Source organism: Calliphora vicina, chromosome 4 (genome assembly GCF_958450345.1).
Source record: "Calliphora vicina chromosome 4, idCalVici1.1, whole genome shotgun sequence".
NCBI classification, from domain to species: Eukaryota; Metazoa; Arthropoda; class Insecta; order Diptera; family Calliphoridae; genus Calliphora; species Calliphora vicina.
In genome coordinates this window covers 23,588,859-23,797,010 of record NC_088783.1, presented here as the reverse complement: position 1 = coordinate 23,797,010, position 208,152 = coordinate 23,588,859, and the positions used below count along the sequence as shown (strand labels likewise).

General features: G+C 29.3%; 1 long non-coding RNA gene and 9 other non-coding genes across 11 annotated transcripts; 8 read left to right on the top strand and 2 right to left on the bottom strand.

The window, feature by feature from the left end:
- Positions 1-71,953: 71,953 nt before the first annotated feature.
- LOC135956819 (uncharacterized) lies at positions 71,954-200,488 on the bottom strand. Of its 2 annotated transcripts, XR_010576389.1 has the most exons (3): positions 200,244-200,488; positions 148,067-148,094; positions 71,954-72,004 (listed from the first exon to the last, which is right to left on the bottom strand). It is a non-coding gene; the product is annotated as an uncharacterized LOC135956819 (long non-coding RNA). The 2 variants fall into 2 exon arrangements; XR_010576388.1 differs by lacking the exon at positions 71,954-72,004 and having other exon boundaries at positions 147,843-148,094.
- On the top strand, positions 96,546-96,617 carry TRNAW-CCA (transfer RNA tryptophan (anticodon CCA)). The gene has a single exon. It is a non-coding gene; the product is annotated as a tRNA-Trp (tRNA).
- Positions 97,007-97,078, top strand: TRNAW-CCA (transfer RNA tryptophan (anticodon CCA)). The gene has a single exon. It is a non-coding gene; the product is annotated as a tRNA-Trp (tRNA).
- TRNAW-CCA (transfer RNA tryptophan (anticodon CCA)) lies at positions 97,785-97,856 on the top strand. Its single transcript has one exon. It is a non-coding gene; the product is annotated as a tRNA-Trp (tRNA).
- Positions 98,181-98,252, top strand: TRNAW-CCA (transfer RNA tryptophan (anticodon CCA)). Its single transcript has one exon. It is a non-coding gene; the product is annotated as a tRNA-Trp (tRNA).
- Positions 98,498-98,569, top strand: TRNAW-CCA (transfer RNA tryptophan (anticodon CCA)). The gene has a single exon. It is a non-coding gene; the product is annotated as a tRNA-Trp (tRNA).
- Positions 98,820-98,891, top strand: TRNAW-CCA (transfer RNA tryptophan (anticodon CCA)). The gene has a single exon. It is a non-coding gene; the product is annotated as a tRNA-Trp (tRNA).
- TRNAW-CCA (transfer RNA tryptophan (anticodon CCA)) lies at positions 99,347-99,418 on the top strand. The gene has a single exon. It is a non-coding gene; the product is annotated as a tRNA-Trp (tRNA).
- TRNAW-CCA (transfer RNA tryptophan (anticodon CCA)) lies at positions 100,008-100,079 on the top strand. Its single transcript has one exon. It is a non-coding gene; the product is annotated as a tRNA-Trp (tRNA).
- On the bottom strand, positions 169,165-169,236 carry TRNAW-CCA (transfer RNA tryptophan (anticodon CCA)). The gene has a single exon. It is a non-coding gene; the product is annotated as a tRNA-Trp (tRNA).
- Positions 200,489-208,152: the final 7,664 nt, after the last annotated feature.

Sequence of the window (208,152 nt, the reverse complement as noted above, 5' to 3'; positions counted from 1 at the left end):
TTATTTATTAAAATATTTAAAATAAAATTAGTTAAATATTAAATCAAACTAAAAGCTAAATTTAAAAAAAGTGTATAACAGTTTAAATGTTTCAATGCATCATTTGCTGCTTACTACTAACAAATGACGCATTTTAAAAGCTTTACTTTATTTAGATTATTTTAAATGACTTGTTTTATTTGCAGCATTTTTTTAAATTTAAACATTTGTTGTGATTTTTTCAAACTAACACAAACTGTTTCTACACAGATTCCCAGAGAATTGTTTTCAACTTAAATGTTTTTAAAAAAGTATTTTCAGTGATATGTTGTGAAATTTGAAAACTGTTATACACTTTTTATATAAAACCATTTAAACTGTCATACACAACTGTTTCTATACATATGTTAAAGAATTTGTTATAATAAAATAAAACTGTTATAAAATTTTAAATTACATATGTGAAATAATTTAAACAGACTCAAGTTCTATATCGAATTGTTATAATTTTTGATGAATACAATGAAAGGCATAGCAACAGTAACATTATGGCCCGCTACAGATCTATTCTGGTCTAAAGCCGTAAATATCATTTATTTAACTCTTCTTGATGTTACTTATATTTATTTTAAATTGTTATACAGAATTTACAAAAATGTTTAAACAAAACTATCCATTATAATGAAGAATATTATTTAAAAAGCTTTTCTTCAAACTTTATACACATTTTTTAATGAAATTTCTTTAACAAATTCATTATAGTGAAATGAAGTATAAAATAATTATTTTTAAAAAATTAGTTTACAACTTTTATACAAGAAAGACAAGTAAATGATTTTTGTTAGCTGTTATACATACAAAATATTTTAAAAATATATTCTTGTATAACAGTTTGCCAGATGTTTGTATAAACTTTTTTACTTTAAATATAGCTTTTTCAAACTGTTATACACACAATTTTATCAAAAATTTATTGAAGAAAACTGTTGGCTAGTAAATTTATACATTATTTCAAATTCTTTAAACTGTTATACACAAAATTTATTTTCGAATTGTACTATTTCTTTATTTTTAAAAAAAAAATGTTTCTATTAATAAACAAAAATCTGTAAATGGAGAAATATTTTGCATTTTTAATTAAATTTTATAAAATTTTTCTTGGAAATATAGACAGACCTTTCCGAAATGCATTTCTTTCTAGCAAAAACTTAAATTTAATTTTAAACCTATTAACAAAACTTGATCTCATCATCATCAATTAACGGTTAAAATTGTCTAAAAAAATATGTATTTTTAAAAAAAGTTTGTTTGTTTGTGTTTTTTTTAGAAAAATGTATAATAAATTTCTAATAAAAATAAATAAAACAACACAATAATAATACGATTAATATGCAAACATATATTGGTGTTAATAAACTCATTGAATCATTCCTGTTTGTTTCATGGTCAAGGTTTTTATTTTTATTTCAACAAAAATATAGTATTTATGTAGATTTTTTGCAAACAACTCAGCCAGTCTGTTTATTTAACATCTCTATTATTATTCTACTTGCTCTTCTTGGCTAAATAATTCTCTAATTCCAAAAAATTTGTTGGTGATTTTTTGTCATTTTTATAAAAGAAAACAAAGAACAACAACAACATAATAATAAAACTCAACTATAAAACTACAAAAAAAACTTTCACTCTCAGTTTTTTTTGTTTACCGTAAAATGATCATAGAATTTGAGCAGAAATAGAGCTACAAAAAAAATTAAAATGTACTAAACTCTCTGGATGTTGTTGTTATTTTAATTATTGCATATGTATACATATGTATTTAGCTATGTAGGGTTATTGTTAGTGTTTTATGGAAAGAATGCATAATTTTTGTTGTTATTTCTTTTTTACTGTTCTAATGTCTGCCATTAAGTTGTTGTTATAATTGCAAACAAATAAATAAAAAACTGTTATTTACTAAGAGTTTATTTTATTAATGCTATTTTAGTTTATTTTGCAGTTCCTTTTCATGTTTTTTTGTGGGGGGGGGGTGGGAAAGGGGGTAGAGAGAATTTAGTTTTAGTTGGTATTATATAAAATTTATTTTAGTTTTGATTATTCTTTATGATTAGTGTTTCTATTTTTTTTATTTTTGAAGTGCATTTTGTTGTTAAGAGCCAGAGCGGGAGAGCAAATAATCTAATCATATGAATATTTGCCTGTTCTGTTTCGTTTGTTTTTACTATGAAAGTGATTTTTTTCTTTTCAATTTCAAGGTTATAATTTTGTCACTATCTCTCACCTTTTTCTTTTGCTGTATTTTTTTTTTATTGTTATTTATAGTTGATTTGTTTTAATATTTTTTTTGCAATAGGTAGTTATTTTTAGTGCAATTTTGATGTTTTTTAAAAAAATTAGAAATTTTTTCGGTAGTTTTGAGGAAATTCAACATTTTTCTTTAGTAAATAAATTTTTTTTGTAAAAATTTTAATTAAATTTCTCTTTTAGTTTTAGGGATTTTTTAAGTTTTAATCAAAATTTTTTAAATTTGTTAGGGTTTTCATTATTTCCTGGTTTTTTCAATATGTTTTTAAATTATTCGATTTTTTTCTTTAGTTTTTTGTAAAAATAATTTTATTTTTTAAGTTTGAGCTTTTTAAACCTTGTTTGTTTATTTTTTCTTTAGTGAATTTTTTTTTTATTAATTTTTATTGTTATATAAAATTTTTGTTCTACAAAATTTTTTTTTAAACAATTTTTTTTTATTAATTGTTTTCTTAATTCAGTTTTTTGTTAAATTTTTTTTGACATAGTTTTTTGTTTAATTTTCATTTATTTTATTGTTTTATTTCAATTTGTTTGTTTGAATTTTTTTAAAACCTTTGGTTTTTTATCTCTTTTTAAACGATTTTTTGAGTTTTTCAACTAGGTATTTATTTTGCAATTTTTAATTTTTTTTCAATACTTTTAAATTTCAAAATTATATTTTAAAATTTGTATTTATTTTTTTAAATCATTTAAATTTTCGATTTTTCATTAAGTTTTAAGTTTTTTTAGGTTTTTTTTAACAATTTCAATATTTTTTTAACCGATTTTTGAACGACCGACCGACCGAGCGCTTAAAATATTTGTTTTAATAAAAGTTATTTAATATGTATTCCGTTATTTAAAATTTGTTGTTTCAAATTAAATTTTTTTTCAAGGATTTTTTTGTTATTATTCTTTATTGTTGGTGGAATATGCGCAACTGACCCTGACTAGCGTTAAAAAAGCGCATTAAGCAACTGCTAAAAAAACTATCCAAAATATTCACTTGAACCGCGCGAACTGCTGCGCCCAAAAATTCATACAATAAAAAAACAAAACGCCGCATACAACTACAACAACAACAACAAGAGCAATACTATAAGAATAGCAACAACAAAATTAATATTTGAATTCTATACAACAACAGCAACAACGCAATAAACACCGTCGTTGTAGTCGTCGTCATCCAACAGGAGTTTGTTTGAGGTTTGTTTTTAATACAATTCGTTCTTTCGCTTATTTGCTGCTGTTGTTGTTGCTGCTATTGCTGCTCTTGCTGTTGTTGTTGCTGTTTGAGGGAGTGTGTTTAGAGGAGAATTTCTTTGCATTTTTTTTTCATTCTCCTCTTCCACTCGATTTTATATTTTCTACTCTATGTATTAGAATTTATTTCCCAAAAATTTTGCTGATTTTTTTTGTTGTTGTATGTGTCTTAAATATTGCTGTTGTTGTTCTTGTTGTAGTTGTATTCTGCATTAATGTATTGTGAGTTGTTGTAGTCTCGACGAATTTTGAAACCGTGAGATTTTTTTCTTTTCGTATAAATTCGCACTCTATTCTATATTCATTTTTTATTATAATTTTTTTTTGTATTTTTTTTTTGGGGAATATATTATTAACAATAGTATAGAAATTTTAACGAAATAAATTGTTTTTGTATTTGTTTGAATATACATATATTATAGCTGGCTGCTATTTTCTAATAGTATGAGTGAGTGAATTTTAGTTAAAAAAGAGAGTAGAGTTACGATTTTAGTTTTTTTGGGGGTATGCTTAAAACCCCAAACGAAATGTACTCAAACATTTTAGGGGAATTAACCAAAATTTATATTGTGCTGTTTTGTTTTCTTGTTGATTTTCAAACCTAAACTCAAATTTCATAAGATTTTGTAAAATCTAACACCAACAAAAAAATTAATATTGAAATTCATATACCTAGTACTTATTATAATAGTTTTAAAATACATTAAAATACTAAGTACATTTGCCCTTATATTATACATACATACATATGTATATTAAAATGTGGGTATTTTTTTAATGTGTCATCTTTAATTTAAACAAAAAATGTTTCATATTGCAAAATTGCTGTATTTAATAGAAATAAATTGTATGTTTGATATTAAACATTTTAGTATTTGTCTCAAGAAAACATTCATCATTTTTTGTTTGCCATATAGAAATGGAAAATTTATTACTACAGCAAAACTCAAGTATAACGAACTTAAGGAGTTTATAATGAAATTTCAATTCAATGAATACCTATACATAAGTAGCTAAATACCTATTTGTTTCCATAAAAAATTTTTGCTTGACAAAACGAACTTATTTTTTTTCTATTTCAATAAAAGTTTTAACGTTAAAAATAATATGGCCAATTTCGCATAAAAAATTTCATATTTTTTACAATTTATAAAACTTAACGAAACTTTATTTTTTAAACTATACAGTGAAAATGTATTTTGCTTACATATTTGTTTAGCTTAGCTTAGCTGTTTTGAAATCCTAACGAAATTTCGCAATTTTGATTATTTGAAAAAACTTAACGAAACTTTATCTATTAAACTAAAGCATTATCAAGTGATTTTATTTCATATTTGTTGTATCTTAATTTAATTCTTTTGCATTCTAATGAAATTTCCCAGTTTTGCTAATATTCAAAAACCTAACCAAATTCTAAATTTTAAACTGAATCCTTTTAGTATGATGTTTTGTTATATTTTTTAAATTTAGATTAATATAATTTTAAATCTAAAGAAATTTTTTGTTTTTGAGGATTTGAAAATACTTAACGAAACTTTATTTTCTAAAAAAAACCTTTCTCAAACATTTTGTTTCCATTATTTTATATTAACTTCCTTGTAATCCTAAATAAATTTATAGTTTTACAGCATTTGAAAAAACTTAACGAAACTTTATATGTATTCTAAACTATTTTATTTCAAATGATTTGTATCAATCCGAAAAATTTCTAAGTTTTAAGTATTTGAAAAAAAAAAATTGAACGAAACTTAATTTTAGATTACAATTTAAGATTATCTTCTATTAAATCCATATTTTTGGCCATTAGAGGAGAACTTAACGCTGGCTATTACAAACCTAGTTTAAATTATTTAAAAACTTTTTGTAACGAATTCTCGGTTAAAATAAACTACTTTTTATGGTCCTTTGGATATAATTTTTTCTCTTAGCATGATATCATGTTTACTTAATACAATTTCTTCTATCACTAGTTTCTAAAACTATATTACTACTTTGTTGCTCCCTGCTATTCCCTATAGTTCTATATGTATAAGTTTTGCAAATATTCCTTATGATTCCCATCTAAATTAAATGTTGAAATGTTTGTTTTTATTAATTTTTTGCATTTTATTATATTATTATTTTTTTGTTTGGTTTGGTGGTTTTTGATTCTTTTAGCATTAAGATAGCTCTCCATATAGTTCTATTTTTTATATTATATTATTTTATATCTGTTTTTTTTTGCATTTTTTTGTTCATACTTGTTTGCGTTTATTTTCGCTATTTTCAAGGTTAAATTTTAGTTAGGAACGACGAACAATGTATAGTAAGAGTGCAAAGTAGTAGTTGAGTGTATAACAGATATAAATACACTTACTTACAGACATATATACATACATACATATGTACTAAACACAAATGTAGATACATCCATAAATACATATGGATATTTATGTGAGTATCTGTGTTTATGTTTGTTCTCTTATGTGATGACGAGTAGTTCTCCATATGATGATGATTGCTGATGATCATGATGATGATGTTTGTAGTAGTTTTGTTTGGCGTTGTTTGTTTGAGTGTGTGTTGCAATGCGTTGAATAGAACAGCAGAATAATAGCACAGCAAAATGAGTTGCTAGGAACAAATCATCATCATCATCATTTTAAATATACTACTAATACACTAATAATAGCAATTTTTTATGATTGCAGAAAACAAACAACAACAACAACAAAAAATACTGAAAATCGAAAGTGGATAAAGCACGAAAAACAATAAAATGAAACAAACAGATTAAAAATAAAAGATTGAACATACATAATATAAAAAGCAAAGCAAAATAAAATAAAAAGCAAACACACTAAATTAATTCCAAGAATTTTTTAATTTTCAAACTAAATTGAAGAAAAATGTCTCATAGTTTTGTGATCAAATAAATCAGCTTTAATGAAATGTGGGTTAAAAAGTCTAGCAAGAGTGAAACGATATTTTAAAACGTTTATAAAGTATAAAAGGGATGGATAATTAAATATAATAGTCCAAAATTGTATACATAATTGTCTAAATTTGAAAATGGTCTAAAAAAAATCTTCGAGTTTAAAGAGTTTTTGGTTGGAAAAAATGTATTAGATTATCCCAAGAACAAATTTAAAACATTTTAAAAAGTTGGCTATTCAAAAATTTAAAAGAATTTGAACCAATCGAAAAAAGTAAAATTTTTGTTTATGTTGTTAGGTGGATTTATTTGGCTTAAAACCTAATATGTTAAATTTAACTACAGTGGGCCTTATTTGAACTTTTTGTTAAAAGGACAAAAGGAAACATGTTGATAAAAAATTTGAATCTTTGCTCTTCTGAATTCGATATTATTCGCTTTAGTTTGTTGGTTTGTTCAAAGTTTCTACCTAAAGTAAAACTGTTAATAATATTAGACTGACTGATTTTAAAATTTTTGATCTCACATTAAAGCTCTCATAGGAAATCAGTCTCTCCTCATATTTGAAAGGAACATTTTATGGTATCAATTAAAATTTTGCACGTATGCATACGTATGCCATACGTATGGCGACATTGACATTGATATTGCAAAAAGCTCTAGAAATAGCACAGTCTAGTTTTGTCCGTTAATATAATGCATGCAGCTACTGTAAGATGGCGCTGTTTATAAATAGTGGCAGCTGTTGTAGTCAGTTCAGTTTATCATAAACGCTGTTAGAATTAACATAAACTGTATTGTTATATAAGATTGTGTGTATTAAAACAGAGAGTGACTATGTATACTGTTGTTGTGTAAATTTGAATAAAGAGTTGTTACAATTTTAAACTACTAAACTGCTTTTATTTGCAAACAAAACTGTCCGGTTTATTTAAAGGAAATAAACCACCATTTTAAAACGGTAAAAAACGTAACATTATTTATTATGAATTTTACTTTGGCAAAGGATTTGTGGTGATATACTCAGAGAATTCAAAAAGCTACGATTTATATAAGACTAATTTGATTGCGATGAACAGATCTGACTGGAAGATGTTTGTTGAGACCCTATGCTCCTTACAGGATCGAGGGGAATATATATATTTGAAAAATTACATGATATGCCTAAATATATATTTGAATTATTAATACATATTAATACTTGAGCGAAATCTTTATAAAATGTTCACGGACAATATATTGGATCAATAGCCTGTGTTCAAAATAAAAGGATTTTTAGGACAATTTATTGATAATAATATTGAAAAGCGGTGGATAAGCGGTGAAAAGGTATTCATATACAATTAAAATTGAGCGATTTTATTCCATATAAAATTTGAACTTTGAACCTCGATAAAAGTCAAATTGTTTGAGCAACATCAAATTTTGTATGACGATAGACATCTGTGAAACAAGTTTTAACATATTTGGAACTGGCTTTGTCGTAAAATTATTTTTCCATCCTAGAAAAACTAGATTATGAGTTTGAAAATCTTGCATATTGTAACGATTTTATATATGATTTTATGTATGAAGTAAATTTAATTTGATTGTTAACATAATTTCTGAAATCGTCATAGTTTCTAAAATCTGTAAATAATAACATACAACACATAAGTATTTCAAACATTTACATATGTATCTATGTATGTGTGTAACCATGTGTGTAGTTGAATGATTAACAAGGTCAGGAAATCACTCTTAAAAACCAAAACAAACCAACCAGACAAATTCACACACATAGTCACTCAAACACACACACACACACTCTTAGTCATTACATATTTATTTTTCCCACTTGTATTAGTGTAATAGAAAAATTCCAAAACACTTGTTGCTCGTCTCCTCTAGACACAAAAAGTCATAAAAGCCAACAAAACAAACAGCAAATGTAAAATAGTTAGACATCAACCGGCAGCAGCAACAACCAACAACAACAGACAGACCAACAAACAAAAACTTTATGATTTACATATAACCATATCCATATATGTACATCCATCCATATGTAATCCCCAGTGACCTCCTTCTCGTTCTCTTACCAGCTCCTTTATCCGTCCACCTTCTAAACTAAAACTAATAGTGCCAACAAGTCTCTTTAGTAGTAGAAACACAAAAACAATGAAAACAGCAACAAAAACAAAAAAAAAGCTTAACACACAACTATGAACAAATTACAGCAAAAACACACAACTATTCATATGTATGTATGGATGTATCTATGTGTAAATCTGTGTATGTCTAGTATGCTGACTGCACCACATAGTTGTAAATGGAAATGTATACATACATGTGTAAAGTAAAGCCAATGTAAAATTATACATGAACACAATTGCAAACAAATATAAATATGTATGTGTGGTGTGTGCAACCATTAGGCAACTTTGGAGTAGTCGTCTAGTCGTTGTGTTGTTGTCGTCGTTAACAGAAACATTTACCTCTCCCCCTCTTTACATTACAACCTTCATACAGAACCTAACTAACCAATCCAACCTTCAGACTTACATACATATTTACATACATGCATTTATACGTGCGAATACCAACTGGCTGGTAGTTTAGTTTTTCAGTTTATTTTTTTTTTACATTCATTCATGCATTTTCTATTCAAATACAGCTAGTGATGTTGATGATGATGATGATGTTGTTGGTGTTGTTGCTGTTGGCAATGATGATGTGAATGACGATGATGTCGACAACGATGAGGAGAAAACAACAAACTAGACCAGACCGAAAGAGTTCAGGAATAGACGCCACAAACTTGGTAAATAATCTAATGTACTACAACTATGTATGTAGTTAGTATGTACAATTTATACATACATACATATTTTATAAAACCATCGAGAAAGAGAGGGCCAATTGGAAAGTGTTTAGAAAGGAAAATATTTAGGTTAGAAAGTACTTTAATTTTTTCAAAAAAGCGGGATAAATTTCAAAGTAGTTAAAAAATGGAGGGATTTTAAAAATTTATGCGGGATGAAAATTTAAAATATTGAAGGTTGTCATTTTTAAAATTTCTCCTCGAATAAGTTTTATAGAATTTAATTTTGTGAAACATTTAAATTCACAACCTGAAATGGAAAATTGAGATTTTGAACGGATACTAAACATTAACCTAAGGAAACGTTTAAAACTGGCACCGAAAATAACGGTTATACAGAATATTTAAACTCAAAAACTCTTCATGTTAGGATCAACGGATACTGTCATATACCAATAGATTCATAACTTCAAAGTAAAAATAAAAGTTCCTATGAAACTGTTAAAAAGAGAGTTTTAATTAGCCCTCATAAATTAAACTCATTTGAGGAAATTTTTTTCTCATTTATAGAGTTTTATTTTTTCCGTTATAAAATAAAACTCATTTAAGGAGTTTTAATTTTCCCGTCAGAAAATAAAACTCATTTCGACTATTTTCTTCTTTTTTCAATATCTTTTATTATAAAAGTCTGTCTGATATAATGTGTGCAGTAATTTATTTGTTTAAAAAAAACAAAAACATTTCAATGACGGTTCGTTCAATTGCAATGCAAGGTACTTTACAAATTGCAATTATCTGATCAGCGCAAGCTTATCAGGGACGGGAAAAATTAAACTCCTCAATTGAGTTTTTATTTATGACGGGAAATGAAACTCCACAAATGAATTAACTGACTTTCTGTTGCTTGAACCGAAAAATTCTATATGTGCAACCGAATCATTCAATTGGCAACAAATTCGGTTGCTACTACGAATCTGTTTTCTCTGTGCATGTTTGAGTGGACCAGGGTCCAAGTAATCAATGTATCCCTTATAGACAGTAATTGTCACTAATGTCCTATAACTTGGCTGACTCCAATTAATATATTTTGAGTCATTTGGCTCGTAATGTGCTCTTTGTAGTGCAGATAGAAGATAATTGGTTACTTTATACATTCCATGTAATCTAGCGTGAAGACAATTGCCTATTAAGTGTCTCTAGGTAATATAGAGTGAACGTTTTGTGAGTAATTCATACAAAACTTGTTGATATTATTCTCATAAAGTTTATTTTTCTTTTTGCTTAGGTCACTTTAGTGTCTCTTAGTAAGTCACTTTAAATGTTTATTTTGTTCTGCACTTTAGAAAGTAGTTATTTTACCCACCAGAAGCAATTGGAGGTTTAATTACAAGTAATCGTATATTGGACTGTCTATAATATATCTTTTTAGCTGACTATTTGAGGTCAATTAGCACTCGTACATGTTCAAAAAACTAGTTATGTAGCTGATCAAGTTACCCGTTAGGTAAGGGTAAGTAAGGTAACTGACGCTATTTAACCAGTATGTGAATCCAATGTATTGATTACTTTGGACCATATTAGATAGTATCACTGTAATCAAAAGTGGTCAATTGACTCCCTGCTTAGGACATGCACGTGTTAAAATAGCTAGTCACGTAGTTAGTTATGTCACTAGTTGTCACCCTACATGATGGGCAAGATCACTAGTTCGGGACTATTTCCTAGAACTGCTGGGATATATTTAAAATTCGATCTTGAAAGTTTGTAATGGGCAGAGGCAGCAGTATTCTTGAAATTAACTTAACTATGCACCCACTCATATATTTTTTGCATATACAAAAAACTACTCACCAAATGCACTTTACATTCATGCACTCATCTTTACACATACAGCAAAATAGCTTAGTTTGTGTAACACACATACAACCAGACAGACCAACAAACGAACCATTTCATTCATTCGTTCATTCACCATTCACTAGAAATGCAACGACGTGCAAATACAGAGAATGTAAAAATGAAAAGTGAAAGTTTTTCTAGCCACAAACTACTACTCACGCACACACACACATATATACATGCATGAATGCACCCGCCATGATAAATACAGGGACAACTTACACACATACATATGTACGTTTATATAAAATAGAAATGTGTAAGTAAGCTTTACTAGCCAAGGTTTTTCTAACGTCTACATTTTATCGTCATCATCATCATCGTCGTCGTAGACTTTTAGTTGGTGTTGTTGCACTTCGTAGTAGCAGTAGTTGTAGTGACGACACAGACACTTTCTCATGCAGCCTTTGGCGACTATTTATTTTTTTGTTTTTGTATTATTTGTAGAAATTCAACCGGTGCTATTTAGACTAGACCCCGACATCACGTGGCATCATGACTTTTGCATGCTGTTGTTTGCTACTCGTTTTATTTAGTTCTGGTTTTTTTTGTAACTGTTCTATGGCCAAGGACTTTTGCTGAACCAATGTTAGCTTTTAGTTTTAGGGGGAGTTTAGGAGGGAATTTTGCTTTTGTATTTGACTATTATGATGGCAGGAATAAGGATAATAATGCGAGTACTCTACACGAGTTTATTTTTGTTTGTGTACATTCTTAAATTTAGTTTAAATGGGAATTTCAATTGTGTTGTGATGTAGTTCAAGGATTTGAAAAGGACTCTGTTAACTGCATGTGAGTAATAACATACTTTTAGGGGTTTTTATTAAAGTAATACTGCTATGAACTGCTAGCCAGTTTATTTTTATTATTATTAAAGGTTTAAATAAAATTCTGATTAAAATAGAGTTAAAAATATGTAACAATAATAAATACTTACGAATTTGGTTTTCTTCTTGAATATGTTGGTATTTCTTACCTAAAAAAGAGAGAAAGATCATTAATATCAAATTCATCAAATAAATCAATAGACACAATAAAATTTTCAAGAAGTAAGAGTGCTATATTCGGCTGTCCAGACTTTTATATACCCTTCACCAAAGTATAATTTAAGAAAAATATTTTAAAAAAATTTTAGTGAAAAATATTTTTTGGAAAACTAGTTTTGGGGAAAACTAATGTTGTTGAAAAAAAAAATTTATGAAAATGTAGGTTCAATATAGGTGAACAAATCCCAGGCAAATCGATTACCTCGATTTAAACTAACAATCTAAGTTAAACTATAGCTGATATATTGAGTTATCAATGATATGGGCAATTCCATGACATCGTACTTGAATTTTTACGCCTATAGAGTGGAATAGATTTTGCAAAAATAAGAGTATCTGAAAAAAAGTTTGGTCTTAATGTTCCATTCAGAGGGTACAATATTTTAAAAAAAATAAGTTCTTTCGAAACATTGTTGTCCAAACTATTGAGCGAAATATGGGTTATCGTACGTGACATTTTCGAATCGTAAGAGGCTTTATGTTTTCTTTTAATTTCTTGCACTAAACCAAATATTTTTCCTTTACAATCCGTCATATTTAAATAAAAGCAATATTTGGATGATTTTATAATAAATAAAATCTAATATCGTACGTGACATACCGTACATGACAGATTTTTCTCTTATATTAGAACAATATATATGAGACCATTATACTTTATAGGGTCGCAAATCAAAAATTTGGAAACTACAAACGGAATGACATCACCCTGTTAAAACAATGAGTTAAAATGCAAATGCATAAGTACTAAAGAGTAATTATATTAGCTTTTAAACTCATTACTTTGTAATGTAAGATTCTGCTGTGTTATTTAGTAATAATTCTACATCATTTACCCACAAAATCTTGTTGATTTTATATGAATTGCTATGGTTTTCTAATTGCTTTAAAAAGTAATAAACCTTTGTATGGCCCTAATATTTTGATAAGCTTTATAATGATTTTTAAATGGTGCCAAATAATGTTAATTGCATCTGACATCTGAGGGAAACCAACTAACCTACAATCAACACAGAATTCATATTCGTACAACACATGTAAATCGTGACTCTATTTTATTTTAAAATTTTTACTACCTCTTCCCTCTGCGTAGTGTTAATAGACATTTAAAATATTTTCAATGAGTGCTAAGCTTGTATGAGTGTTTATGTTTATTCAAACAATAAAATTCTATTTGGAAAAAAAAGTTTCTATATATTTTCAAGTTCAAGGTCTTACAAAATAACAATGTCTGCCAATTTCAAAATAAAAAAAAATAAAATAAAAAAAATAACGCAAAATGGAAAAAACAATAGACACAGCCAGACATTCGTAGACTTTTTTTTATTCATATACGATCGGCAAATAAACAAACAAGAGAATAAGAGCTTAAATTCTTTTGTTGTTGTTGTTAGCTCTACCACAAATATACAAAGATCATTTGAACAATTTAGCAATCAGTTAGAGTTTTTTTCATAAAATTTTATTTTGTTTTGATTCTGATTTTGTTTTCGGTTTGAAGTCTGGTTATAGTCAATAGTTCCAGTGTTATTTGAAGATAACAAAATTATGGCCACATCCTTTTAGAATAGAATGGGGGAAAATAACAAAACAATAAAATAAACCTTTTTATTATTTTTTTTGATATTAGACTTAATTTAAAGCGTAGACAGAAATAAAACAAAAGCAGTTTTCTAATATAGCATTTCTATAAATAAATAAAACTAAAAACACTAGTGATGTCAATGTGAAATAAATTATAGAAATAATTCTGCTTAAAAATATGAAACGAAATTCAGTGAATCACTTTTGTGGTTGACTATGTACTATGGGGAACTGATATCGAACCTTACTTTGGTATTAGGTCCTCCTGAATATATTTAATATTTTATGAACTTTTCACCCTCTAAGCATTACTAGATACCAAACGCTCTATAAAAATATACTTGTGTTGCAAGAAAATATTAATTATCGCGTCCGATTGGCCTAAACCTACGGATCTTTTTGCATCACCGTAATGGGAACAAATATGTTTCACCGATTTTACATTCAATGGCGTACTTTTGTTTAAGGTTGCCTTTTAGATATTTTCGATAATAAGATATTTACTTCTACTGAAATATCGCACTTTATAATTAAATGAAATATTAAGGACCCATTTTTGGGGTTATTCGATATTTCCATAAAAATTTATTTTATGGGAATAAAAATGTCAACAATTTTTTAGATTATTACTAAATGTTTGTCCCAAAATATGAAATAGAAATATACGAGGAATTATTAAAGTATCAAAACATAAATGATTGTAAAGCAATTTAAATAAGTTTAATGGACCTTAAGATCTTGTAAGTGTTTCTAATTAAAAAATATTTTTGGTATATTTTTTAGAGTAAACAATTTTCAATTGCTTGAAAATTTTAAATAAATTTGTAGGATCATTTGTAATCAATAACTTTTTGAATAGGTATTATATGTAAAACTGCATTGCACAATATTTCTATATCAAGGTTTTATATTCAAAAAGATTTATCTGCAGGTATATTTATAATGCATATAACCATTATTGAAAATAAACCTTCGAAAAATTTTGTTTTATAAGCTAAACTTATTTCTGTTAGAAAAAATACATAAAACATTCGCTATAATACTGTACATACTACTACTAAACTAATAAATTTCAGTCTAACACAATACAAATTGACTCAGCTCTTCAAAATAAAAAAAACTCATACTCTCATGATCTAATATAAGAAAAGGAGAAAAAAAACACAGACAATTTTATCTCTTCTTTAAAGCTATTTACACTAGTTTTATTATATATTTTATGCTCTCTACAGAAATTGTTTGAGTATGTGACCTTCACCTTAACCTAGTCATCGTTTGTCGGACTTTCGGTCATTTACCTCAGTTTCGAAATAGTAGTGCCTACAACAATGTCTACCACTCTTACTAAACCAACACACTGTTACCGCAGCAAAGCTTTCTATTAAAAAAAATAACAAATACATACTTACACACTCTTAGAAAGAACCAGAATAAAAAAAACTAATACCAAACAAATTTGTGGTGTCATAGTATGAGTGATAAGATCTGGCATAGCAAAACAATAGAGAAAAAAATCTCAAACATAAAGAGAAGTCTGCAATGAGAGACCAAAATAAATTGATTATATTTATCAATGTATTGGTAATACGAGTATTAGACAGAGAGTTAGAGCAAGCTTTTTTTTGTTTTTGTTATCATTGGTGGGGAATTTTTTACTCACTTAGAGGAGGCAGTTTTCTGAGTACTACTCTAACAACAACAATATCAATAATGTAAATACTACCTACTCTTTATTAGCAAAAAAAATGTTAGGCTATATTATTTTTATAAATTTTAAATTTCCAAAAACACCATTTATTGGTTTAACTAACATAAAATCTTATAACAACTACTTTAACTACTTATACAATATGTTAGCAAAGTATAGAATTTGTTTTTACGTTTCAAATTTGTTCCCTGAAATTGTATTCAAACCCGTTTCCGTTCATAAGACTGGCTTTCAAACTACCCAAAAATTTTTGAATTCAGCAAATTGTTTGCAGCAAAAAAAAAGCCATACCCCCATGTGTGTGTGTTCAATAGATTGTTGTTTAGGTTTTCAAAACCCTATTAATAAAGCTTATAGGTAGAGAAAAAGGTATAGTTGTGCAAATTCACATACAAAGTGACAAACCAGACACTTTTTTTAAGTTTGCTTCTTTCTATTGATATTCTATACACACATGCCATGCCATGCCGATCGTTGGTAGGCTTTAAATTGTTAAAGAAAACCTTAAAATGCAAGATCGCCAAAAAAAAAACAAAACAGCCAAAAAAAAAGTTGTTTGTTTTTAGAAAGGAAATATGTTGTTTTTTTTTTATTCAAGTGTGTAATGTTAGCACAATGGGTTAGAAATGTAAAATGTATAAGAACATAGTTAAGAATAAACTATAAAGGAAGTTGGCTTTATGAGGTTTTATGAAAGAGAAAACAGAAATTAAATATGGATTTTTTTGTTTCTTAAAGGAAATATGTTTTTTTTTAATTATAATTGGCACAATGTGAAATGTAGAAATAAATAATAAAAGAAGGCTTTGTAATATGTATTTTGCAAGATACTTAGTGATCTTTTCAATGAAAGGATTGAAATGATCGGTTACTTAAAAAATATCGGTTCCAAAATGTTAAAAGAATCTTGAAATTGCATTGAAATTTAGCTTAGCATACAAACTTCATTAATTTGTAATAATTCAATGAAATTTTATTCTTAACAAAGGTGAGTCAAATATATGATATTTACAAGAGATCTGAGACAACGATGAGGAGGGCCGAAGTGGGCAGAAATTAAATTTCAGTCTGCTAAGTGTCGTAATTAAGTTTTTAATTTTTTCCTTGTAAAATTTTTAATATATTTTATTCGACCTTTTTATTTTTAATTACATTAATACAGAAAATTTGTCGAATAATTCAAAAATAAAAAAAAAATAATAATATGACATATTGTCAATTTCATCCCACTGTTCTTACAAATTAGGTTAGTTTTGTCAATTAAAAATTATGTATTGTACAATTGATAGAAAATTCAGCCTATTTTGTCACACACAAGCAAAAAATACTCATTGTTGCTCAAAGCTTTTAATATGTTGTTGTTTTAGTTGTCTAGTGATAATAGTTTTTTTAAAAAGCTTTTTCACTATAAGTTTTCTTGTTTCTATTGCGTATTTTTTTCTGGTTTCTCTTAAGCAATTGTCTATACAATTTAGTTGTAGTTCGACTAGTTTGGGCATCATCAACATCATCATCTCTTTTTCTAGGCTAGACCCGTTTATTGTACAATAAACAACACACATGCTTGAGTGTCAGCTTTAGTGAGTGTAACAAAATTGTCTTTGTATTAGTTTTTCTCTTATAGTTTTGTGGTGAAAAACTATTCATAGTAAAGCTGAATGGAATAGCTAGCTAGTGTTTTTGCCTATTTTGATGTAAGAAAAAAAATAAAAAAATCAACAACAATTTCTGATAGATAACAAATAAATGGTGTGTATGCGGATTTTAGTTTTCATTTAACAGTTACGGCGATCGGTTTAAAATCGGAAAATAAAATCAAGGGGAATTTGGAGGAAAAATTAAATAATTTTTTATGAAAGAAAAGTTTGTTGTAATGCAGACAAAATTGTGTAAATTTTATACATATTTAAAGAAAATTCGTAACAAAATTAAAAAAAAAATCATACAAAAATACCAAAAAAAATTTAAGTGTTTTTGAGTTAAAATTTTAAGAATAATGTATAATTGCATTTCAATATTTCAAGTGTTTACTAATATGAGGATTACCACTAAAATCCTCATTCCTAAATAATTGCGGATGTCAAGTGTATAATGAAATAAATGCTAAAAATTATAGTTCTTATGTTAGTTAAATCAGTAAAATCCAATATCAGCTTAAACAGATATGAAAGCTTAATGTTTTATATATAAAAAAATATGTTTCTCTAATGATCATTAAAAATTATGTGATCAGTACAACAATTTCTTGTTAAAAATGTATTAGAAAAATATTAATTGTTGTTTCTGTGTGTGTGAAAATTCTACGATCAGTGAAAATTTTGCTAAAGAAAATGTATGTTTATTTAAGAAATCATTTTCAATTTTAATGGAATTTCAAATAAAATTAAAAAATTACGGTTTCATGTCAAACAAATATTATAATGTTAAACAAACGTCTTAATTAAATTAAATAACAATGAAATCTTGTTGGATACTGCAATGGATTAGGTTTTTTTTATTGCTTTTGAAAGCAATACGTTTTTGTCCTGTTGATAGATATTTGCCAAAATTTGTGAGAAAGTCAACAGGTTTAACCCTGCGAGTAAAATGTATCGTAATTTTCTTATGTATATATAATTTTGCTATCGAAATTATTTATCGATACAAAAGCTCATTCGATCACGAATACGATAATTTGGACCTTGATTGATAGGGGCTTGAAATTTCTAACCGGAAAATCAAATTTAAATGTCAAATAATATAACAATGTGATAAATTGTTTATAAATAAAATAGTTATTGTATAAAAATTACTTAATTAATAATGTTCAGTTTTGTAAAGAAAATTGGTAAATGGAAAATTTATTAAAAGTAATAAAATGTTATAAAATTAATTAAATATGAGTATGCAGCTCTAAAAATCTTAAGAATCGTTAAAGATTATTAATAACACGTTCAAACAAGTTTTGTCAGAATTTTGAAAATCCATAAAATCGTATAATTACAAAATATGAATAAATTGTGAATGTGAGTGCAGTAATAACCCTGATTTTAAAATATGTGTAAGAAATAATAGAAAAAAACATTAAAAGTTATAAAAAAATTTATATAAAAAAGTTATACAAATTATGAAAAGTCCTTCTAAAATATCGTTAAAAATATACAAAAATACCAAAATTATTAAATGTTTTGAAAAATTATAAAAATCAGAAATAGTATAAAATCAATTATAAAACAAAAAGTTCGAATAATTATCAAAAATCTCTAACTTTATATCATAAAAAAAATTTATAAAATATTATAAAAGTTTTAAAAATATTTATTAATTATAAAATTATATGAAACATAAAAGTAAAAAAAGTTATAAAGATAAAAAAGAGTTTAATTTTTTTTAAGAAAAGTAATAAAATATTATAAAAGTTATAAGCATATTTTATACATACTGCATAAAGTTATAAACGATTTTAAAAGTCCTTAATAAATAATAAAAAATTTAAAAAAGTATAATAGTTTAAAAAAAATCAAAATATCATGAAAAAAGCAACAAAAATCATAAAAAATTTTAAAGAAAAGTAGAAAAAGTTATTATATATTATAAAATTTATAAAAATAATTATTAATTATGAGATTTATCAAGTTATAAAAAGTATAACAAATCATGAAATGTTATAAAAATACTGAAAAATCATTGCAAATATATATGTATATATATAAACAACTAAAAAGTTTTTAAATGTTATAAAGAAATAAAATTTTAAATTCATTAAAAAGTTATAAAAATTTAGTATAAAGTATAACAATTCTATAAAAATTTATCAAATTATATATAAATTTACAAAAATCATTGAAAATGTTTAAAGACGATAAAAATAAAAAGTAGTTTTTAAAAGTTATAAAAATTTAAATTATGAAAAAAAATCTATAAAATTTATAAAAAAAAATTATTTCGTGATATGAAATTAAAATATAAAAGGTTATAAACAATTTAAAAATCTAATAAAATAATGAAAAGTTCCTATAAATCATATACAAATTAAAATTATGAAAAAAGTTATTAAAATTATTGAAAAATGATTTCAAGTTATGAAAATAAAAAAAATACAAATTTAAAAACCGTTATAAAATATAAAATATTATAAAAAATTTAGAAATAGAATAAACTAATTAAAAGTTATAAAAAATCTTATAAAAAAAAAATATATAAAGCTGCAAATTGTGCAAATTTAATTTTTTTTAGAATATGAAATAAAAGTTAGAAAAATTTTAATAAAATATGCAAATATTATAAAAATTAATAAAAAGGTATAAGTATATAAAATAGAAAAAAGTTGTGAAAAATGTGAAAACTATAAAATTTTTAATTTGAGTTGTAAAAAAATCATAAAAATGTATAACATAGAAAAAAATAAATGGTTTCGACTGGTGTTCAATCACTTACGTCTAGTTTTTCAGTCAAACACACTAGAAAGCTGTGCTAAATGCAAAATTTCATTACCAACCTGTATAAACACAAACTACCTACTCTACTAAGTAAAATAATGTGCTGGCTAACGATCACTCATTACAAAATAATGTGTTTGGTAATTAGTTGTCTTTCATAAGGATAAATTCAATAAACATTAGCAAACCTCAGTAGCGGGGCAGAAAATGCATTCCAGTAAGTTAAATATTCTTTGAATTTTTCCATATAAAAATACTTGAAACTGAATAATAGAATACATTTAACTTTTTTTAAAAATTATGCACATCAAAAAAATATTCTCAAAAATTTAAAGCTCTAAAAATATGTGAAAAAAAAAGAAAACTGGATTTACTTCTAACAAGTTTTTCTTTCTGTTAATATTTTCAGCAAAAAACAATAAACTCAAATGATTACAATTTGATTTAAAAACCGCTGTTCAAAAGTTCATTTACCTACAAGATGTATCTGTATGAGAATAATAATTTTGAAAAACAAAAATATTAAAAATAAATTCAAAATAACTTAATAAAAATACTAGAAAACCAGGATTTAGGTTAATTAAAAATATATGTATAAAAAAACATTAAGCAGAAATTATCACCTTTTATAAAATAGCAAAACAATGTTGCAATCTATAAAATTTTAGCTAAAAAGTTCATTTACCTTGTATTTTTTTTGTTTGGTTTGCGAAATTAGAATGTCAAATTAAAGTTGTGTTTTTGTGTGAGTGTGTTTAAATTTTTAAGTAAATTAACAAATAAACCCGAAATAAATAAATATTTATTGAAATAAAAGTGACAAAAAACCCAGACAAATATGTTTATTTCAAACTTAGAATAAAGTTTTATGCAAATAATAAAGAGTATTTTTTCTTTTTTTATAAGAAACAAATATAAATAAAGTTTTATTAAACGGGAATTTCAAGTAATTTTCCAAATTAGCTGTTAGAAGAAGTGTTGATGTGTTTATTTTTATTATAAAAATGGGGTGAGTTTTTAAATTGAAATAAATTGTGACTTAAGGCGGAAACTAAAAACCGGATATTTTTGTGTAGTTTTGTTATAGCTAGTTTGAAAAAAAAGAACAATTTGAGTTTTATTGTTAATTTTTTTGGTGAATTAAGGTTGATAGGACATTTGAGCTTTACAAAAACACATGCAGAGAAGATCTTGCGGCGATCACGACAGCTATGTTTAATAATTTAATAATATTTTAGTTACTATAAGTAAATAATTACTGCACAGATTGTAGTATTGTAACTATTCTTATAGTTTTATGTGTTTTAGTTCTTAGTTATTTATATTTTCAGCTTGGAGATCAGCCGATCGTGAATTAGTTGCAAATTAATATGTTTCTTTCTTTAAATTTGAGAGTTAGTATACCTTAATTTATATTTATACAAATATACTGGAGAACACTAGCTTCCAGAAAATGAAATGTATGAACATCTTGCTTGAATACAGGGTGAGCTACAGGGTGCCAAAGTTCAGCATATCAAAAATTAAACACATTTTGGTTTCACTGAAAAATTTTAACATAACTACTTTACAAATACAAATATGTTTAAATATTTTATGAAGTCTAATTTCTAAAACAAAAAAATTCCAAAACCTTGTTAAGAAATTCAAATTTTTTGTAATTATTCATGTGATATTTTCTTTATTATGAAATTATCTGTTTTATATAAATAAAATTTCTCAAAACAGTTGTTGCTAACTTTGAAATATTAAAAGTGTTGAATATAGCTCCTAAAAATAACGATCATTGTTACCTCACACTACCCACCCTCTAGACATTTTGACCCCCCTTTTCACTCTCTTCCAAAAAATAAAAAAAATTAAAGGAAACAAGACGAAGATACATATACAGAACTCTCAACAAAAATTGTGTGATTCTTTTCAAAAGTCATGTGTTGATTGTTGTGTTTAATATTTTTGTGGGGTTATTCACGATCATTTGGTGGGTCATTGAACCCACTCCACTCTTACACTCTCTTTCTCACTCTCATTGCATACAAGCGTTTCATACAGCGCGTAATATTTTGTATTTTGCAATGATAAGTTTCAGTTTGTTTTTGTAGGTATGTACAACATTCATTCGTACATTCAACATTCAACTACAAAAATAAGCTTTTAGTTGGTGGAGCTCAATCTAAAAGCAAATAAAAATTTATATATATTTGCTGTTTTCTCCATTGAATTACTCTAGAAAATTATTTGAACATATTTTTTTTAGGCAGTTTGTTTAAATTTAACAAACAAACGCAAAGTTGTACAAAAAAAAACATGGCTGCTCTAGCAGAATTTGAAACCCCGCCACCCTCTACACTTATTTGGCAAACGAAAAGTTTAAGACTCATATCAGATGCAAGTATTCTTAAAATTTTAAAAATTTCATTACTTCCTTCCTTTTTTATGAAGAAAAAAAATCAAACCAAACAGCTAAATACAAAAACGCATTACATATTTTATTATTAGCATTATTTTTATTCTCAAATATTTAACTAAGCAGTTTTTAAAAAACAAAAACTGCGTTCGTTACCCTTCCCTACCTGGCAAATTTTACACGTAGCAGCTATCTTTACATTACAACAATGTCTGTATTAGTTATTTGTTTAATTTATTTATTTGTATTTATTTAAGTGTATTTTTAAGCATTTGAGTGTGTGTATGCAAGAGTTTTGACTGCATTTTATTTCAATATTATTGGTTTTTGTAGAATTTCAAAACTTGTGTTCATTGTTGTTTTAACAATTAAATATGTATAAGTTGTTGTTGTTTTTTTGTTTGTTTTTTTGACTAATAAAACGCAAGTTTTTTTTAAAAATTTTGTCAACGTCTACTTTAAATTATTATTTATACATCCATTTTTTAAGTACCTCTCAAAATTTCAAAATGGCCATACGAAACTTATTTATATTTTTAAATAATTTATCATAAGCAGCAAAAAGCCAATTTACTGATTTAAATCTATTTGTGGTCTGCACTATAAATATGTGATATTTCAAGAAATTTTAATTAGAAATGTGTAATAATTTATGACACATTTCCTTGGCATTCCAGGAAGAGTCACAGATAAAACCGCATTAGTAATTAGTTCTAAATATTGCTAAGAAACAGCAAAAAGTTTTATAACAAAAGAAAATTGCTAATAACTAAACTATAAATAAACAAGTGGACAGCCACCACATTACATAGTAATGCTTTAGGTAATCAGTTTTCTTTACTTTTACTTCTGTATAGCCTTTTCAATGATTCTATTGAATACTGTATTGTACCCAAAAAGCCTGCATATTACATTTTAAATACGCAGTTTAATTTCAACTATGTACACGTTTTTATAAACTAATTCAGCCAGAAAAAAAAACAGGTAATGAATATTAAGTGCTATGTTTTTTGTTGTTGTCTGAATCCTATAAACAAAATAATTACTATTGGTGATTAACGTCAGTAAGACTAATCTATTAAATATTTTTATAAAATCTTAAGTAAACAAAAAAAACTGGAATATTATTACGAGTCGCACAGAAAAAAAAATTAAAAATAAATCTAAAGAAATTTAAATAATCTGATCGGGAGAGTAGAATATCTATAAAAGAAATTAACACCTTAAAAGAAATTTATGCCGACAAAAATACAAATTCAATATTTTAGTCTCGTTTAGATAACTGACCATATTTTTTTTTTAAATGCCCCAGCTCTAAAAAGAGGAGTTCTACACATTTTGCCAGAACGTTTGTAACACGTGCATAAATATTAGCTTCAAATCCCTTAAGATATACATATGCTCTAGAACTTTATTAACACAGGGAGACCAGTACTTTAAATACTGTTTTAAATGTGTGTTTAAATCACCATAGAGCCTAAAAAAGAAGTCCTATAAACAGGAAATTTATCAGTACTCATCTTTATTGTTCTAAAATGTTTGCTATCGAAATTAAATAAAATCTGTCCAACAAGAAAATGGTAATATGTCAACAAACGTACTCGTGCCGTTGCAAGAGAATATTAGCTGGTTTAAATGTATTAAAAAATAGACAAATTATCAAATAAATTATTGTATATTTTATTTTAATGGTTTTTCTGGAACAATAGTTAACAAAACTGAACAAATTCATTATGATTAGATATGAGTCTTATCAATGAGTATCTAAATGGCTCCAGTTTAACCCTCCTAAACAATCGTCATGTCCAAATAAAAAGCTCCCGTGGCTAGTTTTGTATCAGTACCTTTGTTTAGTTTTGAGTTGTTTTTATTCATGCTAATAATAAAATTACTTCCATGTAAGTGATTCGGTAATTGAATTTATTATGTGTCTCCAAATAAAAGGTTGGCTTTTCAACAATCAAGAACAGTAATTTTTTCAACTCAGAAAGGGATCCAAGACCTATAAACATCCAGTTTGAATACTGGGTAATCTATAAATTTGAACACCTTAAATGAGACAACTTTTTTGAGTGAAAACAGTACTTTAAAGCTGAATTCGACACTCATAGATTTCGGAGTACGAATATGCACGGCTCCACTATCTCTCTTACTCTCCAGAAATTTAATTTATTTCATATTAATTTTATTAATATAACTATGCTCACTTCTATATATATTCATTTTTTGATCCTATTGGATTAAAGTTAAAAAAATTATAGAGGGGAATTCAAGCTTTCAGTAACTAATACTTATACTACTGGAAAGCTACATGGTTTCAAAAGTGAACAACTTGAAAGTGTAACTGTTTCTGAATCGGAATTATCTTTCGGAGGACGCCCATCACCCACGTCACTATCTTACTATTTTTTTCTGTTTGTAGGCAGATCAAAGTACTTAGTTTTTTGGCCCTTGTTAATTTTAATAAAATAAATACATATAAAAAACTGTTTATATAAATAAAACATAGCTTTTTCACAGCAAAAGCTACAAACATGTCTTCAAACTTGACCACATTGCGGATAAAACTGTAGTTTAAAACAGTGGCCAGCACTCAGATCTTCTAAAGGATGAACTGTATTGACTCTATTCTCTCTCTTAATCTCCTGCTAATAATTTTAATTCAATTCCTTATATGAAAAAGAGGTTGATTCAAAGAACTCTCACAAAATAATGAGATCATTTTAAAAAGTCAGGTAGTTTGTGTTGCTTATAATATTAAGATATCATCGAACCTTCATATCTCTTTTGGAGAATATAGGATTTTAACGATTTAAGAAACATTTAGAAGAAAATTATGTCATACATATTTTAATTTTATAAGAAAACATTTAGTTAATTTTGAAAGGAATAAATCGTAATGAGAATAAATATTTCTATTATTTCGTTAACGGAATTTTTGATATATTTCGATACCGGCGGTAATTGTATTTCGTCACTTAAAATGCAAAATAACGTAACATCACTATTCATAAGTTCATAGGAGAAGATGAAAACGATATAAAATTAAAACTACTTGAGATATTGAAACAAAATTTTTAAATTTTTTATAAAAAAAAAAACTAATATCAAAGTACATTTTATGCTATGTGTCTTACGTAATTTTGAATTGTTTTTTTCTAAAACTAAAATAACGGTATCATCAATATAAATTTTTATGAAAAAAATAAAATTTAAATAAAATTATATTTTTTTATTTAAAATAAAAGCGGTTATAGATACTTTTATATTTCTTATGTTTTCTTTTTGAATTTAATTTAAACTAAAAAAGATACTTCATTAAATTTTCATAAAGACTGCCAAAAAAAAAAAAAATCAATTGCAATAAATTTATTAAAAAAATATTAGGAAACTAGCAAAAATGAGGTAAAATACGTATACGTTATTTTGTTTAAGAAAATCGTGCACTTGAGAATACATTGTTTTGAATTTTGGCTATTTTTGATAGTAAAAGTTTAAAATTTTTACACATACATATGATGTAGTGAATCGTTATCAATAATAAAATCAATTTCGAATTTCTTGATGATACGTTGTTTTTCAGTTTAGGTGACGATTTGAATGGTGAATGTTTATTTTGGGAATAGCAATATCTTAGTGGTATAACTTGGTAATGACATTCAATTATCGAGTAACATAAATTCCAAAGTGTATATGTATATTAGACATTACTTAGAAGTAGTTTAAGTAAGTAAGTATTGAAGTGTCATTATATTAACATTTCAACTGATTACTGGGTAATGTAAGTTTTTTGCTGGCTATGTTTAACTATAAATTTCCTTAGTGGTTATTTCAGTTGCGACATTGGCTGGCTCATTCTTACTTGTTTTTTTTTTAAATAAATACATTTTTCAATTTAAAATAATTTATAGAATTCTATGTCTAGTAATAAACAATTGTTTGTTTTTTTATTATTATTATTCGTTTATTTTTTACTTAATTCTACAATATACTATATACGATGAGTGGGAATGAATAAGAGAGTATGAAAACAGTATACGTTCCGTTTATTTACTCGTAATACTGTGAGTATTTTGGTTGTATTTATTTTATTTTGCATGTTCTCTCATAAACACACATGCAGTTGTTACTAAATAAATAAAAAAAATGTACAAACATACAGGCATATAGAATAAATATAGTACATATATGTAGTATTTGTTGTATTTCTATATTATTAGCTGGTTTATTTTCGCATTTCACACACTCTTGCACACACACAGTATTAGTACAGCAAAAAGGTTAAGAAACTTATTGGGTTTAATAACATTTCACAAGGTTATTAGATAAACAACAAAACAAAAACAAAACAAATTTAGCATTTATAATAATAATCATACGCACACATACAATTAATACGCCTGCTCCCCCTGCCCCTCCCCCTCTTGCCCAATTACCACTCTTATAACAGCAATAGTACTCACTCATTCGCCTGCTTGCACACTACATAGATACATACAATTGTATATAGGTACGTGTGTATGTTGATTGTACTTAGAGTAGTACAACTTACTCTCTAACTGTGCCTTCAAAATGCAAACTGCATTGAAGCAACAATTGTTGCGAAATAATAATAATAATAATCACAATTGATTGTTATACTGCAGCAACAAAGACAACAACACGATACAAACTTTTTTGTTGCTGTTGTTTTAGTCATTATTAATTGATCTTGATGTTAATGATCTTCAATATTGTATGAATGAGGTGGTTGGCATTGTATTTTTTGGTCACTCAATGCAATTTTCAGTTTCAACGAACACACAAAATCAAAAAGATTCATACTTACATATGTATGTTTGTATGTGGGCTAATAAACGGTTCATAGGAAGTTTATACAGTTTTTTTTTTTGTGTTGATTTAAAAAATTTGCATGCTGTCGATGTCGTTAAGGTTATAAATGAAATTTATAAATTATTTTATTACGCAAATGCTGTAAGGTTATCACTGCCAACAGCCACAAATATACACAAAGTTTAAAGCCTCCTTGTGAGACTTTAAGTGATAAATTAAATTTTTTTGTTTTAAAACAAACAATATAATCAAAAATCAAGGAAATGCACACAGATTTGTGATAATACATACACACAGCAAAGAGTTTAAGTAGGGGCGAATCGTTTTGAAACTAAAACGATAAAACAAATCAAATAGTTAAGATCCTCTTAAGAGATGCCTAACTCCCATTATCACAATATATTGTTATGTTTTAACCTAAGGTTAAACTGACAGTGAAAACAAAATAAGCTTTTTTAAGCAAAAATAGGCTGTATTTACTTTTAAGCTATTTACTGCAGTTACTTGTTCAAAAATTATTCGAATAATCAAATTTTTATGAGATGTATACAATTTTTCAGTTTAGAATAAAAAATTATTCGATCAATTATTGAAGAATAATCGAATACCTAAATAAGTTTTTTTCTAAACTAAAATAGTTAAAAGAATATAAAATATAAATAAAAATATTCTAGAAAAAGATCACAATTAAAAGATCAATGAAGATCAAGAATATTTCAATATTATCAGTGTTTACTAAAACTTAGTAGTCAATAATTACACAGGTCAACAGCAATAAAAAGCTTGAATAACCATTTTATAGAATTGATGCATCATGGCTAACTAAGTACAAAAATGGTCAAATTTTTCAATTCTATGGAGATTTTTTTTTTAATTTTAAAAATCAAAAAGTTATACGGGAATACAAAAATAATTTTTTTGTTAATAATTGGTAAATTCAATGAAATTTATGTTGGGGGATAAGCTAGTTCCTATGCGCATTTCACTGGTTGCTTATGCCAGATCATCAGGAAACCTTTAGAAAAACTAAATTTTGTTAGACATTTCTCCACATAATTAATGATAAGGGTTATTCCGATATTATTTAAATAAACTTATAAAAACTGAAATTTACATAACCATTAATCTGTTTATATTTTATGTAAATCAAACAAAAAACTCAAATTTTGTGAAAATGAGCGAATTCACTTAATTGTGAATAAATTCGAAAGGAATCAATTGATTTTTATGGTTGATATGTCATTTTGTTCCTATTACATGTGTCTTTGCTATAAAGCAATAAGTCTGAAAATTTTTTACCGTTTCCAATTTTTCATGATTTTTTTAAAACAAAAAAATGTTCTATTTTCACGTAAAAAATATATTTTTTGCTTCAATTTTTTATTATAACTACGAAACTGTTGAGCCGATTGAAACGCAATATATATATGAAAATTTGTTCATAGTACGGGAAAAATGTTTTCAGAATTCCATTAATCGAAAGGAGAACATTAAATACTCAATTTTCAACAAAAAACAATAATTTTGTGAAAATGAGCGAAGTCACTTATTTGTGAATAAATTCGAAAAGAATCAATCGATTTTTATGATCGATATCTCATTTTGTTCCTATTACATGTGTCTTTGTGCTAAAATAATAAATCTGAACAATTTCTACCGTTTTCGATTTTTCATGATTTTTTTAAGACGAAAAAATTAGCAATTTTCACCAACAAAAAAATATTATTTGCTTCAATTCCTTATTACAACTCCGAAACTATTAAGCCGATTGAAATGCAATATATATATGCAAAATTGTACATAGCACGGGAAATATGCTTTCAAAATTCAATCAATCAAAAGATGAACATAAAATAATCAATTTTATGTATATCAAACAAAAAACAAAAATTTTGTGAAATTTCGATTTTTCATGATTTTTTTTAAAACAAAAAATTTAAATTTTCACGTAAAAAATATATATTTTTTTCTTCAATTTCTTATTATAACTCCGAAACTACTGAGCCGATTGAAACGCAGTATATAAACAGATTAAAGGTTATGGAAATCTCAACTTTTCTAAGTTTATTTTAATAACAGCGGAAGTACCATTTTCGAGTTATCATTATTTAAGTGAAGAAAGGTCTAAAAAATTATAATTTTACTTAATTTTTTTTTTAAAAAAACCTCCCCATAGATTTTAAAATTTGGACCATATTTGTACTACTGGTTTAAAAAGATTCAAACATTTTTTCTGGTTTGTTGCCTTGTGTTATTGTTTAACATAGTTTTCTCAAATATGTATTTTTTATCATTTTATTTCCCATTCCTGGCACGAGTGGTAAAAACATAATTTCAGCAACAAATATTCAGGGTCAAGTTTAAAAATGTTGTTCACGCAAGTGTATTATTGTAAATTGAGTCTACAACTATGTATTTTGAAGCAATTGGCCACATGTAATCACAGTGGTAAGAAGTAGGTGTTACTATCATACAAGCATACATACGTACATTCAAAAAATAATGATGATACACAAACTAAATGACTGTCATTATTAAATCATTAACAAATTAACACCAGCATGAATGTTGTTTTAAGTAAATAAATACCAACTAAACAACAACAATAATGAAATAATGAAAAATAAAAGAGGTAATATTACAAATTGAATAATTACATATAAATATACATACAAACACTTAAATACATACATATAAATGTACATATATGTATGTATAATACATATGTATACCACTCATGACCAACTGACTGACTGACATAAAATGCCTGGAAAACTGAGACAAAAACAGCAATCCACAAAAATTGCATGTTGCTGCCACTATTTATTTTTTTACTGTTCGACACACAAAAAGGCGCCTTCAAAATCTAAAACCTACAAAAGTAACAAGAGAAAAAAAAAATAAAATTGCAACGGAAAATCCACTTTAGCTTTATTCGTGTTTTTTATTATTATTATTAAACGTATCTTCATCCATATTATCAATGTATGTATTTGTCTAGCTTTTTTCCCTTTTTTTTACACACTTACTGTTCTTGTTCTTTAACATTTTTACAACAACTGCAAATAAAAGTGGAGCATGCATGATGCATACTTATAAATTGTTTTTGTTTTGTTGTAATACAACATCGCCAGATAGGCAGGCAGGCAACCAAACCAAAACCAACCAACTAAATGGATCGGGCAACCAACCAACGAACTAAATATAACAAACCAACCTACATAAATACTTTTACATACTTACATCCATAGAAGTAAATAAAATAAAACAACAAACAAGTAACAGATTAATAGCAACCAGCCAGCCAGCAACAACAATAAAAACTAAACCATCAACAACAACAGCAACAACAACAACAATACGTAATAATAACAGAAAAATATGGGTTGGGAATTATCGCTACGTATTCGTAGATATTTTTTAAAAAAAAAAGTGAAAAAAAAATTGTGAAAAATTTTCCACAACTTCAGGGATAGATGTTGTGTGTACACAGTGGGCTGTAAAATACTATCAAATGAGAAATATTAGCAAAACAAATTAGAATTTCATATACCCAACACTAGATTGATAAGAAACCGACTGAGAAAAAACGAATACCGATTCGAGATGGTTAAAAGAGATGGTAATGCTCATCTTTTAAGGCCAAGAACGAATGAAGCCAATATGGAATACTCTGCTCCAAAGTGAAGCGTATCTCAGAAAGAGTGTTCTGTTTCGATTGAAACAAATAGTAGTCGGACGGGGCACTGTCTTAACTATAAAGCGGGCAAGGCAAAACATCCCAACCACTTATTCTAAATAGTTTTTAAAAGGTATTGCAACATGTAGCCGAGTGTTGTCATGTTGTAATATTATAGTTTCATGTTTGGCCGCATAATCAATGCTTTTTTTCGCTCAAACGAATCAATTGTGTTCGGTACAGGTGCCCTGTGATAACCTAACCGGATTTCATCAGCTCATAATAAATAGAACCTTTTTGCTCCCACCAAATATTTGGCTTGTTGTCGCTTCGGCTGGTTGCCGGGCTTCACGTTCGATCTCTTACACTTCGGGTTATCGTAATGCACCCATTTTTCATCGCAAGTAATGATTTGTTGCAAACATTTTCTTTTATCATTTCGGACGTACAAAATCGCCTTTCAAGGTATCTCAGCTTCAATTCGTACGGTACCCAATTTTCCTGCCCTCAAACGTTTTGAAATTGCTGCTTGAGTAGCTCTCAATGATTTTGCAAGGTCTTGTTGAGTTTGACAACAATCTATATGGAGTTATGCCTCCAATTCTTGGTCTTCAAACTATTTTGTCTGGCCTAGGCGATCTTGTCTTCCGTGTCAAAATCGCCACATCTGAACCGAACAAACCCTCTCTTGCACTTTGAAACCGATGGAACACATTAACCATAAGCTTTGGTGAGCAATCTGTGTGCTTCAGCGGCACTTTTTTTCAAATTAAAGAAGTAAATTAAAACTTTCCGCATATGACGTTTTGTTGATACAAACTTCGACATTTTCTTCAATAACTAAGTGAGAATAAATGCCAGATATATACCCTTCAAAATGACATATAAGTTATTGAAAAATCCCCCATTTTTAAGTCATACGCGCAATAGTTAAATTACCAAAAAAATTAGGTTAGTAAAATCGTAATTCTTCGATGTCAACTGAAGACTCCATTTTTTCTATTTCTAGCTATTTTTTAACGTGACAATATACTGACAGTTCTCATACAAAAATTATATTAATTGGAAGTATGTCACGAAAAACGATAACCGGAGATTGTTTGATCTGTGCAGAAGAAATAATACTATAACTTTAAGGGAGAAAATTACCGATATTTCCCGTAAACATTTTTTCCGATTTGGAACCCTAGTTCCGAGGTGTAAACATGTGATCATCAAAATGAAACTACTGGAGAAATTTTGTTGGCTTTATTTTAAATTTATTTTCTAAAAATCATAGCATTTGAAATCAATATTCAGAATTAATCAAAGTGCGTTTTGGTCAGTAATAATTAACAGAAACTGGTTCTTTTCCTTTTATGCTGGTCGGACGTCAACAACTTAAAAATCTAGATTGGGAAATTCCAGAAAAACGGTCACGATAAAGGTTTCATTATCCATGTATGCAATTTAAAGTACTTTTTGGATACTTTTAACGATTTTAGTCCTGGTATTACTCTAAAATAAGCAAGTCGAAAGCAAGCTTTACAATTTGTTAATAAACCTGTCTGTAAAAATGTCCATAAATATTTATTTCAGCCCACTGTGCTTAAGTTTGAGTGACTGTGTGTGTGCAAGTTAGTGCTGTAATGCAAACATATAGACAAAGCTTGTGCATTTATACTTCATTCTACTCCTAAAACTCAAAACACACAACACAGAAAATCGTCTGTCCCTCAGCAACGTTTGTCCGTCCGTCCGTCCGCCTGTGTATGGTCGTCCACTTAAGTTGTATGCATTTTATTAAATGTGCATTTATTTATTTTTTTTGTGCAGTTTATTTAACATTTTTGTTGTTGCTGTTGTTGTTTAAAATGTGTGCTTTGAATGATTTTGCTTTTGAAGTTAAGTATCTGTGGAAGTGTTAGTAAGAATGTCAGGGTGTGAGAGAGTGTGTGTGTGTGAGAATGTTTGTTGGTGCATGTGAGACGACGGTGATAAAGTGTATAAGTAAATGTTGACTCCAATAATAATACAAACATACATGGATTTAGTAGACGACAACGACGATGATGATACAAGGAGGTTCGTGTTGTTGCTGTTGCTATTTTTTTCTATATATGCAATTTTGTTGTAGTTGTGGTTGTTGTGATATTTGTGAACCTAACAACTAGTAATATGCAGTTGGCCTTGGTTTCAGTTTCCGAGAATAACTTGCTTCATCAGTTGTTATTGTGGCATATACAAGTACATATGTTTGCTTTTGCAAATATAAATATGTATGTCTGTATGGGTGTTTGTATCTATGTGTTTGCTTATGAGTATGCAATTTATATTGCAGTTTTAGTATTTAAGCATCCTATTTCTCTGTTTGCATTTTGACTTCATATGTGAGTGAATATGTATTTTTTTGTGTTGCGTGCTTTTTCTATGTGTCTACGTTAAATATTCAACTATAAAATACGGCCTTGAATGGCATCAATATAACGTTATTGTTGTTGTTTTTTTTAATTTTTTTTTGTTGCTGGCTGCTCTGTTCTGTTATATCTATTTACAACACAGTATTAAGACAAAATGTAATACAAAAGGATGTTTGCTAAATAAACTTTATTTTATTTAATATTTACTTACACACAGATACGTAGATAAATATACATATGTATAGATAGATACTCGTTTAGTTAAAACTGCATTTATGGTTCTTTGTGTCTGAATTGAATTCAATATGTTTCAGAATTCTCTCACACAAATTTAATCTAAGTTATTGTTATTTTTTTTTCTTATACATCATACATTTGTATGAATATATTTTTCTTATATTTGCTTTGGCCATTTTGTGTTACTATTCATTAAGTAGTACTAATTAGAGATCAAGGCTAACGGAAATGAAGTTTAAAAGAATTGCAATTAACTATGTCGAACTGGTGATCAGCTGTAGTACAAGGGGGAGTTTTTATGGGAATTTGACTAATTATCAATTTAAAATGAGTATAGACAGCTTCATTAAAAAAATGAAATTTAGTATATAGAAAAAATATTGTTGATTTACTGCAATTGACAAGAAGTTGCAAAAACATAAAAGTGAACAAATCTGGGATATCCTAGCAGAATAATTACTGGCAATACTATGTCAAATCTTTAAACAGATATGTATTATTAAGAACAATGCTTATAGGTTCCAGTACAATTTTTTTGACCAAATCTCGATATCCCAATTCTTATTTTTAGTGGTACAATATAATAGAACACACTTTAGAGTAACAGTAAATGAGGAGCCGCAGAACAAAGGGTACTTTTTCGAATTCTTTTACAAATAGATTTTTTTGTATTTTTATAATAGAAAAAATCAATTTCCCAAAATTTTTAAATTTTCATAAAAGTACATTTAGTTCTGCGGCTCCTCAAATGTAATTTGTTCTTGTAAATATTCTTTAACACCGAGCCTGCAAAGTAACAAACTTTTAATATTGTAATAGAGTAACTAATAAAAATTTGTATGGAGAATGCGGTACATTTTTAGATACTGCAAATCCAGGTATAACGAAGGATATGTTGTCAGGCACATTCGTTATATTGAAAAATTCGTTATATTTCTTTTTTAAAAAAGTTTTAATCGGTCAGACATTAGAAGTCATGCCTTCGTCCAAATTTGTTATTTTTTTTGCAGTTTTTACTAATTGTTCTTCTGGAGAGTGACTTTGGAGAGGAATTTCGGTTCTACAAATGATTCCATTCAACAAGAGTGCTATATTCGGCTGTGCCGAATCATAATACCCTTCACCAAATTATACTTTAAAATATTTTTAGGTAAACAAAATTCAAAAAATATTTTTTTTTAAATTTTTAAATTTTCATTTCAAATTATTTAAAATTTTTTTTTTATTTTTGTAGTGAAACACATTTTATACCAACATTTTTTTCAGAATTTAATTTTTAATTGGCGACAAAAAAATTCGGATTAAAAAATAATTTTCCCGGTTTTGACCCCTGTAGGTCCGACTATGGCGTTATATTCGTCATTGCAAAGGACTTTGAAATATCTATCTTTAGATATCCAAATTGTCTATATTAATGACTTAGTAATCCAGATATATATAAAAAACAGGTCAAAAATCGAGGTTGACCTGTTTTTTTCCCTTATATCAGCCATTTGTGGCCCGATTCTCTCGATTTTAAATAGCAATCGAATCGGGTCTATATCGGATATATTCATGTATGTAAGTTATTTGGGGGCTACGGAAAGTTGATTTCAACATACAGACGGTCAGGCGGCTATATCGACTACGCTATCTATACCGATCCAGAATATATATACTTTATGGGGTCGCAAATGAAAAATGTAGAAATTACAAACGGAATGACAAACATATATATACCCTTGGCACTAATGGTGAAAGCTATAAAAATATCCACACTTTATTTGAATTAAGATAATTTACAAACAACACTTTGTTACGAGGTTTTATTTTCTTTCTTCCAGATGCATTAGTGCAAAGTAAAATTGTTACTCTACATTAACCTCATTTTCCATTAGGTTTTTAAAGCAATTTCATTAATTGGAATGTGTTTTTCCCTCTGGTAGAAAAACCAACAATAAAGCTAATTTTCCATTAGGGGATACTCTTCATTACTTAGTGATCGATGATTTTTTTGATGCATTTTTTATAGAAAAAATTAGACTTATATGTAGAGAGTTATATTCTATGATCAAAACATGCCCAAATTTGCGCAATTAATAAAAAAAAATTTACAAAGTCTTCTAGATCGTTTTTTGTCATAAAAATAATAAATTTTGTAAAATTTTTTTAAATTATTTAAAAAATTATTTTTTTTATGTTTTGAAAAAAATAAATTTGTTATTGATCACAAATGGGTTAAAAAGTATGCATACAACAAACAAACAACACAGTTTTGAAAATTTGACAAAAAATTATAAATGTGCTGCAATGTTTTATTTTTTTCCACTTTTTTTAATTTTGTTTTTTTTATAAAAATAGAAACTAAGCCAATTTCTACTTACGTCATTCTAAAAAATTCACTTTTGTTTTTTTATTTTTATTATATTTTTTTTTCTATATTTTTGCATTTTGAAAAGTATCACATTATCAATGAAACCTTATATGTTTTCTTTTAAGAGTTTTTTTTTTTATTTTGCCAAATACTCGTACACATGTGGGATTATTATACTCTTTTTTATTTTTATAATAATAATACTGCTACTACTGACACTATTACTAAAACTACTATACTACACAGCAATTTTATTCCCCTATTTTCAAAGATTTTGTTTCCACTAAAAACCCTTTTTTATACAAAAAAAAAATAGAATATAAATTTTTATATAAAAAAACCAAACAGCAGAAAAAAGATTATCAAGAAACCTTGAAAATATGAACATTTTTTCACTACTGACTACTACTGCTGCTCGCTCAACACAATGAATGCAATTCTAGTCAGGTTTCTTCTATCAAATAAAAAAAAAAAATAACAGGGAATAAATAAACAACAAATATTCAAGAAATATTGTTAAAAGAAGAAAAGAAACTTTAAAATACTACTAGTCGTACTAATACCTAGGCATAGTCTACTAGCGATATCGTCTGTGTCTGTGTGGAACAAATAAAGAAAACGATCTTTTGTGTATGGGTTTGTTTATACAATTATTAGGAGAGTTGTACAGTGGGTTGAGAGATAAAAAGTACACTATATATGTCTAAATTTGATGGAAAAGCTTAAAGTAAAGCTCTCTAGAACTTTTCTTTAAATATCTATAAATTATAGTCGGCATATATCTTCCGGAAGCTTGTGTATGATCAGAGAGATTTCTCCTATAAAAATTTGTTTTGTATAAGAAAATTTCCTTTTATTTTCGCCAAGGATCCAAGCTTTTTAGTTGCTATATTTTTTATAATTTCTTAAGATGTAACGAAGTTACATAAATTTAGCTTTTTACCTCTAACCGAATCAAACAAACTCTAAAATGATTGAGACAGTAAAAGAGAATTTGAAAATACTTGAAATTAAATAAAATAATGATCGCACTTTAGGAATGTTCTAGTTAAAGTAATTTTAAAGTAGAAGATATCGGAAAAACCAAAGATCAATTAGGAATGAGTATATGATGATACTTCAAATTAGATGAAAGAATGCAGGTATCTTGATGAGGTTTCTAGAGATCATAAGCTGTAGTTGAAATAATTTAAAAGCAATAGAAGTCGAAAAAACCAATGATCATTTAGAAATAAATAGCCAGAATAAATGAAAATGCAAAAGCTATATGATTTAGAGAGAAAGCCCGTGTAACCCAACAAATGATCATTGTAATATCGAATCCACTTTTACATAACTTATAGATAAACAATAATTCTGATTCTCCTAGCAGTAATATGTGAAGACTTAGGCAAGTTTATAATATGTTATATAGGAGGAGCCAAGGCGAATTTTAAAACAAACGAAACACAATAATCCAAAGAGCATAGGGAATGGTAATAATCGTCATCAAGAGAGTCTTTGGTTGAACTTTCTTTTGAAGCAAGCCATATCGAGATACCGATATGGAATGAAAAACAAAACGAGCGAAAGTTAGTCACTCGATGTTGGAGCTGGTAAGAATCGGATCCAAGAGAGTCTTCGTTTTGAAGCAAACTAATGGCCCGTTGCTCCATCTCGACCGAAAAACTCACTAGGAGTTGATTAAAATTGAATTCCTCTACATCGTAAATTTACGTACCACTGAGAACGAGTTCAAAATCGAAAAACCGAATTTTGTAAGAACACGTTTACGCTTTTGAATTGGAGTTAAAAAAACCCAAATTAGATTTCTTCATGTAGAAAGAGATCTAGCAATACATTCGATTCAGGAAGTATTGAGATCTTAATATTTAATGTTTATTTATCTTAAAGCCACAATCGGTAAAGTAAAAAAAGCCGAATTTCGGACTCTTAAAATCACTAGGGCCACAGTGGACGATAGAACTCGAACTTAAAACCCAAAATGTTTAATTTTTAACCAGATTTTTTCAACATCCTGAACACTGTAACAGCCCTAGTGTTCCATAAAGTTCTTAAATGTTTGTTTTTCGTCTCTTATTTTTTTTCTCCTGATGTCGTAAATGTTGATAGTATTATAGAAGAAGCCTATATAGAGAAGAAACCTCTGGTTGTATGTTGGTTGGTTGGCATGGCAGTGTCTGGTCTTTCTTAAGCTTTTTATTTTATTTATTTGTTCGCCCGTATAGTTGTAGTTGGCTTTGTTATCATGTGCGTTTTGTGTTGTAGTTGTTGTAGGAGCCCTTTTTAGAATCTAGTAGAATTTCTTCTAGTTGTGGTTGGTTGTACAACGATTTGCAACAAAAGAAAAAAATCTTCGAAAAGAACGGTTGGTCTTGTCGTTTGTTTGTTTTCAGTTCAGATACGATGGCTGGTTGTATTGGATTGAATGTCTGTCTGTCTTTAGATTTTTTTCCTTGGTAGATGTTGTTTTTTTGCTGTCTGTCTGTCCGTCCCTACTAGTTTATAGTATCTGTATGCTGTTTGCTGCTGGTGTAAAAGCGGAATGTAGAAAAATGTGTTAGTGGAGTAGTTGTGCATTACGTCACCTTGTTACTAGAGAAGATGCCGGTTTCTGTCTGTCTGTCTGAACAGTGTTTCTGTTGTGTTGTGTTGTATTTGGCTGCTTGATTTTTATTATTATTATTATTCTTTTTTTTTGTCTCTGGGTCTGGGTTATAATTTATATCAACAGGAAGACAGAGGCTCCCTCTGTTTCTTCAACAATATCATCATTATCATTTGAAAACATCGTCATCATCATCAGCATTGTTATTATTACAAAAGCTAAATACCAAGAAAAGTAAGAGTGAAATACTATATAGAAAAGGAAAGGACAACCAGAGAGTCAGCCACACAGACTGTCAGTCAGTGAGATAAAGTGTCATATATATGTATATATAAATAGAGAGTCTGGCGGACAGACAAATAGTTATGGGGAGAGTCTTGAAATTTTGTTTAAAAAAAAGTATTAGTTGGAATATTAGTCTCTTTGTTGGTTGGTTTTAGTTGAGTGCGTATAACAGCAGTCTGTCAGTTAGTCTTTATTGTTGCTGTTGTTGTTGTTGTTGGTATCATAGAGAGTTGGCGGATATGCTTGTTGATTTGTTGTGATGACTGTGAAAAGTATCCACAGATGCAAGCACAATTCTACTTACAACTATTTACTCACACACATGTGCATAGACTCTCTTACACTGACACACACAGACACAGACTTAATAAATTTATGACATTTTAACAGGGATAGTTTAGTTACTTGTGCTTTAATAATTGTATCTGTGTGACCATGAATAATTTTTATTTTAAAGTCTATGTGTTAGTGAACGTGTGTGTGTATAAATGAGACTTTTTGGAGTTATTTGTAGGTTTAACTGACTCTTTTGTGTGTGTGTGTCTATGACTGTAACAATCATTTAATTGTGGCTTTTTATTATTAATTTGCATTTAATTGTTTTTATTGTTTATTTTTCTTTGTTGTGGATGTGTGTGTTTTGTTTTTATTTTAGAAAAACTATTTCTATATTTAAAGTTTTATTAGCTCAATAAACCAGCAATCATGGGGCATACGAAAGCGAAAGTGAAAAAACCCATTTGTGTAATATTCTACATACGTATATTTAGAACTTCACGAGTATTGTGGTTTCTACAAAGGAAACTAAAATAGTTAGATTATTAGCAAGAATTATGATATGATTATTAAATTTATAAATACCTAATGAAAATGTGGTGTTTTATATAAAATTTTTTATAAAAATGAAAAAAAATTGTTGCTAATTGGGTTGTCATTCCAATAAAAATTATTCGAATAATTACTTAGATATACCTAGGCTTAATTTAAAGGTATTAGAGGTAAGAAGTGGTAGTTCTTAACATAATTTTAAACAGCTTTAAGTTTTCTTTATTTTTCTTAAAAGCCATTTACAACATGTCCGCGAAATTAATCGAATATAATTTAAAATCATTAAGATATCAAGGTAGAGAAAGTAATATTTGTAAAATAAAATTAAAAATATCTCATAAAATTGCAGAAATAATCATGGATATGAATAGAAAAAATAGAAATTAATGCATTAAATGAATTTTATTCTAATACAAAAATTTATTACAAAGTAAAATAAAATGTTTTCCAGTTTTCAAAAGACAGATAAACCTACGGACAAAGCTAGATGGTCTTTAAGTTTCATAAGGACCCAAAATATAGTTATGGGGTCTCCAACAAATATTTAATAAGTGCGGGTGGATAATAAAGTCAAAAGAAATATTTTCTTTGAAGAAATTGTAGTCAAAATGTGTAACATGTTTACATATTTATGTAAGATTTAGCCTGAAATTTATTTTTCTCTAAAAACGTCTGAAATATGCAAAATCTTACTTTTAAAAAGCTTGAAAAACTTGCACTGATAATGAGTTTACTTCAAATATGATAAAATAATGTTTGTATCTTGGAGTAATTTGAAAGCAAATGACGCAGGTGAATTCAAAGATCATTTAGAAATGACTAGTCCGAATAAATGAAAGACCTGTTACAAAATTGAATCACAGCTTTATCCAGAGAGCCAGGCTTTGTATCAAATAAACAATAATCAGTAAACCCTAGTAGTACACGGACCTATGCAAGTTTAGAGGATGACTAAATCATAAAAGAACTTATTTTTAAAGCAAACGAAATACAACAATGCAAAGATAATAAAAACCGGTAGGAATCGGTATCAAAAAAGACTTTGGTAGGATATAGTTTTGAGTCCAACTATTGGCGCGATCCTCGATGCTCAACGAAAATCAAAGTAAACTGAAATTGGTCACTCGAAGTTGATTGAAATTAAATTCACCTGAATTCGTTTGACTGAGAAAGGATTGAAAATAGAAAAATTGTAAGAAGACGAATTATTGTTAATGAAGCTCCAATCAGATTTCATTTATTTAGAAAACGAACGAAAGCATTTATTCGTAGACTCAAGACTCTTTCCGTTTTACTCTTAACAGTTAATGTTAATTTGCCTAAAATCCACAAAGAGTAAAGAACAAAAAAGCCGGTAAAGCTCGGTTTCTAAAAACCAACTAGGCAGACTCATGTCTTAGCAATTTAAAATCTTGACTAGTCTTAGAATCACAAAGGGTTTAGGGTCCGATAGCTCTCAAATGTATTATGTATCATATTTAACATTTATCCCGATATTTTATGGTTATCGGCCGCTGTAATAGCAAATAAACAGTTGTTTTCATACCCACCATCAAAAAAGATGGGGGGTATATTGATTTCGCCATTCCGTTTGCAACACATCAAAATATTTGTCTTAGACCCACATTAGTATATATATTACTGTTCTAAGATGATCTAGCTATATCCGTCCGTATGTCTGTCTGCTGAAAACACGATAGCGCCCAAAAGAAAGGAGCTAGCTGGCTCAAAACTTAAACTCTCTGTTGATAAGGTTTGTTTGGTGTTGAAAATGGGCAATATCGGTTCAAGATTTCACCTACCCCCAAATAAATGTCCCCGCGGAATACTATTTGAGCAGTCATAAATATGTTGATTATGCGGCAATCCTGATTAAATTTTGCTAAAATTAATTTTAATTACTCTGTAAAGTATGGCGAAAATCGGGAAACATTTGTTTTTAGTGTCCATACAAGACCTCCCTCAGAAAATGACTTGAAGATTCATAATTAACCATAACCCCCCTATAACCGCTATATCAGAATATATGTATATATGATAGACTGGGCGTGTTCCGGTAACATTCAATTAAACAAAAATGTTAAAGAACTTTGTTGATGTTTTTGTACATATTTTTAAATATTTCATTACAAATGCCGTACAAAAGCCTTAATTAATGACCCAATTTGGAACTTTTTTTACTCAAATTTTGGCACAGTTTCTATTGAAATGAATATTGTTGCTTAAAATTGCAAATTTTAAAAATTTGCATTAATTTACATGCATTTTTTTATTTTCAGAACTTTAAGGTATAAATTTAATGCAATTCTTATGCAAAATCAATACAAATTTTAACTAGAACAAACATTTTCTACCAAAATAATAATTTTTGAACACTAAAACAAGAAATTGAGATCTCAAAGACATAAAAGAAGTGTAATTTTAGTAAGTAGAGGAGTTATTCTGAAGCTAATCTGTTAGGTGACTTTCTAAAGGAACTTAAAACTTAATTAACCTAGAAATTTTGCAAGACAAACACATTTTCAGGTAAATTTCGAAATGATTTTAAAAATTTTATGAATTTAAAGAAAAATATGTATGATAAATGAAACTTACCTTATAAAAAAATAAACATTGAACAAATAATATGTGTGTATGTATGGGTATATAAAAAAAATGTAACAGCAATTAAATCCTGAGGTAAAAATGAATCGTTATAAAGCTTAACATATCCTGAGTAGTAATTGTAGTAACAAGCACTTGATTGATTTTTGCTCTCTTTGCAACAATTTTCGTTTCCCAAATAATTGGAAAATATTTAAAATTTGTTATAACATTTCTTTACATTTTTTTATAACAAATGTAATTGCACTATTTTTTTTAGATTTTGTAGCCTTTTCTTTAATTTTCATCAACATATACAATAATTTTTGTTATTCCTTTGCCTTGACCGTCACCACCACATTCACTCATTCGCTAGCTCAATAAAATTGTACGTTTTATGAGTCAATTATTTATATATTTTTTTTTGCAATATTTATTTTCTTAAAGTTGTATTTTGTTAAACAACAAATTTCTAGTGATCTTCCGCTTAGTGCGTGCGTTCTCGTTTGCAACTTTACGAAGTCTAAAATAACGACAATGAAACATACTGCTAAACTAAAAAAAAATAACAAAAAAAAGCATAATAATAATACAAATTGTATGAGTATAAGAAGAATCTACTTGTCCGTCAACATACTCCACAATACACACAAATCTACACACATCCATACATTCCTTAACTTATTTAAACATTGAACAGTGTAATAATAATAAGTATAAGAAAAAATTATATATAAGAAACAAATAAACGCACACTCATACACCCTAACAAAAAATTGCGAATCAGAGGAGGATGATGTGGACGGTGGATGATGATGATGACGATGGTGGTGGTGATGTTGAAGTTGAAGTAGAAAACTAAAGGAAATCAAGTAAAAAGTGCAGACGATAAAAGCGTATGATGAACAACAAACTACATACTGCTAAATACACGATCATACCCAACATCGAACCAACGAAATACACAAAAGAGCTAGAAGTTGCTACAAAATTCATTAAAAAAGGGCAGACAGAAGAAGGAGAAATAAAGTTTGCAAAAAAATAAAAAATAAACTCAAATGTCCTTCTGTTTTTGAAAAAAACCAGCTACAAAGTATAATGCTAAAAAAGCTCTCTATTTGTTTTCTTATTTTTTGTTTAACTGGATATTTTTGTTGTGGTTTTCTTTATTACAAAATCCTGCAAAAAATAATCACACTTGATCTTTTCTCATTTACAGTTTTGAGTGAAATTGTTTGCAGGGAGAATTCTAATACTTTGTGTACTCTAAACAGAAGGCCAATGACTCAAGACTAGTCACGTAACTGGTGGCTTAGGTATAGTGACCAGGGATATTTTTTAAATGCCACAGGAAATAACTGACGCCTTTTTTTTTACTTGGACCAGCACTCAGGGGATGAGCCCTACTCATGTAAAGCATTGTGTTGGAACTAGGAAAATAGGTTATGGGAGGGAGGATAGAGCGAGTAGTGTTTGTGGACATTAGATTTTAATTTTCCTATATTGAAAGTGACAGGAAAGACTTCAGGAGGAAGCTTATTCCACATACGGATAGTACGGCTAAAGAACGAATTTTCCCTTAATGTGTAGTGCGATCCATCGTTGTCCAGTCGACAACGAATTCATGAGCACTTGCCGAAGAACAAGTTCCCTAATTTCAGCAGATAACATACCATTGTAGCATCGGTAGAACAGTGAAACGCTGAATAAGATTAAAATTTATTTATAGCTCTTTTAAGTGATATAAATTCTACATTATAGGAACCTCACATGTATGATAAATAAGTATTGGAGAATTATAACTTATATATAGTTACTTTGAATGAGATTGCAAGTTGTAGCAACTTTGTGTTCTCAATGAATTTAAACCGCAATTTTTTTATGAGAAATGCGTGAAATTACTTATAATTGTTGCCTGTGATATTTCCATTGCTAAATATACAACGTTTTCAGAAATCTAAACTTTTTATACTTATTTCAGAATCTTGTTGTTTGCTCTAATGCTTCAAACTCCTTTTTTCGCCAAAGATTTTAAATTCTCATTGCAAAAGTTATTCGATTCAGAAACTTGTTATGTTTGAAAAATTATATACAAAATAAGAAAATGGTGATATCAGATTGGATCTCAAAACTTCTCAAACTAGGATAATTCTATAATTTTTTTGTCAATAGATCACATATAGTTAGATGTCTCTCAAAATATCAAGTTTTTATTAATTATAAAGAGAAATACTTAGAAAGGTAAAGCATTATTAGTCAGTCTCTAATAGTTTTTTACCGCCATGATCAGTATATTCCCCAAATTCTAGTTTAAAGTAATAAGAATCAGGAAACCTAGGAAGACATTAAAATCCAACTAAACAAACATAGCTTTCTGTAAACCTTGCCTGATCCTTGAGTCTTCTTAATCCTATTCCTTTCATTACATTATACCGAGCTGTAATGACCTCTTTATAATTCCTGGGATAGAGCGTCTGTATTAAAACTAAAACTAGGGCACAAAGTAGTACCGTTCACACAACTATTGTATGTACGCCCCGAAATGATTTGAGACTCATTCGGTTAACGCTTGTCGACTAAGAGACAGCTGTATCAACTCACTACTCCGTTCATTACATTATACCGATGATGTAATGACCTCCCTGAAATTCTTACGATATAGCATCTGAATAAAAACTAAAACTAGTGCACAAAGTAGTATCGTTCACACGACTACTGTATTTACGCCCCGAAATGATTTGAGACTCATTCGGTCAACGATTGTCGACTCAGCGACCCCTTTATCAACCGAAAGTTTTTTCGCAGGAAGGAGCTATAGATAATAGTGGAACTATTATAACAACAAAGCAGTAAATACATATTTTGTGAGATGCACATTAACACCGTACTTTATGTTGGGATCTCGGGTAGATGTGCATCGTAAAGTTTAGGTCTCTTTAACTTCTACTTAATTTCAATTGAAAGCCTTTAAGAAAATTTTAAGAATACACGGGAATAGAGTAATTTAGAAACTTTACAGATAGAAGGAGAAAACTGATTGAATGTAAGTATCCATATATAGATAAATACAACCAAATTTGTGTACTCCTAACTGAAAACTCAGCAATAAAATCCCATGTTTCTAATCGAAATTGTCTGTTTTCCAAAGAGAAATCAATTCGTAGAAAACAAATTCGTAGTTGCAACCAAATTTGTTGTCAACCGAATGATTCTGCCTTGGTGACCGAATTTTATAGTTGTGGCTACAAAGTTTGGTTGCTTCAAACGAAATTCTTCCCTAATAACTGATTTTCTGTTGCTAGCACCGAAAAAATCTATGTGTGCAACCGAATCATTCGATTGGCTACAAATTCAAATCTGTTTTCTCTTCATGGTTATCTACTGAGAGGGTTTATGTATAGTATCCGATAATCTGCTGATTCTGAAAACCTCTTCACATGTGAAACGATAGTAAATATAACAAATTAAACTTGTAAGTAAGTTGTATTTAATATAAAAATTAGAAAATTCAAGAGAATTATTACTTGAAGGCTAAATATTTTAGTTAAATTGTGAATATGAGGGTTATTGGTTCGATTACTGAACAGATTTTTTTAGAATGCTGAATGACACGTGTAATTTATTAAGTTTAATTTTTATAATTATTAGTTAAACAAATTTAAATTTATAAATTTTATAAATAATTTAATATTCAAAAATTTTTTAATAAATTTATGTTTAATTTGTTTAAGAATTTCACAGAACTTTTGTAAATATATATTTTTTTTGGATAATTTATCTGAATTAATTTTATAGCTCTTCTTGAAAAATGGCGCCAGTTTTCCCCATATAAAAGTTTATGCCAAAGAACAGTTAAATATTCAGTAGATGCTTTCAAAATCAGCTTTTTTAAAGCTTTTAGTTTTAGATTTTTATAAAATTTTAACAATATTGTATTTTTTAACTGAATTTCAGCAAAAAAAATAGCGCCAGTTTTCGAGAGCCGTATAAAGATTTTGAAGCCCGTTTCAATTTTAATTTTTAGTTGAAGAATTTTAGAAATTCTAATATTTTTTTTTAAATTTTGAATATTTTTAATATTTATTTTAATAATTTTCCAAAAAAAAAAAAATTATTTTTTTGTTAATAATTGTTAAACTTACTTGCTTTGCAATTTTAGTTCAAAAGTTTTTAATTACGGATTTTTAAGTTTAACTAAACACATTTTGAAAACAGTTTTTAAATGACTCTAAAAGTTTATTAAGAAATGTCAACATTTCTTTATTAGACGGCAAATTTTTAAAGAATTTTTTTTTTTTACAAAATTTTAATAAAATTTTGCATTAGCACTTGTCAAAAGTGTTTTTTTTTAATAAAAAATTAGCTTTTAATTTAGTTTAACACTTTTCAAAAGTGTTTTTTTTTGTTTTAATTTTTTTTACAGCACTTGTCAAAAGTGTTTTTGTTTTCTATTATAGTTTTTTCTTTTTTTGGTTAGAATTTTTTCTAATTTTTTTTTTGTTTTTAAATTAGGAGTGTCAAATTTCCTTTATTTTTGTAATTTAACTTAGAAATTGATTTATTTAACTCTAAGTTTGAGGTAGTTTATGGTTTTTTTTTTGTTTTAAGCGAGTTGAGTTTTTTTTCCAAATAGATATTTTCTGTTTATTTTTGGTTGTTTAATTTTGTAAATCCAATATCAAATCTTTTGTTGTTGTTATTTTTGAACCTTTACTGATCGAATTAAAAAATTCAACTGAATTGAAAAATGTGCAGTTTATGTCCAATTGAATCAGAGAAATAAATACCCTGTGTGGTATTATTTTTTTTTGTGTGTTTTTCGTGTAGAGTATTCTCTTTACGAGACTTTTGGTGTATTTTGTCGTTGTTTTTGTTGAGTATTAATTTGGCATTTTGTTGTTTTTGTTGTTTGTAACATATATTTTTTTTATTTTTGACGTTGCAGTCAAGGCAGCGTCATTATTACTATCATACCGTAATAATATAAAAATTTAGTAGAGAAAACAGCAACAGACCCAAGCACACATCAGTTAACGTTGACAGCGACCGAAATTTACACATACAGCAATGGATGCATGCAATTCAGTCAGTCAGTCATTCAAGTTATAGGGCAGGCGTCAGCCAAGCCAGGCAGTTAAGAAGTGTAGTCGGTATCAGTAGCGGTAGTGGTCGTTTGTTCGACGTACTTTTTTTTTTTACAAAGTTCTGTGTGTATCCATCCCGTCGTACATAGAAAGATAGACATTGTTGAGTGTGTGAACGAATATGCATGCAGCTTTTGTTGCGACGTAAACGTCTTAATGAATGAGTAGACTATGTAGCTAATGTTGTTGGTGTTGCTGTTATTTGCTTGGTTAGCTCTGCAAGCAGCGTTCCATAATTATATGGGCCTTCTTATTGTCATTTAAAATTTTCGCATACATTGCCAAAAATGCCGAAAAAAGCTGAAATACTGTAATTTTTGTTGTGAGTTTTAATACTCAATTTTAATTTTTAAAAATGTTGTTGTTGTTGCTTTTGTTTTACTTAACAATTTTTTAGAATTCTGTTACGATGTGTTGTTATTGTAGGTACTCATTACTGGAAACAGGGAAATGTTATTTTTACTAATTTGTCCCTAATTTTGTTGTGGTTGTTGTTTCTTTTATTTATTGTTTTTAACAAAATTAACTCAATTCTCTTCTTTTTTATTAATATTAAAAGATGTTGTATTGTTTTAGTTATTTTGTGTGCTTTTTACATGAGACCCTTTTAAACATCCAACGCACTTGATCGGGGTTTAAAATTTGACTCAGTTTTTCTGTTTGTTTTATACTCCTCTTCATTTTCTACATTCTCTGCAGTTTCTCCTTCTTCTAAATGTGCTGTATGCACTTAGTTCGGCTGTTTTAAGGTTATATTTTGGTTGATCTTTTTTAGAACTGAACTTTTTACTAAATTAAAAGCAAAAAATACTCAAATTTGCACACAGGAGAGCCAGAGAGAATTATATAATTTTGTGTAAAATAAAAAAAAAAATGTGAACTTTCTCTTTCTTTTTAGGTATATTAAATATACAACAATTGTGTATTGTGTAAAGGTCTTTGTTACAGATTCCATAAATAAATAAAGGTTATTGCTTGCTGATCAGTAAGTATTATTACATACATACCTATAAAAATATAAATTAAAAAAAAATAAATCTTGAAAATTGGTTTTTAATTTACAAAATTGTCAACTTATGTATTTAAATATTTAAATAACAAAATTTGTTGTATCCGGTTAGGACAATGGTTTTTCAACTTTGATGTTGTCATAAAAAATAATTTAAAAGTAATGCAAGATTTGTAATAAATCCCTCTAAAAGCAAGTGAATTTTTCAAAACTTGTCACTTATTAAAGTTGTTTAGATTTGTAATAGAAATGAATTAGTTCTCATGTATCATGTATCAAATGTTTTTACTACCAAAGATCTTGATCTCGTCCGTACTTCTGAGATGATGTTTTAATTCATCTAATGAACAGATATATTCACTGAATGCATCTCAGTTGATTATCTCACATGAAAATTAGATAGTGTAAAAGTTACCTTAAGTTACGTTCACATTGATCAAATAGATACCTACATGTTTATTTAATATTAGATGTCTTTTATAGACAAATAAACTAACGCTTGTTTATTGAAATAAATTTTGGTTCAACGGAAAGACAAATATTGATTTTTAAGTGGTCACACTTATTTTGTCAATTTCAACAGTGTGGACATAGTTTAAATTAATTTCTCTGATGTGTTGTAATATCAAATCCGGAAAACCAGATAGTTTTTTGGTACTTAACTGACCTGGAAGAGATATGGTATAGGTTAACTCAAATATGTAGTTAACCCTCCGTTAGTCGCAATCATTTTCAATCGAGACTAGTCGCAATGTATCATATTGATATCAATAAAAGCAAGGCGCGTTTGAAAATAATCTCTTCACTTTTTATTTCGAAAACATAAAAACAATATTAAATTCAAAGTATTGAAAAGAATAATAAAAATAAAATTGCAGTATAAATATATTTTTTATCAAAAAATAGCTTAAAACTTAAGGTGTTTAAAAAAATTTACAATAAAAAAAATTGTTCCTGTATCAACTAGATCAGTTGCGAGTAACGGAGGGTTAAATACGTTAGCAACACCTTTTCAACAATCTGCTGTGTGAATAACTAATATGACTAAAAATCATTTAATTTTTAGATTCATATTCACTCTACAGTTGAAAATATATTCTGTGTGAAGGCGTCAAAATTAATACATATAGTGTAAAAATAACATATGGGCATTTCCGCAGAAAGGTCCACCTTGGCCGAAAATACAAATGTTGATAAACAAATTATTTTGTCTAATATTATATTAGAAACATGTCTGAATTTGTTTAATATAATGTTGTTATCATGAGAAAATTGGACTGAAAACTGAAAATTATTTTTTTTTGCTCTGTTATTGTATTTATTTTTTACATATTTATATCATGATTACACTCATCTCATAAAATCTTTCTATCAGCAAAAAAATAGTCACCAAAATCGCGAATAACGGTAAATTTTTGATTTGATTTTTTTCATGATACAACGTCGCGTTCCGGTACCTAAATCATAGTTTACTACAAGTACTCCGTGATCGTTGTAATAAAGTGACTAAATATTTTAATTCAAAATTTAGTGGCTTTAACTCAAAAGCAAATTACTGCAGCTAATAAAAAAACTAAATATTTTATTTTGATATTTAAACTGTGTCTTATTCGCGATCGAAAGTGTATTTGTAATTTAAAAATTTTCTTATGTATAAAATGATATAATAAATACTAAGTTTTTTTGTAGTTTATGAAATTTTGAATTAAATTTACATGACTATTCGAGATTAAAAACATAACGGAAAAATATGTCGCGTGACAAATCCTTAATCAAAGGTTCTAAAACAAAAACCAATGCAAACATTTCAACAAGACAACTCTCAATTGATAGCTACATTATTCCATTTTAATTAAAAAAAATTATTTAATAAATTATATTCCAATTCGCTAATTTTTGCGTATGTATAGGGCCAGTTTAAATAATGGGAAATACCGTTAACATATTGGTACCACTTAAATAACATTACCCTTTAATAAATTATTATACTTTGCATATTAAACAATCAATGTAGGCTACAGTTGCCGTTATGCTAAAATATGGTTAAAATATCCAATCTGAACTGTTAACAAATAAAAGTAATTACCCTAGTTTTGTTAATATGTAATTAAATTCGTATCGAAATTACCGTTTAAACATTAAATACCGTTGCCGAAATAATTCAAATTAACGTAATCGTTACCTTGTAACATGTTCGATGTTTTATTATATCCCATTTTCTCAATATGAGAACTGTCAGTTTATCGTCACCATAAAAAATAACCAGAGTTTCAAGAAATGGGGATAAGAAATTGTTTAAGGCCTGTCATTATCTAATGCAAGTTTTGTTACACTGACATTCCACCTAATGCATGAGAATGTCTGAGGGTGACATCAGTAAGATTTTTGTGAATTAATAAGTTTATGATATTTAAAGTGGATTTGTTTTAACTAGAAATATTTGAACCGTCCCAGGTGGAAAAATACAATATGTCAAACGTTGTTCCGAAGGCAGTAAAGATATACGAACATCGTTACAACATCGAAATTAATGTTTTTAATAATGTCACAGTGTTGTTGCATTAATACTACTACTCGTAGTGTATTTTAGTGGTCACCGAACGCTGGTGCATATGTTTTTAGATGCTGTGACGATTAAATACATATATATTTTTCAGAATCAATAAGTTTATTGAAATTTAGAAAATAAATTGTTTTTTAAAAAATAATTGGGGGATTCAAACGGTCTCCTATTAGGTCGTATTTTCATAATGTCATAAAATATTTTTTTAGTTTAAACAAATTTTTGTTGGGTTTCAAACAAAAAAGTTATAAACTAATAAGACTTTTTGAACTATGTATATTGGTTTGTCATAAAATAACACTTTTTTTGTTTGCAGCACAAGAAGAATAGTTTAAACTAAAAAAATATTTTACGACATTATGACAATACAACCTAATAGCAGACCGTTTGAATCCCCCCAATGTTAATTTTGTTTTTAATTTAAGTCAGACTAAATTGCAGTTATCCTTAAAATATCACAAATAAAATAACATCTAATACATTTACCAAAGCATATTTGATCTCGTTAGTATTTTTGATCAATTGTTTTGAATCCTCGAATGCATCTCAGTTGCTCAATTCACATGAGAATTAGATAGTGTGAGAGTTCTTTTAACCGTTAAGAACCTTGTAAAATACTATCGAACTATTAATAATGGTTTGAATCTTTGCTAAGATCCCATATAAGGTTTTAAAAACTAGTAATAACCAAATTTTCAAGTTATTATTTAGCTGCGTTCTTCAAATTTTGTTTATTGTAATAAATTTTTTAATTTTATGGGATTATCTTAAAAAATACTTGTATAAATGAAAAAATATGGCCTATTAGTCACAATTTTTTTCCATTGATCTTTTAATTGAAACAGGTTACACATTTGAGTGAGTGTCCTTGTGGTATTTTTACACAAAATTGCAATAATTTTTTATATTAATAATATTTACACACATTTACGCACTCATACCAACAAAAATAGTAAGACTGTTTAATTTTATAACAAAAAAAAACAACATTTTGCTGCCCAAGCGATCATTGACTTTTATTGAGTTTGATAATCATTTTTTTTACTTTTTTTGGGAGGCTTTCTTTACGCTTTTCAGACATAATACTCAACAAATAAGAAAATTGTTTAATAATTTTGTGTATCTCTTGATAATGATAATGTGTTAGTATTTAATATTTAAACAAAAAAAAAATAGGCTAGAGAAAAAAATCACTCGCTTCAGTTTGAATTTTTTTTAAATCCTCCTCGTGTCTGATATTTTATTTAAATTTTACTGTACAAGGTTTTCTAGTGTGTTTTTATTTGTTTTTTTTTATTATTATTTTCTGGTTTTTTATTGTTACAGCAAAATTTAATTTTTTTTTAACAATTTCCTTAAACAATCCTACATGTTTCTTGTTAATCTTGTTTATTTGTATTATTTGCATTTGGCTTAAGAAATCTGAAAACAATGTTAATTTACAAAACACACTTTTTTAAATGGCTGCTTGGCTAATATCAATATTATTATTATAATTTTGTTTTCGGTAGGTAATATTAATCTTAAATGTTTACAAATTTTTGTGGGGTTTTTTCTCTATTTTGTTTCATGGGAAATTGCGTTTTAAGTTAAATATAAATAAAACTTATGCACTTGTTTTTTTTGTTATATTTGTAATATAATTGATTTTATTTTTAGGTTAATTAAACGATTTTTTTTCGTAGAACTACTTATATTGTGAAATAAAACGCAAAAAGTTCTAAATAACGTTTTAATAATTACACAGATGATCCAAAAAACATGTTTGAAATATATAAAAACAAATTTCCCCAAAGTTATTAAAAAAAATTATTGTTAAATCTATTAATAAGTAATTTGGACTTAATATTTTAACAAAAAGTTAAAATATCTTGTGAAATTTGTTTTAATTTTAATTAGAAGTATTTAAATTTAAAAATCGTTACAACATACAAATCATAACACCAACTAATTATTCTCCGACTCTTGTTTTTACCGGTTTATATAAAAAAATTTAAGCGCTAGCCTAGAGTCGGTCTTTTGTTTTTTATGTGCTGCTATGAAATGTTGTATTATCGTGTTTTTGTTTTCCGTATGTTTGATGGAAACGTCTGATTTGTAAACTGGGTTTATAATTTTGTTTTCACATAAATTTTTCAAGTCATTATTTTCAAGCATTGTTGTGGTGTAGAATATTGAAAACAGTCGCTCGTATTTTCTGTTTGGGATCTTTGAAACTCCCTGACCTTTGTTTTGATCTGTATGCAATGATTTGAAAAACTCAATTTTTTAATATGAGAATATTGTGAAAAGCTCTCAAGCTATACTAGGGATCACTAGATTAAGATATTAGTAAGAGTAAACTAGTAGCTTATTATACTCAAAATTCCAATTTTTAACCCTCTAAGTAATTTAAGCAATCGGTTTGGAAACTTTATATAAAATGAAAATAAGATTAAACAGGTTACTTCATGACTTTAGGTCTTCATTTGTTAATCATTAAGACTAATAGGAAGTTTATGAAGTTATGCAGGGAAAATACTGCTTGATTTTCTAATGAAAACATTAAATGTAGCGGAACAATAAATATTTTCCTTCAAAAGAAAAATGAAACAATAAAAATTCTGCAACTGATTCTCGGAACGAGTCATAATTTCTAACAGAAACCCTGACGGAAGAACATGTCAAGAACTATATCTTAAGAATATGTGATAGCTTCGTAAAACTTACCTAGAACTACTTCCAAGGGGATTCGAATAATAGATTGATAAACTGACTGATGAAATGTTAAAATTAAGTGAGCTTCTTTCGAAAAAGTTCTGTACTTTTCATTTGAATGCATTCCAGAACTAGTTGTGGAACTAATATATTCAAACCCCGGTAGTAATGTATATTCCGGGGTATGTAACAAGTTGTCTCACGACTTTAAGTCTTCGTTTGTTTAACAGTGTGTCTATTATAAAACAAAATATAAAATTATGAAAATGAATAAAAAGGGAAAATCTGATATATTGAATACTGAACTGGTTAACGATGGAGGAATTAGTTCAAGAACAATAATCTAAAAATGTGTGATAGTTTCGTAAATCTTATCTAGAACTAGTTCCAAGGGGATTCGAATAAAAATCATTGATTAATAAACTGAAAGACGAAATGTTAAATTGAAGTGAGCGGACTCGATAACGCTTCTTTCGAACTAGTTCTGTACTTTCAATTTGAATGCGTTGTAGAAATAGTTGTGGAACTAATATATTCTTTGTGAAACATACCGGGGGTAAGAATTTATATTACGGGGTATGTTAACCAAATATTTAACAACTTTAAGTCATCGTTTGTTTAGCGGTATGTTTGTGTAACAGAATATAAAATAATGAAAACTAATAAAAATTGCAATTTTCTACACAGGAAGTTTATGAGTTATACAGGAAAAAATCTGCTTCAATGAATATTTGTCTTCAAAAGAAACATTAAACACTAAAAAATTCCACAACTAACATATTCTCGGTTGACATAAGAAAATAAACTGATGGAGGCACTAGTTCAAGAACTACATCCTAAGAATATGTGATGGCTTCGTTAACCTTACCCAGAAGTAGTTTCAAGGACGACAGATTCGAATAAAAATCATTGATTAATAAACTGAAAGAAGAAATGTATGCTAGCTCGATAATGGTTCTCTAGAACTAGTTCTGTTAGAACTAGTTGTGGGTCTAATAGGTTTTTTCCGAGGTATAATTAATAAATATAATTTATTTTAGAACGGATCTAAACAAGTTTACGAGAATTCCAATGCTAGTGTTTCTTGTGGTGACATTTGCCCTACTTAGAGAATATATTTCAGTTATAACAACCGATTTTATTGTTAATTGAATGATTGAGTTATGTTGGTGGAATTTTCGGCTGAATTATGCTAAATAATTACAGCATTAACAATTTTTTAACTATAATTGTAATTTTTTCTCTGTGTATAGAAAATATTGGATATGAGAATTAAAAAAAATTCAAAAAGTTAAAAAAATTTCACAACCTTTAGTTTGTATCTCTATTTCAATATAAAGACCGGATGACACCTGCTGTATTTTTCAGGCGATTGTAAACAAATAATAGAAATGTCATGCAGATATTAATAGGTCACGACAAAATTTCTAATTGGAATATTCCCAATTACAATTGGGGATTCCCAACTGGGCTATTCAAATGGCTTATATTTCAATCATTCATTTTCCTTCACGGATAAAAAATATTGATAATTATGAATTTTTCACATAATTTTTTTTAATTTGGGAAATTTTCAAAATAAATTTTGAAATACACAATCAAATTTAAAAATTTTAACTTTTAATTTTGGAATCACTCATCAAAATCTTTACTTATAAAACTAATATCTGAAATTTTCACTGTTTTTAAAATTAAAAAATCTCAACACTTATGTTATTTTCTATTAATCTTCTACATATTTTAAAAATTTTTCTTATGGTTGAAATTAACTTAACTTTTTTGTTGATTAAAAAAGAATAGCAAAACTTACCTTATTATTAACATAAAGTATTAAATTATTTGTAGAGTCCTAATTTCAGGGAGAACCCATTGAAATGTTTTGAAAACTTTTGATGAAATATGAAGTTATTATTTTTTTTTTTGAACTTCGAATGTTAAAATGATGTTTTTTCGTTTAACTTTTGTTTGTTTCGTTTTTTCTTTAGTTTTTTTTTATGTGAATCCAATTAATCCGTTTTCGAAGTTAGATTTAGAAAAAAAATTGTATTGCACTTGTGTTACTTTTTTAAAAATTTTTTTTTTTTTTTGAAAATAATTTTTCGTTTTTAAATAATTTCAAGTTATTGTTAAAATTTTCTAAGTTTTTTTTGTTTGGTAACTTTTGTTGTTGTTGGTTTTGTGATTTATTATTACATATTTTGAATTATTTGTTTTTTAGAAATTTAAATTATTTTTTTGTCCGTATTACACGCGCGCACTTACCCAGCAACAAACAGCAACTAATGTTGTCTAGAAATTATAAACGTATAGAATTTTTGTTGTTAGTAATTTATTTGTATGTGTTACCGAACAGCAGGACACGGGTTTAAGGACTAAACTAAACTTGCGACTTGTCAGAGACTAAACATAGCACACATACACATAGAAAGCAGCAAAGACACAAAATAAAACACCGTATCCTAATGTAACGTTTTTCAAATCAAATGTTGTAAACTGAACCAAACACACTCACACAGTTACACTCACACTTGCATACATATACAGGTTGAAATACAGTAGCTTATCAAGTTTGTTTTGGTAACAGAGTAAAAATGATGTTACATCAATAAAAAAAATAACCTGAGAACACCAACAGAAAAAGCCACCTTTAAGGACTCTCTTACTCTTTGGTTTGTCGTGATGGTCCTTTTTCTTAGTTTTCTCAAAAATGTTGTTGATCACAACACATATTTCTGGTTGTCGTTGTTTGAGAGTTTGAGGCGAAGGAAATTTTTTGTGTTTTTTCAATTTCTCACGTGCTTTTGGTGATTTTTGTTTAAAATGTTTATTTTTTTTACTTCAACTGACCGTCATTTGTTTTAGTTATTCTTGGTGATTTTTGTTTGTTTTTGTTTTTTTGAGTTTTTTTGAGTTTTTTTTTAAAGTAAGTGTAAAGTAAGGTATAGTTTGTTACGCGGAACTCGTTACAACTTTCTACGGCGGCAACTGAAAGTGTTTTGCGCTAATCATGGTTGTTGTACATTGTTTTTGCTGTTAATTTTAAAATTCCAATTTTTTCTATTACACTTTGACGCAGCAGTCAGCATCGCTGTCGCGAAATTTCAAACAAACCATTAAAAAAAGAAGTAATGCTTCACCAAAACTACCAACTAACCAAACAAATATACACAGGCAACCGGCAGCAACCCAAACACCCACCCAACAGCCTCCCTTAAACTCTCGCTCTGTCTCTTCTCTGTTTTGTTTAGTGCACAACCAAAACAAAACTCTCCTTTTTTTGTAAAGCAAAAGCAGCAGCAACAACAACATCAGCAACATTTAAAAAAAAAACAAATAAAACACAAAAAGGGAAAAGAGGATGTGAGTTTAAAATAAAAGCTAAAAAATCCTTCTGTCTATAAAAAAAATAGAAAAAACAACAAGTTGAGAACAACAAAAGCAAACACATGGAAAATAGCATAGGCAACACCAATAACAACCCCCAAATGCTAGAAACAACATCCCCTTCTGTTGTGTTCAGTTCTGTTCTGTGCTGATGTGTGTTTGTTTGTAAACAAGGCGAAAAAAGCTCTTGCTCTCGCTCTCTTGCCTCATTCCTGTACTAGGACTTTTTTCCACAAAAAGGGGAAATTCTCTGTAACAGTAACTGTGCTGAAGGGCTGAGTGAAAAAAGGGGGTAATTGTTTGTGTGTGTATGTGTGTGTTAGCGTTAACGGTGCGGCGAAAAAGACAAGTAGAAAATAAAAATAACCAACCGAAAAAAGGATAATAATTCTCCCCATGTATTTTGTTCTTGTTTGTTGTGTTTTTTTTTGTGTTTTGGGTACAATAAAGCGCTTTTTTAATTTTAATTTTATTTTTATGTTTGGGTTTTTTTATTTGATGTTGTAGTTGTAGTTGGTTTTATTTTTATTATATTTTTTTCTGTTTTTGTTTAATAGGTTCGTAAAGGAAAGAGAGTGATGATGATAATAATTTTACTCTCATTCTTTCGCTATCCCTTGCTCTATATACATGTGTCTCCATATGCATATGTATGTGTGTGATAAATAGTAAATGCTCACACATATGCAAATGCAATAACAACCATAAAAAAAGAATCACAAACATTTTTAACAGGATATTAAAAAAATTAAAATAGAAAAAAGTACAAAAATCAGCAAACACTCAGGCACACACAAATTTACACACGCACTCTTTTAAATATTGTATTAAAAAATGACAACTGCATCAAAAAAAACTTCATTCATTTTAAAATTTTTCAACATCTTAAACTTTGCAAATTTTACTTCTGTATTTGTTTCATTCTTTAAGAGAATCTTATAATTTCCTTAATTTTTCTTAATATCTTACATTTTCTTTGTCTGTTTCAACAGACAAAAACCTAAAAAAACTTTAACAAAATAAAATTCAGTTTTTCAAAATTTAAATTCTAAACTTTTGACGCGCTCTTCATCACACCATTTTTCTCGATTTTGTTTGTTTTCCTTTCACTTAAAGTCCTGTTTCTTTTAACAATTTTCTTATTATAACGAACAATAGCCGGCGACGTCCAAACAGTTACTAACTGTTATAAGATTATTTTGGCGATTTTCTTGTTTTTTTGTTATTGTGTTGGTTTTTAATGTTAATGTGGCCTTCACACAAACACTTACAGCCATTTATACACACAAACACTCGCAGCATCCCATTCACATGGCTTGGGAGACCCAACAGACCAAACGTTACTTCAAAAAGTTAAAATTTCGTTTTTCCTTTTTTGTTATTATGAGTACAAGTCGAGGAGGTTGTTAGGCAAGTACAGGATGAGTGGGGCCATCTAATATCAATATTTTGAGAGGGTCCTTTTTAATGCCAAAGTTAATGTTAACTTCTTTTTTTTTGCTTTCGTTAACTAAAACTATAGAGAATAAACTAAGCAAGAAATAAAATAAAAATACAAATAAAAAAAAACTAGTAATGACAACAACAAAGAAAAGTTCTAAAGGGAAGGATGCAAAGGAAATAGACGAAATCTCAAATAAATCAGTTATGAAAACAATTTATAGGAATCGATACAGATGGAAAACGTTTGTGTACATAAGGATATTTGCGATAAATTGTTGAAGAAACTATGTTTACTCCTAGAAATATGCTTTAAAATGTAAAAAAAAACTCTTGGAACTGAAAGTCTTTTTACGAATTAATCTGGTATATGTAAACTCGTATACGATGTTAAACCAATATACAAATACATTTTAATATACAAATTAAACTACACTGTGATAGGTCATGGAACTAATCCTTGTTCTGTTTTGGATATTGTAATACTGGACAGACACTTTGGTTAACACTTTTTACCGGACTTGTTTATAAAATTTATAAAATTCATTGATAAATTGTCATCTTTTTGCAACAATTGTGCATGTTATGTGATTAGTACTCTTTTCACATGTCACGAATTTGACATGTCAAAAAGGTGTAAATTTACCTAGTTCAACTAGAATCGTACTAGTACTAGAATCGGTATCTACCTATAAGTTCTGTGTCTTTCTTCCCCGCTGTCCAACCACTGCCTCATCGAAATAGGCGAAAGCACTTATAGTGCATTTACACTTGTAATTTTTAAACTAGTTTATGATCATAAGCTACTTTCATAAACCATACCGTTTACATCAGTTAAGTGGTTTATTTTTGACAAGTCATAAAACAGCTGACTTCAATTTAAAAATATTTAATAAAAATATGGACGTTGTTACGAAAAAACGTTGCTGCACGTACATATGTACATATAAACATACCTTTTATTTTCGTTGTCCATATTATATAAAAAACACTTTTAAATAAATTTTTTAAACTTTTTCTTACAGTTTGGCTTTTTTTTAAAAGAAAACTGTTTTTTTATTTTTGAGCAAATGTCAAATGTTACCAGCGTTGCCAGAAAAATGTTGAAAAACAGAGTTGCATTAGCAAAAACTCGTTGTTTGTAACTAGTTTATCTCAAAATCTAGTTACAAACCTGTTTTTGTTTGATTGATAGTGGGACATTATCCCTTTGTTACACTCGCATGTGGTCCGAATATATCGGCATGGTATTTGGAAAAGCTCTGCATACCAATTCAAATTTCTGGTGTCCACAATAGAATAACATTCTGCCCAAATTTAACTATCTGGAATGATGATATTGAATCTCCTACCGATTCTCTGCTCAGATTTCATTCTGTACTTCGACATGGAGATTCATACATATTAAAGAATCCTACAAAATGAGCATGGGACTTAAAGATAATATGAACTTAATGGCAGGAGTTGGAAATATTCTCATTATAAAAGGTCTTCCTCATGATATTCATTATAAAGTTCCATAGAACCATATCTGCCTCAATCTCCCATTATTACAATGATCTTCGTAGAATAAATAGATATAGAGGGGTTTTATAAGAACATATTTCTATAAGTGGTGACATCGAGAACTTTGATTTCTTTGAAACTATTCCCTGATCTTTAAGAAGAAATGAAACTAGAATAGTTGCGCTTGTATTTATAATGAGACTATGTACACCATGGAGTACTAAGGACATAAAGAAGTTAATTATATGTGATCAAATAAGGGAGAAAGAACTCCAAATTAAGGACACGATTAATTCCCTGTTTTCAACAATGGATCTAGTCTCTACCACAATAAAAGAACCTAAACCCTTAGCATCGAAGAGACATGCGATTTGAATACATACACAGCCACAATATCTAAACTGTCAACGATATTGTCAATTAGTATGTGAGTAAAACATTTGTATGTTTCATGGGCTTACTGCTTCACGTGCAGAGAAAAACTCTTGAATAAATATTATAATTCTTTTGTTTTTAAGCTGTAATGTTCCCTAGTTTATGTAACATACTTTTAGGACAAGACGTTTTTATACAAGGCCTTTCTTGACTGAATATAAAATTCTTTATAAATAAATCATTCAAAATTTGTATTTGTATAAGAAAATTAGACTGAAAATATAATTTTTCTTGCTCTTAGGTATGTTTAATTATCATGACTGCACTCATATTATAACATATTTCTATCAACAACAAATTATTTCAGAAAAATTAAAGAAGGCCGAGCAAAGCTCGATTAACAGTAAATTTTTCATTTGATCTTGTTCGTGTTCTAATGTCGCGTTCCGGTACCTAAATCATCGCTTGTTATTAGTAATACGTGATCATTGAAATCAAACGGCAACAATTTCAATTTAATTAAAATATTGACTTTAACTTAAAACTTAATTACTGTATCTAATAATCACACTAAATATTTTATTATGATTTTCATATAATTTGTAACATTGTTTTTTAACTTTTGATATTTTATTTTTATTTTTTACAGAAAACTATCACTTGACGCCGCGATTCAGAAAATTGGGGCCTGACAGCAGCTCATACGGTATGTTCATTGAAAAATATGTAATAGTTTTAAAATAATCGTCCAAACCAAAAATTGTTCAGATTTGTTTATTTCTATTTATTTCAAAAGCGTACGAATGTCGCGTTCGCGACCGTGTTCATAGTGAAATAATAAATGTTGCATGTAAAGATTTTAAATTTTTACACTAGTTTCTATTATTTTCCATTTATAACATCACAAATTTATGCTCTGAAAAGCTTTCTTGTTAGAATTTAACAACAAATATTAACTGGCTAAACTCAATTGAAACAATTTTATGAATTATGATGAAACTGATAAATTTCACAATATTGGTGATTTCACATATGGGGGAATTGTAATGCATAGATAAAGGTAACTGTAATTGAGCTCTTAAATTATTTTAATACAGTGCACTCGAGATAATGTGAACGCCCTAATATATGAACACCCCAAAATATGAACACTTTTTACGTCCATTGACTACTCTAAAATATGAACTAAATGCAAAACAATATCAACAGCTTATTTTTGTTTTTAACGTATTTTATCTTTCTACACAGAGTTGAAATCTAAATCAACAGGGTAGTGGCTAAATTCTAATTCAACTTCATAATAATTTGGGGATTTCCCTAGCTGTAGATGGGAATTAGATGTCATTCGCAAATATGAACAATCGTGCAAAAGTGAAATGGCCTGGTATTAATTAGTTCATATTATCGCGAGTGCACTGTATTGCTATATGGATGGTTCTTCTTCAGAACCCAATTTGCGTTTTAAAATTTTTAGAGTTGAAGTTCCGATAAGAAAGACTGACCCCTTTAGTACTCCATACGTTCCGCTGAACCTAACATGATAAAAGTAGATCATGTTAGACCTTTTTCGAAAACAGTGATTTGTCAAATACATTTAAATTTAAGAAAATGTTGCCTGTTTTTAGGCAAAATTTAAGAAACATTTTTAATCAATAAAAATCACTTTTTTTTGGAAATTATAAATTTTATAAGCTCCGTTGAAACTCGAAAAAAAATTAAACTAAAAATGTATTCTACTTTAGGGAACAATAAAACAGTTTATATAATGTTATGGAATTACAAAATCCAAATTATTTATATTTTATGGTGCTTTATCACAAATCTATAGCCTATATTTAAGGATAACTTATTTTGTCACATAAATGAATTGTTTCACAATTAAAAAAATCACCAAAACACTTTCATTCATGTTCTGAAATGTTCTTTAACAAATTCCAATGTCCATTTAGGGGATAACTTCCTTATAAAATTTTTGCGAAAAGCAACAGCGTGTCAATACAACAACTACAAAACGACTACGAAACGAAGTAATAATAGCAGCAATAACAAATTTTGTATTTTGTTTTTTCATCCAGCTCTTTGTGTTAAAGAAAATGATAGAGAAAATACAATAAAAATCAACAGTCTATAGTCCTGCAAAAGTAGACGACGACCATTAGATAGACAAACGACTTACAGACAAAACGATTCTGCAAAGTAAAGAAAAGCAAACAAAAACAACAAGAAGAAAAAAATCAGCTTCACGCAATCTTTATTTTCAACGCCATCAAAACCATTGCAATCACCATTATCGTCGCCATAATCATCAAGAAAACAACCCACCAGTAGAGTCTGAAGCACAAATAGAAATAAAATGTTGGAAAAATAAAAAACAATAAGAAAAAAATTCACAGACTCAATCAGAGACACACATACAAACATAAGTACAGAAGTAAAGTAAAGTAAACGAAATGAATGAAAATGTACACACAGAAAAAAGGACAAGGAGCCAGCCAACACACAAGACATTTTCGCAAGCATCTCTGTAAGGATAACACACCAACACACACACACACACCTAGACCGAACGAACAGCATCTATAGGTGTGTGTGTTTGTTTGTGCAACGTGGCCGCGTGTATTTTTCTTTTAGATTTTCCTTTTCTTTGTATTATATGTGCTTTTTTCCCAACTGTTTGGCACAATTTTCTTTTACTTTTAGTTATTCTTCCTCTTCTTCTTTATCGTCTACATGCTCCTCTTTCTCTTCTGACACTCTGCCTATGATACCGGCAACAAAAATCCAAAAAAAATAAAGAAATCAGAATTTGTTTGTACTCTTATCCTGTTAAGAGTAGTAGAAGTTGAAGGAAAAACACAATGCTCCAACGAATGGAACAGAAGTAAAAAAAAAATCAAGCAGAAGAAAAACGTACTCTCAATATACATATATTGGTTTCTGTGAAAATGCCACTGCCACTGTGAATTGTACAACAAGTCCTTTTTTTTGCAAAAAAAAACACACACTCACTCACACAAACAAAAATACTGTGTATTTTTGGTGCAAACAGAACCTTGAAAAGCAAATTTGAAGAAGAAGACGAAATTTGTATCATGAAACATACAACAATAACAAACAAATAATGTCTTTCAACGTGTTCACAAGAAGGACCTGTTCAGACATTCAACATACGTACACACACACACAGCCAGCCAGACACACACTCTCACGCCGCCATACATACATCCATTCATAACGTGGAGTAAATGTGGCACACTGGACCAGAGATTTTTATTTTAATTATTTGGCGAAATTAATATTGCATAACTTGACTTAATTATGAATGAAATTTTAAATAAAATTGTGTTTGCATTTGTGATTTTGCGTTTAGAAAGAAGCAGCAGTGTACGATACAAACTATTAAAAATGTTGCCTAGTTTTGGGAGACCTATTATTTATTCAACATTATTTTAGGTCGAGATTGTTTAAAGCTAAACAAAAGCTACCAAATATGTATGTGTGTGAATTGTTAAATGTTCCCTGTGAAGATTTTGAATTTTCGGAAAGACTAGTTTCTATTTGTTCTCATTTAGAGCATCATATTAGAAAATTTAAAAAAAAATGTTGCCTACTTCTAAGTGTCAACAAATTTTAGTTGTGTTTGAATTTAATAACACTGTGCATGAAATTTACACTATTTTATTTTTTTTGGCTCCATTTTCCAATTTTGTATGCCGTTTTTAAAAACAAAAAATTCGAAATTTTAATAAAAAAATTATTTTGTTTGCAAAATAAAAATTTATATTTCTAAAACAACTGCGCACAACTTTAGAAAGTAGTTATTTTACCAAAATAAGTTATCTATTGTAGAGTTGTCAGAGGAAGGTTTCTTTACAAGCAGAGGGTTTGTAGACTGTATTTGAAATATCCTTTTAACTGTCTATTTAGGATCAAAAGTAATTTTTTTTTTTCAATGGATTTTAAGCTAATTTAATAAAAATTGTAGACCTGAATATTGAACATCCTATTCCAGGTTGCGAGAGGCAAAATAGAGCAGCGATCGTTTCTCATGGCTATCAAGGAGGCGATATGATCGATAATCACAATAAATAGTTAGTCTTATTACAACAGAGAAATAATTATATCATTATACAACGTTCATATTACCGATGAAATACTGCATTCGGTTCGTAGTACTTTTGACACATTTAAATTACTTTGTTCTGGGGATCGTTGTATCTTAAGCCGTGTGTCCACTAGCAAGTCACTTGCGGAAGAACTTCTGCAAGTATTTGCTGAATTGTTTCCACTCAAACCGAAAGTTACGGAAGTTTGCTTCCAGAAGTAGTTTGTAGAAGTTATTACGACGAACTTGCTGCAAGAAATTGCAGACGTGTTTTCATACAATGTGAGTACAGCTTGCAGTAGACTTTGCTTTTTTTACGAATGACAGTATAAAAATATCTTGTGGCAAAATAAGATTGGAAGCTGCCATTAGAAAGAAACAACAAATTAAAAAAAGAAACAAAAAGAAACAATTATGAATGTTCAAGTAATTTTCTAAAGGGGACCTTGTTTGGGGACTATGGGCTAATGTTGGCCGATGTTCGCCATACTGTACAGTATAATTTCGGAGATACTTGGAACTAATTTGAACATATTTATGACTGTTTAAACAGTATTCCTGAGGAACATTTGTATGGGGGCTAGCTGAAATCCTGGGCAGATATTGCCCATTTTCAAGTGTTTAGGTGCTGCGGCGCGTAGATTTAAGTTTCTTTACTTTAATTTTATTCGTATAGCCTTTTGAGGACATTTCCCATAATTCAGGAAAACTTTCTTGGTTTTCAATTACCAAATGTGTTTTTCACTACTCAAAACGAATTAATTTTTGTCCATTTTTACAAATTTGGAAAATAACTAAAAAAAAACAGAAAACAAAACTGAAAACAGAACATAATATCACAAATCGTTTACCCTACGTATACCCGACTTCTTCTGGAAGTCTTCAAAACACTTGCAGTTCTCAGCAAGTCGTTCAAGTTACTTCCAGCAAGCAACAAACATGTGTTTCCACATAATTTCTGCAAGTAACTTCTACAAGCAGTGACTTCTGTAAGTCGACTTATAAGACGAGTTTTCACGACAAAAACTTCTGGAAGTTACTTCCGCAAGAAAACTTGGTAGTGGACACACGGCTTTAGTTTTGGACATTTATGACTAGTTGGTGATCTAATTGTAAAATTATATCTATTCCCAAATGCGGTAAAACATATTATATGAAACTCAAGATAAAACATGCATGTGTGAAAATAGGTATTCACTGGCTGGTAGATTAGAATGCAAAAACACTTGCATAAAAGGAGTCTGCATTTATTATATTTGTGGATGGAAAAGTAGGCTTTAATAATGTGAATGTCTTGTGGTCTAAGATTTGATAATATCACTTGAAGTTTTATAGAGAAACTGTTGAAATGAAGAGTCATAATTAGTTTTCAAAATAGTTTCTAAAGTCAACACCATGCTAAAGTGAAAGGTCCCTTTCATATAAAGTGTTAGAACTAGAACCGGTCCCTACCACCGAAGAACAAATCTTATACATAACTAGTTTAGTTTCAGTTCCCTTCCCTATAGGATATTTTACTGATTTTCAATTGTATACATTTATTTTTCATAATGATCCTTTAGATTTTCTTAAAAACCTTACTACCCCACCCATGGTGCAAAGCTTTGAAAAATCTCTACACATACATATTTATTTACCTAAGAATAGTTTTACTGTTCTTTTTTCTCTCCTCTCTCTTAGCTTTTACTGTTATTGCCTTATTTTCAACATGTTATTGTTGTAAGTAGTTTGTGAAATATTTTTTTTTTTGTATTTTTCTTCCTTTACCATCATCGTCATCATCATAACACATCACGTCACGAAGGTCATTTGTCCGGCTAGTAAAAAGACGAACGAAAATAAAAACAACAACAGAAAAAATATATATGAAGAAATAATAAAAAAAAATAATGTAAGAAATGTGAACATTATCATTATCCTCATCATTATTATCATTGTTACTGTTACAACCATCATTATCATCATCACTATTCTTGTTACTATCAACATCAATCTGTAGTTGTGTGTAATTTTTTTTTTACTGGATGTGCCTCACAGTTGCAGCAAGTAGCCCTAATATGTATGGCAGCCAGTATGTGGCACATACTCACTATACACACTTACATTACAACATGTTGTAATGTGTGGTAAATTGTGAGTTCTTATTATTTTTTTATTTTCATTTTTCTTGTCTGGCAAAAATGTGTGTTACAAAACTAGGAGTATAAAGTCATTATTGTGATGTGACTACTTTTCTTTTATTATTTGGATTATTTTTTTTTATTTGGACACTACAAGTATTTAGAGACAAATAAATTGGTCTTTGGTTTGGGTAGGTAATGTGGGCTAAAAGACGATTGATTTTTTTTGTTTCGGTTGTTGATGTACGAGTAAATATTATTTAAGTAAATAGAGATTTTTTAGAAACTGATTTAAGGGACTTGGTTATGTTTTGTTTGTTGAAGTAGTATTTAATAAAATGTTTGTTTTAATTGTATGTCGGTTTATTTGATATAAAATCTTTAAAAGAAATGGTTCAAAGATATAATAAATTCAGCATTAGTATTAGTGGATATTTGGTAGAGTCTTTAGATTAATATAATATATAATTATATATAAACTTCCTTCGGAATGGATGCTTTTACAGGCAAAATATGGTATGATCAAATTTTTTCGGATCGGCACTCATAGCCACTAGGAAACGAACATGATCGATAATTTACCTATAAACAATATAAATATTAGCGGAATTCATAATAATTAACAAAAAATAATAATGAAACACTCAGAAATATCCTGTTATCCTTATGCCGACCACTGCTTAGGCTGGTATAATTTCTGACGATCTTCAGAATAATCAGGGGCTTGTTGTACCTTGACTCTCTTATATACTGTTTGTATAAGATGGACATTTATGACTACTTGGTGATCTAAATGTTAGATTGTATCTATTTCAGAAAGGAGTGAACAATTTTATACGAAATTCAAAGACTAAAAACACATGAGTTGCTGTCACCCATACAACAACTTTTCACTCGATACACAGTGGGATCAATCGAATGCCCTAAAGCCATTAAGTAACTGATTTTTATCCAATGGTTTGCTATATTCCACATTGACTACCAGAAGGAGCTGAGATTTTGAGGCAAAGGAGTTCGTTTTGGTTGCAATATGGGCTTATCTTCATCGATATACAATAAAAAATAATGTATGTATGTCTGTTTATTTATTGTTTGTTAATTTGTGACTTATAGGAGCCTAATCCATTGAACCGATCTTCTTGAAAGTTTTACTGTATGTTTATGTATCTCTGCAAATAACAATAGGATACTTTTTATTTAGAAATTTCAAGTGGGCGTGGCACTTCCCATACAAAGTCAATAGTTATTATAGAATATCTGGAGAACTATAACGGTGAATGCCGCAAAACTTCGCCGACTTTAATTCGGTACCATTGTGCGCATCTTGACTGAAAATGGGTGGAATTGGAAAAATGAGCGTGGCACCAGCCATACAAAGTAAATAGTAATTTTCGAATATCTGCAGATCTATAATTGTGACAGTGTTCAAACTTTATATGAATAAATTTCTTATCAGTGCATGACTTCTAACAAAAAATTGGATGGATCGGAATAGGGGGATGTGACTCCCCCCATTCTATAATCGTAAAAGTATCTTTGTATTAATCAATCAATTTCTTATCACTTTACGGATTAGGGCGTGGCACCTCCCATACAAAGAACATAGTTATTTTCGAATACCTGGGGAACTATAACAGTGAAAGTCTTCAAACTTTAAAAGAATCAACTTCATATCACGATATGATGTGCAACCAAAAATTGGAGGGGTCGGAACAGGGGGTGAGTGACCTATAATACAAATAAAATAGTTTTTTTCTAATTATCTTCAGAACTATAATTGCAAGATTCTTCAAACTCTGTCCGAATAGTTCTCTTATCATTTTTTTTTCTATAAAACTCCGAGTATACTCGCATCATCACAGTATAAAATTTCTGTCAGATAACGACTTATAAGTTGTACAATCTGTACCTGAAATTTGCATGTGGCTTATATTCTTGGTTTGTGATTTTGTGTCTGGTTTTAAATATTTTTGTATTGGTTCATTGTTTATTTAAAGATAAATGTATTTTAAGAAACTTTTCTGAATTTGAACAACAAAATTCTTAAAAGTTATGTAACTGCGTATGTAATGTTTTAATAAAGGCAGGACCTTAATTGAATTATGACTGGAGTTGATAATGGTTATGGAGATGCTTATTTTGTAACTCTAACAGTCTAGAATAAGGACTTTTTCTCCTTCCACTGATACATAACAAAACAGTTAAAATAAACTTTGGGAACACATTTTAAAACTAACTTCTGTAGCCCATACATGCACACACACCTAAACACATTTATACATTTATCAACACATACTAAATTTCTATTTATTTATGTGTGTGTGAATGTGTTAGTGTGCAAATGTTTGTTATATATGTATGTATGAATGTTATTCTAATTCACTTTCGCCATTTGCGTTTGTATAAGTGTAGGTAACAAATTGAACAAAAAAAAACAAAAAACTTGTGTGTTTTCTCAACTGTCTCTGAACGGTGAACCGGGTGTGGGTTTGTTTTATGCATAGAGGAAAAGGAAACCCAAACGTTAAAGTTTTCCCTGTTGTTGCTGATGTCGTTCGCGTATTTTTCAAGCGTAAATGGGGTTCTTGTCATGTCATACTCATATGCGTTTACTTTCACATTTAATTTCTTTCTTCTGTTAGTGAAATATTTGAATTAAAACAAACAAACAAAAAAAAATACAACATGGAAATTAAAATTACAGCAACGCAAACAAATGCTCTAACAACACATACGAAAAATAAAATAAAACAAAAAAATTGTTTCTAACACCGCCCACTAATGCTAAAATACATAAACTCTCATTTTGAAATTTTAACAATTACACACATTCATACATAACATATACTTATACTTATACAAATTATACAAATACATATTTACATGCCACATATACATATGTATGTATATAGAAGTAGGCATATTTTGCATACATACCGCTACTATTACTACTTAATATATGTATGGAAGTATACCTTTATGTATATTAGACTGCTCCAAACATATATATTTATACAATTATTATATGTGATATATGCTAATGATCGCTGGAATTATTTTATCTTGTTTGAAAGCTTATAGTTTTGCAGAAATCGCGGCACTGACTAATAATTTCCGATCAATATAATTTTTATACCCACCATCAAAAAAGACCCACAAAAGTATATGCGGGATTTCATGCAAAGCTAACCAACTTTTGAAATCGATGTCTTCCGATCGGGATCATCGGTTTAGTTCTATTGGATTGTAATTCAGACACAATTCTTCAACAAAATCGGTGGAAAACTCACTGAGTTAGAGGGGGTCAAAATTCTCATCCATGTTACTTACTACCTATTATTCTTAGATAAAATTGTCCCAAATAGTTTAGACAGATATTTCTTCAAAATTTAAAAAAAAAAAATAAAAAAAGAAAAGAAAAAAAAATTTGAATTTTTTTTTCCGAAATCAAAAACTTTTTTGATTTTTTTTTAAATGGGCCCTTTTTTCCGCAGAGGAAAGCTTAGATAGTTTCCTTGAAAACCTATTTGGTCGCTTAGTCGGATGCGATTGCGATATCTAGCAAAATAAATATTTTGTAACTCAAAACATAAAAGTTTTGATTTTTTTTTTTGGAAAATCAAAATTTTTGTTGATTTTTTTTTTTTTGACTTTCAAAAATGGACCTTTTTTGCATTTTATTTTTCTCAAAAGAAAACTTACGTCTTTTCCTTGAAAACCTTTTTGGTTGCTTAGGGTGTTGCGAGTGGGATATCTATCAAAATAAATGTTTTTTGCAAAATCTAACTTTTTTCAAAATGGATCCGTTTTTTAAATTATTTTTTTGCTCTAAAGAAACCTTAGGTCCCTGTCTTTAAGAGGTTTTTTGGTCGCTTAGTGCGATGCGAAAGGGATATATACCAAAATAAATGTTTTGTAACTCAAGATATACATTTTTTGATTTTTTTTTTGGCAAAATCAAAAACTTTTTAGATTTTTTTTTAGACTTTTTTAATATTTTTTTTGCTCTATAGAAAGCTTAGGTCTATTCTTTAAGAGCTTTCTTTTGTTTTTTAAAAAACGGTCCGATTTTGAAAAAAAAAAATCAAAAAAGTTTTTGATGTCGGAAAAATAATGATTAATTTTAATTTTTTTTTTCCAAAGATTGAAGAAATAGCCTCTTTGGGACAAATTTTGCTAAGAACAATAGGTAATAAGTTACATGGATGAGAAAAAACACCTGAAAAAACACCTAACTCAGAGAGTTCTCTACCGATCTTGTTAAAAAATTGTGTCTGAATTACTATCCAATATGACTAACCTTCTTGCAATCTCGATCGGAAGACATCGATTTCAGAAGTTATAACGTTTGAAATCGAAGTATACTTCACTTGACATGAAATCACCCATATATTTTCTGGGTTCTGGTAGCATGTCCGGCCGTCTGTCTGTAGAAAACACGGTAGGGCCCAAACGAAAGGAGCGAAACATTTGTGCTTGGTCCCTACACAAGGTATCGCTAAGAAAATGACTTGAACATTCATAAATATCTTATAATATTCAATATATTGATCAAATTGGACATAAGCTGATTTTATGGGAACCTAATAATTGGCCCTACACCCATCAGAAAAATGTTTTATTGTCACATATTGATGGTAGATATACAAGATTCGGCACAGCCGAATATAAGACTCTTACTTGCCCAATATGTTGTTATAGTCCAATTTTTTTAAACATTTTATTTTCTTTTTAAATATTGCTGCTTTGACTCAAAATTCCAAATTTAAAATAAAATGTACAACCTCTAAACGTTATCCGATTTTGCTGAAATTTCCAGCATTTGATTTTTAGATTGTAGATCTTGGGAACATCGAAAACGAAAAAAATTTAATAACGGGCCATACTAATATTCATATACATATGAATATTTGTTATACATATGCATGTGTGTAGTGTAGAGCAAAATATTTGCGTATGACAAAAAGTTACGACAACAACAGCAATAGCAAACATTATAATAAAAACATTTTTTAACTAATTTTCTACACAACCGTTTTCATGTTTTTTTTTTATAATATTTTCATTTCATTTCAAACTTACCGAAAAAAATAAATAAACAGCATTGAAATGTGTGCTACTCGTTCTTCGTCCTTTTTTATTATCTTCTCCTTACTTGGCTGTTTCTAAATATTTTCCACGCCGGTTGTAAGTGACGTTGGTTAGTGGAGGTATGTGGCGGGCGGCTGGTTGTAAGAGAATTCCCAAATTATACACACACAGATACTCCCTCCTTCGCTTACTTGCTAACAAACACACACATATAGACGCGAAAAAAATGAGTCCTTTCAAAATTCTATGTTCTTTTTTAATGTCGCTTTTTTTACCCAGTTGTTTTATTTGTTAATGTTGTAGTTGTTAGATTTTTAGTATTTTATACACGATATGAACAAAGTAGCAGCTACAAATATGTGTGGTAGTTGTATGTGCAGAATATGTTGCAAAAAAAACCTCACCAATTTTGTGTTTTTTGTTTGCTTGTTGTAGTTCGTCGCTATTCAGTATTTAGTCTGGAAAAAAATGCCAAAAAAAAAAGAAGAAAAGAGTAATGAATTCGACAATGTTTTTTTGTATTTTATTTTCTAAATTAGAAGTTTGAGGGCAAATGTTTGTACATCGTTAGACGTAATGCACACATACACAACTAAATACAAACATTTAGACATATTCACATCCATACATACATCCAAACATAGTAATAATAGTAGTATATACTACTATTACTGCTACTACACATAATGTTAGAATATGTTTTATTTAGAAGCAGATAATCAGTGGGCTGAGGGCCTACATGGGGGGATCAATGTAAAGAGAATGGTAGAGGTTTGTTGTGGGTGGTTGGGGGAGTTTATTGTTATTTCATGTCACGTTTTTTTTTCATATGAATTTAGAAGTTTTGTTTGTGGATCCCTTTTAATTTTACTGTTTTATTTTTACTTTTTTTTTAAGGGTTTCATCAGTAATTTTTTAGTTGTTATATAAGAGAAAATTCTAAATTTACGCTAAATTATAATGAAGCATGTTAGACGTAATATGTTGTCATGACTTTAAAGTTTCTTTTTTAAAATTATATTATTGAAAATGTTCCTTCACTCTATTTAAGAACTAAAATAATTTTTTATAAACAATTTGCGGAATATAAATTCAGTTTTCGATAGATAATAAAATGAATTGTTTTTGAGTTTTTAACATAACTTTTTCAAGAATTGAAATACATTTTCATGATCAGATATCGCTAATCCAAATTGGCTCTAAAATTTGGAAATTATTTTACTGGTGAGGTCATAGTTTATTGCAAAATGTTTTTTTTTGCCATTCCGAAAAATTCCTCACAAAGTATATATATATCCTAAAAGTATATATATATTCAGGCTCCTTATAAAATTCTAAGACGATCAAGCTATGTCCGACTATCTGTCCTGTCTGTCTGTCTGTCTGTCTGTCTGTCTGTCTGTCTGTCTGTCTGTCTGTCTGTCTGTCTGTCTGTCTGTTGAAAACACGATATGGCCCAAACGAAAGGAGCTCGCTGGCTGAAACTCTCTGTTGATAAGGTATGTTTGGTATTGAAAATGGGAAATATCTCTCCATGAGTTTACCTAGCCCCATACAAATTTCCAAAATCAAATGTTTTTTGACTTTTTTTTTGAAAATGTGCCCTTTTTTTTTTGAAAAGAGCTTTTCCTTGATGAGCTTTTTGTAGTGTTTATAAAAAACCGGTTTGTCGGTTAACCGAAAATTGGCCTTTTTTAAAAAACCGGTTTTTCGGTTAACCGACATCGTAAAAACCGGTACCGTGAAATAACTCCCAAATGAAATAACTCCCCACGAAAAAATTAAATAACACCCAACAAATTTTTCATACAACTTGGAAGTTATTTCATTATGAAACAAATCCTAACGCATAGGGAGTAATTTCATAATTTTTAGCTGGGTGTTATTTCATAATGCAATAACTGCCAATGAAACAACTCCCAATGAAATTTTTGTTGGGTTTTATTTCATTTTATTATGAGAATTAGGAGTTGTTTCACTGTATAGGGAGTTATTTAATTTTTGTTAGGTTCTACTTTGCAAAAGCAATATATTAAAAACTCGGCGGGGCGCAAAGGATTTCTCCTCTGGGTTGTATCAAAAACCGGCTTCGCTCAGAAAAGATTCTTTTTACATTGTCGGCCTTTGTCAGGTCGTTACGATATCTTAATCTTTTCTGAGCGAAGCCAGTTTTTGATATATCCCAGAGGAGAAAACCTTAGTGGCCAGCCGAAGGCCATCAATACAAAAAACTTTTCTGAGCGAAGCCTGTTTTTGGGAGTAATTTCATTTCACCCTTTGGCAGTTATTTCATTTTTCAAGTTTGGGAATTATTTCATTTTTGCTGGGAATTATTTCATTGGGAGTTATTTCATTGGGATTTATTTCATTTGGGAGCTATTTCACGGTACCAAAAAACCGGTTAACCGTCATATATGTGTAGAAAACATAAAATGTCCAATAAAGTATATACAGCTTTAAAACTTTTTAATATTTAGTAGTCAGGAATGGTTAATATTAAATATCTATAAATATACAATAGTGCTATGTCCATATATCAAAATTATTATCTCAGTCAAATGGAATTGAGTATAAATATGTTACTAAATATATAATACTTGTTTAAATTATTGGTTTATTCATTAAATTTCAACCAAAAAATGTAAATCACTTTTTTAATTAAATATTTGATAATTTTGAAATTTATTATCACCTCGACTTTCTGATATGAAATGTTACAAGTCCCAAAAAACGACCTATAAGATGCAAACGCACTTCCTCTTAGCTGCGATTATTTGTCATTATAAAAAACTCTATTTCCGATTTCATAAATATTTAAAATTATGGATTTTAGAACGTTTTTTGTCTCTCCTGTAATATTTCTGAAAAGCTAATGAGGTCAAATTTTTTGCAAGAAGGTATGTTCATCGAATTCAATTTAACGTTTGGTAAAATCATCACTAATTTTAATGAATCATTAGTAAGATTTAGCCAAAACTTATAGAATTATGCGGAATTTAATTTTTAATAGTTTCATTATGTGAAATTTATTCTGAAAAAGTTTTAAAGTAGACTCATCTTCCTCTACTAATTAGAATCATTGTAATTCTTAAAAATATTAATCTAAATAGGTTTGTATTGTAAATCAGCAGTTTATGTTTCAAATAAGACCAATAATGTGTATACAATAAATATTAAAAATTAACAAAAACGTGAGATTTATTAATTTTAGTCCCAAATTTTAAAAACCGGTTAACCGAGTGATAAAAACCGGATAAACCGGTTAACCGAAAATCAACATTTTAAATTAACTGGTTCGCAAAAAAACCGAGATTTTGAAGAAAAACCTGTTTTTCGGTTAACCGGTTTATAAACACTAGCTTTTTGGTCGCTTAGTGGGATGTGAGTTGGATATCTATCAAAATAAATGTTTTGTAACTTTTTTTTTGCAAAATCAAAAACTTTTTTTCAAAATGGGCCTTTGGTCCATCTTAAGGAATATATACCCTTCACCATTATTGGTATATTCTGGAAGTTAATATAACGATGAAATCATCATTCCAAAGTCCTCAGATATGAATTTATAAGATTCGACACAAAATAGAAACTAATTTTTTTGGAGAAAAAAATTATCTAAAAATAATTTGGTTTAAATTTTTTTTTTTTTTTGAGACATATTCTACCAAATATTTCTGACAGAACTGTGTCCCTCGAATATTTTTAAACAATTAGGTTTTTGTTCCTACCTCAGCCAACTATGGAAAAATGTTTCCGAATAACAATATTCTCGGGACTACACACGAAATTTTTAGATGAATTAGTTTTAAAGAGTTTGATCGCGATCGCACCACTCTCCAGAACGAATTTTCATAATCAGAAAACATTGATGCTTTACAAAAACTTATATTTAATGACCATTATGCGACATACTGTCAAATTGAGAGAACCTTTGTCATTAATTGCCCTAGAACACTCCTGTGGAAAATTTGGAACAATTGCTCAACACGTTATCACTCCGAGACTTGTGAAAATAGAAGTACTGCAAAAGTTACATCGGTTAAAGGAAGAGACACCACATAATCGGTTAAAGGAAGAGACACCACATAATTGTTTTTAATAGATTAATATATAATCAATTTCTCAAAAAAATTATACTATTTTAACCTACACTAAATTGAACAAGCCCAATATGCACCAAAGACCCAAAAATTCAAGCACTTGAACATTTTGTTGGAATTAAACTTGAGAAATAATTGAAAAAGTTAAATATTTTTCAAACAAAAAATATGAGGCTTGAATTAATTTTTCCTTTTTACTAGAGAATGCTATTGATATAAAGTGCACGCAGAAAAAAAATACATATGGTTACAGTAAACAAATATATGTTTGTGGTAACCATATTTATGATGAATAATTTTATCATAATATGTTGTTCTCGGATTATGATAAGCCTTGAGCCGAGAGGAACATAATATGATAAGTCCTTCATCATATGAATGGTTGTCACAAACATATATTTGTTTACTGTAACCATATATATGGTTGATACAATCATGTGAATCGTAAATTAACCATATTATGGTTACCACAATCATGTAAATGGTTACTGTGACTATAATATAGTTAAAAAACTTGTAACAATATTGAAATGGTTACAGTAACCATGCCCAACTATATTTTTTCTCTGCGTGTGTAATATAACTATAATTCAATTGATTGACACTGGACTAAAGGCTTGAATTACACTTGCTTTCAACTTGAATTACAGTAAAAATGCTTATTAGGAGATCATTAAGATTAGATCATAGCTAACCTAAAGAATATTTAAATATATTAAATATAGTTATAGGATTAGAAACCATTCATTAATTTTCAAAAATGTTGGCAGTTCCCTTCCCTCTATTGCATAGTTCCTCGCTAGTATTGTCCAGAATACGAAGATTGTCGTCAATTTACACGTACACAACCCGAATGTAAACAATACACAGAGAAAACAGATTCGTTATTGCAACCGAATTTGTCTCCAATCGAATTTTGTCGGTTGCACGTACTATCTCAGAATTCGATTGAAGCAACTGAATATATGGTATGAGCACAAATCAATTGCTGAATTAATGGTACACGCAACTATTAAAAATGAAACCATTCGGTGCTAGGAACTGATATGTAGGTAGGGGTACCTAAAATATTTTTTTATTTTAAGAACTAATTATATGCAAATTTATTTTTTCCCAATTTATTTATTCTAAATATATAAACATAATCTTAAGATTAAACTAATAATTGTTAGTATTACAATGAAACAAATAATGTAAATATTCATGCTATTCTTCACTTCGCGACGTGAAGATATTGTTGGGTTTCTATTGAGACCTCAGTCATGTTGTCAAATTCCAATGCAAAGTATGAAAAACGTTCCAAAGATTATTAGGCTCCGATAGATAAATCGCACATTTTTGTAAAAAGCAGCAATTTTCCTACGGGAATTTCTTAATGTAGTCCATATTTACTTCCATATGTTCCTTGTTCACATTAAGGCTGATAGTGATTACAAAAACGCCACCATATCTTTTCTATTTTGAGCACTCCAAATTCATCCAAATTTAATTGCAAAAATTAAAATAATTTCAAATAAAGTCTTGCTAGCTATAAAGGAACGAGAGATAAAGCTCCCAATCTTCATTAAAAGCTGAAAATTTCTACTAGCATTTTTTGATGCAGATATTTGTTATTTCCGTGTTAATAAATCTGAAATGGATTTAAACACGCTATTAAGACATAGTTATATTCACAATTTTAAGAAAAGATAAAGCTTATATACTTACCCATTCATATCCATCAGCTAATTTGAAATTTTTAAATTTAAAATTCAATAAAATTTATATTTTGTATTTTTCATTTTCAATATGTTTTATTTTAGAAATGTTATTATACAAAAATGTCAGACAATTTTCTGTCGGAACACCGAATTTGATTTTCTTAAATCATAATCGAATTTTCGATTACATGAACTAATAATTGGAAATGAAGTACATATTGCTGAATTATAGATAGTTACTGTAGACGAATTCATAATATACATTTTATTTCATACAATATCGGTTCATCTAACTAACATTAGAGTTGTTAGTACCATAATTCGATTCAAATTAGGGTTTTTCTGTCCATAACATAGAAAGTTAGTTGAGTTTAAAATCATTTAATAATAACTATAAAATTTCAGTTCATTTGATTAAATATTAATAATAGTAAGTGATTTCCAATCGATCTGTTTTCTGTGTGTAGAGAGTAAAAATACAAATATTTCAATCAGTTGCTTGATGTTGTTGGGGATATTTTATTGTTTACCCATACTTGCACACAAATTTAATGCCTCTATTTGCGGGACTATGCTCTTGGGATATAGAAAATTTGCTTGATCATTTGGTTATAAAAAACTGTTATTTTATTTGAATTCCAAAATACAAATTAGAAGCATTATAAAAGTGATTTGTACACATATTAATGTTATCTTGGATTTAAGAAGGGTCATATGGACTTAATAATTAAACAGATCTGATCTGATTTGGGTCGATAACTGGAAACTAAAAAAAATGAGTCTAAGAACATTTGAAAACATAGTAACACATTTAAGCTGGTAAAAGTAAAATTTGTAACAAAATATTTAAGCATTAAAATCACTTGTTTTGAAAAAAGGCTCAGACAGTTACAGACCACCACCGACCCCTTCCATTAAGCCCTCTGCATAAAGTATGCAGCACTTTTGTACAAAATAAAGCAAAATACACACTTAATTTTATAACAACAAATCATTTTCACTTTAATTTAATAGTGCGAGTTAAATGATAAAAAACGGTGAAAAAAATGTTGATTGCTTTAAAACGAAAAAATAAAATAGAAATGGAAATGGAATTAACAACCAAAAAATACAAAAAAAAGAAGCAGCAACGAACATATTAGACAAGAGGTTTATGGTTTTAACCTTCAACGCCGCTGAATGGAAAAAAGAAAAAACTCCCCAAAAAATTAAAAAAAAAAATAAAAAATATAAACAATTAAAAAATCTACTTACTACCTCTACTTACTATACAAATACAAATGTAAGTAGTAATATGAAACACCAACACTAATCCACAGACTCATAGATAGATATATATGTATATGAATGTGTGAGTATTTGTGTATCTATGTGAATGTGTGATATGAATATTTCATACAGACATACAATATTAAAATAATGAAAGTCACACATAAAAATAATATACCACGCCTAACGTTGTTAATTCTATTCCTTTATTTTTATTTTATTTTTTTTGATAAATTTTTATTTTTTTCCACAAAAATAAAAAGAGTTAAATTTTTTTTATTTGTATTTTTTGAACTAAACCCCCCTTGTGTTTAAATTTTTTTGCGATTTTTGTTTTGTACTCATTGTTCAGCAAACTACAAACCCTTTTGCCTAAATGCGAGTATTATGAAAATAATTTTGTTGTATATCTACCTTCATTAGACACATTATTATAAAAAGCAAATACAAAAACATACATACGAAAATAAATAAAAATGTACCTATTTTTAATTTAGTTTTTTTATTTTATTTCTCTGTTTTGTATGCAAAATAAAACTAACATTTATTTTTGGGTAAAAGCTGAAAGCAAAAAGAAAATCATTAAAAAAATATACATAAAAAACTCGGTATTTATTTACAATGCAGAAAAATTGTAAAATTTTAATTGATATAACAGATGCCTAAATGCCAATAATATTGGAAAAATATTTAGTCTAAATGTTGTTGCACTTTTGTATGGGGGGTAAACGAGAAAATTCATATACAAACACGCGAAACGAACGAACGAACGAATCATTTTGCATGAAAGCCAGCCAGCCAGCTCAGATCACACAGAACTGTAGAAAACATTACAAATTTTGTTGAAATGTCAAATGGTCATAATGCAGTAGTCATTAATTTTTTAACACTTAAAACAAAATGTAAAAAACAAATAAAAAAAAAACGCAGCCGAAATGCTGCTGTTGCATCAGGGGTCATAGATTGCATTAGTTATAATATTCTGTGTGTGTTTTAGTTCTTTGAACGGTTCATAGGGGACTTATTAAAATCTGGCTGCCTTAATAGACATTGTGCATAGTGACTGCAGTTGAATTCTAATGAACATTTTAAGTGACAGATAATAATGGGCATTTAAAGTTGTTGTACGGGTTTCAGGATCATTTTTAAACGTAATTAGGTAAAATAAGTACATGTTTAAAGCAGGAATGAAAAGAATTGAACTTTAGTTAAGATGGTTGCAGTTAAACTATAAAGATTTCCTACTTAAAGAGAAATCTATGGCCAGTTACTTGTTATTATGTCTCTATAAATTTCTCTAAATCTCTGCTCTTACTCAATTAAAAAAAAATTACAAAATTAAAAAAAAAATTCCCTAAAAATGTTTGCATCAAAACATTTTTTCTCCAACAACTTGAGTAAAAGCAAGCAAGAGTGCTATTTTCGGCTGTGCCGAATCTTATATACCCTTCACCAAAGTATTCTTTAAGAAAAACATTAAAAAAATTTAAGTAAAAAAATTTATCCAGAAAAAAATTTACGAGTTACAACAGCTAATTATAACACTAAACATTTTCAAAGTGTGTCACGTTCGGAATCGTAAGTGTAATTTTTTTTGGGATATTTTGTTTTCCATGTAAAACTATCACTTGGGCCTGGATTTATACAATTAGACCCTAACAACGACTCAAACCGCGTATTCATTGAAAGATAATAATGTTACCCACATGACGGAAAAATATGTCGCGTGACAAACCATACTAAAGGTTGTAAAACAAAAACCAATGCAAAGTTTTCAACAATACAATTCCTAATTGATAGTAACATTATTCCATTTCAATTAAAAACAATTCTTTAATAAACTATGACTGAATTTTAAAAAACGAGAAAAACCATTTCGTTGAAATTACATGATGTTTATGATCAAGAAATTTCATATATTTATTTGAATAAATTCTATGAAAAAATTAAAAAAAAAAAAAAAAATTTTTCGAAAATTTCAAAAATTTGTAAATTAAAATGTTTTTTTTAAATTTTTAATAACCAATTGAATGCGTCTCTCAAAGACCTTTCATATGATACCAAATTTACATATACATAATTCCTTTGGAAGAAATATGTAAAAAATGTAAAAAACTTCAAAAAAGGACCTTTTTATCCTTTGACCCAGCTCGCCAAATATTGACCACAGGACGAAAAAATTTCAAAACATAGTCTTAGAATGAATCAAATTTTCATTTTAGACGGGAACATCAATACCTTATTTTTTCTCCATACAAACGGGCCACCCTAATATACATATATTGCAAAAAACTCATTGAAAAAACATATATTTTGCACAAAACAGTGCTACAAATATGCTATCAAAAATAAGAAAAAAAATTGTTCTGATTTCTTTATTTTTGTTCAAGTACGAATGTCGCGTTCGGGACCATAGAAATGCCCATATGTAGTATTAACAAGTAAGAAAGTATGGTCGGTCAAGCCCGACCATATAATACCCTACACTAAGTAAAAGAGCAAAACAATTTTTCTTTTAAAATTTCAATAATTTATATTTTTGAGTGATTTTCGGAAGTGGGGTTATATGGGGGCTATGACCAATTATGTACCGATCACCATGAAATTAGGTCGTGTGATTTATGTCTATATTAAACTTAACTATGTTGAATTTTGTGTATTTACCAACATTTTTAAGCGATTTATGCACGTTAAAGTGATTTTCGGAAGCGGGTATATATGGGAGCTATGACAAATTATGGACCAATTGTAACAAAATTTGGTGACATGAATTTTGTGTATATAAAACTTATTTGGAGCGGAATTTGTGGAGATACATATATAAATTAAACATTTATGACCGATAAAGTCCAATTTCGGGAGGACATTTGTATGGGGGCTAGGTGAAATAGGCTTAATCGACTCAGAAAGTAATTCTAAGTCGATCGGTATACTTTAAGGTGGGTGTTAGACTAATATTTTTGGGTGTTACAAACATCTGCACAAACGCATAATACCCTCCCCACTATGGTGGTGTAGGGTATAAAAATTGTTGTAACAAAATTGGTACAAATAATTTAAAGACAAAAATAAGCATTTAGTAAGTGTGTAATAAAAATTTGAGTATAAAAACAGTACTAAAAAATAGTTTTTACTTAAATCAAATATATATAATTAATGAACTTTTTAGTGCTAAATATGTGGTGAACAAATTTTTAATAAAAAATTTAATGTAGTATCTGCTAAAATATTCGAACTAACTCATAATTTTAGTACAAAGTAAATAATAAAACTTAAAAAATTTAGTACCACAAATTAAATATTTATATATACTTAGTACTAACCCCAATAAAAAAAGTTTTAGTAATAAATTAAGAACAAAAATTAGTACTAACAAATTGTATGATATACATTTTAGTACATAAATGTGTACCAAAAATGTTAATACTAAAATTTAATAGTTTTCATTAAAAATTTGAGTACAACAATTTTTAACTGAATGTTTTAATACTCACAATTTGATTTAATATATTAAGTACTATAATTAGTACTAAAAGTTCTAATACAAAAATATAATTCTAAGTGTTTCATTACAAAAAAAAATAGTACTAACATTTAGTAGTCTACTAAAATATATTAAAAGTATAAAACTTTTAAGAGTTTTAATTTTAGTATCAAAACTTAAGTACTAATCTGATGTACTAAAAATTGAATTTACTAAATTTCAATACAAAACATGGTGCTAGTAAATTTAGAACTAAAATTGGTACACAAAAATTGTGTGCAAAATATTTTAGTACTAAAATGTTTTCCAAATATTCTGTACTAAAATTTAATATACATATAAAAATGTTTATCAAAATTTTATTAAAAAAATTTGTACTGAATGTTTTAGTACACACAGTTTGATTTAACATATTATATACATATTATAATTAGTACTAAACATTTTAATTAAAAAAAATATATATATGATAAAAAATATGTGTTTAATTACTTAAATAAATTAGTAAAAACCTATATACTAAAATATATAAAAAGAATAAAACTTATAATATAAATAAAAATTTAATACAAAATTATGTACTAAATACTATGTAGAACACAAATTTAATACTTAAAATTTAATTTCAAAAACAATTTTATATTCCAAAATAGAAAAATATTAAACAATATGTTTAATATTTTAACAATATTGGTGTTAACTATAACTATTTAGAACAAATATTTCCACCATTAAAGCTGTTAAATTGTGCATTTTAAAACTCAAAATGTTTATTAATTACACATCACATTTACACACAATATTCTAATTTTAGACAATTTGATACATTGTTTTTTTTATTAAAAAAAAACATTTTCCCCCTTTTAGCTGAGTCTTTTATGTTACATTTTTCTACATTTTTTCCTATTCCTATTCCATAAGTATCTTGCACGCAATTCTCAACAACAACGAAAAAAAATTCTAAAATAAAATTAATGTCTCCTTTGGTTTTGTTTCACATTTTTTTTTTGTTCTTCGCTGTTGTAGTATTTGCCAAAAAGCACCGAAAAAAATACAACCAACTAAAAAAAATCCCACATTAAATCAACGACGACTGAGACGTATAGGTGCTGCCAACGTCAGGCAGCTTCCTTTAACTTGTTCATAAACCACCCATTTTCATTTGAGACCTGTGACATTCATTCTACTACTATTTTTATTATTACTTGCCACTATAATTCCCTGGAATAAGAGGAAAGCAGCAACAAAATGTAAAAAAAAATTGGGAAAAAAGTTTATTGTAATCATACCATAAAAATACAAATTTTTATATTTTTCATTATATTTTGTAGCTATTTTTTATTTCATTTTATTTATTTTTTTTAATTCAGCTCATCTAATGTTTTTCCTTTAACGCTCATCTCTTTCTAACTCGGCGGGAGTGCTTAATAAAAAAGTTTTTCCTATATAAGAAATGGTTAAGAGCGGGAAATTTTTTCTTTATACAATTGGGCCACTGATTACTATTTTTATTGCTTGAGATTTTGAGTTTTTTTGAAAAAAATCTCTCTAAGTTTTTTTTTATTATTTGTATGTATCCGAAAAATAAAAATTATAATGTAGCAACAATGTTAGGAGCAGAGTAATAGTTGAACAGATGTTTAAAGAATGCAGTCGTAAATTTAGAAAATAGTGCGTGTTTTTAAAAGGATGTATCTGAAGAAGGTGCCTTGACTGAGATATTTGCTCGAGAATGGCACAATGTTTCTATTTCGTATCCAATATTGTTTCGGATTAGGGTTACTTTCATGGATTTTCTTATGCATATGGTTCCGATTTTACCACTTTTTATTTGTTGTTAAGAAATATCACTTCAAATTATCCGGGAATATTTTTTTGTTAATTTTCGGGAATGCTTGTCGGAAATTTTCGGGAATTTCTTCATAAGTTTTCTTTAAAAAGTTACAATTTTAAGATTCGTTTCGATGGCCAAATGTGTTCCTAATTGAATCATTCTATTATATCCATAGATTTTTTCAGTTCTAGCTACAGATAGTCAGTTGGCAAAGAAGCATTACGGTTGAAATAACCGAATTATTTTCACTCAACTCAAGCCACAGCAGAAAAATTTGTTTATTGAGAATAAATCTAATTTAAAGTTTATGCTCTTAAAGAAATTATTAAGATGCCTAACAATACAACTTTTAGGGATATTCAATGAATATTATTCATATTTAGAGAAAATAACAATAATAGTGGTTCAAATTTATGTATCTACAATCAGATATGAAAAATGTCTCTAACTATTCAACAAAGAATTTATTGATTTTATACTGATTAAAACTACGACTGTGACAATACCTATAAAATGCCACTATTAAATTAGAAACCCTTATAAAGGCTGGACCAATATTGTACAACCAAATATAGTTATTTTATACTTTTAATACCCTGGTTCAATTATAAGTTAATTTATTCGGAACAAATTTTCTGGTTTTTAATTTAATTTAGTATTAAAAACTCCCGGGAATGAAACTATTTTTTAATTTCCTTCCGGGAAATTAAAAAGTTCGGGAAATTAGGAACCCTACTTCAAATGCTTAAATTTCTTGAGATATTGTAAGGCAACGTTTTCTCTATTCGTCCTATTCGACCCGATAGACTAGACTGTAGTGTCCTGGACTATCAATCTGGGTGTTGCGGGTTCAATTCCCGCCAAAGACTCTGGGTGTATCTGCAGACAAGCAAAACGCTTCGCAGTTTGTATTTGTTTAAAAAAATATCGACGGGAAATTAAATATAAATCTCATCTATAATTCTGCCATACAGGATCTACTTTGAAGGTCATGGATCTTAAAGAATATGAAGTCATCACAGGAACTTCGTATAAATAGGTATTTCCATGGGATAGATATTCAACAGAAAAAGTGGCAACACAAAATAATGTTTGAAAAGTAAAATGAATTCTCAGCTGGATATATTATTTACAAATTCATGTAAAACATCCACAAATACTACACCCATATTTTAACACAATGCTAAACGTAACCCAAAATGTATCACTGATGGCAGTGATCAGTTTTGATATTTGTGAAGTAAACATTCCTCCTCAAGTTAAAAAAAACACGATCTCTTGAACCTAAATAGCGCAGTGGACTATTTTGGACAAACATGAGCGATTAGGCCCATTTTCATCTAAATGGATACGTAAATAAACAAAATTAGCTTTGAGACATTGAGAATCATTCGTCATTATTAATTCGAGAACGTCGAGGGTAAGACTTTATCTTGTAAGTAATACAGAATCATGATCATTGCCATTGATGAATTGGAATGGAGGAGATGGTACTTAGCTCGTACTTGTACTTCCTTTTTTGGGTCTCTTTGATTTTTTTGGAAATATCAGCTAATAGCTTCGGAACTTGACTAGGTAAATTAATTTCCTAAATACACAATAAGGGTCCTCATGTAAACGCTTAAAAGCCTCGCAAACTGTGCAATCTGTGCATTTTTGCACAACTCCGATAAGTTTGCGCGACAATTTAGACTCGCAAACTTGAATTTATTGTGCATTTGATGAATCAGCTGCTTTTGTTTACTTTTATTTATAAGAAATAAAAATCAAATAAAATATAAAAATTTTGTGCATGTGAAAATTGTGTAACTTTGGAACAAAATGATTGTATTAAATGACATTGTGTATGAAAACATTAACCAACAGCTAGAACATAAACAAAGTCCTCCAAACTATGTATACCACCGTTTGTTCCAAAGATTTAACTTTCATTCAACATTTTAAAATTAAAATTTATACAATTTGAAAAAAAAATTATTAAAGCTTTTGTTGAATTTATGTATTTTTATTTGACAAATATAAATTTTCTGTATAAACTTGCACAAAATTGTAAAGGTGGGTTCATGAAACATGTCGCGCAAATTTGCCCATTTGCACAAATGGGAAACTTAAGCGTTTAAATGAGTACCCTTAATATTTATCTAGAGTTTTATTTATGTATGTAGTTCAAACAATTTTAGATTTTCTTCCCGAAGTGGGCATATTGACCATCCAAATTATAGACTTCGTTGCAAAGGTCTTATATATATTGTCTATGTACTTTGTATCCGAGATATTTTGATTTTTCAGATTTTCAATACCATAATAGCATATTGATATCACATGTGATCGGAAACCCAATTAATTAATATAGTAGAAATTATGTTTATTGTGTTTCCGGAAATATCTTGGGTTTAGGATAACCGTTCGTGAGCTGGACCATTAAGAAAAAATTTAAGTTTTTTAAAAGGATTTAAACTTTCCCCCAAGACAACATATACACCCTTCATCATGAGTGGCAAGGGTATATAAGTTTATCATTCCGTTTATAATTTCTACATTTTTATATATATTCTGGATCATTATAGATATCAGAGACGATATGTCCATGTTCTGTCTGTGTGTTGAAATCGATTTTATGTAGTCCCCGAGTAACTTATATACATTATAAATACATCAATATATCCGATCGGTTGCTTTTTAAAATCGAAAAAACCAGGACAACCTCGATTTTTTATTTATATCTGGATTACTAAGTCGTTAGATATAGACAATATGGATATCTAATGATAGATATTTCAAATACCTTTGCCTGTCAAAATCGGGAAAAATATTTTTAAATTTTTTTTCACCAAAATAATTTTTATAAAAAATTTTTTCATTATCATTTCATTTTAAAGACATAGCTAAAACAAAATCGAATAAGTTTCCACTTATTATAACTGCTAGTTTCAGAAATATTTCAAGGCAAAACAACAACTACTTGATTCGATTAATACCACCAGTACAACTGCTAATTAAGTTACAACATATGCATTTAAGGAATACATTCTTTTGTAATACTGCTATAAATAATAGTAAACGAAGACATAGTCGTATATTCTATATACTGGCAATAGTAGTAAAGTAATATTAACGCGCGCGGTTTTTGTTGTTGTTGTGGTATATTTTTAAAAAATATTCACTACCATAAAGTAGTACGTAGACGTAGTCAGTGTCTAAAGTCTCTCAGTTTAAAAAAAAATACAAAAAAAACTGTTGATTTGGGTGGTATGACAAAGAAAGTGGCGGGGGGCAGGAAGGGTAACAAGTTGTGAAGATATAAAAATAAGCATTAGCTAAAAAGGAAACTAAACACTACTACTACAACAGCAAACAAAATAAATAAAAGCGAAAAAATAAGCCAGAAAAAAGGAGGAAAAAGGCAAAAACTTTTCCTTTTTTTTGCACTTTAAAACGCGAACTTAGAACAGCAGCAAAAATGCTACAGCAGCGACAGCACAAGGGTGGTTTAGAGACGTTACACTTTGGCTGTGATGTACTCTACTCTTAGAAGAGTGTGTTTAGTTGAATGGTTTTTGTTGCTGTTGCTGTATGGTATGTGCAGTAGTAGAAGTAGTAAAAGATGTATGAATAGTAGTACTCGTACAACATTGTAAGTTGGTTTTTGTTATAAAAAGGATCTCTTTTGTAAGTTAGTGTTTTGAATGTAGATAGATGTATGTATGTTTGTAGGAAAAAGAGTGTGTGTATGTTCGTTTGTTTAATTTTTTTTATTATTTTATTTTCAGTTTTTTTTTATTTTTCATCATTTACTACATCTATTACATGATTTTTTTATTTGGTATTCCCGTTCGTCGTAGCCTTCTTATGCTGAACGCTCTTATGACGTTGACGTCAACGTTTGCTGCGTCTACTACATCTCTACTTGTGCACGTTGTTACTATTGTTGTTGTTGTAGTTGTATTCTAAGTTTACAGGTTTAAAAAAATTTTAACTACGTGTTCGCAGTTAAAAATCTCAACTTATTTTTTTTTATATTTTGATGCTGGTATGCGTGCTGTTTGTTATTGTTGTAGTTACTTTTTGTGTTGTTGTTGCTGTGTTTAGTCTGATATGTTTGGAAAATATTTTTATAGATATCTACAATATAATTTTGCCGTTTTTTTTGGGTTACACTGATAGAAAAATATTAGCACCAATCCGACATAGTAGTCGGATGTAGGCAATGTCGAGTGGGTAAAACTTTACAACCGCTTAATTCTAAATAGTTTTAAACATGCATGGCAATATGTGGCCGAGCGTTTCACATTGAGGGAACTGATAAAAAGTGGAAATAAATCTGTAACTTCTAAATGTATATCCTGATTTTAAAGAATTCTTTCTTAAGATTATTAACAAATTTGTTGTTAATTCAACAAAAGATATTTCAAGAAAATCGGAAACGATTTGGATCCGTAATTGCCAAAAAAAGCAGATCATTGTAAAAAAACTAAAATTTTAATTTTCAAATGCGAATAACTCGTAAACTATAAGAGATACAGTGCACTCGCGATAATACAAACTAATTAAAACCAGGCCAGTTCACTTTTGCAAGATTGTTCATACTTGCGAATGGCATCTAATTCCCATCTACAGCTAGGGAAATCCCTAAATTATTATGCAGTTGAATTAGAATTTAGCCAAATGAATTTATTTGAAATGATTTAGATTTCAACTCTGTGTAGATAGATAAAATACATCAAAAAACAAAAATAAGCTGTTTATATTTTAAAGTTTTTGCACACTAAGTTCATATTTTGGAGTAGCCAATGGAAGTAAAAAGTGTTCATATTTTGGGGTGTTCATATTATCGCGAGTGCACTGTAATATATATGTAGCTACAGCTATAACGAACAAATAGTTGGCATTATTTTTAATTTTTAATATACCTGAGGTTCCCTACTTTGGGGGATTGTGACCCCTTGGTGTTAAACTTATCAGCACCTCCTCGCCATGGGAATTTTATTAAAATCGGACTATTCGTTCCATTTTTATTTCAGTTCCCCCATTGTGCGTTGTCATTATGGAATATTACGGTTTCATGTCTGGCTGCATATTTTTGGTTTTTTTCGGCCAATGCATAATAGATAGGATCCTTTTGCATTTCCTTAGCGTGAATAATTGGCTTTGTTGTCGATTCGGCTGGTTGGCCGGTCTTCACATTCGGTGCAAAAATGATTTTCTTTTATAGGGTTCAAGCATAATTTTTGACATGCAAAATCGCTTTTCAAGGTCTCTCGGCTTCAATTCGTATGGTACCCAATATCTCTGCCTTTGGGTGAATCCTGCTGCTGCAAACATTGTAAAATTGCTCCCTGAGTAGCTTCCAATGATTCTCAACTCTTGTTGATTTGTACAACAATCTTCATGGTGTAATGCCTCCAATTCTTGGTCTCCATACTTTTTTGGATGGCCTGGACGATCTTTGTCTTCCGAGTCAAAATCACCATCTCTGAACGTAACAAATCATCTATCGGACGTTGAAAACGATGGAACACATACACCATAAGATTTGGTGTGCAATCGGTGTGCTTCTGCAGCAATTTTAAATAATACAAATTAATGTTCAATAACTAAGTGAGAATAAAATAACATATAAGTTATTAAAAACAAAAATCGCGCATTCAAAAGATAACCATCTAATGTAAGTTCGATTTGATTTTGTTCATGTTCCAATGTCGCGTTCCGGTATCTAAATCATTGTTTGTTATAATGATATATTGTTCTAATAAAGTGACAGAACATTTTAATTCAAATCAAGTTACTTTAACTAAAAAACAAGTTACTGCATATAATAATCACACTTAACATATTAATTTAATTTTCAAAGTGTGTCCCGTTCGGGATCGTAAGTTCTTCTTTTCTCAAAAACAAATGTTTTTAATATTTTAAAACTTGTGCGATAGAATGAAATTTACGTTAAAGAAAACATAAACAAATATTTTAAAAATCACAGCAGAAGGCAGAAATAGCATTAACAGGACGGGAAAATATGTCGCGTTACAAATCATACTAAATGTTATAAAACAAAAAGTAATGCAAACATTTCAACAAAACAACCTTCAATTTATAGCGACATTATTTAATTTTAATCCAATTCGCTGGTTCCCATTTTTTGTCTCCTTCGGGATACCATGTTTATTGCTAATATATAGGAAACAACTAACAACTGTGTTATATATCGTGAGAAGGGTATATATAAGTTTGTCATTCCGTTTGTAATTTCCACAATATAATTTTCCGACCCTATAAAGTATATATATTTTGGATACTTATAGATAGCGGAGTTGATTAAGCCATGTCCGTCTGCCTGTCCGTCAGTCTGTTGAAATCAATTTTCTGAAGACCCCAGACATCTTCGGCATCCAAATCTTCAATAATTCTGCCAGACATGCTTTTGAGATGTTTCCTATTTAAAATCAGCAAAATCGGTCTACAAATGGGTGAGATATGTGGAAAAAACCAGGACATCCTCGATTTTTGACCTATATCTGGATTACTAAGTCATTAATATAGACAATATGGATAACTAATGATAGATATTTCAAAGACCTTTGCAACGACGTATATAAGACCATAGTAAGCTGGACCTACAATGTCAAAATCGGAAAAAATATTTTTTAACCACAATTTTTTTTTCACAAAAAAAAAAAAATTTAAGAACAAAAAAATTTTTTTAGAATTTAAAAAAAAAATTAAAATAATTCGAAAAAATATTTTTTCAAAAAAATGAAAAAAACAATTTTGGAAAAAAAATAAATTTTGTTTACCTAAACATATTTAAAATTTGTATTTTGAAGTATAATTTGGTGAAGGGTATATAAGATTCGGCACAGCCGAATATAGCTCTCTTATTTGATTTCACTTTAAATACGTACAAATGTCGCGTTCGCAACCGTCGAAATGTCCATATGAGAATTAATAGAAGAGGTGAAATTTTCAAACTTAAATTCAGTTTGACTAATGCTGCTTTTTGAACCTAAATCGGGGTTTTCTTATCCTTTAGACACTTGATCTCTGTTGATCTTCACAGTTCATAATCCAAAACCATTTTCTTCACTTGTTACATATTCCTCATCTATCAGCAAACTCATATCAATTTCTATCACTGTAATTTAAAGTTTTGTATGTGAGCTTGTATTTTAAACTTTTTTTTATAAAAAAATGTTGTGTTTAGAGAGATTTGAGTGAATAGATGACACTCATACCAATGAAAAAACGCGTTTGAGGGTTGATTTTTTTTCGACATTATTTTTTATTTTCTATACATTTTATTTTGTTGTTGTTTTATTTCACAATAAACGGCGACTCAGTTGTAGTTCCTGCCGCTGCTCTACTACTGCTGCTTTAAAATGTTTGAAAAAAAAAACTGAAAACTGAAAAATAATACTGCCGCCGCAGTGGAAAAAAGCGAAATGAAAAGTATAGAAATATTAGGGGGTTATGACTAAACTTTACGACGAGTCGAGCACAGAGTATGTGTGTAGTATTCAAGTAGTAAATAATTGTAAACGTCTGCGTGTATATGTGAACTAAAGCAAAAAAAAAAAATCACATTGTATGTAGGTATGTATGTGTGTGTATGGCTGTAACACGGGCATCCTTTTTGTGTAAAAAATGAATAAATTTCTATATATTTTTCATTTTCAATGTCTATGCAAAGTGTGCTTTTTTTCCACTCTTCTTACATATTTTTTTGTTCGAAAAAAAGTTAAATAAATGAATTCAAAACGTAGTTTGAGCTATAAAGGTACTACTTATTATTACTTTTAATACTTTGCGTACGCATGGATGTATGTATCTTTGAATGTGTGTATGTGTGTGAGTATGTTAGAAGAAATATGTCTAAGTATGGGTATATTAAGAGTATGTATGTGTGTAGTTGTGTTACTAAACATAAAACTTTCCTCTTTCTTTTTAATTTTATTCTTCTTGTAATATAGAATAAAAATATTTTATTTTTGTTGTTGTCTGTATGAGTGAAAAGAAATTCAATCTCGTGAACAAAAATTATTGAAGAGCAGTAGTTAGTTGTAAGCGCATTACAACATGCGGGAGTTTAGATGTTGATAAGGTTTCTTGCTCTAAAAGCATATAGAATAGAATTTACTTAAAACTTTGCCAGCTCCGCAAAACCTCTTCGCGAACTATTTATGTATGTGTGTATGTGGCAACACTATGGGTTTGAATGTTAATGGTGTTTTAATTTAATTAAGGTTTATAATTTTATTGTATTTTTATTTTACATGTATATTTATAGACTTTTTAAGTAGTAATTTATTAATTTTTCATTTTTATACCAAATAATAGATAACAACGTACCCGATAAATCGGGTATAGTCCTTGATCGGTTGCTGTTTAAAATCGGGAAAATCGGCCCAAAAATATCTCGATTATTAATTCATATATACAATATGGATATCAAATGAACATAATAAAATTTCGCACCAATATTGAGAAAAATATTTTTTAACCCGACATTTTTTGCAACAAACAAACAAAATTTTTATAACACGAAATTTATTTTTTATGTAAAAAATTTTTTAACTCGAAATTAAAAATATTTTTCTCAATATTAACCCATTGTATGCGATGTATGCGTCGTTGCAAATGCCTCACAAAAAATTTTTTTTAACCAAACTTTCGCTTTCAATCTTTATGAAAAATATTTTTAAACTCGAAATTTTTTTCAACAATCAAAATTTTTAAAAAGTATTTTTTAACAACAAAATCTGGAAAAAATATTTTTCAAAAAAAATTTTTTTTTTACCCAAACTTTCGTTTTCAATCTTTATCTTTAAGTAAACTTAGTAGAAGTGTTGATATACCAATATTTCGGTTGATATAAGGAAAAACATACGACTTTCACGATTTGTTTGACCTCTTTTTGAACTATTTTTATCTCGATTACTAAGTCATGTAAATAGACAATATGTACATCAAATAAGAGGCATTTCATAGAACTTTTCATATTTCTTCTTTTCTTATTATTTTTATATATAAATTCCAACTGACAATGGGTCAATATCGGGAAAAATATTTTTTGAACCAAATTTTTTTTCACCAAAAATTGTTCTACAAAAAATTATATTTCACCACAAATTGGTTTCTTCTCAACTTTTTTATTCCAAACAAATTTTATTTCAAGAAAAAAAATTTTTTTAGGAATTTTTTTTCTTGTATGAAGGTATTTATTTTAGATTGTTAATATTAGCGTTTTCTGTTTGTGACTATGATATGATGATATTATTTATTTAGACTATGATTGTGACTATAAGTACCACTGTTATTAAAACCATGATTTTAGCTGTGACTATGTTTGTGACTACGATTTTTACTGTTACTACGACAGTGACTATGACGGTAAATGTGTCTATGTCAGTGACTGTGACTATGTTTCGAGCTGTAACTTTGACTGTGAATATAAATATAACTATAATGTGATAATGAGTGTAACTATGACTATCACAAGTACTATATCGATGATTGTATATGAATATGACAGTGGCAATGGCTGTATTTATGACTGTGAGTACAATTATGACTGTGATTTTGATTACAACTATAACTGTGACTTTCAAAATGACTGTAACTATGATAGTGCATGACTTGACTGTGACAATGTATTTAACTATTTACAACTATCACAAATAATATAACTCTGACTGTGTATGACTATAACAATGTTCAATCTGTAGATATGACTATAAATATGTGACTTTGGATATGATTGCGACTATTTATGACTATGATTAAGAATTTAAGATTATAATATTGATTATGTCCGTGACTATGTATTATGTTTACGGTTGTGAAATGGCATGACTATTACTTTAACTGCGGCTATTAATTATGATCATAGCTATGACTATGAATATAAGTATATGATTGACAATGAATTTGACTACGACTGAGTTGCAGTGGCTGCAATTATGACTGTGACTTTGAATATTTTCTTATCATTGGTTATAATTATGATAGAGAATATGATTATAACCACTATTAAAACTGTGACTTTATTATGATTAGGGGTATGATTTTCATGCAAACGCATGTTTGTCGTAAGTAACCCAAAAATAAATTTTGACCAAATACTTTTCCGAATCAAATGATTTGCAAAATGGCATTGATTTGATGTTGCATATTTTGCTTTTATGTGCATATAATTTGCATATTTAAGATTTACAATTACAGTGCACTCACGATAATATAAACTAATTAAAACCAGGCCAGATTGTTCATATTTGGGAATGGCATCTAATCCCATTTATTATCGATTTTCATTACAAACTGAAAATCTAATATATGGTTAAGATTTTTACGTGTCCACGCTTGTGTTCATATAAGACTAGGTAAATGACTGCGATTATGAACCTGGTTATGGCCTAAATATAAAATAGTTGATCTATTGCAATATTTATACAAAACCAAAAGTTTTCTTTATCTATACAACTAATAAATAATTAATATACACTTCATTGAATTCTTGTCACAGGCACAATCTCAAATACAGTTTAAAGCCAAAAAATCTTAATTTCTTAAAATCTTAGAGAAACTCTTACTTACCCCATGGTGATGCTTACACCACCACCACTCATTACGACTTCCTGCTAACGTCAACAGACACACTTTTTATGCTCAAAATTTCTAAACTGTATTGTATAATAGTGGTTTAGTGTTAGTAAACTAAGTACATACATTTAAAGTAGAAAAAAAAAATCGGAAATAAATACTTATATCTAATACAATGAATAGTAGTAGTAGTAGTTGTAGTAGTAGTCGTTAAAGACCAGCAAACAATTTGCACATAAATGACAAAAGCAAAGCAAACAAAAACAAAATGGTTATTATAATCAAGAGGGTAAAAAGTTTAGAAAATTTAAAGTATAAAAAACCGAAACTTTTGTAAGATGGTTGATGTTTAATTAAAGGACCTCAACTGCCTGCTGGGTTTGATACAATGTCCTTGTTGCGGCGGTAGTAGTAGTGGTAGCAGTAGTTGTGGGTTGTGTTTGTAGTGGTAGTAGTTTCTTAATGGCTGAAACAGCATTTGGTATTGGCTGTTGTTGTTCTTAAGTATCTATGTCTGTCTGTCTGTATGTATTCAAAGAATATTTTTGGGTAAAATACTTGTGTACATGTAATAAAATAACATGATGATGCCAATACACGCTTATTCAAGATTATAGTACCATGAACAAGTAATAGTACTTCTTGTAATTTTTTCCTTTATTTTGTTTTTTTTTTTGTATTTATTTATTTATTCTTTTAAGATTTTTATTCTGTAGAGTTTTATTTTTTGTTGTTGTTCATGTTTTTTTGCCTTTGTATTGTATTTTGTTACTAATTCTGATTTTTTTCATGTTGTTGCTTTCATTTCATCCTTAGAAGAATGAAAAGAAAAAAAAACTTGCTTATGTATTAGTTTTGTCGATAATAAGTTTAAAATTTTTCCTTTTTTTCCCCAAAAAAGAGATTCATATTTTTTGTGTTGGGTTTTTATTTTCTTTTTTAGCGGAGGTTGTTGATGCCATGGGAGGCATTGAAGGCAAACAAAACAAAAGAATAAAAATCAATATTATGAGATATTAGAAAAATTATAATGGTTTTTTAGAGTTTCTTTTTGAAATTATGTATTTTGTAAGGGAATGAGTTTGCTTTCATTTTGTAAATGCCTTTCATAATTATATTAATTTCAAATTAATAAATAGTAAGATGAGTGTTTTATTATTTAATATGCTGTGTTTTTTTTTGTTGTTGTTTAAGATTACCGGACAAAGTGGGGGATTTTTTTCTCAATATAAATGAAATCAGTTTTGAAATAGTATATTGAAGGCGAAGGATTTAGAACATTTAATTAGGAAACTGAATTATGTGTATTAGGGTGGGTCAATTTGTTCGGGCGTGAAAAAACGTGACAGGAATATAGCATAATAGGAATCTACACAAAATTCTAAGAAAATTACCAAAATAAAGTATGGGTCTAAAATCAAAACCTAGCTCTCGCTGAGAGACTTCAAAATACACGTTAAAGAAATATCACTGTCAAATAAATTGACACTTTTTGATTAGAACAGAATAACGACCCAATATTTCTGAAAATAAAGCTCCTTGGGTTTCACAAAAAAAATCGCCAAAAATCCATTTATGTTCAGAATGAGCTGAAATTTAAAATATAAATAATCCTGAAAAGGCTTTAAATATGTATAACAAAAGTAAAAATCTTAATAATTTTTTGGAAATTAATCTATTATTTATTTATGTTTTAAACAAAATTTTCTCTTATAAAATATCAAAATCAACTCTGACTAATAATGACAACTAACACCCAAAACTCAATTTTATTAATCACAAGATTGCCTTATTTATTTGTATTGCTTCTTATAAATAATTCCTTTCAAAATTGGCTTTTGTTTCTAAATTCTACGTATGTTATTGAATTTATTATTATGCACATTGCACTGACATTTTATCTATCACCAACATCAATATCATATCTAAAACTCCCATCATTGAAGAAATTCTATTCATAAAAACATGTCACTGTCATTATCACACATTTAAATAGGCTACTAAATCAGTGATAAATAAATAGACTCCGTGGCGCAACGGTAGCGCGTCTGACTCCAGATCAGAAGGTTGCGTGTTCAAATCACGTCGGGGTCAATATTGTCTGAAGATTTTTTTATAGCATTTCACAATCTTTCAAATTAATTAATATTTTTTAATATGTACTAAACTTTATCATTTTAAACACAATCACTCTATTCTAATCATAAATTATTACAAATCACTGTACAAGTAAATTGTATTTTTAAAAACAATTTCTGTAACTAAAAAAAAAAATAATGATAAAAAACCGCCATTCTATTTTTTAAATGCACTAATATGTTTGTTTTTATTTATGTAATTGTTTATGACCTCATGCGGGTACGAACCCGTAACACAGAAATATATAAGTACAACTAAATAGTATTAGAACTGAACAAAGAACAGTTAATAAACAATAACAATTGTTAGCACTTAATAAACATTTGAGCAACGATTTATAAATAGACTCCGTGGCGCAACGGTAGCGCGTCTGACTCCAGATCAGAAGGTTGCGTGTTCAAATCACGTCGGGGTCATAATTCGGAATTATTTTTTTAATAGCATAAATAATTATTCTTTTTAACGATAATATTTTTTAGTAGATATTTGACCTCTTTTATAATAAATTAATAATTAATATTTTAGCTGTAATTAATTAATCCCGGTTTAAACGCTCGATTTCTTTAACATATTTCCAATTTTAAACTGAACTTAATTTGTATATAAATTAATTCAGACAGATTCAATAACTTTTGTAGAAATATTTTAAAAATGACTTGTTTTTTGAGAAAAATCAAGTTTAGCTACCCATTCGAAACTATAACAATAAATTGGATTATTCCGTTAAAGGTAATTTCATCCTGAAATAAATTATTAATAAAATTTGCAAAAATTAAAAATAAGTTCACAAAAGTGAAATTTTATTATATTTTTTTTAATTTTGAGAATTTCATTAAACTCAATAATTGATATCAAACATTTTTATAAGATAAATTGGTATACCGGTAACGATAATTGCACTTATTTCTGTAACGGTAGCCAATCTTGAGAAAAATAAACGCAGATTAAATGCAAATATATATTTTAAACGCTTAATTTTAAATAGTTAACCATGGTTTAACTATTAACTGTTTAATAAAACTACCAATTGAAACTTTCATTAAACAAATAACTTAATTTATCTTACTCTAATTAATTAGCTGTTACATTTAAAAACTACCCAAAGTTGACCTAGTTTTATGGGACTCCGTGGCGCAACGGTAGCGCGTCTGACTCCAGATCAGAAGGTTGCGTGTTCAAATCACGTCGGGGTCACAACTTAGAATTATTTTTTTTTGTTGAAAATTATTATTTAATTACAAAATATGACCATAAATAAAACATGTTTATAATAATTATTTTTCAACATTTTAAAAAAATTCTCCAAAAAGTCTATTTGTTTAGTTTAAATGTTATATGATTAATTTGGTTTACTGCATAAAAAAATACTAGTTTAAACTTTGTTTAAACCTGGTTTAACTGTTTACTGCTTAAAAAACTACTAGTTTAAACTCTGTTTATATCACTAATCTTGATTATTCTATACTAAATAATTCGCTCTTGGATTTATTAACCCCTTTAAGTACAACTTATTTTATAGACTCCGTGGCGCAACGGTAGCGCGTCTGACTCCAGATCAGAAGGTTGCGTGTTCAAATCACGTCGGGGTCAAGAGAAATATTTTTTTATTATTTATAAAATAATCCAAAAGATAAATAATCATAATTTTTTTGTTCGTGGGAAAATTTCTTCAAAACTATGTTTTGAGTTTTTGATCTTTGAACTGTCAGACCAAAGACTATAAATATATATATTTATAGTCTTTGGTCAGACTTTCTAAATTTACTTTCACTGCCATAAATCATTTCATTGATTTATTTATTAAATTAGTACATCAGAAGAATCTAATTATGTACGACTCCGTGGCGCAACGGTAGCGCGTCTGACTCCAGATCAGAAGGTTGCGTGTTCAAATCACGTCGGGGTCAATACAAATTGTTTTTGGGGTCAAAATAATTTTTATTCATTGAAATTCTAAAAAATAAATCAAATTTTAAAATTCTGAAAATCCCAAAAAATTTCGAAAGAAAGTTTTTTAATAGATTTGTATGTATATTTTCAATTTCTTTTTTGTCACTTTCACTTTTGAATTACATATTAAATAATATTTTTACTTTCACTCGGATCATATTACTACAGTTTTATATAATTAATAAATTGATCGGCAAACCTTTAATGGACTCCGTGGCGCAACGGTAGCGCGTCTGACTCCAGATCAGAAGGTTGCGTGTTCAAATCACGTCGGGGTCAAGAAATATTATTGCAAAAATATAATTTTTAAAGACAAAATTATAAATAATATATAATTTGAATAATATATTGAAATTTATGGGAATTTAAATTAAGAATCAAAATTATAAGGACCATTTAATTAATCGAATTAATAAATTATCTAATTAATGCAGTATTTAGTTTCTACATACGAACTGATAATAAAATGCATTATCCTAGTAAGTATCGTGCGATTCGAATTTGACACAATTTTCTAGCCGTACTAAAATAATGCAACTCTGATGACCGCTAAAAAGAAAATATTATTTTATAATACCTTTTAAATTGAATTGGAAATATGATCATATGTATATTGAGAGATCCAATGACCAAAGTTGATCAGAATTATTGACATTTTAGAACCAATATTAAATTATAAACCATTGCAATGTATATGAATCATTGCATTGTAAATGCATTGGTGCACTTTTATAGACTCCGTGGCGCAACGGTAGCGCGTCTGACTCCAGATCAGAAGGTTGCGTGTTCAAATCACGTCGGGGTCACAAATAATATTTTTTTTGTGACAAATGTATACAAAATTTTAATTAAAATGTTTAAAATATCACAAATTCTATACTTGAGAATATATCGCTCATTTGCTGCAAGAACGTCATAATTCAAAAAAAGTCTTTTCGAGAAAAACGACTTTGAATGTTTTATGATATTTTACTATTTCTTAAATAAATTTTCAACAAATCATGCGATTTCTGAAATAAAACCTGATTTAAATAGTTAATATTGACATCTTTCTAATCTGTATTTAACCCAAATTTTTACAACAAAAAACACTCATACAAAAAATAATTGATTTTTTTGAAAACTGATAAAACTATATGAAAGACTAAAAAACGACGCATATTTTGTATTAATCAGTTCAAAACACCCGGATTTTGAGTTATGACGTTGTTGCAGCAAATGAGCGATATATTGAAATAATATTTAGGAAAGTATTGCATACTTCTGTATTGTTATTGAAAATTTTCTATTATCCTGTAATCGTTTAAAAATTTTCCAATATTTTATTGCATTTGGTTAAAAATATTACGAAATTATTTCGAAATTTTAAGCCTGAATTTTGTATACATTTTTGTAGACTCCGTGGCGCAACGGTAGCGCGTCTGACTCCAGATCAGAAGGTTGCGTGTTCAAATCACGTCGGGGTCATATCATAATGTTCTTTTTTATCCCTGAAGACTAAAAATTTATTTAATTAATTGTTTGTAGGATAATATTTTTAAAATGAATTTAAATTTTTTTATAGATTAGGCACTATTAGAGATAATTTTCTAATGTTGTTACTGCAACAACAAACTAATAATATTGGAAAATGTTTGAGAGAAAACAAGAAATTTTCTTAAAATTGTCTGACATTTTAATCTATAGCTTTTTTCCACTTAAACGATTATGCTGATTTTTAATACCAAACTGCTTAGGACAATGATACACATTGATATATGAATGTCAGTTATATTGGTTGTGTGTTTTGGACGTGAGCGTGATTTACACAAACAGACATACTACATAGCCAAATCATAAGGATCATGATTATATATACCATTTGAATGGTTTTCTGTAAATATATTTTAAATATTGAAAATAAAAAACTTTAATTTCTCTAAAAGCACTCCAAATTTTTAACTGATTAAAATCTACAGCTGTCACATCATTTACACAAATTTATATCAATATTACTAAGAAAAAGTATATTAAACAATTCAAAGTTTCTGTTCAACCATTCTGCTCTAAAGCTCTTCTTCGCTTATTTGCTAATTAAAAATAACCTTCAAAATAGTTTTAGACATTAAGATAACTTAAACATTTACACAAATTGTATAAACATAAAAATATGTATATATACAATAATTTAAGTATAATAAAAACCATTAATTCATTCATTCATTGATATTCTAATTCCATTTAAAATTTTACTGCGGATTATAAAAGAAAAACTTATACTCTCTGGCACACGCACAGACAAATACACAAAAATAATTTAAAATGAAATCTACAATAATGGCCCTTTTTCGCAGCCATTACAGATTAATGTGCTGCCACTGTTACAACTACTACTAGTGTTCCACTGCTCCACTCCACATCATTACACCTACCTATCCAGCGTCCCACCAACGATTACCAACCAACAAAACCTCCTTAAGTTACCAGTTGTGTTGTGTGCGCCTCGATTTTTTTTCTTTTTCCTTTTTTGAAGGGAACGCGTTCAAATGCTGCTTAAAGGCATTAGTTTATGTTAGTGTTACTACGACTATTTTAATGGTATTACAAAACACATTTTACTTACAACGAACACAAACTCACACACACCAAATGTTGCATAGATGAAGAAAATATTTGAACGCAAAACTTCATTAGCGAAAGCAGTGCAGACGGGAAAATATACTCTAACGAACGTTATTTTCAAAATTCAAATTTACGAGTTTTTAGCTAAGAACTCTGTTTTTTGTTGTTGTTGTTGTTGTTGTTATTATTATTGTTGCTATTTTGGTTGCTGTTTGCTATTGAAGAGAATGGGTTGTAATTGTTTTTTATATCATCTATACTTTCTTATAGAAAGTTTACACTATATTTCTATACAACATATTTATTGTCGTAGAGTTGGTAAATTCTTAGTTTAGCAGGGAGGGGGTTTTATGCGTCTCCACTAACTTTCTCACTATTTGAAATTGTTATTATAACTGCCGTTAAGTTCCCCCACAGGGCATCATTCTCTATCGTTGATAATCTTTACTTTGGGCAGAGTTTTAAAGGTTTGGGGTAGTTTTTATTTTTGTTGTTATTATAAATATAATTACCATTAAATTTTAAGATTTAATTTAAAATGAAAATAGTGTTATTAATGGAAATATTGAATATTTAATATTATTTTTAAAGTAATGCAGCCAACACATACTATGCAATGGATTCTGGCGAAAAGCACTAATCGATCTTTACCCTGCCATAGTTATATGTATAAGAAGTTACTGTGTAAAATGAGATATATTATATCTTGTTTGCTTATTGAACGAAATCTCTATCTAAACTCTAAAGAAATAATACAAATTTGAACTCATTTTTACTTTCGAAGCCATAGGGTAACATAGAGACGACGTAATTGTCAAAAACCTAAGTCTATTGTCAAAAACCTAACTCTTGCAACAACAAAATACATGCTAGTCAATGTATTTTGTTGTTGTATCAGACATATATTTTGTTATATTTTTTTGTTTGACAAATCAGAGTGTCTCGTCTCTATGTATAATTCTCTATGTTCGAAGCCCTTGATTATGTTGAATACAAAAGCCATTTTTTACTTGGAAATTTGTGTAAATTGTTTTTAACGTATTAGTTCCGAGACTTGAAGAAAAATTATGAACAATTTTGACAATTTATCAATCCATCATAAACAAATTGGGCAAAGACAACATTTCATACATGAAATGTCAGAGATGGCTTCAAGATTCAAAATACTTATGAATATTACGAAGTCTATCGGCGCTATTCCGATTCTGATGAGATTTTAGTAAACAAGAAATTAACGGACCATCTGAGATGACGAATGTTATTTCAAAACTTGCTGTAAACATAAGTATATTCCAATATTAATAGTTGGGTCCTAAAATTATCGCCTGGCTCGTTTGATTCCCGCACACAGGGAAATATGTAGAAATAACCTTACTCTCTTTCAAACTCAGATTTCTACGCAAGATTGAAGAGCGACGTGATTGGTTATAAATTTATCTGGTTTTTTATTGATGAAAATGAGAAGGAGATTACTCAAAATTTCATATGATACAGTCCAACGCTGTTTGCATTCTATGAGGTCTGATGTCTCCTCTGAACTTTCGGACCTATCTGGCTTTTAGGTTGTGTAAATTTTGCATTCTCTTAAATGGCGCTATGTTAACGTGGCATGTTCCTTTCATAGAATGTATCAGATCTAAACCCGTTTTCTACCACTTTTGTAAGAGAGAGACATTGAAAAGAGGGATTGGATTTAAAGATCATTTTTGGGTCTAAATTCGGGATAGAGAAAACCACTCTCGAGAATGTTAAGAAAGGTACTTAGAATGACCTTCGTCTTTTTCATAGGATGTCTTTTCAATACATGGGCGGATGATGGGGATATACTTCTACACCTACTGTCACTAGATTTAAAAGGGATGGAGATGGCGAGGAACTCGGCAAATAGATAGCAGGTTACTTTAAAATGAGAAAAAATCATCTGGGTTTATTGTAACTCTTTGGATAATGAAAACTTTGAGTGGACTTTCCTAGTTGTCTATACGATGTAAAGATCATTCAGAGATTCGTATAGAATGGGGAGAAATTTGTCTAACCGCCAGTAACACGAAGTCTGGTTATGTTTTAACTAATAGCTATACTGACAGGTTTCATACAAAAATTATTTTAACCGACAATATAACTATTAGTTAAGGCATAACCAGACTTCGTGTTAATGGGGGTAAAAGTCTCTTATCTACGTCTAAATGCTGAAAGTTCACCGTTCACCAGTGTAGGGTTATGTACAACTAAAAATTTGAGTGGAATTCTGCAGTTCTCTTCCAGGAACGATTATATACGACGTAAAGAACATCCCGATATTATTCGTAGACATGATATGCATATCGCGTGAATATTTTCACAGATGGCTACACGGCTTCCTGATCACTGCAGCATATTTTTAATAAAGTAAGTTTCAGACTATAGGCGAACCTTTTTTGTACAACCATTGTAAATCTCTTAAGCTAATGGCAGAGCAGTTTAACATTGCAATCATTTGGTTTCTGACATACAAAAATATTCAGGGTTTTACTTGATTAAGAACGCTTTCCATGCCACTGCTCTCCTAAATATCGGTCATTGATTTTTAGTGCATTATGAGCTTGAGCTTGGTTTATAATGAGAAGAATATTCGAAACATGTCTGCTGCTATCATAATGGTCAACAGGTCAAAGAGTGTTGTTTGGATAAAACGAAAGAGTGAAGATTGGGTGAGACGATGTGAACACAGAGAAAGAAAAAATTGATTGTTGAGACAGACAGGTTTTAGACAACATCACGATCTCAGTTATCGTGCGGTACTTACCGACAAAAATAGAACCGACTATGTGCGACTCAATCCAAGAACATCAAAATACCATTTCAGTATATTGTGAGCGCTATAGATTACCGACTTTCGTTGGCTATACGAACCTGAACGATCATTTGTTTCAGCAGATCATGCAGTCTATTCAACAATAGATCTTTTGCAGACTTAAGGTAAGGTCACACATGACAAATATTTGACTAAAAAGACGTAACCACTAAATAAAATACATTTGAAGTAATTTATTTATTTCAAAAACTTATTTTACTTAAGATGAATCACAAAAAAAAATATTTATTTTATTTAATTTGATGCTGCTTGATCTTACAAAACATTTTTAATAGTAAACACGTCAAACAAATTTGTGTTAAAAAAGTGGTTACGCTTTTTTGAGCAAATATTTGCCATGTGTGACCCTACCTTAAGTCCAGTAATAGTGTTACCAAGTGACTTGGTGATGGATATGTTTTGATCTATGCTTAGCTTTACTATATCCCAAAACATAAGTATTCAAATATAGTATTCAAAATATTTTAGCATTTTATGTTTGTATCTGAAATCCATATGCTAAATTACTCGTATATATAAAATGGCAAATGTTTTCTAAGCATGCAACTAAGTATTATCTAAATATTGTGATTATATATCTTAAACTTCTGTCTACCTTTTCCTTAAGACCATCACCACCCCCTTCCCTTATACTCCTCCTCGATAATTTATATTTTAAACACTACTCTCACTACAGCCATTAAGTTTTTTTTCCAATTTTTTTTTCGCTGTAATAAAAAATTGTTGTGTAGATACTAAATTTTCTAGTTCTTCTTATTTCTTTTATTTCTATTTTTTATTTTTTTTTTTGGTGTGTGTTATTTTTTCACTTTGGCTGGCATTAGTGTTTATATTTTTTTGAAAAGACGATTTATGTACAGTTCGTTAGGGGTAAGTTACGACTATGGCAGCACAGTCGCTCAGACGTCGCTGATGATGTGCTTGCTCGCTCGCTGGCTGTTTGGCTGACTGGGTCTAAGATGCTGTTCTATATTGTTTTGTTTTGTATTGTAAGTATCTACAACGTCTGTAGGATTTTTGTATTGTATGGAATCAAATTTAGAGTATACGATAGAGTATAGTGTTGCCTAAGGTTTATTTTACCAAAAAAAAAAACGAAAAATTGAAAACTTGAAAGCAGAAACAACCAAAAAAAAAACGCTGCTTTCGATAGGTGAGCGAGCACACTGCAAAAAGTAAGAAAAAAAATTAAGTAAGCGGTGGCAGGGTTGTAGATACATTCATACAGTTATAATAAAAAGAAACGAATTACAAAAGGTTGCGTTAGTTTAGATATTTTTTTTTAAGACATTTACCCGCTTTATTTTAAAGTCGCTGGGTGGTTGAGGTGGTGTTGAGTAGTTGCTCTGTTATGGGAAATGTAGTCAAATATTATTTCGTGGCAGTAGAGTATAGTGTGGCTGTTGGGGAGGGGTGGTTGGTTGGTTGGCTGAGGTGGCTATAATAAATTTCAAACTATAAAACAACATTTTATGGGGCATTAAAGTAAAATTTTACAGTTTTTGTATTAGAAAAAATAAAATACATTTAATTTTTTTTTTGTATTTTGCTGCTTATTTTAAACAGCCATAAAACGTTGTTGTAACGCAGTAACCATCTTATTGTTACATACATTCTTATTTACTGTGCCGTAGACGTTTTACATTTTAGATTCATACAATACATAATAATTTTAGTAGGCAGGCAATAAAATTAATACTTTTAGCTATAACTAATATATAAGTAAATATAGGACTGTAAACAATTTTTATTTAAGTTTTTCTTTAAATAAAGTTATAATATTTTACAATTTATATGTATGACCCTCTAAACTCCTCAGACCACTGGCAAGGTACGTGTCCGTTACTGTGCATGCTGCAAACATTTTTTATGGCTTTTCTAAGATATTTTATTTCTAAGCTTAAATTCTTTTAGATATGTTGTTGATATGAGTCCTGTTGGAACATAGATATTTTGGCTGTAACAGCAATAAGATTCGTAGTAGGTAAATACTAAAGAATGTATTCTCTGGGTATATGAAATAGGAATGTTAATGGGCGTGGCAAGTGCTTATCCCGCCCACTTTTTAAACTAATTAAATCAAGATCATAATCTAGTTGTATATTAATTTTTAACTCATTATTTTTAAAATTTGAGTTTTGCACCGCTATATTGGACAAATGTGACAGTGTCTTCTTTCAAATAGATTTACTAAGAAAGAAATTCAAAGGTTTTGGGGTTAAAACGGGTAAATTTCGTATTCAATTAAATAAAGGCACACATGTGTTTGGTACATTTGTGAAACTCGAATTTTTAGGGGAAAGTGTATTTAGGTACATTTTGGCCTTCACTTATCAAGAAATATTATAAGTCCATTGGGAGTATGATTTTAAAATGTACAATAGATGGCGTACCTTTTAAAAGCGGTTTTTGTTTTTAATAACTTGTAATTTTGAAGGTTCTTTTATTCTCACTTAGTTATTGAATATTATAGTGTAAACAAACAAGGTTTTTTTTGCTTCGAAAATGTAGAATTTTGTACTAACGAATTTTTACAATTGCTCACTAAAGCATATGGTGGATGTGTTTCATCGGTTTCAACGTGCGAGAGATGGTTTGTTCAGTTCAGAATTGGTGATTTTGACACGGAAGACAAAGAGTGCCCTGGCCAGCAAAAAAAGTTTGAAGTCCATGTGAAGCCTGGCCAACCAGTTGAATGGACACCAAAGTCAAATATCCATGACGCTAAGATAATGCTCAGTATTTAGTAGGAGCAAAAGGGTCCTATCTATTAAGAGCTGCTGAAATCTGGCCAGACCATCACAGGGAACCTGAACCGAACACAACTGAAAAACGTCCAGAATATGAGGCCAGACATGAAACTGTAATATTCCATCATGACAACACTCGGCCACATTCTGCAATTCCTGTTAATAACTATTTAGAAAGAAGTGGTTGGGAAGTTTTGCTTCACCCGCCTTATATTTTAGACGGTGTCTCGTTAGATTCCTATTTGTTTCGATCGATGCAGAACGCTCTCTCTTGGTTCAAAGTATCCGAAATTGGATTGATTCGTTCTTGGTCTCAAAAGATGAGCAGTTCTTTTGGCTCGAAATCAATATGTTGCCAGAAAGGTGAGAAAAGGTCATAGCTAACAATTGCCAATACTTTGAATAAATTTATATTGTACAAATGTTAAAGTTAATGTCTGAGAGAATTCTTATTATCAGAGTTATATTGTGGACTTTTATGGGTATAATTTTTGTGAAAGATCTTAACCCTCTAGCTCCTCTCTCTAGGGGTCAATTTGAACCTTTTTTCGAGAAAATAAAAAGGATTGAAATATTCTACGAAAATGTTTGCCGAAAAATATTAGTGAGGTTCCCCAAAGATACCAAAGTTGTTGGTAAAGCTGCTTTCAGTCATATAGTTATAACTCAGTCATTCTGGCTTTTTTTCCTACCGGCCTATCCACAGACTATTACTATTAAACGCAAAACTATTGTTTGTCTACGATTATTTTTATTTCTTTTTATTCTCTCAAATTGTGTTTTATTCAGATAAATCATTTGGCTGTTTAGTGTTTCCTTTTATATTAGTTTTATGTGCTGCTACCTCTTGTTTATTTCATACAAAGAAGAAACAAATACCAGAGAAATACAGAGAAAAAATATCCAGAAAATAAAATAACAATACATAGTGTGTGCTAGCATCAAGGCCAGTCTTAGTCCATTTTTTTAGATTTATGTTGGTGATTATTTCTAAGTTTTCTTGCCTTTATTTTTCTACTATATTTTTTGCTTTTTAGTTTAGTTTCCCTTAAACTGCCCTTCTCCCACTCTACGAGCGTGAAATAAATAAAAAGGTTAAACCCTGCTGGAAGTCTTCAAATAAAAATCTCCTTTTTGCCGATACCAAAGCTACCGTTTGTATACATTATTATTTTATTTATTTTTTTTTTGTTAAATTTTTTCGGTGGTCTCTCTCATTATCAAAATTGTTGTACTATGTATTATTATTATTATTGTTGTTGTTGTTGTTCTGTATTTTGTTTAGTTCCTCTTTTTTATGGCCATGGTTTTGAACAAAAAACTACAATAATGGCTTTTTATATTTTCATTTATCCCCTTGAAAAAAAAAAATAAAAAAGAAGAAGCTGGAGCTGGAGCAGAAAACACTCAAACTCACATACAAATTTAAGATGTTCTGTACATAAATTTTCTTAAAAAATATAATAGAATAAGTTGTTTTTTCAGGAATTTTATCGATTTTTATTGATAAAAATCTAAACAGAAATTAAGATATTTATGCTTTAAAGGGCTTTGGTTTTTGGGAAGAATCATTGGAAAGGGTCTGTAATTAGATATTTTTTTGAGACTTATATAAATATATTAATTAGTCAATGTCAAGGCAGCTTTAAAAGCTGCTGATATTTAAAAAGAAACTTTATTTAAAATTAATATTTAGTTACTTATAATTCAAAGTTAACATTATATTATAAAATGTTGCTCTCTGATGATAATAACCATAATATGAGAACAAAATAATACAATTTCATCATAAAAATGATTGCCACAAACATATGCTTAATTATTATAATCATCAAATGATAATCTTAATCTGGTATAAACCTTCATTATAAACAATATTGTCACAAACATGTACTTAATTGTGACAATCATGATTGCTGTAATCATGTAAATCTAAACTATAACTTATATAAATAATTAAAATTTTAAACCAACTTTTTGAAGATAATCAAAATTCCAATTTAAAATATCTTTAAACAGATTTTAAAATTTTTTGAACCGCTCTTTAGAATTTAATGAGAATATCCGAAATGAAAATACCTTCATATTCTAGTTGTAACTGACTGTACCCAAATTCTTTACTGTTTATTATTTTAAACAAGGTTTTCAGCAGTTACAGCAAAGCTACCGTTACCGAAATACTTCTAAATACCGTTACCGGTATTTTAGAAATTATTTGAAATTATCTTATTGAAATCTACAGTATTTAAAATGTAATATAAGTGGCTTTTTTAATTTTCTAAAAATTTATTATTAAAATAAACTAACAGCGAATACTTTCGGTAAAATTACCCTAAATGAAATAAAACAAAATACCGTTACCGCTAAGCTACCGTTACCGAAATAATCCAAATTATCGTTTCGAATTGTGGCTAACATTGATTTTAAATAAAATATATAAAGCATATTATAATCTAGATAATAAAAAGTACTAAAATCACACAACATTAACTCTTAATCCGAGAAGGTCAAAGGTAAGACTTTGAAACAAATTTGATTTTTCATGGAAACAGCGAAATTTTATTGATTGTTAGATAGCTATGACCTTTTCCCATCTATGTGGCAACACATGGAATCCGAGCCAAATGAACTGAACATCTTTTGACGCTAAAAACAAATCAAACCGATATCGGATGCTCTGATCGAAAGTGAAGCGTATCCCAGAGAGAGTGTTCACCGAAACAAATAATATTCGGTGTTGAGTTTCACAACAATATTCATTGAGTAATGCCTCCAATTCTTAGTCTTCAAACATTTTTTACTGGTCTGGGAGGTCATTGTCTTCCGTATCAAAATCACCTATTCTGAACCGCACAAACCATCTCTCGCACACTGAAACACATTCACCATAAAATTCGGTGAGCAATCGGTATGATTCAGCGGCACTTTTTTACAAATTAAAGAAGTAAAGTAAAACTTTCCGCACATGACGCTTTGTTGGCAAAAAAATCGTAATTTTCGAATTATAAAAACACTTTGTTGTTTACACTATTATATTCAATAATAAAGTTAGAATAAATGACAGATATGTACCATTCAAAATGACATATAAGTTATTAAAAACAAAAATTCAGAATTTTTTAATTATGCTTTGATCAAACTTCAGCAAAATATATCTTGAAGCCGGAAATTTGTTAAAACAGCAGAAAAATCCAAATCGATTTTTTCTCTGGAAAATTTGTATTCACCCAATTTTTTTCACCATAACTTTTATTCATCATTTTTTTTTTAGCAGAGTTGTTTTTTATAAATTTTTTTTAAATTTTTCTACTTACTATGTTCTGTACACAGACAAATGGAAAGGCCTCTCAAATAAAGTATAATGCAATTTAGAAAGTTTGATCGCAATTGTCCAATTTCAAGAAAAACATTTTTAAAACCGACATTTTGAAGATAATCTAAGCATAAAATTATTGAGCCCAGCCATATCATGATTAAACTTCAACCATAATATTGTTATGCTCAAGTTGCACTTTTTATTAATGTGCTCTATTGCGTAAAAGACCTTACCTCACAATATTTCAAAATAACTAAATCCAACATTGCTATAATTTCTACCACTACAAATCCATTAAAATGTTTAAACATAAAATAAGCTTGATTTTAGGACAAATAAATTTATTTACCAAATGCTAAACTTACGAGTATTTATATTTAGTATATTACCAGCTGCTATAGTTAAACTAAAACATTAATACCCATGATTTATTATTAAGAGTACTGGGTTGTAAATTAAAATTGTTAGATTAGATTTTGTGAGAGTGTTTGTGTGTGGCTGTGTGTTTTCTTAACAGCAAAACAACAACAAATATTTACGATTTATATGCGCCAACCCCACCACCTCCCATCATACATTATAGGCAGCCTCTGATTCAGCTTCTATTACAGCTTGGCCGGGTAATTTTGTTTATATTTGAATTTGAATTTATAACATAACTACTTTTTAAAAGTGCCACAAATGTTGCAATACATTCTTCTACTACTGCTACACTACATCTTTATTTTATTTTAACTTCTTTTGCAGTTTTAGCCTGTTTTTTTTTCTTCTGCTGCTGCTGCCGAACATGGCATAATTCTTACGCTGTTTTGTATTTATATATATTTTTTTTCTTTTCTATATTTATTTTGTTTTTGTTGCGCTCATCTTATATATTATAAATTTTTTATTTTCTAAATTCTTTTACATTTTTATGGCATACTTGTGCTTATTGCTAGAAAATTTTTGTGCGAAAACGAAAAGCAGCCAAGCCAGCCAGCAAAGCAAGCAAGTAAGCAGTAAGTTTGAAGGAAGTAAAAAACTGAATACAAAAAGTGAGCAGAAAAAAACGCAAATTATATCATAACTTATATAGTGCGCCATCTGGGATTTAGTTGCTTCGGTAATAATTCTTTCTTTTACTATGATGATGATGATGACGACGACTACGAAGATGAGGCAGTAGATGTAGACATTGTGGATAAGGTGGATTGGAGGAGGGCGGTTGTAGGTAAACGTTTTGGCATTTTCCCTTTTTACTTTGGCGGGATATACAAACATAGGTGGCTGCTTACTGCCACTAAACACATAAAAATCTTTCTTAGAAATGGTGTTTTGATAAAGGAGGCATGTTTTTCTCTTTGTGAAGTAGTAGTGGCAGTAGTAGTAGTCTGTGCCAAGGGAATGGGATGTTGAATGTAGAAAATATATGAACAAAAAAAAAAAACAAGTAGTAAAAACGATTACAACAATAGCGAATAAATATGCAAAAGAAATGGAAAATGTTTTCTAATAAATTTCGCTTTATGTATGTAAAACAGTTTTTCAATGAATGCGATGCTGTTAGTTTTAAAAAGATATTTAAAAATTAGAATAATTAATTTATTAGAAAGTTATTACCCAAAAGCGGGCAAAGTTCTTAATCGGATACGTCATTTTACTTGGAACTCGTTTGAGTTCTAGCCATTTCCATAGGTGATGTATTTTTATGGAGTCATATAGTTTATGTTTCGTTTGCCTCTTCAGTAATTCAATTCATAATCTGCCTTAATCGAATCCAACCTGGTCTTGGAATTATATTTTTGGACATTGAATTTTTGTGTTTTGTACAATTGTAGTATTGATAGAAGAGATAAGCCCAACTCACATGCTGCGATGATTAAATCAATTGGATATTAATACCGATAAGCACCTTCGCTCTTTCCTGTACTCGGTCGAAAAGCTCTCGATAATAGACTTCGAAGCACAGGCTCATACGAGAGAGTTGTTAAACTAATGCTTCTTTCGACACTAGAAAAATATGTTGAGTTCTGCGGACATCACATGTGCAGAACATCGTCACCTTTTGACTCCTTAATATTGTGGAAAATTATTTGAAATAATTTGAACAAATTTCTTACTTCCCATGATTAATTCTTCATAATTTATCGATTCTATTTGGAAATATTGATATTGACACAGTTAGTTTCCATCCAATGTAAAAAATTTGTTCTTTTGTATGAAGCATAAAGAACCTGTGTAAACAATTTTTCACAGAAGCAAATTGAGGGAAAAACGAAACAACACTTCAATGATTTTTTTTAAAATGTTCAGTAGAGGGCAAAAACTGTTTGTGATTACCAGGGAAACCAAAATATGCAAATGCATGTTTTTTCTGGTGAGTCTAATGAGCACATGGATAAGATATTTACACGTTTCAGAACTATTTAAGAATTTTGGCATCGATTTGTTAGTGCATATTTTACCCTTAAATACATATTTTTGCATATATTTGTTTTAAGAGCATATTTATGTCATATTTTGCGTTTTTAGAGCATATTTTACTGTTTAATAGCATATTTTGACTTTATTAAACACAAATTTTGTCTTACTTATTTTTCGCTGTTCTGTTACAGGTTTTTACTTCCTTTGTTTAAAATTCAAAATTGAAAAATAGATGGCTTTTCACCAAAAAAAAATTAAAAAAACAGAAATTTTTTTTTTTAAAATTTAAAATAACAATTCGAAAAAAATTTTTATCCAAAAAATGAAAAACCTTAAAAAATTTTTCACCTAAAAAAAAAAATTTTCTTCCAAAAAATTAAAAAACTGAAAAAAAAATTTTGTTCACCTAAAAATATTTAAATTTTTTATTTTGAAGTATAATTAGGTGAAGGGTATATAAGGTATATAAGATTCGGCACAGCCGAATATAGCTCTCTTACTTGTTTTAATATAAAATAAGCACTATTTTAATAATAGCTCCATCTAAATATCATATCAATATCAAGTTCTAATTCAAACTTAACCGTTCTAAGTGTTAAAGAAATATTGTCTTTTAAATTTGCTCCTGTAACATCAGTTGATGTCGAAAGAACATTTTCTATGTATAAAAATGTTTTCAGATCCAATCGACAACGATTTTTATTTGAAAATTTAAGTAAATTTTTTTTGGTTAAAAATTATGTAAAAGTTTGTTTTTTTAAGAGCATATTTTTTAAATTTTAAGAGCATATTTTAAAGTTTTTACTGCATATTTAAAGCGCCTAAAACGCTTTTTTTAGAGCATATTTCCGGTTTCCCTGGTGATTACATTTTAAGAGAATTTGAAAATCCGAATACATCATATTAAGCAAATTCCATTTGAAAATATATTTACATTGTTTTTCTTTAAAATTTTTGCAATTATTGCAAAATAAATCTATTTTTTGAGTTAATACCATTTTTCTGAAACTTCTCAATATTTTTATGTATTATTTTATCAACAAAACAGTATCAACTCAAAATATAACCAAATTTAAATAAAACAATTTGATTATTTTTAACTTGAATAAAGGCTCAATTATATATGTATATACGATGTATTTCTATTTAAATTTTTTTATTAACTCAAAATAATACCTTTTTGTTGATAAAAGGTAGTCATTAATTATCACGAAAATGGTCTCAAATGTGGTTATCGAGATGAAAGAGTAATCGGAATACGTTGAAATTTTTACAGTAGATAGATATTGATGTTGTTAGTTGATTTCTTGCAAAAAGTGAATTTTTAAAAATTTTGAGTTAATACAGTATTGTTGAACGAGTGCGATATATTAAACAATCCAAATATTTCTTTCAGTGGTCATAACAAAAATAGCAATACACAAGCTTAACATGTGCATGCGTCGCTGAAATCAATGATCAGGAGAAGTGGTCAGCTTAAAAAGTTATCAAACTAGGAAGCAACAGGTAAGAGAGCTATATTCGGCTGTGCCGAATCTTATAGACCCGTCACCAAATTATACATCAAAATACAAATTTATATATTTAAATATTTTTAGGTAAACAAAATATTTTTTTTTTCTAATTGCTTTTTTAATTTTTTGGAAAAAAAAATTTTCGATTTGTTATTTGAAAATTTTTTTGTTTAAATTTAATTTTTTTTTTTAAATTTAAAATGTTTGTTTTCTGGTTTTTTAATTTTTTTTTTTGGTGAAAAAAAAAATTCGGTTTAAAAAATATTTTTCGATTTTGACCCATTGTAGATCAAACTTACTATGGTCTTATATACGTCGTTGCAAAGGTCTTTGAAATATATATCATTAGCAAGACAAGGATTTCATCCACTAAAAAATTAAATATATGCGCTTATAATATGCACTATAAAGAGAGAAAATATGCACTAAAAATGGCAAAAATATGCAATAAAAACAAGTTTTTTCTTTGAAATATATTTATTAATAAAAAAAATATAAATTTCACTATTTTCACATTAAATATGCAATAAAATGGAAAAAATTCTAAATATATGCATTTAAAAAAAAATAATATGCAAAATATGAATTTATAACAAAATATGCAAAAATATGCAACAACAAATCGATGCCATTTTGTTGCAAATTCTTCGATTCGGAAAGATAAATTGTCAAAAGTGATTTTGAGTTACTGACTACAAACATGCATTTGCATAGAAATCCTTGCCCTGATCATTAGATATCCATATTGTCTATATTAATGACTTAGTAATCCAGATATAGGTCAAAAATAGTTCAAAAATCGAGGTTTTTCTGGTTTTTTCCTCATATCTCAGCCATTTGGTGACCGATTTTGCTGATTTTAAATAGGAAACTTCTCGAAAGCATGTCTGACAGAATTATTGAAGATTTGGATCCCGAAGATATCTGGAGTCTTCAGAAAATTGATTTCAACAGACAGACATACAGACGGACATGGCTTAATCGCTATCTATAAGGATCCAGAATATATATACTTTATTGGGTCGGAAAATTATATTGTGGAAATTACTAACGGAATGACAAACTTATATATACCCTTCTCACGAAGGTGAAGGGTACACAGAAAAAACTATTTCTTAAACCGTTTCAATTCAAATATTTGTCACATATTGAACTGGTTTCAATTATTTCATAATTAAATCAAGTATTCATTTGCTCAAAAACAAAATTTCTTGATATTTTCTATTGAATTTTGAGTTTTGAATTTGATTATTTTGATAATTGAATATACAATTTTCGTTATTGGATGAATTTCAAATACAAAAATTATTGAATAGATAATTTTCGTAATTGAAAACACATTTTTGTTATTTTTTGTTTTTTCAATTACAAAAATTATCTATTCAATAATTTTTGTATTTGAAATTCAACCAATAACGAAAATTGTATATTCAATTGTAAAAATAATCAAATTCAAAACTCAAAATTCAATAGAAAATATCAAGAAATTTTGTTTTTGAGCAAATGAAAACTTGATTTAATTATGAAATAATTGAAACCAGTTCAATATGGGATAAATGTTTGAATTGAAATATAATTTTTTCTGTGTATAAAAATAAGCAATAGCTGGTAAGATTACAACAGATAATTAAAGTGCATTACAGAATATTAAGTTAAAAAAAATTCATGCGTTCAAATGATTTCACACCTTTAAAACTCTGTACATTTTGTTATTATTGTTCTTGTTGCTGTTGTTATAATTGTTATTGTTGTTGGTACGCATATTGTTACATATTTTATATTGTTTTGTTGTGTGAAATCTTTCTTGCCTTCCTAGCAAAGAAAATAAAGTTTCTTGATTTCGTTTTCCCTTTTCGGGGCACTGAAGAAGAAAAACGCGCATTTCAACTCCCACTAAACACTCGCAACAATGACTAGAAAACCACCTTATTTTCTAAATAAATTAAATCGAAAAACTTAAAGTGGGATAAGAGCAAGAAAAGCAGCCATTGAAGAAAACTTTAAGCCAGTTTAGCAGTTAGAAAAACTACTTGAATGTCTTTACACCCACTTACACTGTTTCCAAAAAAAATGCTTAAAATTCTGGTGTTACTTCATTATTGTTTGTTTAACTTAATTCGATTGCTTTGCTATGTACATCCTTCCTTTATTGTTAGCCAGCACTAGGTATGATTTTAAATAATTTTTTGTTTGGTCGTCCTTTTTTTTCAGTACTTTAGTACAGGATTGTAAAGTACATTGTTCAATTACTTCCTAACCTTCCTAACTCTCCATCTAATCTATGTGTTTCTTTTTTCGTTGCCAACTCCTTGGCAAAACATTCTATATTTTCTTTATGTATTTCTGCTCTTTCTCTGTTCTCCAAAAAATAGGGAAAAAATACATAACACATAATAATAATAATTTTTTTTTTGGTTAAAATACAAAAAATTTGTTCAAAAATGGCGCGTTATTGTATTGTCGTCTTCATCGTCATCCTTTTTTTTGTTTGGAACACTTTAGAAAATAACTCGTACCTTTGCAATTTGTTGTTGCTGTTGTTTGTGTATAGAAAAGTTTGTTAGAGAAGCAAAAAAAAAGGATGTTTTTTGGGAAAGTTAGAATTATTTTTCTGGAGAGCTATGATACGTTGATAGTGAAGGCGGTAAAGTTGGGGACAGTTTGATTTGCATAATTAATAGTTTAAATAATTATTATCTGTGGAAATTAGGGATCCATGCTCTCTTGAGTCATACTAAATGTGCCCCTATAGATCCTATTGACGGATCATGAATTTCTTAACTTTTTTTAAGATAAAATCAACAGTTGTCAATAGAACTTATATGTTGTAGCATAGCTTTTTCAGCAATATTGACATCCTGCTGACATTTAGCAAAAGTTATAAGAAATTCAAGGTGTGTCAACAGGTTTCAATAGGGTCACAGTTGCTCAAGTCAGCACAGATTTTAATTTTATATACATACAATTTATTTTCATTTGCTATAACAATTACTATTCTTTCATATCATTTTTAAAAATTAACAATATTTTTCTTTTTTCTAATATTGTAATTTCTAATAACTATTCCTTCACTATCCCTAATATGCCAGACGGTCTCTGTTAAACTCAAATACCTACAACAAAAAACTGTATGTTGTGATGAGAAAAACTTTCATTTTTTCTACCAAAAAAAAGAGATCCTTACAGTGACTTCGTCTCCTTGTAATGGTATTAGTGTTTTTGCTATTGTTGTTGCTGTTCTTCACCATCGTCTCATCATTAAGGTATTCATCATCGACAAACAGAAAAGATGATGGGAAAAACATCGTGAAGCGCGTGCCAAACATAGAATAAAAAAGATGCAAAAGAATAAATCCTGAGAATAAAGAAAAAAAATCAGGAAAAAAATACAACAACTACAATAATAAAATCGGGAAAAAATGATTTAGTAGTTGGGCTCCTCAAAACAAAGTTTAAAGACGAATCTAAGGCACATAAAAGAGTAGAAATTAAAAAAAAAATGGCATGTGAGTTGGTCTTATAAGATGAGGTCGAAGATGAAAGAATGACAGACAAATTGTTACGATTTACGTATCCTGTAGTTATAAGACATATCAATTGATTTACAAGTTTAGTTATTAGACTGACATATTTATCTATAAATATTCAAAATAATCGTGTTATAGTTCCAGGTAAAATTGCAACATTTTAAGAAAACTAAGTTAAACAAATTATATTTAGATTCCTTAATGGACAAATAGATTAACTCCCTGAAATATAAGAAATATATGTTTAAATTTTTGCAATTGCTAAGACTTTAAATATTTTATCTGAGATTAAAACTTAACTATAGAAATTTAATAAATTTAAAAAATCATCGTGGTGTAAATATTTATTTATTTATTTTTAGGAAAATTCGTTTGCATACAATTAGTTAGTTATAGTTGGAGGAGTGTGTTTAGTGCATACAAAACTCCAAACAAATGCTCCTAAGAAATGCAACATTTTTGTTGATCTTATTATTATTGTGTAGAGTAAAGTAAAGTTATTTATCTTATATGGAAACTATGGCTTTGTATTCAGATATTCATATTATTATACAAAAATCTTTTTCAAAAATTATTGAAATCAACTTAAAGAAATTACATAATTTTATTGAAATAATAAGGAAAATAAAAAGATAATATTACTTACAATAACTAGTACCAATACAGCTGCAGAAAGTGCTCCTACGATTTGTGGGAGTATAATGAACAGAACTTAAGATAATGATTTCATTGGAATTTTAAATTTTTTTCTCAAAAAAAAAAATTTCTAAAAATGTTTCAATTGGTGTGTTTTAAAAAATTTTAAAGAATATTTTGAAAATTTTATGCGTTTAGAGTGTGATATTTTCATATTGCTCTTTTATAAAAACTAATTGCATTTGGTGTGGTTTATATAGAAATTTCGCAGAGATTCCACAATATGAATTGTTGTGGATGGGATATTATCAGACGAGTTTTTTATCATAATATATCTCTTATTTTTCTAAATGTCCATCCATGTCAAACCTCCATCATTATATCGAGCCCTTAGCGCCAAATTATCGTAAGCGACAAAACACAAATTTTACAGGAGAAGGTTTTTTTGATTATTTTGAAATTTATACGTAGAATTAAAAATGTTATGATGCGATATAATATAATTTCGTTTTTTTGAGAAATAAGCAAATAGCATGGCTTATTTCTCAAAAATATTTATAACTTTTGACAATTAAAAATTCATTGAAAAATATGACAAAAAATGTTTTTTATTGAATTTTTGCATAGATAAAAATTTTTCGAATTGAAATTAAATTTTTATTTATGAATATTTTTTACAGGTATGTAGATTTTTCTATTTAAAATTGAAAAATAAAAACGAATTTTGAAATTTATTATCAGCAATCCCGCAATTCCCAAAACAGTGTTAAAAAAATCCAAAAATGGGAATTTTTAGTTTTTTGGCTATAATATCCATACCATGGTCGGGATAATCGGAGGCTTTTACAAAATAATTAGAAACATATTAGGCCACCTAAAATTGGTTACTATATTTTGATATCGAATATGCGATTTTAGAATTTTTGCCTTAAAATTTAATTTTACATAAAAAATAGCTGTTTTTTGAATTGACCTGGTCCACTCGATAACAAATTTTTTTTAATTTTTTTTTCATTTACATAAAAAATAGCTGTTTTTTGAATTGACCTGGTCCACTCGATAACAACATTTTTTTAATTTTTTTTTTTTCATTTAAAATATTTTATGAAAACTTAACTTAATCATTATTTTTAAACAATTCTTTTTCTATTTGACACAAAAATGTGTTGTTACTCCAACAAATGAAAATTGGAGAATATCGGAAAATATTTGGACCCGCTGTTATCAAAAAACTGGAGTGTGGTGGATAAACATTTTTTTTTGAAATCGGAACACAAACGAATAAATTGAATCGTTTTAAAAATATAACATGCCCGAGGTGTCCTGATTTGAGGACCTATGGTAGCGCCCCCGGTGGGCCCATAAGGTCAAGGTTCAAAACTTAAACTCGACAACACTTTTTATTTGCGCATGTGAAATTTCAATCAAACCAATCTAACCATTTAGAAGTTAAAGATTTATTTCCCTCTTTTTGTTCGATACCACAGTATGTCGCTTACGATAAAATTCGTTTTCTGTAAAATATAAATATTGCCTTACGATAAAATCTTACCCCCTATAATTTTTAAGTTATTAACAATTTTGATATTCTGAGAACGCTAAAACATCAGTCTGTCCATACAATTTTAATTTTTGCAATAAAAAAAAATTAGAAAATGTCGCTTACGATAATTTGGCGTTAAGGGCTCGATATATTCTTTTGCAAATGACAGCAACTTTTGTCATTCATATTCAGGATGAGTTGTTGATGATCTTAATATGATCGCATAAAGAAAGATATAGTATTATGCCACTGGACAAAGAAACATGCGGTTAGAAAGCTCGACAAGTACTTATTTCCTAAAGAAAAATTATATGGTGGTGACATGAACCCAAATGTCCTAGAATATGAAAACTGATAGAGAGAGGAGCTGATAATCACTAATGAAGGTGATCAAATGGACGGTGATGTAGGAATGTAAATATTCGATTTCACTTGAATATTTCATGTCATTATTCATTAAAGAATTTATACTAGAATCGATTTTGAGATTAACTGACAGGCAGTTAGCCTGTTCCTTATATCCATCCTCTAAAATGAATTAATTCCTTAAAAACTCCTCTCTCGACAGAAGAACGGTAGAAAATAAGAGAATTCGTGCAGAAAAAAGAAGTTAAAAGAAGAATGTTTAAGAAGATTTCAAAATCTTTCCAATTTTTTTCTCGTCATATAAAACAAATTTCTACTACTACTTACTACGACTACTACAGCTTACTATTGTTGTATTTGGATTTGTTGTTGTAGTTGTTGGTGTTTTGTATATACAATTAAAAATGTAAATCAGTCGTCCTTGTATATTTTTAAAGCTTTTTTTGGTGGGAGGAAAGGAAATTTCGTGGCACAAAAAGAAAAGGAAGAATGAGGACTTTTTAAAGGTTTTTGTGGCTGCTTTTAATGTTGTTGTTGTTGCTTTAGGTCTTAGTTAGGTACACACATACAGACATACATACGTACTTGCATACATATACTGTTTTTCGCTAAACGCTAATGGCATTTTTTTATATACTCGAAAATGTTAGCGACGTCGTTAATGTTGTTGTTGTTGCTGTTACTGTTATAGTCATGTAATATGTATCTGGATGTATGAACGTGTGTTTATATTTATATATATTTTATTTTCTGTGCGTTTTTCGTTATTTTTTCTTCTGTTTTTGTTGTAATTTGGGATTTTAAAATTTTTTTGAAGAAAAAACTCACACACATTTGTACACACTTTTAGAAATTTGTGTGTGCGATAGGAACTAGAAGGGTGTTTCCGGTTGTGTTTCGTATGGGGCTGTGTGTGTGAGTATAGTTTGTTATATAAGTAAGAGTTTCATGAGCAGCTAATGTTGCTCGCTGTACCAGAAGATGATGAAGCAGCAGAAGAACGGAGTACGAAGACAACAACAACAATAATAAATAAATAAAATAAAGGCATATTATAGCAAACTCGCGTATGTGTTGTTAAAAGTATGTTTAATTTACATACGTACGTTTGGATGTACAGTAAAGAGCATAAAAAATGCTCTGATATGTTGTGTTAAGTCAGAAAATTTTAATTTGCTTATAACGTTTTCAGATTCACTCTTCCTGCTTTGTTCATATTATTCGTGTTGATAGTCACTAATGTAAGTAATTTTGTCAAATATTTTAGCATCATTTTTAAATTTTTTAAAAAAATAATTATTAAAAATTGCTGAAAACTGTAATATTATTGCATTGCAATAATATAATAATACTCATAAATTTAAAGATTTGGAATATACACATCGTAACACTATTAATTTTTAATTTTAATTTAATATTTAAGGGAATATCTTTGACCAGAAGGCCGGAGTACCAGATATATGTATACTACCAGAATCAAATAAATTTAAATTACGTTCATTGACCTTCCATATGGGTATTCCCATGTTATCGTACCTGAAATTTGAACACCTATAGATAGGAATATCTTTGAAAAAATTAACTGAAAAATATATTTCAATAAAAAATTAAGTACACCCGAAACTTTGTTGTCCAAAACATCAAGTTTAATAGGAGTATAATATCGGAAGTGACATAAAATTAAAGTGAAATTTTTTGGGATTTCGTGGTATTTTTTCTTCTTTTAATATCTTACACTAAACAACTTGTCATATGTAAATAAAAGCAATATCTTATAATAAATGAAATTTAATAGCGTTCGTGACATACAGTACGCGACAGATTATTCTCTTATAGTAATAAAATTAATGTTCATTAAATATACGTATACAAAAATTTAAAAATAAAAAAGAATATAGTATTTACGGTTTCAGAAAACAAGGTGATAGTAGTAAAATAAAATAATGAGCGTCAAATTCATTTCTTACTACATATTAAGTGGGTGCTTAGTTTTCGCTGCCACCTTAGGCTAACATACTAATTAAATTAATATTTTTGCTCTTAAAAAGTATCAATAAGCTCTAAATAACTTCAACTCATAAGGTCTAAATAACTTCAAAATTTTTACAGTCGTGGTTGACATATTCATGGAATTGCCCATATAAACTGCAGCACTATTTTACGAATAAAGGAACTTGGAGGTTGCAATAGTGATAAATGTCATGAGTTCGATTGGGTAGCATCGATTGGGTCGCACAGTCTTCATTGCTTAATTTCTTTTAGTTATACATTCTGCGCAACCCTGCACAGTGGGGTAGAATCAATTTTTTTTCAAATAAATCTGGCATTTCTAAACGGCTGGTCCGATCTGGATAAAATTTGATGCAGGCGTAGCCAAGGACTTTTAAAATGCTCCAGGGCCGGCGCTATGGAGGCTCAAAGTAGGGTACCTTTGTTTCCCATCCGATTTCAAAGATTTTTATATTTTTGGAAAGCGCTCGATATATATACAACCGATTTCGATTAATATACAAACGATTTCAAGGCAAGATCAATTACGAATCCAAAAATAAACAATTTTCAATTTAAAAATTAAAAATAGTAGATTTTATTAAAAAAAAACTTTCTTTAAGAATATATAACAATTTTATGTTTTTCTGTAAGTTATCTTGACGGATATAAAAACATACCCTATTATTTTAATATGTCGCCCTTACGCCCTTCGAAATTTTACATATTTTTATAAAAATTTAAAATTTTGGGCCACATGTTCGAAAATCCCAAAGCTGGGATCAGAAAATGGAAAGCATATTTGAAAACCTCGATGTGTTCTCCATTTATCACCAAAATATATTCCCAACCCCGTAGGAAATGTGGACCCTATGGGCAAAATTGTAAAAATACTATTTTTGGGATTTTCGCTCTAATTTTTAGGATTTCCTTTTGACCTTTTGAAAAGTTTTTTTACACTTTGTTATTTAGAATGACAAAATTAAGGAAATACGTTCAAAATGTCCTTAAATTTATATGTAATGATTGTTTTTAAGCCCAATAGAACTTGTTGTTCATTCTGGACTTCTAATTTTGGGCCATTTCTTCGATCATTGCTGGTCGTGAAAAATCGGACAGTGTTGGCCTCCAAGGCGTCAATTGTTGCTGGAAAAAAATTTCTTCGATGTATTGGTGTTATTGCATCATTTAGAGAGTATGTGGTATGAGATCTATCCACATTTCGACGAATGGCTTGCTTGCACGAATCAATGACTGATTTCCAAATCAAATTTTGATAATTTGGTAGCGTTGTTCAAGATCTATTCATGATGATCATAAATGTCAAAAGTGAGCGGAGTATGACAGTACGTTTGATAGTTAATCATTTCTTAAGTTATATCGTTCTTAAAAAACACCACAAAGTATATAAGCAAAATCTGTGCGCATGAAGATCGCATAGCATAGCGTTACATTTTAATTGCTCGTTACTGTATGAAAGTATGTGCGTATGTTTTGCATACAAGTAGTAGAATACAAAACATAAAATAAAAATTATAAAAAAATGTTGTTAGAATGTTTTGTAATATAATGCGGTACAATGTTGTTTCTATAGAAGCTGTATGCATGTATGTATGTATGAATGTATGTGTGTAGTGCGAGTTTTGATAAAATAAAAAAGTATAGAGTAAAAGTAAGTAGAAAGAAGATGACGATGATGATGTTGATGGTGGAAGTAGTAGTAGTAGTCGTCATTCATAGTGGTAGTGTTGGAGGTGGTGGTAATGGTGGTTGTAGTTATAATTTTCTTTGCCTTTTGTTGCTGTTGTTGTTGTTGGTGGTAGCAACCAGCGACTGCGTAAGTGTAAGTACTAATGTTTAAGTACATAGTGCGTATACACGTAGTTAATATTTGTACATACTTACACATTTGCATGTGTACAGATGTATGAGGTTTTTTTCTTTTTTCAAATAAGAAAAGTATCTAACATACAACACATAAAATTACCATGCCACTATAAAGTGTGTGTACCTCTAAATCTATTTTACATACGCATACACTTGCCAACATATAACACTAGATAACAGTGGAGCAGGCAAAATTTAAATTAATTATGAGCTATTGATATTTGAAAAACAAATCTGTTATCAAATTGCTGAATTTTTCACTCTGACATTTGAAAAATCTATGCCATATTTTGGAAAATTCAAAAAAAATTATTGTTGAACCTTTACTCTTCTGAATTCAATCAGTCATTATGTTTTCCATAGTCATTTCAAATTTATGATTCCCCAGAATTTCAAAAATTAGCTTTATTTTGGTTTCTATATATATAGTTTAAAGTTCATATTTTGTAATAGATGCGTGCAAAATACCTAAAGTAAAACTGTTAATAACTTTAGAACTGTTTGTCAGATTTTTTAACTTTTTATCTCATATTAAAGCTAAAGAATCGTAGACTCCAGAAATCCACTTCTCATTTAAACAAGATTTAGGATGCCAGATCCTTTCGGACATTTCTTTGAGCGTACACTTTGATAATACGCATTTAGGAAACTAGGAAGTTTTTACCCAGCAAAAGCTTTCGTTACCAAGTAATGAATTAAAAAGCAACATTCTGGAACTTCACCACTTACACAATATAATTTTAACTCATTAGTATAACAGGGTGATGTCACTGGAGACAAGTTTTAGTGACATTACCTTAGTGTCACTAAAACTAGTTACAAGAATAACCTAATTAACTAACTAATAGTAAAATCGCGCAGAAGCCGTGATCAGTAAAAACAAATATGCAAATGATTAGAAAGTCAGCAGTCACTGCTTCTAAGTAATGCAGACGGTATGTAGTTGTCATTGAAAATTTTTTCCCCAGAAATTATTAATAAAAATTATAAATATTGAGTGTATGACTTAAAAATTTAGGAGTTTTTAAAATTTTTAGCATTTATTTTGAAACATTTTTACAATATAAATTTATTCAAAGTATTGGCCATAGTTAGCTATGACATTTTCCCTTCTTTCTGGCAACATATGGATTCCCAGTCAAGAGAACAGCTCATATTTTGAGGCCAAGAACTAATCCACCTAATATCAGATACTATGTTCCAAGGTGAAGTGTATCCGAAAGAGAGCGTTCTGCATCGATCGAAACAAATAGTAGTCGGAGATGGTTTGTGCTGTCGGTCTGGTCTATAAAGCGTATGAGGCAAAACTTTCCAACCACTTCATTCTAAATACTTTTTAATATTCTGGTCGTTTTTTGGTTAATGCTCGCTTCAAAGGAATCAGTTGCATTTGTTACAGGTTCCCTGTGATGGTCTGATCATATTTCAGCCGCTCATAATAGATAGGACCCTTTAGGTCTCATCAAATACAGAAAATTATATTAGCGCCATAGATATTTGGCTGGTAAAATATCTTACGCTTTGGAGTATTGTAATTAATCCATTTTTCAACGCAAGTAATGATTCGATGCAAAAATGATTTTCTTTTATACGGTTTAAGCATCATTTTGGACATGCAAAATCGTCTTTAAAGGTCTCTTATTCGTATGGTACCCAATTTCCCTACTTTTGGATGAATCCTGCTACTTGCAATAGTTTTGAAATTGCTGCTTGAGTAGCTCCTAATAATTTTGCAAGCTCTTGTTGAGCGTGGAGTAATGCCTCCAATTCTTGGTCATCAAAGTTTTTTGGCTGACTTGGGCAATCTTTGTCTTGCGTGTCCAAATCACTACCTCTGAACCTCACGAACCATCTCTCGTACATTGAAACCGATGAAACACATTCACCACAAGCTTTGGTGAGCAATTGGTAAGCTTCAGCGGCACTTTTTTTTCAAATTAAAGAAGTAAAGCAAAACTTCCCGCATATGATTCGTTGGTACAATAATCGGCATTTTCGAAGCAAAAAAAAAAACATTGTTGTTTACTATAATGTTCAATAACTCAGTGAGGATAAATGATGAGCAGTGTTTTTTTTTAAGATTACTATACTTAATTCTCTGAAATTTGCTTGGAAGTAACAAACCGTAGAGAAAAAAAAAATTTTTTTTAATGATGTATAATTTGGAAACTCAAATAGCAGCTGCACAAGGTAAACTAGAAAATCATCTTTAAAGATAATTTAACATAGTTTTTTGTTTTGGGTGCATCAGTGGTAAATAGTTACATAAAAAGGGTTAATGATATAAAAAAAACATCAACATTTCTCACAACAAAATTTCTTTTTATTTATATATTTTACCTTAAAAAAAGGTATAAATATGCAGATTACAATAACAGTTCTATTATAAAGTCTTTAATCAATTTTCTAAAAAATGCCTTGTAATTTTATTTTATCATCCCTTATAAAAGCAAACAAATGATCTAGTTTCTAAAACCAAGATCGCTACAGAAACCACCTTTCCACCTTTGCCACAGTCACCACTCTCAATAAAATTTAAAATAATTTTTTACAAAGGATGCTGTTTTTTTGCTGCACGGTACTACTGCCTGCCATTTAAGATAAACGAAGAAAAATTATAAATATACATATGGATGTATGAATAAATGTATGTATATGTATGAAAAGGGTAGTTTTTTAATGTTTTTAACAGTTAGTATGTACATTAATATTCGTACGCATGCAAACGCACCGGGTAAAGGAAGCTGTAAAGAAATAAATGAAAAGACAACAACTACAAAATAAAAAGTACAAACAAAAAAGTAAAATATAATTCAAGAACATGTATGCAAAATAAAATATATTTAGACAAAAATGAAAGGAAAAATGTAAAATACGTAACAAAAGTAAAGGAAAAGTTGCGTAGAATAGAAAAATATTAAATGAAAAATGAATAAAACAGCGACAGCAACAAATATTAATAAAAATAAATACATAAATACATACATTTACATAAACAGGCTCCCACTATAATAATAATAACAATAACAAAGCAGCAGCAACAACAATTATAATAGCAAAAGCAACAATAAACTCCTAACTCACATTTGGTGCACTTGACAGTGTAAATATGTAGGTATGTATGGGTGATTGTATCTATGTGTGAGTCTGTATAGTACGCGTATTTGTTGTTTTATTTGTCTTTGGGCTGGATATGATGGCATTACAGTAAGAGTTTTCCTTGTCTGTATGTATGTTTGTATGTGTGTGTTACATTATATTTTTTAAGACGATGTTGTTGTTTTTACATTAACTTTTTTTTAAGTAATTTCTGTTTTTTAAGCTACACACATACCCCGTGCAAACACACATGACAACAAGCTCATATACATACCTACATTCTAGCGAAGGTTATAGGAGTCGCCTGAAAAGTCCTTTCAAGATTAGAGAAGGATTTCTTAAAATAATACTATTTCTCAAACTGTCTGTTTTTAAGTTTGCTTCATAATTAATTCTTCTTTTTTTCATTTGCAAACAGGAATAGTGATGGTTACTTCTTTTAGGATATAAATCATAGATTTGATAGGAAAAATAATTACTTTATGAAAGAAAATTTAAAATGTTACAATTGGTGAATTAAAACTTTAAGCATTCTGTTGAAATAAGGTCATCTGAGCTCATCCTACGGGTCGAAAAGGATCATCATGCAGCTGCAGTAATGATTTGAGGTCACTGACTTGCATTTCTGTGAAAAAGTTGTCAAATCATCGGCCAAAGTTAACCAAGAAACCGTTTTGGAAGCAGTTATGAAGCATTTCCTGTTCCAAAACCAGACGTAGACTTTCTAGCAAGATCCTGCGCCGGCAATTTGTCAGCTTTTGCTCTGAAGAATGGCACTCTGGCAGCCCTGATGGGATTACACCCTGGAATTATAAATTGTGAACCCTTTTATAGGACATGGTTTGCCACAAAATATACCTCTACATTGATTTTTAAACCTGCAATGATTTGGACTGTGGCCAATTTCCCAATGGATGAAGAGCAGCTATTGGTGATTGGCCAGTGCGAATTAAGGATTTAAATATGCGGGATTTTTTCAAATTTTTAGCTTTTATTTTCAAACATTTATACAGTATAAATTTAATCAAAGTATTGGCCATAGTTAGCTATGGCAACATATAGATTCAGAGCTAAAAGAACTGTTCATCTTTTGAGGTCAAGAACGAATCAGGTCAATATAGGATACTCTGTTCCAAAGTGAAGCGTATTCCGGACGAGGTAAGGTCTGGACTATAAAGCAAAACTTCCCAACCACTTCATTCTAAATACTTTTTAACAGGTAAAGCAATATGTGGCCGAGCGTTGTCATCATGGAATAGTACGATTTCCAGTCTGTCCGCATTTTTATGCGTTTTTCGGCCAATACTCGTTTCAGATGCAACAGTTGCATTCGGTACTGGTTCCCTGTGATGGGCTGGTCAGATTTCAGCAGCTCATAATATATAGGACCCTTTTGCTCTCATCAAATATAGAGAATTGCCTTAGCCCCATGGATATTTGGCTTTGTTGTCGATTCGGCTGGTTGGCTGGGCTTCACATACGATCTCTAAAGCTTCGGGTTATCGTAATGGATCCATTGTTCATTGCAAGTAATGATTCGGTGCAAAAATTATTTTCTTTTATAGCGTGAGCATTATTTCGGACATGCAAACTCGTCTTTCAATTTCCCTGCTTATGGATGAATCCTGCTGCTCGCAAACGTTTTGTTTCCAATGGAGTAATGCCTAATATTGTTGGTCTTAAAATTTTTTTGTCTGGCCTGTGCGATATTTGAGTTCCGTTTGAAAATCACCACTTCTGAACCATCTCTAGCACGTTGAAACCGGTGAAACACATTCACCATAAGCTTAGGTATCCAATCGGTCTGCAGCGGCACTTTTTTCAAATTAAAGAAGTAAAGTAAAACTTCCCGCATATGACGCTTTGTTGGTACAAAATTCGACATTTTCGAAGCAAAAAAAACTTTGTTGTTGACACTCTAATATTCTATAACTAAGTGAGATTAAAGGACATATATGTTATTAAAAACAAAAACCGCGTACAAAAGCTACATTATTTGCACCCCATATTTTTGGAGCGGATTTTATAAAACTTGAAAAAAATATCCTTAAAGTTCAACATTTACAAAAAAGCGCAAAAATCGAAACTTAAGTGCACTTTGGAGCCAAAATTTCCCCAAACTTTTTGTTCTTTCAAATACTTAAAATTAAAAATTTTTCAGCTGTAACCAAATAATAATTAAAACAAGTAAGAGAGCTATGTTTGGCTGTGCAGAATTTTATATACCCTTCACCAAATTATACTTCAAAATAAGAATTTTAAATATTTTTAGGTAAACAAAATTTATTTTTTTTGTTGTTTATCATTTTTTGTAAAAAAAAATTTTTCCGATTGTTTTTTTATTTTTTTTTTAAATTATAAAAAAATAAAATTTTTAAAACAATGAACGTTTATCACAATAAGATACAATTTACAATAGAACGCGAGAAGAATATGTCAATACCGTATCTGGACATCAATATCATCAAGGATAATGGAAGAATAAGGACAAATTGGTACACGAAACCCACATCTTCAGGTAGAATGGTTAACTTCAACTCTACACAACCATTGAAAATGAAGATAAGTACAGCGACGAATTTAATAAGGAAAGTATTACAGATAAGTGATGTTGAATACAGGAAAACCAATATTAATAGAATAAGAAAAATACTTACAAAGAATAGTTACCCAACATATATGACGAACAATTTAATCAACAAAGTACTAAAATATGAAAAACAGCAGAAAAATCTAAACACTGAGGAGGAAAAAGTTTTTTACAGTGTACCATTTATTCCCAAACTAACGGAGACAAAAACAATGAAGAGAATGATCACAGAGAAAACAACAACAATAGCTTACAAATCAAATATGACACTGATGCATTAAACACATTGAAGACAGCAGGCTTCCGACTTCAATCTGTCAAAAATAGAATACACACGTTTATATGAAGACGATTCTTTTGACGACAGCACAACTTCACGACGACACGACTTCGTTTGCTGCTGCTGCCCAATTAGGCTAATTTCTATTTTTGTCAACTTCAAAACAGAAATAGTGTTGCTAATATAATAAAAAATGTAAATCAAATTAGTGCTTAAAAAAATATATTTTTTTTTACTTAATTAAGAGAAGTTTCTGATAACCATATTGAAATGAATTAATAACAGGTACATAAATTATTACCACATATATATATTTACTCAAAATAATTGTTTAACGTTTAATTACTTTGGAATTTTGTACGGTTATTTTTTATTAAAATAAAAAATTAAAGTGACATCACTGAATTATAAATCAGCTGTTTACTTTGAAGCTGTCGTCTTTAAAAGAATTCACCGGCTGCCGCACGGCTGCAACTTCAGCCAGCAGCATTTGTGTTCGTGAAGTCGTGAAGCCTGCTGTCTTCAATGTGTTTAATGCATGAGGCATCTATTTACAAACAACAAAACAAAAATTGACAAACTTAAGAGTGATAATGTGGTCTATGAGATAAAATGTGACGGTAATGAAAGGGAGAGATGTAACTTGGTTTACATTGGTACGACAAAGAGAATGTTGGGGACGAGAGTTAATGAACACAAAACAGATATTGAAAAAGGAAAAATAACGACGGCATTATCTCTGCACGTAAAGGAGTGCAATCATAAGATGGATTTTGACAATATTAAGATATTGGACAGAGAACAAAAAGAGAACAAACGATACACTCTTGAAAGCTTAAGAATACAACAAAAAATACACAATACAATGAACACGAAAGAGGACAAGGATAACACAAAACTGCAATATTCCGCTGCAATATTTAATTATTAAATCAGTTGAAGTTCTGTGATATTAGTATTAAGTTTGACTTATAGTATATGTTTGTGTTGTAATGATTATTTATTTATTTATTAATTCTGTGTCGTGAAGTCCAGTTTTTTTAAATAATAAGTTAATTGACAATGTAAACAATAGAATTTCGTAAGTTGAACTGTGATATCTTAAGTTTTTCAATGATTTATAATAAAATATTTATATGTTTTTGTCGCTAGAATTCAACAATAAAAGAAAACCCCTGAAGAAGTTTGAAACAAACAAACGAAACGTTGGGTAAATAATAATAAAAATGAAAATACTTTGATTTTTATTTACACATTTGGTAACAAATGATTGACCATAAATAGCCCGTAAGATTGGAATCTTAAAAACTAAAATTTTTAATATTTAGCGAAAAAAACTTTTGGTGAACAAAAAAATCGGGTTAAAAAATATTTTTTGCGATTTTGACCCATTGTAGGTCCAACTTACTATGGTCTTATGTACGTCATTGCAAAGGTCTTTGAAATATCTATTATTAGTTATCCATATTGTCTATATTAATGACTTAGTAATCCAGATATAGGTAAAAAAAATAGGTCAAAAATCGAGGTTGTCCTGGTTTTTTCCGATTTCTCGATTTTAAATAGCAACTGAGCCAGAAGAATTCCGGAGATTTGGGGGCTTCGGACAGACAGACAGACGGACATGACTTAGTAATCCAGATATAGGTAAAAAAAATAGGTCAAAAATCGAGGTTGTCCTGGTTTTTTCCGATTTCTCGATTTTAAATAGCAACTGAGCCAGAAGAATTCCGGAGATTTGGGGGCTTCGGACAGACAGACAGACTCACGAAGGTGAAGGTTATAAAAACTATTAGCTCCATTTTAAATACTTTTAATATTGCCCTCATATGTATATACCCCCTTAAACACTAAGCAACATCAACAACAAATAGTATATTATATAAGCCTACGCATTTAGGTTACGAGAGGGTGTTAGAGGGCGTTTGGGGTTGAGGGAGTTTAGGATGCGAAAGATTTTTCCCAACTCATTTCACATACACATGAACACAAATATTCACACGCACACTCCTTTTGTTGTATTTGGGAAAATAATTTTTTGACAACCTTTAGTGTTTTTTAACGTAGTTGTCCTTGCTGTTGTTGTTGTTGTTGCTGCTGCTGTTGTTATGTTCATGTTATAGCTCCTCATGTCATTTGCAATTTTTCATTTTAATTTTCATTGGCGTATGTGAAACCAACAACAACAAAAAATTAGTACTTAGTACATTTAGACACATACATATTAAGACTCATACACACACACACTCACTCACACATCTACACCTTAAACTTGAGCTTGAGCTGGAAAAAGTTCGTTAGATTTTGTGTTTTTTTTTTGTTTGTTTCAGTTTCTGTTTTTCATTTAACATTTTTCTAACAAAATAAAATGTAGCAAAAAAAAAAACAACAAAATTCAGTACATGTACTTTGAAATTATGTAATGAGCGTATAAAATGTGAAAAACTTCTTTTCATTTTCATCTCCATCTTCACTTATTCTGCTGTGTTCTACTCGTAATTTTTCAATTTGGCAAACGGAAATTGCCTTGGGAGGTGACATGCATATATGGAAATTTCACCAAAATACAAAAAAAAAAAAAACTTCACATGAAAAAGAAAACCGAGCTACAGTACAAAAAAATTAAATAAAATAAAATAAGTTTGGTGTGTGTGCGAAGTATAGATTTTTTCGCTACCTCACGCTTAACTTGAAATTTTTAAAAAAGAAGCATTATATATGTCTAACCAAGTGGTGGGAGTAGTTTGCTTTTAGAGTAAGGGAAGGGGAGTTTGTGTTGTTTTTTTTTTGTTCTTTATTATTAATTTTTTAAGTGTGTGTAAATGTAGATGATGTGTAATGTATGAGTTTTTGATGCCTCAGCGCGCATCACTACACACATTTTACTTTTTTCTAATAATTAATTTAAAAGTTTTTCGGTTATGTATGTATTATTTATACACACATACATACACTCATATGTATATACTTTATTTTTATTTTTTTTTATTGTTATTATTATTGCGTTGTAACTTAACTTTTCTATACAAACGCTTTTATAATTTTTTCATTAAATATGGTGCAAAAACTCAAACAAATACAGTGGAGTTGAAGAATTGTTTAAAAGTAAATTGAATATAATAGATTCTTTTTAATAGACTTTTAAGAAACGGTAGCTGGAATATGTATATTGAATCAGTAGTTTATTTATATATCATAATGGAACTCTTTAATTATATTAGGTAAGAAGTAAGTGCTGCTGTAGCGCCACTTATTGAAATAACTCGTTCCTTTAACATAACTAAATTATAATCGAATGTGAAGTATGGCTCGAATATCTATGGCCATGGATAAGGCTGTTTAAAAAGGTTGCTACAATATTATGACCACTGTAATCATTTAAATTACTGCGGCAATCATATTATGTTATAGTTACCATTCACATGACCTGAAACCTGAAATTATTTTTCCTAAAATAAAATAAGTTACATAAATTGATAATAAAAATTATTCTGTAGATTCCTCTCACTATGTAATTCATATTTAACAATTATATTTTTTTCGTGAAAGAAAGCATTAAATGCATGGTTGAAATAATCATATGATTCATATTAAATTTGTATCTTCTATAGTTTGTAATACAAAAAAATCTTCAAAATGCTTAAATAATGCACTGGAATACTAGCTGAATAACATTTTCGCCTTTATCCAAAGGACTGAACTACTATAAGTATATTTTGCCTGTCAAAAGGTATTCCGATGTCGGAGTACCTTTTGACAGGTATTCCGTACTTTGTGTTATATTTTTCTTAAGTTTCATCAAAATCGGCCAAAAAATAAATAACATTTCTATATCTTTAAATTAGAAATTCCGAATATTGAAAAATTTGACATTTGACCTTCACGATTTACGGTTTAACGTTTTCCAATTTTAGTAAAACTTTCAGAGTATATTTAGATATATCTAGACTAGGATGTTCTGAATAGGTTCTACTAAAAATTCATAACAGTAAGGAAATAGAGCTCATTCCCCAAAAAATGGCCAAATAATTGTTTTTTCTCGAAAATTTCAAAATTTAAATCGCAGGTACGCAAAAACTATAAGAGATATTTTCATAGTTTTTTCACATTTTTATTCCCTATTATACCTCAATAAATCCCAATGAGATGATCAAAAAATTCTGAAATTTGTTAAACAAAATTTTTAAAAATTTGAAAATGGAATTTTGAAACTGCCGTTGGTCACACACGGTACCCTACGAAGACAAAAACTCATATACAAGTAAATATGGATATATTTTAATTTTGTTCCTACATTTATTGTTCTAGTTGTCTGAGACACGTTAATGGCCTGGCGAATTTTTAATTACTTTAACATTTTTTGACCAATTTCTGTTTTTTATGTCTCATTAGAACGACAATTACGTACACATTTCTATTCTTTTAAATTAAATTGCAAAAATAATTTTTTAATGGCAAATTTTTTACAAAAACTGAAAAAATTCATTTTTTCCCCTTATAAATGCATCTCAAAACTTCAGAGGGCTTGCGGCACGTCATAATCCCAACCGATTTACCTAAAATTTTTTCAGGATGATTTTTTTACTAATTTTCACCAAAGGCCAAAAGCGAACTTTCGTTTATTAAGGACCACCCTAATATGTCATTTTAAATACATGGGGATATCATGGGTATGCTGGGTATAAGTTAGCCAGTCGCTCCATCCAAACATCAGTTTTACCCATAACGAATCAAGTTTTCCGCTGTAAAATCTTCTTCGGCTTCTGCTGTAGCCGGTGAGCAGACTCCAAGTTCAACATTCACACAGTATAATGCAGCTTCGGGATTGAGGGTATCATCTGATGGTTTTTCGTGGCTGTTGGGTTCGATCTATGCTCAAATAAATCCTGCACATACCAGTGTGTGTTGTCCTCTCAGGGAGGACTAAAACGATGAAAATCCAGAAGGAAGTAATCTGTCAACATGATCACCTTTGTTTCACGTTGAATGTAGGGTTCAACTGTTATTTGAGAGCCTGTGACGAAGGTTCGACGACCGTACAACTGTTTTGCAACTTGTCTCAGGAAGTGTTGGAATTTGTACGAAATTGATTCCGATGTCTAGATTGTGTTTTACATTTTGTACAGGAGTTGAAGGGGTAACTGTAACCGCATTAGTGTTTACATGTTCCAATTTTGGATGCGAGACAACTTACATGTGTATGCATATTTTTTGTAGATCTTCTCATGAAATATTTACATTTTAAATTTCAGCTCATTCGAATCATAAAGGGATTTTTGGCAATTTTTTTTTTTAAAAAATGTGAGACCCAAGGTGGCTTTTAATTTTGCTAATAAAGCGTAAAGAACTTTATTTACAACTTTTGTATCTTTGGTGACCCACGCTAGAATTTTCCGGCAAAAATTTGCGTAGAATATTTTAATCCTTAAATGTCCTTTTTGAAAGGACTTTTTTGGATTTTCTCGAAAAAGGGTCAAATTATCCCCATAAAATACCACAATATAACTCTGATAATAAGAATTCTGTCAGGCATTAAATTACAACATTTTTTTCATTTAGTATAATGCTTCCTTCGATCAAAAAATTAAAACTTTGACTTTGAAATAAAAAAATATCAGACTAGCTGGACTATAATTTTATTATACAAAAATGATCTACTCACCATGCCCTTTCAGAATTATAAGGTCGCTATTCTGTTTCAAAAATGCAGTTGGACAGTGTAATTATTATTCAATATGTAATAAATATTTTAATATGTATTGCTATCATTTTAATTTCACTTAAGCAAAAGCTTTACTTTTTAAGAATTTTTTTTAAATTTTCAACTTCAATCCAACATAAATTTTGTGCACAATGAGAAAAATGATTACCATGTGTATTTCAAAATGACGTAAGGAAAAAAAATTTTAAAATATTGTTAGTCAAATTCTCCAAAAGTTTTGATTTTCCTGATATAACAATTACTACATGTTCGATTTTAAAATATATGCTAAAATTTATTCAAATACAATGATAATCCTAGTAGATAAAATAAAAAAGAGTATTAATTAATCATGTAAATCTGAATAAGAATTCATTTATAAAACAATATTAATTGTAAATTACTTGCAAACTTTGAAAAGTTTTAAACAAAATTTGTGCCATATCTAATTTAAGCCTACTGTTATCATAGATACAACGTTATTTTTATAAAGTGTACTTAATTTTTTTTAATATTTTCTTTTTCCAATTTTATAATACATTCTATTTTGACATGGTTGTTTAATGTAATTGTAACTGTGCGCTAATTAACATTTTAAAATAATTTCTTCACCATCATAGTATGATGTATAGTTCCTTAAGGCTTTTTCAGTTAAAATAAAAAGTTTAAAATAAAAAACTTCTTTAAGCAAATGGGGGTTAAATACACATATGCACACATATTCACATACTCTCACGCATAACTCCTATAACCGATGAGAAAAACTTTTAGACGCCATTTTGGAATAAATTAAAATAAAAATCTAAATGATTTGATATGACTAATTAAGAATACTCACATAAGCTTTTGACACACACATATGTATGTACACATGAACAATACATACATACACCCCTACTAGAAAACACACACACACGCGTTCGCACACATGTGTCTTGATTTTGCTTAGATACACTCACACACATGCTCGTTTCGGAAAAGGCAATTAGAAATAACAAAAAATAATAAAATAGAATCAGGGAAAAAGGGTTAAAACTCATATGGGACTGTAAAACTTGAAATGTATAATTAAAAATCTGGTTTTTCCTTTCAAAGTAACAAAAAACACACATCCCATCCAATGACAACGTCTAAAGAGCTTAGATCAAAGGTTAACAATAATAACAAGGGTTCAACGGGTGGGGGGTTAATTTGTCAAAATATTACAAACAACAAAAAAAAATAATGGCAAAGTGTCCGGTTTTTAGAAAATTAAAATGAAAACTTTAAATAAAGTTTAATAGGTTTTGTTTTGGTGTTAAAATGACACTTTTTCCAGTCATATAATCAGCAATTACCCTTTAACCTCTAACCCCTTTTTATGTGGTAAATATCTAAGCACGCATGTGTGTGCATGCATGTTCATGTGTAGATTATAAGACTAAGATTTTAACTCGCCACTTAAGTAATCGCTTAACAATTGGGTTATAAAAACCCTTATTTTCATGTCCCTTTTATGGATATGACATACTTACACATGTCCTTAGATTGCATACATATAAATATAAATATAAAAACCGGTACATATCAACACTTTATACCACAATATGTAAACATCTAAACATTTAAACACACACGACTAGTAGTAGCAGTAGTTGCTGACTGTGGAAACATTCCTTTGTAAGGATATAGTGACATTTATACGTACACACATGATCTTATGTTATTGCAAATGTTTTGCTGTTTTGTTTACATTTTTTTCCATTGTTTTTTTATTTTATGATTTTATGGTAAAATCTATCCCATTTCCAACCCTCCGATTTTGTATTGTTTTGTATTGTGTATTTTATGCGGATTTCAATAAAGAAACTTGTATTGAAATTTATTTAGTAATAATAGTAGTACTTGTAGTTGTAATGTTAGTCACTTGAAATTATTATGGGAGTTTTCTTTGTATGGGACAGAGTTTTAAAACTTGAATTCATTTAGCTCTAGATTCTTTCACTATGCTTAACTATGCTTAACTATCTAATGATCTATAATCAAACATGGTAAAATGGGCGTTACGCCCATTTTACGGAGGGGCCTATTTCTGGATAAATGCTTACGTCTGCAAACAAAATTTTCGAATTTGGGACGATACTAATCCACACGAGATCCAAGAGCATCCAATTCATCCCGAAAAGGACACTGTTTGGTGTGTATTTTTGGTTGACAGCGTTATCGGTCAATATTACTTTGAGAATGACTTTGGTCGGGCCATCAATATATAGCTCTATGGTTTAGAAATGTTTTTTTTTGGAAATAATTCAGTAACTTGGGAACTATTGGAGATATTGTTACGAAATTTCACATGGTTAGAGCTGAGGTATTTTATTGGCTCTAATGGGGGCCAGTGCGTGGCCACTCAAATTTGGTCACCTCGGGTCAAAATTTTTTTAAAAAAATCGCCAAATATCCATTTATGATCCGAATAAGCTGAAATTTAAAATATAAATATTCCTTGAGAAGATTTGCAAAAAACACTCCTACATGTGTAAGTTATCTGCATTATTTGAAGAAATATTTAGGTTTATTGATTTATTTTTTTTAATTTTGCTCTATCATTTTTTGGTTTTTTACATATGACTGGTTTACGGAGGGTGGATTTTTTTCTAAATATAAACTGTCTTAACGATAAAATTCTTAATAAAATAAACTTGATATAAGTCCGCGACCGGCAGACATATGCTACTACATTTTGCACTTGCATAAGTGTAAGAGCGAAAAAATAAGAAATGTGAAATAGTTGTACTCTCATCTTCACTACAAGACAGGCATTGAAAACTGAAATTTAGATATAATACTAATCTGGAACAAAAATAATACTGTTTTAGTTCAAATGTAGTAAATATTTTTTTGGTTTCTTTATGGGGAAAATAAATGTTGAAATTGATTTGTAATTTTCTTTAAGAATATACATGTTAATTAACCTATTTGTAACCTATTTAGAAACTTCTAAAAACCCATTTAAGCATATAAAGGTGAGAGAAAAAACATTAAAAATAGTTTATAATTCTAAATAATACTTAATATGTAGTGTAGATGCTAAAAAAGGTACAACTATAATATGAATATAACTATAATATTTATCCATAAACAAAAGCAAGAAACGATATGAGACTGAATTGTGTTTTCTATGCATGTGAGTAGTCTGTGTAAACTCTGTATATGAGTTGCCGATCGTGGCTATAAGCTATCTCGTCCCTATAAAAAGTTACACGCATCCAAAGTTGGAATATGTAAAAAGTGCCGTATTTTTTAAAATTTTTCCCAAAAAATACCTATTTTTTTCTTTTGCAGAAAAAAATTTTCTTTAAGACAATATAAAATTTGTTATATGGTCCGGAAACACAACTTAATTCAAAAACGTTGAAAGTAAAATTTGGCTCACTTAAACTTTGCCAATTAAAAAAAATAATTAGGTTTGATTAACAAATTGTAAAAACGCAAAGCACTGATCCTCGAAATAGCTCCACATTTGTATAACCCTATATGTTATTTAGAAACATACAAAGGCTTTTTACTATCACATGGTAGATAACGTCACAGTAGGCACTTTTCTAAAAAAATCAGATTTAAGGACATTTGGATCTACATTAGTTCCAAATTTTATTATGATATCTTTAACCATCAAAATTTTATATTAATTCAAATTTTATATTTTTCTTCATGGAAAATGACCATTATAAAATTTTTTTAGTTTTTAAGGCAAATGACGTCCGAAAATTTATAAAATTATTTAATTTTTCTAAAATATCAATCTCCAAATACTAAAGTTTTCAACAATATCAAATACTTATACAAAAAGCCTCTTCAGAAGCCACACAAACCTTACCCCCTTTGAACATTTTTAACGTTTTTTTCATATATTGAATGCAAAATATTAAATGTAATTTATGAATTCAGCCATATAGTGACTTAAAAAAAAGGTTGGTATAACTCATTTTGCATGCAATATATGAACAAATGTCGCATCGTTAAGCTTTTTAAACGAATAAACAATTTCTATATATCGCACATACACTTTGTTTTAATTAAATTTTGAGGTAGGAAGCGCTTGATGAAATACCCTTTAGGTTTGTAAAGAAAAATTGCTATTTTCTTTCAAATCATCCCTTATTATTTAGATTGAATCCAAATCACTATTAATTTTGTAAAATAAAGTAAAATTAGTTCACAGATGTTATAAAAATGTTTAGTCATACTAATCCGAAACTTTTCACTATTCATTTCGGAAAACTGAAGGAGCTAGCTGGCTGAAATACTCCACAAATACTCTCTGTTGATAAGGTTTGGCATTGAAAATGAGCAATATCTGTCCATGATTTCACCTAGCTCCCATACAAATGTCCCTCACTTTTAATACACACAATTACATATATTCAGTACTTTATAATGTACAAAAATTCACTGGTAATTCAGTTGATCTTAATTATAACAGCGCCTATGATAAACTAACTGACTGACTAAAATTTACTGCTACCATTTTTATACAGTGTCATGTACTAGTAGTTTCATGAATTATCTATCTAATGGACGAAACTATAATGATCTATTTCTAGAGCTTTTACCAGCTTTAACAGTTAATGTATGTTAATAACAGTTAATAATCAACCTTTTTGATAAGTAGAAATTTCGACCACTGAAATGTTTATAAACATGCTGAATGTTGCAAGCAGCCGTTACAGACTGTTAAATTCAAAACGTTAATGCAACTTCGTAATGATATATTGATTATGCGGCAATCCTGCAATCCAAATTCCAATATTGACTTTTTCTTTGTAATTTATTAAACATTTATTTTAATTTACTTTAGCATATATAATTATAATTTCAAAAACTCCTATAATAATATAACTTGATGCAACTATCGATTCTTTTAATTATCTGCAGCCAAGTTCCTTTACTCTTATCTTATGTGTGGTTTCTTGTTTGTGGCTAAACTATTTGCCTTTTTCTAGTATATTGTTGTACAATTTTGTTTTAGGGTAGAAAATCTCTTAAAATTATTCATATTAGCACTTCTTAAACACACATATTCAACATCACACACACATGTGTATGTGTGTAAACATATGTATGTATGCAAGTAAGGATGTGTGTCATAGGATATGTGAATTTACATTTAGCTTAACAGTCGCAGACTATGTGTCAATTTGTACACCAAAGTGGCAGAGAAAAAATTGAGAAAAAATAAATAAGGAAAATAAGGAAAACACACGATATAAATATTATGATTTTTTTTTTTTTTGGTTGAAATGATAAGGGTGAGTAAAGCCCAGTCAGTCAAACAGCCAGTCTGCCAGCCAGCCAATATCTGCAACAAGTTGTTTGCTTTTTATATTCAACGTCCTTGTAGTTTTCTCTACTTGTTGTCACATAAGTGGACTTACACACATTGAGTTGCCATGAACAATATAGAAAATAATAGCAAAAAATGATAATAAATGTATAAATATCACACACACTTATATGAAGCTATGCAAACACATGCAGACAAAAAAAAAGGACATAAACTAAGGAAGGAAATGGTTTGTAATAATGTATTCATTGTAAAGTCTTTTATAAATGTTTTCTGGGCCCTAAAAACTTATAGACGCATAAATGAATGGTAAATGTTAAAGTCGATGCTGATGATAATGATGCTGTAGAAAGATAAAGATTACTATCTTTGTAATGAGGGTGCTGGAATGACGTTGTGTGTTGTATTGTAGTTAGTTAGTTTTAGTCAAAGCTTTAACTGTTTTTGGAATAGGCCTTTATGGGTGACAATAACTATTGGGGCAAGACAATAGAGTTAAGAAGAAGTAAGAATAGTTAAAAGGATATTGATTGTAGGCATTTGCATGCATTATTTATGAATATATTTTATGATTGACATGCTTGTGGAACAATATTTAAGGGTATTTCATTGGGTTTAAACAAATATATTTTAATAATTTTTGGTTTAATAATCTCAAAGACTAGCTGAGAGGAAACAAAGATTTTCGATAAGGCATCGGATACAGGTTCTTTATGGTCATACAAAATTTGAAGTTGTTCAAAAATTTTAAATTCGCCTTTGTTGAATTTTATCCAGGTTCAAATTGCAAATTTTATATAAGAAGGTTGTAAAAAAATATCACTTTTAAACCGCTTACCCAATTAAATGGTTAAGGTGTAATCATAATTAACCATAATAACATAATAAGAATATATTACAAAATAAATCATGTTTTCATATGGTTGAGGTAGAATCATAGTATGACTGGGCTCAACCATAATATGATTATGCTAAAACCTATCATGTTGTACGTTTTTTCACATAAATTCATAAAAAAAAATTTAAATTTAACATATAAAATTTATATGGTAAAACACAGGTGCTTTAAATTCAAGTTGATTCAACTGTGTTCTTTTTTCGATTTGCTAAAATTTTTATATAAATTTATATAAAGAAACGTACTTATAATAACGTTTTTCTTTATAACTCCTGAATTAATCGAGTCTCCATCGAAATTATTTTGCACGAATATATTAGCTATGTTTTTTTTGAATTTTGGAAGTAAACATTTTTATTCACACCATTAAAAGGACAATATATTTGCCTTTAAAATGGAATCAAAAATTATATTGGTCTTTGGGTAGTTTCAATGTTATGGGCAATTATTTGTATATAATTTTGGACAATTTTAACAAATTTTTCAATTTTCAAATCGCGATATTTTTGAAATGAAATGGGTTTTCGATGAAAAAGTCATTGATTTGAGGAATCCTTTGGAACCGTAATATGTGTGGTAAATTTCATTAAAATCGAAAATGTCAAATCCGAAAATAGCAATTTTCTGTCCGTTTTGATATGGATTCTCCCTATAAAATCCAATCATATTGAGTGTATGACTTAAAAAAGCGATATTTTTCAAATTTTTAGCTTTTATTTTGCAACATTTGTAGAATAAAAATGTATTAAAAGTATTGGCCATTTTTAGTCATGACGTTTTCGCATCTTTCCAACTTTTGAGGCCAAGCACGAATCAGGCCAATATCGGATATTCTGTTCCAAAGTGAAGCGTATCCAAGAGAGAGTTCTGCATCGATCGAATAGGGTGAGGCAAAACTTCACAACCACTTCATTCTAAATACTTTTTAACAGGTGTTGCAACATCTGGCCGAGTTTTTTCATGATGGCATTTTACGATTTCATGTATGGCTGCAATTTCTGAGTATTTTTGGCCAATGTTCAATTCAATCGAATCAGTTCCATTCGGTATAGGTTCCGTGTGATGGTCTGGTCAGATTTCAGCAGCTCATAATAGATAGGAAACTTTTGCTCCCACCAAATACAGAGAATTACCTTAGCGCCATGGATATTTGGCTTTGGTTTCGATTATTCTGGTTGTCCGTGCTTCACTTACGACCTGTTAAGCTCCGGGTTATCATAATGGATCCATTCTTCATCGCTAGTAATGATTCGGTGCAAAATTTATTTTTTTTATAGCGTACAAGCATCATTTCGGAAATGCAAAATCGTCGTTTAAGGTCTCTCGACTTCAATTCGTATGTACCAAATTTTCCTGCTTTTGAATGAATCCTGCTTCTCTCAAACGTTTTGAAATTGCTGCCTGAGTAGCTCCCAATGATTTTGCAAGCACTTGTTGAGTCTGACAACAATCTACATGGAGTAATGCCTCCAATTCTGGGTTTACACACTTTTTTTGGCTGTCATAGGTAATCTTTGTTTTCCGTGCCAAAGTCATCACTTCTGAACCGAACAAACCATCTCTCGCACGTTGGCAGCGATGTAACACATTAACTATAAGTTTTGGTGACCAAGCGGTGTACTTCAGCGGCACATTTTTGTTCAAATTAAAGACGATATGACGATTCGTTGGTACAAAATTCGTCATTTTCAAACCAAAAAATAGGTCTTAGTGGTTAACACTATAATCTTCAATAACTAAGTGATAATAAATGACAGATATATACCCTTTAAAATGACATACAAGTTATTAAAAACAAAACCTGCTTTCAAAAAATACGTCATCTCACAAAAAAACTCAAATTTTTTAAGTCATACACCCAATAATATCGAATATGGTTACCATAACCATGTTTTTTCGTGTTTTTACTTCCTCGTTTTCATTTAAATCAAATGTCTTTAACAAAAAGTAGAAACAAGCAACCAAAAGAAATAATCAAACAAATTTTGCAATAGACAATTGTACGGAAATTTCCTTTACATCAACAAGTGGCTTTAAGACACTTTAATTAAATTATAGCAGAAAAAATATCCCTTTAAAGCTCAAATTTATTGAGTATCAAAATGCAAATGAATTTTTTTTTTGTACAATTACTTCAAATATGGAAAACCCTACTTAACACATGATGGGTGAAAATTATACATATGTACAAACCAACACACATATACAATACACCGGGGGTAATGGTGAGGGTGGTAATGGCAACAAACAAACAGAAAAAAATCAACAAGAACAACATGTATTGTTGACTACCAAAGAAAATATGGGACACACACATATGATGAAGAAAAAATAAAAAGAAAACAACAAGTAATCTACACATATTCACATATGACTGTCTGTCTGTCTGTCTCTATATGTGTCTGTCTGCACGTATGTGTGTTTACTTGTACAGACGAAAGGACTTTCTTGTGCATGAAATACGAAAAAAAAGGAAAAATCGAAGACGACCTTGGCCTTTTTTCTTCAACTTTTTTTCTGTTTTTTCTTACTGTTTTTCAGCCAGATTATATGTGTATGTCAGAGAGTGTATATGAGTATATGTGGGTGTAACGTATGTGTGTTTGTATGTCGATTTGTCTGGGTGTGATTGTAATTTTATGCGGATTATCACCCCAGGCAATATTAGACGTTATTTAAGAAAAACCCAAACAACTTGACAACCTAGCCAGCCACCCAGTCAGTCAGTTAGGACAGCAGCCAGCCATCCAGCTAAAGAAGCCAGCCAAGCCAAGCCAGCACAAACAAACATTTGTTGATTAAGGTCGAACACACACGAACTTATTTACAAACAAACACACACTGATATCAAGTAAATAAGACAAGACGAAAACCAACAACAAACAAATGACCAAACAAATCAACCACCTCCATACTCCTCCTCCACCTACTTCTCATAACGGCCATGTAACTGTTGTGTATGTCTGTAAATATGTTCAAGGACGTTTAAAAATACCGGAAGTTAAAATATTACAACACAAAGAAAATGTACACTTAAATTAAATCATCAGCATTATTAAACCAAAATGAAAAAAAGTAAAAACGAAAATAAAACGATTTGTTTTTGTTGTTGCTGTTTATTTTTATACCAGTAATGGACAAAATTTGAAACTTTTTCAACACCTCAAGATCTAAAGATGAAAAAAAAAACCAAATTCATTCATCTCACTTTTGAAAATATTCTTAACAGAGTTTGAGTATATTGAGACTGTGTTTTGGCAGAGTGTTGTAACGATGTTGATGTTTGTGCTTGTTTACTTTAAGGAGGTTAATGATTATGCTTCCTTATAAAATATTGCCAGGAATTCATGGTGTTAAAGTCATCATCAACATCATTAACAAATAACACAAGCTCTCCTTCCTTCGTTTTTTTTTTTATACGAAACAAATTTACGAAATGGAAATTATTATTAGCTACACCAGTTCCAGGAGTGGTTTGAAAAGATTAACAATTATTGAATACTTTACTAGCTTCCTTCACAGTCACACACTCTCTTAGGATATATAGAAATATCACTCAAGTTCAAAAACAAAACGATAATAGCCATTATTTACATACAAGAATCTTTCAATAACAGGTCAATAGCAAAAAAAAGGCTTGAATAACCACTACATAGATTTGATGCATCATGGCTACCTAAGTATAAAAATTGTAAAATTTGTCAATTCGATGGAGAGATAGATTTTTTTTTTAATTTTTATGTAAAATTATAAACTTTGTCAGACGTTTCTCCTCATAATTAATGATAACTCAAAAAGAGTTAGAAAAATTTAAATTGACATAGCTTTTAAATGGTTTATATATCGGCTCAATACTTTAACAAATTTAAGTAAACACAAGTAAGAAAGTATGGTCGGTCAAGCCCGACCATATAATACCCTACACCAAGTAAATGAGTAAAAATATTTTTCTTTTATAATATCAATAATTTATATTCGTGAGTGATTTTCGGAAGTGGGCCTTATTAAGAGCTATGACCAATTATGGACCGATCACCATAAAATTAGGTCGTGTGATTTATGTCTATATGAATGTTATTTATGTTGGATTTTGTGTATATACCAAAATTTTTAAGTGATTTAAGCACGTTAAAGTGATTTTCGGAAGCGGGTCTATATGGGAGCTATGACTAATTATGGACCGATCGTAACAAAATTTGGTGACATGAATTGTGTATATATAAAACTTATTTGGAGCGAAATTTGTGTAGATACATATATAAATTAAACATTTATGACCGATAAAGTCCAATTTCGAGAAGACATTTGTATGGGGGCTAGGTGAAATAATGGACCGATTTCAGCCAGGGCTTGGTCCTTTGGCCGAAAAATAATATGTACCAAATTTGATAAAAATATCTTCAAAATTGCGACCTGTACTCTGCTCACAAAGTTTACATGGACAGCCAACCAGCCAGCCAGACGGACATCGTTTAATCGACGTGATTCTATGTCGATCGGTATACTTTAATGTAGGTGTTAGACCAATATTTTTGGGCGAAATCGAAAACGGCAAATATTTTTCAGATTTATTACTTTATCGTAAAGCCACATATAATAAGAACAAAATGATATATCGAAAATAAAAATTTATGGATTCTTTACGAATTTATTCAGAATTAAGTGAATTCGCTCATTTTCACAAAATTTTAGTTTTTTGTTTGGTATACATAGTTAATGTTCTTCTTTCGATTAGTTGAATTTTGAAAACATTTTCCCGATGTTATGTACAAATGTCCATATATATATCACGTTTTAATCGGCTCAGTAGTTTCGGAGTTAAAATAACAAATTTAAGCAAAAAATATATTTTTTTCGAGAAAATAAGAAATTTCTTTGTTTTAAAAAAATCATGAAAAATCGAAAGTGACAAAATTTTTTTCAGATTTATTACTTTATCGTAAAGCCACATATAATAGGAACAAAATGAGATATCGATCATAAAAATCGATGGATTCTTTTCCATTTTAATCACGATTAACTGAATTCGCTCATTTTCACAAAATTTTAGTTTTTTGTTTGATATACATAAAATTGAGTAGTTAATGTTCTTAAAGAGTAACAACACATGACGTATTTCTCCCGCCCCTCTTATGGATTCTGGTAATTAATAAACTAGTTACTTAAAAAATGGACTTTATGAGATTTAGAACTGTGCATACAAATTTCCTTCCTTTAGGTTACCTAATTTGATCAGTGTCGAATTGACTCCCTGTGATATCGCAAAATACGTAGACATCATTATAGATATTATATAATTCTGGAAACTTAATGTGGAAGGTAATGTGCAGAACTAAATGGCTCGGAAGGGTATTTTTGGCCCTGGGGGACATAATTGATCTCTCAACAAATAGAATAGTTGGCTTCATACGTACCCTAAATCTGTTGGGAAGAAACATTTAAGGCTGCACAAAATCCTATAATAATAATAATAATGGACCCAATTGCGCTCAACCTATTGGAGGCTGTCTGTGTTATGAGTTCCACTTTATATAGAAACTTCTTTTCATTTTATGGGCTCTGGGAAATTATTAGTCAATTTATGAACTCCACTTTCTAAGCTGAACTCCACTTTCTGCATAAATTTTCGTTTTTTTTTCCATCTTTAGAAATGGTGTTTAATTTGCGCCAGTACTATGACCAGTTTCAATGCCAAGGCGAAATGTTGAAAAATATCAACAAAAAAAATACAGAAAGTGAAAGTGTTTTTCTTTGAAAGAAAATATATACATCTCTAGTAACAGCAGTAGTAGGAGTAGAAGACTTCTTTCAGCTTGTTCTAGTAAGTCCTTGTATAAATGCGAATCTGTGTGCGAGTGTGTGTCATCGTTCATATAATTGTATGTCTTGAAATGTTGATATACCATGAAAGTCTTTGTTGGCAAGTCTGTGCTTCATGTGTCTGTCTGGTGTATTTTTCTGTTTTTTTGGTTGTTGCTGCTGTTATTGTTATGTTGTTTGTGCAACCGAGCATCGAACAGCAGCAATTTATACATATATATTTTTTATTTTTGCACAAAAAAGTGACGACAACAATGAAATCCATGAGAATATTGTCGTTGAGACAGCCATTCTGTATTTTTTTGTCGTTTTTTTTTTAAAAAAAGGAATATTTGCGTTTCTTATAGTCTAGCTTACCTGTTGCATTTCCTTGGGCAAATAAATGCTGAAAATATGAAAACAAGAAAAAAGTATTAAAATATTTTATAGCAAAATGTAGTATATTAATGACAAAAATTAAAAAAGAATAAAGCGTAGAAAAAGAAAATGTGTGGACAAGAAATTGTTAAATATGAATTGAAATTTAGGTCACTATGTAATTAGGAATATCAGCTGAATTTCAGAGATTTAATCTATTAATAAAAGTGACAGTTAATTTCGAAGAAAGAATCACACAATTTTACTACTAATTGATAATTCAAATTGAAGAACAAAATTTATAAAGCTTTTTAAATCCTTGAATTTCACATATGCTCCCCATTAAACAGTCTCTACTTTAAAGGCATTTTTGTAAAAATTTCCAAACACCAACTATTTTCAAATCCTTTTTTTTAATTTAAATACAATATAATTAGTTTTTCTCATGCTCACATAAATAAAAATCTTTTTCAAATAATAACTATGCCATTTACTAGTATGTATGACCATATAAACTATAAAAACGAACTAGATAGACTTAATCCTTTTTATTTCTATGAAAACAATAACAACAATAATAATATACAATTTATTTATTTTATTATTTTTTATTTTTTTTTTCAAAATTTTATTACATTATGCTGTTGTTGTTTTCATACTCGTATTAACAAATTTACGGCTAAAAAGCCTTTTTATAACACGATGATGCATTCATTTATTCATTGTATTTGTTATTTAGATCATTTCATGCAGTTTTAAATGAAGTGTTTTGTTTATACATAGTTTTAGTTGTTGTTTTGTGTAGTTATTATACGTTTTTAGTATTTTTTTTTTTATTTATTTTGTTTATTATTTATACATATTTCCATAGATTGCCACAACCATTAAGAGTTTGTATGAGAGCATGAGTATTTTGTAGACAAAGGCTAAAAAAAAGTGCAACAAACTAATGCCAGTTTTGCTAACATACGGACAGACAGACGTACATACGATGCCCCATCAGTAACGTAATTAAAATTTTCCATAAACGAGAACAAAAATTGCAATGTAATTTATTCAAAATCTTTTACGATGCTACAGAGTAGCGAAATATCCCAGCAATAGTTTTTGTATACAATACTAATATCTAAATATAGCTTTACATAAAATCGTCTAAATAAAATACTATTATATACAAATATCTTTATAAAAACAACTGTTATACACAAGATTTTCTAAAGAAAATACTGTTATATATAAGATTTTCTATAGAAAATACTTTTATACGCATAACTTTCTATAGAAAATACAGTTATACACAAAATACTGTTATACATACAGATTTTATATAGAAAATTTTCTACACATAATACAGAATACAGTTATACACAAAATTTTCTATCGAAAATTTTTTAAAAATTAAACATTTTTATAGAAAGTACTAAGAAATAGATGAAGCGCGTTGTCGACTTTTAAGTCTCTTTTTAGTATTTAGCACATTTTATATAACCTCCACAGTACACCACCATAGTGGGGAGGGTATAATGCAGATGTTTATAACGCCCAAAAATATTAGCCTAACACCCACCTTAAAGTATACCGATCGACTTAGAATCACTTTCTGAGTCGATTAAACGATGTCCCTCCGTCCGTCCGTCTGGCTGGCTGTTCATGTAAACTTTGTGCGCAGAGAACAGATCGTAATTTTGAAGATATTTCAATCAAATTTGGTACATATTATTTTTTCGGCCCAAGGATGAAGCCTATTGAAACTGGCTGAAATCGGTACATTATTTCACCTAGCCCCCATACAAATGTCCTTCCGAAATTGGACTTTATCGGTCATAAATGTTTAATTTATATATGTATCTCCACAAATTCCGCTCCAATTAAGTTTTATATATACAAAATTCATGTCACCAAATTTTGTTCATGATTAGTCATAGCTCCCATATAGACCCGCTTCCGAAAATCACTTTAACGTGCATAAAGCGCTTAAAAATGTTGCTATACACACAAAATTCAACATAGTTAAATTTAATATAGACGTAAATCACACGACCTAATTTCATGGTGATCGGTCCATAATTGGTCATAGCTCCCATATCACTCAAAAATATAAATTATTGAAATTTTTAAAGAAAAATGTTTTTGCTCTTTTACTTAGTGTAGGGTATTATATGATCGGGCTTGACCGACCATACTTTCTTACTTGTTTTTCTATGCTTCTGGAAGTAACAATAGAATACAAAATTTGTTCCAGGACATAAAGGGCGAACGGATTCTGAGATATTACATGTGAAACCAGCTGGACATTTGTAACCAAATGAAATAAAAAAACTTATTTATTTAGATATATGGAATGGAACTCCATGAAGCACTACCGATCATTTGTAATGCATAGAATCCTAGTAAAATGAAAGTCATTTTAGCCGCTTTAACGTATGCGGAATAAAATTGCAACAAAAATGTTGACACTGGCAAAGAAAAAGTACATAAGCTATTAGTGTTTTAGGATTTATTTTGAATTACGTTATGTTTTGCCTTAATACTTTAAAACCCCATGTGAAAATAAGCTAAACAGTTTTTGAGTTACGAGGAGGTTGTGCAACCTCCTCCATTTTCGAAATAACGGTATATCTTGAACACAAGAGCTAACCAAAAAAAACGGTTAGCACCACTGGATCTTGACAGAAAAAAAGTGTCAATTTCGTGCAGAGTGTAATTATTGGGTGTACAACTTAAAAATTCGGGACTTTTTCGAATTTATAAATTTTATTTTGAAACAATTGTGTAAATTGCCATTATTAGCTATGAAATTTTGCCATTTTTCTGGCTAAAAAAAACTGCTCTTCTTTTGAATCAAGCCTCTATTCCAAAGTGAAGTGTATCGCAGAGAGAGCATTCTGCATCGATCGAAACAAATATTATTCGGACTGGGCATGGTCTGGGCTATTAGGCGTGGGAGGCAAAACTTTCCATCCACTTCATTCAAAATAATTTTTAACAGGTATTGCAACATGTGGCCTAGCTTTGCCATGATGGTATATAACGGTTTCATGTCTGGCAGCATATTCTGGGCATTTTTCGGCCAATGCATTCGTTAAAGGTTCCCTATGATGGTCTGGTCAGATTTCAGCTGCTCATAATAGATATGATCCTTTTGCTCCCACCAAATACAGAGAATTACCTTAGCGCCATGGTTTTAGTGTCGATTCGGCTGGTTAGTCGTGCTTCACATATGATCACTTACGCTTCGGCTTATCGTGATGGGTCCATTTTTCATCGTAAGTAATGATTCGGTGCAAAAATGATTTTATTTTATAAGGTCTCTCGGCTTCAATTCCTATGGTACCCAGTTCTTTTTGGATGAATCCTGCTGTTCGCAAAAGTTTTGAAATTGCTACTTGAGTAGCTTCTAATGATTATACGAGCTCTTGTTAAGTTTGACAACAATCTCCATGGAGTAATGCTTCCAATTCTTAGTCTTCTAACTTTTTTATATTAAAAATTTAGCTATTTTTCAAGATGAATATTTTGTATGCAAGATTTTTATGGTTTCTCTGGAAAATTTCACTAATTTTCAAAAGTCTTATTTTCTAGGGAGAGTTTTGCTCATTTTGTCTAGGACGTTTCAAAAATTTTTAAGAGGCTTATTTTTGCAGACAATGGTTCTTGTTTTCTATAGAAAATGTTGCTCAGTTTCAAGAGTCATATTTTCTTGATCATACTAAAAACTGCTGGGTTTTGTATCATACATTTTTATAGTTCATATATGCTGATGTTTTGTTTCTTTTAATTTGTCTCACTCTTGCTCTCTATAATATATATTTGTGTTAGCCTGCCACTTACGTTCTATTGTACATTAAAAAAAAAGTTCAAAGTTTAAACTTTTTTGTGAACAATAACAGTATATAAAAAACAAAATAGAAAAAATTATAAACTACAAGTTAAACATTCAACTTGATGAAAATATAAAAATAATAGAATAAACACACAAGTTTTAAACATACATGCAACGAGTTAGAGAGTACTTTCAGCTCATGTTAGTACAAAATAATAATAAAATAAAAAAAACTAAAGTTTTTCTATTCAATGAGTGTTATAAATTATAAAATGTATTATTAAATGCATAATCGTACTATAGAACTTATTCATATGTATGACTATAGGATTATCTAACCCCTTGCTGTATCATATTCCCCACCCTTATTTGTTAAGCACAAGCAGGCAGGCAGAGTGAAGTGTAGAAGATATCAATTTACCATTTACCATATAATTTTTAAAATTAAAACACACATACATTTACAAATATATATCCTGATAGGAATAATTTTCCTTATCCTATTTAATGTTTTTTTATATTTTTATTTTGTTTGTTCATTTTCTACTGTTTTGTAAGTGTTTTTCAAATATACTAGAATATAAAAAAGTGTTCATTTAATATGTGTAGAATTTTTATAATTTCCTTTATTTTTTTTTTTTAATAATTATGCTTGATATTTCCATATTTAATGCTAAGTACATAGTTTATTTTTTTTTGTGAATTGTTTATCTACTCGTACTTGTATTAGAGAGGTTAAACATTGACTTTTCAAAGTTTGTTAATATTTTATTTCATTTTATATAAAAATATATTTTTTTTTGTATTTCTGCTATACCAACCTGTTTTTATTTCTGAGTATACTATGTATATATCTATACAAATTTAATATCGAAAGTTTAGTTCATATGAGAAGTACATATATTTACTGGCTAAATTAAGCTATAGAAATATTGATATTATAAATTTTACGCCTATATTTGAAGTATTAGGGGTTTATATGCATTTATGTGTCGTCCCATCAATAAAGCAATAGTGTATAAGCATAATTTGGTGAAATTCTACTTCCAAAAAGTAGGTCAAAAGATCAATTGAAATATTACTTTTGTTCTACACCATTTCCAATTGTATTTCAGAAATTTCTAATTATATTTCAGAAAATTCCAATTGAATTTCAGAAATTTCCAATTATATTTCAGAATTTTCCATTTATATTTCAGAATTTTCCAATTATATTTCAGAAATTTCCATTTATATTTCAGAATTTTCCAATTATATTTCAGAATATTCCAATTATATTTCAGAATTTTCCAATTATATTTCAGAAATTTCCATTTATATTTCAGAAATTTCTAATTGTATTTCAGAAATTTCCAATTGTATTTCAGAATTTTCCAATTGTATTTCAGAAATTTCCATTTGTATTTCAGAATTTTTAATTTATACTTAAAAAGTTTCTAATTGTATTTCAGAATTTTCCAATTGTATTTCAGAAATTTCTATTTGTATTTCAGAAATTTTCTTTTGTATTGCTATTAGAATTTTCTGAAATACAAATGGAAATTTCTGAAATACAATTGGAAAATTCTGAAATACAATTAGAAACTTTTTAAGTATAAATTAAAAATTCTGAAATACAAATGGAAATTTCTGAAATACAATTGGAAAATTCTGAAATACAATTGGAAATTTCTGAAATACAATTAGAAATTTCTGAAATATAAATGGAAATTTCTGAAATATAATTGGAAAATTCTGAAATATAAATGGAAAATTCTGAAATATAATTGGAAATTTCTGAAATATAATTGGAAAATTCTGAAATATAAATGGAAAATTCTGAAATATAATTGGAAATTTCTGAACTTCAATTGGAATTTTCTGAAATACAATTGGAAATGGTGTAGATGTCTACTAACACAAACATTTTAAACTCAATTATTTCAAAATGGCAAATTATACACTATTGTTCTATTAAGGGGACGATATAGCCTCTACAATTTGTTAAAAGTTTGAGACAAATTCAAAATTATCTATTTTTCTCAAATCCGTTTAAGTTATTTTCTCAAAATCTCTTCATTTCCATTTTTCTGATTAAAATAGCCTCAATATTATTGATTGCATGACTCAAAAATGCGGGATTTACAATAGATGACGTATCTTTTGAAAGCGGTTTTGGTTTTCAATTACTTACATGTCATTTTGAAGGGTACATATCTGTCATTTATTCTCACTTAGTTCCCAGTAAGCACCAAAGCCTCAAAATTCCAAGCACTTGAACAATTTGTTGGAATTTGACTTGAATGCAAATGTAATTATATTTTAAACATGAAAAATATTTGAAAATTTATTTATTTTTCAAACAAAAAACATATGGTTTGAATTTATGTTTCCTTTTTACTGGAGAATGCTATTGAAATAAAGTGTAATACAACTGTAATTCAATTGCTTGACTATAATTCAAGCCTTGAATTACACTTGCTTTCAACTTGAATTCCAGTAAAAATGCTTATTGGGTTATTGAACATTATAGTAAAAACAACAAAGTTTCTTTGCTTCGAGAATGTCGAATTTTGTACCAACAAATGAGGGAAGTTTTGCTTTACTTTTTTAATTTGAAAAAAAGTGCCGCTGAATTACACTGAAGAATTGGAGGCATTACTCCATGAAGATTGATGTAAAACTCAACAAGAGCTTGCAAAATCATTGGGAGCTAATCATGTATCAATTTCAAAACGTTTTGCCAACAGCAAGATTCATCCAAAAGCAGGGAAATTGGGTACTATACGAATTGAAGCCGAGAGACCTTGAAAGACGATTTTGGATGTCGGAAAGGATGCTTGAACGCTATAAAAGAAAATCATTTTTACACCGAAGCATTGCTCGCGATGAAAAATGGATCATTTACGATAAGCCGAAGCGTAAGAGATCGCATGTGAAGCTCGGCAAACCAGCTGAATCGATAACAAAGCCAAATATCCATGGCGCTAAGACAGGCGCGGATCCAGAGGGGGTGAAATTGGAAACGGTTGACCTGGATCCGCTAGCAGTAGGATTAATTCAGAAGCAGGGAAATTGGGTACCATACGAATTAAAGCCGAGAGATCTTGAAAGACGATTTTGTATGTCCGAAACCCGAAACGATACTTCAACGCTATAAAAAAAATAGTTTTTGCACCGAATCATTACTTGCGATTAAAAATGGATGCATTACGATAAGCCGAAGTGTAAAATATCGTATTTGAAGCCCGGCCAACATGCCGAATCGATACCAAAGCTAAATATATATGGGGATAAGGCATTCGCGGATCCAGAGGGGGTGAAATAGAAATTAACTGACTACTATTTCTTTCGATCGATGCAATATGCTTTTTCTGGGACACGATTCACTTTCGAACAGAATATTCGATATTGCCTTGATATGTTCTTGACCTCAAAAGATGAGCAGTTTGTTTGGCTCGGAATCTATATGCTACCGCTATAAAAAACACCCTTTTACAAGGATCCTGAATTAAAACATCGACTGCGATTTAATATAGTATTTGCATTTCAGTCCATCCACTTACAAATTCCTCCACCTAATAACTTTACTATTTATGTGTTATATAATGCAAACAAGACAAATGTTATAGAATAAAAATTTATCTTGCTTCATCAATGATGCAAATGATTTATTGGTTTTTTAGTAAAATAAAATCAAACAAAAAATAATAATAACAATATGCCTATAGTAGCAACTAACTTATCGCTTGATATTAACTTTTTTAATACAGAATATTATTAGTTTTATTTTTGAGGCTTTGAATTTTATGATTTTTATTGTTTTAGTTCTAGTATGTAGTTATTTACTGTTACGGTGAATTCTGAAAAATCTTTATTTATCACATATATGTATAAAAATTTATTTGTATATTTGTTTAAACATAATACTGTATAAATAATGTAGTTGTTATTGCATTGATAATGTATTTTTGTAGTCAATAATCATTGATATTGGCGTCATTGGAAATGAACCATAGACAGCCGTAATCACACTAATTTCAAGCAAAAATGAAGCGTGTATCAATTTAACAATTAAACAATAATCATCATCTGGTTTTCTGTCTTCTTCTCTTTCTCTCGTTCTAGCAGTTTAACTTAATAACTTTTTTTCATAATTATTTGCTTATTTTATTGTCACCAATATAGACACATACATACATATAATAGAATCTGTGTATGTTTAAACACATCTATACATATTAAAAGCTTATAATGCCAAAATCACTAAGTCCAATTTTATGAAAATTTATTTTTTTATACAAAATGTTAGTGTAGGTACATTATAACAAGTTAGAAAGCAAAAGTCTTTCTACAAGACTTTACTTTAAACAATCCTGCCTTGAAATATAAAAAATATTTAAAACAATTCAGCCTAACCACAAAAGCATTAAAGTCTATTTTAAGTATAAGGAAATGACCATTACTTTAAATTTTGAATTGAATTTAAAATCTTGTTTTATTATTTCAAACAAGCTATTTGTTTTGAAATTTTGTAAACTTTTTGTATTTTTAATTTATATTGAGAAATATTTTGAATTATTTGAATATACATACATACAATATGTGTTGGAAAATTTTTTTTTAAATATTTATTTGGTACGGAAATAATGGGACATTAACAAAAATTAAACATTTCATTTATGGTTAGGCTGAAGATTTTTGGTTCTTTGGTTTTTTGGTTCTCCTTTGAAATTTTTAAAACGCAATTAACACTTTTGGAATCTAAGCTATCAATATACTATACTCTACCTATTAAAGTATATATGTAGTTTCATATTTATTTTGTAGTATTAACGAAACTCCTATCCCGTTTTGTTATTTTCTTTCAAAATTTCATCCAAAAAAAGGTCATTGATTTCGCAATAATTTTTGTTTGTTTTTTGCTGTGCATTCGTTAAATGCATTTTATTGAGGTGTGTGTATCCGTGAGTTTAAAGCGTGTAGAGCGTCACTTACTCTCACTCTTAATATTTACAAGTTGTATTAACACACTCATGTAAATGAGTAGACTAATAAATACGAGTAATATTTAATTCATATGTTACTCTGTACAAGTAATAATCACGTACGTGCATAATACTAAACTTATGTTATTTTGGAAAAAAAATTATAGTATTTGACTAAAGCTAATAAACATTTTATTTTATATTTGTTTAAAAACAGGTACAGCTAGCACTCGATTTTCATCAGAGGGATAACAAGGGTACTGAGATCATAAATTGAGGAAGAATATAAGCGTAAGACGTTAGTCATATACATATAGTGTTGACAAAGGTACCGCTTTCTTCGAAACTCTTCCACATTTAGTAATTTTAATTTTCCATTTTTATACACTACATACGCCCTTGGCAGGGTAGAAAATGCATTCCAATTTGCCAATTGTCTAAAAATTTTAGTATTCAGTGATATTCTTTGAATTATTACAAATAAATTATAATAAAAATGAACTTAAGCCTAATTAAAAATTTACTTTCAAATTATTTTTTGAAAAGTTTAATCAAATTCTAGTAATTTTTGATACTTCAGCGCTATTAAAAATCTGGAATATGCGCTCATTTTTCGGATCGTAAATGATACTTTTGTTCTGGAGAAATTTGTACCCTATCCGCGACTCGTCTAAATGAGTCTTTTATAGACCCCTCTTGCGATCAGTTTCCAATAATTTTTAAATCATTTTTGAGTAGTTTTTGAGTCGAATCACTTTTTAATTACATTGTCCAACAAATTCAGACTTTTTGATTGGAACAGTAGATCATTTATGTAGAATAAACTTATAGTCCAGCTGGTCTGAATTTTTTTACTGTTTGTCAAAGTTTTAATTTTTTGATCGAAGGGGGCATTATACTAACTGAAAAAAATGTTGTAAGTTAATGTCTGAGAGAATTCTTATTATCAGAGTTATATTGCGGAATTTTATGGGGATAATTTTTGTGAAAGACCTTAATCCTCTATCTCCTCTCTTTAGTCGTCAGTTTCACTGTAAAAAAAATTCAAAATTCAACAAAGTATATACTTTTAATAAAGATTTAGGAAGTTCGACTAATTTAAAAATGGAAGGAAAGGAAAAGGCACTTTATAAGATCAGAATGTATATAAATAAATTTGAACCAATATTATTGTCATTATGTTCTCCAAATATTAATATCCTTCACAGTTAAGAATTCCTTTATGAACTTAAAATTTCACTCTGATTTAAGTTGACCTATTAAAAATGTAAGTTTTCCTGTATTTACATAACTAATTTTCTGTTTCTGTTTGTCACATAGAGTTTCTCCGTAATTCCCGGAAAATTTTACACGATTAGGAATCCTACTAGAGATTTATATGTGGTATATAAGATACATTCCGAAGATTTGTGATATTCAACAAAATTGGTAATCAATTCTTTTACTTAAAATTTTAAGTTTCAGACTTGTTTGAAACTGATTTTTCCAACCAAAAAATCCATTTTGCACCACAATACCTACAACTTGCACAAAAATCAAGATTGGCTACCGATGCGAAATAGTCTAACTCTAATTATTTTATATTATTTCGGTAACGGTATTTTAACCTTTTATTGTATGTCTATTTAGGTTAAGGTTACTATAGGTATATAAAATGCGACTCAGACGATTGTTACACTCTAACATATTTTATTGATAATCTTAATTAATATCAATGCCAATTTGTCCTTGAAACGATTTTATATTAATTATTTTTACTCAAACTGATTTCTCACCTTAAAAATCATTTTGTATGAGGTCCACTTGTAATGTGTGTATGTAATAACGATAACAAAAACAATCTACGACGTAGAAAAAAAAAACTATATACTTCTACAATACAGGCGTAAGTATCTACACAGTACACTTATAGATACATATGTATATATATTGTTGTAAATAAAATAAATTCGCACAAAAATTTCGTTGTTGTTATTATTTATCTTTATACAAAATATTTTATACAAACTGCACTTGCACTATAAAGAAAAAAATTATTATAAATACAAACTGCACACACAATTGTATGCAGTGTAGTAGACCTTGTATATTTTTCTCGTTCACATTGCACTGATAAGATAATAAATATGGGCCTTTTGTGTGTTAAAATCTAAAACAAACTCATAAAAATTGCATGTTTTAGATACCAAGGAGTGTGTGTGTGTGGTGATGGTGCAATCTATGATAGAACTTTTTGGAAATTTTGAATGCATTGTAATGCCGTGATTGAAATGTGACTAATTTGTTTTTCTGAAAACGTTAACTGTTGATTCATTTCATAATAATTTCAAATAAAATTTAGCTTTTAAATTTTCAAACCAAGAATTTTTTGGTTCTGCTTTGCTTTGTAACAGCTAAATGTAGAGCAAAGACTTGGTTCCTAAGTGGTTGCGGCAACTTTTTATGATTTTCACTATATCCCAATAAGCATTTTTACTGTAATTCAAGTTGAAAACGTGTGTAATTCAAGCATTAAATTATAGTCAAGCAATTGAATTACAGTTGTATTACACTTTATTTCAATAGCATTCTCCAGTAAAAAGGAAACAAATTCAAGTTTAAAACATAATTCCATTTGCTTACAATTCAAATTCCAACAAAATGTTCAAGTGCTTGAATTTTTGTGGCTTCGGTGCTTATTGGGTATGGGTGGCTACAGCCAACAAACAAATAATAATATTTGAGATGGATTCATAATATAGTTCTGCTCAACATGTTTTCATATTGTGGTTGAGTTGTTATCAAAATATGGTTGGAGTCAAATTTGCAATAACCATTATGGTCATATTATGGTCATGTTATCTAACTACACAATTTTATATATATCAAACAAAAAAATAAAATTTTGTGAAAATGAGCAAATTCACTTAATTGTGAATCAATTTGAAAATAATCTATCGATATTTATGATCGATATCTGATTTTGTTCATATTATATGTGGCTTTGCGATAGAGTAATAAACCTGAACAATTTCTGCAGTTTTCGATTTTTCATGATTTTTTTAAAACAAACAAACTTTCTATTTTCACGTAACAAATTTATTTTTTGCTTCAATTTGTTATTATAACTCCGAAACTACTTAGGCGATTGAAACGTGATATATATATGGAAGTTTGTACATAACATCGGGAAAATGTTTTCAAAATTCAATCAATCGATAAAAGAATATTAACTACACAATTTTAGTTAATTTTTTTAGAATCAATCGATATCTTAGTTTATTCCTACTACATGTGGCTCTGCGATAAAGCAATAAATTGGAACAAGTTTTGCCGTATTCGATTTTTCATGATTTTTTTAAAACCAAAAAATTTGTAATTTTCTCATAAAAAAATATATTTTTAGCTTCAATTTGTTATTATAACTCCGAAACCACTTAGCCGATTGAAACGCAATATATAAACAGATTAAAGGTTCTGTAAATATCAACTTTTCCCAGTTTATTTTAATAACATCGGACTAACTCTTTTTGAGTTATGATTAATTATGTGCGGAAACGTCTAACAAAATATATAATTTTACTTAAATTTTTTTTAAAAAAAAATTTTTTTTGGACAACTTTTGTATTACTGGAACCACAATACATCAGAACTGTGGTGGTTTAAAAAGCCTTTAGAATTTTGTAGATTTTTTTTTGGCTTGTATTATTAATGATAATGATTATAACATGATCGCTGAATCATAATATGATTAACGAGAGATTAAATTTTGGTTAAGTTGGATCATATTATAATATTTTAGAATGCTACGCATTAGTCTTATTTATTACGGTCATAAACAAACCATAGGTAATATTGTTTGTCTGCAATCATAGTATGACCCTGTTTTATTATGGTCACCCCTAACAAGTTTTATGTTTGTGTATATGTACCGTGATTTTTCTTATTGATTCTTCCGACTAATTTTCCACCTTGTCATATTCAAATATTCTTATAATCGCAGAAAATTCTCTAATTTGGTCTGTTTTCCTCAAAAATTTAAATTTTGTTTTCCAATTTTATTTCCTATATTTTATTATTCTCTACCATTTGTTTTCGTCGCAAAACTAAATCAGGAAGTCGTCTCAACTTCCTTGCTAACAATTCAATTTAGAAGAAAAATCCGTTTAACAAATGCAAAAACTTACAAAAATAAAATATATACATACAATAAATAAATTAATAATAAATCAATTAAGAGTAAATTTTTGCACACATTTTGCCAACTAAAGCGAAAACAAAAAACTTGCAATGTTTGTTTGTCAAGACTGGCAATATATTTGTAAACTACAAAGAGAGAGAGAGAAACTATGAAATATATTGTAGAATAAAAAACTTCTTAAACAAAATGCTGATTATAACTTCCTTTTCACTAAGACTGACAGAGGAAAAGAAACCTAAACCCACACCCTTTTATTTCCCACATTAAACATGAAAAGAAACCACAATTTAACAAACTAGAAAATGCGTTTATCTTTCAAATGTTCAAAAATAAAACGACAATAACAACCTTTTACCACTACACATACATTTAACAAATAATAAAATAAACACAAACACATACACACTTTTAACAAAACGCCCTTCCTTCCTGTTTGTTCCGTCAAGGAAAAATTTAAATATTTTGCTTGAGTACAGCAGGAGTCTAATTTCGACTTATTGGAAAATGAGGTGGGGGTGACTGACAAGCAAGTAAGCAAGCAAGCAGCGTTTCCAAAGAAAGAAGTCATTTGCAAAAGTTTACAAAGAACAAATACACTCATATCTCTAAGTATCTATTCATCATTACAACCCGCTAATGCCATTATACCACCTCATTTATGTAGCTGTACGAGTACGAGTATGAGTAGTATCTAGATACTTGCAAACAATTTTGATGCCTTCAACTAACAGCAAAAGGGAAATGGTTAAAATATCAATACAAAACAAGTAGGAAGCCCAAATTATTGATAACTTCACTGGCAAAGGAAACGTTAATAAACAGCAACAAAGAAAAATAAACTAAAATATACAAAATATTAATACTTAAGCTTAAAAGGAATTTTGGTAAATCTTTGCTACCTTCTTCTCCCCCTTCCTCTAACAAAATCAACATTGCTCAACAAACTTTTAGAAATCCATTACATTTGGCTTGTGTTTTATAGAGGAGAAAAAAACAAGCAACAAAACAAAAGAAAACAACACCAAATAGCGCTCTAAACTATTTTCAAAAAATGGCTCTAAATATTCAAACAACCCCAGCATACACTCAAAGAAATAATTTAATAGGAGTGAGCTAAGTAGTTTAAAACAGGGGCCTCTATATTTATTTCTATGTATTCTACAAAACCCCATTTACTTAACATATTTCAATATTTTTGTTTTTTTTTATTCCTACATCTTTTCAAAATAAAAAAAAACAAAATATTTCATTTTCCCCATACTCACATCACAACATGGTTTTTTTATAATTTTTTTTCGTTAGATAAGAAAACTGAATAAAATACTTGTACATACATAAATTCTATAATATTTTGCATAATACAATATTTCCTATTTTTTTCTCCATTCATTATTTTTTTGTTAGAAAAATACTCTTAATGCACGAGTAAAAGAATGATTTTGGCAACAAAAGCGCAAAAAAGAAGAGGAATAGTGAAGAAAAAGTATTCGCTTAAAGAAAGAACTAAAGTGACGTTCAAAATCGTAATGAATGGTAAACGCGCCCTTCTTTCTAATCCACCCAATATATGAATGTTTTTTATATTTTACTTTCTGTTTTCTATAGATGACTGCATTAATAAATTTTTACTTATAGTTTTTTTTATATTCACTGTAACCTTCATGCTGCTGCTGAGCAAAAAGGTAGGTGGTATGTTTAGTTTGCTGGAGTATTTGGGACGCACTAATCAAATCCATATCAAAAAGGACAGAAAACTGCTATTTTCGGATTTGACATCTTCTATTTTAATAAAATTTACCACAGATGTTACGGTTCCAAAGAGTTCCTCAAAACCATGACTTTTTCGTAGGAAACCCTTTCCATTTCAATATCGCGATTTGAAAATTGAAAAATTTGTTTAAGTTGTCTAAAATTATATACACATAATTGCTCATAACTTTGAAACTAGTCAAAGACCAGCAAAATTTTTGACTTCATTTTAAAGTCAAAGATATTGTTCTTAAAATGATGCGAATAAAATAGTTTACTTCCAAATGGTTAAAGGTCAATTTCAGAGTATATATTTCAATGTAAAAAATATCAGAGATCGCTGTGTCAAAAACATGGAGAGTGCTTCTATCGCGATATTGGAAGAACCATATCAGGATAATGTTAGCGGGTTATTTAAATGTTATTTAAAATTTGTATGTGGCTGCCAGACGATATGCTCCAAACTGGTATACACATAGCATATATGTATATCAACCTTGTGTGGAAAACCAAACAAAATTAATAGTTTTATACATTTATAAAATAAACTTATTAAGTGGTCTTCATGAGATGAAGACCACTTAATAATGTGACTTAACCTTGTGTGTGGGTTTTCACACATATATAATTTCTAAGTATTTTTCACTTTTTCTCGCCAAAGATAAAATATTTATTGTAACAGATAACAAAATATAAAAATAAATATGTTACACATCATTATTTCCAAAAAAACAATGTGAGGCGATCAGCATGGGTAGAGCTTTCACTTAAATTCAAAATGAACATTTCTAAATACAACGAGATTTGTTGTTTTAATTATTTGTTGTACTTCATAACAAGAGGAAATCATAGTACAAAGAAATCTAAGCATACAAATTAATACAATTCCATTAGGGCATAATAAGGTTGAGGGAACAAAAGCAGAATATTATAGTCATTAAATAAGGAAAATATTAAAATTTAAGGACGAAATAATTAAAGCATACAAACGATCGAAAGGCTATTGTTTACTTAAACTACAAAAAAGCACATGGAATTGACATAATCAATAACAAGATGTTTGTGGAGCTACGCCGGATTTATAATCTAAAAGAATGGAAGATTTCAGTGGTTACCAAAGCCAGGAAAGCTATTTGAGATGAAACACTTGAACAAATTGTATCCAAATTTAATTGAAAATATACGTATTCAGCAACCCATTTATGCTTTTGATATGCCAACAAAGAATGGCTCTCATGCTGATGATGTTGTTATTCTAAACTTTTATGAAAACTCTCTAAAAGCATCTAGATACTGACAAAATCATATGTGTAACCAACCTTCTGATATCGGTGATATATTTGCTCGTAATATTTGTAAAAATCTAAAAAAACCTGAACTAACGTGTTAAATTTAGTTAAATTTCGAAGGGAACAGGACGTTTGTTAAAACTTTGTAAAATCGATTCCAAAACGAAGACACTGTCAAGGTTCAACACTCTTTTCCTTATTCTTATCTACTCAGTTCTGTCTAAAATTGTTGTATTCAATGCCCAGTCGTAGCATAATTCAATCCGTAGGACCAGTTATTGCAGATAAAAACTAAGAAATATTTCTTTAAGAGATGAACGACGGTCAAGGGACTTTTGTGTTTATAGAAACATGGATGGTATTGACATGCTTTTATTCTTTTATTTTTAATTTTACATGCTTAAGTTATTTCGTTCCAATCCTAATTTGATCCACTTTTTTCTTTGATACAATCTCCTAGCTAATTCCCAAAAATGCCCCATACTTCTCCTGTAAACATATAGCTGTCAGTTGACTACTGTCAACATTTGAAAAAACTGCGTCATTTAGTTTGTGTTTGATAGCCGACTTTGAGGAGCCTTGTGACTTGAAGAGAAGTTGGAAAAAGAGAATTTCTTCTGATAACTAAGCATTATTTTTTGCGAAAAAACCATCACTTATACCTAGACTAAGCTTGATAAATACTATGGGAACTCTTCACCATCAATTTCAATGGTAAAAAAGTGGTTTAATGAATTTCGTTGTGGACGTACAAGAAGGGTTCTCTACACAATTGAAAAAATCGTTTGCTCATAATCGGGTGCACACATCTGCCGCATCTTCCGCCATATTCTCCGGATTTAGTGCCGAGTGATTATTTCATGTTTCCAAACCTGAAGAAATGTTTCGGTGGTAAGAGATTTGACTCCATCGATGAAATCATATCAGAAAATATAAATATTTTGATGACCTCGAAAAATTTTATTTTTTGGAAGAGATAAAAAATTGGAGAAATGTTGGACAAATTGCATAGAGACAAAGAAGTCTATGTTAAAAAATAAAATTATTTTTTATACAAAAAACTGTGTTTTATTCACGGACTTTTTGACCCATATGTATGAAAAAATATAAAAATTTTTAAGAATTATAAAAAAAACAAATTTGTAACGAATTTCTGCAAATTCGATTATTGCAGGATTTTTAAAAACTTTTTGAGAAATAATATTTTTCTTCTTGCTATTACGTACATATTTGCAAGGTTTTGTATTTATCACTTTGTGTAACGACCTTATTGTTGCCTCAATAGACATATGTGTTCAAGTTTCACATGAGTATCTGTTGAGTAGGATTAATGTCGGGGTGGTCTTAACACAGGGTAGATGCGTCCGTCAGTGCCCCCTATGTATGACAAACTGCCATATCCAAGTACCAATTTAATATTTATAAGTGCAAGTATTATTTATATAGTGCCTTCAACAGTCTACTCTCATCACTAAAAAGGATCTTAACTTCTTTCATTTCCCCAAAACATTTCACGCGTTTCCTTCTTCCCCAATAAAAGAAGAAAACACAGCAAAATCTATTTCTTAGTTCTTCTTAATATTCAAAAACTTACACTCAAATATACACACACAAGACAACTACACATATAAACAAGGCCCCCTAAAAAAGGAACATAAAATACAAATGTTAAGTTCATAGAAGTAGTAGTAGTTGATTTGTAGTAGTGTTAGTAAACACATATACATCCATACATAATTATATGTATGTGTGGATTTGTTGTAAATTTAGCCTCACAATAAAATCATGTTTTGTACATAAATACTCGTACTTTATATTGCTGCTGCCTCTGTTGCCATTAATGTTGCTGTTGCTTATGTTATATTGTTCGTATGAATGTTATGTTGCTGCTGGTGTTGTTGTTGTTGTTGCTTACTGCCTCTTTATGTGGAAATCTGTATTTTTTTCATCGGTGCCGTTTTATTCAAATTCATAATCACAATATTTTTATACAATATTTTTTCTTATTTAGTACAATAGTCGTGTAGTGTAAGAGTATTTAGTAGAAGAGAGATAGTGAGTTTTAAAGGAGTGGTTTGATGGAAATGGGTTAATGAGTCGATTTAATAAAAATTAAGTATTTTGTTTGCGTGTTAAATGAAATACCATTTCCAAAGTCCGCCAGATATTTTGCGGACATCAGGAATTGGTGTTTGCTTCTAAAATGTAGAATTTTTTACCAACAAACATCATATGCGGGAAGTTTAGCTTTACTTCTTTAATATGAAAAAAGTGCAGCTGAAACTCACCGATTGCTCACGAATTCTTATGGTGAATGTGTTCCATAGGTTTCAACGTGCGACAGATGATTTGGGGGCTCAGAAGTGGATATTTTGACATGGAAGTCAAAGATCGACCAGGCCAGTTATAAATGTTTGAAGAGCAAGAATTAGAGGCATTACTCCATGAAGATTGTCGTAACATTCAACAAGAGCTTGCAAAATCATTGGAAGCTACTTAGAACGTTTGCGAGCAGCAGGATTCATTCAAAAGCATTGAATTGAAGCCGAGAGTCCTCGATTTACGATTTCGCATGTCCAAAATTCAGCTTGAACGTTATAAAAGAAAATAATTTTTGCACCGAATCATTACATGCGATGAAAAATGTATCCATTACGATAACCCGAAGCGTAAGAGATCGTACGTGAAGCCCGACCAACCAGCCGAAGCTATACCATAGCCAAACATCCTTGGCGGCTAGATAATGGGTGCATTGGGTGGGAGCAAAAGCGTCCTATTTATTATGAGCTGCTGAAATCTGACCAGACCATCACAGGGAATGCAACTGATTAGTTTGAAGTGAGTATTGGCCGAAAAACGTTCAGAATATGCGGCCAGTCGTGTAGCTTACAGTGGCCGATACTTTGAATAAATTTATATTGTACAAATGTTTCAAAATAAAAGCTAAACACTTGAAACAATTCCGCATTTTTAAGTCATACATCCTATAAATTACCGAACATTTTTAGTTGGGGTAACAAAAATTCTATTATTTAAATCTCGGTTCCTTCTTTTTACCGATTGGGAACTCTACCAACAAATAGTTTTTCACTAAATAAACGATTTTTACTTAAGAAAGATAGAACAAATGAAACGTGCTCTAAAATTAAGATAATTAATTTAAATCTTCAAAATTAATAGTACATTTGAAATGTTTCGGTTTGTTTCGTATTCGTTTGAAAATTGTTTTTTTGGCCGAAGATTAGGTTGGGTTTCGGTCAGACTCTACTGATCTTTAAATCTACATGAATTCCTTCTTTTAATTTCTGTCTAATAGTGAATGTATCCAAAATACAGTGGGCATATAATGAAAACGGGTAAGAAGATGTTGCTGCTTGCAGATGGGGGTACATGTTGTAAGTAGTGGCAGTAGTAGATGTAGTAAAAGTAGTATGGTATGGAAAATAAAAAATGTTTTATTTTCTTTTGTTGATTTGGTTTTAGCTAAAAGAAAGCTAAGCTGTGTAATAAGGAAGAAGGGAAGTTGGTAGTATGTAGTTCATTCCTCAAACGAGATGTTGTAAGTAGTAGAACATAGAAGACGAGAAGGAACAAGACGAAAAAGAATCAGCAGCAGGCTCTTATAACGAATGTTTGGTAATCGGAAACTTTATTTTTTTTTGCCTCGCTTTTTATAAATTTTGTTCCTTCTTATTTTTACTGTTTTGCATTCGATGAAGTAGAATTTGAATAGAAAGCTTAGTTTTTTGCTTACAGCTAACAAATTTTTTTCGGGGTTATTTCGCTGTTATTTTTTTTTTTGCTTCTTATATTTTTGTTGTGTTTTCATTTTCTTTTCTTTTTATCATATTTATTCCTTTTTTTGTTCATAAAAAAAATATATTTCCTCTTTTATTTTTTGTATTCTTGGGTTTAAAAAAAAGTATAGAAAAAAAACTTTATAATGACTTATTTTTGATGAATTGGGCAAATGCAAGAAGAAAAAAAAAATCGATTAAAAAACTTCGAGTACACAAATAGAAAATACAAACAACATTATGTGTATATAATAATAATAATACTAGTAGTATTACTCCTCTACTCTACACTTTGAACACAGACACATTAACATTTTTTTTTTTAGATTTTTTTAGAAAATAAGAAAGAAATAAAAAGTTTAGTAAATTGGGGTGAAAAACTGGGAAGGAATCTTATAGAATTTGAAGTTTAAAACAAAGGTTAAATTATATTTATTTTATGTATACGATTTTCTTCTCCTTTTTTATGTTGCATATTTGAAAGAAAACATTTTTATTATGATTTCATTAGGGAAATTGTAGCTGTTCAAATAAAAGTCTCAAAAATCTAATGAATTTTTGGGGATTTTATTTGCATTTCTTTAATACATTAATTATAAAACCAGACAAAGAAGACTGTTTAATATTCAATTAAAATACAAATAAGTATTATGCAAAATGTTGGTAAGTTTTAGGAATAAAGTATCTACTGAAGCCTTTTAATAAGCCTTAACGTAGCTATGTAGAGGGTAGTTTGTCTGTTGGCAATATGAATCATTATCTGCTAAAGTGATCACTTCGTTATTAAACGAATAAAAATTATATTTTCTTTATAAATATCTAAAACGCATAGTCGTTTAATTAGTTTATAAATTTATTACTTAACATTATAAACAAACGAAAACAACAAAAAATTTAAACAAAATAATCATGGCTCCTAAACATAGACCTATGCCGAACAGCTGTAAGCCGAGGCCCCCAAAAATTTAAAAAGCCGTTTTCGATATTTTTCAGTTTGTCATCTTGATAATAGACACGCCGTTGTGATAAAAGTAATTTCATTAAATTTTCGGATTTTCACTTTTAAATTGTTTTTTTTGTTTTAATCTTTGCTCCTAACATCTGCCGTCAAATTATTATAAACGATCGCACAAGTTTAACCGAACCTGATAAGCAATTATTCTACCATACACACAATTATTTTTTTAATTTAAATTATCAACAAATATGTAATTGGTATAACTAAAATAATATTATTACTACAATATGGTTTAAAATTAAAAAAACAAAATAAATAAAAAAGAAAATCTGGCTTGACCCCGACGTGATTTGAACACGCAACCTTCTGATCTGGAGTCAGACGCGCTACCGTTGCGCCACGGAGTCACTTGTTTGAGCGCAACGCTAACAACGTATCAAAAATAAACATTGATCAGATAGAATTTATTTGTACCGTTTGTTCTAAAAATACATTTTTGTATCGTGTGAGTAAAGAATTTAAAAATAAATAAATGGGTACTTGTTTAACGGCCAATGGTGGAAATACATACATATGAATGTTTAGGCAATTGGAAAAAGTTATAATTTGCAAACAAATAAATGTTTGTCATTTATTCTATTTATATTTTCAAGAAAAACTAAAATAGAAAAAAAGCCATGGAAAAAAACAAATTGAAATAAATTCAAGTTTCCAAAATTTTCATAGGTAGGTACTTTTTGCTTTCGAATGTCTGTGGTTAAAGCAAACAATGAAAACTCCAAATATCTTACAATCGACGGGTACCCAAAAACAGTCGCCATCACCTATGTAGTTCGCATCTATTATAATGCAGAACTTCTCTTCTTTGATTGTTAGGTACTTAGTATTTTGTGCGGTGTGATGGATCCAAGATTTTATATTCCTAAACCAACCATTGTTAGGTTGGTGACTTTTTTTGGACTTCATTTCATGTTTTTATACCCTTCACCATGAGTGGCAAGGGTATATATAAGTTTGTCATTCCGTTTGTAATTTCTACATTTTTCATTTGCGACCCTACAAAGTATATACATATATATGAATATTCTGGATCGTTATAGATAGCGGAGTCGATATAGCCATGTCCGTCTGTATGATGAAATCAACTTACGGTAGCCCCCAAATAACTTACATACATGATTCATACATCAATGGATCGGGAATTCTCCCGGATCGGTTGACATTTAAAATCGAGAAAATGGTTGAAATATAAGGAGAAAACCATGGCAACCTCGATTTTTGACCTATTTGTTTATCTATGTATATCTGGATTACTAAGTCATTAATATAGACAATATGGATATCAAAAAATAGATATTTCAAAACCCTTGCGACGGCGTATATAAGGGCAAAGTATGTCGGACCTACAATGGGTCAAAATTGGGAAACATATTTTTTAGCCACAAATTTTTATTCAACAAGAAAAAATGTTTGTTATAAAATTTTAAAAAAATAATAATAAAAAAAATTTTAATTAAAAAATAAATGTAAAAATTGAAATTTTTTTTTTAAATTTTGTTTACCTAAAAATATTTAAAATTTTTATTTTAAAGAATAATTTGGTGAAGGGTATATAAGATTAGGCACAGCCGAATATATCTCTCTTAATTGTTTATGATTTTATAATGATCGCCAATAAGGTTAAGAAGCTTTTGGCAACATTGACAATAATTTTCAGACATTAAAAGTTCAAAAGCCTTTCAATGTTGTATAGGAAGTTATATAGGAGTTTATTTTTATAACGGATAGTCAAGTCAATTTTTTGAAACAGTATCATACTAACGATAGAATATACGCAATTCATATCTGCGTATGAATGCACATTCATATCTGCCAAGACTTCCCTGGTTTTAATGAAAATTTCCTCCATTTTTCATATTTTATTTGGCACATTTCCCCCATTTCATATAAGCTAAGTGTGTTCTCAACTAAATGTATCTCCGACTTGAATTGTTTTGGAAGTTGTTCTGAAGGTTCGACATTTTGGCAAATTCCGAGAAATTATTATAGCAGAAGTAAGGAGTAAGTTACATTTTTAGGCTGTGTTTCAGAGCTAAAATTGGGGGCGTCACGGTCTGTGTGGCACAAAAACCCATTAAGCCTTTGCTGTAGGTGTTGGGTTGCCAACAAGTACACCATCAGTGCGGAATATTGTAACCGCGGAATTGTTTACATCTCTATGAATGTTGCTATATGTGGTGGGCGATCTCTTTATGTTTTCCTCATACTCTCGAAGGTACTGCCAGACATGTCCCTGACGTGATGTTTAAATTTACAGAATGAACGATTATGTCAGAACGACATTATTTGCTCTGTAGAAGAGGATCGTTAGTACTACAATTAATCTCATAGTTGTTACAATTCCTGATCCTAAATTTATGACTCTATTTGCAATCAAACATATTTTTAAATTATTCACTAAAATTACTTAATATTTCAAAGCACTGAAAATCAGCATTTAAACAAAAACTCTCAACATAAAATTACCAACAACAAACTAAGGAAGGAAATCATAAAGACTGTAATTTATAAATAATTTTAACTGGTTTTTGCATTTTTTTTGGCAATGGGTTGACTAAACACCAACAAACCCAAAAAAAGTCCAACTAAATGCAGAACTTCAAACAAAAAAACAAGAAGACAAATAGCACTGAACCTTGCATCCGGTTAAAATAGACAATGGGCTGGGAGTTTTTACATTTGTTGCTGCAGAAATGTGTGGTTTGTTTTTGGAAAATTAAGCATGAGGTCATTTCTATAAGAATTTCTATAAAATTACACACTACTACTAAAATTTAGTATAAAAAATCAAACGCGCAAAATAATGGCGATAATGTTTTGTTTGTTGTTTTGCAAAAGATCGCCATTAGGTCTATTAGTATTTGGATAAGCGCGTGTAGGTGTTATTTTGTGGTTGTTTATTCGAAAACGTGTATGCAGTCCATTAAACCCTAGAGTTACAGATTATTTTTGTTTTGTTTTTGTATGCAAGTACGTAGTATTTACATACTAACACACACAATTAAAATATGGTTAGAAAAATAATACATACAACAAAATGATTTGAAAACAGAAATTTCAATATAACCGCTTGCTTAATTAAGTATTAGAGATATATCCATACACATATGCTCTCAAATTATCTTTCTCTCTTGATGTGTTTGAGTAGAAATTTGAATTTATTTAGCAAATTTTAAGAGTAATTTGTGTTTAATGTTCTATATGAATATTTTGGTTTCAAGAGACCCTCCTAACATTTTTAACAATTCCCTCCCTGATCATTTAGAAGTATATTTGTTTAGGTATTCATCAGGGATGGCAAATATGGTACAATAGTACTTTATTTGTATATTTTTGATTCAGTTGGTACCGTGATACTACCACGAGTCATTTGGTACAATTTTAAAACAGTTCAATTTATTATTGATATGGCATCAGTAACTTTTTTATATCCACCATCAAAAAAGATGGATTGATTTTGTCATTCCGTTCGTAACACATCGAAATATTCATCTCAGACTTACAATAGTATATATCGATGGCTTAATATAAAAAGACCCTAACTCGTGTTTTTTTTGTAAGTCCAGATTTTTGTTTATTTCGATAAATGGTCCGATTATATATCATAATTAACCAACAAAATATCGACTTAAAAAAACACGAGTTAGAGCCTTTTTGTATTAAGCCATCGATATGTATGTATACTGTGGGTCCTTATGAAATTCTAAGACGATCTAGCTATGACGAAATACAAATACTCTATGATGGTAAGGTTTGTTTGGTATTGAAAATGGGCAAAATCAGGACATGATTACACCTAACCCCCATACAAATGTCTCCCCGGAATACTGTTTGAGCAGTCATAAATATGTTTATTGTGCGTCTATCCTGATGCAATTTTGCACAAATTAGATCTAAGTACTCTGAAACTATACTGTAAGGTACGGTAAAAAGGCTCAGTGAACGAATTGAACTTTATTTAATGTATTATATTAACTAAAATCGAAGTAATTGGACATAAACAAGTTTTATATGAACCGGTCCATATTTTAATTCGGTCCAAATATTTTATTGTCACACATTGATGGTGGGAATACAAGATTCATTTCATTTACATATATAGTTGATACAAAATTCAAAAATCTATTTTCCATCCCTGATTATATTTAAGTTTGTTTGCAATTTTTTTGTTATTTATCTGTTGTTGCTTGCAAAATATCAACAACAGTCAGTTCATTTAGAAATTCATACTCATACATAGATATTGCACAAAATTTTGGCAGTCATTGACCTTTAACGACAAGAATTGAGCAATTTTTGAATGCAACAGCCCCAGAACACAAATAAGAAAACAACTACTAATACTAATATAAATAAAAAATGGAAAGAGAATAAATGCTGACAAAAAAAGTAAAGAATCTCCCAAGTTATCAGCCTTGAGTGATGCTAATTTAGCTTTAGTTGTTACGTCTGTTTAGTATTTCTGTGAATAATTCCATTGCAGCCTCTTATTTCATAAAAAATTTCAGAATCTTGATACTTGATACGATGTATTACAGAATTTACCAAGTATCACTAGATTTTACCCTTTGATGTTCATATATCATTCCGCTTGTAATTTCTACATTTTACGTTTGCGACTCAATAATATATATATATTCTCGATCGTTATAAATAGCGGTGTTGATATAGCCAGTTCCGTCTGTTGAAATCAACTTTCCGAAGCCCCCAAAATAACTTACAAACATGATTGATACATAAGGACATTGGGTATAGTCTTGGTTCGGTTGAAATTTAAAATCGGGCAAATCGGTCTAAAAATGGTTGAAATATAAGCAAAAACTCAAGACTACCTAGATTTCAATGGGTCAAAACCCCGAATTTTTTCACCAAAAACATTTTTACAGTTTATAGAAAACCCAAAAAATATTAAATTTCAATAAAATTGCCTCTCGAATACCGAGTGTATTCTTACAATTATAATATTCACTTCATTTTAACGATTTTATTCTCAACTTGAATTGACATCATTTTTCAGTTGAAAACAACAAATCGTGCCTACACTCACATACCTCAACAACGAACTAACACAAGCGATCAACAACAATTCTATACAATCTACAAAATTTTCAAATGCAAACAATAAAACAAAATTAAACGCCCGAATGAATGATGATAATGATGTTAGTCAACCAAATGATCATGATCATGAATGGTATACTACACGGCAGTATACGAAGGTAACAACAACAAAATTATTGACACTCATTCTTAATCAAACACACACTCATTATTATTCAGACACACTCATAATCTAAAATAAATATGCTCACAACACAGGGTGATTAGACATGTGTACACAGTCAACAAACGGGCCGAAATAAAAACTTGATCAACTACCTCAAATTTAAAAAACACACGATCATGACACACAACTTTATAATACATATGTATTTAATTTTTGGTTGTTCTAACATCACCTTAATACTAATATTCAATGATTTTTTTCTTAGTTGGAATTTTTGTAGTTACAGGTTAATACTTTGACATTTTAAGTATACATCAGATCATTGATCTTTCAACTTTCTTTCTTTCAGAAAAATCAAATAATTACTCATTTTGTAGAACAAAATGAAACATATGTTTTGCTTGGTTTTTGTTCTTGGGTGAACAAGTTTTATTATTATTAATAATAAATAAATATTGGTGGCAAATTATAAACATGCTATTTGCTTTTTTTATATTATTATTCCATGGATAAACAAAACAAAAATAATTATTATTTTTAATCGATTGCTAATGTTTAATTGAACACAGAACAAAATACACAAGATCATTAACACGTTGTGAATAATTTCATGAATAATTGGGGGGTAGAGAATAATTAACACTTTTTCGGAAATGCTGGTGAAATAAATATGACATGTATTGAAATTATTAGAACTTAAAGTTATATTTATAGTCAAAATAATTGTAAATATTTTTCATGAGAAAGAGATGTAATTGTGGTTATTATAGAAAGGAAATATTCGTTTGTACATGTAATATAACAATTTCTTAATCTTGTTCATAACAAATATTTCTATTGATTCACCATTAAGTGAAGGCATATGATATTGATTTTGGAACGTTTTTGTATCTCAAAAAAAGTCTTCCATTATTCAACGATTTTACCTAAATATTAGCCATTGCACTATTAGAAATATATGTATATAAAATTCAGAATGAGACATTGTAATTCTCAAGGTTAAATTTAGGGATATATTTAAAAATATTCATTTACATGATAAACATTGGAAATGTGATTCTAAGGATGTATTGAGTGTATGACTTAATGAAGGATATTTCAAATTTTTTAGTTTTTATTTTGAAAAATTTGGAAAAATCCATGTCAAAGCGGACAGCAGTCGGATTTACCATCTCCGATTTTAATGAAATTTACCACATACATAATATATCCAATATGTTTCTCATATCAGTTACCTTTTCAATGGAAACTCATTCCGATGTAAAATATCGCGATTTAAAATTGAAAAATTGCCCATAACTTCGAAGTTACTCAAAGTCCAACATAATTTTTGATTCCATTTTAAAGGGAAAGATATTGTCCTTAAAATGGTGTGAATAAAATTGTTTACTTTCAAAAGGTTAAAGGTCAATTTTCAGAGTATATATTTCAATGTAAAAAATATCAAAGATCGCAGTGTTAAAAGTTCAAAATGAAAATGGTATGAGTTCACTTAAACTCTCTACTATATTTGTGAAAAAAATTTCGATGGACACTCGATTAGTGCAGGAGTTATAAAGAAAAACGTTATTAAAAATACGTTTTTTTTCATATTTGTACAACATAAATTTATTGATAGTTATGAACTTTTCCCATCTTTCTGCCGACATATGGATCCCGAGCCAAAATAACTGCTCATCTTTTTAGGCCAAGAACGAATCAAGCAAATATCGGATACTCTGATCCAAAGTGAAGCGTAACCCAGAGAGAGCGTTATGCATCGATCGAAACAAATTGTATTGGGAAGGGACAAGGTCTGCCCAACCACTTCATTCTAAATACTTTTTAACAGGTATTGTAACATGCGTTTACATGATGGAATATTACGGTTTCAAGTCTTTCCGCATATTAAGGACGTTTTTCGGCCAATGATCGTTTCAAACGAATCAGTTGCAGTCGGTACAGATTCTCTGTGATGGTATGGTCAGATATCAGCAGCTCATAATAGATAGGACCATTTTGCTCCCACCAAAGACAAATAATTACCTTAGCGGCATGGATATTTGGCTCTGGTGTCAATTCTGCTGGTTGGCCTGGCTTGACATACGATCTCTTACGCTCCGGGTTAATGTAATGGATTCATTTTTCATCGCAAGTTATGATACGATGCAAAAATGATTTTCTTTTATAGCGTTAAAGCAGCATTTCGGACATGCAAAATCGCCTTTTAAGGTCTATCGGCTTCGTATGGTAGAGAATTTTCCTACTTTTGGTTGAATCCTGCTGCTCATTTTGAAATTACAGTTTGAGTAGCTCCCAATTATTTTGCAGCTCTTGTTGAGTTTGACTACAATATTCATGATGTAATGCCTCCAATTCTTGGTCTTCAAATTTGTTTGGCTGGCCTGCGCGATCTTTGTCTTCCGTGTCAAAATCAACACTTCTGAGCGGCACAAACCATTTCTCGCAAGTTGTAATCGATAGAACACATTAACCAGAAGCTTTGGTGAGCAATCGGTGTGCTTATCCGGCACTTTTTTCGAATTAAAAAAGTAAAGCAAAACTTCGTTGTTTACACTATAATATTCTATAAATAAGTGAGAAGATATCATTTTTGTGTTCTCACGAAAAGTATTTTTAGAAAAATATTTTGAAACTTGGGTACATAAGCATTACTATGAGACCAATGTTGTAAAAATTGAATTTTAGCGATTTATTTTAAATTATGTATATAAAATTTTGTGTACCAAGTTTTATCAAATTTGGAATGGGCAAGGTCCGATGCCTTGTCGAATATTTTTGTATCCTTCAGTAAACGTTTTCATAAAAATATTGTCTAATTTCTATACTTCAAACTAATATACATACATATGTATGTAAATTCATTCGATATATTTCGATAAAGAGGATTCTAATTTCTGTTGACTTCGTGAGATTAAATTTCGTTATCTTTGCTTTTAATTCGAGATCGAGGAAAAGGCGCTATGTCTTCTTTTAACTAAACATATTCTTAGATAAATTGTCTACGTTTTCTACACTATTTAGCAAGTCGGGGGTCTATATAATAAATTTTGAAAAAATAGATACAATTATCCCTCTTGCTATGTTTAATATTATTGAGAATAACTGTGTAAAGATTCTGCAAAACGCAAGTGCCACTTCTTCACACATTATAATAAATTAAACTCAACTTTATTTTTAGATTCTTTTAATAACAAAAGAATGATAAATTTCAATAACAATTTCGTATCTAAAAAACAAGTAGAATTTAAGTAGATGTTTTTTGTTTTGTTGGTAAATTAATAACTAAAGTTTAATAATCTGAGCCACATGTCTTAAAGAAAGGCATAAATTCAAACATACATATTTGTGAACAGTACATATGAGTATGAATTTTGTAATTCATTTTATATTTTGGTTATAGAGATTAAAATGTTTTATTTTCAGCAACACTTACGGTCAATGGCCCCACAGCAACAAAAAAAGCAAAAAAACAACAAACTTAATAAATAATGAAACAAAAAACAAATATATTTTGCTAAAAATCACACAAACACTCATGCAGCACGTAAATGTGTGTAAAAAGTAAACTTGCTCAAATATATACTTTCCCCCCTTAAGAGACAAGGCCTGCCCTGCCCTCTCCAAAAAAAATAAAAATAATAATGAACTGCTAAAGCGGTTTGTTTTCTTTCTTATTGTTGTGTTTTTTTGTATGTGTAAATTTTCTACAAAAGATCTTCTGGTTTTTTAGAACAAAGCTGTAAAATAACAAAAACAACAACAAAATAAAATACATCAACATGCAGCAGCGAACCCGAAAATAAAAATATTTATATAAATTGCACACAAAAATTTCAAGATTATATGCATCGGGCGAGAACGTAAAGAACACTGTGCAGCATTAACATAAGGGTTAAGCAAGTTGGTGGAAATTGTTCAGTGATTCTAAGCTTTTTGAAGGGCAAAACTATTTAAAACTTGTCCGTTAAGACAAAATCAGGATTCTTAGCAGTTTTTATTACAATATTAGTACTTTTTTACAGAATTTTGAGGGTCCGATTGGGTTTATTGTGACACTTGATATAATAGTCAAAATCTGACCGTTCATTGTCTATAGAATTTTTAATTCAACCTACATTGAAGTAATCAATCACGAATCCAAAGTAAATATGCAAGAAATCAATTACTGGTTTTAGAAAAAACCAGTAAAAAAATTGTAATGCAAGACCAGTTTACCTTTAATTTTTTTTAATTGTTTGATCATCTGTAGTAAAATTGCTTATAATTAAATTATAAGCAAGTTTACAATAGATATAGTATCTTTTGAACGCTGTTTTTGTGCCGCTGAAGCACACCGATTGCTCAACGAAAATTATGCTGAATTTGTTTCATCCGGTTCAACATTCTTGTAATGGTCCTTCGAACCATACGAATGTTTCTTAAATATTCAATTTTCTTTCATTGAAAACATATTATAACAAGATCAGTAACCCATAAACAAATGTTGCTCAGTGTGGTTAGTTCTATATTTGTAGAGCTTTAGCTGCACATTATCAAATGGGCCTCTGGTGAGTAGAGAGAAATAAAAAAAAGAAAATTATAAGGAAGAAACTTGCAAAAAAAACAACACAAAATCAACATCATCAAAAACATTAACGAAAACAGCAGAAGCAGTAGAAGGGGTCTTTGAATTATATTTACCAAAACAGACAAAAAAACAACAAAATAAGCAGTCCCAAAAAAAGTATGTACGATCATTGCCAAAAACAAACAAAAATAAGGAAAAAGCAACACAAAAATAACAAAACCCAAAATGGTTTCTTAACTATAAAAAGCCAAATAAAATTTAAAAAAAACACAACACACAAATACAAAACATATATTACACTCCAAAAATATCAAATAGCTAATTATTCATACTACACACATTCTTTGTAATACACGCTCGCTCAACACAGGCCAATGCATCACAAACTGCACATGATATCTACATTTGCACATGTAGTATTTTTTCTTACTTACAGATACACATTTGGCTTTTAATCATATTCAAGGCATTTTAAGTCATCCATCCATTAGTTTTAAAAAGAAAGTTTGCAAAAAAAACTCATCATCATGGTGTGTGTCATAAACATTTAAAACAAGTTTCGAAAAGAAACCACAAAATATTTCAATTGAAACCCTCCCTGCTGCTTAGATCAGTATTCTGCAGTTTTGTTTTGGGGGGATTTGTAATTTTGCAATTTGTTTCATTTTGTAATACTGGTAGAAATTTCAATGTAATTTTAGGTTTGAAATATATTGAATGAAGAGAGTCATCTGTTGCTATACAGGCATTGAAATATTTTACAGTTATTTATTTATTAATAATGTAAATTTCATGAGGGTTTTTCATTACATATCTCATCAGATGTTTCCGAAAACTTTCCAAATTTTCGGTTGTATACCCTTCACATTCGTGAGAAGTTTGTCATTCCATTTGTAATTTCCACAATATAATTTTCCGACTCTATAAAGTATATATTCTGGATCATTATAGATAGCGGAGTCGATTAAGCCATGTCCGTCTGTCTGTTGAATTAAATTTTTCGAAGACCCCAGATATCTTCGGGATCCAAATCTTCAATAATTCTTTCAGACATGCTTTCGAGAAGTTTCCTATTTAAAATCTGCAAAATCGGTCCACAAATGGCTGAGATATGAGGAAAAAACCAGGACAACCTCGATTTTTGACCTACAGTGGTGGCCAGGTAATTAAGACGAAAATTATTTTCTAAATTCCATGTGATTGTCAATTATTTTTTCAAATATTTCCACCAATATGTGTGCATGAGGACTGTTTTAACACACAAGTGTGTTTTATTCAACTGTGTCAATTTCATACGTATTCACCACGAACACAAAAGATTTTTCTACAACTTGACCAAACTTTTTTTAAATAAATATATTTTCTAACACTTACATCATTATATTTTTATTATTATAAAATATTCGGACCAAATTTCGTATTTGTAGAACCATAAGTTTCGTTCATATCATGTTATTAACAACAGATGTTCGCTGAGGTGGGTCAACGTATTTCCACATATCTTTGTCCTTATATGTTGTACCGAATTTTCCAAACATTTTTGAGAAACTAGAAATACTAATAATAAATTTCATACCCTTAGGTCCTTTTGTTTTGGCTCTATCGCACTTAAAATTCAGTTGATGAAAAAAATTCAAGTATTTGTCTTAAATAGCTGGCCACCACTGTATATCTGGATTACTCAAGTCATTAATATAGACAATAGTGATAACTAATGATAGATATTTCAAAGACCTTTGCAACGACGTATATAAGACCATAGTAAGTTGGACCAATGGGTCAAAATCGGAAAAAATATTTTTTAACCCGATTTTTTTTTTCACAAAAAAAAAAAATCTTGTGTACTCAACATCAATATGTGACAATAAAATATTATTCTGATACAAAGAGTTAACCAAAAAAAACTTGTACTTGTATTAAGTTAAATAAAACTAAAACCCACAGATAAACACATATAGATCGAAAACTCTCCTGTCAAAGACCTAACTCAGTTGTCAAAAACCTAAGTGGTGAAAATGTATTAGTGAAAAAAACTAAGTGAAAACAATAACAAGTAAGAAAGTATGGTCGGTCAAGCCCGACCATATAATACCCTACACTAAGTAAAAGAGCAAAAACATTTTTCTTTCAAAATTTCAATAATTTATATTTTTGAGTGATTTTCGGAAGTGGGAGCTATGACCAATTATGGACCGATCACCATGAAATTAAGTCGTGTGATTTATGTCTACATTAAAGTTAACTATGTTGAATTTTGTGTGTATACCAACATTTTTAAGCGATTTATGCACGTTAAAGTGATTTTAGGAAGCGGGTCTATATGGGAGCTATGACTAATTATGGACCGATCGTAACAAAATTTGGTGACATGAATTTTGTATATATAAAACTTATTTGGAGCGCAATTTGTCGAGATACATTTATAAATTAAACATTTATGACCGATAAAGTCCAATTTCGGAAGGAGATTTGTATGGGGGCTAGGTGAAATAATGGACCGATTTCAGCCAGTTTCAATAGGCTTGGTCCTTTGGCCGAAAAATAATATGTACCAAATTTGATCAAAATTTCGACCTGTACTCTGCGCATAAGGTTTACATGGACAGCCAGCCAGACGGACGGACGACTCAGAAAGTGATTCTAAGTCGATGGTTATACTTTAAGGTGGGTGTTAGACTAATATTTTTGGGCGTTACAAACATCTGCACAAATGCATAATATCCTCCCCACTACGGTGGTATTGGGTATAACAACACTCGTACTTATGTGTGATTATTTTAAGTAATTTTATTGTTTAAGTTTTTTTCTAGTTTCCGCTCTATGTATACTTTTCGAAGCTTAAACCGTAAAATAAAAAAATTCTCAAAAATATGTAAATTTATTCAAATATTGTACAAATTCATAAAACATTAAAATGTTGGCATATTACTCGGTATTTTTTAATTTTATCCACTTTTTCCGGAAATCCTCCCATTAAAGATTTTATAGTTGCTTTCGATATCTTTTTGGATGAAGTGGTCAACTTACGCTTTAAATCGGACATGTCCTGGGATACCCTTCCTGTGATCTTTAATTCTTTTTTTACAAGAGCACAATATCTTCCCACAGGCCGAAGTTCTGGACAGTTGGGTTTGCCTCCAGTGGTACAAAAATGACACTATTGTTTGAATACCACTCAATGACCTTTTCTACATAGTATGTGGTCTTAAGAAAGTTAAAAGCCGTTTTTGTAGACACTCCGTAATATATATTTCTGTGTTTATCATGCATGATGTCACAAAATATGGGCTTCTTTTATCTCAACTGCAAATGACTTGCCACGCAAGAAACTTGCAGAAGAATTTTGTTAGTTTTTTGTCGATATTGTTCTTTAACATTACCTCCTACATCAACCACATGAAAATCTTGTTCCGGAAGTTGTGAAAAGTCTACCAGTACATAAGTTTAATCATCCATCAAATACAGGTGTATTTTTTTATAAAATCTTACCTTAATTTTGTTGCTCGTTTTTGCAATCCATCATTAGCTCACAAAACAATCAGTGCATTAACTGCTTTTCTGATAGAAGTGTTCGGTGCTATTCGAAAGAGTTGTTCGACTTCTTTTGCATTACCTATATCTGTTAGACCTTTTTTCTTCCTGATCCAGGTTAGATCTCTTGCAATTATTTGAAAGTCCATATTAGATTTTTTGAAAAGTTTTAAATATTTTTCACTTACTTCTTCTTCGGTAACCATTTTGACCAAAATAACAGTTGAAAATTATTGATTTAGAAAACAAAATATCTGACATATTTTTAAAAGCTAATGTGATTAAAAAAATTATAATATGTTGGACCAAGTATAAGTTTTAGCTGGAATAGTGTGTATACGTTTTTTAGGACTCACTCTTTAGGGGTTATATGGGGGGTAGGGCCAATTATAGACTGATCCTCACAAAAGTTGCTAGCAATTGTGTCCAATTTCATCACGATAGTAATTACTATAAGACAATTATAAATGTTCAAGTCATTTTCAGAAGGAGACATTGTATGGGAACTAGGAAAATGTTGCCCAATTTTCGCCATAGTGATTATAACTAGACAAACCAAAGCGAACAGATTTTTGAACATCTTCAAATTTTGTATGACCATATAGAACTTGTGTACTAAGTTTTAAAAAATTTCGATGAATTGTCCTGTTACATTTTAAATTATGTAAATTTCAATAAACTCTGTTATGGAATTTGAAAATTTACATTTTTATTATATTTAAAATTTCTTTGTAGAATAGCGGTAAGGGCATTAAAAGGTAAGTGTATTTACGATTGTATTGGTAACAGTATTTTAGCGGTAGCTGTAATTTCAGTTATTTCGTCAGCTTAATTGTAACGGTAGCCAATCTTGATATAAAGTGATTTTGAGTTGACTGGTATAATTTAATAGGCTTCGTTCTTGGACCAATCATGTGCCAAATTATATTAAGTTATCTTTTAATTTGCGGCCTGTACTTATTGATCACAACATGTCCATACTATCGGATGGACAGACATATAGACATTGTTAATGACTAACTACAACAAATATCAAAAAATGTCAATAATTTTCGTAAGTCGTAATACTGAAATATAAAATCTAATTGCGTCTACAAATATTTATTACTCATCATAATTATTATTACAAAGGCCCAATCTAAAACAATTCATCAGATACAATTATTTCTTATCTAGTTGAAAATTAATAAAAATCTTTAATAAACTTAAAATAAACAATTGGTAAAGATATTGAATGCCTATTGTATTTTTAGCACACACAGTTTTTGTTTAATAATTTTCAAAAACGTATTTCCAACAATTACAGAGTACTTAATTAATATGACACAATTTCTGCTGTTACTTATTTGTTATTGTGCTGATAACAAATTGTTTTTAGACAACAAAGTGTTTGTGCAGTTTCTTCATTTTATTATTATTATTAATATTAATTTATTTAATTTGTTCTTTTATATTTGTGTAGCTCTTAGCCAAGATAAGCTTTTGTCAAATTTGGGTTACATACTGATAGACAGATAGACTGACATACAGACTCTTATCTAGGATTTTGTCCATAGGGGTATTGCAACAAATAAAATAAAATTCAAAAATAAATAAACACAAAACAAATTGTGCTGAAAGATTGCAATTGTTTTTTTTTTTTGTTGAAGAAAAACAAAACTGTGTAATTATTTATTATTATTTTATGAGGTTTTTGTTTTTTTTTTAGCACAAAATGAAAACTGTTATAGGTACTATGTATGTGTATATGTAGATTTATCACCTCTAGACATTAAATCAACACAAGTGTTATTAAACATTTTGCACACTCCAGTTAATATTGTTTCTAATCTATTGTTACTTTTTTTCGGTTTGAGTTCATTTGCCTCAAACCAAATAATTTTTTACCAAAAAATGCATTTTGATAAGGAACACATGCCTCTTAAATAGTAGAAACGAGCACACTTTTTTTTAAATATCAATTAAATAGCAATTGATAAGATAAAGAAGTGTGCATTCAAACATTAGACTACATACTTGTATTAAGAAATTGCAATTAATTTATTAATGTGGTGCAATTTAACACAATTTTGCAATTCCTTTGATTCAATGAAAAATTATATAGAAATTTGTTAATAATTAGTTCATGAATTCACCAGTCTCATTGGAATTATCTTAAATTAGAATCCATATACAAATCAGTATAAACTACTGAAACACTGAAATCACACTATATGATACCATATGTATCCATACGTATGAGGACTCTCTCATACTTTCGAAAATCTCTTAAAATCGGGCGAAAATTATTTAAAAATAATTTGTATCACACAAGAAAACTCTGTGACGATCGCTATATAGGTCATGCCTTGCAGATAGAGATGACAAACGGAGAATCCGGGATTTTCGGGATTTCTTAAACCCCGAAGCCCGGGATTTTTTAATTTTAAATCCCGGGATTTTCTAAATCCTGTTTTTTCATAAATAAATAGGGAAAATTGTCATTTTTGTGTGCCTTTTTAATGTATTTTGACATTCTACATGCCCGAATATCACAAAGTGATGTTCAGCAAAGTTCAGCAAAGTCCTGCTACAACATAGTTAATAAAGGAAAGCGGTATTTTTGTTTTTCCTAGAGTGGGGCTCTGGAAAATCAATTCTTCACATTTTTTTGTTAGTTATCTAACAAAACTCAATTTAAATCCTCTTCAAACGAAATTGATTTTATCTCAGATGAGGAAAAGGCTAAAAGATATTATTAATAAATGTAAAAAACCCAAATAACAATAACGAAACCAAGTTATAATGTAGATTTGCAACTTGCAAAAGAAAATACTTGCAGATTTGTTATAAGTATTTGCAAACTGTTTTGCCAATATGAAAGATGTTTTTCGGCAGCAGCATATGTCGGAAACAAAATTCGTTCCAGAAAGGCAGACCAAACCATAGATGCAATAGTATGCTTTTTAGTGTCTAATAAAAATTAATTGCTAAATAAAAAATTTACTTTCAATTGTAAAGACATAATTATGTACGTTTCGTTCTTATGTTTTTCGGGATTTCAGATTTCCCGAAAATCCCGAATTCTTTACCAAATCCCGATCCCCGGGATTTTTAAAAATCAGTCTATACTTGCAGATAAGGTCCTCTTTCGAAAATCACAGTAAGTGGTGAAATAAATCTCACTCATGGCAAATATATACTCAAAAAAGTGTAACTACTTTTTTTAGCACAAATTTATTTGACGTCAAACACCCTCAAATAAAACTAAATATTTATTTTGAATCATCATCATTGAGCTCTATGCACTTTGTCCAACGTTTCTCCAATCTTTGTATCCATTCCAAAAAATAAAATTTGTTGAGGTCATAAACTTTGGTATTTTTGTAAGGAGTCAAAACTCTCTCGCCATGGAAACTGCACATATGTGTATCCTTCTGTGCACCCGATTTTGAGCAAATGCAGCAGCCATCTTGCGGAAAGCATTCTCATACCCAAGTGATCATTTAAAATTGAAACCACTGAGCCATTGAGATGCATATGGCTTCCATAACCTCTCGCACATTCTATCTCCGCGGCCAACAACAAATCGTGATTTTTTCAATTGTTTCGGGTGTAGAGACCTCATCTGGGCGTCCAGAACATTAGGTATCTTTCGTGATTCTACGCCCATTATGAAATTCAGTAAACCCCTTTTTTCCATTTAAATTGATGCTGCAGATTGGTTTCACAAAAAATAATGCTTAATGAGCAGACCGAAATTACTTTTTTCCGATTTCTCCCCAAGTCATTAGGTAGTCCCGGCTTTTAACTGAAAGGGCGAAACCTTTCCTGTCAACAGGCATCTGTCTTTCACAATTTGAACAATCTGCCTAATTTGGTCTGTGTTAAACAGCTTTGAAAGCTCTAATAATGATCGTTGTTTGTTTGTAAAATAAACAGCCTGATTGCTTGCTGTACTCTTGTCGGTGTGAAAGCACAAAAGCTCTTTTGTAAAAGCTCGCACATTGTGCATATGAGCTGGACGTAACTGATCTAGAAACATGAATTTGTTCTGAGCTGGGTATTACATTGAAGGGAATCATCAGGGAATCACCCTGGTAAATAACCGGGGTTTGGGATTCCAGCATTCGTGTTGCAATTAATACACATTCACAAAAAAAGATTTTTTGCAATTAAGAAGGAATATAAATTCGTGTTACACTCAAAAGGTTTGAGTAATTTTTTCAGATTTTTTAAAGGGTGATACAGCTTTTAAACCTTTGTAAAATAGTTTATTCCATAGTTTTTACAAAATATATTTTCCAAATAATGTTTTTTTTTCGGCTTTGGAACTCTATTTCTTTCCGCCGAATAATGGTTTTTATAATCAGGAGACTAAACATTAAATATATTATAAATGAAATCCCACTTTCGCTTGCAATTGTTTGAATGCATAATTTCACATGCAATTATCCACATTGCAGCGATGTAAGAACTTCCTTTTTGGAAAATGTAGTATTTTCTACCCTAGAATAACTCAAAAGGTACAACAGCTTGTAATGATATTCGCCTTGGTTTGTTTTCCTTTCTTTGAAGTTCTTACACGATCGAATTTCGATTAATGGCAAGCAAAGACGGCACCCGTATGGAGGATTGCTAGTGGTCTCATGCGTTTTTAGTTGGTCTATCTGTTGTTAATAAGAATAATATAAATATTAGCTGAAAAAATTAAGCTGCACTTACCAAATTCGGAGATCAAGATCACTCCTTCTCTTTATAGTCGGACTTCGGGTGGGCATTATTATGATACAGATCATATACAAATCTTTCTTTAAAATTGTCTTTTAGATCATATGAAAATAACATTTCAACTTTAAGGTTAATACCGTAATACCACAAATTAATAAATATATCGATTAATAGTGCTTAAATAAAGAATTTGTGTCTTACAAATTATAGAAAACTTTGTGAGAGACAACTTACAAAGCCGTTCTTTAAAAATTATTTAAATGGTTTAAAAAAACCACAAAATATATCTATATTTACAAAAATTATGGCAATGTCTCCTTGATGATTTGTGGTAAGTAATAAAATACAATATAATTTTTTAGCTTTTAAATTAAGCTGGTATTTTTATAAATTTAACAGTTATCAGACATCAATATACCGTTATATTTGTAAAGATAATTGTATGTGTAACAAGCACATACAAGTTAAAAAATGTAAAAATAATTTTTACATTTAGTTCCGATAACTTATGAAAATAATACCACAACAGAAATTACATTTATCAGGGCAAAAACATAAGAAACTTTAAAAAAAAAAACATTGCAATGCCAAACTTTAGCTGATCTTTTACAATAACAGATGTTACACAGAGAAACAGAAAAAGTAGCAAGATCAATAGTAGCAGTAGTGGCAACAAACAGCAGCCTGTAAAATATAAGTGTCATACTCTCTTTAATATGTACAATAAACCTGAACAAGTACTACCGAAAATATAAACAGGTGCTTTTTTTTTGGGGAACAAAACTTGATTTTTGCCTTGACAACAGCCAGAGGAAGAGGGAAGAGTCTTCAATAACCATCTTCAACAGCAAGAAAGGAATAATGCTTGATCATTTTACTCAAAATATAATTGTGTGTATTTGAATGTATATTTGTTTGTATGTGTGGTTGAAATAATCCTTCTAATACATAAGAGTATTTGAGATAATCAGGGCAAATTTAAAATTGCAAGGAATATTTTGTTCGAATATACGACTGAAAATATAACAAAAGTAATTTTGAAATGAAACTGCATTAAAAATAGATTTTTTCAATATTCTGAGATTATTCGATTGAAATATGGGCATTTACACGGAAAGGTCCACCGTGACCAAAAATAAAAAATTTAATTCAATTGAATTTTTCTAATATTGTATTCAACAAAGTCTAAATTTTTATAGTAAAATGTATTTTTAGCTAATCTGAGTTGTTATCATGAGAAAATTTAACTGAAAATATATTTTTAATGATATTTTCTCTTTAGTATTTATTGTATTGTTATCTTTCTACCAGCATAAAAAAAATTAAAAGAGGCCAAACAAAGCTCGATTAATTGTAAATTTTTCATTCGATTTTGTCCATGTTCCAATGTCACGTTCTGGTACCTAAATCATCGTTAGTTATTGATACTCCGAGATTGTTCTACTAAAGTTGGTACAAATTTTTATTCAAATCTTATTGGCTTTGACTAAAAACAGATTTAATAATCACACACTAAGCATTTTATTTTGATTTTGAAAGTGTGTCTCGTTCGGGATCGTAAGTATATTTTTTTTTGACATGTTTTAATTTCCACATAAAACTATAATTAGCGCCGGGAGTTAGACAATTAGGCCCTAAAAGCAGCTCAAACGCCGTATATATTGAAAAATAATAATTATAAAATAAATCGCAACTACTAATGTCGCGTGACATATCATACTAGAGGTTGTAAACATTTCAACTCTCACTTGTTAGCTAAATTATTTAATTTTAATTAAAAAAAAAAATTTCTTTAATAAATTTGGTTCCAATTTGCTAATTTTTGCATTTTTCTAGAGGTAGTCGAACACAAGTTACATTTTTGGTCTCCTTAGAGCAGAGGTTCGCAAAAATAAATGCTCTCACCAATACACATACAAAACCACAATTGCACTGGGAGAAAAAATTTAAAAAACTGCTGGTATACTCAGCGGTAAAATTTACTGACACAAAATTTAAAATCGAAATCGGACAAAAAATAAATAAAAATCAGGAAACAACAATTATATAAATAAGAATTATATAATTATTATTTTCTGATTTTTATTTTTTTGTAAGATTTTGATTTTAAATTTTGTGGCAATTTAGTTGCGCAAGTCTTTTGTGTTTTTTGATGCCAGAGGTAATGTCGGGTTAAGGAGAAGAAAGAATGAAGAAATTGCCTAGTGTGAAAGGGGTCTAAATTTTACCGCTGGGTATAACAGCAGTTTTTTAAAAGAATAGAGGCGCCGTTCATAATGATCTGAAAATGTTTACAGAAGTAAAATGGCTAAGCGTGGTGAGTGTCTAAACGGGAATGAAGTGATGGAGTTTTTAGAAATAGAAAAAATGGAAGAATGTGAGTTTCTAAAAGATAGAAAGAACATTTATTTTATATCTCACATTTTTAGCAGATATTGCCGGCCTTTTAATAAATTAAACATAGAACTTCAATGAAAAGAAAAAAAGCTTAAATGTTTTATACAAAACTTCTCAACTTTAAAACTAAATTATTTTTAATAGATTTTAAAATTTACCAAAAAATTCAGTAGTTTATGTCAAATATAAATAGATGAGTATAGTTATTTCAATTATTGAAGAAGATTTTGAAATTGTACAGCCATTGCTGGATATTTTCGAAAACTCTTTTAAGTGCGATATTTTGAAATATGAGTCCGAAGTTCATGCAGAATTAATAATACTTCGAAGTGAAATATAATAATTGTCACGGTCAATGCTCTTCGATAGAATTTTCTATTTTAATGCTATTGTTGCAATTACGTATGAGCATAATACTTTTCAAGTGAGCCGAATTTATTTTGTTGCGTTGTTTTGAGCAAAGAAATTTAAGGTCAGAAAAAATTTTTTCGCACAGATAAGTGGATGGAAAAAATGACAAACATTTGTAAGAAATTTTTTTTAACTGAGGATATTCCGAGTCATCTAAGCTTTTCCAAAACTTTAAGGCTTCCATTTCGATTGGACTTTTCATTTCACTTCGAAGTATTATTAATTCAGCTTGAACCTCAAACTCGTATTTCAAAATATCGCACTTAAAAGGGTTTTCGAAAATATCCAGCAATGGCTGTACAATTTCAAAATCTTTAAATCGATCATGCATTTTAAAAAAAAATTCATCAATAATTGAAATATACTCATCTATTTTCACATAATTTTCTTTGACATAAACTATTGAAGTTTTTGGAAAATTTGAAAAATCTTCCATCTGAATTTCAGGCCCTATTAAAAATAATTTAGTTTTAAAGTTGAGAAGTGTTTTGTATAAATCATTTAGCCTTTTTTCTTTTCCTTGAAGTTCTAAATTTAATTTATTTAAAAGGCCAGTAATATCTGCTAAAAATGCGAGATCTAAAATAAATTTTCTATCTTTTAGAAACTCACATTCTTCCATTTTTTCTATTTCTAAAAACTCCATCACTTCATTCCTTAGATTAAAGAGCCTGTTTAGACACTCACCGCGGCTTAGCCATCTTACTTCTGTAAACATTTTCAGATCATTATGAACAGCGCCGCTATTCTTTAAAAAACTTACAAACTTTCTATGCGTAAGTGAATGATGGCCGCCACGAATTTTATTAATTATTCGCTCGGCAATTTTCATGGCAGGGTGATCTGTTAAAAATTTCGATGTTAGCGCTACCTGATGAATAATGCAATGGAAACTATTAAATTTAAGACCATGGCTTTTCATTTGACCTATCAGACCTTCATATTTTCCACACATGACGTTTGCGCCATCCGTACACACGCCAGCTAATTTTTTGGAGTCTACAACAGTTAAAAGTTTTTCATTAACAACATCGAATAATAATTTGCCTGTTACGTTTGAGCGAAAGGTTTCGAGTGAAAACATTGTTTCGAAGACATTATAATTTTTATCTACGCAACGAATACAAATAACGAGCTGACAAAGATCGTTGATGTCAGTGCTTTCATCTAATGAAAAAGAAAAAAATTTACAGTTGTTTAGCATTTCTTTGATGACAGACTCTACGTATGCTCCTAATTGAAGGCTACGACGGGCAACAGTGTCACGAGACAAGGGAAGATTTTCTATAATTCTAACATTATAATTTAATTTTTGCATAACGTGCAGTATTATATTTTTAATAAATACGCCATCAGTGAACGGTCTACCTTGTCTAATTATATTTAAACTTATAAGGCTAGATATATTCCGCTTTAGTTTTTTATTTTCAGTCTTATCATTAATTTCTTCATCTGCCAACCATTCTTCAATTTTCTTTAACATATTTTGTTTTTTTTCTTGAAAAACAATTTGTTTTTCATTTTCATTAATTTTTTTCATAGTTCTACTATGAAAGGTATCAAAATGCCTTTTTAAAACATTTTCCCTCATTGTTTTAAATGTTTTATGACAAAAGAGGCATTGCATGCTATCAAATGCATTTTTAATCATAAAATATTTTTTACCAACCATATTCAACATATATTTTGTTCAGTGCACACAAATACAAAAACTGAAAAAATAAAGAAAAAGTCATACACCAGTGCTCATGCGCATTTGTAGTTGTCTCGTTGAGTGGACAATGACTACTAAAATGTAAGAGCATAAGAATACGTGTGATTTGATTCTGCACAATTGTGCTATGGGCTGCGCATTTCTGCCTTAGAGATACCATGTTTATTGCTAATATATACAACTAATCCACAAAACTTATCTTTCGCTATAGAAAAATAGTAAAAGAAAATTGTTCAGATTTCTTTATTTTTGTGCTTCAAAGGTGTACCTTTGCCCACATGTATTTTTCTTGAATATTTTATATAACAAAAAAACATACAAACATTTTTATTTCTGGAAGAAATCAATTTTAAACTTAAAAATGCGGGATTTTTTTAAGTTTTTAGATTTTATTTTGAAACATTTGTACAATATAAATTTATTCAAAGTATGTATTGTCCATTGTTAGTTATGACCTTTTCGCATTCCGAGCTAAAAGTACTGCTCCTATTTTAAGGTCATGAACGAATCAAGCCAATATCGGATACTCTGTTCAAAAGTGAAGCGTATCCCAGAGAGAATGTTCTGCTTCGATCGAAACAAATACACAGAGAAAACAGATTCGTAATAGCAACCGAATTTGTTGCCAATCGAATGATTCGGTTGCACACATAGAATTTTTCGGTTCTATCAAAAGAAAGTCAGTTGATAAAGAAGAATTTCGGTTGAAGCAACCAAAACTTTTGTTAACCCTTTGAACAAAACTGAAGAATTTGGTCACATAGGTAGAATCATTCGATTGGCAACAAATTCGGTTGCTATTACAAATCTGTTTTCTCTGAGTAGTAGTCGGACGGGGCACAGTCTGAACTCTAAAGCGGGTGAGGCAATACTGACCTACCACTTCATTCTAAATACTTTTTAACAGGTATTGCAACATATGGCCGATTTTTTCGGCTAATTCTCGCATAAACCGAATCGGTGGCATTCGGTACAACTTCCCTGTGATGGTCTTGTTAGATTTCAGCAGTTCATAATAGATAGGATACTTTTGATCCCACCAAACATAGAGAATTTCCTTAGCGCCATAGACTGGGCTGTTTAACCCGGCTGCACATACGATATCTTACGCTTCGAATTATCGTAATGGATCCATTTTTCATCGCTGCAAAACGATATTATTTTATAACTTTCAAGCATAATTTCGGACATGCCAAATCATCATTCAATGTCTCTCGGCTTCAATTCGTATGGTACCCAATTTCCTAGCTTTTGGATAAATTCTGCTGCTCGCAAATAATTTTAAATTGCTGCTTGAGTAGCTCTGAATGATTTTGCAAGCTCTTGTTGAGTTTGGCAACAATCTTCATAGAGTAATGCCTCCAATTCTTAGTCTTCAACCTTTTTTGAGTGGCCTGGGCGATCTTCGTCAAAATCACCACTTCTGAATCGGACAAACAATCTCCCGCCCGTTGAAACTGATGGATCATATGCACCATATGCTTTGGTGAGCAATCAGTGAGTTTTGGCAGCACTTTTATTTTCAAATTAAAGAAGTAAAGCAAAATCTCCCGCATATGATACTTTGTTGGTACACAATTCGAAATTTTCAAAGCGAAAACATACTTTGTTGTTTACTCGATAATATCTAATAACTACACGCAGAAACAACCATACTTATGATGAATCATAATATGATTTTCTCAGAATTTGATATCCATAGGCCTAGAGCAACATAATATGGTAAGTCCTTCATCATAAAAATGGTTGTCACAAACATATACTTGTTTGCTGTAACAATATATAGGATTGAAAAAATCATGTGAATCCCAAATTAAGCATATTATGGTTACCTCAATCATATAAATTGTGGCTGTGACTATAATATTATTAAAAAACTTGTACAAATTTTGAAACGGTTACAGTAAACATGCTCAACTATATTTTTTCTCTGCGTGTAAGTGAGAATTTGAAGGGTACATATGTATCTGTCATTTATGTACCCTTAAAAATGACATACAAGTTATTAAGAATAAAACCCGCTTTCAAAAGATACGCCATCTATTATAAGTTCCGCATTTTGAAGGCATACACCTAATAAATTTTATTCAGTATTCCAAGATCCAACGATTGAATTGTTTCTTGACTTTAAAATTCATGTTTGTACAGAAAAATTTGCCCTGCTGAAATTAATTTGCAAGTGTAACTCTCAATTGAAATGGTAATTGTAATTCGTTATTTATTTATAAAGTAAAATTAACAAATTATTTTATATGCTACACAATTATTTTTAACAATTAATTAAGGTTTGCTATGTTTTTTGTGTTAAGTTGTTTTTCCATCATACACTTGGAAAATAAAATTTTGTAACTTTTCCATTTTTTACTACACAGAGAAAACAGATTCGTGATAGCAACCGAATTTGTTGCCAATCGAATGATTCTGTTACCCACATAGAATTTTTCAGTTCTATCAACAGAAGTCAGTTCATAAAGAAGAATTTCGGTTGAGGCAACCAAACTTTAGTTGTCCCTTTCAAAATTGTATAGCTACAACTGTAAAATTCGGTCACTAAGATAGAATCATTCGATTTGCAACAAATTCGGTTGCTATCACGAATCTGTTTTCTCTGTGTAAGATCGGAACTGATCGATGAAAAAGTAAATGTCAACGAAACTCATAAAAATGATCAAATAAGAAACAAAATTCACAATCGATATAATAGAGACAATAAAGCATAACATGTTAATATAATCCATACCAGTGTTTACTTTATGACGATCATTGGTTTTAAGATTTAATCGATGATGATTTATAGATATTAAATGCCTGCACAAGACACAGCATGTCGTCTTGTCTTGCTATGCTAAAATATTTTGTGATGTTATTTTTCGTTGGGCTCTCTCATAAAGAATACTAGCTGCTGTACCTGTTCGGTAACATGTGATAAGTTGTTGTTCACATGGAAAATATGTAAACTACATATTTAAATTGGACTACCCTTGCGATTTTAGTTATTTCAATAATTAGAGGATTGCTGATCGAATTACTGGCTTAAGAATATTTTAAAAAATATCATATCTTTACTTACTGAAAATTAAATGTGAAAATTTCCTAATCTTTCATAAATTTTAACGAATTTTCTACATTTTATATTGAAAATTATGAAACTTTTTGAAATATATTCATATTTCTCACTGTGTTAAATAAATTTTAAACTTTTTCTGCTTTGCTACTAATAATGCTGGTAAACCAAAACACTCTTAATATGGCCAACAGTAGTTAAAACATAAACATGATATCACAACTAGAATCTACATACTGCTGCCACTCATACTAACGCTAATTACTAATATTACCGTACTTAGTATACAACATTTACTACTTTAACTTGCAACTCATTTATTCATTCATTCAATATTTTAGTTACACGAGTTGTTATAAAACGCAATTTGTTAAATGATTCTCAAACTCTATGGTTTTTCTATGATTTCTGCATATTTCCAGCAGCGGCTATTTGAAATTGTTTTACTTGTACATACATATTTTATTTTTATTTAAAGTTTAATTACCAACCATCTAAATTAATGCTGCTTCATTTTGTTAATAGATTTTATTTGAAATATTTAAATCCATGTATGATATGTAATGTATTTTATTTAAATAAAGTTAAACTTTTTTCGAGTAGTTAGTAGTTAGTATTATGTAAAGCCTAAAACACTGTACAATGTTTTGTTTTTGTTTTGCTTTTTATTTGATTATTAATCAATTTCTATTGGTTTGTGTAAAAGTTTTTAAAAAATTAAAAATCAGTATATAAAATATTTTATAAATAAGTTTTAAGTACCTAGAGTTTTATTACCATATTACATGTTCGTGTACATATTCTGAAGTTTTTTTAAAATTAGAAATGAATAAAAGGAATTTAAGTACATCATAATTTGTATTTCATTATTAATTAATTCAATTAATTTTTTAAAATACTTAAGGTACTAAAATTAATACATATAACTTATATTATTTTATGTTTTTTATGGGGTTTGCTTTGAGAGCAATTATTCAATTCAAGGATCTTAATTTTAAACTGATAACCAAATGCGAGGGTTGCTAATTTTATTTTAAGAAACCATTATAAATTACTTAACAGTACGATGCAATATAAATAGTTTCAAAAATACTATTGGGTGTATGACTTAAAAATGCGGGATTTTTTCAAATGTTTAGCTTTTTATTTTACATTTGTACAATATAAATTTATTCAAAGTATTGGCCATTGTTAGCTCTGCCTTTGCTGGCAACACATGGATTCCGAGCCAAGAACGAATCAAGCCAATATCGGATACTCTGTTACAAAGTGAAGCTTATCCCAGAAAGAGCGTTTTGCATCGATCGAAACAGATATTAGTCGGACGGGGCACGGTCTGGACTATAATGCGGGTGAGGCAAAACTTCTCAACCAAATCATGCTAAATACTTTTTAAAAGGGTATTGCAACATGTGGCTGAGCGTTGTATATTACGGTTTCATGCCTGGCCGCATGTTTTTTCGTTTTTGACCAATGCTCGCTTCAAACAAATCAGTGGCGATCGGGAGTTCGGTTCGCTGTGATGGTCATGGACATTTCGAGTCGGCTGGTTGGTCGGGCTTTATATACGATCTCTTATGCTTCGGGTTATTGTAATGGATCCATTTTCTTCAAAAAGTCATTTCTATAGCGTTTAAAAATCATTCCGCACATGCAAAATCATGTTTCAAAGTCTCTCGGCTTCAAATAGTACTTAATTTCTCTGCTTTTGGATGAATCCTACATCTTGCAAATATTTTGATTGCTGCTTGAGTAGCTCCGAATGATTTTTCAAACTTCTGTTGAGTATGACAACTGTCTTCATGGAGTAATGCCTCCATTTCTTGGTCTTCCAACGTCTATTACTGGCCTGGACGATCTTTATCTTCCGTGTTAAAATCACCCCTTCTGAACCGCAGAAATCATCTTACGCACGTTGAAAAGGATGGAACACATTCACCATAAGCAAACGTGCACGTATATGTTTTGAAATTGCTGCTTGAGTAGCTCCCAATGAATTTTCAAGCTCTTGTTGAGTTTTACAACAATCTTCATGGAGTAGTGTCTCCAATTCTTGGTCTTTATATTTTTTTTTGCTGCCTTGGGCGATATTGGTCTTCCGTATAAAAATCACCACTTCTGAACCGCACAAAAAATCTCTCGCACATTGAAACCGATGAAACGCATTCACCATAAGCGTTGGTGAGCAATGGCTGTGCTTTAGTTATTAAAAACAAAACCAAATCCGCAATATACGTCATATATTGTAATACCCAATATTTTCTTCTTGGAAAGGCAAATAAACGCCACTCGTTGGCTCAGTTATCTTCATTAACAGCTTTTCAATTTATAAAATGGGACTGATATCATATCGTTCGTTATACAGGGATTTGCCTATAGGTATTTCATTGAATATTTTGCTTCCGATTTTATTTAATTATAACTTATTTATAAGGCACCTTACACTATTGCAACTAAAAAGCGTATTTTATTCCTCAATCGTAGTTTATGGTTCACATTTTGTACTGGGTAGTTCTACACAGAGAAAACAGATTCGCAATAGCAACCGAATTTGTTGCCAATCGAATGATTCGGTTGCAAGCATAGAATTTTTCGGTTCCATTAACAGAAGGTCAGTTGCTAAAGAAGACTTTTGTTACCTCTTCTAAAGTTTTGTATCCACTACTGTAAAATTCGGTTACTAAGGTGGAACATTGGAATAGCAACAAATTCGGTTGCTATCACGAATCTGTTTTCTTTGTGTACTATACACGTAGCATGTTCTGATTAGAGATTGTTTCTACTTACACCATTCTGAGGATCACCTACACCACGGCCCTATGATCCTTGTAGGAGTTAAAAGAAACAAATATACTACGATGTTTGTAACGGTTAAAAATATTGGTTCGTCTTAAAGAATATTAATCATTAAGATGATGGTCGGTCCATAATTAGTCATTTATTAGATAAGTTTCATATAATCTTTCTTTTGATTTCAAATTTTTCTTAAATTAGTTAGTGTTTTTGTATCTGATATCATACCACTACTGCGAAAATAGTCTAAAAATCAAATCAAATCTTTCTTTTTCGTATATAACAATTATTTATTTTTCCAAATTCGCGATTTAGATAAAAGTGATTTAAAGATTATTGAAATGGATGGAAAGACTCGAAACTAAATTTTTGGAGTTTTGACTTTCTTGTACAAAATTTTTTTTGTGGTTTTAATATAAAACGTTAGTATTAGTAAAAATATACAGTTTGTTTAAATGATTTAGATTTTTCTCAAAGTGCTAAGTCCATATTTTTGTCAAGATTCTAAAATTGTTAAGTCAGTCAAATGGAATTAAGTATAACAACGTTAACTTGTTTATATGATCGGTTTTTTTATTGGTAGAATAGAGATTTTAAATCATATAACAGAGTTAAAATTATAAAAATAATGAAATAAAATTATAAGCAAATGTCCTGATCCAAAAAGGCAGTTATAAGTCGTAAGTGCGATAAGTGTAAGCGTAAGTGTCTCCGGTAAAATTTGTGAAAAGGGACCATGCACTGTGGTTCCAAATCAAAATATAGGTGGACAAAATTATTTGGCGCTCTTTTTTTATAGAATTGGTATCTCCGATTCCAAAAAAATGTTTAAAAGATCAATATAAAATTTTTTTCAAGTTACAGTAGGGTCTAGTTATATAAAAATCATTAATAAAAAAAAATAAAAAATACGTTTTCATGAGTTTTCTGAAACAAAATTTTTAAAAAGATCTGTATTTGCTATATTTAAGCAAAAAAATATATTTCTAAAAATTTCATTCCATAAAAATTAAAAAAAAAGTATTTTGGCGGGTGCTTGCGGCTACAATTTGTTTACAAACACGTTCCCCAAAAGTTTCTTTAAATGATGTATATAGTCATTGGATGGGCTTCGACGGTCTTTTTTATGGCAAGCTATATAATATTCTTAGAAAAAAAAATATCAGTATATTTGAGATAACAGGAAAATGGAGAGGCCCATAAATATAAGATATACATTTAATAAAAGTGTATATCAACGTTTATCTATGTTTTGAAGTATGAATTTCTATACGGTAAAACAATTGAGATATATGTAATTTAGTAAAGCAGTAAAATATAAACAAATTAACGAAAATATGATTCAAAATTTGTTGAACTTCAGGCGCTTCTGTCGAGAAACCGAAATGTCCAATTGAAAAACCCATTTGTATTGGATATTGCAGATTGTCAGCTTCCCAAAAAAATTAGTTTTTCCAAATTCTGAAGATACCGATTTTTATAATTTTGTCCACCTAGATTTTGGTGTGGAAGCACAGTGTCATGCTAACGATTTAAGTAATAATAAAATGGAGATACTTATACATAGAAAGCAGTAGCTTGAAATTAATGTTTTATAGGATTTTTATACCCAACACCAAAAACATGGGAGTATACTGATTGTAACACCCACAAACGTATATATTCTTGGTCTTTATACAATTCTAAGACGATCTAGCTATATCCGTTCATCTGTCTGTCCAGTCCATTGAAGAGTCGATATGGAGAAGAGGTTGGCTCTTCCATCTACTACTTCCACAAATATTTAAAAGACATGTTTAGTATGTTTGGACTGTCTGTCCAGTCCATTGAAGATTCGATACGGAGTAAAGGTAGGTTCTTCCCTCTACTTCTTAACAAAATATTTGTAAGAAATGTTTGGTATTGAAAATGGCCAAAATCGAAACAACAAAAATTTAGAACATAGAGTTATTGCAAATAGCTACACAGAGAAAACAGATTCGTGATAGCAACCGAATTTGTTGCTAATCGAATGTTTCCATCTTAGTGACCGAATTTTACAGTTGTGGCTACAATATTTTGGAATGGGTAACTAAAGTTTGGTTGCCTCAACTGAAATTCTTCTTTATCAACTGACTTTCTGTTGTTAGAACTGAAATATGCTATGTGTGCAACCGAATCATTCGATTGGCAATTAATTCGGTTGCTATCACGAATCTGTTTTCTCTGTGTAACTTATGTACCCAAAAATAAACAAACATATTTAACCGGAAAATAGTTTTGGTTCAAAATATATACAACACATTGTTCGGACTAGTACTTTACTAGTTAAATTTAAAACTGAGATTTGTTAATAATCGAAAACATAACATTAACCAAATGGTGGTGAGCATATAATAATTTAATAAAAAAAATAATTTCGGAAAAAAAATCTGAAAAGTTTTGGGATTATGATGAATCAATATTTGTATTACAGAATATTTATGATTTGAGTCAATAATTTCTATTTGTCTTTTTATTAAAAAAAAACGCATATGGACTAACATTAATATTTTTAGACCAAATTAATATTAAATTCAGAATACATTTTGTTTGTTATGAAGACAAACATTTTTTAGAGAAACTAACTAATGGAGAGCACAAGTCTATTCTCAAATATTTTTAGACAAAACTACTTATTTGCTTTAGCGCTGCTTTCTATGAACATAATTTGGCATCTATGACAATTTATGTCGTTATGGTGGTAATTTTCAAAATAGATATCAACTGTTTAAACTGCATAACATGTATTTAGAAGTCTTTAGCTAAATTTTAGTTAGATAATATAAAACTATTCTACCTAATGAAAATTTTCATATAAATAAATATGTTTCATGGTTTTCGGCAATATTCTTAAATAGTTTTTTCTAATAAATATTTATTTATTTCTTGTAAAATTGAAATACTTGATTGACTTACCATTGAAGTTTGATTGATGTGAATATTTTCCAAATTGTTATTTTTTCCTTATCGCAAAATTTTCAAAACTTTTTCCATTTATTTTCAAATTTCTTTTTAATCCAAAAATTGCACTACTTCAGATTTACTATTCATATTAGATATTTTATACAATATAAGTTTTTAGTTGTTTTTTTAGAACTTGCATTTTGTGTAGATTTTTTTCTTCAAAATTTATAGTTTTGAAACTATAGCTAATTAAGTTTTTAGTTTTAAAATTAATCCTTTGCTTGTATTTTTTATTTTATTTTGATTGGTTTTTATTGTAAATTTTTTTGTTAAAAATTATTTTGATTTTTTTTTTAAATTCAGAATTTAGTTTTAGTTTTTCTATTTTTGTTTAAAACTTACACTTTTTGAAGTCACTTTTCAAATATGTATCTATGTATTTTATATCTCTCTATTTCAAAAACCATTATTGTTTTGGAATATTTTTGTATAAGATTATTTTGTTATTGTATTAATTTTTTTTTCTGTAGTAAAATATTTTTGCAGTTATTTTGTTGTTGTGGATATTAATTTTTCTATTGTTAAAATTGTGAATTTCGGAAAGTTTGCTGTGTGATATTAAAAACACAACCAAACCGTAGGCTTACTGATGTTCATCTAAACGGATCTGAACTATTCCAAAAATAATTTCGGCAAAAGTTACAAACCGTGTTTTGTTGTTGCTGTTCATATTCCTGGTTGTCGTTTTTCTACACATGCACATTTATGCACCGCTGTTGTGTATCTGTGTGAGTATATCCGTGTAGTTGTGGTAGTAGTAGTAGTTGCGTGAGGTGCTCTGCCAAAAATATATAAAAAATGGATAAAATATATAAATTGCTAAACTGAGCAGCTACGATTTTGGTCTCAAATTTTGTTGAAAAGAGGGGAGCGTCAAAGCCGAGGTTAACCGTGGCCGGAGTTTTATTAAAATAATGTTGCTGCTGTTGCTTTTGTTGTTGCTGCTGCCTTGTGGTTGTTGTATTGTCAAAGTGATATGATGTTGCACATTAAGTGTGTGTGTCCAGAAAATAAAAAAAAACACAGAGTTTGTTTTATTTTATTTTGATCATTCTTTTTTTAGTTTTTATTTTGGCATTTCTCCTTCTTTTTACCTTTATTTCAAAATATTTGGAGGGATTTTGTGTGTGTGAGTATATTTTTTTTTTTTTTAAATTTCACCACTTTGTTTGTATGTCCACTAACGAGACAGGCAATGTACACGTTTAAATTTGAGCTTTTTTTTATTGCACAAATTATATCACACATAAACTAATATCGAACAGGAGGAGAATTTTTGCAACTTTTTTCCTTTCCACTATTTATGCTCAAATATATTTGTTCACAAAAAAAAAATATTCTGCTCATATGTTAAATTATTCATTATTTTCAAAATGTTAGAGTCAAAGAAAGGGGTTTGTTGTTGAAACAACATACAAAAATTGAACTTAAAACCAAAAAAAATCATAAAAAGCATAATCCGGCAACTGATTTGAGTATAAAAACCCTTTTCGCCCAATATTAACCTCTCTAAAACCTCGTTTGCCATGCTCTTTTTGCTCTTTCTCTCTCTCTCTTTTTTTTGATAACTGGCCCTTAAGTTACGCATTCATTAAAACACAAACACCAGAGTAGTTTTGATTGCATCTCCTGATGTTTGTCCATGACAGAGACGTGCGACGGGTAAACTGATTTTTTTTTTGCATTTTATTTTCATTATTATTTCTGTTCATTTTTTCTATAATTCTTAACTCTGGTGATGATGTTTGCAGCTGGCTTCTGTTCAATATTATTTTTTTCGATTTTTTTTTTCAAAATTTTCAACAGAGTTTGAGCTAAAACTCTGCCGTTTTTTGTGCATATTCCTTGTGTGTTGCATGTCCCATCATGCCCCTACATATGCATTATTTCGGAATAAAAGAAAAAAAATTCTGTTTAAAAAAACAAAAATAAAAATCACCAAAAAATGCATTTATAAAATCAATGTGTAAAATATTCATTGCACTCAGAGGTGGTAAAGAATTTATTTTCGATGCTTGTTAAGTAGCATGCAACTTTTATAAAGTTGCATTAAACTATTAATTTTCCTCAATAAGACTAATCACTGTGATAATTTTTGTTTCGGAATAGTACGATTTGTAATTTTACCATGTGCATGGACAAAATATTAAAAAATGTTAGAAGTTGAATTCACTCAGTTCTTTAATATTTATTTGTGTTTCTCTTACAAAATATTACAAATATTTTTGCCGAATATTCCATATTCCTCTGATCTTCTTAGATTTTTGTACTACCTATGTTGAGATTTATGTATTCATTTTTTGAAAATTATTTATCCTTGGAAATTTTAAAGTCCATTGAAGAGGATATCTTAACCGGTCAAGAAAAACTGAGTAGTCAGTGTTATTGTGAATGGTCTCTACTTTTGCTTGGTGTTATTAGAAAATATCAATATTAATTGGAACTTACTTGAACTTACTTGATCAATATAAAAATACTTCACATATTTTAATCCAAAACAGTTTAGTTTTTTTACTATTCTCATTGTTTTTGGACACATAAGTTATCCTGTTTTAATTATTTTCAATACAAAACATTTCTGACCAACATAGAATTTTTGGGGGAAAGTTCATCCCCATAGTTCCTTCGCTCTAGGTCATATTGTGCATTTAACAGATAGATGGATCGTTGGATGGAGCTTTCGTCAGTAATTATTTGGTTGGACCGAAATTGACAATTTTCAATACTAAATATTCCTGATCAACAGAAAATATTTCGTGCCTACAACCGACAAACGAATAGTTAAGAGTTTATATAATAAAATTAGCATAGCTTTGTTTTAGGGTACCGTGAAATAACTCCCAAATGAAATAACTCCTCACGAAAAAATTAAATAACACCCAACAAATTTTTCATACAACTTGGGACTTATTTCATTATGAAACAACTCCTAACGCATAGTTATTTCATAATTTTTTGTTGGGAGTTATTGCATTATGAAATATTGCATAATGAAACAACTCCCAATGACATTTTTGTTGGGTTTTATTTCATTTTATTTTGGGAATTAGAAGTTATTTCACTGTATTGGGAGTTATTTCATTTTTGTTGGGTTCTACTTTGCAAAAGCAGAACGGAAGCAACTATAAAATCTTTAAGAATTTGCGGAATATCAACTTATTTAGAACACTAAAACAAAGTACCGTGAAATAACTCCCAAATGAAATAACTCCCATCAAAAATGAAATAATTCCCAAACATGAAAAATGAAATAACTACCAAAGGGTAAAATGAAATTACTCCCAATAATCGGCGTTTTCATAATTTTAAAAATATTCGTCCCAAAACGGCGAAATATCCGAAGCAACTACAAAAGTGAAATAATTCTTCGCTTACAAAACATTTTTTGCATTGCGGGCCTATGGCGTAGCGTTAAGATTTTCTCCTCTGGGGTGTATCAAAAACTGGCTCTGAAAATTTTTTTGCATTATCGGCCTTCGGCCTGGCGCTAAGGTTTTCTCCTCTATGGAGTATAAAAATCTGGCTTAGCTCAGAAAAGTTTTCTTTCATTGCAGAAAGGTATAATATTTCAGAAAGCCGATTTTAATTTTTTTTAAAAGAATCTTTTCTGAGCGAAGCCGGTTTTTGATACACCCCTCAATTAAAATGGGTAACTAGAAAAAAGTGCGTACTAAAATTATTAAATATTTTCAACAAAACCCTACTTGGTCCTACAAAAAGTTGGCCAAAAAATCAAAGGTCTGCCGTCAAACTGTTTCCAATGTTATTATACAGTATCGGGAGAACTTGTTCGTTGATAGAAAACTTGATTCAGGTAGAAGGAATGGTCGATATGATGATTCTAAAGCCAAAAGAGCTCCCAACAAATCCGGTAGAAAGGCAGCCCGGTTAGCAAAGTACTCGGACTATTTGGTACGAAAAATACAGGTTTAACGACATACAAGACTCAAAAAGTTCCTGACAGAGCACGGAAATAGAAGTCAAATTATATAAACAAATGTTCTGGAGAATTTTGTTACAAAGGGAAAAAGGATGCTTCCATTCATAAGACTTTTTAATCTGTCCACTTAATTTTTTATTGATTTGGCATCCTGCCACTAAAGTTACGCAAAACTATAAGTTTAGTGGTCTCCTTTTTATAAACATTTATGTATGTTAAGATTTTTTCGATCTCACTCCTTATATATTTCTGAGTTTATTGTGCCTGTTGTCACAAATGATTGGCTTCTTTTCTCACAACTTCAAATGGCTTGCCTCACATACAACTACTTGGGGAACTTTGGTTATTTTTTTGTTATGTATTGTTCTTGAACATTACGTAGTCCATCAGCCACATACAAATCTTGTCCCGGAAGTTGTGGAAAGTCTGTTTCACTATTCATCACACAACAGGTGTATTTTTTATAAAATTTGACTTAAATTTTTTCTCTCGATTTTTTGCTTTTAAGTTATTTACCGCATTGCTATCTGGAACTTTCTGAACTTTGTACGACTTAAACCCAGCATTAGCTTTGGCTTTGCTCACAAAAGAAGCAAAGCATTTAACTTTATGAACTGCTTTGCTGATAGAAGTGTTCGGTGCTCTTCGACTTTTAGACCTTTTTTCTTTCTGATCCAGGTTTTATTTCAATGTTCAAGTCTTAGTTATACTGTTTAATGGCGTTTGATACAGTGTGACGATGAACCTTCAGATCTTTTGCTACGTTTTTAAAGTCCATATTGAACTTTTTTGAAAGGGTTTAATAATTTGTTCACGTACTCTTCTTTCGCTGTCCACTTTGACTGAAAAATTAATGATTTAGAAAGGATAATATCTGACATATTTTTAAAAGCTAACGTGATTTAAAAATTATAATTTGTTGGACCAAGTATAAGTTTTGGCTGGAATAGTGTGTTTAAGTTTTTCCCGACTCAGTCTTTACATGAGTATAGACCTTAAAAAATGTTGTGTTGAACTGAACTAAATATTTAGAGATATTTATTTGCTAATAAGGAGGCATACATATATAACAGTTACGACCCATTATGTACCGATCGTCCTACGATTTTGTTTTATAAGGATTCCTAATTCTATGTATTATACGACAAACATTTATTTGCTTTCATTCATCACTCTAGAGTTGGTAGAGGGAATAAAATGTAAGAAATATCCTTATATAAGTATGACTTAATTCCTTGTAATAATGTCCCAAACACTAGTTGCTGCCCAATTGCTGGGGTATACAACTTTGTTTTTGCTCTGCAATTCATATTTTGTTGGTGTTCTTCTGCTGTTGTTGCTGCTGTTATTGTTGTTATTTGTGCATTACACAGTTGCTCGTTAAAGAGTTCAACAATGTTAGAGAGCTTAACAATCACCATGATTGTCTCTACTGTGAGTGTATGAGTAAAAGTGTGTGTGTGTGACCGTGTGTGTATTCGTCCTGTTCGGTAAATTTTGTTCGTTGCTTTGTTAGCGTGTGAGTGCGTAGCTAACGTTCAAGTTTTATTTTATTATTTTTGGGTTTTGTTTTTTTTTTACTTTTTTTTTCAATCCAGGATTTAATTTTTTAAGCACAATTGCTGCGTTTGGAATTTTTTTCATGTATATTTTGTAGGCCTATACATCACACTGCATGTATATAAAAATATAGTATGTATATGTTTTTATGCAATTTTTTATATATTTTTTTTAAACAAACTTTCACGCATACAAACGCATTGTATGCATGTTGTTGCTGTTGCATTTGGTGTGTGGAGCTAAAATGCATTCGATGTTTTTTTTGTGTTGCTTTCTTTTTGTGTGTGGAAATGTGTAGAAAAAAAACTGTGCAACGTTATTTTTTCAAAACAGCCCCTACTCTCAAATTTTTGCATTTCCTCCTCATTGTGCTCTTTTTTGAAATTTTTGTACATAAACGCTTTTTTGTCAACCCCAAAATATTCAGCTCAGCCATCATACGAAAATGCATCACAGTGTGCTAAATTATTGAATGTGTTTTTGTTTTTAAAAACGTTTGCGTGGATGTCGGACCTGATCATTCATTCACAAATTATGTACATTAATAGAGACAGTTTTGATAAAATGTTGTAATTCAAGATCGGATTAGGATTTGGTAATTTTCAAAATTGGAGACCTGGATTTTTCCTTCAATCGTCCTCCATGGCGTTTAAGGTGGCTTTAATATCAGCCAAAAATGGTGATGATGATAATTTCTTGATACATTTGAATTTTGTAAAAACGATTGAATGATGAATAATAGCTTTGATTTACCATTATCGTGTCTATTGCATGATTTGAAAACGGCATTGTTTAAATATACAACTATTTATAATATACGCATTCCCCTTAAGCCCTCTTTTAGCCCACTGTACAGTTTCTATCTCATTATTTGCAATCATATGTATACATATATACATTTATGTGTGTGTGAACACTTTACCATAAAATTTGTGTATAATACGTACATACGCAGCAATATTTAAACAACAACACCAACAATATAATAAGCGATATTTTCAAATCATTTTTAATATATATAGGCCCACCATTATATACAATAAAAAAAACTTTTTGCGAAAAAAAAAATTTAACATAAAAAACTGTCAAAAATAAAATAAAAATCAACTCATTCTCACTCGCTCTAACTGGTAAAAAACAAAATTAATAATATTGGACTATCCATCGTTCACCTACATTGATGCACATACACACACACTCATACATATGTGTAAATTCGCTGCTAGCCTTCTCTAAAACCTTTGTATGTATTTTAAAATGGAATGATGCGGATGACGATGTCTACTCCAGTCCTACTACTGTATTGTTGTTATTTGTAGTTCAGTTTTCCAAATGCTCCATAATATTTTTCGTTATTAACAATTTGCCAACAAAATTTTTTTAGTTGTTGTTACCCAGCGGGAAAAAGATGCAGTAAAGAGGCCTTCCTAAAGGCCTTCTTTTGCAGACACAAGGACTTCTAGCCGCATTGCAAAATCATTTAAATTTTACACGGCGTGTCATTGCGAGCCAAGGCCTTGCACACTCGCTGCTGTTAGAGGGCTGAGAGAAGGCCTACTTAGGAAGGGCTACTAGAAGGCCTACTTTGAAAGGGCTTCTAGAAGGCCTAATTGGGAAGAGCTATTAGAAGGTCTACTTTGGAAGGGCTATTAGAAGGTCTACTTTGGAAGGGCTATTTGTAGCGCTGATATATGGTCTTATGCCTGTACAAAAACCTGTTATTACTGCTCTAATGAAAGGCCTGTAGAGGAATGACATATGGAATGCCTAGAAAGATAGGACTACTGCAAAGTCTTATGGAAGAGCTACATGAGAAGGCCTAAAAGAGAAAAAAGCATTAGAAATTAGGCATCAAAGGACGGCCTATGAAAAGTCATGCATTTTAAAGTTTTATAGAACATCTACCATGGAAGACCTATTTAAAGTCTTATTAGAAGATCTAAAATAAGAATTAAAATGAAGTTGTTTGTTTAATTTTTTGAAACATGATAATTTCTGATTACATACTTAAAAAGCAACAAAAATAAATAAGAAGCGACATCAAGCAATTTATTGTTGTAAATTTTGTAAAGAGAGTTAATCAAAGAGATGCAGAGTATTTTATTTTTTGATGTAGACTATTTTTATTTAACCACTTGTTATTAGAAGGGGATTCATAGGCCTTCTTGAACACCTTCTAAGAGCAGGCAGTGTGGAATTAGTATCGGATCTTTTAGAATGTTTAAGTATGCCTTTTAGAATGCCTACAAACTGAAGTCCTATAATTTTTTCCCGCTGGGTAGTGTTGTTGGATATTTTATTTTTGTTTATTTTCGTCAAAGTGCAACGCATTGCTGACATTGAATACACAAGCACACAGAG